General features: G+C 43.7%; 2 pseudogenes; one reads left to right on the forward strand and one right to left on the reverse strand.

The window, feature by feature from the left end:
* The first annotated feature begins 82,080 nt into the window (after positions 1 to 82,080).
* LOC126089505 (5S ribosomal RNA) lies at positions 82,081 to 82,198 on the forward strand (annotated as a pseudogene).
* A 71,306-nt stretch (positions 82,199 to 153,504) lies between these two features.
* Positions 153,505 to 153,622, reverse strand: LOC126089511 (5S ribosomal RNA; annotated as a pseudogene).
* Positions 153,623 to 288,358: the final 134,736 nt, after the last annotated feature.

Below are 288,358 nucleotides of genomic sequence, written 5' to 3' on the forward strand. Positions count from 1 at the left end.
GTTGGTAAGTGGTCATAGCTCACGCTGAACGGCAATGAGGTCAAATGGACAGGACAGCGTGGTAGCTCGCAGCTCCAATCATTGCCACAAGGTGTCACTTCAAATGTCAGTTAAATATGGAACAAATTACATTCGTGTCTCATGAGAACTTCCTTGGAATGTGCTGCTTAAATCACTTACGTTATGTAAAACTGGTGATATTCGCTTATGTAACATGTTCTTTTAATTTGAATAATAACCCTACGGAATGGTCCATAAACAAATTGCCGCTGACCGGCCACAGAAATTCAGTGCTTCCCGTATGAAGCCTGGTCAGGTCGCTGGTTACTAATCCATTGGCACAATTGAACTGTGGGTTCAAAATCATTTGACCCCACTGTCTGCACACGTTGTGTACGATGTAGGAGCGAAACTTATGCAAAATGGTTCAAATGGCTCTGAGCACTATGGGACTTAACATCTGAGGTCATCAGTCCCCTAGAACTTAGAAGTACTCAAACCTAACTAACCTAAGGACAGCACACACATCCATGCCCGAGACAGGATTCGAACCTGCGACCGTAGCGGTCGCGCGGTTCCAGACTGAAGCGCCTAGAACTGCTCGGCCACAACGGCCGGCGAAACTTCTGCACCATCAACACTCTCTACAGTATGTTCTTCGAAGAGTTCGTTTCATGTGCAGTTTGATGTGAGCTTATTAACGAATCTTATCCAGTACTGCGCCAACGCCCTTCCCGCAGTGATAACACAGGTTCCTGTCAGAACACCGAAGTTAAGCGCTGTCGGTCTGGGCTAGCAGTTAGATGGGTGACTATCCGGTCTGCCGAGCGCTGTTGGCAAGCGGGGTGCACTCAGCCATTGTGAGGCTAACAGAGGAGCTACTTTCAGAAGTAGCGGCTCCGGTCTCGTAAACTGACATACGGCCGGGAGAGCGGTGTGCTGACCACATGCCCCTCCATATCCGCATCCAGTGACGCTTGTGGGCTGAGGATGACACGGCGGCCGGTCGGTACCTTTGGGCCTTCATGGCCTGTGCGGGAGAAGTTTTTTTTATCCAGTACTGTCCAACAACACCTTTTCATTTTGTATTGCGGGCAGACTAAAACTGGTCTCAAAAATACGTTACGCACATTAAGTTAGGCAACCCTACTTACATCCGCTCTCCACACTCCATCCGCTGATAGGAGACGCACTGGGATAGACGCCTTTGCTCTCCTTTTGAGGCCCCCACCTCTGTGTTTTCCGCACTACGGAGTGCAGTAGATGGTCGACGCGTGCACATGCTCGAACTGCCCTCACGAGGGTGTTTTCCCATTTCCCTCTAGCGTCGAATTTGTGGCCTTAGCACTCGTACGGGGACCACACCTTCTACCTTAGCCTATTGCATTATGATACCTTCAGCGGTTTTCATTTTGCAAGCTATGGCTCGTTTCTTTTTGAATGATTTTAATATACAGGATGTGGTAGCTAAGATTGGTCATCCGAAATGTATTCAGAAGGACCCCATATATCGAGGCGTGGATTTCGACAAGCTATAGCGGACAGTATAGTGAATTGCCTGACGTTCGCAAGTAATTTTTGTCATTTACAGTCGCCGAATTACGATAGCAACTTTGTTTGTTTCTAATGGAAAAGTATATTCGTAGTTTTTTTCTGTCATGTGAAAGAAGTTTCTAAGAAAAGTTCAACGACAGAACATGTATAGGACTTGATAGAATAAAAATAAACTAAACCCCGTCCGAACAAGCCTCGGAAGGCCCAATGGTACCGACGGATCACCGTCGTCATTCTCAGCCGATAGGCAGCATTGGGAGCGGATATGGAGGGACATGTGGATAGCACACTGTTCTGCCTGCCGTTGTCAGTTTTCATGACCGGAGCCGATACTTCTCAATCAAGTACCTCATTAATTGGCCTCCCACGGGCTGAGTGCACCCCGCTGTCCAAAGGCGCTCGCCAGATCCGGGCGGTCACCGCCGGACTGTCATTCCAAGTGCTGTCATTCCAACTGCTCAAAATGTTGACCTTGAGCACTGCTACAAGCCTTAAAGTGATTCTGGAGAAACAATACTGCACACTGAATTTCATCTACAGGTGACGCCAGCACAGGCCCGTGTTATAAGGCATTTCATGTCCTTCAGGAGTCGTCGGTGTTTCGTAATTGCTCTCTTGTTATAATTTCGGTCACGGTTACTAGCGCAAAGTGTCAAGTTTGGTGAGTGTGAAGACCGTTTTGCGTTTCATGAGCGAACGTTCCAATGCTGTCCGAGTGTCGGAATGCGGAATGGGAGGGATTTTAAAAAATATAAAATAAAAAAATAAAAATGTTCAAATGGTTCTAACCACTATGGGACTTAACATCTGAGGTCATCAGTGTCCTAGACTTAGAACTACTTAAACCTACCTAACCTAAGGACATCACACACACACACACATCCACGCCCGAGGCAGGATTCGAACCTGTTACTGCAGCAGCAGCTCGGTTCCGGACTGAAGCGCCTAGAACCGCTCGGCAGAGATACCCCTCATGTCGGTACCAGGCTGATTGTGTTATGTCCAGTGAGATGTTTTCCAACAACTGCGGCGGCAGAATGTCTAAGGAACTCGAGATACTCGAGTGCGTGTAGTTTCCCATCAAATAAACTGGGACCAGTGATAAATGCGTTTAAAAACACGCACGAAAAATCGATAGACCAAGAGCGTTGTTTTTATCGACTTCTTTGAGTTAAGCGTGAACTTTCAGCTGACAATTAGCGCATATTGCGAAGATTGACTTCTCCTTGTTTTGGAAATGATGCTTCTTCCTCGAACAAAATTTTGCATCGATAGGCCGCACCCTTTTGCACTTTTCGTACATAACATTCGGAAACTATAAACAGTTTTGGAAATTAATGCCGTGAAGTTGTTGTCGCAGCGCAGAGTGAAGAGGATGCAGTACAATGGAGTACACTACTGCTTCTCATACTACCCAGATGCCTCTTAGTGACATTTACATTGTGTGTTACAGTTGGTAAAATATCAGTTTCATTTCTTTCATCAGCTGCTCTTCGTTTCCTCACCGTATTTTATTCTCCACACTTCAACTTCCCTGAACTTGTTTTATAATGTTCGCAAAGACTGGTCATGAGTACTTGGCACGATCTGGACCCTATTAGCACAAAACCACGCCGCCGCTCTAATAGTTTCGAGGCATTCGCCTTAACCGATATTCACATTTTCGACTGTCGTATACGTTGTGAATGACTCAGCAGCCTTACAGCAAGTTATGTGATTGCTACGTAAGCATATCACAGGCTGGCGGGCAAATGCACATGTACAAACAAGCACTATACGTGAGTTACGTGTTTATTCACAGTTGGCGTCAAAGAGCAGACGTTTGTGGAACCTCTTCTCCTCAGGGCGGGCAGTTGCTTGCGGCGATGTTATCTTGATACTTGTTGATCAAGTCCCATACATCTTATGTCGTTGAAGTTCTCTTACAAGCTTTTCTCAAATGTCAAGCGATAAAGTAGACAGTTTAATTAGAAACAAATGAAATCGGTGTCATAATTCGGTGACTGTAAACGATAAAAAAAGCTTGCGAACGTCAGCATATTCGCCACATTGCCCGCTATAGCTTGGTGAAAACCACACCTCGATATATTTAGTCATTCTTTGTATATCGGGTAATCAAAAAGTCAGTATAAATTTGAAAACTTAATAAACCACGGAATAATGTAGATAGAGAGGTAAAAATTGACACACATGCTTGGAATGACATGGGGTTTTATTAGAACCAAAAGAAAACAAAGTTCACAAAATGTCCGACAGATGGCGCATGACAGCAACACGTCAGTGACTGCGCATGACAATCGCGTAGAAAAGCAGCTGTAATGAGAGAGAAAAGGCGGTTTTAGTGAAGCTGTATTATCAGAATGGGGAATGTGCTAGTTCAGCGTTACGATCCTATCGCCATTGGGACTCGAACGGGTAAAGGTCCGTTGACAAATGCAGCTGTTGCGAGAATGATTTCGAAGTTCGAAGCCACGGGTTGTTTAGACGATAGACCCCGTAGTGGCCGACCGAGCACAAGGCGTAACGCTGCTGAGACAGTTCAGGAAGAAATGGAGACTGTAGCGGGTTCGTCTATGCACGGGGAAGTCAGCGCTCGTGCAGTCTCACGTCGCACCGGTATTCCATACACTACTGTTTGGTTGGCACTTACGCGTACCCTCCGATGCTATCCGTACAAAATCCATCGGCATCAAGAACTGTTAGCTGGCGATTTAGTGAAGCGGAGGGCATTTGCGGTGTGGGCGTTTCAAAAGATGGCGGAAGATGACGATTGGTTGAGTAACGTGTTGTGGGCCGACGAAGCTCATTTCACGCCCCGAGGGTCTGTCAACGCTCACAACTGCAGAATTTGGGGTACCGAAAATCGTAGAACTGTCGTGGAAACTCCATTGCCCGACGAGAAAGTCACGGTAAGGGTTGGATTTACCAATTCTACCGTTATCGGGCCTTTTTTCTTCGGGGAAATGCGTGCTTCTGGTTTTGTAACCATTACCGTGACGGGTGAGAGGTAAGCCGATATGTTACAGAATCGCATCATCCCCAGCCTGGCTGATAAACACCTGCTGGGACGTACGATGTTTATGCAGGATGGCGCTCCACCCCATATTGCCAGACGCGTGAAAGATTTGTTGCGCGCGGCGTTTGGTGATGATCGTGTGCTCAGCCGCCACTTTTACCATGCTTGGCCTCCCAGGTCCCCAGACCTCAGTGCGTGCGATTATTGGCTTTGGGGATACCTGAAGTCGCAAGTGTATCGTGATCGACCGACATCTCTAGAGATGCTGAAAGACAACGTCCGACGCCAATGCCTCACCATAACTCCGGGCATGCTTTACAGTACTGTTCACAACATTATCCCTCGACTACAGCTATTATTGAGGAACGATGGTGGACATATTGAGCATTTCCTGGAAAGAACATCATCTTTGCTTTGTCTTACTTTGTTATGGTAATTATTGCTATTCTGATCAGATGAAGCGCCAACTGTCGGACATTTTTTGAACTTTTGTATTTTTTTGGTTCTTATAAAACCCCATGTCATTCCAAGCATGTGTGTCAATTTTTACCTCTCTATCTCCATTATTCCGTGATTTATTCAGTTTTAAAATGTATACTGACTTTTTGATCACCCGGTATGTATTGTGGCCTGTCTCAGCTGTCTCACCCTGTATAGTAAAACCGAGATCCGTGATACCGTGGACTCCCGATGTTCTCTCTGTATTTTTGGTGTCAACGGACCGTCCTCTCAGGCTACGGTGGTAATATTTCTATATCAGATAATAACTTAAAATCGAAATTAGTCGAAAATAATAAAAAATTATTAATTTGACTTTTATCATTTTAATATAACTTTTTTGAATCTTTTCAACTACTCATTTCTTGTACTGGACGTTAGTAGGATCAATACAACGAAGATTTAACGACAGACTAACGTGACTTTTACATTCCTTTATGAATCAGCGCAACGATAGCCTCATTGTCGCAGACGTCACGCGAAGTGAAAATCCCTGTCAGGGAGACATCGGGCGTCGGGAATCCAGGCCCAGCCCGAGCTTTTACACCACTATTGCGTTTTAATAACGCAGGATAATTAATTTTCGCATGCAAAAATTTAATTTCATTACGACCAACGTGTCTATCGCTTCGTCCAAAACGTTAATTAGACGGAGGCCTTTCTCGCAACAAGTTTATTAACTTCTTCGTCGACTTTAATATTTCCTGGAAACAGCAACACGAGAAGAAGTTCACGTCAGAAAGATACAAGTTCTGAACAGTCCCGCCTTCACGCACTGTTACCGGTCCATTAAGGGCTCGCCCCTTCAATTAGGAACGCAGCAATAGTTTCGACTGCGGTAGACGTTAATAGCTCATTAGTGTTAATTTCAGTCTAGACTGAATATTAAACGCCCTAAGAGCGCCTCAACAAACACGAAAATCGGTTTTCAGATTAGCAGAGGAGTATTATTACGGAGAAAGCTCGCGGGAATTAGTACTCCTTGCATTACGCGATACACAAATTTAATTTATCCGACCTCGACCGTGGGACTTACGTTCGGCGGAACATGCTTAGTAATGGATAACGGATGCTTTCAACGAGGTACTTAAGAAGCACTTGTCTGCTTCTGGAACTTATCTGGCCTAATTTAAGCGTACTAATTGTGGTTTGATAAGAGCAGGGCAGAAATGAAAACATCAAAGGGCTTCGACTGAAGTATAAGCGGAACCCAGAAGTATTTGGAATTTGATTGCTAACCTCTTTACACTTTCTTTTTGTTTTGAGAAAACGATAAGAAGTAGGAATGGCTGAAATAATAATAAAAATCTATGAATGATTTGTTAGTAATACGGGATCTCTATAAATTATGTTTACAGCTTAAGACTTTAATACCCTTAAAACTACACTAGTTATTAACAAATGATTTTCAACATGTGATAAGTGATGAAGTTTTGTTTCCTCTTTCATGCACGTCAGTGTGTGCACCCTTAATGGCAGTGAAAACGTCTAATCGGAATTCCATTTCTCTACACGTACGGCTCATGATTTCCTCAGTGACACGTTCAAACTCATTGCGAAAGCTTTCAAGTCCTGTAGGTCTCTAACCTTTATTCGGTGCAGCAGCTCCTTTACAAAAACCCCCAGGAAGAAGTCTAGCGGTGTGAGATCAGGGGATGATGGCTGCCATCTGGTCCAATCCACCTATCTGGAAACTTTTCATACGTGCTGGTATAGGACAACAGGTTGCAGGTGTTCCAATTGTGGCACAGCAATCTCTTATGACGTGTCCGGGCAAACACCACCGTTGACGGCAGACTCGGTGAAAAACAGTGTCTCAACGATGCAATTGTGATCATTCCGCATCAGTCATTGACCTTGGGATTACCTCCTTCAATTTCAAGTATAACGCGAGGACGCTGTGAACACCAGATACGAACGTTATGACGATTCAATTTGCCGGATATATGAAACGATACCTCATAGGAAAAGCAGATCTTTTAGAAAAAGTGATTATTTGCGTCAATCGTAGCTAGCATATTCACTGAAAACTGTTCGCACTGAGGTTTGTCCGTAGGCTTTAATGCCTGAAGCAACTGCCCCTAGTAGGGATATAACTGTTAGTTCTTATGCAAGACGTTGTGCATTGCTGATCGTCTCATTTCCAACTCTCTGTCCGCCGTACGCACCGATTTTGTCATCCTCCTTTCATGAACCTGTCGTATCTTGTCCCCGTCGGCGTCTGAAACAGATGGGCGACCCGTCCTCTCTTTATGCAGCACACTACCTGATTCCATATATTGCATACGCCAAGCTCGAATAGTTGCTCGGGACGGTGGTTGCCTTCCATACCGGGTTCGAAAGCTTCGTTGCACTTGGGTATGGGACGTCGTCAGTATGAACCAGGCCACACAGAGCTTTCTCCACACACTGAGCTTTCTCCCGTGACGCTCACATTTTATCAGGTTTTCAAGTTCAGTTTTGCGTCAAAGCTGGGTCACATTTTGAAAACCGTTCGTTAATATCTCGTGTAGTGGTTCAAATGACTCTAAGCACTATGGGACTTAACATATGAGGTCATGAGTCCTAGACTTAGAACTACTTAAACCTAACTAACCTAAGGACATCACACACATCCACGCCCGAGGCAGGATTCGAACCTGCGACCGTAGCAGCAGTGCGGTTCTGGACTGAAGCGCCTAGAACCGCTCGGCCACAATGGCCGGCTATCTCGTATAGTGTTAAGGTTACTAGCCTTAAGCTGTAAAGATAATTTATGGACATCCTGTGTATTTTTCTCGCTCATAAGATATTTTTATTAACATACGACCGGTTTCAATGCCTTTTGCTGCTCATGACAGTCCAATACACACTGATGCGCTATTCGCAGGCAAGCACGTCGTATCTTATGGTGGCACATTGGTATGCGCTAGGAAAAATACTTTGCGATCGGCAACGAAAACTTTATATGATGAGCAGTAGTGCGATAGGTGCAACCAGGCAACGATGCCAGCATTGGAATGATTGGATTAATTGTTTAAGATGTTACAGAAATGAAAGGTATCAAAGGCACACCATTCTCATTAATAACATATGTAATCCACTAGACTTTTCAAAACAATAATTGCATTATACATGTACAGCCTTTCCGCATAACGACAGACAAGTGCAGAGACGATAATAAAAATATGCGTATTGTCCTTAGACTGAATTCCTATTAAAATTGAACAAATAAAAACGGATTCCTGAAGCGTCTCTGCGTCGGCGTAATACCATTGTGAGAAGACCAAAGAAACTGTGGGTCCAGACACAACAATAAAGATTACAGTCGCTACGGAGAACCATTTCTACATTCCGAAACTGTAAATTTAAGGCTCTGGGGTTTTCTGCTTACAATTCTGAATTAAACGCATTCGAAAATCTCAGAAAATTACACATCCTTTTTACAAACAGCAACATTGCTTCATCTCTAGCTATTGCCGTAAAATTTCGCCAAGACTGACTGTTTAGGTGCTGCCTGCCACTATATCCTCCCATGTGCCAATCTATTATTCTCAGACTGAAACTTACACACAGCGTCCTCATTAATCGGATGCAATCCACCTGTGGTCTAGGGAGTCGGCACGGTAGTTCAGCGTGTTCGGTCAGAGGTAAGCTGCCCTGTATATAAAAAAAACCGTGTGAATGGATCAACGATGAACTTCAACGGGTATCAAGGGACTTCCTCTCCGATTAAATGCAACGACAAATAAGGAAAAAATGAGATTAAAAAAAGATTAGCGTCTTCGATTAGTTTTCAAAACGTCCTTGGTCCTAGGTTCGAACTCTGCCCCCAAAAAATTCTGAATTAAAAAATTAGCAATGGCGACCAAAGACATGCGACATAAGAAGTCACCCTTAGTCAGCCAAAGGCCTTGTCAAACATTGCGGAGGAGCGGACAGAGGTCCAGGGCATTCTCTTGCCCCCATCAGAAATGATCAACGGCTTGAGGATGCAGAAGACAATGGAAACCACTGCATTAAATACGCATAGTGCGTATTCACAGGATACGTGGCCTGTAATTGAAAAAGTGCCATGATGATCTCTTCATTGCCAAAAGATTCCGTAATAGTCCCCGCTTCGTATCGCCTGGAGAGGATCGCCAAGGCGGAGGTGACCATGAGAAAAAGATTGAATAACCAACAAAACAATGCCTCCTACGAGATGGGGCGTGGAATGTCAGAAGCTCGAACGTGGTAGGGAAGCTAGAAGATTTGAAAACAGAAATGTTGAGGCTGAATCTAGATACAGAGGTGGTCAGTGAAGTGAAATGGAAAGAAGACAATGATTTCTGGTCAGATGAGTATAGAGTAATAACAACAGCAGTAGAAAATGGTATAACGGGAGCAGGGTACGGTATGAATAGGAATGTAAGGCGCAGTGTGAGATACTGTGGACAGTTGAGTGATAGGGTTGTTCGTTTCAGAATCGACAGAAAACCAATAGGGACAATCATGTCTACATCTATAACTACATCTCCATGGGTAGTATTCACATCACAATTAAGTGCCTGCCAGAGAGTTCATCGAATCACCTTCAAAATACACCACTGGGCATTAAAATTGCTACACCAAGAAGAAATGCAGATAATAAAGGGGTATTCATTGAACAAATATGGTATACTAGAACTGACATGTGATTACATTTTCACGCAATTTGGGTGCGTAGATCCTGAGAAATCAGTACCCAGAACGACCACCTCTGGCCGTAATAACGGCCTTGATACGCCTGGGCATTGAGTCAAACAGAGCTGGGATTGCGTGTACAGGTACAGCTGCCCACGCAGCTTCAACACGATACCACAGTTCATCAAGAGTAGTAGTAGAAGGGTAGAGCCACGGGTCGTAACACATCTGAAATGTAACGTCCACTGTTCAAAGTGCCGACAATGCGAACAAGAGGTGACCGTGACGTGTAACCAATACCACCCCATACCATCACGCAGGGTGATACGCCATAATGGCGATGACGAGTACGCGCTTCCAAAGTGCGTTCACCGCGACGTCGCCAAACACGAATTCGACCATCATGATGATGTAAACAGAACCTAGATTCAACCGAAAAAATGACGTTTTGCCATTCGTGCACCCAGGTTCGTCGTTGACTACACCATCGCAGGCGCTCCTTTCTGTGATGCAGCTTCAAGGGTAACCGCAGCCACGGTCTCCGAGCTGATATTCCATGCTGCTGCAAACGTCGTCGAACTGTTCATGCAGATGGTTGTTGTCTTGCGAACGTCCCCATCTGTTCACTCAGGGATCGAGACGTGGCTGCACGATCCGTTACAGCCATGCGGATAAGATGCCTGTCATCTCGACTGCTAGTGATACGAGGCCGTTGGGATCCAGCACGGCGTTCCGTATTACCCTCCTGAACCAAATGGTTCAAATGGCTCTGAGCACTATGGGACTTAACATCTGAGGTCATCAGTCGCCTAGAACTTAGTGCTACTTAAACTAAACTAACCTAAGGACATCACACACATCCATGCGCGAGGCAGGATTCGAACCTGCGACCGTAGCGGTCGGGCCGTTCCAGACTGTAGAGCCTATAACCGCTCGTGAACCCACCGATTCAATATTCTGCTAACAGTCGTTGGATCTCGACCAACGCGAGCAGCATTGTCGCGATACGATAAACCGCAATCGCGATAGGCTACAATGCGACCTTAATCAAAGTCGGAAACGTGATGGTACGCATTTCTCCTCCTTACACGAGGCATCACAACAACGTTTCACCAGGCAACGCTAGTCAACTGCTGTTTGTGTATGTGGAATCGGTTGGAAACTTTCCTCATGTCAGCACGTTGTAGGTGTCGGCACCGGCGCCAACCTTGTGTGAATGCTCTGGAAAGTTAATGATGTGCATATCATTTCGCGTCTGTAGCACGTCATCTTAGTGGTGTAGCAATTTTAATGGCCAGTAGTGTAGTTCTGTACTATTCCACTCTCGAACAGCGCGCGGAAAAAACGAACATCTCTATCTTTCTGTGCGAGTTCTCCTTTTCCTTGTTTTATTGTGATGTTAATTTCTGCCTATGTAGGTCGGCGTCAACAAAATATTCTCGCATTCGGAGGAAAAAGTTGGTGACTGAAATTTCGTGAGAAGATCTCCCACAACGAGAAACGCCGTTGTTTTAATGATGTCCATTCCAAATTCTGCATCATGTCCGTGACACTCTTTCCCCTATTTCTCGATAATTAATAATATGCTACCCTTCTTTGAACACTCTCCGTGTACTCACTTAATCCTATCTGTTATGGATCCCCCACTGCGCAGTAGTACTCCAAATGTCTAGTGTAAATAACCTCTTTAGTAGATCTGTTGCATCTTCTAAGTGTTCTGCCAGCAAAACACAGTTTTGGTTCACGTTCCCCACAACATTTTATATATGTTATTTCTAATTTAAGTTATTTGTGATTGCAATTCCCAGATTTTTACTTGAATTTACGGCCTCTAGATTACACTGATTCATCATGTAAATGAAGTTTGACCGACACCTTTCAGCATTCAGGTGGATGACGTACCTCTTTTCATTATTTAGGGTCATTTTCCTATTTTAGCACCATGCAGATATCTCTTCTAAATCGTTTTGCAATTTGTTTTGATCTTGTGATGGCCTTACTAGACGATATACGGCAGCGTCATCTGTAAAAAACCTAAGACGGGCGCTTAGATTGTCTTTGGGAACGCCAGGAAACACTTTTGTTTTACTCACTGACAGGAAATCACGAATTCAGTCGCATAACTGAGACGATATTCCATAAGCACTTGATTGCAAGCCGCTTGAAAGATACTGTGTCAAAGGCCCTCTGGAAATCAAGAAATACGGAATCAACTTGAAATCCCTTGCCGATAGCACTCAACACTTCGTGTGCGTGAAGAGCTAGTTGCGTTTCACAAGAAGGACGTTTTCTATATCCGTTTTGTCTGCGTGTCAGTAGACCGTTCTCTTCTAGGTGATTCATAATGTTCGAACACTATATACGTTCCAAAGTCTTGCTGCATATCGACGTTAATTGTATGGGTCTGTAATTTAACGGATTAGTTCAATTGCCTTTCTTGAATATTGGTGTGACCTGTGCAACTTTCTTGTCTTTAGGTACGGAACTTTCGTCGTGCGAGCGGCTGTATATAATTGTTAAGTATGGAGCTATTGTATCAGCATACTCTGAAAGGTACCTATTTGATGTACAGTCTGGATCGGAAGACTTCCTTTTATTAAGTGATTTGAGTTGCTTCATTACTCCCAGGATGTCTACTTCTAAGTTACTGATGTTGGCAACTGTTCTTGAATTAATTTCTGGAATATTTACTTCATTTTCTTTGGTGAAAGAATTTCGGAAGGTTGTGTTCAGTAACTCTGCTTTAGCAGCACTGTCATCAGTAGCATTTCCGTTGCTATAGCTCATAGAAGACATTGATTGTGTCTCGCCCCTAGCATACCTTAAATACGACCAGAATCTCTTGAGATTTTCTGCGAGGTTTCGAGGCAATGTTTCGTTGTGCAAACTATTACAAGCTTCTTGCATTGAAGTCCGCTCTAAATTTCGTACTTCTGTAAGAGATGGCCAATCTTGGAAATTTTGCGTTCGTTTAAATTTGGCTTGCAACAGTATTCTGAACGGTTTTGTGCACAATGGGGGATCAACTCCCTCGTTTGTTTAGTTATTTAGTATAAATGTACCAATGGTTGCCGATACCATTTCTTTGAATTCAAGCCACTTGTGGTCTACACTTATACTGTTGTTTTGGAAAGGGTGGAAATAGTCTTTCGGGAAGGCGTAAAGCGAACGTTTGTCTCCTTTATTGAATAACGGACAAGAAACTAGTGATCACGTTTGTCGATTTTAAAATGGCCTACGATAGTATCCATCGTGAATCTCTACTGTCAATTCTTAAAGAATTTGGTTTACATCAGAAACTTGTCAACCTCTTTGCAGTCACCCTTCGAAATACTAAAGCTAGAGTAAGGTTCAAAAATGAATGCTCTGAACCTTTTGAGATTCATACTGGCCTTCGACAAGGCGATAGATTGTCTCCATTATTGTTCAGTTGTGTGCTGGAGAAAATCATGCGTGAATGGAACAAGATATGCCCAACATCTGTTAAGATTGGAAGAAAAATTCAACTTAACTGCCTTGCATTTGCAGATGATTTGGCTCTGTTAGCAAACGATACTGATGAAGCAGAGGTTCAGACAGAACGACTAGAACGATTAGCGGCAAAGGCCGGATTGCAAATTTCGTTTGAGAAAACAGAAATGATGCCCAGCTTCCCAGTTACACGTCTCATATCATACTATATAATGATCAAAAAATTAAAGTAGTAAAAAAGTTTAAATATCTTGGTGAGATTATTACTTGGAATGTTAATGAAAGAGCATCAATAGATAGTAGAACATTAAAACTTCAGCGAGCGCAGAGAACCACGTGGCAAACATACAAAAAACGATTTCTCTCAATAAATGCTGAATTTCGACATTACTCCTTCGTCATTAAACCGGAAGCAACATATGCAAGTGAGGCACTATTTAGACTAAATACTCAAGCAACAACTGAAAACTGCAAAAAAGTTGGTAGAAGAATACTCCGAACAATTATTAGTAAGAAACACCAAGTTAATGGGCAGTGGAGACTTTTGCTCTATTCAGTAGGATATAGAGAAAGTGAATCCATTATTGATACAATGAGGAAAAAAAGGATTGCATTTTTCGGCCACATATCTCGCCTACCAAATACTAGTATCCTGAAGCACCTTTTTGACTACTTCTGAAACCGTAAAAACTAAAACATCTGGTTTAAATAAGTACAAAGTGATCTGGATGAACTGAACATCACCACACACCAAATTCAACACAGAGAAGAGAAACTGCTTCTGAAGAACAAATACACATGGCTGGCGTTCAAAACATCAGAACGGAAGAAGTATGTCATATCTGTAGAAGAACAAGCAGCCAGATCACAGCGAATGAAGAAGTTTTGGGAACCGAAGAAATTGCTGACTGCTAAGACCTAAACTTAATTATTGTAGACTCTGTTGTATTATGTTTGATTTTAGTGCTCCAATGTGGGCGTACAGATTGTAAATAAATAAATAAATTGAATAAGTATATTTTTTGTTTATTTTTGGAGGATTGTAGTTACAACATTCAGCCTCGCTACGACAACCCTGTGTTCACTAATCCCTGTATCCGTTTTGATGATATTTAATAGCTCAGAGGTCAAGTATGTTTCCACAACCATTTATTATTCGCTTGGACTCATGAACTACACTACTGGCTATTAAAATTGCTACATCACGAAGATGACGTGCTACAGATGCGAAATTTAACCGACAGGAAGAAGATGCTGTGATATGCAAATGATTAGCTTTTCAGAGCATTCACACAAGTTGGCGCCGGTGGCGACACCTACAACGTGCTAACATGAGGAAAGTTTCCAACCGATTTCTCACACACAAACAGCAGTTTACCGGCGTTGCCTGGTGAAACGTTGTTGTGATGCCTCGTGTAAGGAGGAGAAATACGTACCATCACGTTTCCGACTTTGATAAAGGTCGGATTGTAGCCTACCGCGATTGCGGTTTATCGTATCGCGACATTGCTGGTCGCATTGATCGATATCCAATGACTGATAGCAGAATATGGAATCGGTGGGTTAAGGAGGGTAATACGAAACGCCGTGTTGGATCCCAACCGCCTCGAATCACTAGCAGTCGAGATGACAAGCATCTTATCCGCATGGCTGTAACGGATCGTGTAGCCTCGTCTCGATCCCTGAGTCAACAGATAGGGACGTTTGCAAGACAACAACCATCTGCACGAACAGTTCGACGAGATTTGCAGCAGCATGGACTATCAGCTCTGAGACTGTGGTTGCGGTTACCCTTGACGCTGCATCACAGACAGGAGCGCCTGCAATGGTGTACTCACTGACGAACCTGGGAGCACGAACGGCAAAACGTCATTTTTTCGGATGAATCCAGGTTCTGTTTACAGCATCCTGATGGTCGTATCCGTGTTTGGCGACATCGCGATGAACGCACTTTGGAGGCGTGTATTCGTCATCGCCATACTGGCGTATCACCCGGCGTGATGGTACGCATTTCTCCTCCTTATCCGGAACCACGGGACTGCTACGGTCGCAGGTTCGAATCCTGCCTCGGGCATGGGTGTGTGTGATGTCCTTAGGTTGGTTAGGTTTAAGTAGTTCTAAGTTCTAGTGGACTTACGACCTAAGATGTTGAGTCCCATAGTGCTCAGAGCAATTTTTTTCTCCATCTTACACGAGGCATCGCAACAACGTTTCACCAGGCAACGCCGGTCAACTGCTGTTTGTGTATGCGAAACCCTACATTTCAGCAGGATAATGCACGACCGCATGTTGCAGGTCCTGCACGGGCCTTTCTGGATATAGAAAATGTTCGACTGCTGCCTTGGCCAGCACATTCTCCAGATCTCTCACCAATTGAAAACGTCTGGTCAATGGTGGCCGAGCAACTGGCTCCTCACAGTACGCCAGTCACTACTCTTGATGAACTGTGGTATCGTGTTGAAGCTGCATGGGCAGCTGTACCTGTACTCGCCATCCAAGCTCTGTTTGACTCAATGCCAAGGCGTATCAAGGCCCTTATTACTGCCAGAGGTGATTATTCTGGATACTGATTTCTCAGGATCAATGCATCCAAATCGCTTGAAAATGTAATCACATGTCAGTTCTAGTATAGTATATTTGTCCAATGAATACCCGTTTATCATCTGCATTTCTTCTTGGTGTAGCAATTTTAATGCCAGTAGTGTAATTGCTCGAAATAATTTTCAGAGAATGCGTTTAGCACAATTTCGGATGATTTTTTATGCGTATTAAGTAAAACTTTTTGAGTTTGCCGTTCATCAAAAAACAAAATTCATTGCATATGATTATTAGTTTCAGAATTATAGACGTACCAAGTCGGATGATTCTTTTTGATACAGCCTCAACCATCACTCCTGGCTGTCTGGCCGTGGGGACGGGCGACACTGGTTGCTATCCCAACGCTGTCCGGGACATCTCCAGAAACGTCCGCTTGGGCCTGAAGTTCGAAGAGGAACTCGTAGCTGAAGACAGTTCTACTCCAGTCAGTGAGATGCCAGACTGGATGTGTCGTGTACAGAGGTCATGTTAGTCGGCGCAAGGGGCGCCGTGGGCTCAGCTACCTTCTGTAAACCGCCCATTCACGGCTCTTTCAGTCACTGAAGCACCGGTTGCACGTCGGATCGATGATAACTGTGAATCCGGGTCTGTGAGTGTCTCCCTGACCGTGACTCGATCCTCACGTTCTGCTGTCTCACTAGATCGACCGTTTCCTTCTTGGTGCTTTGTTTGGCCATTGTTCACCCATCCCTACCTACATCGTCGAATAGTGGCATCGCTTGTATTTAAATGTCGACGGATTTGCCGATTACTCCAGCTGGTTTCTTTCAGCTGAACAATACGTCCACTCTCAGATGCTGACATCAGCGTATTTTGTTCACACTCCTGTCCATCAGGCATACTACTGTCCGACTGAGTACACGGAATGAAATTCGCAAAGCCTTCACGCCCTGGTGTTGACATGTCTCGTGTTTACTATCCTTGCCAGCTACGCGGAGAAATTGCGCTGCAGCATCAGACATTCACTCACTGGCCGCCAAAGTTTACAGTTTTGTAATTTCCACTGATACCTGTATGAATTTCAGTTTGTGACCGATTTCCACAACGTCGTTTCTTTTAATGTATATTTTGTGAAAGACCAGCTGTCATTCATAGTATACTTAAAATAACGCGCCGCTATTACTTAATATAATATATGCATTTAACATCTTCACAATAAGTTTTCTAGTTATTTCTATCCTATGACAGGTAATTTTTTAACTGATCGTGTTTACGAATGTTTCTGACATATCTGACCAATAATTATGTTGTCAAACGCTATAAAACCACTATAGTTGTCAGATATGTCTCTATTAAGAAATTGTAGGGGAGAGTTGGTTAAACGGATTATGTGTGTCAAATCGGTTACCTCCCGGTCACTGTGACTTGTACCGACGTTTGTCTTAATAACGCTGGGAACTACTACTCCAACTTGATTGCAGAGTGTACATGGGCAATGTAGAGACCGAAACAATGATGAAGTAAGTGCGGCCGTGTGTTCAGTATTTCAGACGGTGCGTGGTGTACTTGCGCTATAATATACTCCTGTGACGTTACAGGAGTTACTGCATAGTCTTCATTGTCCATTTAGTGTAGTGAGTAGAGTTTTACGCTAGAAGACGCGATTTCGAAAATTCTATCCGGTGTTTTTTTCCCCTAATTTTGGTCTGCCCAATAACACAGGATTACTAAAGTTGTAGATAATCGCCACTAGTGGATGCCCCTTCCTTTCCTTCTTGACTCTTTTAATGTTTTGGGGTCTCGTGGACCAGTGTTTTTAAAGCAAACATTACCTGATAACAAATAGGTAAGTACGAGGGTCACTCCAAAAGAAAGGCACACTATTTTTTTAAAATCAATCTTTTATTCTACATGTTTGAAAGTTTTACAGTATGTAGATACATCCTTTAGGAACAATATTTTCATTTCTCCACATATTTTCAATCCCTCTCAACTGCCTTACGCCCTCTTGGAACCAGCGCCTGTATACCCACACGGTAAAATTCTGGACCAACCTGTTGGAGTCACTGTTTGGTAGCGTGCACAAGCGAGTCATCATCTTCAAACCTTGTTCAACGAACAGAGTCTTTCAGTTTCCCAAAGAGATGATAGTCACATGGAGCCAGGTCAGGACTGTAAGGCGGGTGTTTCACTGTTGTCCATCCGAGTTTTGTGATCGCTTCCATGGTTTTTTCACTGACATGTGGCCATGCATTGTTGTGCTAGCAAAACATCCTGCTTTTGCCGATGTGGTTGAACACGACTCAGTCGAGCTTGAAGTTTCTTCAGTGTCGTCACATATGCATCAGAATTTATGGTGGTTCCACTTGGCATGATGTCCACAAGCAAGAGTTATTCGGAATCTAAAAACACTGTAGTCATAACTTTTCCAACGGAAGGCGTGGTTTTGAATTTTTTTCTTGGTTGAATTTGCATGATGCCACTCCATTGATTGCCCCTTCCTCTTTGGTGAAAAGTGGTGGAGCCATGTTTCATCACCTGTGAAAATTCTTCCAACTCCACTATTCTCGTACTGTTCCAGAAGTTCGCTGCATACCGTTTTTCTTGTTTCTTTGTGAACCACTGTCAACATCCTGGGAATCCACCTGACACAAACCTTTTTTAACGCCAACACTTCCAGTATTCTGCAATCACTTCCTTCCCCTATCCCAACGTAGCGTGACAATTCGTTCACTGTGATGCGTCTGTTAGGAGTCTTCAATTCGTTAACTCTCTGCACATTGTCTGGAGTGTGTACAGCACGAGGCTTGCCGCTGCGAGGACAATCCTCAATATTTCCGTGCCCACTTTCATCACGTAACCTGCTTGCCCACTGATTAACTGTACTGCGATCGACAGAAGCATCTCCATACACCTTTTTCAACCTCTTGTGGGTGTTTCCCGCTGTCTCGTCTGCACAACACAGGAATTCTATGACAACACGTTGCTGCTGAACGAACGTGAAGCGTAGCAGCCATCTTGAAGACATGCTGTGATAGCGCCACTCATGGGAACAGGTTGAACTAAGTTTGAATACAAGTGGGAAGTACGTATATACACACTCTAAATTTTTCACACATGCAGAATGAAAACTGTATTTTTACAAAAATAGTGTGCATTTCTTTTGGAGTGACACTCGTAATTAATTCAATTAAATATGTTACTCAGTGTATTTAAATACTTGTATGACGAACATAATGTGAACACTAACTTTCAACGCCATCTCTTGTTTAATTTTGCACTGTGAGGCAAACCGGTTATAATAGTCGGGACAAAACCCGGCTAACAGAAATAAAAAAGGTAAGCACTACGAGAGGATGTATCAGAACCCGAGTCATTTCAAATTGACGTCTCTCAAGCCAATGTGACCTCCTCCCCATAAAAAAGTTGTTTGGAAGCCAAAGAAAAAGGAGGAAAGAGAAATAAGAAAATAAAAAATCAAAACGGAAAAAATTATAAGAAAGTGCCAAAAGGCCCAAGTCGTATATACTCAAAAAAGCAGAAAAGACAAGCTAAAAACGTTGAATAAACGAGATCCTTTGTTCGACTTCGTCCGGCAAAGACAACCCAGAACGAAGCACACATCTACATCTACATGATTACTCCGCAATTCATAATTAAATGCCTGGCACTACTTTCGAGCTATTTCTCTACCGTTCCACTCTCGAACGGCGCGCGGGAAAAATAAGCACTTAATTTTCTCTGTGCGAGATCTAATTTCTTTTATTTTATCGTGATGATCATTTCTGCCTATGTAGGTGAGCACCAACAAAGTATGTTCACAATCGGAGGAGAAAGTTGGTCATTGAAATTTCATGAGAAGACCCTGCCGCAACGAAAATCGCCTTTGTTTTAGTGACTGCCACCCTAATAGTTTTGTAATAGGCTATATTCAGACACATTATCGAAGGCTGGATGGATTAAATATATGTCTCGTATTGCCCTTTCTGGAGCAAGGTGGCGCAGTGGTTGGCACAATGGACTCGCATTCAGGAGGACGGATCAAATACGCATCCCATCATCCGGATTTAGATTTTTCATGGTTTTCCTAAATTGCTCCGGGCAAATGCCGGGTTAGTTCGTTTGAAACGACACGACCGATTTCCTTCCCATTCCGAGCTTGGGCTCCGCCCGTGGCGACCTGGATGTCGATGGGACGTTAAACACTAATCTTGTTGTTGTAGTGGCTGGGCTCATGAACAACGTTCGAGTGCTGACAAAGAAGACAGCTACTTCGACTGCGGTATCTGTTCTTAATAACTTTTTTAATTTTCATTAGGACCAATTATTGGGAACTTAGCGCATACTAACGTGGTACTGTAATTTCGACATCTGAAGTTAAGATGTTAAAAAAAAAAAAAAAGAAACCAGTGTTCGAACATAAAACATATTTATGGTATCCCTTGATAGCAATTTTAAAAATTTCTCTGTGTTTTCATATCTTTTTAGGGTTTCGTATCGAAATTGGTACAAACGGAACCCTTGTAGGATCACTTCGTCGTTCGCCTGGCTGTCGGACTGTTACGAACCCTTTTTCTCAGGAACTGGTAGACGCATCAAGTCCAAATTTGTGTCATATGTTAAGATCTACGATACTTTGGGGCGTAAAAAATTGAAGCTACTGAGTCAGTGCAGTCGAAAGATATGGCCATTTATACTGCATATTTTGATACTCGAAAACGCACTCATGAAAACCTGTAGCGTTGACCTAGAACCATGAGATTTAGCAAGAGGCAACGTTTCACATTGCAACTACAGGGAAAAATCCGAAAACTGTTAATTTGTCATTATATAAGGCGAAAAAAATATTGATTTTGTCATTTCTATCCGTCTGTCTGGTCATCTGTCCGTCTGTTGAGACCCTTTTTGTCTGAAACAGGTTGGCCTATGAACTTCAAATTTATGTTACATCCTAAGGTGTATCGTCCCTTGGCGGTGTAAAAATTTTAAGCTTCTACGTCAATACAATCAAAATATGAGGCCACTTATGTCAAAACCTACAGGGTACCTCTCGTTGTCCTGGAATCATGAAACTGGGCAGAAACAAGGGTTCATTCTAAAAGTAAAGCAAAAATCTGAAACCAGTTAAATTGTAATTACATGACATAAAAATATCTTTTTGTCAGTTGAAAATACATTTCATTCATCATACATCTGAAGCAAAATAGAGGTACATTACGGCATGCAAATAGAAAATGTATATTGTAGTCATCTGTTAGTAAGAAAATAAAAAAAAAGTTTTAATCAATATCCCTCTCTACATGTATAAACTGAAGTTCCCTGTTCACTTCTTTACGTATGTCCGGGCTGGTCTGAGGAACTGCTGTAGAGATTTTGATCTGGTCTTGGAATTCCCGGGATCAGTATCTTGCCAGTATCGATGTCAACAACAGGCAAAGATCGTTCAGATTCTTGCTTCCCAGAATGGGTGTACTATACACATGGTTAAGTTACTATGGATTTCTCAGTGCGAGGGTTCTACTCGCACTTTGTCAATTTTTTCTGTGGAATAAAAATGTTTCTTATGTTCAAGTTATTCTATTCATTTAGGCCTAAATGAGCACTCAATTTTACTCCACAGATTGAGTGAAACCGTATATTTTGCACTTAACGACATTATTTTTTTATGCTGCTATGATTTAATCTGAAACCAGACTAGTATCAATTTGTTGAATATATAACAAATCTGAATAAGCCCCATTTGCAAACTTATTAATCAATTCACAAGAAATATAAATTAAATGTTAAGGTACCCGGTTTTGTCCTCTTTTCCGCGACTGCTGCATTATTGGGGGGGGGGGGGGGGGACTAGAATTAGAAAATAATAGAAAACACACGTAGAGCCGGAATCGAATTTTCCAAATCGCGTATTCTAGCACAAAACTCTGTTCACTGCTCTAAATGGGCAGCACAGCTGTACGTTATTGAATTAATTTAGTAAGATACGTTTTCGTACTTTTAGTGCGCAAGGAATCGCCGTGTCTGAGAGCGCGAATTTTGGCACACTGTATACATTATGGTTCAAATGGCTCTGAGCACTATGGGACTTAACTTCTAAGGTCATCAGTCCCCTAGAACTTAGAACTACGTAAACCTAGCTAACCTAAGGACAGCACACACATCCATGCCCGAGGCGGGATTCGAACCTGCGACCGCAGCGGTCGCGCGGTTCCAGTCTGTAGCGCCTAGAACTGCTCGGTCACCCCGGCCGGCTGTATACATGATGTAAAAGACTGGGACTACCAGGAGTTTAGTTCTTAAGGGCAGTTTTGGCCGAACTGCATATGAAAAATTTATGGGCTGACTGATGCATTAAGTGATGATTTCTCCATTGCGTATATGATGTGAATTTCTACTACAGCAGCGACACCGGATACGTCCCCGCTAGTAGGAAGGAAACAACAACGTCAGCAGTATACAATGCTTTCAGTCGCGAGCTGCCGTCTTCCTGTCATCGGCAGACAAGCTGTCAAGACGCAGAGCAACCGCGGTCAGTTTCCGACCTGCGTGTGGGGAGCGGCGGCGCGCACCTGGGTAAACAGCGGTCTGCCGCAGACGTAGGCCAGACCGGCAGGCGTAGCCGCTTCTCGTTTGTTTTCTGGCGGGGCGGCGAGGCGGCGCTGCAGAGGGGAGTGGGACACACCTTCCCAGAACACCAGACGCAACATTCCGGGACGCACGACATCCCGCGCCGCGAACTCGGTCACGAGGCAGATGTAGCGTAACTCAAGCGACGTACGTGCACTGATGTAGCTGGTTGACCAGTGATTACACAGGTGTAATACAGGGTGATTCAAAAAGAATACCACAACTTTAGGAATTTAAAACTCTGCAACGACAAAAGGCAGAGCTAAGCACTATCTGTCGGCGAATTAAGGGAGCTATAAAGTTTCATTTAGTTGTACATTTGTTCGCTTGAGGCGCTGTTGACTAGGGGTCAGCGTCAGTTGATGCTAAGATGGCGACCGCTCAACAGAAAGCTTTTTGTGTTATTGAGTACGGCAGAAGTGAATCGACGACAGTTGTTCAGCGTGCATTTCGAACGAAGTATGGTGTTAAACCTCCTGATAGGTGGTGTATTAAACGTTGGTATAAACAGTTTACAGAAAATGGGTGTTTGTGCAAAGGGAAAAGTTCTGGACGGCCGAGAACGAGTGATGAAAATGTAGCACGCATCCAGCAAGCATTTGTCCGCAGCCCATGAAAATCGACTCGCAGAGCTAGCAGAGAGCTGCAAATTCCACAATCAACTGTATGGTTAGTTATGAAACCTGAACGTCAACTACCCGAGGCGATGGATCGGCCGCCAGGCAGCCCGTGACACAGCACTTCATCACTGGCCTCCAAGAAGCCCCGATCTTACCCCCTGCGATTTTTTCTTATGGGGGTATGTTAAGGATATGGTGTTTCGGCCACCTCTCCCAGCCACCATTGATGATTTGAAACGAGAAATAACAGCAGCTATCCGTACTGTTACGCCTGATATGCTACAGAGAGTGTGGAACGAGTTGGAGTATCGGGTTGATATTGCTCGAGTGTCTGGAGGGGGCCATATTGAACATCTCTGAACTTGATTTTGAGTGAAAAAAAAAACTTTTTAAATACAATTTGTAATGATGTACACTCCTGGAAATGGAAAAAAGAACACATTGACACCGGTGTGTCAGACCCACCATACTTGCTCCGGACACTGCGAGAGGGCTGTACAAGCAATGATCACACGCACGGCACAGCGGACACACCAGGAACCGCGGTGTTGGCCGTCGAATGGCGCTAGCTGCGTAGCATTTGTGCACCGCCGCCGTCAGTGTCAGCCAGTTTGCCGTGGCATACGGAGCTCCATCGCAGTCTTTAACACTGGTAGCATGCCGCGACAGCGTGGACGTGAACCGTATGTGCAGTTGACGGACTTTGAGCGAGGGCGTATAGTGGGCATGCGGGAGGCCGGGTGGACGTACCGCCGAATTGCTCAACACGTGGGGCGTGAGGTCTCCACAGTACATCGATGTTGTCGCCAGTGGTCGGCGGAAGGTGCACGTGCCCGTCGACCTGGGACCGGACCGCAGCGACGCACAGATGCACGCCAAGACCGTAGGATCCTACGCAGTGCCGTAGGGGACCGCACCGCCACTTCCCAGCAAATTAGGGACACTGTTGCTCCTGGGGTATCGGCGAGGACCATTCGCAACCGTCTCCATGAAGCTGGGCTACGGTCCCGCACACCGTTAGGCCGTCTTCCGCTCACGCCCCAACATCGTGCAGCCCGCCTCCAGTGGTGTCGCGACCTGCGTGAATGGAGGGACGAATGGAGACGTGTCGTCTTCAGCGATGAGAGTCGCTTCTGCCTTGGTGCCAATGATGGTCGTATGCGTGTTTGGCGCCGTGCAGGTGAGCGCCACAATCAGGACTGCATACGACCGAGGCACACAGGGCCAACACCCGGCATCATGGTGTGGGGAGCGATCTCCTACACTGGCCGTACACCACTGGTGATCGTCGAGGGGACACTGAATAGTGCACGGTACATCCAAACCGTCATCGAACCCATCGTTCTACCATTCCTAGACCGGCAAGGGAACTTGCTGTTCCAACAGGACAATGCACGTCCGCATGTATCCCGTGCCACCCAACGTGGTCTAGAAGGTGTAAGTCAACTACCCTGGCCAGCAAGATCTCCGGATCTGTCCCCCATTGAGCATGTTTGGGACTGGATGAAGCGTCGTCTCACGCGGTCTGCACGTCCAGCACGAACGCTGGTCCAACTGAGGCGCCAGGTGGAAATGGCATGGCAAGCCGTTCCACAGGACTACATCCAGCATCTCTACGATCGTCTCCATGGGAGAATAGCAGCCTGCATTGCTGCGAAAGGTGGATATACACTGTACTAGTACCGACATTGTGCATGCTCTGTTGCCTGTGTCTATGTGCCTGTGGTTCTGTCAGTGTGATCATGTGATGTATCTGACCCCAGGAATGTGTCAATAAAGTTTCCCCTTCCTGGGACAATGAATTCACGGTGTTCTTATTTCAATTTCCAGGAGTGTACAACAGAAGGTTATATTATGTTTCTTTCATTAAATACACATTTTTAAAGTTGTGGTATTCTTTTTGAATCACCCTGTATAATACTTACTTACGAGGTCTGTTCAAAAAATTCCGCAACTTTGTGCACAAAATTTTTCTACGCTTACCTTTTAATTATTGTACATGATCTTCTTCAAAATACTCTCTTCCACAAGTGATAAGCCGCTCCCAAAATAATCCGCAGGGGCCAGATCTGGAGAGTAAGGGGGCATGAGGCAGCGTAGTGATTTCGTTTCTTATTCAATAGTCACATACCAACAGGGATGAAGGAGCGGGTGCGTTCTCGTGATGCAAGAGCCATGAATTGCCTCGCCATATTCAGGGCCGTTTCCTTCTCACATTTTATCGATGGCTTCGCAATACATCCCAGTAGTGCCATTGATTATCACTAGTACTTCAAAGTCAAAGAAAACTATCAGTATGGCTTTGACATTAGAGTGCCCAGACGAGCTTTTTTTTGTGTTGGAGAACCTTTCCCGACCCATTCTGAAGACTGGACCTTGGTATCAACATCAGCTTCTCGTTTTCATTTTGCGCGATACAAAAGCTCTTCACAGGTTGCGAGGTGGAGGTCTTTCTGGTCTTGACTCATGAGCTATGGGACGAACTTGGCGGCAACACGATGCGTTCCAAGATGATTTATTTATTTATTTTATTTATTTATTTATTTATTGTTCCGTGGGACCAAATTAAGGAGAAGTCTCCATGGTCATGGAACGAGTCAATACATGAAATTATAACACGATATTAGAAACAGATAAAATGAAATATTAAAAAAAACATATTCAGGTGACAAGTCGTAAGTTTAAATGAAGACAATCAACAATGTAACACTGGAATTTGCTTAATTTTTTAGCTCTTCCAGGAGCTCCTCGACAGAATAGAAGGAGTGAGCCATGAGGAAACTCTTCAGTTTAGACTTAAAAGAGTTTGGGCTGCTGCTAAGATTTTTGAGTTCTTGTGGTAGCTTATTGAAAATGGATGCAGCAGAATACTGCACTCCTTTCTGCACAAGAGTCAAGGAAGTGCATTCTACATGCAGATTTGATTTCTGCCTAGTATTAACTGAGTGAAAGCGTCTACATCTTGGGAATAGGCTAATATTGCTAACAACAAACGACATTTAAAAAAATATATACTGTGAGGGCAATGTCAGAATTCCCAGATTTTTGAATAGGGATCGACAAGAGGTTCTCGAACTCACACCACATATAGCTCGAACAGCCCGTTTTTGAGCCAAAAATACCCTTTTTGAATCAGATGAATTACCCCAAAAAATAATACCATACGACATAAGCGTATGAAAATATGCGAAGTACACTACTTTTCGTGTTGAAGTGTCACTTATTTCAGATACTGTTCTAATGGTAAATAAAGCAGCATTTAGCTTCTGAACAAGATCCTGGACATGGGCTTTCCACAACAGCTTACTATCTATCCGAACGCCTAGGAGTTTGAACTGTTCCGTCTCGCTTATAATATGCCCATTCTGTCTGATCAAAATATCGGTTCTTGTGGAATTGTGAGTTAGAAACTGTAAAAACTGAGTCTTACTGTGATTTAGCATCAAATTATTTTCCACAAGCCACGAACTTATTTCATGAACTACATTATTTGTTACTGTTTCAATATTACACACAAGATCCTTCACTATCAAGCTGGTGTCATCAGCAAACAGAAATATTTTTGAATCACCTGTAATACTAGAAGGCATATCATTTATATAAATAAGAAACAGCAGTGGCCCCAGCACCGACCCTTGGGGAACGCCCCACTTAACAGTGCCCCATTGGGACTGAACATCACTACCACTCTCAATATTGCGGAGAATTACCCTCTGCTTTCTGTTCTTAAAGTAAGAGGCGAACCAATTGTAAGCTACTCCCCTTACTCCATAATGGTCCAACTTCTGCAGTAATATTTTGTGGTCAACACAGTCAAAAGCCTTCGTTAAATCAAAGTAAACACCTAGCGTTTGCAACCTTTTATTTAATCCGTCCAAAACCTCACAGAGAAAAGAGAATATAGCATTTTCAGTTGTTAAACCATTTCTAAAACCAAACTGAACATTCGACAGCAAATTATGTGAATTTAAATGCTCCAGTAACCTTGGATATACAACCTTCTCGATAACTTTAGGAAACACCGATGGCATAGAAATAGGTCTAAAATTGTCAACATTATCAATGTCTCCCTTTTTATAAAGTGAAATGCGTCAGGATTTCATCACATGATCTAACCGAAATGTTACATTCTTCGGCAATTTCTCGGAGAGCCAATCTTCGATTAGCACGCACAATTTTGTTGAGATTTCTGACCTGAGTGTCGTCTGCCGTCGGTAGACGGCGAAGGGCTTCCGAACGAGGGTCATCTTTAACTCCCGTCCGGCCGTTTTTAAACCGTGTGAACCATTCATAACGCGGAATACCATTTAAGCACTCATCACCGCAGGCTTCCTGCATCAGTCAGAATGGCTCTGTAAAGGTTTTTTTTTTTTAAGTACCACGCAAAATTTAATGCAGAGGCGTTGCCGCCGCAACTCTGACTTCTCGAAATTCGAAAACTGTGCGACACAACGTGCTACTCAGTACAGCACTGAACAGTAACTAACCGACTTACAACAGTGGAACTTCCGGCAGTTACACATTAAACACAGGCGTGTGCAGGGATGCCTACCGCATTTCGCTCCATCTCACCATTGGCGCGAAATTACGAATGTTCCGGAATTTTTTAAAAGGACTTCGAGAGTGTCGTCTAAATTCCATCTACACTCCTGGAAATTGAAATAAGAACACCGTGAATTCATTGTCCCAGGAAGGGGAAACTTTATTGACACATTCCTGGGGTCAGATACATCACATGATCACACTGACAGAACCACAGGCACATAGACACAGGCAACAGAGCATGCACTATATCGGCACTAGTACAGTGTATATCCACCTTTCGCAGCAATGCAGGCTGCTATTCTCCCATGGAGACGATCGTAGAGATGCTGGATGTAGTCCTGTGGAACGGCTTGCCATGCCATTTCCACCTGGCGCCTCAGTTGGACCAGCGTTCGTGCTGGACGTGCAGACCGCGTGAGACGACGCTTCATCCAGTCCCAAACATGCTCAATGGGGGACAGATCCGGAGATCTTGCTGGCCAGGGTAGTTGACTTACACCTTCTAGAGCACGTTGGGTGGCACGGGATACATGCGGACGTGCATTGTCCTGTTGGAACAGCAAGTTCCCTTGCCGGTCTAGGAATGGTAGAACGATGGGTTCGATGACGGTTTGGATGTACCGTGCACTATTCAGTGTCCCCTCGACGATCACCAGTGGTGTACGGCCAGTGTAGGAGATCGCTCCCCACACCATGATGCCGGGTGTTGGCCCTGTGTGCCTCGGTCGTATGCAGTCCTGATTGTGGCGCTCACCTGCACGGCGCCAAACACGCATACGACCATCATTGGCACCAAGGCAGAAGCGACTCTCATCGCTGAAGACGACACGTCTCCATTCGTCCCTCCATTCACGCAGGTCGCGACACCACTGGAGGTGGGCTGCACGATGTTGGGGCGTGAGCGGAAGACGGCCTAACGGTGTGCGGGACCGTAGCCCAGCTTCATGGAGACGGTTGCGAATGGTCCTCGCCGATACCCCAGGAGCAACAGTGTCCCTAATTTGCTGGGAAGTGGCGGTGCGGTCCCCTACGGCACTGTGTAGGATCCTACGGTCTTGGCGTGCATCCGTGCGTCGCTGCGGTCCGGTCCCAGGTCGACGGGCACGTGCACCTTCCGCCGACCACTGGCGACAACATCGATGTACTGTGGAGACCTCACGCCCCACGTGTTGAGCAATTCGGCGGTACGTCCACCCGGCCTCCCGCATGCCCACTATACGCCCTCGCTCGAAGTCCGTCAACTGCACATACGGTTCACGTCAACGCTGTCGCGGCATGCTACCAGTGTTAAAGACTGCGATGGAGCTCCGTATGCCACGGCAAACTGGCTGACACTGACGGCGGCGGTGCACAAATGCTGCGCAGCTAGCGCCATTCGACGGCCAACTCCGCGGTTCCTGGTGTGTCCGCTGTGCCGTGTGTGTGATCATTGCTTGTACAGCCCTCTCGCAGTGTCCGGAGCAAGTGTGGTGGGTCTGACACACCGGTGTCAATGTGTTCTTTTTGCCATTTCCAGGAGTGTACATGTATTCTCCGCAGTATGAGTGGTCCGTGGTACTTTGTGTTCCACCGTTACTTCCCATTTTCTTGTTCCAGTCTCATAAGTCATAATATTCGACGAGGTGTGATGCTGACATCAACGATCGCTTACTGTACGACCCCGAATGACGCATCATTAGTTCCGGAAATATGTCCCTGGGCTTCGAAAAGCAGAAAAAGAGGAACACTTTATTAGTTAAAGAAAGGTGCTGTGACCAAGTGAAGATACTTTCGTCCAGCCACAACTATGAATTCTTTGATTGCTCTGGGAGAACACATGAACGCATGAAATAGTAGTTCACTTTAGTACATAAATGAACGACCAGGAGAAACGGCCTTTGCGCATACCCAGAGTAAAATAACCGCAGAAGGCAACGTGAGAAATACGATGACCGTATCAGTTAGGTCAGTACTGCGAAATTTGGCGTTAAAGGGCTGTGGCAGCAGAGGACCGACGTGGCCTGGTCAAATGAGTCACGATTTCAGTTGGTAAGAAGGCGGAAAGACTGTATTTAGCGTCCTGTCGGTATCGAGGGCACAAGTCGGACCGTGTCAAGGACGGGGAAAGAAATTGACCGTACCCATTCAAACAAACCATCTTGGCATTTGCCTAGAGCGATTTATGGAAATCACGGAAAACCTAAGTATGGATGGTAGGACGGGGATTTGACCGTCGTCTTCCCGAATGCGAGTCCAGTGTGCTAACCGTTACGCCATCTCGCTCGGTGAGTTGGTAAGAGATCATGGAAGGGTACAAGAGCACGGTAGATCCCACAAAGCCACGGTTCCAGGTTGTGTACAAGGCACTGCGCAAGCTGCTCCTGGCTCCACAATAATGTGGGCTGTGTTTACACGGAATGGACTGGGTCCTCTGGTCAAACTGAACTGATAGTTGAAGCGAAATGTTTGTATTCGGCTACTTGGAGAACATTTGCAGCCATTCATGTTTTTCATTTTCCCAGTCAACGTCGGTTCCCGCGATCATCGCGACTAATTAGGATGCAACCGACCCGCCTTCGATCCTCGCTGGGGAATTATTTCATCATCATTTCATCGCCACCCAATGTGGCGTCAACTGGAAAGACTTGCAACTTGGCGGCCGAACTTCCTCGAGCGGGGACTCTCAGTGATTAATGCCACACGATCTTTTCATTTTATTTCCCAAACAACGATGGAATTTTATGGATGACAATGCTTCATGTCACTGGGCCACAATTATTCGCGATTGGTTTGAAGAACATTCTGGACAATTCGAGCGAATGCTTCGGCCTTCCAAATCGTCCGAAATGAATCCCATCGAACATTTGTGGGATATAATAGAGAAGCACAAAATCCTACACCGGCAACAGTTTCGCAATTATGGACGGCTATAGAGGCAACATGGCTCAATATTCCAGCAGGGGACTATCAACAACTTGTGTAAGTAGGCTGTTTATGTTTTCTTATTGGCAACGTTACGTAGCGCTCTGTATGAAAATCACTGGCTGTGCTGTGTGCAGTCTGTGGCCAGTTTGCATTGTTGTCAGCCATTGTAGTGTTGGGCAGCTGGATGTGAACAGCGCGTAGCGTTGCGCAGTTGGAGGTGAGCCGCCAGCAGTGGTGGATGTGAGGAGAGAGATGGCGGAGTTTTGAAATTTGTAATACTGGATATCATGAACTGCTATATACATTATGACTTTTTAACACTATTAAGGTAAATACATTGTTTGTTCTCTATTAAAACCTTTCATTTGCTAACTATGCCTATCAGTAGTTAGTGCCTTCCGTAGTTTGAATCTTTTATTTAGCTGGCAGTAGTGGCGCTCGCTGTATTGCTGTAGCTTGAGTAACGAAGATTTTTGTGAGGTAAGTGATTTGTGAAAGGTATAGGTTAATGTTAGTCAGGGCCATTCTTTTGTAGGGATTTTTGAAAGTCAGATTGCGTTGCGCTAAAAATATTGTGTGTCACTTTAGTGAATGTTTGAGTACGTTCAGTTTTGCTCAGCTGTTTGAAAAGCAAATAATTTAAGAGGTTTATCAGCACAGTAATCCAGAAAATGTTCTAAGGGGACGTTTCACTTGTTAAGTCCATAGCATGTCGAGCTGCTGCATTACGCTGGGCAAAAGGAAGTCCATCACTATATTCCTACATACATACCCCGCAATCTACCATACGGTGCGTGGCGGAGGGTACCTCGTACCACAACTAGCATCTTCTCTCCCTGTTCCACTCCGAAACAGGACGAGGGAAAAATGACTGCCTACATGCCTCTGTACGAGCTGTAATCTCTCTTATATCTTTGTGGTCTTTCCGCGAAATATAAGTTGGCGGCAGTAAAATTGTACTGCAGTCAGCCTCAAATGCTGATTCTCTAAATTTCCTCAGTAGCGATTGATGAAAAGAACGCCTCCTTTCCTCCAGAGACTCCCACCCGAATTACTGAAGCATCACTCACATGATGATCAAACCTACCAGTAACAAATCTAGCAGCCCGCCTCTGATAGGCGGTCCGCCTGATAGGGATCCCAAACGCTCGAGCAGTACTCAAGAATAGGTCGTATTAGTGTTTTATAAGCGGTCTCCTTTACAGATGAACCACATCTTCCCAAAATTCTACCAATGAACCGAAGACGACTATCCGCCTTCCCCACAACTGCCATTACATGCTTGTCTCACTTCATATCGCTCTGCAATGTTACGCCCAAATATTTTATCGACGTGACTGTGTCAAGCGCTACACTACTAATGGAGTATTCAAACATTACGGGATTCTTTTTCCTATTCATATTACGATGTATTTGATTACTTTTGTCACCTCATTGTGTATGGACAAATGGAAGTGATTCTGAAGTAAAATAAAAATGTATTATTGGTATTATTATAAGGGGCAGTAAAATGAAAACCGAATACATGTCACAACTCGACTTTGGAATGGTTTCATCCAAAAGTAACCACTACACACTTTAAGACATATTTTTATTTTTGGGAGAAGAGACAATCACCTCCTGTTTCGCAGAACGCGGTCGCTGCTTACTTTTCCACAAGCGCGCCGACTCTTGCACTTCCTAGTCCGACTGACCTACGACCCGGCGTGTCTTTCTTCACGTCGCAAATGATGTGAAAATCACACGGTGAAGTATCCGGGCTGTACAGAGGATATTGTGAAAATCACACGGTGAAGGATCCGGGCTGTACAGAGGATATTGAATTGTTTCTCAACCACGTCGCTGCAGCGTAGCTTTTGTGCGATCGGCACTGTGGGGGCGTGTCTTATCGTGCAGAAGGATGGGCCCGTCCGACAGCATCCTCGGCCATTTTCACTTTATGGCGAGCCGTAGTTTCTTCATAGCGCTGTCCATTCACTGTGGTTCCATGCTCGAGCAGCTCGACGAGCAGAGGGCCCTTGCAATTGAAGAAATCATGACCTTCCCAGAACTCTTGTGGACGGCTTTGGATTTCTTTGGAGGTGGAGATGTGGGTTCATTCTACTGCTGGCTTTGCCGTATGACCCTGCTGTCTTGGAATGCTGTCAGACGATATCATCCTGTTACATTATAGTGCCCTCCCCCACACTGCAATGGGACGAAGACTGCACTTCGGCTATTTCTCCGTACAGCCCCGAATTTCACCGTATGATTTTCACATCTTTGGCGACCTGAAAAAAAAAAACCATGCGTGGACATGTGGTTCCGTCATCGGCCGACCGCGTCCAATGAAACAGGAACTGATCGTCTCGTCTCCCACTGAGATAAATGTCTTAATGCGTGTGGTGACTGCTTTTCAATGGAACGATTCCATGGCCTCGTTGTATCGAGCGCTCGGTTTTCAGCTGTCTTTCAGAGACAACATACTGTATATCTAAGAGGGAAGCTATCATACCCGGTCGTACGTCGAGTTATGTCGGCACCCAGCACTACGTTTGCAGCCTGCGGGAAGCGTACTTCAGTGCGACAGGCGCCTCTCCTTCTGGAGAATGTTTTCAGGCATCGCAACTGCATCGCGTACGTATTATAGTCGCAGTAATGTGGATAAGGAATCTGTTGATACGCAGATCACTAACACACGCCACCAGCGGACACCCTCATCGTTCACGTACAGCGCGCACATCAGCAACGTCAGCGCTCCATTCGAGTGGGACTACTTTCAGCACCCGCAGATATTCCTCCTCCTGCTACGTACTTAAGTCACCGCCAAATCTCCAGCGACCCATCAACCTCTCGCCGAGCGCAGCCCCGGGGACCGCAAGTAAACCGAGCTGCGGCATCACTCTTGCAGCCTCCGGGAATGACATTCGACACCGAGGCACCAGCCATCTTCTTCGGAGTCTTCGCGTCCTCCGAGGCTGGCCTTCACAGGACTCATTGCCACGAGACTGGTAGTGCTTCCGTGGAACTTAAAGTATGCACTTACACCTAATATCGAGCGTCGAGACCAACCTCACTACGGACAATGATAGTATGACACTAATAACAGGATCACCTGCCAGTTGTTGGCGTCCGTCGCTCGTGGTCTCGCGGTAGCGCTCTCGCTTCCCGAGCACGGGGTCCCGGGTTCGATTCCCGGCGGGGTCAGGGATTTTCACCTGCCTCGAGATGACTGGGTGTTTGTGTTGTCCTCATCATTTCATCATCATCCAGGAAAGTGGCGAAATTGGACTGAGCAAAGGTTGGGAAATTGTACGGGCGCTGATAACCACGCAGTTGAGTGCCCCACAAACCAAACATCATCATCATCACCTGCCAGTTGTTTTCTGCTGACCGTGCATTATGTTGAACTTTTCTTTGTGTGTTGTGCAAATAAAAGTGTACGTAATCGCTGCCTGGCAATCATCAGTCACGAGTAATCATATTCGTGCACTCAGCATATAAAGCTTTAATATAAAGAATGATAACACCATTCGTACCACTCACTTAACTTGCTTTCCAGTTTCGAAATCATGAATAAATCATGTTCGGACCGGAAGATGATTTTTCCAGATCTTTTCATAATTTCTAAACCGATAATGAAAGTAAAGAAGTGATTCAGATGTGGCTTCCTTAATTACAACAGTAATGTTCACGATTTTCCAAGGCATCGTGTCATCAGTTATGATAAAACTACCAAATTAAAGCTGTAATCAGTTATGGAAACGGGCTGGCTTCTGATCAACTGTGTCCTGGGAATGTAAGTGGGGAACAGAGACTAAGCTTACCAGATACCGAACTTAGGCTGGTAAACAAAAAACTCAAGATGCCGTGAATGACTTGCACGATGTCTTAATGATGGACAAAGTTCACAGAAAGAAACATAAATGCTTTTAAAATAATTGACTGCTGATCGTTTAGAGTTAATAATTAATTGAAACCCTCAGCTGCCGACAGGTGTTGTTGATATACCTCGATGAGGACAGCTGAAAATGTGTGCCCCGACCGGGACACGAACCCGGGATCTCCTTCTTACATGGCAGACGCTGTCCCCATCGAGGTATATCAACAACACCTATCGGCAGCTGAGGGTTTCAATTAATTATCACTTATTCCAGAGATGATGCACGGTTAACAATGGTATCTATTCTTTCGAGAACAGCTACTATCTTCATATATATAGTTAAAGGCTACCCGGCCATTGACCTTCGTCTGTGCGAGTGCGCACAGGTTGCCCGAACTCTTAAGGGAATCGTCACCTTAGTGTGCGTAAGTAATGAGTGGATGGGTAAATACCTATTACGTATATTACGTATGTAGATTGTGGACGGATGTGGATTTCACGGAAGCGTGCAAGAGATAAGTCCCTGCAGTCGCGCTCTTCATCTGTGTCCTCGGTGGCTCAGATGGATAGAGCGTCTGCCATGTAAGCAGGAGATCCCGGGGTCGAGTGCCGGTCGGGGCACACATTTTCAGCTGTTCCCATGGAGGTATGTCAACAACACCTGTCGGCAGCTGAGGGTTTCAATTAATTATTATTTACTCTAGAGAAGCTGCACAGTCATCAATGGTATCTGTTCTTTCGAGAACAGTTACTATCTTCATGTACAGGGAGTTAAATAAGGTACGGCCAAACTTTCAGGAAACATTCCTCACACACAAATAAAGAGATGTTACGTGGACATGTGTCCGGAAACGCTTGATTTCCATGTTAGAGCTCATTTTAGTTTCATCAGTATGTACTGTACTTCCTCGATTCACCGCCAGTTGGCCCAATTGAAGGAAGGTAATGTTGACTTCGGTGCTTGTGTTGACATGCGACTCATTGCTCTACAGTACTAGCATCAAGCACATCAGTACTTAGCATCAACAGATTAGTGTTCATCACGAACGTGTTTTTGCAGTCAGTGCAATGTTTACAAATGCGGAGTTGGCAGATGCCCATTTGATGTATGAATTAGCACGGGGCAATAGCCGTGGCGCGGTACGTTTGTATCGAGACAGATTTCCAGAACGAAGGTGTCCCGACAGGAAGACGTTCGAAGGAATTGATCGGTGTCTTAGGGAGCACGGATCATTCCAGCCTATGACTCGCGACTGGGGAAGACCTAGAACGACGAGGACACCTGCAATGGACGAGGCAATTCTCCGTGCAGTCGACGATAACCCTAATGTCAGCGTCAGAGAAGTTGCTGCTGTACAAGGTAACGTTGACCACGTCACTGTATGGTGAGTGCTACGGGAGAACCAGTTGTTTCCGTACCATGTACAGCGTGTGCAGGCACTATCAGCAGCTGATTGGCCTCCACGGGTACACTTCTGCGAATGGTTCATCCAGCAATGTGTCAATCCTCATTTCAGTGCAAATGTTCTCTTTACGGATGAGGCTTCATTGCAACGTGATCAAATTGTAAATTTTCACAATCAACATGTGTGGGCTGACGAGAATCCGCACGCAATTGTGCAATCACGTCATCAACACAGATTTTCTGTGAACGTTTAGGCAGGCATTGTCGGTGATATCTTGATTGCGCCCCATGTTCTTCCACCTACGCTCAATGGAGCACGTTATCATGATTTCATACGGGATACTCTACCTGTGCTGCTAGAACGTGTGCCTTTACAAGTACGACACAACATGTGGTTCATGCACGATGGAGCTCCTGCACATTTCAGTCGAAGTGTTCGTACCCTTCTCAACAACACATTCGGTGACCGATGGATTGGTAGAGGCGGACCAATTCCATGGCCTCCACGCTCTCCTCATCTCAACCCTCTTGACTTTAATTTATGGGGGCATTTGAAAGCTCTTGTCTACGCAACCCCGGTACCAAATGTAAAGACTCTTCGTGCTCGTATTGTGGACGGCTGTGATAGAATACGCCATTCTCCAGGGCTGCATCAGCGCATCAGGGATTCCATGCGACGGAGGGTGGATGCATGTATCCTCGCTAACGGAGGACATTTTGAACATTTTCTGTAACAAAGTGTTTGAAGTCACGCTGGTAAGTTCTGTTGCTGTGTGTTTCTATTCCATGATTAATGTGATTTGAAGAGAAGTAATAAAATGAGCTCTAACATGGAAAGTAAACGTTTCCGGACACATTTCCACATAACATATTTTCTTTCTTTGTGTATGAGGAATGTTTCCTGAAAGTTTGGCCGTACCTTTTTGTAACACCCAGTATATGTTTAGAGATTTCATAAAATAGACAAAAATTAATTTAATTATACAAAAAAGTATGTATCGCTTGAGCATCAAGTAAGCTACAAGTTTCTAACATAAATTTTTCTTTGGAATAAAAGGACTTACTAAACAGGAACTTCCACAGATTCCTGTCAACTGTAACTTTCCTATGTGTCTCAGGCGTTTGATATCGTTAGGTAACCCATCGAAGATTTCAGTTGCAGCAGTATTCACCCCTTTATGAGGGAGGTCAGTTTTAATTAAGGGTAAGGAAGGTCGTGTTTCTTCTAATTTTGTGACTGTAGTATTAGGCCTTGACACGTGATAAAACTAAATCGAGCAACAAATTTAAAATCACACTTTCTACTTACTGCTGACGCTGTGGAAACAGTGTCAGCCGACCGCTGTGGCCGAACAGTTATAGACGCTTCAGTCCAGAACCGCGCTGCTGCTATGGTCGCAGGTTCGAATCCTCCCTCGGGCATGGATGTGTGTGATGTCTTTTGGTTAGTTATGTTTAAGTAGTTCTAAGTCTAGGGGACCGATGACCTCAGGTGTTAAGTCCCATAGTGCTCAGAGACATTTGAAACATTTTTGAAACAGTGTCAGTGTGAATCACTCTACTGTACAGCTGTAAAATACGAACTGTGGAAAAACCGGAGAAGAAAATAAGATCCGCATTACCCATAGTGCTTCAGAACGAATTTAAAAATTGCTTATGAAATGAAAAGAAACTGGAAAGAATAGGCGTGGTAACATATGTATCGACTACCCTTACTGGTAGAAGGTAGGTCGAATGTACAATGATATATCGAGAATATTTAGTAATAAAAAAGAACGGCATAAACGAAAAATTTTGAGTACGTTTGAATATGAAAGCGGGATTGTAGGGTTCGCGGTACGTAATAGGTATGAAAAGATCATCTCAACGTGTGAAAGGATGGGGTCTAGTCTGAAACCAGTATAAAGACTAATGGTTAATTTTTTTGTTGTTTTTGTGGTCTTCAGTGCTACTTCTGGTTTTGTGCAGGTTTCCACGTTAGTCTACTCTGTGCAAGCTTCTTACTCTTTGCATAATTGCTGCAACCTATAATCATTTGTGCCTGCTTACTGTATTCAAGCCACGGTCTGTCTCCACAATTTATATCTATTCTTCTTTCCAGTGCTGGTGGGGTCAGTAAATACATCCGGCAATCCGCTACCACTAACATTGCCACATCCGAAATGACACACCGACCCTGTGGCGACACGGGATACAGCTTGGAAGAAGAAGAGGAAGATTTCTCTGCATTACCAAACTGATGATTTCCTTATGTCTCAGAATGTTTCTTGCCAATAGATCACTTCCTTTTGCAAGTCGTACCATACATTTCCTGTTTCGCAGTTCGATTGACTACCTCTTCATTAGTTACTCGATACACCCATCTAATCTTAAAACTTTTTTTTGATGTCGTTGGTAAAAACAACAGCTGTCGTTTTCTCTTCTTACAGCCGTTCCCTATAACAAGAGACCGAGGCCATGTTGGCTTATTATACACAGCCATGTCAGTCATTCAGACTGTTGCCTCTGCAGCTACTGAAAGCGTGCTACCCTTCTTCAGGAACCATATGTTTCCTGGCCTTTCCGATGGCATTTCACGTACAGTACGGCTTTCTTAGAGGCACGCAATCCACACCACATTAGCATATTCCGTGGTTCGTAGGAGGTAAATGCAACCTCTTCGCAACCAATGTGGACAAGTTATGAACAGAATATATGAAATAAGTATTGCAAGACTACTAACACATCTCACTTTCAGTATGTTCGATTCGTCAATAGTGTGTCGCCTTCTTCAATGAACTTAATACTTTTCTGGTCTTACTAATTCCGTTAAGAATTACAAGGAGTTTTTAATTTAGTTATACAAAAGCGACGATTAATTATGAAAAGGGTGAATACATACAAAAATGATTCTTGATTTTTTCCCGGCGTACTGAAGATTCTGTGAGATTTTGGGATTGCAGCCAGATCATGTTGACTTCCTGCCATAATATTTCGCCTGGCAACTGTTCAGCCATCTTCAGGGGGCCGACACATGAAGTTGGCTAAACGTTTGCCAGCTGTAAACTGTGGGAAGAAGTCAACTTGATCCGGCTGCAGTTCCGAAACCTCATACCGTAACGTACAGAAATGTTTGATGCAGCACTGAATGGAGTACACTCCTGGAAATGGAAAAAAGAACACATTGACACCGGTGTGTCAGACCCACCATACTTGCTCCGGACGCTGCGAGAGGGCTGTACAAGCAATGATCACACGCACGGCACAGCGGACACACCAGGAACCGCGGTGTTGGCCGTCGAATGGCGCTAGCTGCGCAGCATTTGAGCACCGCCGCCGTCAGTGTCAGCCAGTTTGCCGTGGCATACGGAGCTCCATCGCAGTCTTTAACACTGGTAGCATGCCGCGACAGCGTGGACGTGAACCGTATGTGCAGTTGACGGACTTTGAGCGAGGGCGTGTAGTGGGCATGCGGGAGGCCGGGTGGACGTACCGCCGAATTGCTCAACACGTGGGGCGTGAGGTCTCCACAGTACATCGATGTTGTCGCCAGTGGTCGGCGGAAGGTGCACGTGCCCGTCGACCTGGGACCGGACCGCAGCGACGCACGGATGCACGCCAAGACCGTAGGATCCTACGCAGTGCCGTAGGGGACCGCACCGCCACTTCCCAGCAAATTAGGGACACCGTTGCTCCTGGGGTATCGGCGAGGACCATTCGCAACCGTCTCCATGAAGCTGGGCTACGGTCCCGCACACCGTTAGGCCGTCTTCCGCTCACGCCCCAACATCGTGCAGCCCGCCTCCAGTGGTGTCGCGACAGGCGTGAATGGAGGGACGAATGGAGACGTGTCGTCTTCAGCGATGAGAGTCGCTTCTGCCTTGGTGCCAATGATGGTCGTATGCGTGTTTGGCGCCGTGCAGGCGAGCGCCACAATCAGGACTGCATACGACCGAGGCACACAGGGCCAACACCCGGCATCATGGTGTGGGGAGCGATCTCCTACACTGGCCGTACACCACTGGTGATCGTCGAGGGGACACTGAATAGTGCACGGTACATCCAAACCGTCATCGAACCCATCGTTCTACCATTCCTAGACCGGCAAGGGAATTTGCTGTTCCAACAGGACAATGCACGTCCGCATGTATCCCGTGCCACCCAACGTGGTCTAGAAGGTGTAAGTCAACTACCCTGGCCAGCAAGATCTCCGGATCTGTCCCCCATTGAGCATGTTTGGGACTGGATGAAGCGTCGTCTCACGCGGTCTGCACGTCCAGCACGAACGCTGGTCCAACTGAGGCGCCAGGTGGAAATGGCATGGCAAGCCGTTCCACAGGACTACATCCAGCATCTCTACGATCGTCTCCATGGGAGAATAGCAGCCTGCATTGCTGCGAAAGGTGGATATACACTGTACTAGTGCCGACATTGTGCATGCTCTGTTGCCTGTGTCTATGTGCCTGTGGTTCTGTCAGTGTGATCATGTGATGTATCTGACCCCAGGAATGTGTCAATAAAGTTTCCCCTTCCTGGGACAATGAATTCACGGTGTTCTTATTTCAATTTCCAGGAGTGTATTTCTTTAAGTTTTATTGCAGGCTAACACTGTTAGTTTCCAACATGTCCGCTAGGCGGTATGCGCGTGTGAGTTATTCCAACTACACTGATCATAGAGTTGTATAGCAGTGCAGAGCGTGCGCAATGTTTATAGTTTCATGAATCCAAATCTGAGACATTCAGAGACAATTCAGCATTAAATATGGCAAACCACCACCTCAAATTGGTATTAACTGGTACAATCGTTTCACCGAATTTGGCTGTGTACCACACAAAGGGGTCAGGTCAGGGTCGGCGAGCAGTCTTTGATGCGGCAATTGAACTAGTTCAGCAGTCTTACGTTCGTAGTGCCAGCTTAGAATTGAATATGCCTGTTGTTGCACTGTGGAAGGTATTACGGAAATGTCTGTCATTCAAACTTCTACAAGATGGAACTGCTGCAAGCTTCAAGAGAAAGTGACAAAGGAAAACGAGCTAAGTTTTTTGTAGAAATGTTTAACGAAATGCAGAAGGAAGAACATTTTCTTAATAAAACTGTATTCAGTGACGAAGCCACCTTCTAGACCTGCGGAAAAATTAGTCGACATAATGTTCGGATGTGGGGCGAGCAGAAACCACGTCACGTAATCGAACATGTACGGTATTCGCCTAAGGTAAATGTTTTTTGCCCTGTAAATTGCAATTTACGGTCGTTTCCTTTTGCCGAGTCAATTATAACTGATATATCGTACCTGGACGCGACTATCTAATGCCTAAATTGCTAAAGGGCAAGGACACAGTATATGTTTTGCAGTAAGATGACGCGCCACCCCGTTATCATTGCGAAGTAGTCGCGTATCTTCGTAGAACTGTGCCGACTTGGATTGGACGTTGTGGAACGATATCGTGGCCACCACGATCTCCTGATTTAACCCAAAATGGACTTCTGTGTGTGAGGTCACATTAAAAACAAAGTTTTTGATCACCCGCTTCCGGGAAATGTCGACGAGATGCAACAACGGATAACTCAAGCAATATCAAGACTTGCTCCAATGGGTTTGGCAGGAAACTGGTGTCAGATGGGATATCTGTCGTGTTACAGAAGGTAGCCACACTGAAAATGTATAAATGATATTTGAAGATATAGTGCAGTCAGTGCTGTATTAAACACAATAAAAGGTTACTTCTGTATGACTAATTTATACACACCCTGTATGTAGACGTTATTTGCCGAGATAACATTCTGAAACATGCCCGTGATCATGACAGCGATGCTTCTAGCACAGTGATTCCCAACCTGGCGTTATTACTCCTTGATAGATAAAATCAAATTTTCTGAGGTGTGAAAACTAGACGATTCGATACTGTTTCTGTCACGAAACTAAATTGTTTTCAAAAGATCATTACTAAAATATTGTCACAATTTTGTAAGTCTCTAGTTTTATTATTTTATTATTCACGTATGGGCCCAATAGGACCACGCGAGGTACAATCCTTCAATCTCCCTTTTGATGGTTGGCCTTCCTTTGTGTCCAAATTTGTTTCATCTTATCAGATTGAAGTCTCTTTCTTGTACAGGTCGCAGTGCGCCAGTCCGTTTTCTAATTTCCCTCTGACCAACTTTCCAATCAAATCCTTTGCCTCAAGGTTTTCTATTTGTAACATCTGCCCGAGTTATACCGCCTACTTTCAGATCCTCCTTAATCGCAGCGATCCATTTAATACTGATTATAGAACTTATTAATAATTACTTTTTCTCAATTAGCGGTATTAACGCGATGGAGGTTACACGTTGCTCACATAGTACACCCTCTATACACATATCTTACGCTTTGTCGCCGGCCGATGTGGCCGAGCTGTTCTAGGCGCTTTAGTCCGGAACCGCGCTGCTGCTACGGTCGCAGGTTCGAATCCTGCCTCGGACATGGATGTGTGTGATGTCCTTAGGTTAGTTAGGTCTAAGTAGTTCTAAGTCTAGGGGTCTTATGACCTCAGATGTTGCCCGGGTTCCCGGGTTCGATTCCCGGCGGGGTCACGGATTTTCTCTGCCTCGTGATGACTGGGTGTTGTGTGCTGTCCTTAGGTTAGTTAGGTTTAAGTAGTTGTAAGTTCTAGGGGATTGATGACCGAAGGTGTTACGTCCCATAGTGCTCAGAGCCATTTCAACCATTTGAACCTCAGATGTTAAATGCCATAGTGCTTAGGGACATTTGAACCATTTTTGCTTTGCCCCGTACACCGCTGATGATAAAAGTGAGGCACACATGTAACAAATGTTAAATACCTCAAGAAAATGTCTTCTCCAATTTGTAGATAGTACTTGCAGTAGTGCATAAATTGCTCGTTAGTCTTTTCGAGGCAGATAAATGATTTAATCGTCAGCATAATACAGCAGAAACTACAAAAGGACTACTATAGTGCTGTACACAGTATTATTATTGTTATTATTATTATCATTACTATTAGTAGACACTAAGCATTAAGAGCTTGAAGTATTCCAATTTCTGCAAGTTCAGAAGTAAGGAGTGCAGCAATAAAATGATTTACGAACAGTAAGTATAGTGCAGACATTTTAACTTGATTGATTTTAAATGTGGTTGCAGTGTGGAAGTCAAGCCAGTGCTGCAAAGGAGAGGAGTAATGCAGGATAAGCATGTTTTGTAACAAGTGTCTATCCTCACTATGGATAGTTACCTTTCTTATCTGAGAAGGAGTTGTAACACTTGCGATTCACCACGAATTTCTTCGTCATTCGAACTAAGTATCATTCATCTTTCAGCATTTTAAAAATAAAAGTGTTCTCAGAAAAGTCTTTCATTCTACAGTTTAGTTAGGTGCTAAAGATAGTGATAATGTGGGGAGGGGAATCGGACAGTGGGTGGGAGGGGGTGAGGGAGGGTGTGGGTACTAGTTAACGTCTAACTGCACTCTGGGGCAATGGTCTAAGAAAGATTGGGACCCACTGTTCTAGCACATCGACAATACACCGGAGATTCTCATATCTCCCACCAGGGATTGAATTACAAGCGTTCTTCTTGGTATATCACACGCGGGTCTCATTTGCGCGCTTAGCGGACACTCCATTTCGTAGGAGATTTTCAACCACGCTGCATGGGGGATTAGGTGCGAACAAAAACCGTGTTACGGGCAACAGGCCGCCCTCGCCCGGCCCGTCATTTTGTTTTGTGTTCGCCCTAACCCGGGGAGAGGCCGGCCCTGTAGCGCAAGCGGCTTAGTTAGCCGGAGTATAAAATTTTAGCGGAGATTTAACGCACCCGAGAGGCGTGAAAACACTCAGGAAGGAAAAAAGGTAGAAAAAAAAGAATCCATCGTGAGGAAGCACGAGTGGCTGCTGATCCCCGGTACTAGAAGGATGGGGTGCTGTTGAAGTGCGACTCTGTTGAAATGCGGCGCTTATCCGTAGATTTTGGCAGGGAGAACTTTACGTCGGACAGTTTCGTTTCATCTGAACAACCGCTTGGTACTACTTATTACTCATGAAAGCCGGCAATAACGAATGAAATTCCAGTTTTTTGTTATGGCATTATATGAGGTTTCCAAATTATGTGTTTCAAAAAATTTCACATATAAAATAAAGGCTGATATGCATCAAGTGAGGGGAAATGACCTATCTGGATAGCCGAGGGTGTTGAACTGCCAGTTTCCGGGACATGCCAATTCACATTTGTGAGAGTTGTGCCCGCTACCACCACGTTTGTAAGTAACCTTTATTAGGAATACCATTAGATGGTATTCCTTCACACCAGTATGTGGAAGATAAGATATAAATTTTTCCTCTCTGATGGAGGTAACTTGAAAATGCAAAATAGCGTGAAATTAGCTAACAGCGCAAAAAAATGAAATGCAGTATTTATTCCAAAAATACGAGGGCATTCAATAAGTAGTGAAACACATTTTTTTTGACAGTTTCTGTTGAAAAAATACGGATTTTTTTGTGGGACATTTGAAATATTCCCAGTTCAGGCCCTATAACCGATAGGTGGCGTCAATATGCGTAGCTTTTGAAATGGCGTCTGTAATGGATATATGAAGATGGTATCTATTCTTTCGCACATGTGCGAAAGAACAGATACCATCTTCATACAATCAAGGCTAACCGGCCATTGACATTCTTCTTCTGTGCTGGATGCACACGCATTGCCCGAACTCTTACGAGACTCAGTAAGATTGTCTGCCGCGAGTAATGAGTGTAATGGGCAGGGGCACTACGAATGTAGTGTGCGGACATCAAGTTGGAAATGTGGGTCTCACGGGGAGCGTGCAACGGATATATCCCTGCAGTCGCACTATCCTCTGTGCCGTCGGTGGCACAGATGAATTGAGCGTCCGCCATGTAAGCAGGAGATCCCAGGTTCGAATCCCGGTCGGAGCACACATTTTCAACTGTCCTCGTTGATGTATATCAACGCCTGTCGACAGCTTAGGGTCTTGATGTAATTATCATTTCAGTTTGTAACGGAGCTCCGTTCCAAACGGAGGACAGTCATTGTGTTTCTTTTGGTGGGAACACAGATCTTCGTAGCTGCATGCAGGATGTCCACGGAAACATGGCAGTGAACTGTGAGTCTTTGGACGAGGTGTCCGTCAGTTATCACAATAATGCGCTCAAACGTGTCCGATTTGCCACGTGTCGCCCGGCCGCACGCAGCTGTGACTCCCGCAATGTTGGAACGCGCGGACACTCTCATTCGAGCTGATCGGCGAATCACAAATACCTCGCTGCTCACCATGAGTGGCGCCACACCACTTCTCCTCCGAAGAAAAAGTTCAAAGCCGTGTTCTGGGACTCTGAAGGGGTTGTTCTGTTTGGTGTCCTCCTTCATGGTGCACGATCAACTCTGAAGTGTATCGCGCTATCCTCAGAATAGTGAACAAACGACTTAAGCTTGTTTGTCGCCACAAGAATTCAAACGAACATCTCCGTATTGCGTTCTCGCTTCCCGCGCCCGGGTTCCCGGGTTCGATTCCCGCCGGGGTCAGGGATTTTCTCTGCCTCGTGACGGCTGGGTGCTGTGTGCTGTCCTTAGGTTAGTTAGGTTTAAGTAGTTCTAAGTTCTAGGGGACTGATGACCATAGATGTTAACTCCCATAGTACTCAGAGCCATTTGAACCATTTGAACCTGAAGGAGCTGTATCTTTGCGAGGTTTCTTGCAACTGTGTTTCTTTAAATGAGTGGCTCCCGACTGGAAACACAATAATGTGGAGCAGTTTATGCACGATACGTTCCCAGTAGACGCACAGTTTTCGTCTACAACCAACAGAAATGTACTCCATATTTGGCTTTTTAGACCTTCCCGTTTCTTGAATGTGTAAACATTGGTTTCAATCTTACTCTCACTGCACTGGCTTCCTCGCGCTGCATGATTACAGACAGAGACACACCACAAATGTGAATCCCGTACTGGCTGCAGTCTCACACGGATAATGACACGTGTAATGTGTTTGAAGCTACGTGCTACGTATTCCGTCACAGCTTCTATGCTCGGTCACTAGAACTAGTGCGGGCAGCGTATCCAGTTAGGGTGTGCCCGCCCCACCTCGTGTTTCGTGCTCGCTTACTCGGTCATGCAGGACTCTAGTCTACACTACAGTTTGTGTAGTACATGAGCAGTTTATAATGATAATATACACTGACTAGCCAAAACATGATGAACATCTGCTTAACAGCTTTCGGGGCCATCTTTCTAACGCAGTATATTACCGTTTCAGCATTACATTGATGCGAGTAGGGCCTGAAGATGGCATCAATGTAATCCCGAAACTGGTAGCACATAGAAGTTCATAAAATAAAATAAACTTCTACAAATCATACGGCTGTTGATAAATTATTGCATCAAGAAATTAATTTCTGGTTTTGTTGAAAATCATACAGTAACACGATCAGCTGCTATGAAAGATTTGCTACTGCTAGTAGTTTTGATAGTCACTCATCATTATCAGGAGTAAGAGTTTTTTTCATTTGCAATATTACATGTGAGACATGGTTCTAGCCTATCACATATGTTATTCAGTTTATGCAATGAGCAAGCACCGCAGAAAAACTTAGAAATGAACGAAAAATCCACAGAAAGAGACTTTGAGGGTTACCGTTTATATTAGATTTTACTACATTCGATAAAATAATTGTAAGACCAGTTGAAAGGAGTTGATGTCTTGAATAGAGGTTATAAGACAAATATCAACAAAAGTGAAAGAAGGATAATGGAATATCGTTGAATTATACCAGGCGATGCTGAGAGAATTAGATTAGGAAATTGACCAATAAAAGTACTACATGTGTTATGCTATCCGTGCAACAAAAAAACTTATAATGGCCCAAAATATATGGATATAGAATGCAGGGTGGCAAAATTAAGAAAAGTATTTTTGGAAAGCAGAAATATGTTAGCATCTCTACTAGTACCTAGGACAGAAACGTTGTTAGCAAAAATCTAGAACTGTTCTTGAGCAATTTCCTTACACGATACTCTGATAAACATTCGGGCAAACATGGGGAACATATTTTTGAAACAGTAATACGTTATACAGGTCTTCTGCAATAACGGACTGCAAGTAAGATCCAAGAGCTAGCGAGATCTCTGTCATAGCCCGTGTACCAATAATCCCAACCGGCCTGTGCATTCAGTGTTTCGTTTGAAGTAACTATAAAGAAGGCACTAAGGCGGACACCATTGAAATGCGCTGTAATCTTTATAGTTACTTCAAACGAAACCTTAATTCGCCTAGACTGAATGGGCAGCCCGGTTGAGATTGTTGGTACACGGGCTATGAGAGAGAACTCTCAGCTCTCGGATCTTTCTCGCAGTCGGTTGTTACTGAAGACTTGTATACTGTATTACTGTTTCAAAAATATATTCCCCATGTTTGCCCGAATGTTTATCAGAGTATCGTGTAAGGAAATTGGTCTAGACCATTTCTAAATTTTTTCTAACAACGTTTCTCTCATATATGCTAGTATAGATGTTGACATGTTTCTGATTCCCAAAAATACCTTTCTTACTATTTTCACTCAGCGTCTTATATCGATGTATTTTGGGCCATTGTAAGTTATTTTCTTACCCAGATAGTACTCTTACTGTCCAATTTCCTAACCTAATTTCTTCAGCATCGCTTAATATAACTCAACGATATATATACAGGGTGTTACAAAAAGGTACGGCCAAACTTTCAGGAAACATTCCTCACACACAAATAAAGAAAAGATGTTATGTGGACGTGTGTCCGGAAACGCTTAATTTCCATGTTAGACCTCATTTTAGTTTCGTCAATATGTACTGTACTTCCTCGATTCACCGCCAGTTGGCCCAGTTGAAGGAAGGTAATGTTGACTTCGGTGCTTGTGTTGACATGCGACTCATTGCTCTACAGTACTAGCATCAAGCACATCAGTACGTAGCATCAACAGGTTAGTGTTCATCACGAACGTGGTTCTGCAGTCAGTGCAATGTTTACAGATGCGGAATTGGCAGACGCCCATTTGATGTATGGATTAGCACGGGGCAATAGCCGTGGCGCGGTACGTTTGTATCGAGACAGATTTCCAGAACGAAGGTGTCCCGACAGGAAGACGTTCGAAGCAATTCATCGGCGCCTTAGGGAGCACGGAACATTCCAGCCTATGACTCGCGACTGGGGAAGAACTAGAACGACGAGGACACCTGCAACGGACTAGGCAATTCTTCGTTGACGATAACCCTAATGTTATCGTCAGAGAAGTTGCTGCTGTACAAGGTAACGTTGACCACGTCACTGTATGGAGAGTGCTACGGGAGAACCAGTTGTTTCCGTACCATGTACAGCGTGTGCAGGCACTATCAGCAGCTGATTGGCCTCCACGGGTGCACTTCTGCTAATGGTTCATCCAACAATGTGTCAATCCTCATTTCAGTGCAAATGTTCTCTTTACGGATGAGGCTTCATTCCAACGTGATCAAATTGTAAATTTTCACAATCAACATGTGTGGGCTGACGAGAATCCGCACGCAATTGTGCAATCACGTCATCAACACAGATTTTCTGTGAACGTTTGGGCAGACATTGTTGGTGATGTCTTGATTGGGCCCCATGTTCTTCCACCTACGCGCAATGGAGCACGTTATCATGATTTCATACAGGATACTCTACCTGTGCTGCTAGAACATGTGCCTTTACAAGTACGACACAACATGTGGTTCATGCACGATGGAGCTCCAGCACATTTCAGTCGAAGTGTTCGTACGCTTCTCAACAACAGATTCGGTGACCGATGGATTGGTAGAGGCGGACCAATTCCATGGCCTCCACGCTCTCCTGACCTCAGCTTTCATTTATGGGGGCATTTGAAAGCTCTTGTCTACGCAACCCCGGTACCAAATGTAGAGACTCTTCGTGCTCGTATTGCGATACAAACGCCATTCTCCAGGGCTGCATCAGCGCATCAGGGATTCCATGCGACGGAGGGTGGATGCATGTATCCTCGCTAACGGAGGACATTTTGAACATTTCCTGTAACAAAGTGTTTGAAGTCACGCTGGTACGTCCTGTTGCTGTGTGTTTCCATTCCATGATTAATGTGATTTGAAGACAATACGCCATTCTCCAGGGCTGTATCAGCGCATCAGGGATTCCATGCGACGGAGGGTGGCTGCATGTATCCTCGCTAAAGGAGGACATTTTGAACATTTCCTGTAACAAAGTGTTTGAAGTCACGCTGGTACGTCCTGTTGCTGTGTGTTTCCATTCCATGATTAATGTGATTTGAAGAGAAGTAATAAAATGAGCTCTAACATGGAAAGTAAGCGTTTCCGGACACATGTCCACATAACATATTTTCTTTCTTTGTGTGTGAGGAATGTTGCCTGAAAGTTTGTTCGTACTTTTTATAATACCCTGTATATATAAAGTAAGACCTATATATATATATATATATATATATATATATATATATATATATATATATATAATGTTCATTTAACTCAGAACTTGATTACTAAGTTCTTGGGTGAGCCCACCCTTGAGAAAGCGACATAAAGCTGGGCGCAGTTGCTTCGCGCGCCTACAGCGCTATTGTGTAAACGGTTCTATGGCAACGTCCCTTCATAGTTCTAGAGGCGGCTATTGTTTTCGCCTACAGCCATTTGCTCTTTACAGTAGACAGCTGCCAAAAGCGCTGCCAGGTGTCAAGGACTGTAGGAGTGTCTTAGGAGAAAACTATGAATGTATTAAAGCTTCATACATGATGCGGTATTTTTCCTCACATCTCAGTGTTTATGACGTTGTATCTCTTGAACCATGTGTCATAAAATGGTATATTTGTGGAGGTACATTCAGCTGTATATGTGGGTACTGTCTGTTAAATATTGTTGTGAGTAGAGTTAACAGCAAAGAAGCAATAAATTTAATCGTCATGCATGACGGACAGTTTTTCATGCATCACAGTGTTTATGACGTCATCTCCTGATTTATTTATAATACAGCGATATAATTTTGTAGCTACATTCACCGGCATATGTAGATAGCGTCTACAAAATGTGTTGCCAATAGAGTGAGTAGCAAAAAAGGAAAAAATTAAACGTAATCCATGATGCATTAGTTTCTGACCCGTCTCGTCATTCTCGTGACCTATGTGTCGTACCATGCTAAAATTTTGCACCTATATTAAATGGTATAGGTGCATACTGTGTGCTAAATGTGTTTTGAATGCAGTTAGTAGTAAATAAGTAGGAAATTATAATGTTATGCCTTCTGTTACTGCATGAACAGCGGAAAAGTAGTAACCGATAAACAGACTCGTTCATGTGATGTTATTTACATGAATTTGACGATGCTGGTGCTGATTCCGCATTTAACATTTGACGATGCCACTATGGCTGCAGTACATTAGGACTTTGTTTTTATGAAACAGATTTGATGATGGCCATTAAAGACCTAACCCCGTAATCTGTTAACAAAAAGTTTGTGACCAGAGACGTAAATGAAAGGAAACTTATTACATATCCGGGTCACTGTTTTTTCGTGACGATGTCGCAACTTGTGAAACATTTCTCCTTTAATCATTTTGTGCGAGTTGTCACCGAGAAAAGTGTTTGTTCAGGTTTTAAATTACAATGAAATGAATACTCCTAGCTGCATACAGGCGTTGATATAAGTCAAGGGAAAGTTGAAAATGTGTGCCCCGACCGGGTCTCGAACCCGGGATCTCCTGCTTACATGGCAGACGCTCTATCCATTTTTTTTTAATGTTGTTCGTTGCATTTATTCGTTGCGGATGTCTCAGGACACCCGTTCAAGTTCAGTGTTGAGCCGTTGACTCAGTTTTTTATTTCAGAGGTCAGCTGACCTTCTGACCGAACACGCTGAGCTACCGTGCCGGCTACCCATCTGAGCCACCGAGGACACAGAGGATAGTGCGACTGCGGGGACTTATTACTGGAACGCCTCCCGTGAGACCCACATTCCCAACTTATTGTCCCGCACTATTTTCATAGTGCCCCTGCCCATTATGCTCATTACTCGCGGCTTTTTCCGATCCCCGTAAGAGTTCGGGCACTGTTTGTGGATGCGCACAGAAGAAGATGGGCAAATGGCCGGTGAGCCTTAACTATATGTAAATGAAGATGGTTTCTGTTCTTTCGCATGACCCTCGCTGGTAAGAAATTAAAACTAAGCTGCTTCAAGAAAAAAAAAAAAAAAAGTCGTCAGACAGACATGACATCATATCTCGAGTTTATCACGAGAAACTGGGTAAATTTAAATGTCACATAACTATACAGGAAATATTTAGTAGTCAGTTCGTATACCTATAGTTTAGAATAGCCAATACGAGGATTAGCACACTCTCATTTACTAATATAGTTGGATGCAAAAGTTCAAATAGACGAATTCCACGTTGATAAGAGCTGTAATGTTCTATACAGTGCATATTTCTTAAGAAGTTTTATTGACCATATAAATGTGTAATTCTACAATTACAGCCAATCTATCACGTACATTTGTAAATATATTTATAAAGGTCTTGATTCAGCAACACTTTCAGTTAAAAATGATGTTGAGGTGCTTACCAATTACGTCAATAGTCGTTATATATGTACCTCTGAAGTAACTTGATGTTTCTTTTCTTCTGAATAACTTGACGTTTTCCAACTGTAATTCATTTAGGTGTTCATATAAAAAGCACCAATGTGTCTACATTCATGATATTGAAAAGTCACGACAAAATACTCTTACAACCCTTTTTAGTTTTTCTCTAACATACGAGTTTGCTATGAAGCCTATTGTATTCTGAGGTAACGTGGATCACTAATAAGTTCTCTAGCATAAAATAATGTTTAGATATTGAAGTTTTTCGAGGTAAGAAAGATAAAGCTCCTAGTAGAATTTGTACAGTTAACTAAACTGAAAGTGAATGTTTCAAGTTGTGCATCATCTCACGTCGCGTTCGTGGACCTACCTGAAGACTGTTGGTAGCCTTTTGGCTTGCGTTACGTTCATTACGTTAGGTCGTCTGGAGAATAATAATAACTGAAATGATATTCTAGCAGACACGGCAATTTCACAGACTCCACCAAAACTGAGAGATTTAGTCACCATTTTAGTCTTCTATCATGCTTCTCAAACAGTTGCTTTAAGGGGGTCGTCTAAAACATATTTCAGTGAGGATTTCGTTTATGGACTTAGATGTTGCAACAGTGGTATTGATGTTAATTATTCGCAAGGCAATTTAAATAAGGGTCTTATTGAAATAGAAGACGAAGTTGTACATCTTGGTTAAAAGTATTTCTATGATTTTGGAACACCAATTCCAATACGTGATGACCAACATAATGGAAATCGCTGTGATATCACGTTCAGAAATTCATACAATATTTACGAGCATCGAGTACGCATCAGTCTCAACATTCCGAAATTAGTACCAGTTCAGCGCAAAGCATATAATTGGATCACACATAATTTACACAGTCTACGAAAAACGATATTTCCTTAGATGTTTCTGGAGGCATTGGTAAATTCCTTCTGGCATATGTTAGATCTGTAAGTTGTTTAGCTGTCGGTATGACATGATCAGGCGTCACTGCTACACTTCTATCTGATGGCAGAACTGATCATTACACTTTCAAATTACCCTTAAATGTATCCTGTTGGCAAGAGTCAGTACGTTTAACTCTTCGTAAACGTTTTCAAGGTGCACAATGACATATCGAATTCGTGTTGAAGCTTTAGATCACACTCTGACACATGTTGGCTCATGTGTTGAACTTATGGGTGGCTTAACTTCTGTATATCTTACCAGCAATATCTAAAGGGACGAGGACTGACATTCTGAAGACCTCTTGTAAATCCTCACCGATCTGTTTGACTTTTGTTAGTAACTGCAGTTTAAGAACGAACATGAGAGTATACATTGAAGTTGGTGATATTCAGTTGACATTACAATTACTCAGTGTTCGAAATGGAAGTATAGTACATGAGCATGGCTATATATCTGCCGATGAGAAATTTCATAACATTATTCCCACAATTGGTTCCCTAATTTCTAAACTTTATCCTAAGGTCAATGATCTTTTACAGATGCCATACCAATCATGTTGCGACAGAGAAATCATAACAAAATTTGTGCATCTGAAATAAACAATGTTATTTTGGAAAGAGTAATAGGAGAGCACCAGTATAACCAATCAATCGATACTGTATTCACCACTTGAGATGAAGTTCAATGTATACCAAAATTTCCAAATTCACTGAATCCAGCTGGCTTTCCAGCACACAGGATGTGCCTTAAGTTCGGCATTCCTGTAATATCACTACGCGGTCTCAATGCTCCGAAACTTTGCAATGATACCCGTTTGCACACTAAAACTATAAGAAATAATGCCGTCGACGCTACTATGCTCAAGGTTCAGCAGCTGGAGTGGTCGTTTCCATGGCTCGTAAACCAATTATCCCAATCGCTTCACCAATTCATTTTAAGCGATGTATGTTCCAAATCTCGGTTTAGTTTGCAATAACAATAAACAAGGCTCAAGGTCAGACATTCAAATACGCTGGATTTATTTTACACTCAGTGTGTTTTACCATGGCCAGCTGTACTTCGCTCTTTCACGAATTGGTAGTTCAGAATACCAGCTCATACTCTCACCATAAGGTATCTAAAAAATGAAAAAAATGTTGTACATTGAAGTTTTTATAGTAGTTTTGAGCATCCAAAAATTAAAAAAAAAACATTAAAATTATAAAAACAAAAAACAAAACAAAGGAGTCATCTTTTCATTCATTGCATATGATTTAGTATACTTCAGAGTTCTATAATTTCTCATGGAACGAAGTCGCAATGAATAGCTGAAATCAGCGTCTGGACACAGTTCCCAGGAATATCCCAAACTAAGGCATATTTCCAATTGCCAAAGACATTTAGAAAATGTAAGGCATTGTTGGGATCGCTCGTATAATACACTACTAGCCATTAAAATTGCTACCCACGAAGATGACGTGTTACAAACGCGAAATTTAACCGACAGGAAGAAGATTCTGTGATATGCAACTGATTAGCTTTTCAGAGCATTCACACAAGGTTGGCGCCGGTGGCAACACCTACAACGTGCTGACATGAGGAAAGTTTCCAACCGATTTCTCATACACAAACAGCAGTTGATCTGCGTTGCGTGGTGAAACGTTGTTGTGATGCCTTGTGTAAGGAGGAGAAATGCGTGCCATCACGTTTCCGACTTTGATAAAGGACGGATTGTAGCCTATCACGATTGCGGTTTATCGTATCGTGACATTGCTGCTCGCGTTGGGCAAGATCCAATGACTGTTAGCAGAATATGTACCGTCTGCACGAACAGTTCGACGACGTTTCCAGCAGCATGGACTATCAGCTCGGAGACCATGGCTGCGGTTACCCTTGACGCTGCATTACAGACAGGAGTGCCTGCGATGGTGTACTCAACGTCAAACCTGGGTGCACGAATGGTAAAACGTCATTTTTTCGGATGAATCCAGATTCTGTTTACAGCATCATGATGGTGGCCTCCGTGTTTGGCGACATCGCAGTGAACGCACACTGGAAGCGTGTATTCGTCATGGCTATACTGGCGTATCATCCGACGTGATGGTATGGGGTGCCATTGGTTACACGTCTCGGTCACCTCTTGTTCGCATTGACGGCACTTTGAACAGTGGACGTTACATTTAAGATGTGTTACGACCCGTGGCTCTACCCTTCAATCGATCCCTGCGAAACCCTACATTTCAGCAGGATAATGCCCAACCTCATTTTGCAGGTCCTGTACGGACCTTTCTGGATACAGAAAATGTTCGACTGCTGCCCCGGCCAGCACATTCACCAGATCTCTCACCAATTCTAAGCGTCTGGTCAATGGTGACCGAGCAGCTGGCTCGTCACAATACGCCAGTCACTACTCTTCATGAACTGTGGTATCGTGTTGAAGCTGCATGGGCAGCTGTACCTGTAAACGCCATCCAAGCTCTTTTTGACTCAATGCACAGGCGTATGAAGGCCGTTATTACGGCCAGAGATGGTTGTTCTGGGTACTGAGTTCTCAGGATCTATGCACCCAAATTGCGTGAAAATGTAATCACATGTCAGTTCTAGTATAATATATTTGTCCAATGAACACCCGTTTATCATCTGCATTTCTTCTTGGTGTAGCAATTTTAATGGCCAGTAGTGTATAAATTTATACAGGGTGAATTTTTCCACCGTGTAAAAGTTCTAGTGGTTGATCTATGAGAGTATACAGAACAAAAAAGGTCCAACCAACTTATGTCCTGATATGCATGGTTTCCATGCTACAGGCCATTTATTCAGTCATACTTTGTTACAGAGACTGCGGTCTAATACGCGCTGTATCGTGCAGTCACATTAATAGTACGTGTTGGAAATGGTTTCCAGATGCCTCAACGCATGCATGTAAGCGCCATAGCATGTTCCGTCTGACACATTCGCATCGGCCAGGCTGGATCAAAACAATGTCAGGGGCAGCGTGAATACGCTGCTCCAGTGTCACCCGCTCTGGAATGGGGTATGCATGTGAAATACTTTTGAGGTGGTTCCATACCCAGAAATAGGGCGGGTTGAGATCCAGTGAACGAGCAAGCCATGCGACGCGTCCGATCCTTCTACCAGGGGAGACACAATTAAGATGCGTCCGGATGTTAAAGGTGAAGTGGGATGCAACGCCATCGTGTAGCAGGTACATAACCTTTCGAATCGTCAAAGGCACTTTTTCCAGCCGGAGAGGTAAAGTCGCCCCCATGAAACGCAGATAATTCCGGCCCCTTAGGTGACATGGAAGGTAGACTGGTCCCAAAATACAGTCGCCAATTATCCCGGCCCACACATTCCGGCTGGATCGATGCTGATGATTCTCTGTCACCATATCATGAGGGTTCTGCATGCTATCTCACAAATGACTGTTATGGAAGCTGAAGATACCACTCCGCGGAAAGGTGGACTCATCAGTGAGTAGGATGGACGACACAAATCCCGGAATCGTGGTTGCCTGGTAAAGAAACCAGTGACAAAACTGCTCCCGATGTGGAATGTCTGTCGCGAGCAAGACAGACGTACGCTGTAAGTGATAAGGGTAGTGACAAATGTCATGGATTCAAATCAAATGGCTCCGAGCACTATGTGACTTAACTTCTGAGGTCATCAGTCGCCTAGAACTCAGAACTAATTAAACCTAACTAACCTAAGGACATCACACACATCCATGCCCGAGGCAGGATTCGAACTTGCGACCGTAGCGGTCGCTCGGTTCCAGACTGTAGCGCCTAGAACCGCACGGCCACTCCGGCCGGCAAATGTCATGGAGAATGTTCCACACGGTCATCTAGCTTCCCCTATACTGGTGAGCCAACTGCCTGGTACTGACACGGCGGTCGCCTTCCACAGTGTTAATCACATTTTGCTCCGAGCCTTGTGTCCGAACAATTCTGATACGTCCTTCATGATTTCCTGCTTTCTGAAACGACTTTGTCGCAGACAAACGGCGGAAGACTGTTGCAAACGTTGACTGCTACTGTTGTTGCCGGCGGGGATAGGTCTCCTGATAAAACCTTGCTGCCCGCTGCCCGTTGGCATTTGTGTTTCCGTAAGTAAACACCATGTCGACAGGATGTCGATTCGAATACGGAATCACTGTGTACAGCGCTGTATCACGTCCACTTCAAGGTGAGTCAGCAAGAGAAGTGAATCGGACACAACATTAACAATTACTGTGGCAGGAGAGGGCACTAGGGCACGACGTACGAGGAACAGTACCACCCCATAGAGGGAAACCATGCATACTGTAACTGAAGCTTCGTGGCACAGCGCGTATTAGACCGAGTCTCTGTAACAACGTATGATTGAATAAATGGTCTCTAGCATGGAAACCATGTATTTCCGGACATAAGTTTATTAGACCTGTTTTGTTCCGTATCCTCTCATTTATCAATCCCTAGAGTTTGTACGTGGTGCAAAAAATCACCCTCTGTACTAAGAAGTCTTTCCTGAAGTTATTTGGCTGCAGAATAGCATCGTACAGAAGTGAAACCTGGACGGTAAGAAACTCGAATGAGAAGAGAAAAAATGTTTTTGAAATGTATTGCTACAGAAGATCGGATAACTAATGAAGGTGGACTGAATCATAATGGGGAGAAAAAAAAATTATGCGAGAAGTTGGCTAAAACAGTGGATCGATTCGTACAACAGATCTTCAGGAATCAAGGAATTGCCAATTTGGTACTAGAGGGTAGTGTTGGTAGGGCCGGCTGAAGTGGCCGTGCGGTTAAAGGCGCTGCAGTCTGGAACCGCAAGACCGCTACGGTCCCAGGTTCGAATCCTGCCTCGAGCATGGATGTTTGTGATGTTCTTAGGTTGGTTAGGTTTAACTAGTTCTAAGTTCTAGGGGACTAATGACCTCAGCAGTTGAGTCCCATAGTGCTCAGAGCCATTTGAACCATTTTTTTGTTGGTAGGAAAAATTGCTGAGGGAGATAACGGCTTGTCTACAGCAAGCAGGTTGAAGTTGGGTTAGCTTACAACAGCTGTAGAGAGATGAAGAGATTTGCACACAATAGACTAGCAGGGAGAAGTAACGAGGATAACACGGCAAGTGCGATATCCTAGAAACTTCGCTCAGTGTAGAGGAGCCAAAATAAACAAACCCGTGTCTCGGCCTATCCGTAGATACTCGACCGTTTCTGAGGAAACGACTGACAAAGTTTTCAACGTAATTAAGATGCCTTTTGGTGAGATTTCAGCACGGCACAAGTGGCTAATGTCGCGGTCTTTGGCCGCACGGGATTAGCCGAGCGGTCTTGGCGCTACAGTTATAGACTATGCGGCTGGTCCCGGCGGAGGTTCGAGTCCTCCCTCAGGCATGGGTGTGTGTGCTTGTCCTTAGGATAATTTAGGTTAAGTAGTGTGTAAGCTTAGGGACTTATGACCTTAGCAGTTAAGTCCCATAAGATATCACACACATTTGAACTTTTTTTTTCGCGGTCTTTCAGTTATGCGTCCTGTGTTCTAAACTCGCTCTCAGTTTTATTTATTGTATTTTACTTTTTTCATTTGCCTACCCACGTATATAGAAGGTTACTACACGGACGTTTCTTATCAAGTTATGGGATACAAGGGTGTCATAATAATGTCAAAATTACAGGTGCGTTTCACAATAAGGTCATACATCTATTGAACAATATATGTGTGCATGGTATTTTCAGTCTGTAATTCTAATATTTAGTTCTTAATTTTCATAGTTTATTCTCGTTTTTATTCTTCAGGACGATCTGGTGTATTCCCTTCGACGATACCGATCGCAGAAACATTTGAAACATAGCAATACCGAACACCACATAGCGACATTTCGTCGTACGAATGTCACTCGGGAAAGAAACGTCGTCAACACTGCTGAAGATTTCACGCATTGGCAATAATATTGCGGTGAAACACGCATAACGCATTACTTTCCCGATAATTTGTGCTTACAACTGATGATGAATCAAGATTCACTACAGGAATTTCACCGAAAACAACTTAAAATAATTTTTTTCAATCATTTAGTTTTTCTTTGTTCTTTTTTTCCTTTTTTCTAAGTTTTATTCACCAGACATACAATTAGTAGCCTAACAAGCACTATGTTATTTCAGTATACATTGGGAAAAATTAGTTACCTCCCACAGACATGGGTAGAAAAATAAAAACAAAAAAAAAATAATAATTGGGATTCTAACACGGGGTGCCACATTATAAAGCTGCAAAGTTAGCAAAGGTGCCACTGCTTCGTTTGGACTGTGTACTCCCTCAAAAGTACAAACAGTAACTCGGAAACTTCGACCGTCGTTTTCTGGGAAACGGTCGAATATCTACGGAGAACATAAGATACGTGTTCGGTTATTTTGACCACTCTTCCACTCCTCGTGAGTGGAACTAGTTTGCGGACTGAAGACTGCAACAGCAATGCCTTTGATGGCACGTTGTTCGTTATTATACATCCGAAACATAGGTATACAAATTTACGATATTCAGTCCTTCAACATACGAAACATAAACATTGAAACACATTTGAAATTTATTGTGATGTAGGATTCAATTTCACGCCCACAATAATAGGAGACAGCTATTTGGCAGGACCAACGTCTTAGTAACAGCGCTGCAGAATTAAGTGTACAGCCGGCCGTGGTGGCCGAGCGGTTCTAGGCGCTACAGTCTGGAACCGCGCGACCGCTACGGTCGCAGGTTCGAATCCTGCCTCGGGCATGGATGTGTGTGATGTCCTTAGGTTAGTTAGGTTTAAGTAGTTCTAAGTTCTAGGGGACTGATGACCGCAGAAGTTAAGACCCATAGTGCTAGGAGCCATTTGAACCAATTAAGTGTACAGGGCGGAGAAAAGTAGTTGAGTAAATTGATCATTAGGTCAGAGTAGAGAGTGAAATTTTCCAAATTAGTATCCGCCAGAAATGTACCGTTTGAAAACTGTCAGTCATATTTTCCAACTTCCATGTATTTCGTATGTTTCTAGTCCACTTCTCGCGAGAAACTTGTGCTGTTATCTCTGTACCCCCTGGTCGACTTCCATATACCCGCTGTGCTGTCTGCGACGATAGTTTTCTGTGCCAACGATGTTTGAATTGAGAGCGGCCTCAACCAATGAGGAGTGAGGGTGCTCGGAGGCTAGGCATCGTCTGTAAGTTTCGAAGGAAGATAAAGCAGTATTGTTCGTCCTGTTCTGTTCGTAGTTGTGGTTGGGTGAAGGTTTTCTTTCCCTACCATGTCACACAATGTGTTGTTGAAAGTGGGTGCATTTAATTGTGCTGAAGAGGAGGAGGCCGGCCGTGGTGGCCGTGCGGTTCTAGGCGCTGCAGTCCGGAACCGCGGGACTGCTACGGTCGCAGGTTCGAATCCTGCCTCGGGCATGGATGTGGGTGTGTCCTTAGGTTAGTTAGGTTTAAGTAGTTCTACGTTGTAGGGGACTGATGACCTAAGATGTTAAGTTCCATAGTGCTCAGAGCCATTTGAACCATTTTTGAAGAGGCGGAGAAGGAGGAGGAAGAGAAGAGGAGGAGAAACAGAGAGCTACATATGAAACCAGCAACAGGTTTTTATTAGTGAAGTGCTACACAAGAGTATAAAGTTCCTCACACACAACTGTTCTGGTACAGATTATAACGTTTCTCTACAACTATATGTTTAATGAGCCATATTGGATTGGCAAGATTTCTTAGCAACTGACATTGCATACTTAGAACAGTGGCACCCACTGTTATGCTCAAGTGGGGCAGATTCCGTTCTGTTTATGAGTTGTATTTGATTCGCAGTTGGGTTTAGAAAGACGGTATTTCATTCACCATATAGGTTTTGCATTATTTTACAAATGTGGAGCAGATGTTTGGGTGACTGTGCTGGGGACAGCACATATCTCAAGTGACCTTGCTCCTTTTTCCATGTGTAAAATCTTTGTATTCTGAGATCAAATAATAATCACAAGGTTAAATGGAATCTCATATCTTTACTTCAAATGCACTGTTTTCATCAGTTTAATCAAATGAAGTACAAAGTTTGCATGATGATAGTAGTGAATAGGTATGAGGGCCTATACGAATGCTTCACGCAGAAATAATGAAATAAATATTCTCATGCTTGTCATTCAAACGATAGTGCAGTCAGAGCCTCTTCTGCTCATAGTGATTTTTCATGTAGCAGCACTCTTTTTGCATTAGTAAATTATTTTCAGACCACAGTAGGTAAGCTTGCCTTTCGAACTTTAGGATGGCAACTGCTTCGCCATTTGACACTATGTTTTGTGATAGCGTGGCGTCACCAGGTCAGAATTAGGAAGAATGATAAATTTATGAATGAATGAATGAATTTAAATCTTGCATACATATTCTCCTCATCAAGTGGAAACAAATTTTGCTTTCTGGAATTCAAACTTTGGTTCAATAAAGAGAATGTTAATCAATGACCGTTAGTAAAACATTTCAGATGCTAAAGGATATTCCATCGTGCTTTATTTTAAAACATAACTGGATAAGCTTTCTGATTGTCGAAATTCTTATTTACACTATAAACTATTTTCGCCTTGTATATCCCTTGCACCACAGAATATTTTTCTAAGCCGTTTGCTTCCATTGTTTCCTCCAAATAATTGAGGTTCATAGCCTTTTCTGTTGCTCCAGCATGTATTTTCTAAATTTTGAGAGTAGTTTTTATATTTGTCTTACATTTGTTTTTCTCTGCAAAGATTCTGAAGCCTGTCATGTTGGCTGTCTCTTTCAGGCTTGGAGACGCATGACGAGAGAGGCAGGGTCCCGTGGCTTTCCATCATTGGTGAGTATCAGACCGTGGCAAATGCCTGAGGCAACAGATTACCTGTGGTATGGAGAACTGAATACTAAGCTTCGGTAAATATTGATACTTACTTCTTCACAAAAACACACATAAAACTTGCTACTGGATGCAGTTTCCTCCATTTACGATTATACAGTATACGCGTTCATGAAGTTATGTTCCGTCTTTACAACTAAATGAAAGGCGGTTTGATCTTTCCCATATACTTTTCGCTTCTTTTATTTATGATGCGTCTTCAGTGCCCTATAATTCATGTGTGTTTTTATACAAGTAAAAATGCATTATGTAGTAGTTACAAGTATGTTAGTCCGTTACATTTTCTCATGTTTTTCTGGTTACGAACAACATTTACAGCACAAGATTCATGAGCTTAAATTATTCTATGGTGTTACTTCCGGTTTCCAGTGTTGCTAGTTCATGTGTTTTGGAGATGTGTTCACTTGCATTGCTCATTGTGTGTTGAATGTGTGTGTATTTATTGTGTGCAGTGTTGCCCACTGTCACTGCGTCTTACTCTTTCTTCTTTGGCTTGTGCTGTGTATGTGTGTGTGTGTGAGTGTGTGTGTGTGTGTGTGTGTGTGTGTGTGTGTGTGTGTGTGCGTGTGTTTTGATATGTTTGACTGCATTATTCTTCGTGTGAGTGTTTTTTTTTAAAAGATATTCACTTCGTTGCAAATTCGGAACATACCTCCATGAGTGTTGACGCAACTAAGGAAAGACGGAAAATGGGAAAAAAATGACGAGCGTACACGGCGTAGAAAAATTCAATGCCCAGACTGCAGATATGCTGACAGAGACAACAACAAATATATTTCGTTGAGCAATTAGGTGTCGGAAACGCATATTCAGCATGCGTAAGTGCGACAGTTTCGAAGAAGGGAAACAAGAAGTATTTTCTGGTAACATCGTTACACCAAAGTTGAAGTATGTAAGAGGTATGTGCTGCCTGCTATATGTAAGCTATAAGAGAATCTGAGACCAAAGAGCAGTGTTGACTGCAGTACGAACTGTGTAGCAGTAGCAGTAAGTTGTTGCTAGCGAGCAGTCGCCGGTCTGCGCTTGTCAGTCCAGTCTGGTGTATCATGTTGGCTGGGCCGGTCGCGGTGCAGCGATGCCGGAGCCTGAGTATTATTGTATAAGGTAAAAAGCAGCCTCGCGCATATCTAGTAATGTTATGTAAAGTCCCATGTAAATCTTTCAAAAATGTCCTAATAATAATCTTCGTGATATAAAGTAATTTCTAAAAAACATTCATTTCAATTTAAAGAATTTACTAATTTCTTCAATCCATGATCATTCCTATTGTTACAAAAGAAAAATCAGTTGCTTCCTTTCATAAATGACAAATCTATCGGCCAGCATTGCACAGAGCTGTCCCGAAAAAAATTTATATAAGATAAGATATATTCGCCGTTTTTATTGAGGTAAGAATTTTTCCTTTTTTTATTCAGAATGATCTTACAGGGCCATGACGCAGCGCTGCTGTCGTCCAAATTCTACCAGGTTACTGAGTTTATTTTTTATTACGAAGTTTAGGAATTTTTCTGTTTCGAGCTTACATTAAATGGGAAACAAATTTTGTGTGGAGGTTAAATGTGAATGAATTTCTGTAGGGAGGTTATAAATGGGAACCAATTTTGTTCTGAGGTTACACAAAAATTAGAATCATTATCCATAATATTATTTATTATTTTATTATTATTATTTTTTTTGTGGGGAGGTTACACCACGTTTCATCCTGGGTAATGACGCCGTCAAAACACTGTTTCCACTCTTCTTTACTGAAGAGTAAAGGTATTCATGAGACCCTCGCACACATTCTTCCTCGTCGTTTTCGTGTCCTTGCCGATAATCTAGGCACCCAACATGCGCAGATTTTTCTGTACCCTAGCGACTGTACCAGTGATACCACACTACCCAATGACAAACATTTCAGCAAGCTGTCGTGTCGTCACACATCTGTCATTTTGGATGATTTGATCAATGGTCTCCTTATTCACTCACTGCTGTTGATGGTCTACCGCATCGTAGATACTCCAGTAGAGAGAAATCACCTTCTTTAAACCTCTGCAACCACCGCTGGATACTTCTGAGATCCACTGTGTCCTCCCCATAAACAAGGAGCAACTTCCTGTGAATCGATGTGGCAGAGTCATCTCTGGTCTTGAAGAGGAACTGCACCACCTACCGTTGACATCTACTTCACGGTCCATTATGGCTCACCTGTAAACAAAAGAAAATACTTTTGTATACCAAAATTATAGCTAAATGTTCCAAGTATGTTCACAAAAAATTTCATTCTCCTCCTGCATAAAATGAAAAAAATTAAAGACGATTATGCAAAACTTTTGTAACACCCTTTGCACGTAACGTGGAGCTCCATACATGGAGACAACTGCGAGACATGAAGCACATTAGACTTCTTTCTCTGGGGCTGACTGCTGCATGACAACCGAACTGTATACTATCCCTGAAGATGCCAGAGGAGGAATTAGCTGCAAGAACTCTGGTAATGGGCAAGCACAATACAATACTGCACACGTTTTCAATCAAACACGGTACACTCCGCTACGTCGATCAGAGATATGCGTTGCAGTTGGTGGTGGTCATTTTGAATATTTATTGTAACATTGACCATAAAAATTGTAGGTTGTTTTCTTTATGTTAATGTGGAACTGAATGAAATTCGGTATGTATTAATCATTGGGTTTATTTATCCACTCGACAATTCACGATTATGACAAAAATGTTTAATCCTTAATAATATCAACCTGTGCAAAAGCAAACCTGTTAATCTGTCGGAGTCGGGGAAAAACAGAAAGTAGATCTCTTAAGTACTGAGTGATCGTCTTGAAATGGGATACAGTAACTAAAACATTATGGCCACTGCCCACCGCGAAATTGAACGCCGTCTACTGGCATTGAGACGACGTGACGCGGTAAGAGGTAGGGACAAATGGTGACCAATCTAGCGATGAAACGCCAGTCACACATGCGAATTTGACAAGAAACAGATTAAGACACAAAGGAATTCAAGGCATTAGCTGCCAGTGGGCTCTGATTTAGGTCAATGGGGAAAGTTGATATCTGGTTCCAGACAGGAATTCGAAACCAGGTCTCATGCTTACAAGGCAGATGCGCGGACCACTACGCCACCCAGACACAGTGGCCATCGCAACTGGACTACTTAGCACGCCTACCGTGAGACAGAAACTCTCAACTTATCTACACACTACTGATATCATTACTTGCGGTATTTCTCCGATGCCTGTATGCGTTCGAGCTTGGTGTGCATCTGCACTGAAAGAATCATTGGCGCTCCTCGCCATTATTATACTGATGTGGTGTCTGTTCTTTTGGACATGTCCGAAAGGACAGATTGTTGTGGATTGGTGCTTGGGAAAGAGCATGTGGCTGGTCGGCTGTTATCGTGCTGCTGTCGGGAGCACTTACGGAAAGTACTTGAACGACGGTAGAACCAGGAGAAGGCGATAACGTGTTGCATGTCCACGCCTCTTTACAGAAAATGGAGATCGAAAGTTTGCCAGCTCTGTAAAACAGAAAAGGCAGCGCTCTATAGCAAATCTGACTAGGGTACAAGGCTGATAGAGGCATTGGAGCATTTGGAGCATACTGTTCGGCGAACGTTGTTGAACACAGGGCACTGCAGGAGGCAATCCCTATGTTCCTATGTCGATCCAAAGACGTCGTCAAATATGATTTCCAGAGTGGACCACGTGTCGGTAGAGACGTGTCGGCAGGTCGTATTAGTCACGTGTCTCAGTTCAGGTCGGTGGTTGAATCCGGATATGCCGTCATCCAGGCAGATGGCTGCTGGAAACATGAACCACGCCACGTATGCAGGCCGGTGGATGCAGTATTACCCTATGGATGACGTTCATCTGGGCTTCTGAAGGACCCACACTAATAATCGAAGGCACCTTGACAGCTGTGAACCACGTGAAGATAATTATGGATCAGTTTCATTCATTCACGCCTGATGTCATCTCCAACGGGGAAGGTATCACGCAGTAGGATAAGTGTCTTTGTCGCAAGGAAAGGTAATCAATGGAGCATATCTGAGACACTATCCGGCGCCAGTTCTGCTCCCATCAAGCATCGGCCTGTAATTTAGAGAAATTACGGTACCTGTATGTAGACCCCTGGTGCCATACCGCTACGAAAACACACGAAGGACTTGTGGAATCCATGCAGTGTTATGCATTGTACTATCAGTGCTGTATTGCGTTCCAAAGATTGACCAAGACACTTTGAAGTAGATGGTCATAATGTTTCGGTGAGAGCAGGTTTGTAGCAGAATTGCGGACGTCTCAGGGAACCGTGCCCACTTGTAATTATAAAGAAGAAACACTTCGACTGGGTCGCCTAGTTTGTTTCAATAGGATAATCTGTTTCAGTCTTTAGTACAGGTCTTCGTCGGACTCATACATGTACTGCAAAGCGCAGCTTGTTAGAAGGGCGAATTTTAGTATCAACTACTTTGGATGAGAACCACTTTCTTAATCATACTGTAGTGTTAGTAATTTTATTCGTATCTTGATAATTTGTACAAGGATATTGGCTTATCATGGTAGTACAGTTCAAGAGCAAGAGAAAGTTAATGAATACTTGCATTCACCTACTGTCAGGTCTAGTTTGACAAGAACAGGACAGGTAGTTGGCCTTGGGTCTATACATTCAGGTGACAGAAGACTTGGGACACCTGCCAAGTCGAATCTCCTTTTTCCAGGCGTATTGCAGGAACTCGACGTGGCATGGACTCACCAAGCCGTTGGAAGTTCCCTGCAGAAATAGTGAGTCATGTTGCCTCTATAGCTGTCCATAATTGCGAAAGTGTCGCCGGTGTAGGATTTTGTGCACGAACTGACCTCTCGATTATGTCCCATAAATGTTCGATGGGATTCATCGGACAATCTGTATGGTCAAATCATTTGCTCGAATTGTCCAGAATGTTCTTTAAACCAATTTCAATTAAAGTGGCCCAGTGACATAACGCATAATCATCCATAAAAATTCCACTGTTGTTTGGTTGCAAGTGGTCTCCAAGCAGCCAAACCATTTCCAGTCAGTGATCGGTTCAGTTGGACCAGAGGAGGCAGTCCATTCACGTAAACACAGCCCATACAATTATGGAGCCACCTCTAGCCTGCATAATGCCTTGTTGACAACTAGAGTCCTTGGGTTCGTGGGGACTGCGCTACACTCGAACACTACCATCAGTTCTTACGAAATGAAACTGGGACTCATCCGACCTGGCCACGGTTTTCCAGTAGTCTATGGTCGGACCGATAGGGTCACGAGCCCAGGAGAGGCGCTGCAGGCGATAGCGTGCTGTTAGCGAAGGCATTCGCGACGGTCGTCTGCTACCATAGCCCATTAGCTCCAAATTTTGACGCACTGTCCTAACAGATACATTCGTCGTACGCCACACCATGTTTCCTGCGGTTATCTCTCACAGAGCTGCTTGTCTGTCAGGACTTCCAACTCCGTGTATACGCCGCTGCTCTCTGTTGTTTAGTGATAGCAGTGGGGCACCGTGCTTTCCGTGGTGAGAGGTAATGCCTGAAACTTGGTATTCTCACCACACTCTTGACACTAAAAAATGTCGTTCGACTAGGGCCTCCCGTCTGGTAGACCGTTCCCCGCGTGCAAGTTTTTCGATTTGACGCCACTTCGGCGACTTGCGCGTCGATGGGGAAGAAATGATGATGATTAGGACAACACAACATCCAGTACCTGACTGGAGAAAACCTTCGACCCAACCGGAAATCGAACCCGGGCTACGAGGATTGACATTCTGTCGCGCTGACCTCTAAGCTACCGGGGGCGGACACTCTTGACGCTCTGGATACCTGAATACTGAATTCCCCAACGATTTCCGAATTGGAATGCCCCATTCTTCTAGCTCCAACTACCATTCCGCGTTCAAAGTTTCTTGATTTCCGCAGTGCAGCCATAATCACGTCGGAACCTTTTATCGCGAATCACCTGAGCACAAACAACAGATCCGCCAATGTACTGCCCTTTTATACCTTCTGTACATGATACTACCGCCATCTGCGTATGTCCATATCGCTATCACATTACTTTTGTGACCGCAGTGCAAGAACGAACCATCCATACATTTGCCTGGAACAATTTATGTAACTCGCATGTCTCCAGATTCTCACGAGCGGTCACGTTAACGATGTCCGCCCCCGTTTGCTGAGTGGCCAGCTCGGCGGAATGTCACTCCAAGAGGTTCGGGTTCGATTCCCAGCTGGGGCAGGAGATGGTTCAAATGGCTCTGAGCACTATGGGACTTAACATCTGAGGTCATCAGTCCCCTAGAACTTAGAACTACTTAAACCTAACTAACCTAAGGACATCACACATATCCATGTCCGAGGCAGGATTCGAAATTGCGACCGTAGCAGCAGCGCGGTTCCAGACTGAAGCGCCTAGAACCGCTCGGCCACACAGGCCGGCGGGGCAGGAGATTTTCTCCTCTCAGGGACTGGGTGTTGTGTTGTCCTCGTCGGGATGTCATCCCCATGGACGACGCGCAAGTCGCCCATGTGGCGTCGAATGCAATAAGTACTTGCCCTCGGCGGCCGCACTCCCGGCCCACAATTCCGTACGTTCATTTACGTTTTTTTTTTTCTTCACGTTAACGATTTCGGTATCTGTGCGCGCTTCACGTTCAGACTCAAATTTCCACATTTCCTTGTCCATATGTCAATAACCTGCACTCGTATACTTTCTGTAATTCACGTACAGGGAAGACAGTTAATTGAAAGTCGCTAGCCGGGTATCAGCGGAAAAATACGGTATTGCAGTGCCTGCGCTTGTAAGAAGTATGATACAGTGTTCCTTGGGATATGCGTGCTTTTCAGAAGGAACAGTGCATCGTACTTCTTAGAAACATTGGAACCTCAATATTGTAAAGCTAAATCAGGAAGGCCAGATGGGGACTGTGAAACGTCCCCTTTGAACAATTATACATGACTGGGCCTAAACTGACACACAATATTTTTTAGCGCAACGCAATCTGACTTTCAAAAATCCCTACAAAAGAATGGCCCCGACTAACATTAACCTATACCTTTCACAAATCACTTACCTCACAAAAATCTTCGTTACTCGAACTACTGCAATACGGCGAGCGCCACTACTGCCAGCTTAATAGTCATAATATATATAGTAGTTCATGACATCCAGTGTTTCAAATTTCAAAACTCCGCCATCTCTCTCCCCACATCCACCACTGCTGGCGGCTCACCTCCAACTGCCCAACGCTATGCGCTCTTAACATCCAGTTGCCGCTGTGCAACACTACAATGGCAGACAACAATGCAAACTAGCACACAGAGCGCTACGTAACGTTGCCAATAAGAAAACATAAACAGCCTACTTACATAGCCCCCATGCTCCCCACAAAAAATTCTACAAATTGTTTTGGGCAGTGGCCAATAATGATTTGATAAAATCCAGGTTCGAATCCTGGCAGGGTCGCCATATGAAACGTCCCCTTTGAACAATTATACATGACTGGGCCTAAACTGACACACAATATTTTTTAGCGCAACGCAATTTGGCTTTCAAAAATCCCTATAAAAGAATGGCCCTGACTAACATTAACCTATACCTTTCACAAATCACTTACCTAACAAAAATCTACGTTACTCGAACTACTGCAACACGGCGAGCGCCACTACTGCCAGCTTAATAGTCATAATATATATATAGTAGTTCATGACATCCAGTGTTTCAAATTTCAAAACTCCGCCATCTCTCTCCCCACATCCACCACTGCTGGCGGCTCACCTCCAACTGCCCAACGCTATGCGCTGTTAACATCCAGTTGCCGCTGCGCAACACTACAATGGCAGACAACAATGCAAACTAGCTCACAGAGCGCTACATAACGTTGCCAATAAGAAAACATAAACAGCCTACTTACAACTGGAGTATCAATTTGATCAGCGGAAAACACTACCATTTTTTTGTATTACCTGATGTGTAATCTACATTTCAACAACAGGAAGTCCTACATTAAATATGAAAGCCATATTATTTAAGAAGAAAAGCATCGTCAATGTTGTAAGCAGTGAGGCAGTTTCGAATAAATCCGTGGAAGAGCGAAGAGGGACAGGAGGACTGTTCTCGCATTCGTCTGGAAGTCTGTCCATGGAACGGCGGGTGGGGGCGAGGGGGAGTTGCCTTATCAGGCGCGCCAGCCGGCAGGCTAATCCGAGGCGAATTCCACCCCCGCCCGCCCCCCGCCGCCCCCACCGGCTGGCGCTACGGCCGCTCCCGTGCCCCGCGGCTTGACGGCCGGCGCGCTGATGAAATCTGGCCGTGCGGCGCCTTCTTTCGCTGCGGTCCCTCTGCCCGCCGCCGCCCGGGACGTAAGCATCTCGCGCCAATTACCTGGCGCGTCAGTGAATTTGGCGCCTCGCCGCGCCGCACCGTGCCGCGTCGAATCCCGCGTGGACCGGCTCAGGTCGGCGACAAGCCGCCGTGCCGCGTCGCCAGCTCTGGATTTAATTAAATTCTTCCTTCCGGGCCAGGTGAGAGGGAGCCGTCCGCCCGGCTATGCTGCTTCCGCACATTCCGCCGCCTTGTCTCCTCAAGTAACTGCATGAAGTCTCTTAATAAGACTTCGAAACTTAACAACAATTCGTGGCACTGCGAGTGTACCATCTAGAGACGGCGTTTGGTTCCTGACTGGCAGCTAATAAATAACACCCAACAACACCGATCTAACCTTTCCGCTGCTACAGATGTGCTGAGGGTGGCTGTTTTGTGATTATACTGCTCACCAAATGCTGGTATCTGTACAGAGACATGGCGTTCCTGCCGATATGAAATACTTACCATCCGATTTTTCAAAAACTACTAGGTGAACAAATTTTATTTATATCTTACGGTCTGATATCTTAACTCTGTAAAGAACTGAATTTCTTTCCGATATCCGTCATACAGAGCAGTGTCAAATTAAGTAAAACACATCATACAATTTTAAAGGTTTTGCCGAGGTAAAAAAGCATTGCGTTAACTTTGCTTGTGGTTGATTTTAGCTCACACACTGCAGTAAATGAACTGTAGATAAGATATCGAAGTTTTATTCAAAATTGAGAGCAGACGCGCCCATTCACAACCTTGCGCAATGCGAGACGTGTAGTCGTAACAGTCGCAATATCTTATAAACGATTTAAGATAATCGAAACGATGTTTTTTTGCAGGTAACAGTATAGAATGAGGCACATGTGTTGTATGATAAGCACTCGAAACTTTTTTTATTCACCGAAACATGGAAATAACTCATGCCCATCTGTGGGAGGTCTGAGAGGTGTATAGATGAAGGACTTGTTTCAATAGTGGTTCAAATCCATTACCACCACTTTTCTGCCTATAATGCTTCTGAAATTAATGATCCAAACAAACAGAAAGAAAGGTTCATCTCTAGAAAGAAGCCATATGCTTGAATATTTCTGGTATATCAACTGCAGATTTTTCAACGCTCATTTAACTTTAGGACTCTGTATCTCACAATGAACAAAAATTGACTTGTACCACTATTGAAGTAAGCGCTTCACATGTCCACAGCAGCGAAAGGGCTTTCCACAGGTTATTCACTGGATCGCGTTGTGTAACTCTCAGAATATTTTTTTGAAGCATTTGCCACTTGCCATCAGTAAACAGCAGCAACTCAAACAAAAATAATTTATGTTTTAAAAAATGAAGTATTTATTACAAAAACACACAATCTTAAACTTCGATAACTAGTTTCACTTGCTCATACAACCATATTGAGATCTGAAAGGACAAGCAAAAAACAGAATATTGAATTAGGTTAGGTTTGAACAAAATAATCCTCAAGCATACACATGTATTTAGTAAGGTAACATAGAAATGTAATAGGATACCAATCACGGTAAAGTATAATGTCATAATATACAATACAGATGGACCACATCGGCTGTATGACTGATGCTATGTAAGAGAAGTAAGGTCCCTATGAGATGGACATGAATAATAATCCAAATTTTCACATTACAAAAATAGGGAAATAGAAAATATGAAAAAGATACCATGTCCATATAAGTGACAACTTCAGTGATCCAGCACTATAAAGTGCTGTAGGAATAGAAGACACATCTTAAATTAAAAAGGCAGAACATCGGAAAACTACGGGTTGTAATAATACAGCAGGAGCATACCGCCTTTAAAGTAATTGCAGCCAAGTATACAATATATACATTTCATCGTTACATAAGGTAACTTTGGAAAACCAAGTAAATAAATTGGAAGTGTACCAGGCTGGTCAAACTTGATATTCGAAAGCATAACAAGATTAGCTGTAGTGTATTCTGTCGAAAGCTGAGCTCCAGTTATCAGAAAAACCTGATAGGTTGCGTTCAGCTTCACACAGTTGCAAAGTGCATTACATAACTGGATATGTAATTACAGTAAAATAATTTAGAATTATAAAATAAGAATATGAATAGAAGGAAAGGTGATTCTGAAATAATAAAAAGCAAAATGATTCAGTCATTACTCTTTAAAAGAGAAAAGGATCAAACCGAGAATAATATATTTCAATACAGTCAAAAGCTAAGAGGTACATTAAAATTAAAAAAAAAATGAGTATATAATTAGTGATAATAAGAAAAAAATCAGAAGAGCTAAGAAGATAAAAAGACTGCAGTCGTGGACGGAGCACCACATCTTGGTACGTAACAGTACATTAGGGCTGCAGTATTGAATCGAGTGAAACTACTGGTAACGCTTCGATATTTGACATGTGGCGATTATCTACTGTCTCTCCAGAATACACAGGCTGGCTCACAGTCCCTATCATGCGTTTCTACCGGTTGCAGAGGGAAGTTATTGGATAAACGTTTGGTAAGAAACTCATGTCCAGAAAAATATCGTTTTGGCTACACTGAACATCGGATCTCTTTCAAATCTCCCGCTTCATAGCAGACACCCAAAGCTGAGAAGAGGGCACCGTCGTCAGTCCCTCGTGTAACTGTAGCGTCGTGCATTGTTTTCTCCGTATACGAGGGGGTACGTAAAAAAATTGGAATAATTTTTTAAAAGCTATATATTTTCAAACTGTTTACAGAACAACCCTATCCTCTTCAAAATACTCTCCATTGCAATTAATAAATTTGTCACATCGATGCTTCCACTGTTCGAAACATTTTTTGTAGTCATCTTCAGAAACAGCTGACAGCTCCTCCCCTCTTGATTTCTTCAATGTTATCAAATCGGTGTCCTTTCATGCCCCTTTACATGCGTGGGAATAAGAAAAAGTCGCACGTAGTAAAGTGCGTGGGGCAGTCGAACCATGCCATTTTTCGCCAAAAACTAACAGAGTACCGGAACTTCAAGCGCTGATAGAAAGCACCGAAGCTGAAATCGTTATAGGTACAGAAAGCTGGCTAAAGCCAGAGATAAATTCTGCCGAAATTTTTACAAAGGCACAGACGGTGTTTAGAAAGGATAGATTGTATGCAACCGGTGGTGGCGTGTTTCTCGCTGTTAGTAGTAGTTTATCCTGTAGTGAAGTAGAAGTGGATAGTTCCTGTGTGTTATTATGGGTGGAGGTTACACTCAACAACCGAGCTAGGTTAATAATTGGCTCCTTTTACCGACCCCCCGACTCAGCAGCATTAGTAGCAGAACAACTGAGAGAAAATTTGGAATACATTTCACATAAATTTTCTCAGCATGTTATAGTCTTAGGTGGAGATTTCAATTTACCAGATATAGACTGGGACACTCAGATGTTTAGGACGGGTGGTAGGGACAGAGCATCGAGTGACATTATATTGAGTGAACTATCCGAAAATTACCTCGAGCAATTAAACAGAGAACCGACTCGCGGAGATAACATCTTGGACGTACTGATAACAAACAGACACGAACTTTTCGACTCTGTAAGTGCAGAACAGGGAATCAGTGATGATAAGGCCGTTGCAGCATCCCTGAATATGGAAGTTAATAGGAATGTAAAAAAAAGGGAGGAAGGTTTATCTGTTTAGCAAGAGTAATAGAAGCAAATTTCAGACTACCTAACAGATCAAAACGAAAATTTCTGTTCCGACACTGACAATGTTGAGTGTTTATGGAAAAAGTTTAAGGAAATCGTAAAATGCGTTTTAGACAGGTACGTGCCGAGTAAAACGGTGAGGGACGGGAAAAACCCACCGTGGTTCAACAACAAAGTTAGGAAACTACTGCGAAAGCAAAGAGAGCTTCACTCCAAGTTTAAACGCAGCCAAAACCTAACAGACAAACAGAAGCTAAACGATGTCAAAGTTAGCGTAAGGAGGGCTATGCGTGAAGCGTTCAGTGAATTCGAAAGTAAAATTCTATGTACCGACTTGACAGAAAATCCTAGGAAGTTCTGGTCTTACGTTAAATCAGTAAGTGGCTCGAAACAGCATATCCAGACACTCCGGGATGATGATGGCATTGAAACAGGGGATGACACGCGTAAAGCTGAAATACTAAACACCTTTTTCCAAAGCCGTTTCACAGAGGAAGACCGCACTGCAGTTCCTTCTCTAAATCCTCGCACAAACGAAAAAATGGCTGACATTGAAATAACTGTCCAAGGAATAGAAAAGCAACTGGAACCACTCAACAGAGGAAAGTCCACTGGACATGAAGGGATACCAATTCGACTCTACACAGAGTACGCGAAAGAACTTGCCCCCCTTCTAACACGGTGTACCGCAAGTCTCTAGAGGAACGGAAGGTTCCAAATGATTGAAAAAGAGCATAGGTAGTCCCAGTCTTCAAGAAGGGTCGTCGAGCAGATGCGCAAAACTATAGACCTATATCTCTGACGTCGATCTATTGTAGAATTTTAGAACATGTTTTTTGCTCTAGTATCATGTCGTTTTTGGAAACCCAGAATCTACTCTGTAGGAATCAACATGGATTCCGGAAACAGCGATCGTGTGAGACCCAACTCGCTTTATTTGTCTTGAGACCCAGAAAATATTACATACAGGCTCCCAAGTAGATGCTATTTTTCTTGACTTCCGGAAGGCGTTCGACACAGTTTCGCCTGTCGCCTGATAAACAAAGTAAGAGCCTACGGAATATCAGACGAGCTGTGTGGCTGGATTGAAGAGTTTTTGGCAAACAGAACACAGCATGTTGTTCTCAATGGAGAGACGTCTACAGACGTTAAAGCAACCTCTGGCGTGCCACAGGGGATTGTTATGGGACCACTGCTTTTCACAATATATATAAATGACCTAGTAGATAGTGTCGGAAGTGCCATGCGGCTTTTCGCGGATGATGCTGTAGTATACAGAGAAGTTGCAGCATTAGAAAATTGTAGCGAAATGCAGGGAGATCTCCAGCGGATAGGCAGTTGGTGCAGGGAGTGGCAACTGACACTTAACATAGACAAATGTAATGTATTGCGAATACATAGAAGGAAGGATCCTTTATTGTATGATTATATGATAGCGGAACAAACACTGGTAGCAGTTACTTCTGTAAAATATCTGGGAGTATGCGTACGGAACGATTTGAAGTGGAATGATCATATAAAATTGATTGTTCGAAAGGCGGGTACCTGGTTGAGATTCATTGGGAGAGTCCTTAGAAAATGTAGTCCATCAACAAAGGAGGTGGTTTACAAAACACTCGTTCGACCTATACTTGAGTATTGCTCATCAGTGTGGGATCCGTACCAGATCGGGTTGACGGAAGAGATAGAGAAGATCCAAAGAAGCGCGGCGCGTTTCGTCACAGGGTTATTTGGTAAGCGTGATAGCGTTACGGAGATGTTTAGCAAACTCAAGTGGCAGATTCTGCAAGAGAGGCGCTCTGCATCGCGGTGTAGCTTGCTCGCCAGGTTTCGAGAGGGTGCGTTTCTGGATGAGGTATCGAATATATTGCTTCCCCCTACTTATACCTCCCGAGGAGATCACGAATGTAAAATTAGAGATATTCGAGCGCACACGGAGGCTTTCCGACAGTCGTTCTTCCCGCGAACCATACGCGACTGGAACAGAAAAGGGAGGTAATGACAGTGGCACGTAAAGTGCCCTCCGCCACACACCGTTGGATGGCTTGCGGAGTATAAATGTAGATGTAGATGTCATAGCAATCTACAAAAAGGGTAGAAAATCGGACGCACATAATTACCGGCCAATTTCACTGACATCGATTTGTTGTTGAATCCTGGAGGATATTTTGTGTTCAGACATATTGACCTTTCTAGACTCTGAGAAGCTCATCTGCAGAAATCAGCTGGCCCTATTCGTGCGTGATATACAACAGGCTCTAGAGACTGGCTCCCAGGTTGGTGCCACATTTCTCGACTTTCGAAAGGCGTTCGATTCAGTTCCGCAATGTCGCTTGCTACAAAAAAAGTGCGCGCTTACGGCCTATCCGATGACATATGCGGTTGGATAGAAAGTTTTCTAACAGACAGGGAGCAGTATGTCGTCCTGACCGGGGTGACTTCAATAGAAACAAGCGTAACTTCAGGTGTGCCCCAGGGCAGCGTAATAGGTCCGCTGCTTTTTACGATTTACATAAACGATCTGGTTGATGGTATTGACAGCGGCATTAGACTGTTTGCCGATGATGCCGTAGTCTACAGGAAAGTAGTACCACACGAAAGTTGTGAACAAATCAATGAGGATTTGCAGAAAATAAATGTGTGGTGTAATGACTGACAGTTATCTCTCATTATTAGTAAGTGTAACCTAACGCGTATAACAAGGCGAAAATCCCCATTCATGTACGAGTAAAAAATAAATGCCCAGTCTTTGGAAGCGGTAACATCCGTCAAGTATCTGGGTGTGACTATTCGAAATGATCTCGAATGGAATGATTAGATTACACAAGTAACGGGTAAGGCAAACTCTAGATTGCAGTGTATACATAGAATCCTGAAGCGATGCAGTCCTTCAACAAAGGAAATTGCTTACAATACCTTAATTCGTCCAATCTTAGAGTACTGTTCGTCTGTATGGGACCATTACCAGTTGGGTCTGATTCAGGAGAGTGAGAAGGTCCAAAGAAGAGCGGCAAGATTCGTGACTGGTACATTTAGCCATCGAGAGAGCGTTACAAACCTCATAGAAAGTCTGAAGTGGGACACACTTGCAGATAGACAGCGCGCTAAACGGAAGGGACTGCTCACTAAATTCCGAAATCCGATCTTCACCGAGGATGTAGAGCATATATTATTACCACTAACTTTCAAATCGCGCAATGATCACCATTCAAAGATAAGGGAAATAAGAGCTCGTACTGAGGCGTTCAGACAGTCGCTTTTCCCTCGCGCGATTTGCGAGTGGAACAGACTTTGGCGCGAATTGTGCCCTCCGCCACACACCGCTTGGTGGCTAGCGGAGCATATATGTAGATGTAGATGTAGATGGGTGGTGTGCAGGTACCTTCTCGTGGTGGAAGAACCAGTCTCCTGTCTGCCAAAAATTGGGTCTTTTTTGAGGAACACTATTGCGCAGTCTTCTTAAAACTTCCAAATAAAAGGTTTGATTGACGGTCTGACCCTAGGGAGCAAATTCTGAATGAACTAGAGCCAATCAGCATCGTTTTGATATTTGATTTGACTTGACGACATTTTTTTTGGACGGGGTGAGGAAGACGGCCTCCATTGGCTTGAGTGATGCTATTTTCTGGGTCGTAACCATAGCATATGACTTTTCACAGAAAATCTGGGTCAGTTTCAAGCTTTTATTCCAAGCCACGACATGCTTCAACTCGACGTTCTTTTTGATTGTCAATCAGAACCCGAGAAACAAACTTGGTAGCAACAGTTTTCATTCACAAATCTTCCTTTAAAACTACAGGATAACTCACTGATCTCTGACACTTGATCAGTTGTCTGTCGATGGCCTGTGAGCACAACTTTTCGAATTATTTCAATATTTTCATCGATTCGGGCAGTTGATGGACGTCCAGAACGAGGTTGGTCATCAATCGACATGTCGCCTTTTAAAATCGAGCAAACCAACTCGTACACTTGAGCTTTACCCACAGCGTCATCTTGGTAAGCTGTTTTCACCATTAAAAACAGTTTCAGCAGCATTTTTACCGCACAGGAAACAAAATTTCACAGCTGCATGTAGTTCACTTAAACTTGCCATCATAAAGAATGAAATAAGAACAAAACAGCGTTAGCAAAAACAGTCACTGCAGATGAACAGAACTAGCCCGGTCGACAACACAGGCGGCACTGAACTGACTATGAGTTGCGCTTTACACGCGTAGCAGCAGAACTGCGCACTGCACAAGCCCCGCTCACGGCGGTCCCCCCTCGTACAACAACCTCTGTGAGAGACCGGTACGTTCACGACTACTAGGATCCACTGCCTTGCTCCACGCACACGTCGCAAGAGAAACCGACGAAGAGAACTGGAGACGTTGCTTACTCCATGGCCTCCTGTATAGCACACAGATCTGAGCTCTTCAAACTTATTTTACATCACAACGGTACATTTCTGGACATGGGTATTTTACCAAGAGTTTAACTATTCAGTACCCTCCAAAACCCCTAGAATCACGCGATGGGAATTGTGAAACATCCTGCGTACAATGTCTCCAAAAGCACAATTTCAAAGTTCTTGTGCGATGTGTTGGATGCTGTTTATGGTGCCCTGAAGAATCACTTGAAAGTTAATGTTCCGCTCTGTCACCCACATCAGTTAATTAAATCAGACGCGACGCGTATTGTAAATATTCAAATTACTGTGTACCAAATTGTTGACGTATACTTTTATCTGTTCCACTAAAATACAATGTAGTACTTTTGTTATTGCCATCAAACACTTTATTATTTCTTTTCTTAAATGCATTGATCACTTGCCTGTTAGCATGAAAACCAGAATACAGCGATGGTGCCTCGAAATTCGGCCATGACTTGGCAGTCGAATGAGTCTTAATCCAGGTAGTTTCCAATCCTTCCATTACCCGTAAGAGTAATTAATTAAGACTCGTACCACCTCTTCCCACCAACGCCAACATTAGCGCCTTACTATACCTTATAATGAAAAAGAATTTTCTTTGAACTCTTATTTTCTAATGACAAAAGTTAAATGATTATTCGGATTTTGTAGCTGTTTCATTAAACCACAAACATTAGAGTCAGTGAGAAAATTGGTACTGCTTATTTCTAACAACCCTTCCTTATAGAATTATGAAGCGATTCTCAGTGCATCCCGAGTGCTCTCTACAATTCCGTCTCAGAAAAGAAAGCTAATTATCTACATGTAGGCTAGACAGTTGTTGCAGAACGTGTTTCCACTGCACCACTCCTCTCCCTAACGACACTTGCTTCAGCCACCTTGCGTTCCCATTCAAAAGTACCCAAGTACTGGACTCCTTTCTTTTGAACTGACACAAATTGGAATACTTCAGGCTGCCGATGCTTTGTGTCTGACCTCTGCCACTAATAATAACAATAACAACAACTCTAATAATAATAATAATAATAATAATAATAATAATAATAACAATAATGATCATAATAATAAGGTTATGAAAGAATCCATGGAGAAAAAATAAAAGCTTTGAGGTTTACCGACGACGTTGTAATTCTGTCAGAGACAGTAAATCTCTGGAAGAGCAGTTGAACGGAATGGACAGATATAAGATGAACATCATCAAAAGCAAAACGAGGATAATGGAATGTAGCCTAATGAGATCAGGTGATGCTGGAGGAATTACATTAGGAAATGAGACACTTAAAGTGGTAAATGAGTTTTGCTATTTGGGAAGCAAAATAACTGATTCCAGAATGAAATTTTCACTCTGCAGCTGAGTGTGCGCTGATGCGAAACTTCCTGGCGGATTAAAACTGTGTGCCCGAGTTCGAGTCTCGGTCCGGCACACTGTTTTAATCTGCCAGGAAGTTTCAAAATAACTGATGACTGTCGAAGTAGGGAGGATAGAAAATGTAGACTGGCTATGGCAAGGAAAGAGTTTCTGAAGAAGAGAAATTTGTTAAGGTCGAATATATATATATATATATATATATATATATATATATATATATATATATATATATATATATATATAAGTGTCAGGAAGTCTTTTATGAAAGTATTTATATGGAGTGTAGCCATGTATGGAAGTGAAACATGGACGATAAATAGTTCAGACAAGAAGAGAATAGAAGCTTTGGAAATGTGTGCAACAGAAGAATGCTGAAGATGAAATGGGTAGATCACGTAACAAATGAGGAGGTACTGAATACAACTGGGGAGAAGAGTAATTTGTGGCACAACTTGAATAGAAGAGGGAATCGGTCGGTACGACATGTTCTGAGGCATCAAGGGATCGCCAATTTAGTATAGGAGGGAAGCGTGGAGGGTAAAAACCTTAGAAGGAGACCAACAGATGAATACACTAAGCACATTCGGAAAGATGTAGGTTGCAGTAGTTATTCAGAGACGAAGAGGCTTGCACTGAATAGAGTAGCATGGAGAGCTGCATCAACCCAGTCTCTGGACTGAAGACCACAACAAACATGAAAAAATGAAAGAAAGAATCCAAAATACGTGGGTTTTGGAAGCCAGTCCTACAGGGCTTTCTCAGAAATAACTTCCGTATATCATACCTCGTCTTTGCAGACAACATAGTGGTAGTTGCAGAGAACGAAGAGATTGCCGTTAAACAGCTCGAGATACTTAAAGAATGTGCAGAAAATGTACGGCTGCAAATCTCGTTCGAGAAAACTGAATCTTATGTTCAAAAACAGAAATCACGGGCCTGGAAACAAAATACAGTAAACTCAGTGGGATCCAGTACTTCAATTACCTCGGAGAATTCATCGAACCGACAGGCCTTAATAAAATCTCTCAACAAAATCGCCTCCAAAAAGGAAAACAGTTTTGGGGTTAATCCAAAACATCAACAGCAAAAAGTCTATGTCAACATAGACAAAAAATTCGGCCCTGCAACACTGTCATAAAACCAACAGTCCTCCATACAAGCGAAACACTGACACTTAACAGAAAACACGAAGAATGAAAAAAGAAGAGGGATGGATCATTAGAAAAATTCTGGAGCAAGACAAATCCAAGACGGTTACAAGCTCGAGTCAAGCAAAACAACAGAAAATTTTTCACACACCGAAATTAACAAAGAGAAAAGGCGGATGAAATTCTTTGGTCACCTCAACAGACCACCAGAAAAGCGAGTGACAGAAATGATAATAGACTGTGTAAGTTCACAACGATAGTTCAGGTATACATGCTGCCGTCGCAAGCTGAGGATGAAGGGATAGAGAAAGACACGAAAATATTGAAAGGGTAATAGGCTACAAAAGAGAGATGAAAATCTAATAGTCATGGGGAACTGGAATGCAGTTGTAGGGGGAGGAGTAGAAGAAAATGTTACAGGAGAATATGGGTTGGGGACAAGGAATAAGAGAGAATAGAGACTAACTGACTTCTGTAATGAATTTCGTACAAACGGGAAGCAACATCAAAATTACATTCAAAGACCGTAAGAGAGCTTGTGAAACCAATCCGTCAACGATATTTCTGCATCTTAAAAATGAAAACCACAAAGCAGAACACATTGAAAACACCGTACAACTTTTACACACAATATGCAAAGGACGAGCTATGAATATTTTGAAAGAATTGCAGACATAATTCATAAGAAAAATTTCCCGAACGACTTACTCAATGAACAAACTGAGCTGAAACACAAGTCCTACTTCAGAAGTTTTCTTGTAATTTTCGACCATGAGAAAGGATAAACATATGAAGTCACAGATAACACATAAATAAAAAATGTTAAGCACGTAATATCTGTCAACAGTGCTCCTCAGTATCCCTATAATTAACCCCTATGAATAGTATTTCGGAAAAGCTATGACTTTATTCGCAAAAGGCTGAATCAATTCCACACAAGGAGAGAAGATTATTTCAAAACAAAGAAACACAAATATAACAAAGAATAAACAACAGTCTCTGTTCCCTTTCAAGGAATAAACAACTTGCAATGTGCGCTCAATCTGGCGACGGCGATTCCCACACAGCCCTCCCCCCCCCCCCCCCCCCCCCCCCGCGGTGGGGCGGAGCTCCGGGGACATAGCTGTATGCTATGCGGCTGCCAGCTTTAGAACGTCTCAAAGCATCTACGGCTCCTTCTCCTCCTCCTCCTCCTCCAAGGCTGCGGGAATCGTTCAGGGTAGTGGGCTCTCATCGCCTCATCTCGCTACAGCGACGGTCTCTATCTGTCGTTGTTGTCCTGCCTCTCCTTCGGGCAACCGCATGTGGTCGAGTTTGAATTGGTCTACAGAGACTGTTTGCTGCTTTCCGTGATACTCTGTCTTTATCGTGTGGCTGTCTCCTGCTGATATCTTGTACGGTCCAGAGTAAGGTGGTTGCTGGAGCTGTCATCTTCCATCTGTCCGTAACCACACATGGGAACAGTGCTCCAGACCTTTGCGTACAAACTGGGTGCCCTCTACATGCCGAGAACCTGGAGCCAGACGTAGTTGGGAAATGTGTTCTCGCACTTGTTGCAGAACGTAGAGAATGTCTCTCGCCGTTGCTTCCGATGGTGCAGCAAAAAGTTCTTCTGGCAGGTGTAGGGCTTCCCCATAAACCAAGTCTCCGTGGAAGCTCCTAAATCTAGTTTGCAGGCAATCCGCAGTCCCAACAACACCACTGGTAAGGCTGAAGTCCAGCCGTCGGCATGACACATCAAGGTCCTGTGCCAACGCTCGACCATGGCATTACTTGCAGTGTGGTAGGCTGTTGTGTGGTGGTGCCCGAATCCACAAAACTTTTTCAGCTCTAAAAATAATGTCGATTCAAACTGGCGGCCCTGGTCTCTGGTCACGTGTAGGGGGCAATCGAAACAAGCAATCCAAGTCGCCAAAAGCACTCGTGCCACTGTCTCTTCAGATATGCCACCCAATGGCACTGCTTCAGCCCGTCGCGTGAACCGACGTACAACAGGGGAAAAAAATGGTACCATTCTGAGGACGGCGGCAACGGCCTTGCCGCAGTGGATCCACCGGTTCCCGTCAGATCACCGAAGTTAAGCGCTGTTGGGCGTGGCCGGTACTTGGATGGGTGACCATCCGGGCCGCCATGCGCTGTTGCCATTTTTCTGGGTGCACTCAGCCTTGTGATACCAATTGAGGAGCTACTCGACCGATTAGTAGCGGTTCCGGTCACAGAAATCCACTATAACGACCGGGAGAACGGTGTGCTGACCACACGTCCCTCCTATCCGCATCCTCAACTGAGGATGACATGGCGGCCGGATGGTCCCGATGGGCCACTTGTGACCTGTAGATGTAGTGGTTTTACGGAGGACGGCAGCGGTCCTACGATGTCTAGGTGAACGTGTACGAACCGCTCAGTTTGCCCACCTCCGGCAATCTTTCTTAATGCTTGGCCACACAAATCGGTTCGTCAGCAGTTTTACACTACTGTTCGCACTGGGGCGCACAAGCCCTTGCATGCTATCGAAGGTCGTCTTCCGCAGCTTTTCAGGAACAAAAGGTCGATGTTTGTCTCGAGACATGCCCCACCAAATTCTAATCGTTGTCCTCACAGTTTGTCCCTGAAGTTTCATTCCCGTAGTGACGTCTTGCCGATGCTCTCGTCGTTGGGGGTCCGTGGCCTGTGCAGCTGCCGAGTGTTCATAATCGGTTATCTGCGAGATGGTATTGACCCTTCACCAGATGTCTGCCACGACGTTCTGCACTCCCTTAATATGACGCAAATCTGTCGTGAAGTGGCCACGAACTCAAGTTATCGGGCCTGTCGTGGAGAGCAGTCGTCATCAAGATGTACTGAATCCTAATGTAATAAGTTTGTGGTCCGTGCAAATACTGAATTCTCTGACCTCAATGGAGGGACGAAAATATTTTACAGCTTCGTACATTGCCAGAAGTTCTCTCTCGTATGCACTCCATTTGACATGAACTGCTGTGTGCTTGCGTGAAAAGAAACCCAGAGGCTGTCAGTGATTTCCTGCTAACTGATGGAGGGCTGCTCCTATTGCCTGTTGACTTGCGTCCACCACTATAGCCAACGGAGCATGCGGTACCAGGTGTGCCAAGAGAACCGCGTTCTTCAAATCTGCTTTACTTGGTGAAATGCCCTTTGCATGTCTGGGGCCGCTTGCCAGTAATATTTTTTCCCGCCAGTGCCGTTGTCACTCTTCTACGTTCTTGCTAATTGGTTCGTCGTGGTATTTTTTGATAATGGCTATTTTATCCGTCAGAAGGCGTATTCCGTCTGATGACACTGTTCATTTCTCCTCGTTGATAACTATTCCATATTGTTTAATTCTTTCGAAAACGGACCTGAAGTCTTCTTCATGCAACTCTTTTGTCTCTGAGTACACCAGCATATCTTATAGGTATGTCAAACAACATTTTAAACACGGTAGTACCTCGTCCACAAACATCTGTCACGCCTGCGCTACGTTTCTAAGACCGAAAGGCATTCGGACGTACTCGAACAATTCGAAAGGAGTTGACTGCTTTCTTTGGTATATCCGTCTCTGCGACTGGTATCTCATGGTATGCCGTCTTATGGTCAATCGCGCTAAAGACTGTCGTTCCTGCGAATACATTACTAAAATCCCTGAGCTTGGGTACCAGATAAATGTCTGGAACTGTGCGAGAGTTTAACATCCGATAATCACCCCAAGGTCTCCAAATACCACCCTTCTTTTTTACTAAGTGTATCGGTGATGCCTAAGGGCTATCGGAACTACGTAGCACATCTGCTTTTAAAAAACCCTCGAATTCGGCCTCTGACGCTGTAAAGCGATCTGGGGATATCCTTCTTGTCATTGTGATACTGGCTGAACGGGCTTGCCTCTTATGTCGTGCAGTCTATTACGTGACACCTTTGGCTGAAGTGCCTTTGTGCTGCCATTTTCGCCCCATGCTACCTCTTTGTGCATGCAGCCTGTACGACGTATGTCTCATCCAAGTGGACCTAAGATGACTTCAACATCTCTTTTAATCTGTGCAGCATTGATATTTATCTCGATTCTCATATTGCACAGGAGGATGTCCTCTGACACCTTTGCTAGCACAAAGTTCCAGTGGCCTAAATCCTAAATCCACCTCCATTTCGTAGATCCCGTATGTCGTTATCGGCGACGAATTTGCCGTCGTGAGGTGCACCTGTGAGGTTGTGTTGGTAGTCTGATAATCGTTGAGTGGCAGTGCACCGACATCTGACCCCGAGTCAATCAGATAGTAATGACATGAGTACGTCTTTAACGTATAACATATGTGAAGGGGTGGATAACACTGACAAATTACTCACCATCCCAGGTCCCTCGACTTGCCCACCTCCCTGCTGAAGGCGCTTCTGTTGGTTCTCGTGACCTATCGCACCTCCAGCCTGCCGCCGTCCCCGTTTGGATACGCAAGCGGTCTTGTACACCTCGTCGCCTTGTTGCCGCACAGCCGGTGGTACCAACAAATCTTCGCCTACTGGCTGCCGCTGTTAGTCCCGTTGTTATCTTTCTTTTGATCAGGTGACCTCTTCCTGTACTACGACACTTGTTGTAACGCGTCAGCTTGATCTGTAAGTCCATGCAGCTGCCCGGCCAAATGCCCGTGCTGGCTTTCCGTATAGCTGGGGTCTCCTGTTGCGCACAACCTTTAGCAACCAGTGTCATTCATGCGTATTGCCCATTGTCGCGTAAACTTTGTCTGCTAACGTTACCAATGTCTGGACGTCGTCTTTCGCGCAGCTAACTACCGCCGCCTTGACTCCACCGGACATATATGCCAGCCAAATGTGCCGCAGCGCCATGTCTGGTAAGTCTTCTTCTCCGACGATGCCCCATAGATGTCGCCAATACTCGGACGGGGTACTGTCGCCTATCTGTTCATTCTTTAACACCCATTCTGTACGTTGATCGAGTGGGTTAGACATTATGTCGATCAATAATTTCTTTAAAAATGTGTATTGCCGTTCTGTCATGAGCCGAGGCACAGGGTGTATCAAAAAGAACCATCCGATTTTTAAAAACTCGTAACTTGTGTTATTTGAGATATATGCGTGAACAAGGTACTATTGGAAAGAGCAAACTCTCGAGTCTTACATGTTTCACGCTAGATAGCAGCAGTGTGCACCCACTTCATTTCTAGTAAAAATTGTGTTGGGGCAACAGAAATGACTTTTTTTTCTACATTTTGCGCAGAGCGGGTCAATAATAACTTTTCAGCGTGTCTTTTGTACTACGTATGGTGTTTATCCTCCTACAGCATTAGACGATGGTATGAACAGTTCCCCGGAGTAGCCGAACGGTTTTAGCCGCTACAGTCTGGAGCCGCGCGACCGCTACGGTCGCAGGTTCGAATCCTGTCTTGGGCATGGATGTGTGTGATGTACTTAGGTTAGTTAGGTTTAAGTAGTTCTCAGTTCTAGGGGACTGATGAACTCAGCAGTTAAGTCCCATAGTGGTCAGAACCATTTGGACCATTTTTTTATGAACAGTTCCGGGAAACATGTTGTTTGTGTCTGACAAAAAAAAATTCAAATGTGTGTGAAATCTTATGGGACTTAACTGTTAAGATCATCAGTCCCTAAGCTTACACACTACTTAACCGAAATTTTCCTAAGGACTAACACACACACCCACGCCCGAGGGAGGACTCGAACCTCCGCCGGGACCAGCCTCATTGTGTCTGACACAGATGTCAAATGCATCCCTCATAGTTTCACAAGGAGTCCGCAGGAATCCGTTCGCTCTGCAGCTCGACAGAACAGCATGCCCCCGATGTCCGTCTGGCGTGTCTTGCGTCGATGTTTACAGATGAAACCAAACGAAGTTCAGCTACTTAAGCTCTTCGTGAAGGTGACAAACAGCAACGTACGGAGTTCTGTAATTTCGTTCTTGGCAAGATGGAGGATGACATTTTTTCTTCCACGCTTAATGTTTCGTGACGAAGCAACATTCCATTTAAATGGAAAGGTGAACCGTCATAATGTGAGAACATAGGGTACGTAACAACCACATGAAATTGTACATGAACACTGTTACAGGAAGCACATATCATATGCTTGAGAACTTTCATTTCCCACATTTGAAGAGTGATTCCAACGACTTCATTTACCAACAGGATGGCGCACCGCCACTCTGGCATCTGCAAGTGCGGGAATTTATAAATAAAAGGATTACTGAAGGTCACACTAGATTCAGCCTTACATTATTGGCCTCCAGGGTGACCGGACCTGACTGTATGTAGTTATTTCTTGTGGGGGGTTTATAAAAGACTCTGTTTACGTGCCTCTGTTACCAACAATAATGAATGAACTGAGACATCGCATAACAGCAACTGTGGGAGCCATAACTGAAGACATGCTCGCTGCAGTATGGGAACAATTTGAATACCGCATTGACATATGCCGTGCATCTCAAGGGGGGCATATTGAGCACTTATGAAAACATATGAAAAAAGCTTTTTGATTTTCCCGTTCACCAAAAGTAAAATTCATTGTGTATGTTTATTAGTTTCAGAAATATGGACGTACCAAATTTGATGATTCTTTTTGATACATCCTGTATTATGTTCGCAGCTATAGTAGCAGAATTGGCGTCCAGTGCGTTTACGACCACTGCAGACCTTGTGCGTTCATCAGTTATGTCATTTTGGTCGAATACCAATTCAAGCATCGCGAATCGAAGTTACAGTTTTTCCGGCAAGAGCTGCGATGTTCGTGCTTTCAATTGCGTCTTGCTCGTCGTTGCTAATTACCATCCGTGGACTAATCGCTGGACTATTTTGCTCTTTTGTTTACGATTGCTGCTTCCAGATTTGTCTTTGTAGCTCGTCGTGTATGCCCACACCCGATCGACTCTCTATTTTCACTTGCACATTTCCGCTTGTTTGTAGGGTAGCACATGGTAGTGCTCGTCAGTATCCACTAATTAATTTCGACAAATACTGTTTCAGGAAAGCTATGATTTTATTCACAAACGGCTGAATCAGATCCATACAAAGAGCGAGATTAAAAATAAAAAAATAAAGAAATACTAGTTTAACAAAGAATAAACAAATCTGTTTCCTTTCAAGGAATAAACAAAAACGCGCACTGGTGCAACAAACATACGATCATTGACTCCCTAAGGTAAAATATCTGTAATCAGATCTAAGGATCCCAACTCTGAAATAGATGTCAAACAATTGTTGTCACGAAAAATTTCATATTATAACAGCTGCATGACTATCAAATGTTCAAATGGCTCTGAGCACTATGGGACTTAACATCTGAGGTCATCAGTCCCCTAGAACTTTGAACTACTTAAACCTAACTAACCTAAGGACATCACACACATCCATGCCCGAGGCAGGATTCGAACCCGCGACCGTAGCGGTCGCGCGGTTCCAGACTGTAGCGCCTAGAACCGCTCGGCCACCTCGGCCGGCTGCATGACTATAATAAAAATATTTCACCACAGGAACCCCACAGTTGTCTCCTAGATGACATATGATCGACAACTCCATCCAGTTGTAAATAAAAATGTAATCTATAAAAATACGTTCCTGATCATAAGTACGATGTAAATAAGATTCATTATTCACAACACCCACAGAGGCACTTGAAAACGGCATTGTAAGCCGAAATAGCAAGCTCGTGCAGAAATTAATTTTAATTTTAATAATTATCAGCCTCAGTTGCACCGTTTACCTAGAATTTATTTAGGTTTCAGTCGGGATAACCCAACCTTCTTCAGAATAACAGTAACTACAGTTTGTCCATAGTTACTGTTATTCTGAAGAAGGTTGGGTTATCCCAACTGAAACCTACGTAAATTCTAGGTAAACGGTGCAACTGAGGCTGTTAATTATTAAAATTAAAATTAATATTTACACAGTTTCTGACAGGGCCGCGAAATGTTGAAGATATTTCGTGTGGGAATGCCTAGATATAGACAAAGTATTACCGTGAACCTATTAGAATTGACTTCTTGTAAAAATAATTTAGTTTTCTGACGGAAAGACAATTGTATCCTTTCGCTTTTAACCGTTAGAAAATTTCATTTTACCTCTCAGTGGGTAATTGAACCCATGTTGGGAAGTAATGGTCTCTTATCACTGGTGGAGGAAGAAAAGTGGAGTCACAAAGTTAAAGCGAGTTTAACTTCAGTGGTTTGGCTAAAAGTGGCGTCAGTCGAGTGACGACAATGGAATCTGGGTATCTTCACATACAACTTCGGTGGCGCCACTCTAGTGGCGGCCGAGTGGTGTCATTTTAGTCGCCTTTGAAAACCCGGCTTAAGACAAGGAGCTACCAGTTGGATGAGAGGTTTTAATAAAACGGCTGGAACGTATATAGACACGGATTGGCAGCGGCGGTAAAAGAACGCGGGCAGGGGGCCCGGAATAACTGCCGATAGGCGGGAGGAAAGCGAGACCCAGCTGACGGTTACGCAGCCGGCCGGCCTTATCGGGGCGCCGGGATCTGCCGCCAGGGGCGCCACCGGCGCGCGGACCGGAGACAAAAGCCTGGCGCGCTTGTGTTTTATCGCGCGCACCGCCCTATTAGGGGCTGCAGTTTTAATCTTGGCCGGATAGAGGCGGCCCCGTCCCCCCGCCGGCTCGTAATTAGAAAGGGCTGCGGTTTGTTGCGCCGTGCGTCCACTCGTTACAGTTTAGTCGTGGCCGCGTCCATTAACAAGCGCGCTACAGCGGGATTTGGCTTTTCCAAAGGGTCGCTTTTTAGCGCAAGTCGCGCGCTGCCTTGGCGGTATATTCGGTGCTCTGTGCCGGCAGCGCGTCGTTCTCTTGCGGAACGGAGCATCGCGAAAACATTTGTTAACTCCTGCCGCAGTGTACTGCAGTATTGGAAAACCGCACTCGGTGATAGGGAATTAAACGACGATCGAGTGACGTACGCGTTACATTTTAAAATTAACGGAAACATTTCGTTTGGTTTGTGTTTAAGAAGTTTTAGTATCGCATCTTCCACGTGACATACAACATGCAGATATCTATAGATTAGTAGTGATCTACAAAACAGGTTACGTTGGTTACAGAGAGTTTCACAGCTGCTCGAATGAGTTTATAGCTACTTCTAACGAAGGAGCACATAACACGGAACACAATTTCCTGTTTGCCCAGAATTTCAAAAGGCTTTGTTACACCACCTACTGCAGCCTTCCACCGCAAGAATTCTATGCACAGTAAACTGGTTGAATTACTGGATGGTTTAGCCCTTGGATACACAAAAAGAGTCTTTTAGATCCGGCAACGTTTCATTTTCACAAAAAGATTTTATAAAAATTTGTTTATTTTATTTGATGGCTTGTGTAATTCTTGGTAATAAAATTGAGTTTCTTTAGAAAAAGCATTATTTGTTGCAACTCAAATTGGTTATTTTATATCTCGAATTTGGTAGTCCTACACGTCTAGTGCATGACAGGGGTCCTTTAGACCACGTGGCAAACTGTCTTTACTAAAGTTTATTTATATTTTAGCTGAACCGTCAATTAGGTTGAATCATACTCTTTCTTGAGAGATCAGAAGGATTGTATAAGTTACAACCATATACACTTTTGAAGATTGATCACTGCCAACGCCAAAATACTTTCAAATGAACGTAGAGAACCAGTATTAATATGTAAGTAACTTTCATTCTTTACCTAGAACATGGATACCATACTTACTACCTGTATCATCTGGAGTCAGCAAAGTGGTCGAAATTATAAATCAACTGAAATGAAATGATCGGATTGCATTGTTGGCCGAGAGGCCCCTTTCGGGGGAGATATGAATCAATTGTTACTGAATGGCTTGAAGATGGAGCTGTCTTTCATAAAGGAGATAGCAGAGATTAAGATACTGATGATCTCCTGGATAATGAACTCACATCTTGTAGCAAAAGCATCCCAAGTGAAGCAAACTGATGAATTAAATGACACTGAGTACAGAATTGCTGATTTCCTTATCAATCATGTTGTAACTCAACAGAATAAATGACTGCCACCAGTGAGTTCACAGTAATATCAAAACTCCATCTGATCCAGTAATAGGTACCGTAAAAAAAAAAAAAAAGGAAAGTACTGGAAATGAAGGCTTCCACGTCGAGAGAAGTTTTATAATTGTTATTTTGGTCTAAAAGACAATTTGACAATTGTACTTCTTTTGGTCGACAAGAACAAAAGAGTAATGTTGTGAAAGTTCACTGCATCACACCACCTCTGGAGATGAAGGAAGTATCTCAAGTACAGATAGTGCTGAGGATCAGTGGACAAAGTTTAAAACCATCGTACAATATGCATTAGATGAGTATGTGCCAAGCAAGATCGTAAGGAATGGAAAAGAGCCATCGTGGTGCAACAACCGAGTTAGAAAACTGCTACGGAAGCGAAGGGAACTTCACAGCAAACATAAACATATCAAAAGCCTTGCAGACAAACAAAAATTACACGAAGCGGAATTTAGTGTGAGGAGGGCTATGCGAGAGGCGTTCAACGAATTCGAAATTAAAGTTCTATGTACTGACTTGGCAGAAAATCCTAAGAAGTTCTGATCTTATTTCAAAGCGGTAGGTGGATCAAAACAAAATGTCCAGACACTCTGTGACCAAGATGGTACTGAAACATAGGATGACAGACAAAATGCCGAAATACTACATGTCTTTTTCCAAAACTGTTTCACAGGGGAAGACTGCACTGTAGTTCCTTCTCTAGACTGTCGCACAGATGAAAAAAATGGTAGATATCGAAATAGATGACAGAGGGATAGAAAAACAATTAAAATCGCTCAAAAGAAGAAAGGCCGTTGGACCTGATGGGATACCAGTTCGATTTGACACAGTGTGCGCGAAGGAACTTGCCCCCCTTCTTGCAGCGGTGTGTCGTAGGTCTCTAGAAGAGCGTAGCGTTCCAAAAGATTGGAAAAGGGCACAGGTCATCCCCGTTTTCAAGAAGGGACGTCAAACAGATATGCAGAACTATAGACCTATATCTCTAACGTCGATCAGTTGTAGAATTTTGGAACATGTATTAAGTTCGAGTATAATGACTTTTCTGGAGACTAGAAATCTACTCTGTAGAAATCAGCATGGATTTCGAAACAGAGGATCGTGTGAAACCCAGTTCGCGCTATTCGTCCACGAGACTCAGAGGGCCAGGCACGGGTTCCCAGGTAGATGCCGTGTTTCTTGACTTCCGCAAGGCGTTCGATACAGTTCCCCACAGTCGTTTAATGAACAAAGTAAGAGTATATTGACTATCAGACTAGTTGTGTGATTGGATTGAAGAGTTCTTAGATAACAGAACGCAGCATGTCATTCTCAATGGAGAGAAGTGTTCCGAAGTAAGAGTGATTTCAAGTGTGCTGCAGGGAAGTGTCGTAGGACCGTTTCTATTCACAATATATATAAATGACCTTGTGAATGACATTGGAAGTTCACTGAGGCTTTTTGCGGATGATTCTGTAGTATATGGAGAGGTTGTAACAATGGAAAATTGAACTGAAATGCAGGAGGATCTGCAACGAATTGACGCATGGTGCAGGGAATGGCAATTGAATCTCAATGTAGACAAGTGTAATGTGCTGCGAATACACAGAAAGTAAGATCCCATATCATTTAGCTACAATACAGCAGGTCAGCAACTGGAAGCAGTTAATTCCATAAATTATCTGGGAGTAGGCATTAGGAGTGATTTAAAATGGAATAACCATATAAAATTAATTGTCGGTAAAACAGATGTCAGACAGATTCATTGGAAGAATCATAAGGAAATGATTTATTCAAGAACACAAGCTTCAAAAATTTAACAAGTCAATAACGGATTTGTCTATATCTGGCTCTCAGGCAAGAAGTTATTCGGCTTGGCACTGATTGACAGAGCTGTTGGGTGTACTACAAATTCTGTGCAATTGGTTCGTCAGAGCGGCAAAGTCCCGAGATGGCTGCGGGGCCCTGCCCATAAGGCTCCAAACACTACCTTGGCCAGCATGGCCGACAGATCTCTCCCAAAAGAGAACGTTTGAAGTATTGTGGTCAGGGCTCTGCGAGCAGCTCGGGATTTTGATGGTTTCTAACACGACAATTGGGCAGAATTTGTCACGGCATACCTCGGAGGACATACAGCAACTCTTATTAATCAACGCCAAGCCATGTAAGTGCTTTCATAAGGACCAGAGGTGGACCAAAGCGTTATTGACTTGCTCAGTTCCTGAAGTTCTGTCTTCTGAAAAAAATGATTAAATTTTCCTGGAAATGTAAGCATTTATTTTTCTGTACATGTTCATCACCTCCACCTATTTCCTTCTTTTTTGTATAATCTTCGGCTACATGTCACGAGAGTCCGTCACAATACAATTTCCTCCCACCGCGACACTGTTTTTCATACTAGGCATCTTTCCCTCGAATATGACGGCAAGATACAAGGCAGCACGGTACTAGCTATGGATTGAAAAGCAAGCTAAGATTCAGTAAATAATAGGAACTTAGTGGGGTTTAATGTTGACATTAAGATAGACGAAGTAATGGAGACTAGATGAATGGCAATCTGTCTGGGATTTACCAGATACCGGTCTTAGTTAGAATGAAATTTTCTCGATCATAAGGGAAAGAATGAAAATATTAGATCAACCCTCATCGGAGAATCAATCATTTTCTTACCTGATGTGGCCTATACCCAATATACTTGCATAGGATTAAAAGGCGCAGCACATGTGTACAGGACACATTCGAATATGTAGTCTTGCAATGCTCCACGTATGACGTTAACATGACAGGGATCAATAACAGATTGAACAGCATACACTGAGGTAACAGAAGTCATGGGATAGTGATATGCTCATGTACATATGGCGATAATATTCCGTACAAAGGTATAAAAGGGCACTGTATGGCCGGATCTGTCATTTGTACTCAGGTGATTAATGTGAAACGCTTTACGACGTAATTATGACAGCAAAAAGGGAGTTAACAGACTTACGCAGAATGGTAATTGGAGGTAGATGCATGGGACATTTAGTTTCGGAAATCGTTAGGGAATTCAGTATTCCGAGATCTACCATCTCAAAACGATGCCGAAAGTAGCAAACTTCAGGCAATACCTGTCACCACCGACAACGCAGTGGCAGTGGCCGATGGCCTTCACTTAACGACCGAGAGCAGCGAAGTTTGTGTAGAGTAGTCAGTGTTAACAGACACGCAACACAGTCTGAAATAGCCGCCATGTTTGGGACGTACGACTAACGTACCGTTAGGACGATGTGGCAAAATTTGGCGTTAATGGGCTATGGAAGTAGACCACCGACGCAAGCGTATTTGCTGACAACATAACAACGCCTGCAACGCCTCTCCTAGGCTCATGACCATATCGGTGGGACCCTAGACGACTGGAAAACGGTGGCCTGGTCGGATGAGTCCCGATTTCAGTTGGTAAGAGCTGATGGTGGGGTTCGAGTGTGGCGCAGACCCCACGAAGCCATGGACCCAAATTGTAAACAAGGCACTGTGCAAGCTGATGGTGGCTCCATAATGGTTGACGTGGAACGGACTGGGTCCTCTGGTTTAACTGAATGGAAATGATTATGTTTGGCTACATGGAGACAGTTTGTAGCCATTCACAGACTTCATGTTCCAATCAAAGTTTTAATTTTTATCGATGACAATGCGCCATATCGCAGAGCCGCAAATATTCACAATTGGTTTGAAGAACATTCTGGACAATTCCAGCGAATTGTTTGGCCACGCAGCTCGCTTGACATGAACGTCATCGAACATTTATGGAACATAATCGACAGATTAGCTGCCGGCCGCGGTGGTCTAGCGGTTCTAGGCGTGTAGCCCGGAACCGCGCGACTGCTACGGTCGCAGGTTCGAATCCTGCCTCGGGCATGGATGTGTGTGATGTTCTTAGGTTAGTTAAGTTTAATTAGTTCTAAGTTCTAGGGGACTGATGACCACAGATGTTAAGTCCCATAGTGCTCAGAGCCATTTGACAGATTAGCTCGTGCAGGAAATCTGGTAACGGCAACATTTTCCCCAATTATGGACGGCTATAGATGCAGCATGGGTAAATACTCTGGTGCCAGAAAATTAAAACAACAAACCACCATTTCCCTGTGCTGTGTCTAATTCACCATATAATCGTACAAACTGTCCGTAAAAACGTGTTCTGCACGGGAGACGGCATTCCGATCAACGAACAAGGAAGCCAACGATGACGTCAGGGCACCTATCAAACGGGGTAGTGTTCTCCGGTAGTCCAAATCCACAGTGATAGACGGTGCTGTACGGCACAGTGAAGACGCCTACCAGACTCTCTGTGATGGAGGGACACAGTAAGAATGGAAGCAAGACAGTCACAAATTGATGTGGCCCGATGGCTTCGCGTAAATCGTTCTGTTGTTTTTCGGATGTGGCGACACTTTATAGAGACCCGAACTGCATCCCGGAGACCAGAGCTAGGCCGACCACGTGTGACATCAAAAAGAGAGGACCGTTATTTGGCTGTAAAGGGGCGTCAGTACCTCCTTAGTACTGCACGGCAACTGGCATCTGACCTCGCAGCGTCCACTGGGCCTGTTTATCGAGGCAAACCGTGTACAGAAGGCTTCAGCAGAGTGGCCTTTATTTTCCGACACCTTCTGCATGTGTACCTCTGACCAGTCTTCACAGAAGTGAATGTCTATCGAGTGGAACTGACAAGATGTCACCTGGACGGTCGAAGAGTGGGCCAATGTTCTATTTACAGATGAGTCCTGATTTGGCTTCGAGAATGATACTCGACGGATTCGCATCTGGAGAGAACGTGGAATACGATTTTGGTACCAAAACATTGTGTAGAGAGGTTGATATCGAGGAGGATCCCTAATGTCTTGAGCAGGGACTATGTTGACCACTCAACCACTTCTTCCTGAACTTGTACGGTTGGATCGGCAATGTTTCACTGCTGGGAGGTATCGCGACTAGTTCTTGGGACCTCATGTGAGGTTTTGCGAGGTGCTGTGGGCTCAGACTTCGCACTGACGGACAATAATGCTCGACCTCATAGAGGACATGTAGTTGATATTTTCTTGGAAACGGAAGAATTTGCATGCATGGCGTGACCTGCTCGCTCTCCCGTTTTGAATCCCATAGAGAACAGAAGAAGTCAGGGACACATTAGGGGCATGGATTGCATCACGTTAGCATCCACCAAGACTTGCGAGCAGCTACGCAGGAAGAATGGGCGTTTTTGCCTCAACGTGAAATTCATGTCATCATTTACAGCATGCCCCGTCGTTGTCAGGCATTTACTGCTGTCAGAGGTGGTCACACCCCACGCTGATCACATTAACCAGTTATCAGACTGTATATCTAAATCCGTTAATTTGGAAAAAACGAAGAACATCTTCGTCATGCATGGTACTATTGTTTATCATGTCCATTATAATTATCCGGGCTGTTATGCCGTGGTCGGTTGATGAATGCTGTGGTGATTCCCAACGTTTATGTCCTGTGTTCTTCACGTTGTTCCTGCTTTACTGTTACCTGTTTGTATTGTTTTGTGGCAAAATACACTACTGGCCAGTAAAATTGCTAAAACAAGAAGAAATGCAGATGATAAACTGGTATTCATTGCACAAATATATTATACTAGAACTGACATGTGATTACATTTTCGCGCAATTTGGGTGCATAGATCCTGAGAAATCAGTACCCAGAACAACCACCTCTGGCCGTAATAACGGCCTTGATACGCATGGCCATTGAGTCAAACAGAGCTTGGATGGCGTGTACAGGTACAGCTGCTCATGCAGCTTCAGCACTATACCACAGTTCATCAAGAGTAGTGACTGGCGTATTGTGACGAGCCAGTTGCTCGGCCACCATTGACCAGACGTTTTAAATTGGTGAGACATCTGGAGAATGTGCTGGCCAGGGCAGCAGTCGAACATTTTCTGTATACAGAAAGTCCCGTACAGGATCGTGCATTATCCTGCTGAAATGTAGGGTTTCGCAGGGATCGAATGAAGGGTAGAGCCACGCGTCGTAACACATCTGATATGTAACGTCCACTATTCAAAGTGCCATCAATGCGAACAAGAGGTGACCGTGACGTGTAACCAGTGGCACCCCATACCATCACGCTGGGTGATACGCCAGTATGGTGATGACGAGTACACGCTTCCAATGTGCGTTCACCGCGATGTCATCAAACACGGATGCGACCATCATGATGCTGTAAACATAACCTGGATTCATCCGAAAAAATGACGTTTTGCCATTCGTCCACCCAGGTTCGTCGTTGAGTACACCATCACAGGCGCTCCTGTCTGTGATGCAGCGTCAAGGGTAACCGCAGCCACAGTCTCCGAGCTGATAGTCCATGCTGCTGCAAATGTTGTCGAACTGTTCGTGCAGATGGTTGTTGTCTTGCAAACGTCCCCATCTGTTGACTCAGGGATCGAGACGTGGCTGCACGATCCGTTACACACATGCGGATAAGACGCCTGTCATCTCGACTGCTAGTGATACGAGGCCTTTGGGATCCAGCACGGCGTTCCGTATTACCCTCCTGAACGCACCGATTCCATATCTAACAGTCATTGGATGTCGACCAACGCGAGCAGCAATGTCGCGATACGATAAACCGCAGTCGCGATAGGTTACAATCCGAGCTTTAGCAAAGTCGGAAACTTGATGGTACGCATTTCTCCTCTTTACACGAGGCATCACAACAACGTTTCACCAGGCAACGCCGGTCAACGGCTGTTTGTGTATGAGAAATCGATTGGAAACTTTCCTCATGTCAGCACGTTGTTGGTGTCGCCACCGGCGCCAACCTTGTGTGAATGCTCTGAAAAGCTAATCATTTGCATAACACAGCATCTTCTTCCTGTTGATTAAATTTCGCTTCCGTAGCACATCATCTTCGTGGTGTAGCAATTTTAATGGCCAGTAGTGTGAAAGCAACTTTGCAAAATTTCTGTTTGTTGGCTTAATTTTGGACACCAGTGTGCAACGTCAGCATCCATGGAGTGTAAACTTGTGGTGTGGGATAGTGAACCATCAGTTCACAGGCCCGTTTTTCAAACACGGAACACTGCTCGTGCACAAGTATCGCAGCCTCCTAACTGACCACCATCCATGGATGCCAGAAGACGTTCCTCTGTATACTAGGAGGAATCTTTGATACCAACATGATGGCTGTCCAGCCCATACTACACGAAGTACTAGAGCTTGTCTTCACGAATTGTTTCCAAATAGCTGGATTTGAAGCAGAGGATTTATACCTTGGCCGGCCAGTTCCCCGGGTTTTTCTGCAGTAAAAGCTTAAAAACTTTGTCTACAAGGATATATCAACTACGTTCAACGATAAGCAACGACGTATTACTACAGCCTGCTCAGGCATCACCGCTGAAATGCTAGCACGTGCGCAACAGTCGTTCCATACCAAACAGGAAGCGAGTATTGTCATTTTAAACACAACCTGTGATGGTCAGTTATATAGTTTCATGTCAGAATCTGCTTTACTAGTGTAGCTACCGCACTCTTGAAAATACGATATCTCGTAAAGACTCGACCTAGTATCCTGCAATACACACCATGACATTCTAATTTACCTTACTTTTAATTTGTTAGTATCAATAGGAATGATTCCATTTAAAAATGTATGTTTTCACAAAAAATACACTTTCCTAATATTATTACAATCTGTTTACTGCCTAACAATACGAGGCGCTGACTAACAATCAGTCTGTCAAATCCACACATAAACAGTACTTTCCATTTCCGCAATATTTGCGGTGCCAGCTTTAGGTGATTCACCCCGTACATCGCAGTATATGTGGGAAGAGGATTTTTCTACTTTTATTTAAATTTTATGGTAAAATTTTAGGTGTAGGTTATGTGCTAATTAATTTGATTTATGGCTCAAATGGCTCTGAGCACTACGGGACTTAACTTCTGAGGTCATCAGTCCCCTATAACTTAGAACTACTTAAACCTAACTAACCTAAGGACATCACACACATCCATGCCTGAGACAGGATTCGAACCTGCGACCGTAGCGGTCGCGCGGTTCCAGACTGTAGTGCCTAGAACCACTCGGCCACTACGGCCGACAATTTGATTTATGTCTGGTGTACGTGATGCCGAACAATATTTCACACTCATGTAATACATTCCACGCTCTGCTGTTGTAAACTAGACAGCGGGTCATTTTAATGGAGAAATAAATTAATACTGAACGAATTTAAAAACTTACATTTTGTCATAATTTACTCGTAAAGTGGTGTAATGATTTAACACAACGAGACAACTACTTAAGTTACAATCTGTGTCTATTTCTGGAGGCAAAGTAACTCAGGCCCGCAAATTACCTAGACGATGTTAATAATGTGAGACCTTAGTTTCTACCGGCTTACATAATGTTAAATAAACAAGAATACTTCCCGATGATATCACCGACATCCGTCGATATTTCGACAGGAGTACACACTGTTATTTTCAGTGCAAAACTTCAGTAGTTGAGAACGAGTGTACGCAGCGACCAAGGACTTACTTTACACATGATTTGAACCCTTTCTCATTTTCGTGTATCTGACACCCACCACAAAAAATGAAAAGAAAAATATTTGTCGCTTACTACATTTGCGCTGTTCATGCAGTAAAAGCGCAGCATCAGGCAACTGCTAACTCTGTTCGCAGCAGATTTTGCAGACAGTATCCATATACACGACTGAAAGTACTTGCAAAATTACGTCATTTTACGCCACATGGTTCAATATCTACGACGTCATAAGCATCATAAAGTCATAAACCTATAACGTCTTCGCCCATGTCACGCGGGGTTGCCGAGCGGTCTGCGGCGCCGTGTCACGATCTGGGCGGCTCTCCCCGTCGGAGGTTCGAGTCCTCCCTCGGGCATGTGTGTGTGTGTGTGTGTGTGTGAGAGTTGTCCTTAGTGTAAGTCAGTTTAAGTTAGATTAATTAGTGTGTAGGCTTAGGGGACCGATGACCTTGGCAGTTTGGTTCCATAAGACCTTACCACAAATTTCCAAATTTTTCTTCGCCCATAAATATTTTACACAAATACTTAAGATGTTAACTCATTTTCAAAGTAATCAGACGTATGAAGGTATTTTAGACATTGGAGGGGGGGGCGATGGAGGGGGGAGCGGGAGAGGGAACTAACTCTTTAGTTCTATTTAGACTGTCCGTTAACTTAAACGAGTCGAAAATCTTTCTTACTTTCAGTTAAAAGGTCTGTTTCATAAATGAACCTTAACGTTAGAGTCACTTCGTTTTGTACAGTCATGACTGATATGAAACAATTGCATTACTTCTAGGAACGAAAAAGTATAGCTCATGTTTCATATTCAAATGTTGTAATTATCGTTTCCGGCAGAAATGGGCCCCTTTTAAATCTATAATCAGAATGTAGGAGTATGACTGCTACCTCCCGCATCAGCTGGTGTACGTCGTTACAACACTCAGTTCGTCTTTGCTTTCTTAGCTGTTACGATATATGATTTCACTTCTCTCAGTATTTTCGTGTGGAAGTGTCCTATGTAAAACAAGTCTCTCGATTTGAAAACGGCTGGGAAGCGTGCGCGGCAAAACAACTGACTGCTAATGGAAGTAGGTGGTTTTGCTTCTCGAGGCTATACAGAATCCGATCCCGGTCTTCTTATTGGTGGAAAATTGAAATAGTTTCCAAAATTACAGAATCTCCGTGTCAGAGACAATAGATACAAGACGCGACTTAACTTCTACATTTACATGATTAAGCTGAAATTCACTGCTTGGCAGGTCATTCATAGAACCATTTTCAAATTATTTCTCTATCGTTCCATTTTCGAGCAGCACGCCCGAAAAACAATACTTAAGTCTTTCCTTGCGAGCTTTTATTTCTCCATTTTATGACGATGGTCGTTTCCCTCTATGCAGGTAGGATTGAATAAATAATTTTCGCGTTCATAGGAGAATATTAGTGAAGAATATTTCGTGAAAAGATCTCACCGCAACTAAAAACGTCTTTGTCTAGTGATTGCCACCTCAACTCGAGTATCACATCCGTGGCAATCTCTGCCCCGTTTCACAATAAAACAAAACGAGCTGCTCTTCTTTGGCTCCTATCTGGTAGGGATCACATACCACACAGTTTAACTGTAACCTAGGATGGACAGGGGGTAATGTAGTCATTGTCTTAGCAGATTTACTGCATCTTCTATGATTTCCGCCAGTAAAATAGAATCTGTGTATGTGCAGAGTTTTCCATTTCCAGAGATGAAAAATGTTGACATTAGGTTTGTGAACAAAGCATGAGAGATTTTTTCAGTGTGAATTCGATGCAAGATTATTTAACTAAGATAAAATACGTGACACATTAACTAATGAACTATATACAAACTGCAGCAGTTCTTCATAGAAGAAAATAAATTTAACAATTAACTTTGCTAAAATGTTCCAAAGGTGTGGCTAAACAAAATAATCTTGTCTTTAATAGACCCTAATTACAAACAGACAAGATATATTACTGAGATTAAGCAGGTAAGCGAAGCAGCTGTAATTATACAAAGTAATTTTTTAACATAACAGGAGAAATTATAGTAACTGAAATAAAGGAAAGTGGAGCATGTGTGTAATAAGGTGATTTACGACATAGCCTGGATTGGATTGTGAGTATTATGTGTAGTTAGAAGTGTCGAGTAAAAGAACTGTATTTGGTCATTCAGTACTAAGCTTATACTGATGTACATAAGTTTATTAAGTTCCATTATTTCAAGATTACTTATCTTCCTCCCTTTATAAATGTGATGTAATAATTCATGTTTCGCCTTGCAACTATGGTCTCAACCAATTAAATTGTAAACACATCAGTATGAAATTCAAAGTGGAGCTTGGGGTAAATCCATAAATTATTCAGATCTAATCATGGACATCAGTGACCATATTCATATCTCCAAGATTTATAGGAAACCTGTCACTACACATATCGTAATACCTGTCAATCTCAACAACCAGTGTCTCATAAACATGCTGCCTTTCTTTCAGTTGTACACAGCCTAATATTGCGACAGTACCTGAGGGTTACTGCTGTTGTAGTTGCTCTTCCAAACTGCATCCCTGCGAGCATACCAGTTGCGTCTTTACCTGATGTTACTGTACTTTAGGCACTGAGGCTATACACGGCTGTCTTTAAAAAGAGCAGCTCTATGTCGTCATAGGGTAGAGTTGCGTACGTCTGTTTTCATGCTCCGCAGCTAATTCACTGTAAATAATAACTTGTCTGTGGTCTTCCGGTCAAAACGTCTGTTGGTTAACTGGAATTGCGAATTAATACAATACACGAAAATATAAAGTAAAAAAATGCATAATTTAATAGAAAGGGTTCTATTTTAACGTCCGTAATTGATGTATACGACGGAGAACTGTGTTGAATAATGTTTATTCATTCAAAAAAGGATGTTTCAAATAAACGGGAAGTGGTCCTACTGTAATCAAATATAATACAAGCAGAAATACTCTTCTACAATGCAGAAAAGTTACGTTGAAAGAATTGCGAGAATGGGAGCAAAATCCCCAACTAAATAGGCATCAAAGATACGCGGAAACGAAGTCCATTTAGTAATTACAGTGCACGAAGTATTCGCCAGCTCGAAAAAATTCAAGAGTTCAACATGATGATTCACAAATTGACACACGCGATACAAAGAAGTAACTCTGTCTATCCTCTGTTTCGTAAATGAAGGGGCAAGAGAGTCTTTCCATGGAGAACAGATCTCTCGAAATATAAAGTGAAATATTCGCTGTAAAATATTAACTTCTGTAGTTTCAAAGATATTGCAATATTGTTGTGGCATTGGATGCGCCTCATTTTTCCGAGATTGCCAATGTATTCAAATTTGCATTAATATTTGACTAAATTAGTGCAGATCCTCAAAGAGCTGCAAGAAGCCATCTTTAAGCTTATCTCAAAGTCCGCCATATCTGGTGATTCTGCGTTCTGCTAAACGATCGTCCATAGTCCAGCTCACCTCTTTTGGCATATTGCCGATGACGTTGCTCTCCTCTGCTCCCGGCTGGGAGAAATCGGTCAACTAGATGGACGTTCAGCGGTGCGCCCTGTGTCTGCTAGTGTTCTGTCGTACAACAAATTCATCTCACCTTGTACCTTGTATCATTACAATATCCATCCCCTTGAATAAAGACGACTTTCAAACGTAATTAAATGCAATCAAACAAACAGCATCGGACAATGGCTGTCCACCTACCTTGGTGGACTCCATAAAGCACAAAAAGCAGAAACAACGGTTGTACACTCTTCTTTTCCATGTTCTTGACCCACCACCACACGAACAGAATAAATGGCGCACAATACCTTATTTAGGAAAAGTCTGATCGGATGCAGCCAGGAAGCTTAAAACCAGCGACGTAAAAACGTTATTTTATGTGCACAACACTTTTGGTCACATTTTGCCTAACGGTGAAAAAAGCATTGCAGCTTTGGGAAAGAGTGCAATATACACTCCTGGAAATTGAAATAAGAACACCGTGAATTCATTGTCCCAGGAAGGGGAAACTTTATTGAAACATTCCTGGGGTCAGATACATCACATGATCACACTGACAGAACCACAGGCACATAGACACAGGCAACAGAGCATGCACAATGTCGGCACTAGTACAGTGTATATCCACCTTTCGCAGCAATGCAGGCTGCTATTCTCCCATGGAGACGATCGTAGAGATGCTGGATGTAGTCCTGTGGAACGGCTTGCCATGCCATTTCCACCTGGCGCCTCAGTTGGACCAGCGTTCGTGCTGGACGTGCAGACCGCGTGAGACGACGCTTCATCCAGTCCCAAACATGCTCAATGGGGGACAGATCCGGAGATCTTGCTGGCCAGGGTAGTTGACTTACACCTTCTAGAGCACGTTGGGTGGCACAGGATACATGCGGACGTGCATTGTCCTGTTGGAACAGCAAGTTCCCTTGCCGGTCTAGGAATGGTAGAACGATGGGTTCGATGACGGTTTGGATGTACCGTTCACTATTCAGTGTCCCCTCGACGATCACCAGTGGTGTACGGCCAGTGTAGGAGATCGCTCCCCACACCATGATGCCGGGTGTTGGCCCTGTGTGCCTCGGTCGTATGCAGTCCTGATTGTGGCGCTCACCTGAACGGCGCCAAACACGCATACGACCATCATTGGCACCAAGGCAGAAGCAACTCTCATCGCTGAAGACGACACGTCTCCATTCGTCCCTCCATTCACGCCTGTCGCGACACCACTGGAGGCGGGCTGCACGATGTTGGGGCGTGAGCGGAAGACGGCCTAACGGTGTGCGGGACCGTAGCCCAGCTTCATGGAGACGGTTGCGAATGGTCCTCGCCGATACCCCAGGAGCAACAGTGTCCCTAATTTGCTGGGAAGTGGCGGTGCGGTCCCCTACGGCACTGCGTAGGATCCTACGGTCTTGGCGTGCATCCGTGCGTCGCTGCGGTCCGGTCCCAGGTCGACGGGCACGTGCACCTTCCGCCGACCACTGGCGACAACATCGATGTACTGTGGAGACCTCACGCCCCACGTGTTGAGCAATTCGGCGGTACGTCCACCCGGCCTCCCGCATGCCCACTATACGCCCTCGCTCAAAGTCCGTCAACTGCACATACGGTTCACGTCCACGCTGTCGCGGCATGCTACCAGTGTTAAAGACTGCGATGGAGCTCCGTATGCCACGGCAAACTGGCTGACACTGACGGCGGCGGTGCACAAATGCTGCGCAGCTAGCGCCATTCGACGGCCAACACCGCGGTTCCTGGTGTGTCCGCTGTGCCGTGCGTGTGATCATTGCTTGTACAGCCTTCTCGCAGTGTCCGGAGCAAGTATGATGGGTCTGACACACCGGTGTCAATGTGTTCTTTTTTCCATTTCCAGGAGTGTATAAACTTACTCGTAATTGACAGAGCAATATGCACCCACTTGAAGGAACGACACAGAAGTTGGTAACTTAGAAAAGGAGACTACTTTTGCAGGCCACATATTAAAAAAGGCCATAGTTACAAAGTGCAACATGAAATAAACACTCATAATCCCATCCAGACCATTTTATAGGTTACCCCTTTTACATACCACATTTTCCCTTATTTCAGTTACTATAATTTCCCTCGTTGTATTAAAAAACTTACTTTGCATAATCACCGCTAATTCCCTTACCTGCTTAATCTCACTAGTACTCTACTGGCCATTAAAATTGCTACACCAAGATGAAATGCCGATGATAAACGGGTTTTCACTGGACGAATATATTATACTAGAACTGACATGTGATTACATTTTCATGCAATTTGTGTGCATAGATCCTGAGAAATCAGTACCCAGAACAACCACCTCTGGCCGTAATAACGGCCTTGATACGCCTTGGCACTGAGTCAAACAGAGCTTGGATGGCGTGTACAGCTGCAGGTGCCCATGCAGCTTCAACACGATACCACAGTTCATCAAGAGTAGTGACTGGCGTACTGTCACGAGCCAGTTGCTCGGCCACCATTGACCAGATGTTTTCAATTGGTGAGAGACCTGGAGAATGTGCTGGCCAGGGCAGCAGTCTAACATTTTCTGTATACAGAAAGGCCCGTACATAACCTGCAACATGCGGTCGTGCATTATCCTGCTGAAATGTAGGGTTTCACAGGGATCGAATGAAGGGTAGAGCCACGGGTCGTAACACATCTGAAATGTAACGTCCACTGTTCAAAGTGGCATCAATGCGAACAAGAGGTGACCCAGACACGTAACCAATGGCACCCCATACCAGCACGCCGGGTGATACGCCAGTATGACGATGACGAATACACGCTTCCAATGTGCGTTCACCGCGATGTCGCCAAACAAGGATGCGACCATCATGACGCTGTAAACAGAATCTGGATTCATCCGAAAAAATGACCTTTTGCCATTCGTGCACCCAGGTTCGTCGTTGAGTGCACCATCGCAAGCGCTCCTGTCTGTGATGCAGCGTCAAGGGTAACCGCAGCCATGCTCTCCGAGCTGATAGTCCATGCTGCTGCAAACGTCGTCGAACTGTTGGTGCAGATGGTTATTGTCTTGCAAACGTCCTCATCTGTTGACTCTGGGATCGAGACGTGGCTGTACTATCCGTTACAGCCATGCGGATAAGATGCCTGTCATCTCGACTGCTAGTGATACGAGGCCGTTGGGATCCAGCACGGCGTTCCGTGTTACCCTCCTGAACCCACCGATTCGATATTCTGCTAACAGTCATTGGATCTCGACCAACATGAGCAGCAATGTCGCGATACGATAAACCGCAATCGTGATAGGCTACAATCCGACATTTATCAAAGTCGGAAACGTGTTGGTACGCATTTCTCCTCCTTACACGACGCATTACAACAACGTTTTACGAGGCAACGCCGGTCAACGGGTGTTTGTGTATGAGAAATCGCTTGGAAACTTTCCGCATGTCAGCACGTTGCAGGTGTCACCACCGGCGCCAACCTTGTGTGAATGCTCTGAAAAGCTAATCATTTGCATATCACAGCATCTTCTTCGTGTCGGTTAAATTTCGCGTCTCTAGCACGTCATCTTTGTGGTATAGCAATTTAATGGCCAGTAGTGCATATCTTATCTGTTTGTAATTTAGGACTCATTAAAGACACGATTATTTTGTTCAGCCACAACTTTGGGACATGTTACCAGAATTTATTGTTCAATTTATTTCCATCTATGAACAACTGCTGTAATTTGTATATAGTTCATTAGTTAATGTGTCAGTTTTTTTTAGTTAAATAATCTAGCAGCGCATTTACGTTGAAACGCTCCCTCTTGTTTTATTCCTAAACCTAACGTTAACATTTTTCGTCTCTGGAAATGGACGGACTGTGCACCTGCACAAGTTTAAAATAATTGATCCAATCAAATTTCACTGCACCATACACTTATCTTCGTACCTGATAACAGCCTGAAACAGGTTTGTGAAATAAATAATAAAAATTGTAGATTAAAACTTCAGTGTCGCGTGTCTTTTCGTTCATAGTGAACCTAGGGAACAGTCAGTCTATGGTAATAATGTTAATGTCCCCGTTGACCGTGGGGCGCTGAAGCAGGCACTAAGCTCTGACAACAGTAACAGAAACGCCACACGCCACGCGAACGTCCGTGTTGCAAGGGAAAAAGCCACATGGGCCGCCTTTAGGTTAGACTGCCCATGGGTGCGGTGCGGTCTGGCGGGCGAGTCGGTATTTCACGCGGCGGGAACATGGAACGCTACTCGGCGCGGCCCGCGCCACCTGTCACCCCGCAGCTCACGCACACACACACACACGCACACACACGCACGCACACACACACGGAGTCGGCGCGCTTTTCCCTCTGCGGAAAGGGTCTTCATCATCCCCGTCACGTCTTCATCACCGGTGCTCTGCTTTCTGCACCGAAGTGAATTTCGTTTTCCAGCGGCGGTTCCAGGCCGGCTGGAGCGAGATGTGTGGTTGGCTGGTGCTCGCGCCCTGTCGACGACGGCTGTGCAGTGCCGGCTTCCTCCCGAGCGGAAGAGGTAAAAGTTCACGCCGACGCTGAACGTTTCCCCCGCCGGGCCAGACTGCGGAAACCAATCTGACACGCGACTCACCGCCTTTCATCGTGTGTGTACGTGAGCCGCTTGTGAACTGAAGTGCTCCTCACCTTAGCACCAAGTATCCGTAGCTACAGATCACGCATAAGACGAAGAAATCAGTGATTCTCCTTTTTCCAACCGACTAATTAATTTTTCCAAAATGACTCTCTCATTGCGTAGTGGAACGCGCGTTTTTTTGAAGCTGCGCGGCAGATTAAAACTGTTTCAGTTGCCACTTGATTGTTGAACGCTGGTACTACTCAATTCTTTAGAAAATCAAAATTACAATCTCACCACAGTGATTTAAAGGAGATGGGAAGGCCGGGATCATTGGTGATGGACAAGCTTGTGATTATTGTACAATTTTAATTTGACTCAAAACAAATTTTATTATGAACTTCAATTCGGACTTTTACCCTCTTACTGATGCGATATACAAATCTTCACTTTAATTGAATTACATAAACACGAGTAGGAATAATGTTATTTTGCGTCCGCAACCAAAATCATTGATAGTAGGTACGGTGAAAAATGGTTCAAATGGCTCAGAGCACTATGGAACTTAAGATCTGAGGTCATCAGTCCCATAGAACTTAGAACTACTTAAACCTAACTAACCTAAGGACATGACACACATCCGTGCCCGAGGCAGGATTCGAACCTGCGACCGTAGCAGTCGCGCGGTTCTGGACTGAAGCGCCTAGAACCGCTCGGCCACAGCGGCCGGCTAGGTACGATGAATAATCAATCACAAATAATCGTTCTTGTTTAACCATATCTCAAAAGATTAATAACATTATACACTTCTAACCAAAGTTACACAGCCACACAATACCACAACTTCTTAAAGAACAAGAATTCTTAAAGCTTAATAAAACTGAACTGCCCACATAAATGCCCACAGTGAAACATGCTTATACTAAAAACACAAGGTGGGCCAACCACGGTCGCAAAACTTGCACACAGAAATAATTAGTTGCATGTTCATTAAAGATACACAAATGATTAAAATAGAAGTTAAATAAGAATGGCTACCAATAACTCAACCAGTAAAATAACTTACAGAAACTCTAATAAAATAGCACTTAACTTTAGAGAACAGCGTTAACGCCCATAGCAGTGTTTGGAAGAAACGACGCTACGGCCGGCAGGCAATACGAGCGTTCACTCCTCACGGCCTGTGCACAGGGTCACATAGCAGGCTGCATATATTTACATATAATCCGACCGGCACCACAATGAGCGGTCCTGACAATCCATAACCGCGCCGACGCCAGAGAACACGCAGTCTTAACAAACGGCCTGCAGCACAAATAGATTGCAATGAAAACAAGGTCAAATCACAGCCACACTGGAATAAATAATAAGCACGCCCCCAAAATCTTACGTACCTATACTCTAACATTACCCGTCTCCCAGTAAATTAGTGGGAAACTTTAGAGACCACTTCCAGTTGCCTAAAGGCACTTTCAACATTAAATAAACATACCAAATGCTACCGTGACAAATGATTAAACCCTCAAATGTACGGCTGCCGGGCATGTACACAAGCGCAGCCAGTCCTAAAGCTGGCAATATGCGCTAAAAAAAGTTAAAAACTGCATGAAAATCGCTAAAAACACACACTCCGCCGATAAACAGAAACGGTTTGTGGAACATAAGTCTCCTTAAAAATAGCCACTGTGGAACCAAGTTCAGAACGATCTCCAACAGCTACCCATGCCATAATAAGTTTCAACCATCTTCTTAGTTGAACACAGAATAAAAGTCATACGTAACTTGGAGCTTGCAAATTACGATCTGGGAAGCTGTTCAGCGTGAGACGACGAACCCACCAGAAATTTGTACATGAGGGCGCCCAGTGATCGGTACCGTGCATCCGGCGAGCGCTGAAAGACAAGGGCGGCGAGCACGGCGAGGCCCAAGCACCACGGTTAGGGACGCGAGTTCGTTTTGAACACAAGTTGGCTCGTTGAACGCCGACCGGAGACTGACTCTTCACACGTTCACCCGGAAAAGCGCCGGTGGAGCAGTCAAAGATAGCAGGACAGCCGAATATCGATATCAGCGATGAAGGTGGAGCACCCTAGCGCCAGCCGCAACGGCTCAATTGTGTTGATCGCTACGTTGACACTAGTGTTGCAGGCTGATCACTTCTGCCCCCGGAATAGCGTGTGTGGGTGGCTGGGACGCGGAGATCACCCAGTAACGCAGCGAGTGCAGAGTCAAGAAAACATTCCTCATTTTTCTACAGGTACAACACGGTTGCGGACCAGAGCGCTGCATCCCCGTGACGCTTGAGCAGAATTCGTCTATAGGCGGTTACTCATTAGTCCAGCGTTTCCCCTGATGAGTAAAACCAAATTTTCTGAGGGGTAAAAACTAAATGCTTCGATTCGGTTTCAGTTACATAAGTTTTCAAAAGATCTTTACTATTACCACAAGTTTATAAGACTATAGTATTGATTATATGTTATCAGTAATCATTTTTTCAATTAGTAACATGAATGCGGTGGAGGTTACAGGTGCCTTACGTAGTTCACCCGCTGCACACATGTGTTTTGATTTGTTCCGTACATCACTGATGATAAATATGAAACATACAGTTAACAAATACTAAATATTTTAAGAAAATGCCTTCGCCAACTTCTAGATAGTACCTGCAGTAGTCCATTACTCGCTTCGAAACAAGACAAATGAATTAATTAGCAGCACAACACAGCTGTAACTACTAACCGCTACTATAATGCTGTACGCTGTATTATGATTATTATTATTACTATTATTATTAGAGTGACTAGACACAAAGGTTGGTTGGGTTGTTTCTGGCAAGAGACCAAACAGCGAGGTCATCGGTCTCATCGGAATAGGGAAGGACAGGGAAGGAAGTCGGCCGTGCCCTTTCAGAGGAAGCATCCCGGCATTTGCCTGTAGCGATTTAGAGAAATCACGGAAAACCTAAATCAGGATGGCAGGACGCGGGTAGACACAAAGCATTAACAGCCTGAAGTCGTTCAATTTCTCCCAGTTCAGAAGTAAGGAGTGCAGCAGTGAAGTGATTTACGGACAATAAATATGGTGGACACGTCTGAGGATGTTTCATTTAAATGAGGTTGCGATGTGCAGGTCAGCAAGCGCGGCAATAGAGAGGAGTAACGCAGGGGAAGCATATCTCCTAACAACTGTGTACACTGTGGGTAGTTAGCTTTCTTTTTTGAGAAGGAGTTGTGGGTAGCACTAGATGCACCACGAATTCGTTCGTCATTCATTCTAACACGCAGACACACACAAACACACACACACACACACACACACACACACACACACACACAGACAAAACTAAATATCATTGATCTTTCATCATTTTAAAAATAAGATGGTTCAAGGAAAGTGTTACATTCTACAGTTTAGTTAGTTGCTGAAGTTGGTGGGCCTGCAGGAGATGGCAGAAGAGGGATGGAAGGACGGGTGTAGTAGCTAATGTCTGATTGCACTCAGGGGTAATGGTCTAAGAAAGGTCGAGAATTACTGCTCTAGACAAATGGTCGTCAAACTGTGGCCCGCGGACCCTAGTGGCCTAGCGGTTCTAGGCGCTACAGTCTGGAACCGCGCGACCGCTACGGCCGCAGGTTCGAATCGGGCATGGATGTGTGTAATGTCCTTAGGTTAGTTAGGTTTAAGTAGTTCTAAGTTCTAGGGGACTGATGACCTCAGAAGTTAAGTCCCATAGTGCTCAGAGCCATTTGAATCATTTTGTGGCCCGCAGGTCGCATGCGGCCCGAATAAAGTATTCGTGCGCCCCTCTGTTCTCTTCCATATTTTATAGTAATATGTATATGGCAACTAAAGGGCAAATTCGAAAAAGTTGAGTAACATTAAGAGCTTCTTTAGAGTGTAGCTTTCCCGTTCGGTAAGAAACAAATGTGTTCACAGAGGTAGTAATACCTTATGATGTGTTTAATTTTAATTGACGTTGGTGAATTCGGCCGGGAACTACGCAAAGTTGGCCGCTTACCTCAAGGATAGAGGGATAGGTAGAGCAGTAATTGCAGGTGTAAAGGATGTGAGAAGGATAGAACCGCATAGTGGATAGAATAGGCCTTGCTGATAACAAAGAATTAACTGCCTGTCTTCCAGTACTGTTAGCTCATACTGTTAGCTCACGGCCGTGCGCCACTCTTACCGATCAGCTGCTACGGTAGAAATTCTGACACGGAGGTAACATGGATTTGTCAATACGCATTATAGAGACGATCGTCTTCAAATGCGATACTTATTGGTAGCAAGGAACATTTCAATAATTAAAGCTGTTGTAACAAAATGCCGTGGCAAAAAAAGACATTTAATATTTTAGTAAGCGTTTTTGATCGAGTCTCATACAGCACACAGTCAATCAGGGTAACGTTTTACCAGTCAGAGTATTTTCGCAAGACTTAATTCTTTTGCTTAATATCGATACCATTCAAAGGAGTCAACAGAGGCACATTTATATTGTAACGATACTAATGTAAGCTAAAATGAAAATATTATGTTGTAAACGATGTATGTCTGTGATGGGCACTATAAAGCGGATCGCTGACTTTGCATGACCGCAGAGCAAAGATACTGCTCCTGGTCTGAGATTGTAGTGTTGGAATATGAGAGCGCTTGGCACACAGCAGTGAGGGTGTGTGTGCCTGTGAGCGAATGAGGATGCGGTAGGCAGTTTTTGTGATATCCTCTGTAAAGCCACGAAGTGTTAGATTATAATGTAAGAATTTTCTCATACAAATATTTTGTGTTACACCGCACGTAAAATAGGTAGTTAAAAATGATGAGTAATTTTATAATGGAATGAAAATTGAAATGATGAAGTGTAAATTTGACTGTGACACGAAAGGATTACTGGTTTGATATTGCAAAGAAGCTTTACGAGTACTTGTATTATTGAAAATATAAATGTGGAAGCAGAAGTTCAAAAATGGTTCAAATGGCTCTGAGCACTATGGGACTTAACTTCTGAGGTCATCAGTCTCCTAGAACTTAGAACTACTTAAACCTAACTAACCTAAGGACAATACACACATCCATGCCCGAGGCAGGATACGAACCTGCGACCGTAGCGGTCGCGCGGTTCCAGACTGTAGCACCTAGAACCGCTCGGCCACCACGGCCGGCGAAGCAGAAGTCTTCTCGCAGTTAAGATAAAGAAGTTAATTTTCTATTATTTTCCTTTTGCCACCGCGTTAGTGTAAGTGAATTGGTTGATAACTAGTAACACTGAGTTTTATGTTGAGTAATCCCAAAGTCTACGTAAACAGATTTGAGTACAGGCTAGTTAGATATTTCCCTTTTGTAATGTTTCTAAGATCTGTTAACACAGGTGTACGTAATTTGATGATTTGTCTTTATGCTTTTTAGTGATGTTAGATAATACTTGCTGTACAAATCTCATTGTTTGTGACTACGGCAGCAAAAAGGTTTTCATTTAGTAAAAAGGATGTAATTTTTCTGAGTAATGTAATTCCAATTGTCAGATGTTTTGAAAAGCCAAGCTTAACTTGGAATACAACTTCGCTACTGTAAAAGTCAGTGTCAGTAATTCACCCAAATCACTGCTGCCTCCCTGTCCAGCTCATATGTTTTTTCTTAAAGACATTCAGTTTTTCTTAAATGTCTTCATTTATCAGCCAAAAGAATTTCATGTACATTTCAAAGTATTGCAGCCAGCATTGCACACCGCTGAGCCTGTACTAGTATATTTTATTCTTCTTCATGAGATACCAGAATATATCGCGATCCACCGTTGCTGCTTTAGAGGTAAGATAATTTTATTTATTTGTTATGTGCACAGGGACCAAAGTTATCTGTTTTGAATAGGACCTGAGGATTCAGTACCTAAGAGGCTGAATGTATCTTGCTGTGACTGTATTTCTTTATTGGTATTGGGAGTTGCACTGCCCATTCAGTTCGTATAAAGTTTTGCTAACAATAATACAGAGTAAACACACTACTTGCAGTTGCAACACGCTAAATGATAACTCCAGTTTTGTATGCATCCCCAGTTCAGGCGTTCATTTATGTATTTCAATAACTTATAAAGTACGTTACTGTAGTCACGGTTTTATAACCTTTGTAATTTTTGGATCGCATTTCGTATTTCCACCGTCAAACAAGATCTTAGGCTTATAATTGTGTTTTAATTGTGTTGGCTTTGAAGGAGCATCTGACGACAGTGACTGAACCTGAACTACGCCATATCGATACAAACATCTTGTTATTTCAAAGTAAACCGTCACTACTGAATAAACAGTTCTGTTTTACCTGTTATTAACACCTAATTGCCTGTCGTCTGGTCTAAAGTTACCCAGAACAGTATATATAGGAAAATTAGTATGCTTTTTAAGCCTAGTGGAAACCTAATCTGAATGACAATGTAATTTTGTACCAGTATTAAAACTGAAATTTTACTCTAATAGGGCATAATTGCAAACATTGCCCTTCTCCACTCAGTAACTACAGGGACGTATTCCTGACTGAAAACGAAGGAAAAAAGGTCTTATGATCATGTGTCCAGAAAAGGACGATGTGTATGCAGCGACAACAAATCTTTCCGCAACACACAGTACAGAGCTGCATAGCATCCACGTCACAACAAAGGCCACCATGGGATTCCAGGTAACAGGGATAGCAGCGGTTGTCATGCAGGACACACATAATCGTAATTTGCCTTACACGTTGTTGGCGGACCACTTGCTTGGAGCTTGTTCGTCTCAATATCCTCTAGAGCCCGGTCCTCCAAATCTGGTGTACGCACAGTCCTCCGCCTCTCCGCACCTTCATCTGTCTGGAAGGACCCATGATCACACAAAGATACAAACCACCAAAAAGGGCTTAAAATGTTGTGTGATGTGGTTGGTGTCTGCTAGGGTACTTGGTTTGGTATAGCTGTGCTGCCTCTCGACCGTCTCCATCTGTTTGGCCGTACACAAACACCATCTAGGCTTGTTCCCGACATGAATAACAGACCATTAAGCTGCTTACCATTCTGCTGAGTCAATCGCACAGCCTGCAATACACAATGAACACACGGCACGTGGTCAGAGGAAGTGTCACTCGCCAGCGCCACCTAATGTGGCTACGATGCATTTCCGGAAATATGTTCATAGGACCTTTTTCCCTCCATTTGCAGCCAGAAATACGTCCTTGCAGTTTGTCGGTTTTATTAAAGTACGCAGATGTAAAATGTTACAATGTCTGTTGTGATGTGTTATTTATTTTGTTTCCAGTATTTTCGAGAAAGAAGTGGTACAAAGCTACCCCAGTTGACAGTAATTCATTATATATATGTATAATAATTTCTCTTAATCAGTTATTCCTCCGCTCACAGAGACAACAAAACAACACTTCGTCAGGTACTTAACTGTGTCACAGCTCTGGCTTCTCTGGCAGCAATCTGAAACAGAGTGCAATCGACACAGAGTGTTCCAAATGGTGCCGACTTTTAAAGATCAGTACCTTGCGGCTGACAGCCAACTTATGGCGTCCTTACTACAGCTCGTCGATGGACGCCGGGTCGATTGTTCGTTGGTTCAGCAGCGATTTGCTCTGTCTGTTGAACGAGTTTACATTTATTGTTCAAATATATTGAAATATTGTGTGAAATACGGAGGCAGCATTAAAGCTGTTAGTTTTATCTTAAATGGTATTGCTTAAAGGACTCTACAAATTGAAAAGATTACGCGCTTCCAGGGAAATAAGTGAGCTGTTAGAAAATAATGTGGACGATGTGAAAAAAGAAAATGGAACCTTTATGGGTATCTCTTCACTGCAGGTACAGCTCGGCTAAAAGAGATCTTTGGAAATTTTAGGTCCTACACAATTCAGTAACAATTCTAAACCTACAGGTCTCATTCGCAAAAATTAAGAAATAGCCCATTTTTTAAATCAGCTTCACGGTCAAACATTAATTTTGTCCCGCCACATTGCTCCCTATTCTTTAAAAGCGAGATCGTCCACAAGCGTCGTTTCTTCTTCGCCTTCGTTTTTTGAAAGTCAAGTTCTCGCAGTAAAATAAATGCTGCGCATGCGACAACTGCTAAATCCTCCTCATCCGTCATAATATCGGCCGGTGAGGCAGTTATTTAAAAGCTGCTTTATAACAATAACAACATGGGAGTAACCTCGTCATGTTATCAGAGCCAACTGCGATTCCATGTGGCCGATTCTCTTGGCTCCAGCCCCTTGGTTTGGTATGACAGGGCGATAGCCAATGCGTTGGTGACCACTGTTCGGCCAAACCCATTGGCTGTGGTTCGTTTGCCTTCGTTGAGCTGGTGTGTACGAGCCTTGTGACAGTTGATATGCACGCGAACGCTGAGCATGTGACTGACTGTTTCCTCACTCAGTATTACGAGTCGTAAACTCACGAAGTGACGCGCAACTGCAACGCGACCTTGTCATGAATGTAAGGAAACAGATTCAACACAGTTTCGTCACAATTTAGCCGCACTAACGGGCCTGGCAAGAATTCGAATGCATTTAGAATTAGAACTACTTTTAAACTGTCGATTTTCCCTGTTTTCTGTGGAGAAAGGGCGTGCTGTATATCTGAGATTCAACTGTTAACACAGTATAACGAAAATTAAAGTGATTGTGGAATACGGACTGTTACTGAAGGTCATTGCGTTACCTGTGGAACTGTATATTTGTTTGAAAGAATAAACATTAACTGATGAAGTAATACTCGCTTTCAGTTAGCTGCTAAAATCACGCTGATAGATATTTCGAATAGAAAATACCGTACTAAAAAAGATTCGCGCTGAGGAGAATGAAAACGGACTGTAATTGTCAACTTTGTAATTAATAAGAAAGCTTCAATCCAGCTAAACTGTAGACTTTCCTGATTAAACCGAGCAATTAAACTAATAGGATGTACGTTTGGAGTACAGCATGGTATGGTAGTGAAACATGGGCGTGTGAAAACTGGCACAGAAGACAATCGAAGCAGTTGAGACGTGGTGCTACAGACGAATATTGAAAATTAGGTGGACTGATAAGGTAAGAAATGAGGAGGTTCTGAGCAAAATCGGAGAGGAAAGGAATATCTGGAAAACACTAACAAGGAGAAGGAAAAGGATGATAGGACTTCTGTGAAGAACTGGGGGAATGACTTCCATGATACTAGAGGAAGCTACAGATGGCAAAACCTCTAGAGGAAGACAGACATTGGAATACATCCATTAGATAATTGAGGACGTAGGTTGCAAGGGCTACTTTGAGATGAAGAGATTAGTACAGAGAAATTCGTGGCGGGCTGCATAAAACCACTTAGAAGACTGAAAAACACGCACACACACAGACACACACACACACACACACACACACACACACACACACACACACACACACACACAAGGACTATAGAACGATTCACAGATTCAAATTCTTCATGGTCTGTGCTTTCAGATGAGACAAACACTCATCGCATTTTCATATACTGATCAACAACTAAAACCAAGGAATAACGATTTATATACATTCTCAGTTTTTTCGTTCATTAATTTTGGAGAACATTTTTCGTGGAGAACAGCGGTCTCGCAATAAGTAGTTTAAGAATCTCGACCGCAAAAAAACATTTCTTTTGTGGTAACCGGTTTCGGTGTTTTTGACCATCGTATCGTGATGGCAAGCGGTGGCGGTGAGTGCAGTGGGTGTTATAAGACCACGAATGTCCACTGCTCAAGCTGACGTTCGCGGAGTTACATTGATCAGCCAGAACATTACGACTACATCTACATCTACACTTATACTCCGCAAGCCACCCAACGGTGTGTGGCGGAGGGCACTTTACGTGCCACTGTCATTACCTCCCTTTCCTGTTCCAGTCGCGTATGGTTCGCGGGAAGAACGACTGTCTGAAAGCCTCCGTGCGCGCTCTAATCTCTCTAATTTTACATTCGTGATCTCCTCGGGAGGTATAAGTAGGGGGAAGCAATATATTCGATACCTCATCCAGAAACGCACCCTCTCGAAACCTGACGAGCAAGCTACACCGCGATGCAGAGCGCCTCTCTTGCAGAGTCTGCCACTTGAGTTTGCTAAACATCTCCGTAACGCTATCACGGTTACCAAATAACCCTGTGACGAAACGCGCCGCTCTTCTTTGGATCTTCTCTATCTCCTCCGTCAACCCGATCTGGTACGGATCCCACACTGATGAGCAATACTCAAGTATAGGTCGAACGAGTGTTTTGTAAGCCACCTCCTTTGTTGATGGACTACATTTTCTAAGGACTCTCTCAATGAATCTCAACCTGGTACCCGCCTTACCAAGAATTAATTTTATATGATGATTCCACTTCAAATCGTTCTGTTCGCATACTCCCAGATATTTTACAGAAGTAACTGCTACCAGTGTTCCGCTATCATATAATCATACAATAAAGGATCCTTCTTTCTATGTATTCGCAATACATTACATTTGTCTATGTTAAGGGTCAGTTGCCACTCCCTGCACCAAGTGCCTATCCGCTGCAGATCTTCCTGCATTTCGCTACAGTTTTCTAATGCTGCAACTTCTCTGTATACTACAGCATCATCCGCGAAAAGCCGCATGGAACTTCCGACACTATCTACTAGGTCATTTATATATATTGTGAAAAGCAATGGTCCCATAACACTCCCCTGTGGCACGCCAGAGGTTACTTTAACGTCTGTAGACGTCTCTCCATTGATAACAACATGCTGTGTTCTGTTTGCTAAAAACTCTTCAATCCAGCCACACAGCTGGTCTGATATTCCGTAGGCTCTTACTTTGTTTATCAGGCGACAGTGCGGAACTGTATCGAACGCCTTCCGGAAGTCAAGAAAAATAGCACCTACCTGGGAGCCTGTATGTAATATTTTCTGGGTCTCAAGACAAATAAAGCGAGTTGGGTCTCACACGATCGCTGTTTCCGGAATCCATGTCGATTCCTACAGAGTAGATTCTGGGTTTCCAAAAACGACATGATACTCGAGCAAAAAACATGTTCTAAAATTCTACAACAGATCGACGTCAGAGATATAGGTCTATAGTTTTGCGCATCTGCTCGACGACCATTCTTGAAGACTGGGACTACCTGTGCTCTTTTCCAATCATTTGAAACCTTCCGTTCCTCTAGAGACTTGCGGTACACGGCTGTTAGAAGGGGGGCAAGTTCTTTCGCGTACTCTGTGTAGAGTCGAATTGGTATCCCTTCATGTCCAGTGGACTTTCCTCTGTTGAGTGATTCCAGTTGCTTTTCTATTCCTTGGACACTTATTTCGATACCACCTACCTGACTGCCGGTGTGTCCACCCTCGGCGCAGTTCTTTCTACGTATGGTCCAGGTTCATCGAGCTATGTTACTTGGCAGTGATACATCATCTGAAAGTTGCTCACGTCATTAAGTTTTGGAAACTATTGTAGTCCACCTCATTGTGCCAGTCAAGTTCTACCGCTCTGAGCAATTAATAAAAGGAAAGAGTAGACCGTCGCAAATCTAGGAATAAATAGTCCTCACAAAATCATGCAGTAGTTGCTAATACAAAGAAAACAACACCACACTCAACTAAAAATAAGTATCACATAGTCGCACATTCTATCGCTTGTGCCATTGTCCCGTTACAATCGGATTTGGCAAGGTTGATTTGAGGGGTGGCCAGATGCCCTTCCTGTCGCCACCCCCTCCCCCCCCTCCCCCCCTCCCCCCCGGGACGGAAGCAGTGTACCCCAGCTGTCTTAGTGGAAATCATGGAATAGTGCGCATTTGTTACAAATGTCTGTGAGTCGTGTAACCGAGGCGGGACGTTGGGACCAGCCCAGTATTCACCTAGTGGGATGTGGAAAACCGCCTAAAGACCACATCCACGCTGGCCAGAACACCGGCCCCCTTCGTTAATCTGCTGGGCGAATTCGATCTGGGGCTAGCGCCTACCCACGTCCAGGAAGCAGTGCATTAGCACTCTCGGCTAACCTGGCGGGTTATCACATAGTCAGACATTCCTCTAAGTAAATTAAAAGATCAACCTTTTAACTAAAAGTCCGCATATTTTCTGCAAAAACAACAGTCACTGCGTCTCGTAGTATTGGCTTGCTAATATTGTTCATATGGGAATAACTCAGTATTACATGTACTAATACTGGCCTGGCGCGAATAAAATCAACGAATCCAGGACAAAAACTGACGGGATACTACCAGTTTTTTTGTTCTTCATCAGTAAACAGCGGCCGGCTGTCGTCAGCGCGCTTCTTGTTCCTTGGCCATTGTTCTGCGCCTCGCTGCACGCTGCATCCACACTGGTCTTACTCGTACTCCATCCCCCGCGTTGCGACGGCACGTGAGGCTCGTACATTCTTTACATGTTTCAGATTTTCCCAAAAAATGGACAATGAAAAGATTTACTTCTCACTTGCCACTCTTCTCCCATCATCCAGCAAACGTTTTGAATACATAATTCCAGTTTTACAGTTTAAATTAATACATGGATGGGGAACAAAAAGCTGAATGTAACCGGACCGTTACACTTTGGGCCTCCATATGAGTCCTCATTTCTCTTATCTTGTCTTCGTGGGCCTTACGCGTGGCAGTAGAATCGTTCTGCAGCCTGTCGAAAATGACGGCTTTCTTAATTTTGTTGATAGTAAACTGAGGTCGTTTATCCTCCTGGGTTTCGCATTTGAGGTCAAAGAGCATTTCCGAAATATACGCGTGCCGACCAAACCTATCGATAACAAATTTAGCAGCACGTCTCTGAATTGCTTCGAAGTCTTCCTTTAATCCGACCTCCTGGTTAACGAAAAAACACTCGAGCAGTACTAAAGAAAGGATCGCAAAAGTGTTTTGTACGCGTTCTCCTTGACAGATGGGCTACAGTTTCCTAAAACTCTCAATAAACTGAAGTTGACGATTAGCCTTCCCAACAACTGACCTTGCTTGGTCGTTCCACTTATCATCAGAAAACCAACGATAATTTTGAAATTTTCTCATTTTCACTTGTAACTTCGATTCAATGATTTTGTTATCAGGTTTCCATACGTCAAATAAATACACAGCGAAACTTTCTCTTAAACACAGAAACAAACTCTATTTTCATTGTAATGTTTCCAATTATAACATGTCTTTAATGGATTCAATATGCAGTCTCCCTTCCCTTTCCGAACAGAACTTCATACTCACATACCCATTCTCTTTTAAAATTGTTGATAGTAATAATAAATCCTGATTCTCTTAGTAATATAACACACACACTCTGAAAAAGTTTAATTATAAACGATTAGTGCCCTGTATTCCAGGACGGCCATTCAGATGCTTACAAAGTCCTCGTTCGAGCACTACATGAATGTTGCTGGTCAGTATGCGATCCGTACCGTACAGGTGGAAGAGTCAGCAGTGATCAGCAATGGAAACTACTGCATTAAAGACCCACAACGTGTATCAACAGAACATGTGTCCTGTAATTGAATAAGGCATCATAAGATTCCAAATTAGTCCCACATTCAGATCTCCGTGAGGAGACTGCCAGTCGGAAGAGAGTGAACCATGAGCAAAAGACTGAATAATCAAGGATAGGGTAACATACTATGAGACAGAGCGTGGAATAGGCCATCAGACATTTGAACGTCGTAGGGAAGCTAGAAAATCTGAAAACGGAAATGCAGAGGGTCGGTCTAGATACAACGGAGTTCAGTGAAGTGAAATGGAAAGAAAGTAGGACAGAGTGAATCCAGTGATAGGGCAGATCTCATCAGATTCTAAGCAAAACAACGCCGACAGCAGTAGTTCAGGTATGGCCAGGCATACATTCTGACGTCACAAGCAGAAGATGAGGAGATAAAAAAAGTATTTGAGGACGTTGAATGGGTAATTCAACGTGTAAGAGGAGACGATAATCTAGTAATCGTGTGGGGCTTGGACGCGGTAGCAGAGGGGGGGGGGGTAATAGATGAAAGTGCCACGGGAGAATAAGCTCTTGGTAGCAGGAATGAGAAAGGAGAAGTCTGATTGAGTGCTTCATTAAATTTTAGATAGTGATATCGAGTACTCCGTTCAAGAATCACAAGAGGAGAAGGTGTATTTGGAAAAGACCTGGACATATGGGGAGATTCCAACTGGATTACATCATCCAGTCATCCGAAATCATTAGATAAGAAGGCATACCCAGAAGCAGTCATACTCTCAGATCACAAGTTAGTAATGGTGTAGAGTAGACTGAAGTTTGAGACATTCGTGCGGAAATATCTATGTGGAAAGAAGTTGCTAATGCAATACTGAGGAACGACCAGATGCCTTTCTTCTTTGAGCCTATAGATAGTGCATTAATGAACACCACAATAGGCAGTTCATTTAAGGAGAAATGGACATCTATAAAAAGGGCACTGACAGAAGGAAGCATGAAAATGTTCAAAGTAATTTAGAAATACAGAAATACGTCACTTATGAATGGAATAAATGGGAAGCGCAAGGAAGCCAAGGCGAAATGCCTGCAGTAAACTGTGAAGAAACCGAAGAAGAAATGATTGTCGAAAGGACTGATTCAACGTATTGAAAAATCAAAACAGCTTCTGGTGAAATTAAAAGCAAGTGCAAGGGGAATTCCATCCTTATGCGCAGAGGAGAGAGCTTATAGGGTAGGAAGAAGTACATCAGAGGCCTCTATGATGGGAAAGAACTTGTCTGATGATGTGACTGAAGGAAGAACAGGAGTCAATATGTAAGACATAGTGGGCCCAGTGTTAAATTGACATGGGAAGATCTGCAATCAAATAAGGCAAAAGAGGTGGGTAACATTCCTCCGAAATACTGAAATCAATGGGAGAAGTATCAAACTTGCTACTATTCAAGTTGCTGTCTAGAATCTATGAGTATTGAGATACCCCGTCAGACTTTCGAAAAAACATCAGCAACACAATTTCGAAGAAGTCAACGGCAGGTAAGTGCCAGGACTATCGCATAGTCAGCTTAATGTCTCATTTATCAAAGTTGCTGACAAGAATAACGTACAGAAGAATGGAAAAGAAAATTAAGGAGGACCTGTTAGAAACGATCGTTTTAGATTTAGGAAAGGTAAGGGCACCAGAAAAATAGTTATGAGGTTTCGGTTGATAATAGAATGAAGACTAAAGAAATATCAAGATACATCCATAGGTTTTGTCGACCTGGAAAAGGCGACCTGTAAAATGGTATAAGACGTTCGAAACTCTAACAAAAATAGGAGTAAGCTATAAGGAGAGACGGGTAATATACAGGATGTAGTAAAAGTAAGAGGAAAAAATAAGAATGGAAGACCAAGAAAGAATAACTCGGATTGAAAAGGTCATAAGACAGTCATGCAGTCTTTCGCATCTACTTTTCAATCTATACAAAAATGAGATTAAAATTCAAGGTGAAAGGATATGAATGATAAGATTTGATGATGACAATGATATCCTCAGTGATAGCGAGGAAGAATTGCGGAATTAGTTGAATGGAATGGATAGTACAATGAGTATGGAATGCAGACTGCGAGAAAATCGAAGAAAGATGAAAGTGATGAGGAGAAGCGAAAATGAGAGTAGTGATAAACTTAACGTCAACACTAGGACCATAACGTGGACGAAATTACAGAATTGTGATACTGTGAATACAAAGTAACACATTACGGACTAAGCGAGGAGGATGTAAAAAGGTGACCAACACAGGCGAAGGGAGAATTTCTGGCGAACAGAAGTCTGTTAGTACCAAACATAGGTCTTAATCTGAGGAATAAATTTCTGAGAATATGGATTCGAAGCACAGCATTGTGTGGAGAAACCGGAAAAGAAGACAACCGCAACGTTTTAGGCTTGTTGCTATAGAAGGATACAGAAGAGTAGTGAAATGGCAAGGAATGAGGAGAATCTCCAAAGAATCAGCAAAGAAAGGAATATTTGAATAACACTGATAGGATGAAGGGACGGGGGTTTGTCAAGACATCAGAGAATAACTTTCAAGGTACTAGAAGGAACTGCTGGGGGTAAAATTTGTAAGGGAAGACAGAGTCTAGAATACACCCAAAAAAAATCGAGGAGCTGAGGTACAAGTGCTACTCTAAGATCAAGAGGCTGGCACAAGAAAGAAATTCGTGACGGGTCGCAGGAAATAGAGAACTGATACACGAAACAGAGAAGATCCAAAGTAGACAGTTGAAAGATGGTGAAACTGACGGCTTCGTCGACCTTCACATTATCGACATATGATGTGCAAATGATATAGAGTGGTATGTAGATCGAATTAATTTGATTCGAAAATAGTATGTTCCTTTATTTTTATTAACGATAGTGATTGCCAATACATGAAGCACATGTAGGCGTTTTATTTCTTGAGATTTACGTTTGGATGGGCTGGCAATTTCACAGACAAACAGCAGAAGCAGGCCAAAGGGGAAGCATTGACTTAACGCAGGTTGTAAAAGGTGACGACAACGCCAGGTAGGGCAGCGTTCGCCGAAGGCGGTTATGCGTACTGGGCAGGACGAGTGGATGCCTGTCGCGAGCCGATACAATCTAGACCAGTTAATGCTGCGGCCATCCGGACGGCCGCACAAGAGTCAATGCAATTCTGCACCAATGACCGCTGCGTTTTCTTTTTCTTTTTATTTTGTGGTGAGGGCGTTGTAAAGTACAATAAAGATCCCTGTAGGCAAGGACAATGAGCCTTGGGCGGAGAATGCAGAGAAGGCGGCGCCAGTCTGCCGTTAGGAGAGCAACATACCAGTGGACACTGTGCATGGTCTGTGGAAGCTAGAAGTGTGTATGGCTCTATGCTCTCATCAGAACGCCGCAGGCGAATTTTGAGGATTGTGTAAGTGCGAGACCGCAACTTTCTTGTCCTAAAAATACCTGTGGCTGGCCCCTGATACATATAAAGCAGATAGGAAACTTAGAGGTGTCGTAGGAAACAACTTGTTGTAACACAATAACGTGCTGCTTCGAGGCACCGACAGGACAGAGCCAAAAAAATTCATTTCTTTAGCTGTGGGCCTCAGAGCGTGAAAGTGTAGGAATTTCATTGGTCACTCTGGTCTAGCGTAGTAGTTTTGGAAAATTACTGAAATGTGGGAGGATGCTCCAGGAGAATTGACACTTGTCATTGTATGACTGTTCATGAGAGTCTAGGTTTGGCTCTCGAAGGGCGAATGTTGCAAGGGAAGACACGAGGAACTACGGTAACTCTTTGTCCACTGCTACTGAGAGAATCTCTTCGAATTCTACTTTACAGAATTTGTTGTAAGAAGTAGTCGTTCCACTTTGCAGCTGCAACTGGAGCATGATGTACACTTTTCAATAGGTAGCTTTTACAGGCATCATTCGAAATTGTGTCTGCTGACAGCAGCACTGACAGACAACACAACGACGGTGTTAAAAAGTGGTAAGAACTGCAATCGCCTTCGGCGTGTGTAAGTCGCAATGTACTCAGTAAACGGTGGAGCGTTAATGAGTAGGAGGAAGACGCCCTTCTGGTGTGCATAATTTTACAAACTCAAATTTTGGCAGTCACTGTCGTGAGATCGCGGAAACAGACCAGTAACCTTCCTATCGGTTTCTTGTCTTGCATCTCTGAAAACCTTAGTTCACTGTAACTGTTTCATGTTCTTGTGAAAATTTTTAAGTGAATAGGACGTTACTAAACATATTCACATCCTACTTCAGTGCAACTATTTCACTCATTTTGTGTGGGGATTTATAATCAACAATAGAGGTTATGGTAATTTTGACTTTCATTACGTACATATCTCACGTTACCATAAAATTAAATTACAGTTTACTATACCACCATCCTTTTGAAGTCTGTAGGGCCATACTTTTACGTTAATTAAAAAAGATGTTCTTGTTGTGGCCTTCAGTCCAGAGACTGGTTTGATGCAGTTCTCCATGCTACTCTATCCTGTGCAAGCTGCAACCTACATCCTTCTGAGTTTGCTTAGTGTATTCATCTCTTGTTCTCTCTCTCTCTCTCTCTCTCTCTCTACGATTTTTACCCTCCACGCTGCCCTCCAATATTAAATTGGTGATCCCTTGGTGCCTCAGAACATGTCCTACCAACCGATCCCTTCCTCTAGTCAAGTTGTGCCACAAATTTCTCTTCTCCACAAATCTATTCAATACCCCCTCATTAGCTCTGCGATCTACCCATCTAATCTTCAGCAGTTTTCTGTAGCACCACATTTCGAAAGTTAGTATTCTTTTCCTGTCCAAATTATTTATCGTACATGTTTAACTTCCATACATGGCTACGCTTCATACAAATACTTTCAGAAACGACTTGCAGACACTTAAATCTATACTCGATGTTAACAAATTTCTCTTCTTCAGAAACGCTTTCCTTGCCATTGCCAGTCTGCATTTTATATCCTCTCTACTTCGAACATCATCAGTTATTTTGCTCCCCGAATAGCAAAACTCATTTACTGCTTTAAGTGTCTCATTTCCAATCTAATTCCCTCAGCATCACCCGACTTAATTCGACTAAATTCCATTATCATCGTTTTGCTTTTGTTGATGTTCATCTTATATCCAACTTTCAAAACAGTTACCATTCCTTTCAACTGCTCTTCCAGATCGTTTGCTGTCTCTGACAGAATAACAATGTCATCGGCGAACCTCAAAGTTTTTATCTCTTCTCCATGGATTTTAATTCCTACTCCGAATTTTTCTTTCGTTTCCTTTACTGCTTGCTCAATATACAGATTGAATAACATCGGGGAAAGTGATAGTTTACATTTTTTATTGGGCATCTACATACTGAAACAGATTGGGTTAATTACTAAAGGCATAGGTGGTGGGGTAGTATATAGCTTCATTTAGCACTAGCTGAAACGTCATGGAAATGCTCAGCGAACTACACCATCAGTCGTTGCAAGAGAGACTTTCTGCATCACTGTGTGTTTTTCTGTTAAACTTCTGAGAGCGTATATTCATACAAAAGTCAACCATTATATTGCTTTCTCTTGCGTATATCTTGCGGAAGAACCACGAAGGTGAAATTAGAGAGGGTACTACAGATACGGAGACCTGGCAGGAATCGTTCCTCCCGCGAATTATTCGCGATTGGATCAGGAAAAGGGAAAAGTACAAAGTACCATTCGTTCAAATGGCTCTAAGCACTATGGGACTTAAAATCTGAGGTCATCGGTCTACTAGACTGAGAACTACTTAAACCTAACTAACCTACGGACATTACTCACATCCATGCCCGAGGCAGAATTCGAAGCTGCGACCGTAGCAGCAGCGCGGTTCCGGTCTGAAGCGCCTAGATCCGCTCGGTCACAGCGACCGGCGTACCATTCGTCCCACAGCGTAAAGAGGCTTGCGAAGTATAGATGAAGGTGTAGATGTAGATTCAGATGCATATTTTATCTGGTTTCTCTAAGCCATACCAGGTTATTTTACAATTTCTTTGCAACCTTCTTACTCATTCTTAACCACGTGCGTTAGTGCCTTAGATTTGGGATTTCGGTGACACAAATTGTGGTACTCAAGCTACAGCGTGACCAGAAAATTTGAAAGTTGAAACATTACTCTATCAATCTGTAGCTTGTCAGGTAATCAGCTTATAACGATGTGTCCTTGAACATGCTTAACGAATAAATTATGGCAGAATGAAATGTTTAAGGGGTTTACCCTCGAAGGAAATTGTACGTCTTTGAGCAGTGGGAGATGATATTAGAATCTGTCAGAGAGGGAGGCGTGTCACCAGAATTTCGCCACATTTCCCGACAGGTAATATCGTTCGACACGTGCGACCTCTCTGCGACAGATGAGGACGTTGTGCTTCCGGAATCCTCGCGCATGTAGCGCGATATTACGATTGAGACGTGAACAGGCACTAATATCCTCCCAAAATCTACAGTGGTTCAGAAATATCATACTCCAGGTAGAAGTGACACAGATGAATTTTCCAATATCTGTGGGTAAGGTCCAACAAATCATGCAGAGAAGAACAGAGTAAATTCTACAGTATTCAAACTTCCGAAAATAAAGATTACGGAAGAGACTATGTGCAAGAAGTATTTGCTACTCCTGATTTAAAAGCTAGCGTAATACGCAATTTTTACATTACATCAGCCGTTCTCTATGGATGCTACAGAGATTGTCTCTAAAATGTGGAAAGAAGTCAGGAATGTGTAACCGCTTAGGGGTTGCGCTTAAATTAGAATTTCTATCCTGACCAAATATAATCGCAATAGTTACAATATATTCATTGCCTGAAGTTAATGATATGGAGCTAATCAACGTAACGCTCAACAGTAAAAGCGATTATGCTATATAATTAACGTTAAGGTATAATTCGACAGGAACTATGCAGTCTCTTCAGAGGCAATCGTAATTCATGAGGACCCAAAACACAATCACACTGCCGTTTGTGGACTTTTCTTCTCAAAAGTTATCCTTCGAAACTACACCTGGCCGGCCTGTGTGGCCGAGCGGTTCTAGGCGCTACAGTCTGGAACCGCGCGACCGCTACGGTCGCAGGTTCGAGTCCTGCCTCGGGCATGGATGTGTTTAATGTCCTTAGGTTAGTTAGGGTTAAGTAGTTCTAAGTTCTAGGGGACTGATGACCTCAGAAGTTAAGTCCCATAGTGCTCAGAACCATTTGAACCATTTTTGAACTACACCTGTGTATCATCTATATTTCAAATCGGTCTCCAATACCTGTAGGACAATTTTTTATTCCATTGTTTTGACCTACTGGTTATAGGTGTTTTCTGTTGCGCAACTCTTCTATTTTAGTAAACAGCGAGATGGTGAAACAAACAGTAGGTTTCTATCTTTATATTAATATCAGCCATCTTTCCTAATCTTAAAATTTAGTTAAACTCTCATGTACTGCTAGGGTGGCAAATCTTTCGTGAATTAGTGCATTCCGTTTACTGATGTGTACTGGGAGACATTACTTTAAGGATGCTGTGATTTGTAGTTTTCAAAGATTTTGGAAAAGTCATTATTTTATACAATATTCGGATGTCACTTTATTAAAACCACAAGTTTAGGTCAAATAACAGATCATCTTACGAGAGAGCACATTCCGGGAAGAGATGGGCAACCGCCCACATATATCTCGCGTAATGATCACAACGAAAAGATCCGAGAAATTAGAGCAAATACGGAGACTTACAAGCAGTCGTTCTTCCCACGCACAATTCGTGAATGGAACAGGGAAGGGGGGATCAGATAGTGGTACAATAAGTACCCTCCGCCACACACCGTAAGGTGGCTCGCGGAGTATAGATGTAGATGTAGATGTAGATGTAGATCTTCAATTAACAAAAAGAGGTATTAACTACAGGACTTACCTGCAGACGGCTTGTTTGAATGAAACAAGTCGTTGTAATGAAGTGACAAACAGATATTTTGTGAAATGATCATTTTACTATGAAGATCAAGAAGACGTTACTGAAATTTGTGACACCAGTAGTCAGTCTCATTTAAACACGGTCGGAAAAAGAATTTATTGCCACAATAAATTTGATAAGGTGAAGCATTGCAGCGCCAGTAATAAATTGATCAAGTTAGTGCAGTTATATTTGACAACCAAACTTTTTGTTACACATCATTACAGAGGATTATGTGGATGTTAACAAATACATCCACAATCTGTTCCAAACAGCTTGCCGCGGTGGCCTAGTGGTTCTAGGCGCTACAGTCGTAGGTTTGAATCCTGCCTCGGGCATGGATGTGTGTGATGTCCTTAGGCTAGGTTTAAGTAGTTCTAAGTTCTAGGACCATTTGAGCCATTTGAGCCATTTTGTTCCAAACATGCGAAAAATGAAACTTTTGATCTCCATTTGAAAAAAGAAAGGGGCGATGAATAATCTTGACTTATTGCAGTTGATAAATAGTATACAACCTCCAGTCAGGTGACTGCAGCACCCTTAGCCCATTTCGAACAAGCTCACCCGCTACAATACGGTATTTTGGAACACGCAGCATTACCACAGTATTAGATGAGGCCTTTCATCTTCTTGCCTTGCAGTGGTGTTCATTGTGGCTGGCGTGCCTCCGTACTCCAGCGTGCCAATGCAACCGTTTGAGGCTTAATGACTTTGACGATGGCTGAAAGGAAACGTTGCTTCCCAATGCAGGTGCTGAAGCTCGAAGCGCCAAAGCATCGGCACCTGTCCTGCCTCGTTGTAGAAGGAGGTGTTTACATTTTTTATCCCTCTCGAGCTTAGTTGCAGTGACTACAAAGCTTCTTTTATGGTATAGAAACAACAAATTCAAATTTAATATTTACAAGGAGTCACACACGCAGTGTGCTATGTACAATAAGTTTAAAGGAACTTCGCAGTTAGTTAACAGGAATAGTCAGTGTCAGAGACTTATATGCGTGTGGGGTATCGCTACGTTACATTTTATTACACTGCAACGCAATGAAACTACTTAACCTTGTGAAGCAGTGTAGTATTACAATAATACACTACTGGCCATTAAAACTGATACACCACGAAGATGACGTGCTACAGATGCGAAATTTAACCGACAGGAAGAAGATGCTGTGATATACACAAATGCTTAGCTTTTCAGAGCACTTACACAAGGTTGGCGCCGGTGGCGACACATACAACGTGCCGACATGAGGAAAGTTTCCAACCGATTTTTCATACACGAACAGCAGTTGACCGGCGTTATCTGGTGAAACGTTGTTGTGATGCCTCGTGTAAGGAGGAGAAATGCGTACCATCACGTTTCCGACTTTGATAAAGGTCGGATTGTAGCCTATCGCGATTGCGGTTTATCGTATCGCGACATTGCTGCTCGCATTGGTTGAGATCCAATGACTGTTAGCAGAATATGGAATCAGTAGGTTCAGGAGGGTAATACGGAACGCCCTGCTGGATCCCAACAGCCTCGTATCACTAGCAGTCGAGATGACAGGCATCTTATCCGCATGGCTGTAACGGATCGTGCAGCCACGTCTCGATCCCAGAGTCAACAGATGAGGACGTTTGCAAGACGACAACCATCTGCACGAACAGTTCGGCAACGTTTGCAGCAGCACTGACTATCAGCTCAGAGACTATGGCTGCGGTTACCCTTGACGCTGCATCACAGACAGTAGCGCTTGCGATGGTGTACTCAACGACGAACCTGGGTGCACGAATGGCAAAACGTCATTTTTTCGGATGAATCCAGATTCTGTTTACAGCATCATGATGGTCGCATCCGTGTTTGGCGACATCGCGGTGAACGCACATTGGAAGCGTGTATTCGTCATCGCCATACTGGCGTATCACCAGGCGTGATGGTGTGGGGTGCCATTGGTTACACGTCTCGGTCACCTCTTTTTCGCACTGACGGCACTTTGAACAGTGGACGTTACATTTCAGATGTGTTGCGACCCGAGGCTGTATCCTTCATTCGATCCCTGCGAAACCCTACATTTCAGCAGGAAAATGCACGACCGCATGTTGCATGTCCTGTACGGGTCTTTCTGGATACAGAAAATGTTCGACTGCTGCCCTGGCGAGCACATTCTCCAGATCTCTCACCAATTGAAAACATCTGATCAATGGTGGCCGAGCAACTGGCTCGTCACAATACCCCAGTCGCTACTCCTGATGAACTGTGGTATCGTGTTGAAGCTGCATGGGCAGCTGTACCTGTACACGCCATCCAAGCTCTGTTTGACTCAATGCCTAGGCGTATGAAGGCCGTTATTACGGGCAGAGGTGGTTGTTCTGGGTACTGATTTCTCAGGATCTATGCACCCAAATTGCGTGAAAGTGTAATCACATGTCAGTTCTAGTATAATATATTTGTCCAATGAATACCCGTTTATCATCTGTATTTCTTCTTGGTGTGCCGGCCAGTGTGGCCACGCGGTTAAAGGCGCTTCAGTCTGGAACCTCGCGACCGCTACGGTCGCAGGTTCGAATCCTGCCTCGAGCATGGACGTGTGTGATGTCCTTAGGATAGTTATGTTTAAGTAGTTTTAAGTAATAGGGGACTGATGACCTCAGATGTTAAGTCCCATAGTGCTCAGAGCCATTGTTTTCTTCTTGGTGTAGCAATTTTAATGGCCTGTAGTGTAATATTAATTAGATTACAATGTAGTGCATTAATTTTGACATTTTCTGGAAAGATAATCTTCGTTGGAACAGAAGGATCTATCATTTAAAATATTTGTAATTCAGTCTCTTAAGTCGGCCACATTACCGACAAGAAATGCAATACGCTCTGGTAGGTTACTGAATACATGTGGAGTTATGCAGCTGGCTCCTTTCTGTGGTAATGCTAAAATCTTTAAGTCTTTGTACCGGCTGCTTTTGCTTCTTGTATTGTACTCATGTTGTTCACTATTTCTTGAGAAATAATGGAAATATGTATTATGCAATAGTTACAAAATATTTTGAAACGGACTCTCCAGGAACAACTCAAACCCTACCGTCAAAATTTCAGTGATGGTTCGCGGATATCTTCTGAGTATTTTTGTAGCAGGCACCGTGGTCTACGGTGGTTCATTACAAGATGATAATGTAGCCTAATCAAGATTTATTCGGTTTGTTACGCGAGTTAGTTACGCTTGTGTGAAAATACTTTCGTAACAGTGAAAAACTGCCTGTTACATGCAGTCAACAAACAGTACAGCACGAAACATGGAGTAATGCAACAATCTTCAAAAGAAAAACATACAGTTTTATCACAGTATGTTCAGTCATTTCTGTCAGTATGTAACAAATGCAGAACTGTTCCCTTACAGGTACCGTTCATCGTTAAACCTGTAAATACTGGAGAGCATCACTGGTAACATACAGCTAACACTTGTCAGAAAAACAGACCTGGGTAGAACCGAACGGAACTGTCTGCAGGATTGAGAACGTCGAGTAAAGTGGACGTTACTGTCATCAATAGGCCGGCCGGGGTGGCCGAGCGGTTCTAGGCACTACAGTCTGGAACAGCTACGGTCGCAGGTTCGAATCCTGCCTCGAGCATGGACGTGTGTGATGTCCTTAGGATAGTTATGTTTAAGTAGTTTTAAGTAATAGGGGACTGATGACCTCAGAAGTTAAGTCCCATAGTGCTCAGAGCGATTTGAACAATTTGAACTGTCGTCAATAGCAATTCCGTGAGCGAGTGGAACAAACTTATTTCCAAACTAGACACACAGCGGATGTCGTCGCAGTTTCACTCTTTGCAGATATTTTCAGTGCAACACAGATACAAGATAAACTGGAGTGAAAAATCAAACGAAATGCAATTACTCTATAAGAGCCACAAGAGGCCATGGTTCCCTGATGGCTAAAAACTCACAAAATATGCCTGAACAATCTCAACAGTTTTATCGTTGGTATTCTCGTTCATGTTACGACACTAATACCAAATATAATTCTTATATTAAACTGTTGTAGAGAATCTTGAAAAAGTGATTCCGTAACTAGTTCGTAAGTACGCCGAATAAATAATTTATCCGTTTATAAATCCCCCTTTGTTGCGACCGTGTGGACTGCAAATACCGATCTGTTAGGAAAAGCGTTAGAGAATATAAAGTTTGTGAAGGGTAAGAAATTCTCAGAAAAATAGGTGCAAGCTAGAGAGAAAAATAGAGAACATACAAAATGTACAGGGTCCAAGATGAAAGAATAAGAATGGAAGACAAAGAACGAAGTGCTCGATGAACAACGGCGTTTGCTGATTTGTTGCTATGGTAATAAACTGTGATTGCCAGTACGCGTTGGTTCAACTGCACGCTGTTGTCTTTTCTCCGTCATCCGTAAATCATCAACTTGAACAACCCGGGAAAAGAAGGTTTTTGGGCTACTACTGAACAAGACACTTCTGCTCTGTCGACATTCGGCACAAAATTTGTGGTCATATCTGTGAAATGAGCATTCAGAGGCGCAGACAAGATTTTTTGTAGCCATTACCTACTATGCTGCGTCGTAAGGTAAGTCCTTAAATACTCTGTAGACAGTCACTAAATCGCTAGTACGAACATATCTCGTTCAAAAGGACCACTGAGTTTGCAGACGCGAATAGGCATCTTAGTAATTAGCTTTCGACGTATCGAATGAACTTCGCTCAACGCTTGTGAAGGGATGAACAAGAAGGCATTTCTCTCGTTTGCGGTAAACGTCGCAGCTAGATTCACTGTTCTTTTTATATGAAAAGATTGGATAACTACCGCTAGTCTTAGGTTCTGTACTGGACTTGATCGTCTAGCTGAATCTCTTTTTCAATCCATTATGCTACGGTGACAGCGTGAAAGTTTTGGAGTTGTGACATGCAACAAATTATCGATTTATCTCACTTTGAAATATTTTCAAGGACGATACTGATCCATCATTTTAATGCTATTTGCGCTTCTGTTAATTAAAATATTAATTGTGCTTTGTTATTCAGCGTGCTATAGGGACTCAATGACCACTGAATAGTTCCGAAAACTGATTAACACGAAGAAAATGACTCAGACTTTATTTACGAAACGTATCTGCAGGTGAACGTAACTGGAAATATGGGTACATGCAACTGAGTGATTGGTAGCATACTCCTACACTACTAAATTTATCTACCACTTGTCCCTTAGCTGTATGGCGATATCTGTAAGTATTGTGAATGTGTATGTATGTAGAGTAAATGCAGGAGAGAGGGCGCATATTTCCAATATGTAAAGTCCCATGGTGCACTTTTACTAAAACTTTTTTTTGTACAACTAATACGCCAGTTGTCTATGAAATTTTTTTAGAGATTTTCAGTGTAACATTTAAACATAATATTTCACCATGAAAACATTTGACATTGCGGCATTTATCCCTTATGCTACCACTCATATGCCGCATGGTAAACAACCAAAAAACTACCCTGCTTTTTTAAGTCTAAAAGTATTAACAATAGTTTTTTAATAATACGTATATATCTAAGAAGTACACTGGTTTAGGTAATTGATAACTGAAAATATTAAAACTAAGACCTGTAATTCATTTCACTTTGTTAACGCATTCAACAATTTTTAGTGAAGTTTTAAATCAAAAACTTCAAAGTAAGATATGCAAATTTAGTTCGTTTGGTTTTCTTTCTATTTTCTCGGCCACAATCGACACAAAACATATCAAAAATTGAGCAGTCTTCTTGTAACCAAAAATAACACGTTGTACAACATAAGCAACTTTTTTTGCTGTTTTCAGGTATAAATTTTCCACACTCCTTTCATGGACCTGGGGATAGGTTTCTTGATTATTTCATGGCGTCATCGCGATCGCCGGGATGTGAAACATTATAAATGCTATGTTATTTCATCGAAAATACAAACAAAACAGAAATATTTTCGCTTATTTAAAACTTTTATTTGATTTGTGTGCAACTATCACTAACGAAAAAATATGCGGCCTATGTAAGGGATTTTATTGCGGCATGTATCCCGATCTATAGGGGAGAGATGGCGCACCTTGTAAATTCATGACTTTGATAGCAAAGGAGGCCGCACTAGAATGAAACCACGCCCAATAGAACTTACAGCTAACATAACAACTCAAACATTCGGAAATATTTGACTATTTAGCATACACCAAGAACTAGTCGTCACGCGAAGAAAAGTTTTAAAGGGATATTATACAGGGTTGTCCATTGGTAGTGACCGGGCCACGAAATAAGCATCAAACGAAAAAACTACAAAGAACGAAACTCGTCTAGCTGAAGGGGGAAACCACATGGCGCTATGGTTGGCCCTCTACATGGCGCTGCCATAGGCCAAACGGATATCAACTGCGTTTTTTAAATAGGAACCCCCATTTTTATTAAATATTCGTATGGTACATAAAGAAATATGAATGTTTTAGTTGGGCCACTTTTTTCGCTTTGTGACAGATGCGTGGTATCACGTAACATTTCGCCAGTGCGGACGGTATTTGCTTCGTGATACATTACCCGTGTTAAAATGGACCGTTTACCAATTACGGAAAAGGTCGATATCGTGTTGATGTATGGCTGTTGTGATCAAAATGCCCAACGAGCGTGTGCTATGTATGCTGCTCGGTATCATGGACGACATCATCTAAGGGTCCGGACTGTTCGCTACATAGTTACGTTATATAAGGAAGTGTTCAGCCACATGTGAAACGTCTGTTGTGGATTGGCAAGACAGCCAACCCACTATGAGGTAGCCGAAAGGCACGCGTTTAAGCTCACGCGGGCTGGCGTGAGGTCTGGAACAGGACGCGGAAATGAGACTAGCAAAAAACGTACGTAGCTGCTGGAATACTTAACTTTAATCCATAAATGGTGAACATCGCTCTTGACGGTACATGTTTTACAGCATCAATAGTAACTGGTAATGGCGCCTTGCTAGGTCGTAGCAAATGACGTAGCTGAAGGCTATGCTAACTATCGTCTCGGCAAATTAAAGAGTATTTTGACAGTGAACCATCGCTAGCAAAGTTGGCTGTACAACTGGGGCGAGTGCTCGGAAGTCTCTCTAGACCTGCCGTTTGGCGGCGCTCGGTCTGCAATCACTGATAGTGGCGACACGCAGGTCCGACGTATACTAACGGACCGCGGCCGATTTAAAGGCTACCACCTAGCAAGTGTGGTGTCTGGCGGTGACACCACAACGTCAACCACGACCTGCAACAAATGATGATGGCCAAATAGGTGTTTTAGCTGATGTCGCGGCTAATCCGCACATCAGTAGCAGACAAATTGCGCGAGAATCGGGAATCTCAAAAGCGTCGGTGTTGAGAATGCTACATCAACATCGATTGCACCCGTACTACATATCTATGCACCAGGAATTATATGGCGACGACTTTAAACGTCGTGTACAGTTCTGCCACAGAGCACAAGAGAAATTACGGGACGATGACAGATTTTTTGCACGTGTTCTATTTAGCGACGAAGCGTCATTCACCAACAGCGGTAACGTAAACCGTCATAATATGCACTATTGGGGAACGGAGAATCCACGATGGCTGCGACAAGTGGAACATCAGCGACCTTTGCGGGTTAATGTATGGTGCGACATTTTGGGAGGAAGGATAATTGGCCCCCATTTTATCGATGGCAATCTAAATGGTACAATGTATGCTGATTTCCTACGTAATGTTCTACCGATGTTACTACAAGATGTTTCACTACATGACAGAATGAGGATGTACTTCCAACATGATGAATGTCCGGCACATAGCTCGCATGCGGTTGAAGCGGTATTGAGTAGCATATTTCATGACAGGTGGATTGGTCGTCGAAGCACCATACCATGGACCGCACGCTACCGAACCTGACGTCCCCGGGTTTCTTTCTGTGGAGAAAGTTGAAGTATATTTGCTATCGTGACCCACCGACAACGCCTGACAACATGCGTCAGCGCATTGTCAATGCTTGTGCGAACATTACGGAAGGCGAACTACTCGCTGTTCAGAGCAATGTGGTTACACGTATTGCCAAATGTATTGAGATTGACGGACATCATTTTGAGCATTTATTGCATTAATGTGGTATTTACAGGTAATCCCGCTGGAACAGCATGAGTTCTCAGAAATGATAAGTTCACAAAGATACATGTATCACACTGGAACAACCGCAATAAAATGTTCAAACGTACCTCCCTGTTACCAACTGTTCGTCTAATATTTTGAGCCATATGTTTGTGACTATTACTGCGCCATGTATCACACAGCGAAAAAAGTGGTCCAACTAAAACATTCATGTTTCTTTACGTACTACACGAATATGCAATAAAAAATGTGGGTTCCTATTTTTTAATAAAACGCAGTTGATATCCGTTTGACCTATGGCATAGCCGTCTAGCAGGCCAACCATAGCGCCATCTGATTTCCCCCTTCAAGGTAGACAAGTTTCGTTCTTTGTGGTTTTTTCGTTTGACTCTTATTTCGTGAGATATTTGTCCCGGTCACGATCAATGGACCGCCCTGTATACTTCAGCTATTCCCACAGAGCTTATGTAAAACTTACTCGATGGAAACGTGAACACTTTTATTATGGCCTGGCGTCCACTGAGCAACTGCAGTGCCGCTACGCAAACGCTCAGTCGGTGTTTGCCGAAACTATGAGGGATGTGCAGTTTATACAGCATGCGGCGACTCTCCCGAATTTATCCTATGTATATATGTCTGTGTGTCTGTATCTTTGTTCCATATCTATTTCTAAACCAATGTTGGTACACTTATCCCTTATTGTCAGGCAACAACAGCCGTGGAGGTAAGAACAACCTACATATCATATTACGTCACAAATAATGAAATTCGTTAAAAACTTCCACTTTATGCTGTGTTGTTGTTGTGGTCTTCAGTCCTGAGACTGGTTTGATGCAGCTCTCCGTGCTACTCAATCCTGTACAAGCTTCTTCATCTCCCAGTACCTACTGCAACCTACATACCTTTGAATCTGCTTAGTCTATTCATCTCTTGGTCTCCCTCTACGATTTTTACCCTCCACGCTGCCCTCCAACACTAAATTGGTGATCCCTTGGTGCCTCAGAACATGTCCTACCAACCGATCCCATCTTCTAGTCAAGTTGTGCCACAAACTTCTCTTCTCCCCATTTCTATTCAATACCTCCTCATTATTTACGTGATCTACCCATCTAATCTTCAGCATTCTTCTGTAGCACCACATTTCGAAAGCTTCTATTCTCTTCTTGTCCAAACTATTTATCATCCATGTTTCACATGGCTACACTCCATACAAAGACTTCCCTGACACTTAAATCTATACTCGATATTAACATGTTAACAAATTTCTCTTCTTCAGGAACACTTTCCTTGCCATTGCCAGCCTACATTTTATATCACCTCTACTTCGACCATCATCAGTTATTTTGCTTTCCAAATAGCAAAACTCCTTTACTACGTTAAGTGTCTCATTTCCTAACCTAATTCTCTCAGCATCACCCGACTTATTTCGACTACATTCCATTATCCTCGTTTTGCTTTTGTTGATGTTCATCTTATATCCTCCTTTCAAGATACTATCCATTCCGTTCAACTGCTCTTCCAAATCCTTTGCTGTCTCTGACAGAATTACAATGTCATCGGGGAACGTCAAAGTTTTTATTACTTCTCCATGGATTTTAATGCCTAATCCGAATATTTCTTTTGTTTCCTTTACTGCTTGCTCAATATAAAGATTGAATAACATCGGGGAACGGCTACAACCCTGTCTCACTCCATTCCCAACCACTGCTTCCCTTTCATGTCCCTCGACTCTTATAACTGCCATGTGGTTTCTGTACAAATTGTAAATAGCCTTTCGCTCCCTGTATTTTACCCCTGCCACTTTCAGAATTTTAAAGAGAGTATTCCAGTCAACATTGTCAAACGCTTTCTCGTCATGCATGACGTTTAAATTTATTACTTCTGTGCTACTAACTCAGTTCGCAACACATTTGGAGACAGTATCCACATGTGCCTCTGAATATACCTGCAGAAATATATCATTGTACGTCCCATAGGTCAAGAGAAATGACGTCATAAAAACTTTGATGCGTGAAAAAATGCTGGATTATGTATGAAATTTTTATACATTTATTCTTTAATAGTTAGACACTCCTGCAGTCGTGTCAACTTACACCTGGCAGCGCTTTTGACAGATTTCAACTGCGAGGCGCAAACCTTGTAGGCGAAAACGAAATCCGTCTATAGAGCTATGAAGGGGGTTATCACAGAGATTTTTGCCAAATCGCGTGGTAGACCCGCGGAGCAGCTGCACCCAGCTTACAGAGACTGTCCGGAATAATCTAACACCGTGTTATAGGAGTACGTGAAATGTTTCGTTACTAATAGAAAATTTGCAAAATGAATATCCAGGCAATATTAGCTGGTAGTCACAGAAATTAGCCCTACTATTTTTTGCATACATCATACTGTGTCTCAGTATTAATCAATACATAAAGCGCCTCTTACACGTATGATAGGTATAATTTGACGTTTGTGGTACGATACTTACCTATGAAAAGTGACTTATCTTCATTTGACTGTTACGGATTTGTATCCGCAGTAGCAACAGTTCAGCACCGTTAGTTACCAAAAAATAAATATGTGAAAAGAGGGCATTTTCGTGTAAGATGAAAAGTGTCGGTCTTAGTGCAAAATGGAAACAACAGCTTCATGTCAACGTCACGTGAGTGTTGTGGTTTAATTTAGGCCACACATCCTCATTTCATAGATATTCCTGCATTAGGGTGTGAAGCATGGTCGCATGCTGTAAATTAGTCCTTGTAGAGAAGACTATTAATACGGCTCCCTTGTTCCATGTCGAGAAACCAACTTTTATAGCCCGCTACTCTTACTATTACCGTTAAAATGCTGGGAAACATGTTAACCGAAACTAAATGTGATCATATTGGTGTAGGCATTTAGTTTAAATATTTGTTTGTCAACTGACGCCCACAGTGTGCAGTAATATCTCTCGCTATTATCAAATCGTTTTTATGAACAGCTGTTGCTGTACGTAGCCGCTTCACACTCAGAAACTTGTCAACAACTGTGGAACACCTCAGAGCCTATTGAATGAAACCTGATACCTACAATGTCTCACAACGAGTTACACGGTTCAAAGAGTAAACAGTCCTGTCAGATCGCCACAACACACGTCTCGTATCCACAGTTGAATTCTCCGAAGTAGCACAACTCCAGTGCATTACAATATATCACAAGGGTCACCTGAAAGAAGTGATGTTGCATTTGACATAGCTTGACCATACTGCCACAACCCTCTGCCGGACGAGAAGCATAACACGGATTCGGTTCTTTTTTAAGAAGACGTTAACAAGACGAACTCGCAATGTTTAATGCATCCAAGATGGTCTCAAGAAAAAGAAAATCAGATCAAAACAAAGATGTAGACTTACAGTGCTCTTCAGCAGAAGTCGTGAAGTTAAAAGTGCTATTGCACTCAAACTTGGCACATTCACAAGTTTTTTCACTGGTCTGAGATGGCATTTCCGGTGTTCGCTTGGAGATCGTACAATACTGGAAATCAGATAAGGTCATGGGCATTTATGGGAAACGTAACGTTGTTGGTTGGAATAGTTGTTCCCAGTGAATACACAATATTGTGAGATCCAGTATACAGATAAATGCAGTCAAATGTTACCGCATTCGATGACAGTAGTACAGTATATAACAAGACATCAAAGATTCGCGTAGGAGAGGGTGGAACTCTATATAAGGCATTCGGCTAGACACCACCAGTGACAGTGTGTGTTGTGTGTACAAAGCAAGACTGTGACAACGCAATGCGGAAAACAGTTATCATGTGATAAAAAAGCAAAAATTGGCGTGTAAAAGGAAATAGAGTCAAATCGCCAAGAAGCTGAACTGTTAAAGTTCTGGTACAGTGATTGATAACTTCGTTAGATTGGGTGCACTATGTGGACAGGACGGAAAATATGGGCAAAGCATAAAATTATCTGTGGCATCGAAACGGTTACTTTTATGCAAAGCAAGGGCCACAAACCGTTATTCTTCTCAAATTATTGCTGACTTATGGTTTAGTGCGACTGGTTTTCTGACATGAGAAACACCTGGCATTCAAGAAATTCTGCAGAAAGACTACAGAAACCTGCTCTAAACACATAAACAGGCTGTATTGGAGTTTGCTGAAAAACATGTTATGAACTCCAGAATGTGATAAAGTGATCCCCTGTGACGAGAAGAAATTCTAATGTTTCAACAAAGTAATGTGTATGTGGATGTTGCTGCTGCAACCAAAAGGTAGTTGGAGGATAAAGATATCGATGTCTTGCCCTGGCCTGCACATAGCACGCATCTGAACTCCTTCTACTCCACCGACGAATTTCTGAGTAGATCCGAATGATGTGCGTATATTATTAATAATATCGAATAGTGTTAGTATTATGTAAAATACGCTTTTGCACATCTTCACTGCAGTAACGAGACCAGTGTAAGTTGTACACTGATTTTCTCTTTACTGGTGCGTGGCTACAAAAGCCTAAGAATTGTCGTATGCATCTCCGTTTACTGTACAATTACACGTTTTATGATACGGTTACTATTAGGTTTTAAATGAAAACATTTTAAGACTTATTTTCCTCATTCCACATCCAAGAGGTCCGTTTCACTCCCTACTATGGATCTGTGAAACAAAAATACATCTAATCTCATCCAATGTAATCTTTCCCAGCGTAATTTAAATCGCCTTCCCCTCCTAGGCCATAAACTCATCCTATTTTTCCTTCCAACCATTACCTATCCTTTCAATCCCAAATGGAAACTTCAAGGCAACCTTTCCATTCGCAGCTCGCAGTCCACTCATCCGCTTACCATCTATGGATACGCTGCTTTTAGTGATACGAGTTGCAGGTTTAAACACTGAACTCAAAAAGACAATGTTTACACTTGTACTTACGAAAACCCAAAGGATGATTATGCCTTCCTCCAGTCTAATACCGAAATGGTATCTCTGCCCCACTGTCAACACTCTTCCAGCTGTGCTCGCCTCTATCTTTTGCACTTCTGAAACTCTCAATAATCTCTGCTGCTGCCATCCTTTCCGTCTGCACATGCCAATCCCACACGCACACACTTAAAACAAACTCCCATTATATTAACCTCATAAGAAAAGAATGTACAGTACGTTCCTGCCTTCTCGCCATAAACGTCATTACCTATTTTTCATTTCTTAAATTATTTGATATTAACCCAGAAAGTTTTTACAATTCAGTGGCTGAAGAGCGACAATTCGAGTGCTGCCAGATCAAATCAGGTTGTGGAAATGAATTGTTGAATTAAATCCCCGGCTTACGATTATTTACGTTTTAGTATGTGAGATTGCAAATTTTGCCACGTATGTCTCTCCCCGGTTCCCTTCTCCCTCCGCCGGGCTTCATGGTCCTTGCTGCGGATGGTGCCTTGCGTGCCTCAAGCATCAAATAATAAAAACGTCCGACCGTAGGTGCAACATCAGCGGAAGGATATCAGTGGAGACGCTAGATTAACACATAGTTCCTGAAAAAGGGGAAAAAGCGTTTTCAGTGGTTGCAGCAACGGTTGAACGGTTGATTGATGTGGCCTCGTAGCATTAGTCACCATGGCCTTATATTTCCGGAGTACATGCTCTGGCTTAATGATGACAGCATCCTCTTTGGTGAAACAGTCCCCTATTATGATCTCATAATGGAACAACTCAGAAGGATATTGTCATGAGGATAAAAATTTGGGCAGAAAAATAAGTATTGAAGATGTAAAAAAACAGCTGGGAACAACAGAAAAAGAATTTCAGAAACAGGAAACATTGCTAACGTCAAGTAGAAACGTAAAAGTTAGCTATTATTTTCTGAAGGTATTTGTATGGGTTGTAGCCTTATGTGATGGTGAAACGTGGATGACAAACTGTTCAGATAGGAAGAGGAAATATTGTGCCACAGGAGGATGCTGAACACTGGATGGGTAGATCGGTTAACTAATGATAAGGTAATGATTGGAAATGAGGAGAAACATTAGTTGTGACACTCCCTGAATAAAAGAAAGAATTGATTGATAGGATACGAGGGTCACTCCAAAAGAAATGCACACTTTTTTTTTAATCCATCTTTTATTCTATATGTTTGAAAGTTTTACAGTGTGTAGATACATCCTTTAGGAACAATATTTTCATTCCTCCACATAATTACCATCCCTCTCAACTGCCTTGCGCCATCTTGGAACCAGCGCCTGTGTACCCGCACGGTAAAATTCTGGACCAACCTGTTGGAGCCACTGTTTGGCAGCGTACACAAGGAGTCATCATCTTCAAACCATGTTCCACGAAGAGAGTCTTTCAGTTTCCCAAAGAGATGATAGTCACATTGAGCCAGGTCAGGACTGTAAGGCAGGTGTTTCAGTGTTGTCCATCTGAGTTTTGTGATCGCTTCCAAGGTTTCTTAACTGACATGTGGCCATGCATTGTCGTGCAACAGCAAAAAATCCTGCTGTTGCTGATGTGGTCGAACACTACTCAGTCAAGCTTCAAGTTTTTTCAGTGTCGTCACATATGCATCAGAATTTATGGTGATCCCATTTGGCATGATGTCCACAAGCAAGAGTCCTTCGGAATCGAAAAACACCGTCGCCATAACTTTTCCAGCAGAAGGTGTGGTTTTGAATTTTTTTTTCTTGGGTGAATTTACATGATGCCACTCCATTGATTGCGTCTTCGTCTCTGGTGAAAAATGATGGAGCCATGTTTGATCACCTGTCACAATTTTTCCCAGAAATTCATCTCTACCATTCTCGTAATGTTCCAGAAGTTCGCTGAATACAGTTTTTCTTGTTTCTTTGTGAGCCGCTGTCAACATCCTGGAAACCCACCTGGCACAAACCTTTCTTAACGCCAACACTTTCAGTATTCTGCAAACACTTCCTTGCCCTATCTCAACGTAGCGTGACAATTCGTTCACTGTGATGCGTCTGTCAGCAGTCACCAATTCGTTAACTCTTTGCGCATTGTCTGGAGTGTGTGCAGTACGAGGCCTGCCGCTGCGAGGACAATCCTCAATATTGCCGTGCCCGCTTTCATCACGTAACATGCTTACCCACCGACTAACTGTACTGCGATCGACAGCAGCATCTCCATACATCTTTTTCAACCTCTTGTGGATGTTTCCCACTGTCTCGTTTCCACAGCACAGGAATTCTATGACAGCACGTTGCTTCTGACCAACGTCAAGTGTAGCAGCCATCTTGAAGACATACTGTGGCGGCGCTACTCACGGGAACAGGTTGAACTAAGTTTGAGAACAAGCAGGAAGGATGTATCTACACACTGTAAAACTTTCACACATGCAGAACGAAAACTGTATTTTTACAAAAATAGTGTGCATTTCTTTTGGAGTGACCATGGTACATACCGGGACATCAAGGAGTCGTCAATTCAGCAAGTGATTGGGGGGGGGGGGGGGGCTAGAAATTGTAGAGGGCGAGCAAAGCTTGACCGCAATAAGATGGTTGAAAAGAATATAGGTTGAAGAGGGCTGCACGGGTTGGAGAACCGCAGCAAACCAGTCTTCGAACTGAATACAACAGCAACAGAAACGAAGGAAGATCTATAATCAATCGTCGCAGGAGATAATTATCACTTGTGAAATTCTTATTTGTACCCACTGACGACGTTAACTTGATGGGCTCGTCAGGCGGTAGCTACGTGCTTGAACCTTGTTGGAGTGGCGATGTACTACGCTACGCTACACTACACGAGCATCCCATCGGAGCAGAGAGAGAGAGAGAGAGAGAGAGAGGGAGAGAGAGAGAGAGAGGAGGGAGGTTGCGGATTGAGCGACGCGCACAGCTAATTAGTCCGCTGCGACCGCGAGCGCGGCCCCGCGGCGCAGCGCTGTCGATACAGCCATCGACAAAACCGGCTCTTCTGCGTTTAATTTGGAGGCGGCCCTCTGCCCAACTGCGCGCACCGTTTGCCGCTAATTGTGAAATAATGTCGCTGGGGAGCGGCGGCGGCGGTGGAAATGGGGCGAGTGCCAACTCGAGCCGCAGGCTGGCCGGCCGGCGGGACGCGTCACGTAGCAGCAGCAGCAGCAGCAGCAGTAGCCAGTGGCCAGGGGGGGAATCCCCGGGCGGCCGCAGCGCTCTCCTGCGATAATTGTCGCGCTGATGTTGTTACTTTTGTGGCTGGACCGGCGGCGGCCTCGCCCCGACAGCGGAAACAATGGGGTAAAAGCGAAAGGGCTCTGCGAAGCGTCGTATTTTGGCTTTTATGCTGTCCCGTTGAGAGAAACCTGAGGATCATAGTTCAGTTTATTGTAGAAAAGAATACGAAGGATCTAAGGATCTGTTATATGACGATCACTTTGGCTTTCGGAAAGGTAAGGGCAACAGGGAGGCAGTTCCGCGGTTGCGCTTGATAATGGAAGTAATGGAAGCAAGACTTAAAAAGTATCAAGACACGTTCATAGGATTTGTCATTCTGGGAAAAGGAGATCGACATGTAACAGCGAGATGTAAGAAAGGGGCCTCCAGAAATACGTAGATCCTATTTGTTCTACGCAAGTATCACATGTTATCATTCTTGCCTCCCGTTTTGGAAGCTTTGACTCTTGAATTCCTTTTCGTAACATAGTTCACACCCGTTTATTTGTTGTTTTCACTTCAGTGAGAGGTCTGTGGGGCATTCCTCTTCTCTCATTTCTCATCACGCTTAGTTACGAAGGTAATATATTCTTACCACATGACTTATATTCTGTAACCAATGTGTTGCATGACAACTGCCAAGACTCCAGAAGGAGAACACACACGTCAATCACCGTACGGAACTTTAAAGGCCGGCCGGGGTGGCCGAGCGGTTCTAGGCGCTACAGTCTGGAACCGCGCGACCGCTACGGTCGCAGGTTCGAATCCTGCCTCGGGCGTGGATGTGTGTGATATCCTTAGGTCAGTTAGGTTTAAGTAGTTCTAAGTTCTAGGGGGCTGATGACCTCAGAAGTTAAGTCCCATAGTGCTCAGAGCCATTTGAACCATTTTTGAACTTAAATAATTTTGTGAAAAAAATGGGTACCAGGGAAATTTGAGCACGGATTTCCCGCATTGCAGTCCAACACCGTGACCACATAACCACGGCTACGTGATTCTTGCATTTCGCTTGAGGCCGGACCGTTCAGTGTTCGTATTTTGCTTTTTTTTCTCACAGTTCAGTACACTTTCTTCCTGTTTCCATGCTTGATCTACGTTCAGTTTTTGACAGGCTATTCAGTGGGCCACCTTGCTACTAAATCTGGAAGGGCAGTGGGGAGTTTCCTTTGTAAGAAAAATAGGAGTAAGCTACAGGGAAAGACGGTTAATATACAATATGTACAAGAACTAAGACGGATTAACAAGAGCAGAACACCAAGAACGAAAAGCTGGGATCAAATAGAGTATAAGTCAGGAATGCACTCTTTCATCCCTACTGTTCAATCTATACATCGAAGAAGCAGTGAGAGAAATAAAAGAAAGGTTCAAGAATGGGAGTACAATTGAGGGTGAAAGGATATCAATGATAAGATTCGCTGAGGACATTGCTACCCTCAGTGATGGTGAGGAAGAACTACGGAAGTTGTTGAATGGAATCAAATAAGCACATCTACTATGGGCTGACAACAAAACGAAGAAAGACGTAAGTGATCAATAGCAGCAGAAATGAGATTAGAAGCAAACTTAACATTAATGTTGGTGACCAAGAAGCAGACAAAATTAAGGAACTCTGTTTCCGTGAAACTTAAATATGCAGATAGACGACGCAAGAGGACATAAAAAGCAGATTAGCGCAGGCAAAGAAGGCATTCCTAGCCAACAGAATTCTCCTAACAACAAACATACGGCTTAATTTGAGGAAGAATGTGCGTTTGGAGCACGGCATTGTTTGATAGTGAATCGTTGATTGTAGGAAAACCGGAAACAGGGAATCGAAGAGTCAGAGAAGTAGTGCTATAGAAGGTCGAAAATTTGTTTGCAATTATGTTATAAGATTGAGGAGCTTCTCAACAGGATGTTGCAGAAAAGAACGTTTGGAACACACTGACAACAAGAACGGGCAAGATAATAGGATATGTGTTAACGGGTCATGGAATAATTTCTGTAGTATCAGAGGGAGACAAAGAGGGTAAAAAGAGTAGCGAAAGACGGAGAACGGAACAGAACAATCAAATAACTGAAGACGCAGGGTGCAAGCGATACTGTGAGATGAAGAGATTCACACAAGAGAGGGATTCATCGCGAACTGCATCGCAGAAAATCGATGGCTCAAAAACAAAAAAAGTAACGAAGTAAAAGTCGTTGTTTCAGACCAGCTCACGAAACGTATCGTGGGGACCGCAAACGTGGCAGATGCGGGTAAGAGCAACAAACTGTGTTAGCTGGAACACTTACAGATGCCTCATCAAGCTAATCGTGCCTGTAACTTGTCACCGGAGTGGAGCCACTGTGAATAAAATGCTTTGAGTGGCTCGTGAGGCTGGTACGGGATAATGAATCACTAGAGCACTACCACTGTCTGTTAGCAGTTTCTTACGAGACTGATAAGTTGAATGTGTATGCAATAAGTCCAAGCGTTTAAGGGATGTTGGAACGCCCTATCCTGACAATGTTAAATGTAGTGATTTGGCTTCCCTGTATTTCAGGAACCAGTGTAGCCATTGACATGAAACTTTTACAGGACATTAAACTGTATGTTCTGAGTCTAATGAAATATAATAATTGCATTTTAGCCACTGCTTTCGGAAATACAATATTTTAATCAAACGATTAAAATTTTGTGTATTTTTTTGTACGTCATCCTAAATTTTTTAAATGATACATAACATTATGTTCTTCTTTTAGTTCAATAGACTCAGGATATGTATTTTATTACTCCCTGAAAATTTGACTACTATACTCGAAGTGATTTCTGAGATTTAGGGAAAAATGCAACAGAAAATGTAAATTTTCAGGAATGGCTTCTAAAGTTTCAAAAGACTGTAACTCACATAATATGTGCTTAATTTTTTATTTTTAGTCACTCAGAAGCACCGTGCACCATACTGTATATCATTCTCTTGATCTTTCTCCAAGTTTTTCTTCTTTTCTTCTTTCTGGACTTCTTAGTGGCCAACTGTGCTTTATCTGTGCGAACCTTGTCCAACCGTTCAAGTTCTCTGAACGGATAAATTCTCATATGCTGTAGCACTTTCGCCCTACCAATGTCGTCATCATTAACAGCAATAACAGCATCACTAACCGCCCCCCTCACTTAGTGTCTTCATTCCAACGAAAACATTTTTTGATAAGCGAGTCCACATAAGATTATTGAACGACTCATTGGGATTTTAAGTCTGACCATGCAGACACTTCTTCAGTAATTCAGGATTTTCCAGGTCTTTGTAAATAGGTTTTATGATATCCATGACTGCTGCTGGGTGGAATGTTTATGGCTGTATGAACTGTTTGAGTACTGGGCATTGCGGAAATTGCTCCATGAATCACGTCCAGGAGGGCAAAGGTGGTGTACTGGTTTTTCATCAGTTGACAGTCTGTGAAAGAAGGTAGCCCATACTGCCTGCTTCATTTTCAAGAAAACATCAATATTATTTCTAATGGCCATCCCATAATACTGCTGTAGTTCATCAATCATTTTGTCTGTCAGCCTGCCTCTTGTGGTTTTACCATAAGAAAGTTTCTTGTCCCTCAAATTTTGTTTCAACTTCCTCAACCTGGTGCCCATCCTCTTCTGAACATGACCTTTATAACACAGCCTATTTTATTAGATGCAATTAAAAATTTTAGCATTTTCAACCGGTGTTAAAAAAATAAAATAAAATACTTCACATGTGAGTTTATAAGTGATGTACATATCATTTTATTCGGAAAATTGCAAATTTTATAATGAGATAAAAATCCGAAAATGTGACTTAACGTGGTAAGAAGTTACAAAATCTGCCTAGTCACTGTCTATGTAACGTTAAAAAGAATGAAATCATACCTAACGACCCATGATTCAAACGGTTTCTGTTCCATTTTCAACAGTTGTGAAGGCAACAGTAGTAGGCACCACTCGAGGGTTTTTCGGTGGAACGATGTCCTCCCTTTGACTATTCATACGGGTTTATATCCGCGAAAGAACATTTACTTCGGCAGATTTTACAGTTACGTTTATTAGAGTAATGTGGTACGATTTTTAAGCAGTTTTTACAATCTTTAAAATTTGTTACAGTAAATTTGAAGTTTCAGCATTTATAACAAGGAGGGGTTTTTGAGGTGGAGGGGGGAGAAATGATGAGGCAGTGGGATTTATTCAAAGGTAAATGATTATATGGCTGTAATAAACGAGGAAACTGTCGGATAAGAGTAACAATTAAGTATGATACAGCAATATACGGAAAGAAGGAAAATAATCAGTTGCAGTTATGTTCGTTAGTCCAAATGAATACGAGGTGCAAGCTGACGTTTATGTGGCGCTGTATGCATAGCTGTTAGGAAACCAGTTCCTCGGAAGAAAGGAAGAAAAATTGGGCTTTACGTCCCGTCGACGTTGAGGTTATTACAAACGAAGCACAAGCTCGGACTGTGTCAACAATGGGGAAGGAAATCGGCCGTTCCCTTTCAAAGGAACAATCCCGGCATTTTCCTGGAGCGATTTAGGGAAATCACGGGAAACGTAAATCGGATACGATGTACTAATGAGGACGGCACTTAGTTTTCAATATGTAGTTAAAAATTCTCTGGTAAGAATTAAGCATTTGTAGCTTATATATCTAGTTTATGAAAATGGGTTACCAGTAATGAATGGTAGTCGCTAAAAGCCTTTGACAAGATGAATTTCATCACAATTTGACTCTTCTACTTCTAATTTTGGTAGCTTTTGCTGTTGGTTGATCACACAATCTGTGGCAGGGTAAAGGAGTAACATATCGCAGTGGGCAAGCCACTTATTTATTTCCAGATATTCCCTTGATTCAGTGTCACCAAACACTAAGTTGCTTCTCGACGAATGTTGGTTGGTGATTTCCTTTCTCATTCTCACTGCAAAAGGCGACAAGAGCTAAATAGTCTCGGCGTCCCAACGTTCCTTTTCTTTTTATTTCTAATGACCTAATTTGGTTCTTGTGCTTCGATTAATGCACTATTTTAACGAATTATTAAGACGACTAACTTGCGTTCGCTGATCACAGTTACAGTGAATTGGTCTCCTGATTGGGCTGTGAACTGTGTCGTTTTCTGAGATGATATTTCTTTTGGGATAAGTTGGGGGCGGGGGATGGAGAGGGGTGTCGGCGGAAAAGGACACTCACATCATTTTCGAAGCACCTAATATCAGGTTGCTGTCTTGAAAGGGAATGTCTTTGAAATGAATGTTTCATTGTTCAGAGGTGGGCGCGACATAATGAAATTTCCTGGAAGATAAAAAAATTGTACGAGGTCAGTTGTTATTAATTCTGTGTCAAAGCCAGCTTCATGGGCTGCTTTAATACTTCACATTAACTCTGTTGGATTTGGGAAGTAGTAGAGCGGTGATGGCAAAATGTAGGTTTGAACGGATCTAACGCGCATGTATGTATTGCTCACTTGGAGATAGCATTGCTCGTGAAAGGTGAGTGGCTGGATTCGTGTCACCGTCTGGCACAGAATTTTACTCTCTCACGAAATTTCCAATTGGACAGTTCTCAAAACATGTAAGGTCCACTCTACCTGATTCTTTTTTACCTTTTGCCATTTCACCTTACACCCACTGCCAATTTTTTTCACCATGAGCGACACTTGGTAAGCGCTGTTTTTACAATTTCTTTGCCAATAGTCCTACGATTGGGTTGGTGTCATCCACTATCTCATTGTGCTACTCCTTTTATTTCTCTTCAACTATTACGTTGAACAGCTCCCAATAATTTATTTTGTTTATTTCATTGTTTGTCTGCAGTTACAATTTTTCTTCTGTATTTTGTTGATGACATACGATACGTACGGCGTACATTATACGTATTGTATATCAAGCAATTTATTTTTATCACTTCATTTCCAATTTTAACTTCAACTTATGATAAAGATGTTCTCTCCAGTGCTCGGAATTTCACACACTGTACATTGCTCTCCTTTATATCATCCAGTACCAACTATTTTCCTCTACAAGCCTTGCTGATAAATTTGTGTAACGCCTTGTCCACTAAGTGAGGTTTCACTGCCACTGGTCGGCTTTTTGCTGATACCTTAGAAAAAACTTACGAAATTCCAACGAGCATCGTAATATACGCTATATTCGTTCAAATCTGCCCGCCCAAAATAAAAGTCTCTTAAATTGTCAGCTTACCCCCAATGTCTATAAAAAATGATCTCTCTGCATCCTGCAATCTGTTACATAGCTATACTAAGTGGCCATGCGTCTTCCAAGTTACATAGACGTCGCTATTCCAAAAGATACGGCTGGCTATTATGTTGCCGACAACAACTGTGCTTTGACTGTGTTTCGTACTGATGACTCTTTCAAGGACGGGTAATATGGCAACTGTTCTGATCATTACCTTTTTATGATTTTTGTCTTAATTTTTCTCTGGAAGAATCTTTAGTATGCTCCTGGCGGGGTGCAGTCCAAGTAGGTTTCTGCATTAGTTCAACATAAATTTTGTGGGTCGGTATTTAACTTATAGCAGAATTTTCAACAGCCGGTTAAAGTGGAGTAGATCGACGTGACAATGATTCAATTTGGAGTTCTCTGGAGGAAAGTAGAGCCATTCCAGTATTATACCGGTCTGCAGCTGTCTTATATTTTCAGGAGGAAGATGTTGGGTGTAACTCAATAGGATCGTACCGAATGACTAAGATTTACTATGAGCAGAACATTTTATTAACTTCAGGGACCCTTGGTCTTCCTAGTGCCAAGTTATCATTGACCCATACTCTATACTACACACAAACCTGTAGTCGAAGTCAATAAAGAACATTAATCCGATGGGCTTTGACTCTAAGGCAGACGATTCAGATTCTGCTGGTGAAGAAAGTTTTGTTACGAGTTTTTTTTTTTCTTTCAATGAATTAGAGTCGGTGATGTACAGTTTCAGGTCGTCAGACAGCGCACCACTGTCCTAGGTTTAATCCCATATCTCAATGTAGCGTTTTGTAGAATGAATGTGTGTGGACAGAAAAGAAGAAAGATTAGCGTCTCAAAAAGTCGTTAGAGACGGAGTTCTTGCTTGGAATGAGCCTGTAGGGGGAAGAAAATCGACTGTGGTTTATCTAAGTGGCTTTCGTCGGAAGTGATTGAGGGAAACCAGCGAAACCCTACAGAAAAGTGAGCCCTCTCCTGCGAATGCATTACCACTATATTACTTCACTCGATGTGACGTATTAGCACACTGAGCTCGTCGGTCCGCTAGATGCCAGTTGCGAAGACTGCACTACCTGTGAGAATGTGGTTTTAACGTCTCCCTTCTTTCCTTTCAACAAGCGTCTACAACGACACAAAAATCTCACCGCATTTCACAAGACACCTCTCATAATACTCGATAAATACAGGGTTATTCATACCCAGATCTAGGTATTCAGAAGACTACGGCGCGAAAACCACGAGACATACAGAAAATTCCGCGTATAAGTGGATGAAGCACTATCCAAGTTTCAATTAGCAATACGCGCCGTGGGATAGCTGCACTAGCTGGCAGGGTACAGTAATATGTAGACAGATCATCTGCTCACAATCAGTGTTGTCCCAGTGAGTTGGTTCGCGCCTGCGAGTAGGCAACCCCATGAACATATTCCGATGCCTCGCACTCATGTCAGCGATTTCAGTGAATAGCACGTGCATATTGAAGTTTGTCCATATTGAGCACCTGTAATTTGAATTAAAAACTTGGAGAGGTGCTCTATCCACTGGTATTGGCTTAAATTCTGAACTCTTGAAGACTTCTGAAACTTCTGCGGTACTACGAATAACCTTGTTTACGTAATACGATGTTTATTTCCTTTTTCAACCTCTTATCGGTCGCGAAATTAAAACCACAGTGAAAATGCAATAAAGCTTGGGCAGACGCGTTGCACGGTGTCTGTAGTGCGCTCTCCGATCGTGCCATGTTACACTTTTAGTTCCGAGCACACAGTGCGAAGTGCCTGCTGAGAGGTTCCGCTTGATTTCATGTTGTCCACGAATGTAACAGTCATGCACTTCATTCTTCATGCCAATTATCGGCGGCACACTGCAAGTACAACTACGTTCCTGCAGCCCTTCCGATGGGAAGTGTTTGATCAGCCACAATACGGGCCGGACTTAGCTCCCCTTTATTTTCATCTCTTCGCCCACATGAGCCGCTGGCTACAAGTACCGTATTTCGGCATAGACACCGAACTGCAGACCAGTGTAGAGAATTGGCAGAAAGCACCTTCTATGATGAGGATTGGTACAATGCTACAACAATGTCTATATCGGAGCGATGAAGACGTAGATTTCAGAACAAAATAAAATATCTTAAAGCGTACGGCTGTTGGTAACGTTTAAAGAATTGAAAAATACGTAGAGGACTAGTTGGAAGGTGTAACTGAATGTTGCAAATAAAACGTTCTTGATTTTCACTGTAGTTTCCATATCGCGATTGAACGGAGGTTGAAAAACAAAAATAGCCCTCGCATATGACGGCGAAACTGGTAGTTTGTCTAAAGGGATTACTGTGTAACTACGAATATGATCTGAAAATAAGCGACATTGTTTTAAATCGTAAGCCGGCCGCTGTGGCCGAGCGGTTCTAAGCGCTTCAGTCCGGAACCGCACTGCTGCTACGGTCGCAGGTTCGAATCCTGCCTCGGGCATGGATGTATCTCCTTAGGTTAGGTTTAAGTAGTTCTAAGTCTAGGGTACCGATGACTTCAGATGTTAAGTCCCATAGTCCTTAGAACTATTTTTTAAATCGGAAATTTTGATACAATGAAAAACGATCAGAAGACTGAAGAAAATGTGCATTTTTAAAGTTAATTTGTTAACGCAGATATGTGTAGGAGTTAAAGACTTCAGAGGGAGGTCAACGCTTGATTGCAGTAAGCAGATTCAAATGGAAGTACACTACAGTGGTTGTTCAGATATGGACGGTGTAGATTGGCATGGAGACCAGCATCAAATAAGTCTTCGCACCGAATACCTTACTAAAAGCAACATGTGTCCCATTTTTCCAATACATTATTGCGTTTGTAAATAACTGAATCTGTGCTATAAAGCACTCCGTCATCAGGCCACAAGTGGCCCATCGGGACCATCCGACCGCCGTGTCATCCTCAGATGAGGATGCGGATAGTAGGGGCGTGTGGTCAGCACACCGCTCTCCCGGTCGTTACGATGGTTTTCTTTGACCGGAGCCGCTACCATTCGGTCGAGTAGCTCCTCAATTAGCATCACGACGCTGAGTGCACCCCGAAAAATGGCAACAGCACATGGCGGCCCGGATGGTGACCCATCCAAGTGCCGGCCACGCCCGACAGCGCTTAACTTCGGTGATCGGACGGGAACCGGTGTATCCACTGCGGCAAGGCCGTTGCCGAATCTGTGCTATAGACACATTTAAAATGCTAAAGTTCTTTCACAAATATCTTGAACTTCATAAATGGTTGTTACGTTGTTGAATGTGGATATGAACATTGTGCAGTAAAGAGGAAAGTATGGTAATGTTCTTGGGGCGAAAGTTACTAATTCTGGTTCGATTTCGGGACCGGCAGTTAATGTCACTACTCACAATGGCCTTGTCGCGGTGGTAACACCGGTCCCGTTAGATCACCGAAATTATGCGCTGTCGGGCTGGGCTAGCACTTGGATGGGTCACCGTCCGGGTCTGCCGAGTGCTGTTGGAAAGCAGGCTGCACTCAGCCCTTGTGAAGCAAGCTGAGGAGTTACTTGACTGAGAAGTAGTGGCATCGGTCACGAAAACTGACAACGGCTGGGAGAGCAGTGTGCTGATCACATGCCCTCCGTATCCATACCCGGTGACGCATAAGAGCTGAAGATGATACGGCGGCCGGAGGTACCGTTGGGCTTTCAAGGCCTGTTCAGGCGGTGTCTGTTTGTTTTGATATTTCATCACGTCATATATTCTGCTAATGTGGTAAAAGAGTAATATCTCTTCTCTGTTCAGTGGGAGAGGTGGCGCACTGGTTAGCACACTGGACTCGCATTCGGGAGGACGACAGTTCGAACCCGCGTCTGGCCATCCTGATTTAGTTTTTCCGCGATTCTCGTAAATCGCTTCAGGCAAATGCCTGGATGGCTCCTTTCAAAGGGCACGCCCGACCTCCTTCCCCATCCTTCCTTAATTCGATGGGACTGATGACCTCGTTGTTTGGTCCCCTCCCCCGAATCAACCAACCAACCTCTTCTCGGTTCAGTCACAAAGAAGATACTATTTGTAACAGTTAGGTTGTGGACTTAAGGCAGAATATGCAGATTTAGGAGCTTTAACTAAGGCAGAAGTCTCAGTGAACGCTTGGTGTGTTGTTTGGACGATGCTCGACAAGAATCAGGTTGCGCTATTGTATTTGATCACGAGCAGCACCTGTGCCATGTCATCAGTACGTTGTATGTGTCAGTGGTGTTGAGAACAGTGTTCTGTGTAGCTCTGAGTGCATTATGTCGGAGTGACCCTAAAAAGGGAAAACTGTTAGTGCTCGCATAGTAGGTGCTTCCATAACCAAGGTAGCCAAGATGTTGTTGCTTCAAGAGACATAGTGTGGAAGATTTACGCCGCATGTAGGGAAAGTGGGAAAACTTCGTACGCTAAGTCACAACGAAGACGGAAGTGTGTATTGAGTGATCGTGACGGACTGTTACTGAAGAGGATTGTGACCAAAAATAAGAGGGAGACAGCTGAGCTGTGCCTGCCCGGCTCGTGTTCATCCCATTTATTGTTTGTCATCCTCTCTTACGGTACTGCCGTCTCGTTTTCTTATTCCATTTACTGGCGCCACTAACTTCCTGCCTTACCTGCCCGTGACTGGTCTCAGCAGCGCTTATCGGTAAGTGCACTGTCGTACCATCTCTGGAGCGGCCGATAGTATTTCCGGGTCGCCGTGTGTCTGGAGTTCAGTTGGGAGCTCAGTCGGGGACGCAGCAGCAGTGCAGTCGGGCACGGAGCTGCAGTCGGGACTGAGCAGCGGTCGGGGATGAAGAAGCGTCGGAAACGGAGCGCCAGTGAGGTGAGAACAGCCAGTACTTGCCGACCGCTGGCGACACAGATTTACTGTACGACGGAACCAACCTGCAGCGGTAACGACCGTTGGTTGGTTGTTCGGTCGGTCGTCGCATTGGGCGACATGTATTTGGTCTTTTGAACGTTTCTGAGCCTCGTCAGTTGGTCATCTTGCTGGATGTGGGTCGGTTCTTTCCTCGTGCGTAGACTTCGCCGATGGGGAAGAGTTACCTCTGCATGGGTGGGTCCGAGCCAGTGTGCCGATTTGCCGTGTTTCCGAGTTCCGAACGGACATCGAATTGAGTCGGGCTGGAGCTGCAGTGAACTCCGGACAGCCAAGATTCGTCCGATCGTTTCCGACACTCATTACGACCTTGGTTGGTCGTTGGGTCGGTCGTCTCACCGGACGACATGTATTTGGTCGCAGACCGCTTATGGAAACTCTGTGTGTATGACTTCTCATTTCTCCATGTTGTCCCACCGTGATTGGTTTTAGGATTGTCAGAGTCCTTGGTGAAAGTGTTTATGGGGAACTGTGTGTAGCTTCTGTGATTTCCACTGAGCAGATAAATGCTGTCTGCGAAAAAAAAAAAATTATACGTATTCTGGAGAAATTACTAGGGCCCTCAGACGTGGATTGATCTTTGTTGCTTAAAGAGAAAACTGTACATTGGTTTCAGGAATAAATTTGTATGTGTTCTTGTATAACTAACAGTAATTGACATTGGCCCCTTTCCACAACCTGACCCGCTCTGTCCTGCGAAACCAGATTTCAACAGCGACAAAACCCACTACAGAACTATATGTGGCTCTCTCGAATCCTGTCAGCAGCAAAGCAACACGGAGTTCAAAGGCAGGGAACTACAGGGAGAGCTAGGATTCCAAAACCAATCATCAGTAATAATTTGCGCAGCCATATGGTATTTTCCATGGGCCCCATGGGTTTGCTGCAAATCACATTACTGCCAAGGATTGTGTGACAATTTTGCCTGACCAGGTACATCCCATGGTACACCATTTGTGCCAGTGGCTCGATTGGACTGTGAAAAAATTGGACTGTTTAACAATTGGGGCTTTGTACGGGCGCTGATGACCGCGCAGTTGAGCGCCCCACAAACCAAACCTCATCGTCAACATCAATATCGACATATGCTAACTTCTCGAAATTACTTAATGTTTATTGCTGAGATGGATTCGTTGCATCTCTGTTGCTAGGTAGATCTATCTATCTATCTATTTATCTATCTATATACGGATCCTGCTCCAACAACTGCCGGGTCCGGGTCCTGACGTGTCCTCGCCATTTGTCTCGGTCCTTCCACCACGTTTCTTCCTCCACTTGCTGTCCGATCACACCTCTCCTTTCCACAGATATTCTCACTCCCATTTTCCACCATGTTCTTGGGTCCCCTCTAGGTTTTTCTCCATCCATCTTTAGTCCTTCCATAATTTTGGGGAAGCCCTGCTCATGCATCCTCTTAGCATGCCCATACCATCTTAATTTTTTTTCAATTTCTTCTCTCATACTTTCTTGTTTAATCTAATCTCTACATCCCTTACTCTGTCCCTTCTTTTTTTTCCCTTAACTGCTCTGAGAAATTTCATTTCCCCTGCTTGCAGTCTGCTCCAGTCCCTTTCTGTCATTGTCCATGTTTCTCCACCATAGGTGACAATATGGAAGTAATAATTCTTATACATAAGGAGTTTTGCTTTTTTTGAAAACTTCCTTATTCCAAATCAGGTGTTTTATTGTTTGGTAGAAATTGCCTCGCTTCTGTAAATTCCTATTAATTTCGTGGCTATTCTTCCATCCCTAGATATTTCACTCCCTAAATAAGTGAAACTTTCTACCACTTTGAGGGGTTCCCCATTCAAAGTAATATTTCCGTTGATCCCTTTCTCTCTTGCAAATACCATTACTTCACTCTTATATTTATTTATTTTTAATCCATACCTTTTCATTATTTCCTTCCACGCATCAAGTTGTAACTGTACATTTAGCTCTTTATCACCTCATATTACTGTTGTGGCGTAGCAAGACAGCCACACCACTCGGAGGTAGCCGAAAGGCACGCTAACTAATGCAGACGGGCGTGAAGTCTGAAACAGGATAACTATTGAATGGTAGCAAGAAAAGTACGTAGTTGCTTTATACTTAACTTTTATTCTCTGATGAATACAGCGTTCTTCTTGAGACATTTATACTATAACTCTCAAAGTAGATAAGGCTAATGGCGCCTTGCTAGGTCGTAGTCATGTGCTTAGCTGAAGGCTATTCTAACTGTCTCTCGGCAAATGAGAGGAAGGCCTCGTACGTCTAGTCGCTAGCAATGTCGTCCGTACAACTGGGGCGAGTGCTGGTCCGTCTTTCTAGACCTGCCATGTGGTGGCGCTAGGTCTGCTAGTACTGACAGTGGCGACACACGGGTCCGACATGTACTACTGGACCGCGGCCGATTTAAGCTACCACCTAGCAAGTGTGGTGTCTGGCGGTGACACCACAATTACCATATCATCTGAAAAAATCATCTTTTTTTCTTCTTTTACCATATCTTTAACTGCCCTATTCATTCCCTCCATCACAACATTAAAAAGTGCAGGAGATAGAATACTTCCTTGCTTAAGTCCTTGTTTTGTTTCGAAGCATTCAGTGTTCCCCAATGGTGCTCTAATTATACAATTGTGTCCTCTGTACATTGTCTTTATAACATTGATGTATCCATCTTCTACATCTGTTTTCTTCATTTCTTCCCAAATTCTTTCCCTGTTAACTGAGTCATATGCCTTTTCTATGTCTATAAAACCATTATCACTCTTTTGTTATACTCCCAACTTTTTTCCATCACTTGACGGATAGAAAATAACAGGTCGATCGTGCTTCTTCCTTTCCTAAACCCATGCTGTTCCTCACTCAGCTCCTTTTCTATCTTTTCACTTATTCGATTTAATAAAATTCTTTCAAAAATCTCGGCTGTATGACTCGTAAGGGTTATTCCTCTGTAGTTTTTACAAAGTCTTTTATTGCCTGTTTTGAAGATGGAAACAATGTCTCCTCTTCTCCAATCTTCAGGTATTGTCCTATTTCTCCACACACTTGATAGTGCTTTATAAAGCCACTGCATTCCCAATGGACCTGCTGCTCTTATCATGTCCACTGATACTACATCAGGTCCTGGGGCTTTCCCCACATTCATATTCTTCACAGCTATTTCCATTTCTTCCAGTGTAATTTGTCCTAATTCTGCTTCACAACTTCTCTCAATTTCTCCATTATTTGTTGTTTCCTCATGTACCTGCTCCTCAGCGTTTAACAGTTTCTTAAAATGATCTTTCCAGAGATCTTTTATATTCTATGGCTCTTCAATCACGGTACCGTGTTCTGTTTCCATCTTTACTGGTACTTTCGAAGCCTTCCTTTTATTTTTCATCATTTTATACTACATTTTCTTATTGCTAGGTAAATACTGTGGATAAACAATAACTGCGACCGTTTCCCAACTGTGACTTTGTGCGGTTAGAATGGTGTTTTTAGCTGGACACCACGCATTGGTCGATGTCGCCAGTGAAGAGCGAAAAACGTTTGACTACGAGTAGAATGGATGAAATCTCAGGCAAAAAGTGCGGGCGCAGATGTTGTCGAAAGGGCGGGCCAGAACAAGTGTTCTCGGCGACGGCTGATCCATCAGCGGCGCGCGGCCCAGCTGCACGGTGGACGCCCGTTATGGATGGCTGCAGCTCATCGGCGCGTCTTTCTCGAATCAATCACGGATTCGCCAGCGATTAATCTTCGTTACCGGCCGACCGGCCGGCCGGTGTGGGGCAAGGACGACGCCTGCACGCGGCCGTCGGCGTAGGCGGCCATTCTTCTCGATTAAGCGCCGGCCGCGGCGACGGCGACGGCGTCTGCTCCGCTCGCTTTTCGTCGCCTGGCGAAAGGATTCGGCAGCAGAGTCGGGGAAGTCCACTGGCACGAAGCTTGTTCAGAAAACAAGTAACAGTAATCATAAAGGGCTCTGGATTTTTTGTGTTTTGAGAATTGGCAACATTGAGTAGTACAGGAGTGGGTGCACGGGGTGGGGGGGGGGGGGGGGTGGGGGGTGGCCAGCACGATCATCACAGGAACACGGTAGTATGTAAACTCATGTTGTAGTATTCAGTCTTGATCACACCACGTATGGTACAAGAACATAGGTGACCGGTTTCGGTCATATCACGTGACCCTCATCAGAGCCGTGGCATCCTTCGAAGACGGTAGGTGGAGCACTCTTCTCAGCAGCTGTGATGTCAGCAGCAGCTGAGAAGAGTGCTCCACATTCCGTCTTCGCAGGATGCCATGGGTCTGATGATGGTCACGTGATATGAACGAAACCGTTCACCTATGTTCTTGTAGCATACGTGATGCGATCAAGACTGAATTTTAAAAAGAAAAATTTTTTAAAAAAGTTTTTGATCGCTGTTCCAAAAATGTTTATTAAAATTGTTCATGTTGTAGCGTCCAGTTATATGACAGATGTCGGTAAGAAATCCCGCAACGTACGAGCCACGTTCCTACTCGCGGAAGGAATAACGCCTACAGGCATTGTTTCGCCAATCAGAACCGTTTACTGCGAAGGTATTGTGAACAGCACGACTGTGTTTCAGTCGTGCAGGGAGTATAGTGGAGGCAGAACAAACGTTGATGAGCAGAAGAGTGGAAGACCTTCCACTTTCACTGATGAGTTCGTACAAGAAAGCGAGGAAACTGTTCGTGAAGACCACGTATTGACAGTGGAGGGGATTTCCGCGATGTTTTCACAGCTCTCCAGAACTCTCTTATAAGAGACACCCACTACTCTCGGATACCTAGAGCCGTGCGCAAGATCCAAAAATAGCTGAGGTTCTTGAGCGCCTCGAACCGAAAGGTGAGGATTTTCTGAGCTCAATTTTGACTGGAGATGAGACGCCTGAGACAAGAAAAGTGTCATCACAGTGGCGTCACGCCAATTTCACATCTGCCAAAAAACATTCAGAACCACAATTTCGGGCAAAGAAATGATGGCCTCAGTGTTTTGGGACCGAAAAGGCAAAATTTTGGCCCAATTTCTGCCTCATGAGAAGATTATCAATGCACAACGATTTAGTGAGGCGCTAAAAAGAAATCAAAAGGAGTACCAAAAAAAAAAAAAAAGAGAGGAATGGTGAAGAGAAGAGTGTAGTTGCTGCACGGCAAGACCTGTACACACACTGAAACGTCCCCTTTGGAAAATTATATGTTACTATGCTGGTAAACTTCTACCTTATTTGGTTTTCAAACAGCTGAGCAAAACTGAACGTACTCAGACATTTCTCTCTTTACTTATTCTGATCAACACTAAACTGACACAGAATATTTTTAGCGCAACGCAATCTTACTTTCAGTAATCCCTACAAAAGAATGGCCCTGGATAACAATAACCTATACCGTTCATGAATCACGTACCTCACAAAAATCTTCATTACTCGAACTACTGCAATACAGCGAGCGCCAATACTGCCAGCTGACGGACACACGTCCAGATCATCCGCTTTCAAAATTCTGCCATCTCTCTTCCCACATCCACCACTGCTGGCGGCTCACCTCCAACTGCACAACGCTACCCACTGTTCACATCCAACTGCCCAACACTACAATAGCAAATATTCCAACAATGCAAACTAGCCACAGGCTGCACACGGCACAGTCAGTGATTTTCATACAGAGCGCTACGTGGCATTACCAACATAAAAACCTAAACAGCCTACTTACAACACGGCCTCAGCCCCCAAAGCGCTCTTGGACTCATTTGGTTAGGATCTTTCGAAACACACATTGTATTCACCTGACTTGGCGCCTTCAGATTATCATCTTTTCGCCTCTCTGAAGGCACACATGAGTGAAATCAAATTTTCAACAGGCAAGTAGATGCAGAAAGAGGTTCTGAAGTGAGGGAAGGAGAAGGTGCGTGAGTTTTTTGAGGATGGCATAAAGAAGCTTGTGCCGCAGCTCACCACATCCGTTGAACGGGATGGCGATTATATGGAAAAATAGTCAACAAGTGTATCAACAATATCCTGTAATTTTGTTTCAAAAACACTTTAAAATATACATACACTCCTGGAAATTGAAATAAGAACACCGTGAATTCATTGTCCCAGGAAGGGGAAACTTTATTGACACATTCCTGGGGTCAGATACATCACATGATCACACTGACAGAACCACAGGCACATAGACACAGGCAACAGAGCATGCACAATGTCGGCACTAGTACAGTGTATATCCACCTTTCGCAGCAATGCAGGCTGCTATTCTCCCATGGAGACGATCGTAGAGATGCTGGATGTAGTCCTGTGGAACGGCTTGCCATGCCATTTCCACCTGGCGCCTCAGTTGGACCAGCGTTCGTGCTGGACGTGCATACCGCGTGAGACGACGCTTCATCCAGTCCCATACATGCTCAATGGGGGACAGATCCGGATATCTTGCTGGCCAGGGTAGTTGACTTACACCTTCTAGAGCACGTTGGGTGGCACGGGATACATGCGGACGTGCATTGTCCTGTTGGAACAGCAAGTTCCCTTGCCGGTCTAGGAATGGTAGAACGATGGGTTCGATGACGGTTTGGATGTACCGTGCACTATTCATTGTCCCCTCGACGATCACCAGTGGTGTACGGCCAGTGTAGGAGATCGCTCCCCACACCATGATGCCGGGTGTTGGCCCTGTGTGCCTCGGTCGTATGCAGTCCTGATTGTGGCGCTCACCTGCACGGCGCCAAACACGCATACATCCATCATTGGCACCAAGGCAGAAGCGACTCTAATCGCTGAAGACGACACGTCTCCATTCGTCCCTCCATTCACGCCTGTCGCGACACCACTGGAGGCGGGCTGCACGATGTTGGGGCGTGAGCGGAAGACGGCCTAACGGTGTGCGGGACCGTAGCCCAGCTTCATGGAGACGGTTGCGAATGGTCCTCGCCGATACCCCAGGAGCAACAGTGTCCCTAATTTGCTGGGAAGTGGCGGTGCGGTCCCCTACGGCACTGCGTAGGATCCTACGGTCTTGGCGTGCATCCGTGCGTCGCTGCGGTCCGGTCCCAGGTCGACGGGCACGTGCACCTTCCGCCGACCACTGGCGACAACATCGATGTACTGTGGAGACCTCACGCCCCACGTGTTGAGCAATTCGGCGGTACGTCCACCCGGCCTCCCGCATGCCCACTATACGCCCTCGCTCAAAGTCCGTCAACTGCACATACGGTTCACGTCCACGCTGTCGCGGCATGCTACCAGTGTTAAAGACTGCGATGGAGCTCCGTATGCCACGGCAAACTGGCTGACACTGACGGCGGCGGTGCACAAATGCTGCGCAGCTAGCGCCATTCGACGGCCAACACCGCGGTTCCTGGTGTGTCCGCTGTGCCGTGCGTGTGATCATTGCTTGTACAGCCCTCTCGCAGTGTCCGGAGCAAGTATGGTGGGTCTGACACACCGGTGTCAATGTGTTCTTTTTTCCATTTCCAGGAGTGTATATAAAAATCTAGTATACTTACTTTCTGAACATGCCTCGTATCTGGCCACCCTACGTCTTCACAACTATAAGACGCTGTTCTGTTCTGGTTTTCCAATTTCTTTTCTTGCGAAATTTTCTATTAGCTCGAGTAGCTCACAATGCAATGCAAATAATTTTACTCCAGGCCACAACGGTGTATTACTTGTCATATTAGAGATATCAAAGGACCTAGAAGAGCAGCTGAACGGAATGGACAGTGTCTTGAAAGGAGGCTATAAGATGAACATCAACAAAAGAAAACAACAAAATGTAACTGATGATGGTTGAAGCAGAGAGGATATAAAATGTAGACTGACAATGGCAAGGAAAGCGTTAATGAAGAAAAGAAATTTGTTAACATCGAGTATAGATGTAAGTGTGAGGAAGTCTTTTCTGGAAGTATTTGTATGTAGTGTAGCCATGTATGGAAGCGAAACGTGGATGATAAATAGTTTAGACAAAAAGAGAATAGAAGCTTTCGAAATGTGTTGCTACAGGAGAATGATGAAGGTTAAACGTGTAGATCACATAACTAATGAGGAGGTATTGAATAGAATTGGGGAGAAGAGAAATTGGTGGCACAACTTGACTGGAAGAAGGGAGCGGTTGGTAGGAATTATTCTGAGGCATCAAGGGATCACCAATTTAGTATTGGAGGGCAGCGTGGAGGGTAAAAATCATAGATGGAGACCAAGAGATGAATACACTAAACAGATTCAGAAGGATATAGGTTGCAGTAGGTATGGGGAGATGAAGAAGCTTGCACAGGATAGAGTAGCATGGAGAGCTGCATCAAAGCAGTCTTTGAACTGAAGACCACAACAACAACAACAATTCTTGTAATACATTTTTCGCGAAGAAAGTTAAATGCTCCACTTCCAAGACACCAGCTGAGGTACAAACCAGTGAACGACAAAAAGAGAGTGCGCTGATACGTATTAAGTGTGTACCCAACGGAAACTCTTTCAATGAAGATTGTTTAAATGATCTGTGTAATTGTGCTATGGTGTCGATAGCTGCATTTACAATACAATCGAATTCTATAAGTCCTAAAATTGTGTAGAAAGTCCAGTGGGGCTCACAGAAGCAGTTATTTGGCTTGGCATCGATTGATAGAGTTGTTGTGTATCCTTCTGAGGGATATCGTGTCAAATTCTGGCCAACTGGCTCGTTACATCGTCAAAACCTGAACTGACTGGAGGGCTCTGCCCATAATGCTCCAAACGTTCCCAATTGGAGGAAGAGTCAGCGAACTTGTTGGGCAAGGCAGAGTTCGGCGAGTACGACGACAAACAGTAGAAACTCACGCCGTGTGCGGGCAGGAATTATCTTGCTGGAATGTAACCGCAAGAAGGCTTGCTATGGGCGACAACAGTACTGGACTTAGAACACCGTCGATGTACCGCTGATGACAAAGAGGTTTCGCTACGAAATGAAGCGGCAACCGAGACCAATAGTCCTGAATGAGATTTTCACTCTGCAGCGGAGTGTGCGCTGATATGAAACTTCCTGGCAGATTAAAACTGTGTGCCGGACCGAGACTCGAACCCCGGACCTTTGCTCAGTTGGTAGAGGACTTGCCCGCCAAGGGCAAAGGCCCGAGTTCGAGTCTCGGTCCGGCACACAGTTTTAATCTGCCAGGAAGTTTTACCATCAGTCCTGGTTGCCAGGCCATATGGTGGGCGATAACCAGATTGGTATCCCACGGCTCTCTGGGGCGTCTCCAGATACGTCTTCGGCCTGGAATCTCACTTACTGTCTTCAGTGATGAGTCTCGCTGACCACTGACGGCGTGTCCAGAGGCGACAGGACAGTGATGGAACACCAACGTGACTGTCGCTCGTCTTACGGCCCGACAAGCGGGACTGATGGTCTGTGATGCTATTTAATTTCATAGCAGGACCTCTTTGGTTGTCATCTGCGGCACTCTCCGAGTACAGCGGTTCGTCGACGATATTCAACGCCCCGTTTTATCGCCCTCCATGTCAAGCCGTCCTGGGTTTACGTTTCAGCAAGATAATGCTCGTCCGCACAGGGCGAGAGTTTCCACTGCTTGTCTTCGTGCTTGCCAAACGCAACCCTGGCCAGGAAGACCGCCGGATCTCTCCCCAGTTGAGAGCTTTTGGAGCATTAGGGGCAGGGCCGTCCAACCAACTTTCCATTTTGACGATCTAACTTACCAATTGGACACAATTTGGCACGACATCCCTCAGGAAGACATTCAACAACTCTTTCAATCTGAGCCGAAGAACTTCTTGCATATTGTACAGAGGAAAACCAATCCGTTTTTGACTTGCTCAGTTTGGGAAGCTCTTTCACTTGAATAAATCATCCAGTTTACCTGAAATTGTAATCATCTGTTTATCTGTACAAGTCCATCCCCTTCTCATTCAGATAATTTCTTCGTGGTGCGTCGTTTCTTTTGTCTTAAGATGTATAATCGAATAGTGAATTTCTGCCGCAAACGAACATTGATACAGTTTGAGATTAAGGCTTGCAAGACTGTACTACTAGCGGATGCACACATGGTTGAAAGCATACTCACTTGGAGTGACGGTCACAGACTTTACCGTTTGTGGCTAGCAACGTGAGTGGATAAATGTTCCTGAAGACGATGTTATAGTACCTCCTGACCCCATACTTAGCCCAATAGGTGTCTGGTGAGCCAGGAAAACATTCTTATGTACAGAATGACGATTATAGTTTGATTGCAACCCATGATCCAAACGCCGCATTCTTCATCAAAGTCTCTTAACCCTACGCCTGAGATACATCTTACCAGTTACGTTCCAGAAACTGCACCTGCATGACTTGTTTTGCCACGATCGGACGAGCTATAACTGTCAGTTGCGAGATAGCCCGTTGTACATCGTCTCCGATGTCCTACTCCTTCCGTATCTAGTCAGTGCGAGATTTTCTAGGTCTGGAGCAAGCGCGAAAAGTACTTAATGAAAGCCAGGACTCGAGATGACATCATCCTAGAGTGCCTACCACGTTATTCCCTAAACTCCAGTCGCTTCTCCACTTTAGATTTCGGTGCACCTTCCACCACCAATCGGGGGGCTCGCTCTATGCTTCCCTCCAATGGAAGAGTTGAAGTGAAACTGCGAGTGGATCCGGTAATCATCGGTTTCAGCCAATCAGTTTAATGTCACGAACATGATTTAATTAGTCTTCAAATAGCCATATCGGCTTCAAGAAATGAATTAAAAGTGAGAGGCGACAACCCAGGCTCAGAACGGCCTCTCTCGCACTGACTTAATGGAAGGTGCTACAACATGAACACCCTGAGCAGACTCAACGTAACTGGTACTCCAGTATTTCTTTAGCTGTGTAATAATTGCACTTAGTTTCAGCACAGAAAAGTATACTGCCGCAAAAAAAAAAAAAAAAAAAAAAAGCACGCCCTTTTAGAGGATTTCAATTCACTTAAGACTGGCGCCAAAGCGTCCGTAGGCGACCTAGTCAAAGTCCATAGCAGTCAGTGACTCTCAAAACTCACACCTCGCCAACTCCTGGAATCCAGGGCAGATTTGGTAATTATTTGAGCAACGCTGATAGCTCACGAATACGTGACACGAATGGTATAGCATTTTGCCATACTGGGTTACAAAATTACATATTCTAGTAGGATAGCGCAAGGCGCTACACACTACAAACTCCTGGAGGAATATATGTGTGGATCCTTGACTGTTCTGCCCTGTCTTCTCGTTTATCACTCATGGATAATGATGCTGTGGAGAGGCCCTTCTTTAAAGACATCGTGGGGCGGCAGCCCCACTGAAAGTACGATTTCTCTGGAGTGTAGCGCCATCACAGGTTTTGTTCTGGCATTTAGGGCGATCCACCAGCGACCATTCAAAACCATTCGACGAAATTTGAACGTGATTCGAAACTGCATAGGATGTTTATGCATTTCTAGTACTCTCATTTCGCGCCCTGTTGTGGTCTGGTGACAATAGGGTGCGACGTTGGCAAATATGTTAATAAAACGGCAGAGGTCCTACAGATCGGCAACGTCATCGGTGCCACCCGCCCTCTTTTATTGGGCATTTTAAAAATGTTCCCATACAGAGACAGCCATCCACTGGTACCTAGGCATCGGCACTAAAGGCATCCCTTTCGATACCTCTTAGATTTCGCATGCAGCCAGAAGGCGCTAGTCCAGCAAAAAACTGGTTGCTTGTGACGCCAGCGCCTAGGAATCATTGATGGCCATTTCTGTACAGGGACATTTTTTAAGTGCCCAAGGAAAGGTACATCGGTGATACTGTAGGTGCTGCCGAACTGGCGGTTCTTTGAGGTATTCTTTGTTGTTTCATTGACGCGTGTGACATTGTCGCATCCCTCCATGATCAAACCAAACCAGGGAGCAAACCAGGACGCCTGAAGAAGCGTAAACACCTTTCGCTACTTCGAATCACATTCAAATTCCGTAGATTTTTTTTGAACGGTGCCTAGTGCTTCCACTCTGTGTGCCACAGCGCTACGCTGAAGAGGTAAGATCACGTTCAATGGGATTGCGACCAAAAGACGTCATTAGACAAGAGCTGAATCGTCCAGTGGGTGTCAGCAGTGGTAAAGCTTGTCAATAAAGGCATCCTGTTACACACCACATGATGAACTGTCGTTTTCAGTTGCGAAATGTGAGTGAACGCACTCAACAGGGAAGGGGTGGTTTCATTGAAACACTTTATGTCACCTCCTCAGTTCGTGTTTATTCCGGAGCAGCAGTGTAACTTAAATGTTTTGCTGGCCACTCATAAGAAAACAGCGTGATTTAAACGCTAGATGTCGTGGTTCCGACCTCCATCACAGAGCCCTGAAGAGAACTGGTGAAATGTGGGTAAGGGGAGGCGGGGGAGAGTGAGGGAGGGAGGAAGGGAGTGAAGAGCTTGGCGTCATGTGACACGTCCATGGCCGCATTGGGCAGAATTGCCCTGAAATTTGGTGCCAATGCGACATCATTAACCAACCTTAAACCTCACATGAATTTGTCAGCTGCAAGCTTCTTTCCGCATGTATCGACACCTTGCTGTTCGCAGCGTCTCCGAGCCCAGGATGACGCTTTTGCACCATTACAGAGGAAGGGTAGAGGCACATTTAAGCCAAACTTCTGCGTCCTAATAGGAGACAATTAGTAGTTTCGAAACAGCCACTCTTTCATTTTGTTGCGCAATGTAATTTGTTGATCTAAGAGGCAGAGAATTTGTGGGCATTGTACTCACTGAAGAATTTCTATAAATATTTGTGATTTAAATGACTCTGCTTTGTAGGATTGGCGTAGTGATGCCAGAAATGGAAAGTCAGTCATGTTAGTCTGAAGTGGTTGAACTGGCCTAGCTGTGGGGGAAAAAGTCTTTATTCGTTGAGCCAAGAATAAGACAAAGGAGGGAAGTATTTCGAAAGATAACACAATATTTAAGAACATTGATGGAAATGAAACTGTAAAAAATCCATCATTAAGTATAACACAATATAAAACACAAATTTAATCAAAAACGTTCATATCAGGCATTGGCTACATGGTTAATAGTGTAATATAAGTGCTTGAGCGTTGTAGATGGTTTGACGTTGCATTTCCACGACATGTTATGCCAGGTTTTAACTCAAGATAATTAAATAACATCAGTATTCGATAAGTTTACCGCTAATATTATAATTAGACAGTATCAGGTTATTTATCTTTACTATCAAAAATGGTTCAAATGGCTCTGAGCACTATGGGACTCAACTGCTGTGGTCATAAGTCCCCTAGAACTTAGAACTACTTAAACCTAACTAACCTAAGGACAGCACACAACACCCAGCCATCACGAGGCAGAGAAAGTCCCTGACCCCGCCGGGAATCGAACCCAGGAACCCGGGCGTGGGAAGCGAGAACGCTACCGCACGACCACGAGATATCTTTACTATCAGTATTGTCTAATATTTATGGAAATTGAGACAAACCTTCTATTTAGTAGGTCAAGCACATTTACTGAGTCATCCAGCATTCCATTACAATACTTTCCTGTAGTCGACACCAGTATAACAGAACAGTCTGAGAGTGCTGTTGCTCCAATTTCTAAATACATTACGTATATGATGAATATTACATTTTATTAGGTCATGCCAGATATGAATTTCTTTCTTGTTGAACATTCGCCGTTCTGCATAACGTATGGCGTTCTCTTAGTTGAAAAACTTTGAAGCCGGTCTACATATTTCTGAAGGTACTGCGAATGGTCGTTTGTTGGTTATGAACCGACAATGTGCCACCATCTTGAATGTCTGTCGGAAATCTATGAAGAACGAAATACCCGTTCAGTTGCATATTTTGAACTTCTGCTTGCAAGATGTTCTGAAAAGAGCGGGCTTCTTTTCAGATGAAACGATTCTTTGAAATATGCTGCTTTCTTGCAGGCATGTCATAATGTTCGAGCTTAGAATATGCCCTAAAATCTAGCAACACATAGACGTCATGTGTATTGGGTTGTAGCTCTCTTAACTGTTCGTTTGTGTCTCATAAAAAGGAGTGACCGACACGCTTTGTTCTAGCCAAGCATGTCTGTCACTGTGCGAGAGTTTATCGACAAATGTGAGATAAGATTCAATGTAGAATCTAACTGGAACAGCGTTAGGGCTTATTCCTTGTTCACTTTGATAGTCACGGGTTTTCAATACAGGGTGTGCTTATTTCAAACGTCACTCATTTGTGGATGTAGACAACGGACAATAGTCCCGGCATTAACATCATCTTGCGTGAATGTATTTTTGAATTCGGAATGTAATATCTTGTTATCTCCTGGTCAGACCCGAATATCCCTTGCGAGACTGGAAGGAAGATCTTGATCTGTTCACTATCTTTAAAGAGAACTAGAGATTTCTGGGATTTTCTGATAGATCTTTCAGGCGAATGTGGAAGTGGTAATTGTAGTTTTCACGTAGAACTCGAATCACCGTTTTCTCTGTTAGTCTCACTTCGTTTTCTTTTCTAGGGAAACTAATTGCCGTCCACAGGCCTGACGGGCCCATCTTTACCGACCGACCGCCGTATCATCCTCTGCCGATGACGTCACAGTGTGTGGTATGGAGGGGTGTGGGATCAGCACACTGCTCTCCCGGCCGTTATTAGCTTTTCGTAACCCGGAGCTTCTGCTGCTCGGTCAAGTAGCTCCTCAATTGGCACCACACGGTTGAGCGCACCCCGTTCTACTCGTCCCACCCAGGAAGAATCCCCGGCAGTACCGGTAATCCGCCCTTTTGAAACGATAATCTACAGACAGTTTAATTCCGTCTTCAACGTCTAATGGAAATGATTGAAAATGTCGACAGGTAAAAGTGGCACAATTTAGGTGAATTTCTACAACTGATCACTTGTTTCTGATAGTGTTTACTAATGTAAAAATTGCGAATTGCACCACATTTTCTAGTTCGTTAAACTGAGGCTTTCCGTAACTGAATCAGTCAAATCGGATCAAACATTGGAGGAAGGCAAGAACATTCCACCTACAATAGGGCCGTCTGTAGCAAATCACTGCTCTATTAAAACCTACCTTCAGGTGGATGACAGCTTTACGTTATCCAAGGACAAGATGCGATGGTTGCTTCCGGAGTGTAGACGGCAATAATAACGCTTCACTTTCAAAGACATTCTTCGTGAGGTCGATAACCACATGTCTGAAGAAGTACATGAGTTTAAATATCACGGGGTAGAAGTAAACAAGAAATCCGACGAGAAGCAAGACATAGAGGCGAGGTTCAAAGCTACATCGAGAGCATCATACTCACTCAACAAACCACTGTCATCTCCAACACTTTCAAGACAAAGCAAAGTAAGAGTACATAAAGCCATAACCAGACCAGTATTACTACATGGGGCGGAAAGTAAAGCACAATAATTTTAATACTAAATCGACTTACATCTTTACCTAATTTATTACCTGTTCACCAACGTTTTCAGCACAGTTCTCCAATAGTGGTAACAGTTTCAATATGTCTTTTTCGTATAAGTCTGTTTGGTTAGAGTGTAGCCATTTGCGGACTGCTGATTTCATTCCCACATCTGTCGCAAAGCAGGAGTTTCTTCAGGGGACCAAACAGATGAAAGTCCGATGGTTCAAGATCCGGACTGTATGGTTGATGCTCGAGAACCTCCCATCTGGGCTTGGTAATTTTCTCACGAACAGGAGCAGCAATATGGGGGCGAGCATTACCATGAAGAAGTTTGACAACGTCAGTATTAATGTTGTAGCGTTTGTCACGAAGGACAGGACGCAGCTGAAGCGAAGTTTTAGTGTATGCTGTAGCATTAACAGTGGTCCTGTGTTCAGAAAAGTCCCCCAACTGCATACCATGCATATCCTACAAAACTGTCACAACCACTTTCCTACCAGACTGAGTCACTTTGAATATTTTCGTACTGGGGAATCAGCGTATTTGCACTCCACAGAGACCTGTTTGGTTTCGGGCGTGTAGTGGTACGCCCATGACTCATCACCAGTGACGATACCTTTCAGGAATTCATGACCTTCTGCAGCGTAACGCGTTAAGTGATCCAAGCGTGTCGCCATTAGCTTTCCCTTGTGGTTGTATGTCAGGTTCTTAGGCAGCTAGCGAGCACTAACTTCGCGAAATTTCAACATATTATGAACAATACTGTACAGCGCACCATAGGAAATGTTGAACTGCAGCGATAATGTTCGTAGTTGCACACGCCGGTCATTCGGATTTGCTTCCACAAAGGCTCCGATATTCTTCGGGGCTGAAGCTGCCACCGGCCGCCAGGAGCGTGGCCGATCACTGAGGCTCGCACGGTCCTGTTGAAAGAATGCCCACCACCTGGAGACACTGCTGTAGCCCTTAAAGTTGTCCCCTTACACGCCACGCATGTTCCTGAGAATTTCACTTTGTTTATGGAGATGTAGAGACTTATCTCACTATGGGTAAGATAGATACTGCCTACAGGAAAATTAAAGAGACCTTTGGAGAAAAGACAACCACCTGTATGAATATCAAGAGCTCAGATGGAAATCCAGTTCTAAGCAAAGAGGGAAAAGCAGAAAGATGGAATGAGTATTTAGAGGGTCTATACAAGGGCGATGTACTTGAGGACAATATTATGGAAATGGAAGAGGATGTGGATGAAAATGAAATATACGATACTGCGTTAAGAGTTTGACAGAGCACTTAAACATCTGAGTCGAAACAAGGCCCCGGGAGTAGACAACATTCCATTAGAACTACTGACGGCCTTGGGAGAGCCAGTCCTGACAAAACTCTGCCATCTGGTGAGCAAGATGTATGAGACAGGCGAAATACCCTATTCCAATCCCAAAGAAAGCAGGTGTTGACAATGTGAAAATTACCGAACTATCAGTTGAATAAGCCACGGCTGCAAAATAATAACGCGAATTCTTTACAGACGAATGGAAAAACTGGTAGAAGCCGACCTCGGGGAAGATCAGTTTGGATTCCGTAGAAATATTGGAACACGTGAGGCAATACTGACCCTACGACTTATCTTAGAAGAAAGATTAGGAAAGGCAAGCCTACGTTTTTAGAATTTATAGACTTAGAGAAAGCTTTTGACAATGTTGACTGGAACACTCTCTTTAAAATTCTGAACGTGGCAGGAGTAAAATACAGGGAGCGAAAGGCTATTTACAATTTGTACAGAAACCAGATGGCAGTTATAAGAGTCGAGGGACATGAAAGGGAAGCAGTGGTTGGGAAGGGAGTGAGACAGGGTTGTAGCCTCTCCCCGATGTTATTCGACCTGTATATTGAGCAAGCAGTAAAGGAAACAAAAGAAAAATTCGGAGTAGGTATTAAAATACATGGAGAAGAAATAAACACATTGAGCTCCGCCGATGACATTGTAATTATGTGAGAGACAGAAAAGTACTTGGAAGAGCAGCTGAACGGAATGGAGAGTGTCTTGAAAAGATGATATAAGATGAAAATCAATAAATGCAAAACGGGGATAATGGAATGTAGTCGAATTAAGTCGGGTGATGCTGAGGGAATTAGATTAGGAAATGAGACACTTAAAGTAGTAAATGAGTTTTGCTATTTGGGGAGCAAAATAACTGATGATGGTCGAAGTAGAGAGGATATAAAATGTAGACTGGCAATGCCAAGGAAAGCGTTTCTGAAGAAGAGAAATTTGTTAACATCGAGTATAGATTTAAGTGTCAGGAAGTCGTTTCTGGAAGTATTTTTATGGAGTGTAGCCATGTATGGACGTGAAACATGGACGATAAATAGTTTGGACAAGAAGAGAATAGAAGCTTTCGAAATGTGGTCTTACAGAAGAATGCTGAAGATTGGATGGGTAGATCACATTACTAATGAAGAGGTATTGAATAGAATTGGGGAGAAGAGGAGTTTGTGTCACAACTTGACTAGAAGAAGGGATCGGTTGGTAGGACATGTTCTGAGGCATCAAGGGATCACCAATTTAGTATTGGAGAGCAGCGTGGAGGGTAAAAATCGTAGAGGGAAACCAAGAGATGAATACACTAAGCAGATTAAGAAGGATGTAGGTTGCAGTAGGTACTGGGAGATAAAGAAGCACAGGATAGAGTAGCTTGGAGAGCTGCATCAAACCAGTCTCAGGACTGGAAACCACAACAACAACAACATATGCCCTTTGGCCAACAAATATGAAGTACATGTCGCTGTTCTACAAAAGCTGGGCATCACTTGTACCAAGTTTGTTTCATAGTTCAACCTTCTCTCGCTAGAGCTGTATATGAAAACAAAATACCATCCCCTGTAACGCATACGTCAAACTATATCGTCGTGAAATTTCAGTATTCCAACTGCAATACCGGGAGAATTATTGTGCGTTACTTTCCGACCCTCCCTCGTATTTAATTTAATCTAGTTAAAATTGTTCACTTCTCTGTTCATTGCCAGCAAAGATAACTGCTATATGATATTTTCCGACTTTTATTAAATTGAAGTGAGTATTTTATTTCGTTAGGGAGAATATTAAAACAATTGTTCGGCTTGCCTTGTCAGCGACAATGTCTCCTACGGTTACGTAGCTCCGCTTAGTTGAGGCCGTTTACGCAGCGGATAGGGACGGAAACTAGCGGGAAATTCGGAGGCGAGAATTTCTACCTGCCGTGCGCCGACCATTACGTGTTAATGGGGAGCCGACATGCCGGAGATTAGAGACCATTAGGCTTCATTACAGAGGCCTAGCATAAACCAACTGCGCTGCGGCCGCAGGCGGCACGCCTTCCAGAAACTGGAGCCATCGCCCTAGCGGCCAGCGAACCTGCTCGCCTTCCAGGTGTCGCCCGTGATTTGGCGCGTAATGCTTAGAGACTCTGAGTATCTATTTCACTGGTAGTATTCAGAAAACACATCAGCATTTGGATCGCTATTACAAGGAATCACTTCCAGTGTGATGATACGCTGAAAGATTTTACAGCACGATGGGTTCACATTCAACGAAAAAAAAAAAAAAAAGGTTCAAATGGCTCTGAGCACTATGGGACTTAACATCTGAGGACATCAGTCCCCTAGAACTTAGAACTACGTAAACCTAACTAATCGAAGGACATCACACACATCCATGCCCGAGGCAGGATTCGAACCTGCGACCGTAGCGATCGCACGGTTCCAGACTGAAGCGCCTAGAACCGCTCGGCCACTGCGACCGGCTATTCAACGGATAATTGTTAAGGATAACTAGAGTAAAAGAACTTTATGCTCGCATTACGCTGGTATGTTACGATATGCAGAGTGATACAAAAATCCATTAACATTTGAAAGTTCGATACGTCTCGGAATAGTGTTGGTATAGAGATACAAATTGACACATATACTTGAAATAACATGGAGATTTATTGAAAGCAGTGCAAAGTCCACACTGTTACCAATAGATGGCGCTTTATATGATAGAAAAGCAATAATTAGCATAACCGTTGAGGTTTAGCAAAGGCGATGTTCTTTATAACAAACGCTCAACATGTCGGCCTTTTTTCGACAACAACACTGTACAGCAAATTGGTAGGTATGATGAGAAACTGCGGTCAGGTGTTATCTTCTAGCATCCCTAATCAGGCTGGAACTAGGAGGGGCAAAGCGGGGAATCTTCTCCGGGCGGCAATTTCAGGGGGCGCCAAATTCATATTCTTGTAGAAAAAAACCTTGTTCCACAAAACGCCTAGCATCCAGCGCGCGTTGGTCTATCGATTATTCATATGATTTTGAAAAGCATGCCTGTTGGTTTTTCCAGCATTTTTGAACACATTCTTAGTTGATTTCTGAACAAATCAAAGCTTGATTTTTGAATGAGTGCATAGAGTATGTGACGTGTCTGCTAGGGGAATCCCTGTCGCATCTAGAAATAAAAAACGTTCCCGCAGACAAAAGGTGACGGGACTATACAAGCTGAGCCGAATAAACCCGAACAGGTGAATGCCAAAAACTGCTTATTTGTGTGGTTGACTGGGTGTGCGGATGATAAGCGTTGTCATAATTATTAGTGAACTCCATGGATTCAGACTACCAGAGTGGAAATAAACGACTAACAGATATAACAGGTGAGAAAGATTACGTATTAATGTAACCAAGAAAATTAAAGTTTGGCAGAAAATTTTTGCCAGATCGTTAAACTACTAAAGGCCAGTTGTACAGTCCCAGGTTATCATCCGCTTGAGTTCTATTCTTGGAATAGTGCGGAAAAGGCTTGTAACAGATAATAACGCCTAGCGGAGAATAAACATGGGATAACTAACCTGGCGATTTTGGCAGGGTTAGTGAAGTCAACCGGAGAATAAGTTTCGATAATGGCAGAAATACAGAATTAGTGATGACAATATTGTTTGTTAGAACGAGGAAGGGGAAGAAACGGGGACATCACACAAATTATATCGAAGAATATAACGATTCGAATTTTATACAAAAAAATTGTACTACTGCATTTCAATCTCATGCATGAGAAACTGAAGCGTATGAATAAAATATGAAACTGTTTGCTAACATAAAACTTTTTGCTTGTGGTAGACTTAATAGTCATTTGATATTGGTACTTCGTGAATTATGTTCTGTCGTGTTATTTATGTAAATGAGGTAGATACGAATGGCCATCTCTGCCAAAACAGTCTCGCTTATTGCCGGCCGCGGTGACCGAGCGGTTCTAGGCGCTTCAGTCCGGAACCGCGCGACTGCGACGGTCGCAGGTTCGAATCCTGCCTCGGGCATGGATGTGTGTGATGTCCTTAGGTTAGTTAGGTTTAAGTAGTTCTAAGTTCTAGGGGACTGATGACCTCAGATGTTAAGTCCCATAGTGCTCAGAGCCGTTTGAACCGTTTAGTCTCGCTTATTTGGCATGTGTTACAATTGCTGCAATATTAGAAAGACCTATTTCGTTTCATCTAGCAGTGACAAAATAGACTTAATCAAATCGAGAAACCACAGCAGTCTTGGGTAATATTCGTATTAATAGCTTTTACAGTATTAGACAGCATTTTGATTTTTCATGTAGTAAAACGTTTGAAGAACTTTGATGAGGTAATAGATTCGCTCGCAGAAAGGGAAGTGCGACGTGTAAAGCTGTAGCAAGATTAGAGAGAAAAAATGTGGGACCTAAGAATTGAATAAATGTGTACTGGCTTGCCTGTCTCTTGTCTTTGCTGGTTTTATTTTTTCCGTATTTAATTTTATGTCACAGAACAGAGAGAGACATTAGCTAATAGGCAATAAAGAGTGCAAATTTTGTGAAGAGTTCTTACTCTGTCAGTTACAAATAACCCCGCCTAGTATTAATTGTGAGTTTTGTCTAATGGGGTTGGGACGTCAAACCGGAAGACTGGGAGCAGGATAGGCACCACAGGACACTTTAATTTCCACTGTCCTGAATGTAGGCTTGATGGCTTCTATTACAAAATATACACGTTGCAATTCCACAGAGCGAAATACAGTTATGTGCGATAGAAGAATACTGTGCGAAGAGGTGTGGCACTACATTTTGGCACACTTACGACCAAATAACATGTCTTACATTTCCTTTTTCAGAAAGATGCGCACTGCAAAATGGACATATTTTTGAAAAATCTATTTTTTTAAATTTTGACGACCTATCGAACGCTCGAGGTGAGGACCGGGAGGGGGGGGGTCACTATCAAGTTTTCAAGTTTTTGCCCCGGGACTGTCTCTAATGAGGTCAGACAATTGCGGTAGACTTACGGCTTCAGGTAAACCGAAAGGCAATTATCGCATGGATAGAGGTCTGGAGACATGGGAGGCCAAGAACGATGGAAGTGGAGGCTAAATACGCGATCCTGAAAATGGTTCAAATGGCTCTGAGCACTGTGGGACTTTAACATCTGAGGTCATCAGTCCCCTAGAACTTAGAACTACTTGGAGCGCCATCATACGTAAAAGATACCATCCAGCTGGTGTTTCTTAGCCATGCTTGGGATGATGCGATTCAGTAGCATATCGGCGTACCTAGCTCCCGTCGCGTTGACAATTTATACACGATTCACATTGGCGTCACTGATGTGTTGCCGTCCAGCGCCGTCTGTTGGCCGGATTTTTGCACTCGTTTTTGGTTTCAATAAAACCTCATGTTATTTCCGGTGTTTATGTCAAGTTTTACCCCGCTGTCTACATTACTCCGTGAAGCAGTGAATTCACAAATGTTAACGGGCTTTTGGGTCACCCAGTACAGTATTTACGGAAATTTTTCTTGTCAAACTTTTAGTAGCTAAGTAAGATTCTTGTTACAGATTTTCAGTAAAAAAATACAGGAATGACTTCCTTGTCATCCAGCGTGCAGTGAGCTACTTTCAGCGATAGAATCAGTATTTTCTGATTTTGTATTTGTGCCTTTAAGAGCCGGCCGGAGTGGCCGAGCGGTTCTAGGCGGTTCAGTCTGGAACCGCGCGACCGCTACGGTCGCATGTTCGAATCCTGCCTCGGGCATGGATGTGTGTGATGTCCTTAGGTTAGTTAGGTTTAAGTAGTTCTAAGTTCTAGGGGACTGATGACCCCAGAAGTTAAGTCCCATATTGCTCAGAGCCATTTGAACCATTTGCCTTTAAGAAGTTTGGTAGTGCACGTCCGTGTCTAACAGACAAAGGAGCTCGTTTGTATTTATTTTTCTCGTTCCTTTTAGCTTGTGGCTTTTGTAGAGTAGCTAAGCGCCGCCTGGAGCGCCACAGTAGCGAAGTTTTGAATAAACTATTGTAAGCATTTACTCGTATTTCCCTGTCTGCCAGCGTGCTGCGAAATAATGTCAGTGTTGGGTTCTTTGTTTTCTATAACCGGCGATCAACAAGTTTACGTTTGAGGGCGTTGCTGCAGAGTACATGAAATGTAGCGCTACTGCAGGCAAGGGATTAGTGTGGAATTCTTGTCCTTCCATATGGTGTGCGATAAATGCGGAAACGTGAACCATGGCGACGCTGTTACCAAATGAATCCAAACAACACAAACGTACTGTCAATCTATTCTTGGCAATCGAAGGACAAACACCGGTAGACATATAATGGAGAGTGAAGAATGTGTATGGGGCAGCATGTCTGTCGAAAAATCAGCGTTGGAGAATGATGCGAAAAGTGGCTTTATTGCTTCATACAATAACATACGTCCTCATATCGCAAATTTTGTAACTTAGAAATTATACCAAATCAAGTGGGAGACACTCGAGCACCCAGTACACAGTCCTGATCTCTCCACCGGCAATTATCACATCTTCGCTAACTAGAAAAAGAAGACGATTCCTGTCGGATAATGATGTCCAGTAGTCAGTCACGGTCTTCTTCACTTCAGCTTGCGCTTGTGGTCTTGAATCCTTTCGCTGCTGTGTGCGTGAACACACGCCCTGCTACGCCGTTCTCCAGGTGTTGTGAAAGCGAACACGCGGCGCCGCTTGTGTTTTCCTACAGTGCTGTGGACGTTAGAATGCGTCCTGAGCCGCCGCTCTCCCACTGCTGCGGACAAGTTATTTCCATGTCTCGGATATAAAACCCAATCCTTCGGGAAAGAAATAAGATATCCTTCTGCCCTCAATTTTAAATAAAATTTCGATATTTTATCTACATTTGATTCACCGCAATGCATGAGCTAAAATCAATCATACGCAAAGTTTACGCAATACATGTTTAACTCTGCAAACTCTTTAAAATTTCGTGCAATTTTTCACTTAATTTTATGCAGCGCAGTGAGTGTGACAGATGTTGCCGTTGTTGTGGTCTTCAGTCCTGAGACTGGTTTCATGCAGGTCTCCATGCTACTCTATCTTGTGCTTCTTCATCTCCCAGTACCTACTGCAACCTACATCCTTCTTAATCTGCTTAGTGTATTCATCTCTTGGTCTCCCTCTACGATTTTTACCTTACGCTGCCCTCCAATACTAAATTGGTGATCCCTTGATGCCGCAGAACATGAGCTACCAACCGATCCCTTCTTCTAGTCAAGTTGTGACACAAACTCCTCTTTTCCCCAATTCTATTCAATACCTCTTCATTAGTTATGTGATCTACCCATCCAATCTTCAGCATTCTTCTGTAACACCACATTTCGAAAGCTTCTATTCTCTTCTTGTCCAAACTATTTATCGTCCATGTTTCACTTCCATACATGGCTACACTCCATACAAATACTTCCGGAGACGACTTCCTGACACTTAAATCTATACTCAATGTTAATCTTACATACTCCTTTCAAGACACTGTCCATTCCGTTCAACTGCTCTTCCAGGTGCTTTGCTGTCTCTGACAGAATTACAATGTTATCGGCGAACCTCAAAGTTTTTATTTCTTCTCCATGGATTTTAATACCTACTCCGAATTTTTCTTTTGTTTCCTTTACTGCTTGCTCAATATACAGATTGAATAACATCGGGGATGGGCTACAACCCTGTCTCACTCCCTTCCCAACCACTGCTTCCCTTTCATGTCCCTCGACTCTCATAACTGCCATGTGGTTTCTGTACAAATTGTAAATAGCCTTTCGCTCCCTGTATTTTACCCCTGCCACCTACAGAATTTGGAAGAGTGTATTCCAGTCAACATTGTCAAAAACTTTCTCTAAGTCTACAAAAGCTAGAAACGGAAAAGAAATTCAGTTCTTTATTGAATGAAGGTATCAGACTGTAAGATGTGCAATAGTAAAATTGTTTCACCTAATAGTTTTTGAAAAATCTGCTCATAAGTATTTCATATTGGCCGGAACGCCGTCTCTCAACACAGGCAATGTTTTACGTAATTTGATGCAGCAGAGTATGAAGGATAACGAAAAGAAATTCAGTTTTTTGTTGACTGAAGGCATCAGACTGTACAACGTGAAAAAATCGAATGTTTTCACCTAATATTTTAAAAACAGGATGATAAGTATTTCACATCTCGCAGCACAGCCACCATCATTCGGCGAGCAATACAGCCGTAACAAGGGCATCCTCATCAAGAGCTCGTCTGTAGCAACGGAAGGCTTAAGGAATTAGGTGATCCAAATCCGTGCCAAGAAGACAATGGTGCTCGTTTCCGTTTTATTTCGAATATTAGTGTTTGGACGGCTAAGGATGAAACGTCCCCTTGAAAAAATTAATGAATTGCTGTGCTGATATACCTCTTACATTATTTGATTTTCAAACAGCTGAGCAGAACTGAACGTACTGAGACATTTCGCTCTTTGCCTATTCTGATCAACACTAAACTGACACGCAACATTTTTAGCGCAACGCAATCTGACTTTCAAAAATCCCTACAAAAGAATGGCCCTGACTAACAATAACCTATACGTTTCACAAATCTCTTACCTCACAAAAATCTTCGTTACTCGAGCTACTGCAATACAGCGAGCGCCACTACTGCCAGCTAAATAAAAGATTCAAACTACTGAAGGCACTAACTACTGATGGGCACAGTTAGCAAATTAAAGATTTTGATAGAGAACAAACAATGTATTTACCTTGATAGTGTTCAAAAGTCATAATATATGTATCAGTCCATGATATCGAATATTACAAATTTACTCTTTCTGTCCAGATCATCCGCTCTCAAAACTCCGCCATCTCACTCCCCACATCCACCACTGCTGGCGGCTCACCTCCAACTGCGGAACGCTACACGCTGTTAACATCCAGCTGCCCGACACTACAATAGCAAACAACAATGCAAACGAGCCACAGACTGCACACAGCACAGCCAGTGTTTTTCATACAGAGCGCTACGTGGCGTTACCAATAAAAAAACCTAAACAGCCTACTTACTTAGCCCCCATGCTCCACACAAAAAATTTTACAAATTGTTTTGGGCAGCGGCCAATAATGATTTGATAAAATTTTTCATAATTACAATAAGAAAGTTATCAAATGCACACACTTATTGATACAATGTTGGTCAAAAGCTAAAATTTTCTCACAGTCCATAAAGACAGTCCTGATCATTCATCACAGTATTAATTACAATTTTATGCACAAAGTCTGAGGATTAAAAGAAAATGCACATGGAAGTAGTGGATTACCATGCAGTCTTGAAGAAGTAGTGTTGTCCTTCCAACAGAAAGACAGTGCTGTCTCTTGACGTGCAGATTGGTAATGGGCCACAACAGAGCAAACCCACAGCAGAGTCAGTCGAAGTTTTGAAGAATTTTGGTAGGTATGTCATCACAGAGTAGACCCACTGTAGTCCTGGTAGAGATTTTTACGGTATTGGTTGGCCACCAGAGGTGCAGACCCACTGCAGTCCTTGTGTGAATAATGGTATTGGTGGGTCATCAAAGGTGCAGACCCACTGTAGTCCTTGTAGAGATGACCAGCAGCCATCTGTTGCAACTGTGCATGTGCACAATCACCATCGATGAGTCTTGCGGACAATATAGCAAGTCCATAAACTACCACTTGTGCACTCACAAAGTTTTTGGAATTGTTCTCAGAAGCAGCATTGCTGTTAATCAGTCCCTTGCTGAAATATCAACACATGTGCGAGCACTAACAGTTCCAACTTCTCACATACTGTGCATATACTATGACTAACAGAAACGTGTGCAGTGAAATGTAACTTAATTTGAAGAACTGGTGTCTATACAATTATAAATTTACAACATAAGAATACAATTACAAAGGTACAAAACACATCATTAAAGAACATAACAATACAGATAACATTTGTGGTAATGCAGGCTTTACAAAACAATCGAAATAACATATACATCAGTGTTACAAGAATTATGACATAAGTAAATACACTCCTGGAAATTGAAATAAGAACACCGTGAATTCATTGTCCCAGGAAGGGGAAACTTTATTGACACATTCCTGGGGTCAGATACATCACATGATCACACTGACAGAACCACAGGCACATAGACACAGGCAACAGAGCATGCACAATGTCGGCACTAGTACAGTGTATATCCACCTTTCGCAGCAATGCAGGCTGCTATTCTCCCATGGAGACGATCGTAGAGATGCTGGACGTAGTCCTGTGGAACGGCTTGCCATGCCATTTCCACCTGGCGCCTCAGTTGGACCAGCGTTCGTGCTGGACGTGCAGACCGCGTGAGACGACGCTTCATCCAGTCCCAAACATGCTCAATGGGGGACAGATCCGGAGATCTTGCTGGCCAGGGTAGTTGACTTACACCTTCTAGAGCACGTTGGGTGGCACGGGATACATGCGGACGTGCATTGTCCTGTTGGAACAGCAAGTTCCCTTGCCGGTCTAGGAATGGTAGAACGATGGGTTCGATGACGGTTTGGATGTACCGTGAACTATTCAGTGTCCCCTCGACGATCACCAGAGGTGTACGGCCAGTGTAGGAGATCGCTCCCCACACCATGATGCCGGGTGTTGACCCTGTGTGCCTCGGTCGTATGCAGTCCCGATTGTGGCGCTCACCTGCACGGCGCCAAACACGCATACGACCATCATTGGCACCAAGGCAGAAGCGACTCTCATCGCTGAAGACGACACGTCTCCATTCGTCCCTCCATTCACGCCTGTCGCGACACCACTGGAGGCGGGCTGCACGATGTTGGGGCGTGAGCGGAAGACGGCCCAACGGTGTGCGGGACCATAGCCCAGCTTCATGGAGACGGTTGCGAATGGTCCTCGCCGATATCCCAGGAGCAACAGTGTCCCTAATTTGCTGGGAAGTGGCGGTGCGGTCCCCTACGGCACTGCGTAGGATCCTACGGTCTTGGCGTGCATCCGTGCGGCGCTGCGGTCCGGTCCCAGGTCGACGGGCACGTGCACCTTCCGCCGACCACTGGCGACAACATCGATGTACTGTGGAGACCTCACGCCCCACGTGTTGAGCAATTCGGCGGTACGTCCACCCGGCCTCCCGCATGCCCACTATACGCCCTCGCTCAAAGTCCGTCAACTGCACATACGGTTCACGTCCACGCTGTCGCGGCATGCTACCAGCGTTAAAAACTGCGATGGAGCTCCGTATGCCACGGCAAACTGGCTGACACTGACGGCGGCGGTGCACAAATGCTGCGCAGCTAGCGTCATTCGACGGCCAACACCGCGGTTCCTGGTGTGTCCACTGTGCCGTGCGTGTGATCATTGCTTGTACAGCCCTCTCGCAGTATCCGGAGCAAGTATGGTGGGTCTGACACACCGGTGTCAATGTGTTCTTTTTTCCATTTCCAGGAGTGTACATAAAAGGTGAGAATAACTTTCGAAACATCAACTTCACACGTGAGCATTGAAACAAAACAGAATATATAATGTCTAAACATCTTTACAAAGTAATTAACATATTATAAACGCAAATTATGTTTGAGGATAACAGTATTCCTCATCGTAGTGAATGTAGCTGAGTATTAGAAAAATTCTACAACATAAGTCTTATCAGATAAACACATGAAGACAGGAAGAACACAAATACACAAGGTACACAGTCACATAGTTGAATAACACAAAGGAAAGGTCAGGGTTTGTTTTCAGTGTGACATTTGGCACTGCAGTCCAACCCAAAACTTCATTTCATAGATGTTTCCTGTAATTTCACCTTTTTTTAATACATTGTCAATACATTTCTTCCAACTCCTCACAACTCACTCTCTTACATAGTCTACCCCCTCTTAAGCTAACTTAAATCTACTGAGCTCAGATGCTAAACTAAGGGACGAGGCAATGCAGCAGCACAAAGCAATTAACACAAACAGCTATGACAAAAAATGCAAATTGGCAAAGCAAGCAGCAATATATATAAATTAGCAAAGCAAATGCAACATTATCACTAATATGAGCCAATGTGCAGCAAAAAGTAAAATAAATCAGTAGTAAAACTGGCTTAACAGAGTAATACAAAGTTACATATAGTAGCACTATGCCTGGCAAACAGCAGCAGCAAATGCTATAACTTATACCTAAACAGGACAAAGCTCAAACAGAAAAAATATTACAGTAAAAATGGCCATGTTTAATACCTATGTCACATCTTAATACTAGAGTGATGCATCACCTTAACTTACACTACTAAAATGTTACCAGTCATTGACAAAAATTATGTATGCAATGCCTGTGAAGGGAAATGTCTTTTTGTGCTCCCTCATTTTTTTGGAAGTAGATCATAAAATTATTATTTACTGGATCTGTAGGCATAAAATACCTATATTAGTACATCTAATAAATTTTATTTTAACCAATGCAGCAGTGCAGCTTGAAACTAGATATTAAACCAAATGAGCAATCTCTCAACTAGAAAGACAATAGATGAAAAAATGTTTCTCATCATTTCATTAGGCATTTTAGTAAATATCATAAATTAAGAGCTCCACAGTGTAATCATATGTTTTCAAGTTCGAGCGTGTCGTATTTACGATTATTTCTACAAAGGAATGTCAATAGCGAGGTTAATGGTCTCTTTTTTCCTCCACCTAATGGCTTTTTCTCCAGGCGACTCGCATAGCTGGTCTCCCATAACGCATTATGTCAAGGGCACTTAGCTTTCTTACCGAAATATTTACGACACCAGTTTGCACTACAGTGACAGTCTCACATAAAAAATTTGCGTTGCAAATGTGTAGAAACAAAATCCTATGAATATAACAATGTCCAAAAAATTTTCGCTGACATTGTGATACATTCACCCATTTACACACCTTTCATAACTCTTAAAGTACGATTCTTAGTTTCCAACATCCTCTTTCACAAATCAGAGTCCCTAACCACTACTCATTATTCCTTACCTTATTACTCATATACATATTTGTCGACACTTCTTTAATATTTCATCACAATAAATATGTAGCATAATCAAATTCCTCATATATCATCAGCTTATTGATCATAAACATACCTCAACAGCATAATATGCATAGTCATTATAACAATAACACCATAGCACCTCAATCAAATCTCAAAAATGGCGTAGCTTCCTGCAATAATGTCAAAACCTAAAAAAAATTCTGTGCTCATTTCAATAGTGTCATCTACCTCAAACATACTTTAAAAATCGTGATCTCATACCAAATACGACATTCAAAGCTCTCATATTATCACAATGGTTCCGAAAAAATATGAAGGGTTCACAAAGTACAGACAAAAAACACTTTTTAATAAGTGTGAAGTTATACAATGGTGTGATTAGGTATACACCTGTCACTGATGTAGTAAAATAAATGTTCGTCTCTCTCAGTTAAATGATCAGATAGCTGTGTAATTTATGTGTTAGAGAAATATGGTACCGATGTGTAAAGTTGTATAAGCAAATACCATATTAGCTAGGGCTCCTTGTGCTTGCAGAACACATGGTACACAAAGTAGGCGTGTACCCCCTGAGGATTAATGTAATTATACCCTCAGGTGTTACAGATTACAGCAATGGAATGAAATGTATCACGGAAAACCTTTGTATCTTTGTAATTCAAAAATCTTTAAAAATAAATGTTTTAAGTACAAAATTAATCACTCAAACACGTGTACTGTAGCGCTAAACTGTTCATGTCATGGTAAGATAATCTTTGTCATTACTGAAGGGTAAAAATATGCCAAGTGTCGTAATTATCGTCGTCCATAAGCAAAGTTCTGTAGAAGTCAATGTACTTACCTCGTAATAAACAAAAGTGAAATGCTATGCGTATAGATATCGTAGTTATTCTGTACAGTACCGTGATCAAGAAAGTACTATACTGTAATGTATTGTTGTGCTACGAAAAAGGTTGTCTCATTGTAGCTATACCACAAAAGTTACTACTAAAACATGTTTTCCTTTCCAGAAGAATTCAGAAGAACTGCAGATATAAAACAGATACACCGCAAAAGCAACAACGTAAATTGTGTCACACATTAGTAGCATCATGATATAATCGTGTAGCTGTCAAATAAACTAACCACTGAGTCATCTGATATCTCTCAGAAAGCACTTTAAATCCATAATGTATTTTCAAGTAAACCAAAATGTTGCATTAAACTCTCATTAGCAGTACCGGTATATGTTCTAAGTATGTGAGCCTTATAGTCGATACGTAATCGTGCAACTAACAAGCAAGAATGTACACACACAATAACACTGTGTCGTCTGTTCACTATTACAATGCACTCGTAAATACTGTCTAAACATGTTCCCTAGGTTCTAGACTGGATAATTAACTTCAAAACATTGTTGCATGTTATGTTATTTTGCGCTGAGCCAGCCGGCGCATGTGGCTGCCTGCGGTGCAAGTCATTGTCTGTCTCTTTGTTGGCGCGCGCCGTTATTGGGATTAGGAGACCTAACTTCTACAAATTCACCTTGGTGAGAGGGACCAGCCCTGTTTGAATCCCGCCAGTTCTGATACAATTCAGGTCTGTCGTTACGATTATATCGTCTGTCGTCATGTCAGTAATGTCTGTAAGTAATTTCTTGTCGGTCATGTGGTGGAGAATTTCTCCCTGAATCGTAACTGCGCTCTGGACCGTTGCTTCTGAAGTTATTCTGTCTCTCTTGATAATAATTAATTTGGTTCCCATATTGTCTGTTTCTCTGATTGTCTCTGTGATAGTCATTACCGCAGAGAGGTGACCTTTCCCTGTAATTATTACTACTCTGCCAACGGTTATCATATGGGTGGTGCCTGTTTTGGTCATGATTTATGTTGTAAGAATAGCCTTGTCGTGTCCAGTTATTATTTCCGTCATCGCGGAATTGTGACGGATGTGACCTGTAATTGTTGTGTTCCTGCTTTCGCGCTCCGTGATTGTCAGTGTCAATTTCCAATTCTTGTAACAGTCCCTGAAAAGCTTCAATGTCGTCTTTGCAACGTCCTGCCAAAATAATGTGTCGTAAATGTTGAGGCAATTTGATTAAGCAAATGCGGATGAGTTCTGAGGGGATGTATGGGTTTGACAGGTACTGATTCTTGTGCAACATGTTTTCAAAATATTTCACAAGACTGGAAAATTAAGATAGTTCGAAATGTTTCATCATTATGATGCTATGTTTTACTCGGTCTTGTGTAGATTGAGACCAATATGCTGAGAGGAAGGCATGATAAATTTCTCCTTCACTGTGACAATCGTGAATGACCGATCGCATTCTTACAGCTGGTTCGTTCTCTAAGTGGCCACACATAAATTCTAATCTGTGCTCTAATGACCAGTTGGGAGGAAAACAATGAGAGAATTGATGAAGCCACCCTTGTGGATGAATGTCATTGCCGGAATTCTTAAATGTTTTGAATTTACGTGTAGTAATAAACATCTTATAGTCAAAATCATCATGTCGGCGAGTCACATGTCGGTCATTGTTGCGTCGTTTCGGCGGTTCCATCTCAAAATTCGGTTTACCTTGCCAATTTCTTTCATAATTTCCGAAGTGCCCTGTGTTATTATTTTGTGGCTGTTCTGTATTTCTATGTCTCTCTTCCCGTATTGGAGCGCAAGTGTCCTCTGAAATATGTAATTCTTGTATTACCTGTGTCAACTGATTTGTACTTCCCGGGTTTCTCTTTGGTGTTGCGTATTAATTTGATTCTGATTTTGTTTGAATTTCCTAATTTGTTCGTACTCTTCTGTATCATTAAAGACTACCAGTCTTGTGTCATTCAGATTATCATCTACCTTCATAGATAAATTATTTAGCTGATCCGAATGTTCGACTACTTTCTCTGATAATGAAATAATTTCCTCCATGTGTCTTTCTGAACCAATTTTCAGAGTATCTACTGTGTCCTTTAAGTTTTCCTGAGTTTTTCCAAGTAGCGTAACCGAATCGGTAGAAGCAACTGAGTCAATTTTAGCCCGCAAGGTCTCGTGATTTTCATGAACAATAGTTTGCAGTTCTTTGATGGCTGCTTCGTGATTCTGCAATGCATTTTCATGCCGCGAAAAAATAGGTTTAAAATGCTCACAAATTTGTGTTTTTACGTCATTACAGAGTTTTTGACATTTCGATTCGATGTTATGTAACTCAGTAGTAAAATCTTCACGTGTTTGTTCAAGTGTGATGTCTAACTTTCGAAGATTTTGTTCCATTGTGTCTAAGTTTTGAAGCTTTTGGTGTGTTTGTCTCTGATTTTGTTCCATTGTGTCTAACTTTTGAAGATTTTGTCCCATTTGTTGTATTAATTGTAATAATAATGCACTGGTGTCTGAAACATGTTCCTCGGTGCTTTTCGGCAGGGCATTTGCACCGGCAACATTCACATTTTGACAAGCAGAAAGTGTGTCTTGACTTATTTGAGAAAATGGTGAGGACCCAAAACCTGTATCTAAAGTATTTGCGAGATTGTGCCCTGTCATTTCGGATTCCTGAGGCGAGCTGTTACCGACCGATCGATCGATAATGCTTCCCTGATCACTAATTGTTTCACTGTCTACACCATTATTTGCATCCCGCTCCAATTCCCTATACACAATTACCAAATTACTACTTTGAACATTAGTTAATTCATTACACGGTGGCGCTAACGCACTGCTTTCGTCTTCACTGTCATTTCTCAGTTTACTTTGGAGCCTAGTATTACGTTTTTCACACGCCATTATTGTCACAATATTTCAGACGATAACACAGAAAAGCACAGTTTGAAGAGCAAAATAAGAAAACACATTAACATAGCACTGAAAATAATATCTCGTTAATTGCAAGCGCAGCTGCGAAATACTTGGTGCAAATCTACATGCATGCCACAACTGTTTTACTCTACAACAATGAAAAACTACAACTACAAAGAAAATTCTCTCTATAATTACGCGCTAGCAATGAACAATAGCTACACTAATTACAGAAACTACAAGAAAAGATCAGAAGATTCCAGTGAGTTATCCTCGGCTAAGGGTCGACATATGAAACGTCCCCTTGGAAAAATTAATGAATTACTGTGCTAATATACCTCTTACATTATTAGATTTTCAAACAGCTGAGCAGAACTGAACGTACTCAGACATTTCGCTCTTTGCCTATTCTGATCAACACTAAACTGACACACAATATTTTTAGCGCAACGCAATCTGACTTTCAAAATCCCCTACAAAAGAATGGCCCTGACTAACAATAACCTATACGTTTCACAAATCACTTACCTCACAAAAATCTTCGTTACTCGAGCTACTGCAATACAGCGAGCGCCACTACTGCCAGCTAAATAAAAGATTCAAACTACTGAAGGCACTAACTACTGATGGGCACAGTTAGCAAATTAAAGATTTTGATAGAGAACAAACAATGTATGTACCTTAATAGTGTTCAAAAGTCATAATATATGTATCAGTCCATGATATCCAATATTACAAATTTACTCTTTCTGTCCAGATCATCCGCTCTCAAAACTCCGCCATCTCACTCCCCACATCCACCACTGCTGGCGGCTCACCTCCAACTGCGCAATGCTACGCGCTGTTAACATCCAGCTGCCCAACACTACAATAGCAAACAACAATGCAAACGAGCCACAGACTGCACACAGCACAGCCAGTGTTTTTCATACAGAGCGCTACGTGGCGTTACCAATAAAAAAGCCTAAACAGCCTACTTACAAGGAGTGTGTTTGTAGTGTGGGGACAAAGAGCAGCTGGCCGTGGTTCTCGAACACTAGAGACGCTGCCGCCCATGATGGATCATCTACAACGTGCTGCCTTGGGATGTAGCGATGTTGGAGAAACTGGCACATCGCGTGGATCACCTGTGGTGTCACCTGCTTCGGCCATGATCTCTGCTACTGAGGTAGCTTCCAGCACACATGATGCTGGGCAGCCACGCTCGCCTCAGGATGAACACAGTGGCCACTTCTTCAGCAGGATGAGACAGGCCCGCAGGGAGGAGTGCTTAGTTTTTGGGAGCTCCAATGTTAAGCACGTTAAGGAGCTCTTTAGGCGAATAACTTTTAGGGCTGGCAAGAATTCCAATGTGCATTCGGTATGTCTGCCAGCGGGTCTCGTTTGCAGCTACTGAGGTGTAAGGCGAACTCATCTTCAAGCTGTAACTCTTGTCGACGCCAATGATTTCCGCCAGCTGGACTCTGACGCCAACCTCAGTTCCTACAGGTGGCTGGCGGCATTGATGGAGACAGCTGTTCTTGCTCGTGGGGTGGAAGCAGCATTATTGCACCGAGAGTCGATTGGGGTCCTTGGATCGGGAGTGGAGTTTCTCAGCCAGAGTCTTCGTAGATTCTGTGACAGACTTGCCTGCAGATTGCTGGACCTGTATTATGGGGTCGAGCCTTGTAGGATCCCCCTAAATGGGTCACGGTGCACTACACAGAGAAAGCAGCTATTCAGGTAGTAGAATACATGCCGAATGCACATGGGACTTTTTTTAAAGCTAGGCGATAGTTCTTTGACGAACACTCACCAGTGAGTGTGCAGGAAGCAAAATGTGATCGGGTACAAGGTACAGACACTTCCAATGTCTAGATTTTAACAGTAAACTGCCAAAGCATTCGTAACCCAGTTCCTGCCTTCCTGGAAATCTGTCGCATTCCATCTGGAACTGTTAGATGGATGAAATCCGAAGTAATATGCGCCAAATATTTAACAAGGGATCGACGGTATACATCGAAAATACAGGTCTGACTTTATAGGAGGGTGAGTGTTCATCGCAGTCAACATAAATAGTACATCTAGTGTGGTGGAAACTGGGTGTGACAACGAAGTTATCTGGACGCGAGTAACCACCTTAGGTTAACTTAAATTAGCCGAGGGAGCAATCTGGATCGATAATTCAGAGAACATCGTCAACTGCTGGGGAAGTTTGGGACTGCGGTGTATACAGGCACTTTCGCGTTAGTGGGCGGGCCTACCTGACGTGCTTGCGGCTGCCGTGACGCCTTCAGCGAGAGCAAGCTGTGGCCGTGGTATGAAGCCCGACATTGTCTTCATACTGTACTCGAGTTGCCGGGGAATCCAAATCACTCTCAGGTACTAACAACACCATATAAAGTGTTACTGAGCATATGGTTAAAGACTTGAGTTTTGCTCTATACAAACTGATCACTTTACTCTTTTTCCGAAATAGATTTTACTGTGTGAGGCTTAATTATAGTCACCGAATTGTTCCTTATTTACTTTTGAATACATTGTGGGAGTGAACAGTGATCAATGTTGTTACAAATATTTAATGTCAAAAAGAATCTTGATCACAATTTATTTATTCCGGTGACCGGTTTCGACCACTACTGTGTCATATTCAGACCTATGAGTAAGAACCTTCTTCTGGTGGTACATCACTACTCAACCAGAAGCAGGTTCTTACTCATTGGTCTGAAGATGACCACAGTAGTGATCGAAACCTGTCACCGGAATAAATAAATAGTGATCAAGACTGTTTTGATAGTAAATATTTATTCCTTATTTATCTGACTTATAAAGGTATGGAAATTTAACTAAAATATGAACTAATTATTTACTAAGTCTTAAGTGATTCCCAAAATATTCAGAAGCGTAAGAATTGAATAATCCACGTTGCTAGGTCATTATAATTATTAATTCTATGAAACTGAAATTATTTTATGATTGCATTTGAGGGTGAAATAATTTTTATTCTATTTTTTACCTTCTCTGGAATCATTAACTGTTGTCATTTTCTGGTGTTCAACTAGCTATTTTCAAGAAGCATGAATAACTAGTCTTTCAGTTCTCTTTTCTGTGCTCCTTTCGTAAAGTTTCGGTAATGAGCGTAATGTGTCGACCGTGCGAAGTAAAGTTGTAGTTCTCAAACCATACGAGGGTTTGTTTTAATTAATACTTCTGGAATAAAAATGATGATGATGAGGTCCCATATTCCGAGGAGCGTAGGGGACGATGCGGGAGACCCGCACCGTCTACTAGGCAGGGTCCTTGCGGAGGTGGTTTGCCATTGCCTGCCTCCGAACGTCATGGGGGTGACTGATGATGATGAAGACGACACAACAACACCCAGTCATCTCGAGGCGGGGAAAATCCCTGAACCCGCCAGGAATCGAACCGGGGACTCCGTGCGCGGGAAGCGAGAACGCTACTGCAAGACCACGAGCTGCGGACTTCTGGAATAAGAAAGATACATAATCAATTTTTGATTTATTTGGAGTTCTGGTACATACTCAATTCCGTGCGCGAATGTGTCGTAGCACGCCGCTACAGGAGCGAAAACGAAATGGAGCTGCCTGTCGATAATTTGGAGTATCGTGTGGTAAATCATTTTCTGCATTTGAAGGGATATAGCTCCAGATCAGTCAGTTCTCAGTTGATGCATGTATACGACAACAATACACTATCAAATAACGGAGTGTTTACGTGGCGCAGACGCGTCCAATGTGATCCAAAAAGGCTGAATCACGTGGCAGACCATCTCCCTGCGAAGAACGGTAAATTGCAAGGGATGTGGAGGCAACGGCGACCGAAGGCTGGCGTATCAAGCTTGAGGAGACAGTGGAAAGAGTGAAATTCAATCACAGATTAGTTTTCACTATCTGGCACGACATTCTGAATGTGGAAATGGTGGCGGCCCACTGGTTTCCGTGACATTTCACATCGGCCGAGCTGGTAGCAGTGGAATCGTTACTGCTGTGGCAGACCGATGCAGATGCCTTCATTAGCCGCTTCATCACCACGGAGGAGCGCCTCGTGTATCACTGCTGATGTGGTCAACGCAAGGTTCGTCGTAGAGAAATTAAAGCCCAGCCAGACAATGAATAGCAGTTTTTCTTTAAACGAACATATAACTTCAATTCTTCTACTTCGGAGCGTAATTACACAACACGAGAAATAGTTCACAATTAAGTCTCTATCTTTGAAGTGGGTGAGATACGTAAGCCTGGTGTGCAGAAGCACTGGGACCCAGTGGTTGGGAAAGGGAGGAAACGACTGATTGGGTGACAGATACATTACATCAAACAGTTTTATTTAAACTTTCACAGCTCAGCAAATTACAATTCTGTGTTCCGTAGAACAATTGCCTTTCATCGTGGAACATCTCATGACAACAAATTATTATGCTGAATCGTGATAATTATTCAAACCAGCAGTAGTTCAACACCGTTAAACTGCTCTTGAATCAACTGTTGTTCCAACAGCCAAGAAATCAACCAAATTAAAAAATCCGTTGAACGCAGTAAATAGTTATTCACAAGGGTATAAACCAAGTTGTATGAATTAAAATTACACTACAAAGTCTCAGACTTTGGGTAACGTAGTTCTCCTTAGGTTACAGTTTTTAAAGGAAAACTCCACCATGAATGGAAGTTATTGTACCACCAAACAGATTTTAACACGCCTGTATATTACGCTGGTTATGGTGGTGGTGGTGATGGTAAGTTCCTATGGGACCAAACTGCTGAGGTCATCGGTCCTTAGGGCTACACACTGCATAATCTAACTTAAACTAACTTACGCTAAGGACAACACACACATCCATGCTCGAGGGAGGACTCCAACCTCCGCGGGGGGGGGGGGGGGGGGGGGGGCGAAGCCCCGCAAACCGTGAGAAGACATCCTAGACTGCGAGTCTACCCCGCACGGCACGCTGGTTGTCCTTGGGTCACCAACTAGTAATGAGCATAATCGTATATTGAGCAAATTCTGATTAATTCATCTGGCAGCCAAATCAACATTAAAAATTATGAGAAACGCTTTCTTCACTTTTTCAGTGCTCGTTCAGTTTCCAGGTGACAAGCAACAACTTAGTACATGTTTTTAGTGCAGTACTGGCGATGGCTGCCACTAAATAAATAGAAAAAAACGAATGCCACAATAATGAAGGTGAGCCTAATGGCATATGCACAAGTTGTAGTTAACGTAGCGTACAACTTTACTCGGATCAGTAACACACGATGGAGGCGGCGACGACTAGTGTACAAGTAAAAGAATGCGTCTGCACTGCAAGTGCCCATCAAAGTCTCACGTAGGGCACCAAATGCAGCAATTGCTTCACGAACAATTGCAGAACCTGATGACAAAAAGCCGTAACCTGGGACACAGTGATCATTACACAGTACGGTACCTGAAAGCACAGAGTCCCGTACACCGTTTCAATTTCTGCACGTTTTACTCTTTCACGAACTTCAATTCTCAGTACGCTCGTGTTCAGTATACCCAATGACGACGTCCAGTAAGACAGAGCACGGCGTTTTCCGTCTAGAGAAAAGGAAAAAAGTTGTCTACGCTGACCGTGCATACATCGAGACGTGCACTTGTTGCTTACTCGCCATCACTGTCCCAAGTCCCTGTCTACCGCTACAATGGCACAGACAAAGCCTCACTTCAGTCAGAGAGGTCTCCTCAGCATCGGTAGAGAGTATAACCAACGTAACTACACTACTGGCCATTAAAATTGCTTCACCAAGAAGAAATGCAGATGATAAACAGGTATTCATTGGACAAATATATTATACTAGAACTGACATGTGACCACATTTTCACGCAATTTGGGTACATAGATCCTGAGAAATCAGTATCCGGAACAACCACCTCTGGCCGTAATAACGGCCTTGATACGGCCCTGCTAAAATGTAGGGTTTCGCAGGGATCGAATGAAGGGTAGAGCCACGGGTCGTAACACATCTTAAATGTAACGTCCACTGTTCAAAGTGCCGTCGATGCGAACAAGAGGTGACCGAGACGTGTAACCAATGGCACCCCATACCCTCACGCCGGATGATACGCCGGTATGGCGATGACGAATACACGCTTCCATTGTGCGTTCACCGCGATGTCGCCAAGCACGGATGCGAACATCATGATGCTGTAAACAGATCCTGAATTCATCCGAAAAAATGACGTTTTGCAATTCGTGCACCCAGGTTCGTCGTTGAGTACACCATCGTAGGCGCTCCTGTCTGTAAATGTCGTCGAACTGTTCATGCAGAGGGTTGTTGTTTTGCAAAGGTCCCCATCTGTTGACTCAGGGATCGAGACGTGGCTACACGATCCGTTACAGCCATGCGGATAAGATGCCTGTTATCTCGACTGCTAGTAATACGAGGCCGTCGGGATCCAGCACGGCGTTCCGTACTACCCTCCTGAACCCACCGATTCCATATTCGGCTAACAGTCATTGGATTTCGACCAACGCGAGCAGCAATGTCGCGATACGATAAACCGCAATCGCGATAGGCTACAATCCGACCTTTATGAAAGTCAGAAACGTGATGATACACATTTCTCCTCCTTACACAAGACATCACAACAACGTTTCACCAGGCAACACCGGTCAACTGCTGTTTGTGTATGAGAAATCGATTGTTAACTTTCCTCAAGTCAGCACGTTGTAGGTGTCGCTACCGGCGCCAATCTTGTGTGAATGCTGTGAAAAGCTAATAATTTGCATATCACAGCATATTCTTCCTGTCGGTTAAATTTCGCGTCTGTAGCACGTCATCTTCGTGGTGTAGCAGTATCAATGGCCAGTAGTGTGTATACGGTTGCAGGTTCGAATCCTGCCTCGGGCATGTATGTGTGTGATGTCCTTAGGTTAGTTAGGTATACGTAGTTCTAAGAATCATTTTTGAAGAGAGAGAGAAAGGCGGTGGGGAGAAATAGAGAGAGATGAACCATCACCACGCCTCATGGTTGCAGCGTGATTTTTTTGAGGTGATAATTACGTACGACCACCCCTGGAAGTCTGTCTCACGATCGAACATGTTTAAAGAGAACATTTGGTGCGGTTACAAGTCAGAGGAGAAAATTTACTGCAACAGAAAAAACAATGACACCTTCCGTGGTTAATGCAATAGCTGTGCTTCGTTGGATAGCTGTGAGCTCATTGAAGGAGTGAGTGGATGAGCAGAGGTTGCTTTTCCGAGCGAGAAACGGAGGGGGCGTTGTGAATGAGCGCGAGGGGAAGGGGGAAATCAACTGCTCCGCTCCTCGATAGAGTAAGGTATAGGCTGCGGCGGCGGCAACAGCAGCGAAAATAACTTGTGGAAATATGCGCGGCAACTTTTCAATTTCCTCTGGCGCATCGCGGCCTCCCCGCAGCGCAGCTAAATCTCGCCGGCAATGAATATTCAGGAGCAGCAGCAGCAGCAGCAGCTGGGACCTCTCCGACAGCCGGCTACCTGCAAAGCGACGCCACGCGCTGCAGACCCCAGGGAAGGTGACCGGGCGGGCGGCGCTTGTTCTTGCAGTGTTTTACACATTCCGCGTAGTGCGATCAGATGGTCGCGTAGTTTAGCTGCCTAAAATATGTGCTTCACGGAGTTATTCTAGTTTTTGCCCATGTGGGCCAGCTGCGAGATTGGGTGAACGTATACAACTTCGCTTCCACCGTTCTTTCTCTAAGTTCGGGGCTTTATTGTGAAAAACTTAAAAAAAATTGTGATTCATGGTATTGCCCATCGCTGGCCACTACATTCTCCCATCTTTCGGATAGCATGCGAATCCTGTGGTGGAAGAACTGGGCGGTTTTTGTGAAGTTCCATGAATCGATACAATTTTGCACTTGTTCATATGATCGGAAGTGGTGGTCAGCCAGAGTGTATGCCACTAAGGAAATGCAATCCGAAAACAAAGGAAGTAGGATACAGTACGCTTGTTCGCCCACTCCTTGAATACTGCTCAGCAGTGTGGGATCCGTACCAGATAGGGTTGATAGAAGAGATAGAGAAGATCCAACGGAGAGCAGCGCGCTTCGTTACAGGATCATTTAGTAATCGCGAAAGCGTCACGGAGATGATAGATAATCCAGTGGAAGACTCTGCAGGAGAGACGCTCAGTAGCTCGGTACGGGCTTTTGTTGAAGTTTCGAGAACATACCTTCACCGAGGAGTCAAGCAGTATATTGCTCCCTCCTACGTATATCTCGCGAAGAGACCATGAGGATAAAAGCAGAGAGATTAGAGCCCACACAGAGGCATACCGACAATCCTTCTTTCCACGAACAATATGAGACTGGAACAGAAGGGAGAACCGATAGAGGTACTCAAGGTACCCTCCGCCACACACCGTCAGGTGGCTTGCGGAAGATGGCTGTAGATGAAGATGTAGATCGAAAAAGGTGGTAGTCAGAGAGGATAACGTATGGAGAATACGGCTTAGCCGGTCGGGATACCGAGCGGTTTTAGGCGCTACAGTCTGGAACCACGCGACCGCTCCGGTCGCAGGTTCGAATCCTGCTTCGGGCATGGATGTATGTGTTGTCCTTAGGTTAGTTAGGTGTAAGTAGTTCTAAGTTCTAGGGGACTGATGACATCAGAAGTTAAGTCCCATAGTGCTCAGAGCAATTTGAACCATTTTTGAGAATACGGCGGGAGGAATATGACTTCTCATTTCAACGTTTCCATGTATATTTTGAGGTGTTTTGCGACGTGGGGTCGGGCACTGACCTACTGCAAAATTACCTTTACGTGTCTATCGCTGTATTGTGATAGTTTGTGTTTCAGTGCTGGGCTCGAACGCATCAATTGCTTTCGATAATAATGTCCTGTGACTGTCTGCGTCTGTTTCAGTAGCTGCGAAAACGTTCTGTCTTGCACCGCCATGCCGGTCTTCGACGTCAAAATCACCGTTCTTAAGGCGTTGTAAACATTCTCTGCACGTTCTTCCACTAACAGTTATCTCACCATTGGTCTTACGCAGCATTTTAAGAGCAACAGCCGCAGATTTCTTCATGTTAAAGAAGAAAATAAAAATTTCCCGCAAATGGCGAGAAATGGGTACGTAAGTTGACGTACTTAATCGAAAATAACCTTATGATGCAAACACAAATCGACTAATATATTTATGGCGTTATGTTTACAGACGCTTAAACTTATTGTATTACACCTACGACCAACCACCCGAACCCCACTTGCCGCTACTACCGTCTTTTACAAAACGGTGGAAGCAAAGTTGTAGACCTAATAGATATGGGTGATAATTAACGTAACTGTCAAAACAAAAGTGTTAACGAGTCGTACACATTAAGCAAATGATACGTCCCACCCTGAGTTTTGTAGCGGCGCAATCGCATGCGCTTCTTCTATTCTCCCTAAAATGTAAATTTAAAACGAAAGAGGGTACGTAAAATCTAGATTCATTTCACAGTCAAAGGAAAAGGGCAAATGGGGAAGTTCCCATACAGGGAAACAAAGTACGTAGAAAACTATTGCGGATGCGACGGAGGCCATGGAGAATGAGCATGAAATGGTACAAACTCCAGAACGAGCAGCGGTTCTCGGAGAAAGGAAATAAAAACTGTATTGTAGTAACGTCAGTTGTTACTTCGTATTCGAACTGGGCTGACGACTTTTGGTTGCGCCAGGCTACTAATACACTGAATTACTTCACTATATTCTCAAGGTAAGATGGTAGTACGACGCACGGTGTTTGTAATTTTACCGAATGCTTCCTAGTTGTGATGATGATGATGTTTGGTTTGTGGGGCGCTCAACTGCGTGGTTATCAGCGCCCGTACAATTACCCAGTCTTTGCTCAGTCCAATTTCGCCACTTTCCTGGATGATGATGAAATGATGAGGACAACACAAACACCCAGTCATCTCGAGGCAGGTGAAAATCCCTGACCCCGCCGGGAATCGAACCCGGGACCCCGTGCTCGGGAAGCGAGAACGCTACCGCGAGACCACGAGCGGCGGACGAATGCTTCCTAGTTGTGACATTGATTGGTTCGGGCGGCTAAATGTTACTCGTGCGCTTGCAATGTTTTCTTTCCCACGAAATGTTCCATCGCAGCAGTTCTGTGCGTCACACGTGACTCATTAGTAGCTAAGCCCGAAACTTACTCATCCTAGATCTTCATCTACATCTACATCCATACCTAGGAAACCGCTGTGAAGTGCGTGGCTGAAGTTACGTCCCACTGCGGTGGGGAAGTGCAACCAGTCTGCGAAGGAGATAGCTTACAAATCACTGGTGCGACCTACCCTAGAATACTGCTCAAGTGTGGGGGACCGGTGCCAAACAAGACTAACAGGGGCTAAGAGCAGCACGAATGGTGACAGATTTGTTTGATCCGTTGGAGAGTGTCACAGAGATACTGGACGAACTGAACTCTCTCAATAGACGTAAACTATCGAGAGAAATCATACAATGCACGCTTTCACGGACGCTATTGTCTTCACTTAAAACTTCCAGGCTGATAGGCAATGGTCGATGTATAAAACTCTGCCCTGACGTTCCGTTCGGAGCATCTCTCTCGCAGTCGGAGACGAAACGTCAGGGGAGAGTTTTATACATCGACCACGGCCTATCAGGAAGTTTTAAGTAGCGAGAAAAAGTTATAAACAAATTTCAAGAACCGGCTTTACATGGTGACTCTAGGTATGTACTACAATCTCCTATGTATAGCTCACATAGGAATCGTGAGAATAAGATTAGAATAATTACTGCACGTGCAGGGGCATTCAATTAATCATTCTTTCCGCACTCCTTACGTGAATGGAACAGCAAGAAACCCCCAATAATTGGCAAAGCGAGATGTACCATCTTCCATGCGGCACACGGTGGTTTGCAGAGTATAGATGTAGATGTACCATCTATTAGCGCTTTTCCCGTTCCATACACGCAAGGAACACGGTAACAAGTAACGGGACGGACCGCCGGGGTGCACAGTCGATCCGCTACGCCGGCGGTGCCGCCGGTCCAACGTGTACGCCGAGAGACGTTTACAAGTCCAAGCATGTTTGTTTCCGTGACTGCATGCCTATATTCTTGTGTTCAGCAGAAAGGATATACCATAGGAAAGTGATGTAAACGAATTAGTGTATAGTTGTGTGTTGTTGTCAACAATGAACGAAAGACAGAAATCTAGTTAAATGGTGCGATATTTTTCAATAAGTGTCAGAAGTAGCAAAATTGCACAGTGTGATATATGTGGGCGATCACCGTAGGTAATCTGAGAAAACATGTGGAGCGAAGGCATCAAACAACACGTTTATCAATTCGCGAAGCGTTGCATATAGTGCTAACCGCGTCAACTACAAATTTAAATTAATTTTTAAAAAAAATGGTTCAAATGGCTCTGAGCACTATGGGACTTAACAGCTACGGTCATCAGTCCCCTACAACTTAGAACTACTTAAACCTAACTAACCTAAGGACATCACACACATCCATGCCCGAGGCAGGATTCGAACCTGTGACCGTAGCGGTCACGCGGCTCCAGATTGAAGCGCCTAGAACCGCGAGACCACAGCGGCCGGCTAATTTTTTAAGACACTAGAACTAGACAGCATACGGAGAACCTGTTAAATAATCTGCATGCTTCTGGAAGCTATTGCGTGATTGGACCTCGAGCCTTGTAACCTGTCACTCGTAATTAATAGTTAAGGCATCCCTAATAAAGATGTAAACAAATAGTCAGAGAGTGTGTGAGGTTTGTTAAGCGACTGCAGGTCGCGTGCTTCACCAGCCTGAAGAAATGAGTAGTCACACAGGAAAAGAAAAGGCTGTCATATTGTGTACCAATTTAATGCGAGGCTCGCACATTATACAAACTCGTCAGACCCGAAAAGGGAATTATTTAATCGCAATACAGACCGATGGCCATGGAAGCAATTGGATGAAAATAAGAGGCTCCTACTAACCTTCTAATTCAGTGTACAGTGTGTTGGTATGTTTGAACTCTGGTGTTTGTGCAGGCCACAGATGATGTATTAAGTCATCCTCAGCAGTGCAGTGCCTCACTGGTAGTCTTACCAAATTCTCACAGCTCTCCTGCAAATTGTTGAAATGGCTCTGAGCACTATGGGACTTAACATCTACGGTCATCAGTCCCCTAGAACTTAGAACTACTTAAACCTAACTAACTTAAGGGCAGCACACAACACCCAGCCATCACGAGGCAGAGAAAATCCCTGACCCCGCCGGGAATCGAACCTGGGAACCCGGGCGTGGGAAGCGAGAACGCTACCGCACGACCACGAGATGCGGGCAGCTCTCCTACCAGAACAACTCAATAATTGTGTTATTTCCTCCAACACAGGCGGTGCGTTGAAGTTCTAATGTTTCCGATTTTCTTCTTTAGAAAGTAGACTCACAAAAAATTGAAATTTATGCTCTTTCTCATCTTCCAACAGCCGTGCATAGTTTTCACAACGCCGACACCATAATATTCTAAAGCTGCTGCGAACGCTTTTTTAGTAGTCTGCTTAGGCCACTGGAAAATCGCCGAGGCTACAAGCGGTGTGGCTGGAGAATCTGAGACGATGGAGAGTGTCTTTCCCGTTGGAAGAAGCTAAAAATCGTTAGGAGCCAGATGAGGTGAGTAAGGAACTAGAGAAAACACTTTCAAGTTGTCTTCCTGAATAAACACGCTCGTCACGTACACCCGATGCACTGGTGCGTTGTCTTCGCGAATGAGAACACGTGTGGCCTTTCCTGGCTGTTTATGACAGTGCTGTCAGGAACATGTTTTTCAAAAGATCCTGGTAGCTCGCATCTGTCACTGTATTGCCCTTTGGAATGCAATGAGTAAGGATTACTTCATCGCGGTCTCAATACCTGGCCACCATATTCGGAACCGTTATGGTACGGCTTTCCTGGTGAGATGTGCAAACCAAAACATACAACCTTCAACAGTAATTAACACCTCACAGCAATGGTTGTGCCTGAGAAGCAGGAATCATGTAAGGACTGGCCAAGATGGTTTCATTGAACATAATTTACCTTGACATTTTATTATCACAATTATTGTACATTGATATAACTATACTGAACATAAGAGTGCAGTGCAGTTTTTGTTTTAACAATGGCAAGTCTCAAAGAGAGAAGAAAAAAACAATCTGCCAATAGCTTGAATTAAAACAGTAACACAAATCCATATAAGAACCAGGAAAACGATAACCATTTCTCGTTGATAGGACTTTCAGGACAAGACTGTAGATAAAAATGAAAACAAAATCTGGCGCCCACTGAACATCAGAACAACAAAATTACAGTAGCTAGAACAGTTAATACTCAAGAAAAACCTTGTTGTTGTTGTTGTGGTCTTCAGTCCTGAGACTGGTTTGATGCAGCTCTCCATGCTACCCTATCCTGTGCAAGCTTCTTCATCTCCCAGTATCTACTGCAACCTACATCCTTCTGAATCTGCTTAGTGTATTCATCTCTTGGTCTCCCTCTACGATTTTTACCCTCCACACTGCCCTCCAATGCTAAATTTGTGATCCCTTGATGCCTCAAAACATGTCCTACCAACCGATCCCTTCTTCTAGTCAAGTTGTGCCAATCCTATTCAATACCTCCTCATTAGTTACGTGATATACCCACCTTATCTTCAGCATTCTTCTGTAGCACCACATTTCGAAAGCTTCTATTCTCTTCTTGTCGAAACTAGTTATCATCCATGTTTCACTTCCATACATGGCTACACTCCATACAAATACTTTCAGAAACGACTTCCTGACACTTAAATCTATACTTGATGTTAACAAATTCCTCTTCTTGAGAAACGCTTTCCTTGCCATTGCCAGTCTACATTTTATATCCTCTCTACTTCGACCATCATCGGTTATTTTACTCCCTAAATAGCAAAACTCCTTTACTACTTTAAGTGTCTCATTTCCTAATATAATTCCCTCAGCATCACCCGACTTAATTTGACTACATTCCATTATCCTCGTTTTGATTTTGTTGATGTTCATCTTATATCCTCCTTTCAAGACACTGTCCATTCCGTTCAACTGCTCTTCCAAGTCCTTTGCTGTCTCTGACAGAATTACAATGTCATCGGCGAACCTCAAAGTTTTTACTTCTTCTCCATGAATTTTAATACCTACTCCGAATTTTTCTTTTGTTTCCTTTACTGCTTGCTCAATATACAGATTGAATAACATCAGGGAGAGGCTACAACCCTGTCTTACTCCTTTCCCAACCACTGCTTCCCTTTCATGCCCCTCGACTCTTATAACTGCCATCTGGTTTCTGTACAAACTGTAAATAGCCTTTCGCTCCCTGTATTTTACCCCTGCCACCTTCAGAATTTGAAAGAGAGTATTCCAGTTAACATTGTCAAAAGCTTTCTCTAAGTCTACAAATGCTAGAAACGTAGGTTTGCCTTTTCTTAATCTTTCTCCTAAGATATTGCCTCACGTGTTCCAACATTTCTACGGAATCCAAACTGATCTTCCCCGAGGTCAGCTTCTACCAGTTTTTCCATTCGTCTGTAAAGAATTTGCGTTAGTATTTTGCAGCTGTGGCTTATTAAACTGATAGTTCGGTAATTTTCACATCTGTCAACACCTGCTTTCTTTGGGATTGGAATTATTATATTCTTCTTGAAGTCTGAGGGTATTTCGCCTGTCTCATACATGCCTTAAACGACAATAAGAAAGCAATGCAAGTGAGTAACATAACTTAATAACGCTGTGCTTAACGGTGCGTCCACAAGCGTTCATTCAACGGCCAGCCCTTGCAGTCGAGGGCCGCACCGTTCGGCACAACCACCGGACTACACCCACGCATCGGTCCTGCCAGCATGGGACAACGGACAGCCCGACTAGGATGTCACACAAACGCCGTGCCAAAGCAGCGACAAACCAAATACAGTTGAGCTGTATATCATACACACATAACCAACTGGTTTCTATGCGGATGATAATAAGGAAGATTTACCGCACAAACGAACGCATAACCAAGTGACACACCATAATTTGCATATACATAAGGGGTAGCCTACAACAATTTCCTACCAATAAAGGATACCGAAAATATATACAGAGATACCTGCAAATAAAGAGAAAACTTTTCTGAACTGTTCTGCTTACAAATGAATGATAACTTGCTTACACTTACGAGTATTTTAAAACTATCAGTGAGAATAACATTAAATTTGCACAAGTAACTTTTAGCCAGTAGAGACAATTTAAAACTAAGTGAGGGAAAACAACGGGATGGTTCAGTGATTAAAGCAAATTTCTGATCGCAGCTCAACTAAAAATAGGCTAGCCCAGGGGCGGGCAGGAAGCCTGCACATGTGCGGTGCGCTTGCACGCGTGCAGTTAACTGGTATTCCGCGTGCACACAGGGGCAAGCTGGCCACCCGCTTATCTCCCATCCCCACCATACCTTCTGTCGGCTCCTTCCTCTGTAATGCGTTTTGTTTCCTAGCTTGCTTTATTGAGAGAATGAATAAGGTTAGTAGGAGTGCTTGAAGGCAATCATGGTTTGAAAGAGTACCTATTACCTACGATACGTTTTATTTAATTATCACAGGTGGAGTTTACAATACGTTTAATATCTGGAACAAAATTTCTACACCGACAAACACAAACAGTTACGTAAATTTTCATCACTGATGTTTGCTCTTAACCGAGACTTATTAATTCAGCAAATGGTTTTCCAGCTCTCGCTATATTAAGTGCAGTCTTATAACTTGCACATTCCGCTGGGCTATTATTGTTGTAGTCCTGAAAACTTGAAAACAGTGCTCCATAAAATAGCGGTCGCGCGGTTCCAGACTGTAGTGCCTAGAACCGCTCGGCCACACCGGCCGGCCAACTACTACAGATTCGTCTGGTATCGTCAGATCGCTCTTCTTAAGCTCAGTCAATTACCCATCCGCTCAGAATCCGACAATAAATTGTACTCGTCCTTGTGAAATTTATTATAATGGCCTTCAATACTAAACTTCCGTTGACCAACGAGAATGCTGCCACATATTAAACATTTCGAATTTTCACGTTTTTGCACAAAGAAAAAATTATTCTCCCATTACTTTTTAAAAGATTGCAAATCTCCACTTCTCCGTTTCTTGAAATACAACGTTCACTACATTGTGCTCGCTTCGCATCAACGTCCGATGCTTAGCCTGGCACTACACTGCCGCAACCTGCCGGCTGTCGCCACAGTCCCGGTCGACGCCTGCACGCGAGCAGCACACGTGCAGCGCTGTGCGCTCATGAGCCGCGTGCAACGTTTGCCCGCCCCTGGGCTAGCCTATAATATAAAATATTCCCCGTAAGTACGACAGGGTACTGACCTCAGTTTGGTAACTGATAGAACTTGGAACTAAAACTTTATAAAAGTGACTTAGCATTGACACTGAGAGATTGAACCAGCACCGGATGACCAAAGCGACAAGCCTGACACAGAAACCAGACAACAACGGCCGCCAACTCGGTACACTCTCCACGCTCTCTGCCACAGACACGTCCACCGCCCACCGTCCAAGCCCTCGCTTCTCACTCGCTCCCTCGCCGATTTCAAAACCAAAACCGGCCAAGCGGGCAGGATCGTGAAGATAGGACAGTACCAAGAAAATCAAAATAAGAATCGACCGCAACTTGCAAGCCGTACCGGCTCAACATTATTTTCAGCACTATCACTGACGCGATATTATTATTATTATTATTATTATTATTATTATTGTGATGCCGACTCTGTAGATCCACTGATCAGAACAACGCTGCCGTTCGGAACTGAAAACCAGCGTCGATGTCTCATGCATTTTTACAGTTGTTCAGACGGAAGTCGCGTTTACGCTATTGTCTTGCATCAATGTCGCCTGGTTAATTGCCACGAGTGCAGCCGCGATGTCATTCGTCAGTATTCGTGACAGCCTCCTGAAGGGCACTTTCCGCATTTTCGGGTCATCATGCTGGAATGTGTTCGCAGATCACACGGAAACACCAACTGCGCAGGCGACATCCCTCACAGAATAATTCATCCTCAATCGCCGTTGTGACGATGCTGTCAGACCAGATGGTGTGACGCCGAGATTATTTTGTTTGTTGCCACACGACGTTCGGCCTTCTTTGAACAGTCACATCCCCGAATGCATATTCTTCACACTCATTCCGTAATGTCGTACGGAATTCTAAAATTTTCCAAGTATAAGAGCGTATAAAATTATTGATGGTGTGTACTCAACAACGTCCAGAAGAGGCTTAAAAACGGTTGTTATGAGTGTAATGGTATCCTGAAATTGTGTTATGTTCAGTCTGGCCAACTTGTGCATGATCTTGGTAGCCACGTCAGTCATTGTTCTGATGTGTTCGTCAATTTCCACACCAAGATATCGCGTTTTCCGTTTTCTGTGTATGTCATTGTCACGTAGTTTTATGGTAGGAGTGCTCTGTAGTGTTCCTTTGAGCAGTATATAAACTTTTTTGTGTAGAGTCAGCTGAAGTTCACTATGTTTGCGCCACTGGCTGATGCTTGTGAGTAGCTGTGTTGACTGGTGTTCAAGTTGCGCTCTTGAGTCCGCAGAGACCACGACCAGAAGGTCATCTGCGTATGCTGTCACTCCGTTCGTACGGTTATCCCAATCCATTTGACGTAGGAGTGGTTCAAAGCCGACATCCCAGAAGACGGGGCCACAGATTGATCCTTGTGGGCAACCTTTGGTGATTCTTTTACCTACTTTCTGACTTCCCACGCGCCATTTCAACCACCCTGATTCTACAGTAATCCGAGAGGCAATCGTAGAGGGCCTTAGGTACATGCATCTCTCGTGAGTCTTGCAAACACTGCGGGCCACCAGAGATTATCAAAGGCGCCTGAAATGTTAAAAGTGTTGTTAATACAAATTCTCTACTTAAACTGCATGTGACTGCTTTAGTCTTTAATAAAACTTGCATCTGACTGCATATTTAACTGAACTGAACTTTATCTGACTGCATGAAAATATTTTTGGAAAATTAATACTCAAAATACACATCTCACTGCATGAAAGTTTAGTGGTAAAAATAAATGAAAGTGACCAACCTGCATCTGACTGCGTCTGTGGACTTAGCTCGTGCACTCCTTCCCGTTTAGCCGATAATAAGACATATATTCAACTCAGCCGTAGTGCAATGGCATAAAATTGTCATTCTAGATAACTTTACTCCTTTTGGCCCTGTTTGTTACTTAATAAAAATTCTGTCCTCATCTGAATTATTTGCCAACTGTGCAATGGCATATAGATTATTTTCCACTGATAAATGAAATTATTGGCTTTACTCATGGGAACTTTACTTTAATGTACCTTTTGGTTCAATGTAAGCACAGGATGCAGAGAACGACATAACGTGTGAGATGAAACTCTAATTTTATCTAAAAAATATTTATTGTTCAAACTTTTAAGGCACATGTGAAAAACTAAAAAAACTTCTATAGCATGGATTTACGAGAAAGTTTCACAAAACGCTTATTGCATCAACAATGGGATTTCTATCTAGGTTTTAGACATTATTTAACCAAAGAAAACCTATTTTATTAATTATTCTTTCTAGTTTCCCCAGGTATGTGCCGAGTTTCGCTCAATATATAGCTTATTATGTGCGTAGCGCCAATTCTTACTTTGATGCTGTCACGACCTGGCTGCCTTCTGCAGGCATCTAGCTCCGACTCGAAACAAGTCTGCTGTCTCTGCGCATCTCCTCACCACTACTCAAACTTTTACCGCGTGCACCTAGCTCCGTTAGCTGTCAAAGATCTTACTACTCGAAGATGTACTACTCGTCCAACCTTGCGGTTGGGAACTATCGACATTTTTCGCTGGCTCTATCCTGATCGAATCTCAGCACATACCTTTCAATGTCTATAAGAACAGCAAAAGCGTATTTGTTTTCTATGTTATTAACAGTGGCTAGTACCATATTTGGTGCGTCGTCTATAGATTTTCCCACTCTGAAACCTAATTTGTGTTAACTAAGGCCAAGGAGATGTCTGTGCGTTTGCAAGCGAGCGCACAGAAGTCGTTTTTGGACCTTGGCCAAGGTGTTAATTAAGCATGTATGTCTATAATGGTTTTTTGGATCTGAATGACCCTTGTCCTCTGATTTTTTGATTATGACGACATCTTCTGTTTTCCAGGCCGCAGGTAGACCCCCCCCCCCTCCCATCCACTCTTCGTTAAGTACCTGTACATCCGTCAGGTATGGAACAATCTGTGGAGGAACATTTTCAGTGTCTCCGAATGAATACCATCTGACCCAGGGCCTTTTTTGTTCTTTAATTTAGCGATCTCAAGAGCGACCTCCTCACATGCAAAGGGAATAACGAAGGTACCATTTTCATAGCAAGAGTTCATTTAGGTTCGTTGTCCAGTATGAATCTGTTCAACAGACTGTTGCTCGTCATCGGGGAGGAGTTTGTTTAGCAGGAATTCCGCTGAACTTCTCCAGTCCTCTGTTCTGGTACCGCCATCTGGTCTCAGCGCTGCTGAGACTAGATTCATCTTCAGACGCTCCATTTGTACTTTGAAGGGTTTCCCTCAAATGTTGGTTTGGAGCTGTTACTGCACATGTATGTTCCAATGTTCTTCTCGAGTTTTTTGGAACTATTGTTTGTAGCGTTGTTTACTTTCCTGAACTGTATGAGTCTGACATCTCCGTCCCTTGACATTGTCTCTCTTTGATACAATTTCCGTTTGGTTCTTGCTTCCTTGCGCAGTCTTGTTAGTCTTCTAGTCCATGGTATGCTTAGCTTTCATTCTGCGTCAGCGGTCGGAATTGCAGCCCTTTGTGCTTTTTGTAGTCAGTCAAAATATTTGCTTTATAATCCATTGACCCCGTAACTGCATGTAGGGGGAAGCCCTCTAACATCTGTCTTTGTTTTTCCCAGTCCGCCTTATGAAATAACAAGCGCTGATGTCTGTCCTGTATAGGTGTGTGTGACTGTGTGTCTATGTTCGTGATGATAGCGTTGTGGTCGCTCTGAGTATCACCATCCGTGACCTCCCAACTCGTTATAAGTGGAAGTGCATTTGCATTTGCAATTGTTATTTCAATCCTGCTGTTGGCTGATGGCTGATCCGGTCTGTTGACGATGCATAGTTTGTGTTCAGTTAGCACCTCATGGGCTTCGTCCGTTATGTCAGACTGCCAGGTAGTCGACCTAGCATTTATGTCTGCAGCTATTAGTAAGTTTCTGTTATTGGCATATGCAACAACGTCTCTGATGTAACTGAGATATGGTTCCATATCATGCAAGTAATGCGCCTACAGCGACGCAATAATCTACTGCTTTCCTTCGTGCACTATTTCCACTGTTGCGAGGTGCTTGGTACGTAGATGAGCTATCCGTATAACTGTATAGTTTCTATTTGTGACAGCGATCGCAGCCTTCGCATTGGATGTATCTGTTACGATGATTTGTTTGTGGTCAAATCCTACTAGTTTGCCGTTCCTGTTGTAGGGTTCCTGCAAGCAGATCAAGTCCGCGTTCATTCCCTCACCTAGTCTAGGTAGCTCCATACTAACTTGTGTCTAGTTGTTTGCATTCAGCTGTAAGAGTTTCATGGATGATGGGTTTATACAAAACATTTAGATCCCTCTTCATTGTAATCGAAGTGTACTCGTCCGTGGGCCCTCGCAAGGTCTTTGTATACCTTTTTTTAGAATGAGCTTCTCGCACCTTCTTGGGCAGGCTTAATGTAGTAGTGGAGTCAGTTCTTTAATGTCTGGCGGTATATTAGCTGATATCAGCAAAAGTTTTTCTGTCTGCACTGTCGTCGGATAGCAGATTGAGGCACCTTTTGAGTTGCCAATTATCGTCAGAAGTCGCAGTGCTGTATGGAAGGTGTCTTTGTTTTCTAGCCTCTGAAGGCGTATATTTTCTTCCAGCTTTAAAATGTCGTCTGTTCCCGAAATTATATGTTCTTTGTATGGGCCTGATCGTTCTCTCGCTGTGTGCTAGGACTGCGAGGGTGTTGTGGGTGTCTATGTATTTTTGTTTACGTTCGAGCTTATGTGGTTGAAGTTATGTTGCGTTGTCTGCTTATGTTGTTTTGGAATCCTCAAGTTTTGACTCTTTTTCCTTCCACGTAGTTCATTATTCGTGCATTGTGATGTTGTGTGCTGTGTTACTTGTGTTTTTGAACCCCCCCCCCCCCCCCCCGAGATTGACGTCATTGGTTTGATGTTGGTTTTGCACTTTTCAGTGTTGCATATCCTGTTGTGTTTCAGTGTGTCATGTTTATGTTTTGTCATGGTGCTGTTTCCTATGTGTGTGTTTTGATTGTATCCTTGGTTGGCTCAAATGGTTCAAATGGCTCTGAGCACTATGGAACTTAACTGCTGTGGTCATCAGTCCCCTAGAACTTAGAACTACTTAAAGCTAACTAACCTAAGGACATCACACACATCCATGCCCGAGGCAGGATTCGAACCTGTGACCGTAGCGGTCACGCGGTTCCAGACTGTAGCGCCTAGAGCCGCACGGCCACTCCGGCCGGGGTATCCTTGGTTGTCTGTGTAAGTTTAGTGAGCTGTGTAGCTGTTTGTGTACACTGCAACATTAATTTCGGGTTGTTCTTGTTTGTGATACCTACGCTTTCCACAATAATTACTAACTAATTCTACGTATAATTCTTTTATTCTTAACAATAAGCATGTCTGCATGGTAGCCCACTGGTACATTTCACGTTTTAGGTGCCTGGATACCTCATAGTCCATGGCACCTTGCATGCACAGTAGATCGATGTGTTCGTTTTCTGCAAGTAATGACACTGAACACGTCGCTGGCAACCAGCTACTGGAGGATTTCAGTATCATCGAATGTCTCCGGGAGGAAGCCCATTTGTTGTGCCGCCATGCAACTGCGCGGCTCCATGACCTCGCCCTGGTAGCTTTAGAATTGTGTTTCCGGTGGTGAATGCCTTTGTATGCGCTGTCGAGATACGTGGAATTAAGGCCCATTTGACGTATCGGGGTCTCAGTAGATACAGTTTTGATGGTTGTGGTATGTGTTGGAGATACGTTTTTCACGTAACTGTTTATATGTGAGGCATTTCGGGCCGCCTGCTTTGTTGCAAGTACGGTTTCTGTACATACATGGTACGCTACCAACCGCCTTTTCATCGGTTTGGGCGTCTCCCGGTTTGGCGCAATTGTAGCACACCGCTGCGTCTCGCCTACAGCGCTCAACTGGGTGGCCTAAGTCATAGCAAGAGTAGCAATTCTGCACCGGGGGTTATTGCTGTACTCCTCTTTATTATAACCCCACAAAAAGGAGTCGTATATGTTCAGATCCGGAGAGTATGGAGGCCAATCTAGGCCCATGCCAGTGGCCTCTGGGTACCCCAGATCCAACATGCGGTCCCCAGAGCGCTCCTCCAGGACATCAAACACTCTCCTAATTTGACGTGGTCGAGTTGCGTCTTGGATGAACCACATCTTGTTGAAATCAGGATCACTTCGGATAATTGGGATGAAATCATCTTCCAAAACCTTCATGTACCATTCTGTAGTTACCGTACCATCAAACAACAGTCACCTGTTTAGGGTGAAGAGACTTTTCAATCGCGAAATGCAGATTCTCAGTCCCCCAAATGCGCCAATTTTGCTTATTGACAAACCCATCCAAATGAAAGTGAGCTTCGTCTCTAAACCAAACCGTATTCACTTCGAAGTCCTGTTCGTTAGTTCTACGGAGAATGGTGTTGGCAAAACACAACCCTGTTCCATTGCCCTGGTGCTTAATGGCTGATAGGTTTGAATTTTGTATGGGAGGAGAGGTGCAGGTCTTCAAAAACAATTTGTCCCTGTGTCTCCCGGTTGATAGCCCTCTGTTATGCAACTCGTCTGATCGATTTCCTGGGGCTGGGTTGAAACCCAGAGCGGTCTTCTCGATGATTTCATGCGTTTTATCCTTTTTGGACGACCCATGTTGCCAACACTGTCATCACGAACACTACCGTTTCAAATTTGCGTATCAAATTCTTGATTGTTAGCGTACTAGGACTTGTTGTCTTCAGCTTGAACTCGGTAGCAAACTTCCTTTGAGGCGTAGGTGGGCTGTTATTGCTAGCATAGAAGGCCTTCACAAGCCCTATACGCTGAGGCACGCTGTACCAAGATATTTTCACGTGCAAATGGCCGACAACAACAAGACGCGTGCGCACGCGAAAACTAATTCTTATCATGCCCCGCGGCCAACCGTGCAGTTTAAACGTCATAACGCAAACCATTCACAAGCTATTACGATTTTATTTCATATGGTTCAAAAATTGTCGCCTTGTAAGCGTGTACTGCAGAGCAGTCATGCATATAACGCCGCTGTGACAGCAACACTCCCAAATTACGCTACCTGTAACAAAAATGAGAGAGAATAAATCAGATGGTGTCAGAACGCATGCAGAAGTGTATCTATAAAGACTTGGTGAATTAATAAGGCTACCAACTGCAACTGACAGTATAGCAGTATCTAGAACAGATCCTTAGAAATAAACTTCGGTGGTCAGTAAAAGGCTTTTGCTGGCTGTGTATTACGTTCGCATTGATACATTCTACATTAAATGCGTTTTGGTGTCTCATATATGAGGCTGTGGTCTCAAGGCAAGATTAAATTTCACAAGCGTTGGTATAAAAAGGGCCAGAATTAAGCCATGTGGCTCAGGACCTAGAGCGCCGAGAGGGTGGGTAGAAGCGAGCACCATCTCCATCGACGCTTGTATTAACGGTACACTTGAAAAAACAAACAACAAAAAAACAGAAAGAACTGTACGTTATGTACGTTGGATACAAGGAAGGCAAGTCCAAAGCGCTATCGCTAGTACGGCGATTGGTTAGTTGCTGAGTTCCTTCGGAGGTTCAGTGTTATTGAAAGCAGTTTCGACCAGCGACTTTCCTTGGACGCAGGAAACGAAGGGCAGGTCAAAGCAGCGCAGCGCAGGTTTTTGTGATCCCGGGCGTAAATGCAAGGGGCAGTGGCGGCTCGTGAGTAAATATTCTGGGTATTCACAAATTTTTAGATTCAGTTAAATATAAGACTGTGAATGAATAGCATATACTGTAGAACAGTTACGCTAATCAACGAATTTATGCAAGTACAGCCACAGCCAATAATAATAACAATAAAAATAACAATATTAAAAATAATAACAATTAACATAGTTTTTATGAAAAAAGAAAGAATTGTTTTCGAGAAGTTATGTTGTTTTGTACATAATGAAGTACAGTTTATGGCGAGAACGAAATGATGTCGCAACTCTTTCGTAACTCTTTATTACGCATTTCTATTTAAGTGTGGGTTTTCGTGCTTTTTAATTTTTTCGGACAAATCTACAAGATCCCGAATGCATGCAGTAATTAGGAGCTAACTTCCTGACTGGAAACCAGACATGCACCCATACAACAACTTACGCTTTATTTTGAATAGTGTGGTCATCCACATGAGTACTAAGAGGAATCTTCTGAAATTCAGTTACACGGTAAATTACACAAACCTAAAGGCTGTAAATTCAGCTAAATATTTCGGGATTACAATTAAGAATAAAACTATAACTGGAACGATGAGATAGATAATGTTGTGCGGAAACCAAAAATAAGACTGTTATTTATTGGCAGAGCACTTAGAAAACGTAACAGGTTTACTAAAGGTACAGCGCTTGTCTGACCTCTTGTGAAATACTGGATTTGCGTGGTGTGAAACCAATTGAAATTCATCGACAGTTGAAGGAGACATGTAGTGATGGAGTTATGGATGTGTCGAAAGTGCATTCGTGAGTGCGACAGTTTAATGAAGGCAGAACATCATGTTACAACAAACCGAAACAACCTCGGGCTCGCACAAGCCAGTCTGACGACATGATCGAGAAAGTGGAGAGAATTGTTTTGGGGCATCGCCGAATGACTGTTGAACAGATCGCCTCCAGAGTTGGCATTTCTGTGGGTTCTGTGCATGACGACCTGAAAATGCGAAAAGTGTCATCCAGGTGGGAGTCACGAATGCTGACAGACGACCACATGGCTGCCAGTGTGGCATGTTGCCAAGCAATGTTGACGTGCAACGACAGCATGAATGGGACTTTCTTTTCGTCGGTTGTGACAATGGATGAGACATGGATGCCATTTTTCAATCCAGAAACAAAGCACCAGTCAGCTCAATGGAAGCACACAGATTCACCGCCACCAAAAAAATTTCGGGTAACCGCCAGTGCTGAAAAAATGATGGTGTCCATGTTCCGGGACAGCGAGGGCGTAATCCTTACCCATTGCATTCCAAAGGGCACTACGATAACAGGTGCATCCTACGAGAATGTTTTGAAGAACAAATTCCTTCCTGCACTGCAACAAAAACGTCCGGGAAGGGCTGCGCATGTGCTGTTTCACCAAGACAACGCACCCGCACATCGAGCTAACGTTACGCAACAGTTTCTTGATGATAACAACTTTGAAGTGATTCCTCATGCTCCCTACGCACCTGACCTGGCTCCTAGTGACTTTTGGCTTTTTCCAACAATGAAAGACACTCTACGTGGCCGCACATTCACCAGCCATGCTGCTATTGCCTCAGCCATTTTCCAGTGGTCAAAACAGACTCCTAAAGAAGCCTTCGCCGCTGCTATGGAATCATGGCGTCAGCGTTGTAAAAAATGTGTACGTCTGCAGGGCGATTACGTCGAGAAGTAACGCCACTTTCATCGATTTTGGGTGAGTAGTTAATTAGAAAAAAAATCGGAGGCCTTAGAACTTGAATGCACCTTGTACTTCTACATAGTCGCCACTCCCACATAGACATTTCGTAGCGTTGTACAAACCTTCCAATACCCTCATCACAGGAGGCACTCGCCACTTCTCTACGCTGGTCTACAGCTCATTGGTTGTGCCAAAAATGTTATCTCCGTAGCCAGCGGTTCATGTGAGCAGAGACAAACTTAGAGGGAGCCAATTACGTGATGTATTGTTGGAGGAGCACCTACATTGCCCCAGGAGATCGTGGCCGAGAACTGTCAATATGAAGGAAACGTACGACAATTACGTTATGTGGACTGCATGACATCAGGCGAAATCTCACACCAGGCCCTCATACTTGTCCGGATTCATAATTTTCTAGGCATCTTTATATGCTGACTGTGCGCTCGGAAATGAAAAGCTTCATCGGATTTTCACAGTGGTTTCATTACGCGTCCAATCGGACTTTACTTTCCGAAGAGCCGTCGTATATTATCGCAAAACAGAGGAAAGAGCGCCGCGGATATGATAGGAGAACTGAGGAAGAAATCATTAAAACAGAGACCTTTTTCAAATGGTTCAAATGGCTCTGAGCACTATGGGACTCAACTGCTGTGGTCATAAGTCCCCTAGAACTTAGAACTACTTAAACCTAACTAACCTAAGGACAGCACACAACACCCAGCCATCACGAGGCAGAGAAAATCCCTGACCCCGCCGGGAATCGAACCCGGGAACAGACCTTTTTCGTTTCGGCAGGATCATCTCATTAAATTTTCTCCTCATTGTGTGAAAACATTGTGTTGGTACCTGTTGTGGATTGGGAAGACAGCCAATCCACTATGAGGAAGCCGAAAGGCACGCATTTAAGCTCACGCAGGCTGGCGTGAGGTCTGGAACAGGACACGGAAATGAGACTAGTAAGTAAACGTACGGAGCTGCTGGAATAACTTTAATCCATAATTGGTGAACATCGCTCTTGACGGTACATGTTTTACAGCATCAATAGTAACTGGTAATGGCGTCTTGCTAGGTCGTAGCAAATGACGTAGCTGAAGGCTATGCTAACTATCGTCTCGGCAAATGAGAGCGTAATTTGTCAGTGAACCATCGCTAGCAAAGTCGGCTGTAAAACTGGGGCGAGTGCTAGGAAGACTCTCTAGACCTGCCGTGTGGCGGCGCTCGGTCTGCAATCACTGATAGTGGCGACACGCGGGTCCGACGTATAGTAACGGACCGCGGCCGATTTAAAGGCTACCACCTTACGAGTGTGGTGTCTGGCGGTGACACCACATTCCTCCCCCGTAAATCGGCGGACGGTTGTGGCATAAGGCTTCCGCCCGCCGTGGAGAGGACCCCATGTTGGCGTATGCGACGAGGTCGGGAGCCTAACAACAGGTGAGGCTGTCCCACCCGCACCCTGCCAATTGGACCGAGGGAAGCTAGGAAACGCCTGAAAACCAACTCCAGGGTGCACGCCAACATGCGGTGTATGCGCCCATAGAAAGACAGGAGGGCCCGAAGGGTCGATCTCCATCGGGCCGGGACACCCGACGGGCGAAGACGACATATGGTCCGGAGCGGGCAAGAGTTCCATGGCGGAGGACAACTGGTCACGGGAAGCGATCGGCGGCGCGTGACCCAGGGAGGCGCCCGGCGGTTGCAGCGACGCGTCCACTGCGGGCGACGCCGGCTGGAGAACAGGCGGCGGCGGCGGCGGCGGCGGCGGCGGCGGCGGCGGCGGCGGCGCGTCGCCATGGGGCAAAATGGAGGGCATCGTCGGTAACACCTGGGGCTGAGGCGAACCAGTAGATGGGTCCCCAGGGCGCTGATTAGACGGCACCGTCGCTGAAAGCAGACGGTGAGCGGCAGATCTCGTGCGACGACAGAGGCGCAGCTGATTGAGATGCCGACGCACCTCATCAGAGGCCCCCAAAACCAGATACATAGCGCGGCCGAGGCAGCGAAGAATGCGCCCTTCGAGCCAACGCCGTGAACCTCGATAGATGCGGTAGTAGACAACGTCGCCTGGGGCAAAAGCAGGTGTCTGCCGCTGCACAGGAACCTGATGCGGCGCATGTAGCAAAGACATCAAGGTTCGATGAGGGCGACCGTGGAGCAACTCAGCCGGCGAGCGACCATCTCGGGGCTGAGAGCGATACGAGGACAAAAAGAGCAATAACGCGTCCTCCCGAGAATGCGACTCTTTCAGCTTTAACATCTGTGACTTGAAAGTCCTGACCAAACGTTCAGCGGCTCCGTTTGACTGAGGCGAAAACGGCGCGGATATCAGATGTTGAATACCATTGGCCTTGCAGAATGACTGACATTCTGTGGACATGAATTGTGGGCCATTGTCGGAAACAATAGTCTGTGGAAGACCTTCAATGCAAAAGATAGCAGATAACGCTTGGATGGTGGCAGAGGACGTCGTGGAAGACATCCGGACACCAAAAGGAAAATTACTGAATGAATCTACCACAACCAACCATCGAGCATTCCAGAAGGGACCAGCAAAATCGATGTGTAAGCGTTGCCAAGGGGAAGTGGCTTTTGGCCATGCAAAGAATTTCCGCGGTGGTGCTGATTGTTGCTCGGCACACACCATGCAAGAAGAGCACATATTCGTAATCGCTGCATCGATTCCGAACCAAGTACAGTGCTGACGAGCAAGTTGTTTCGTTCTCACTATACCCCAATGTCCTTGGTGGAGAAGCCGTAAGACAGAGGACTGTAACCAAAGTGGGACCACGACCCTGGACTGGTCATTATCAGAACGCAACAGCAAAACACCACGTTGTACAAAAAGTCTCTCCTTGTAGGCAAAAAATCGGCGAACCAACGGATCCCCGATCCGTGACTTTGACAAGGGCCATTGCGTAGCAACAAAACGCAGAACGGTAACAAGGACAGGGTCGGCAGCTGTGGCCGTAGCTACCCGACGAAAATCAATCGGAAACCATTCGACCACGTCATCGGTTTCCGAATCAATGAACATGCAAGCAAGTTCGGAGGAATCGAATGCTCTATCCTCAGCAACAGGCAAACGGGACAACGCATCAGCGTTTCCGTGCTTAGCAGTGGACCGATACAAGATATCGTAGCGGTACTGCGAGAGGAAAATAGACCAGCGAATGAATTTCTGCGCTGTACGTGGAGGTACAGGCTTGGTCGGATGAAAAAGCGATGTCAAAGGTTTGTGGTCTGTGATGATGGTAAAGTGACGACCATACAAGAAATCATGAAACTTTGTAACACCAAATACGAGAGCCAATGCTTCTTTCTCGATCTGGGAATAATTTCGTTGCGCAGACGAGAGCAATTTGGACGCAAAGGCAATGGGGCGATCGTGCGGACCATCTTTGTGCGCAAGCACAGTACCGATCCCGAAATCCGATGCATCCACCATCAACAAAAGGGGCTTCTGGGGATCGAATGGCGTAAGGCAAGTATTGGAAATCAACACCGATGTCAACTGGCGAAAGGCGCGTTCGCATTCCGTCGTCCAGACGAACGAACATCCTTACGGCGTAAGCGATGAAGCGGAGCTGAAATGGAAGAGGCGTGGGGAACATAGCGATGGTAATAGTTGATTTTTCCCAGCACACTCTGTAGCTGCTTCAAATTCTGTGGCAAAGGCAAGTCTTGTATGGCACAGAGGTGCTCTGGACTGGGATGTATGCCTTGGGCAATGATTACATGTCCCAGATATGGCAAATCACGAGCAAAAAACACACATTTGTCCTTCCGCAAGCGAAGACAATTTTGTCGCAAGACCTGAAATAATGTTCTGAGATTGGCTAAATGTTCTTCTTCCGTCTTTCCGGAGATCACAGTATCGTCCAGATAGTTTGCTGCAGTAGGGACCGACGCACAAACAGTTTGTAGATATTGCTGAAACAATGCAGGGGCGGATGCACACCCGAATGACAGTCGTTTGAACCGATACAAACCAAGATGCGTGTTAACCACCAAAACGCGCTGGGATTCTTCGTCCACCGGTATTTGCAAGTACGCATCTGCTAGGTCCAACTTCGAAAAATATTTACCCGGGCACAGTTCGTCAAAAAGATCGTCCGGGCGGGGTAAAGGAAAAGTGGCAGTCACTAGTTGTGGATTCACTGTTGCCTTGAAGTCCACACAAAGTCTCAATTTTCCGGAAGGTTTTTGCAAAATTACTAAGGGTGATGCCCAGAGAGAAGCCTGCACACGTTCAATTACACCTTGTGATTCAAATCGTGTAATTTTTTTGCGACCTCATCACGCAATGCGTGGGGAACATTGCGCGCTCTGAAAAATTTCGGTTGCGCGTTTACTTTCAGTTCCAAATGTGCTTTATAGTTCTTAGCGCAACCGAGGCCCGGTGCAAAAATGTCTGCAAATTCCTCACATAGACGAGAAACACTGTCTGAAGGCACAGTCTGGTTCACTGATAGGACCTGGTTGACTATAGACAAGTTAAACAACTGAAATAAATCCAAACCAAACAAGTTCACTGCAGCAGAAGAACGAAGGACGTAAAACGACACAAGTTTTGTTTGTCCCTTGTATGTTGCAAGAAGGCTGCACTGTCCTAACACGCCGGCCGCTGTGGCCGTGCGGTTCTGGCGCTGCAGTCCGGAACCGCGGGACTGCTACGGTCGCAGGTTCGAATCCTGCCTCGGGCATGGGTGTGTGTGATGTCCTTAGGTTAGTTAGGTTTAAGTAGTTCTAAGTTCTAGGGGACTTATGACCTAAGATGTAGAGTCCCATAGTGCTCAGAGCCATTTGAACCATTTTTTTGTCCTAACACAGGGATCGCTTGTCCTGAATAACTACTAAGCTTAACATTGGCGGCACGCAACGGAGGTGTGCCCAGCTGTTTGTACGTGTCTTGATTGATCAGGGAAACTGCAGCTCCGGTATCGAGATGGAATGGTATCACTTTGCCGTTAATGTCCAAATCTACAAAAAGTTTATTGTCCTGCTGACGACAAGAGCGACTGTCTCGTGCAACGTGAACTGACACTGGTACAGAATCATTTGCGACTTGACGGGATTTCCGGCGATGTCGACACACACTATTTGTGGGACGAACACAGTCACTGTTAGAGAGAGTAGCACTGGGTGGAGTGGAATGAACTACATGAATTTCCATAGGCAAAGTGTCACGAGCCTGAGTATCCTTGGTTCGATTCCGATTCCGGCGCGAAGCAAAGGGCCTGGAATGGTTTTGAGCTTCCGATCGGAGCTTTTTCTGGCAAACACTTTGAGCATGTCCTTTTTTATCACAGAAAAAGCAAATAGCCTGGCGTGACGGGCATTTCTCACGCAAATGTCTAGTAGCACACCGCGGACATGATTTTAGCACTGCATTTGCATGCCGGCGCGGGACACGTGGCTGGGAGCCGGGCGGCTTTGGCGCAGCCGGGCGCGAGGACTGTTTACTGTCCCGTGCAGTTCGCCCGGCGGCCCGGTTAACCTGACACACGGGTGGTGAAGTTTCAAATGATTCCTGAGCAAAGTCAAGTGTGTCCTGCCGATCCGATATGTCCATCACTTGTTGAAGGGAGGGATTGACTAGTTTCAAAATCTGTTCCCTTATACGAACATCAGAAACGTTCTGTGCAATTGCATCACGCACCATAGTATCTGAATAAGGGAGTCCACATTGACACTCAAAAGCACAATCCCTAGTAAGGCCTTGCAAGGTTGCAACCCACTCCCTATTATTCTGACCTGCCGTACGTTTTGTACGAAAGAAGGTATACCGTTTGGCAACTACATTGACTGATTCTTTGAAATATGCGTCTAATGCAGACAAAATTACTTCGTAGGACAGCGTTGCTACGTTGCGTCGGGGAAATAATTTGAGTATCACATGGTACATGTGGACGCCTACGGACGAAAGGAGATAAGGCTGCCGCTCATTACCTTGAATTCTGTAGGCGGCGAGATGGAATCCAAATTGGCGTGACCACTCTGTCCAGCTTTCCAGTGCCACATGAAAAGGACGAAAAGGTGGCGCAACTGCGTGTTGTGGCTGCGTGGGCGGTGGAGCGGCGGCTGCTGCATCGTTTTGCATTGCACGTTGACCCTGGACGAGCTGTCCAAGTGCATCCAGTAAGGCCTGCGTCTGCTGATTCTGCAAGCGATAAAATTCGGACAGTACATCTGGAGATGGTGGCGAAGCCATTACACAAGGAAATCAGGGCAGTAGAGTTACGAACGCGATTTGGCCTCGTCGCCAACTGTTGTGGATTGGCAAGACAGCCAATCCACTATGAGGAAGCCGAAAGGCACGCGTTTAAGCTCACGCAGGCTGGCATGAGGTCTGGAACAGGACACGGAAATGAGGCTAGTAACTAAACGTACGTAGCTGCTGGAATACTTAACTTTAATCCATAATTGGTGATTTTCGCTCTTGACGGTACATGTTTTACAGCATCAATAGTAACTGGTAATGGTATCTTGCTAGGTTGTAGCAAATGACGTAGCTGAAGGCTATGCTAACTATCGTCTCGGCAAATAAGAGCGTAATTTGTCAGTGAACCATCGCTAGCAAAGTCGGCTGTAAAACTGGGGCGAGTGCTAGGAAGACTCTCTAGACCTGCCGTATGGCGGCGCTCGGTCTGCAATCACTGATAGTGGCGACACGCGGGTCCGACGTATACTAACGGACCGCGGCCGATTTAAAGGCTACCACCTAGCAAGTGTGGTGTCTGGCGGTGACACCACAGTACCCACCTTCACTGTCAGAAATGAACATCGTAATAAAGTATGAGAAATTAGAGCTCACACGGCAAGATTTAGGTATTTGCTTTTCCCTGCGCTGTCAGAGAGTGGAACGGTAGAGAAATACCTTGGAGGTGATTCGATGAACCTCGTGGCAGGCACTTAATTGTGAATTGCAGAGTAATTATGTGGCTGTAGTTGTAGATAAGAGTTGTGTTTCGCGTTCTTAAAGTTTATGTTCATAGTTTTACATAAAAATACCTTTACTTCTTTTAAATTATTTCTGTGAATGAATCAGATCGGTCTAATTTCGTTGTTATTCTGAAGTGAAAATGGGCATCGCATTTCCATTCCACGTATCTCCTTCCGCTACAAAACACGACACAAGTCGAGCTTTTCCCTTCCGCCGCTCCGATGTAGTTTTCCTTTTCAAAGCAGAAAGGCAACATTTAAGTGCGAGGCCCGTGATATTTTTCTCTAAGCTTGTTCCATTATTCAAATGTTCAAATGTGTGTGAAATCCTATGGGACTCAACTACTAAGATCATCAGTGCCTAAGCTTACACACTACTTAACCTAAATTATCCTAAAGACAAACATACACACCCATGCCCGAGGGAGGACTCGAACCTCCGCCTGGACCAGCCGCACAGTCCATGACTGCAGCGCCTTAGACCGCTCGGCTAATCCCGCGCGGCTGTTCCATTATTGATTCCATATTTTCCGATCTGGGGTGTACCGGTGGGATGACGAGATATGTCCCTGTGAAGGACGCAGCTACAAAAGGGACGCAAGAAGTGACAGAAAGTATCAGAGAGAGAAACAGAGATAATGCTACTGAACAGGTATGCCTACCGCTAACATGGTTTTTATGGCAACAGTGGTCCCGGTTCACACAGCTGCCGCCTACACAGCTCGCTCTCATTCAACAAAGCAGCTCTTACTGCTGTTGCTTCACTACAGTTTTGTACAAAAATGGCTGTGAGGAAAAAAATAAAACAAATAAATAAATAAAAACTAAAAAAAACAGAGAAACGTATAGGAAGGAATGGGGCGTCAATTACAACGTGCCCACACATTCTTTCTTCCTTCACTTCTACATAATGGAACATCTGAATCCATAGAAGTGTTCACAGAAATTAAAAATTAAAAAAATGGTGGGGGGGGGGGCAGGGGGGGGGGGCATGGCAACTCATCCAACACCTTGTTCAAAAATGGTTCAAATGGCTCTGAGCACTATGGGACTTAACTTCTGAGGTTATCAGTCCCCTAGAACTTAGAACTACTTAAACCTAACTAACCTAACGACATCACACACATCCATGCCCGAGGCAGGTGTCGAACCCGTGAGCGTAGCGGTCGCGCGGTTCCAGATTGTAGCGCCTAGAACCGCTCGGCCACACCGGCCGGCCAAGTACGGTTCTGTAGGAGCCCAGATATGATCTATGAGGAGAAAAAAATCTGTTCATTATTATACATGAAACTAATACTGATGTAAAGTAGCTTCCGTAAGCAATAAGTCGAAATTAGTTTTCTTCAAATTGCCCTAAAAATTTATACAAATTTTAACTACAAAAATGTTGCCTTTAACTTGTTGCGAGCAAAATTTGTCATTAATATACCCTGCGCAACACAATTAAGGAACAACTTTTTCGAAAGCTCGTAATTGTCTTCCAATGCAACGCACAAGTTTGGAGTTTGGCTGAAAGGTGTATAGAACCTTCCTCTGTGTTGCTGAAAAAAACGTGGCGCCAGGCGATGCTCCAAACAAGATGGTGTTGACACATATGGAAAGAAAGGCCACACCTCAGAAGTTCATGTGGGGAGGAACGTGGGTTCATTATGTCACATTGCCGGCCGGGGTGGCCGAGCGTTTCTAGGCGCTACAGTCTGGAACCGCGCGACCACTACGGTCGCAGGTTCGAATCCTGCATCGGGCATAGATGTGTGTGATGTCTTTAGGTTAGTTAGGTTTAAGTGATTCTAAGTTCTAGGGGACTGATGACCTTAGAAGTTAAGTCCCATAGTGCTCAGAGCCATTTGAACCATTTGAGCCATTATGTCACATTAACGTCAAATTTTACCATAATTCTGGTCAGCGACACTGTGGATGTGTCTCGTGATGGTAAGGACGTCACACCTCCTCTTAACTACATTTCGCCCCTTCGGTTGTGAGCCGTGCGCGGCTCGTGTTTATTCCGTTTACTGTTTGTTATCTTCTCTTAGGTACTACAGCCTCGTTTTCTCATTCCATTTACTGGCGTCACTATCTTCCTACCTTACCTGCCCGTGAGTGGCAGCAGCAGCGCTTATCGATAAATGCACTGTCGTGCCATCTCTGGAGCGTACGATAGTATTTCCGGGTCGCCGTGTGTCTGGCAGTCGGTTGGAGACGGACCAGCAGTGGAGTCAGTCGGGGGACGGAGCGCCAGTGAGGCGCGAACAGCCAGTACTTGCCGACCGCTGGCCACACACATGAACTGTCTGACGGAAGGAGATTGGAGCGGGAACGACCGCTCGTTGGTCGTTCGGTTGGTCGTCTCATTGGGCGACGTGTATTTGGTCTTTTGACCGTTTCTGGGCCTTGTCAGTTGGTCATGTTGCCGGACGTGGGTCGGTTCCTTCCTTGTGCAGAGATGTCGTGGCCAATGGCCAAGAGTTACCTTTGCATGGTTGGGTCCGAGCCAGTGTGTCCGTGTCGCCGTGTCTCCGAATTCCAAACGGACATCTAGTTGAGTCGGGTTGGAGATGCAGTCAGCTTCAGACAGCCAAGAATCGCCCGACCGTTGCCGACACATGTAACTTCAGTGGGAACGACCTGGGTTGGTCGTTCGGTCGGTCGCCTCATCGGACGACGTGTATTTGTTCGCCGACCGCTTGTGGAAACTGTGTGTCGAACTGATTCGTCCTTGCTGATTGCGAGTTCCTGTGCAAGTGTGTTTACGTGGAACTGTGTGCAGCTTTTGCGCTTTCCACTGAGCAGATGAACGCTGTCTGCGGACTGTAGTAGGCAGTTGGTCGGTTGCGACAGACGGAATTGATTAGGTTGTTGGTTGGTTCTTCAGCCGTCCCTAGGTCGTGTTTCCACCTGATTATTTAGTGTTACGCTTGGCTGCCTGTCTCACTTAAACCGTTGTTAGAGTTGGAACACTTCTGAGCACCATTATTTGTTGTTTGTGTTTGTCATATTATTTGGTCGCAGGTACTGTGCCAGGTCTTCAGCCGTGTATTAATACTGTCTGTTTTATGTTCAGTATACGGCCTTCAGCCGACTGCATGGCAACTATTTTAAGATTGGGCCTTCAGCCATATTTTATTTACAATTCTTCTTGCTCTGTATTTAGGCCTTCAGCTGTGTTTGTTTCAGAATCTGTGGCTTTAATATGTAAATCCTTGTCTGTAAAGTTTCACTTTAATTATCTTGAATTCTTGAAACGGCCTTCAGCCATGTTCTGTAAATGTTTATATTAAGGTGGTCTTTAATTATTCTTGAGTAATTGCTTGGGCCTTCAGCCGACAAGATACTTCAACTTTTCTTAAGATGTTTCTGTTGTACTGCGTAAAATCTTATCTTTAAAGCCTCTCTTTTATTATGCAAACATTTTTATTTTAATTTTTTTAATATGGGCTTTAGCCGAAAATTGTAAATGCTTGGCTTCTAAAGAATTTCCTTGGCTGATCTGAAATATTATTTTGGCCTTTAGCCGAGAAGATATTGCAATTCTACTTAAGTAAGGCCTTCAGCCGTTACTCTAAATCCTGGTGTTTTAAAAGGAATCATTTAAACGTATTCTGGAGAAGTTACTTGGGCCCTCAGCCGTGAATTGATCTTTGTTGTTTTAAAGAGAAAACTGTGCATTAGTTCGAGCAATAAAGTTGTGTGTTTTTGTATAGGTAACGGCAATTGACCTTGGCCCCTTTCCACAACCTGATCCGCTTTGTCCTGCGACAACCAGCGGATTTAAGGTTGATTTCTCTGCGATGGAAGTCAGAACAGCGACACCCAGCGTTTAAATCTAGTGATTTTCTTAATGAAGCCTTAGCACCATAGTCGAAAAACCAGCCAACAAAATGCCTACCGGAATGCTGCCAAAGATGTTTCGACTACATTGCTTAAATATTGCCGTGAAGCCCTTACACGTGCTCCATACAGTCCCGATCTCTTCCGTTGCTGTTTCCATATTTTTGGAGCCCTGAATAAAGACGTACGTGACCGTCGGTTTGCTTCGAACGAAGAGGTGCACCCCTGGGTACAATCATAGTTCCGTAGGCAACCGCAAACATTTTTCCATGAAGGCAGTGACAATATTCTCCAGAGGTCACCAAATTTTTTTGACAGCGGACCGAATACTTGACAAAATGACAGGAGTTGAGCGCACCATTTTGCACAATATCTATATACATTATCTACAGAAAGTAATTCAAAACTGAACATGGTAAATTTAAGATATACGGGAGTCAGTAGTTTTCCGGAAGTATGAAAATCTCCGAATACTCTAAACACAACATTTAAATTGTATCGCAACGTCTCGTTTTCGCCGTATTTCAGTACCGTCGGTGGGCAGGAAGAAACGACGCAGTGGCCCGAATTAGGCCCGTGGGCCGTAGTTTGGCGACCACTAGTCTTTTCTCATACTTGTATAATTTTTTTGGAAATTTGTGGTAAGGTCTTAAGGGACCAAACTGCTGAGGTCATCGGTCCCTAGGCTTACACATTACTTAATCTAACTTGCCATAACTTAAGGCAGTCATGGACTGTGCTGCTGGTCCCGGCGGATGTTCGAGTCCTCCCTCGGGCATGGGTGTGTGTGTTTCTCAAAAAAATGTGTGTGAAATCTTATGGACTTAACTGCTAAGGTCATCAGTCCCTAAGCTTACACACTACTTAACCTAAATTATCCTAAGGACAAACACACACACGCATGCCCGAGGGTGGGCTCGAACCTCCGCGGGGATCGGCCGCACAGTCCAAGACTGCGGTGCCTTAGGCCGCTTGGCTGATCCCACGCGACGTGTGTTTGTCCTTAGGATAATTTAGGTTAAGTAGTGCATAAGCTTAGGGACTGATGACCTTAGCAGTTATGTCCCATAATATTTCACACACATTTGAACATAAATCACACACACACACACACACACACACAAATACACACATACCCAAAAGCCACACACACACTCACACACACACACACACACACACTCACACACACACACACACACACACATTCACACACACACATACACATACACACACACACATGCCCGAGGGAGGACTCGAACCTACGACATGGGCAACCGCGCGAACCGTGGGAAAGCGCCTCTGACCACGCGGCTACCCCTCGCGGCTTCTATAAATGTATTAACAGTTATGTCGGTTACTTTCGAAATATTAAACAGTTTACTCACTTCTTTCCATTTGTCTCGTTTTCATTTGACTGCTCCTTATACAGCGTGTTTCAAAAATGACCGGTATATTTGAAACGGCAATAAAAACTAAACGAGCAGCGATAGAAATACACCGTTTTTTGCAATATGCTTGGGACAACAGTACATTTTCAGGCAGACAAACTTTCGAAATTACAGTAGTTACAATTTTCAACAACAGATGGCGCTGCGGTCTGGGAAACTCTATAGTACGATATTTTCCACATATCCACCATGCGTAGCAATAATATGGCGTAGTCTCTGAATGAAATTACCCGAAACCTTTGGCAACGTGTCTGGCGGAATGGCTTCACATGCAGATGAGATGTACTGCTTCAGCTGTTCAATTGTTTCTGGATTCTGGCGGTACACCTGGTCTTTCAAGTGTCCCCACAGAAAGAAGTCACAGGGATTCATGTCTGGCGAATAGGGAGGCCAATCCACGCCGCCTCCTGTATGTTTCGGATAGCCCAAAGCAATCACACGATCATCGAAATATTCATTCAGGAAATTAAAGACGTCGGCCGTGCGATGTGGCCGGGTACCATCTTGCATAAACCACAAGGTGTTCGCAGTGTCGTCTAAGGCAGTTTGTACCGCCACAAATTCACGAAGAATGTCCAGATAGCGTGATGCAGTAATCGTTTCGGATCTGAAAAATGGGCCAATGATTCCTTTGGAAGAAATGGCGGCCCAGACCAGTACTTTTTGAGGATGCAGGGACGATGGGACTGCAACATGGGGCTTTTCGGTTCCCCATATGCACCAGTTCTGTTTATTGACGAAGCCGTCCACGTAAAAATAAGCTTCGTCAGTAAACCAAATGCTGCCCACATGCATATCACCGTCATCAATCCTGTGCACTACATCGTTAGCGAATGTCTCTCGTGCAGCAACGGTAGCGGCGCTGAGGGGTTGCCGCGTTTGAATTTTGTATGGATAGAGGTGTAAACTCTGGCGCATGAGACGATACGTGGACGTTGGCATCATTTGGACCGCAGCTGCAACACGGCGAACGGAAACCCAAGGCCGCTGTTGGATCACGTTGCCCTCTGTGGTTGCCGTACGCGGTCGCCCTACCTTTCCAGCACGTTCATCCGTCACGTTCCCAGTCCGTTGAAATTTTTCAAACAGATCCTTTATTGTATCGCTTTTCGGTCCTTTGGTTACATTAAACCTCCGTTGAAAACTTCGTCTTGTTGCAACAACACTGTGTTCTAGGCGGTGGAATTCCAACACCAGAAAAATCCTCTGTTCTAAGGAATAAACCATGTTGTCTACAGCACACTTGCACGTTGTGAACAGCACACGCTTACAGCAGAAAGACGATGTACAGAATGGCGCACCCACAGACTGCGTTGTCTTCTATATCGTTCACATCACTTGCAACGCCATCTGTTGTTGAAAATTGTAACTACTGTAATTTCGAAAATTTGTCCGCCTGAAAATGTACTGTTGTCCCAAGCATATTGCAACAAACGGTGTATTTCTATCGCTGCTCGTTTAGTTTTTATTGCCGTTTCAAATATACCGGTCATTTTTGAAACACCCTGTATGTTGCGTGTGTCTAATATTAGTGCAGGATTATTCTCCCTTTTTGTGTCTTTTCCCAACTTTCACGTCACAACTTTTCAGATCATTCGTACTGGCATAAGCCTGGCTTCTGCAAATGAGGGACTATACAGATTTTAACATTAATTTTACATTATGTCTTGTATTCCTTGTGGATTATCAATCACTGTGATAAATTCACCGTCTTGGTTGCCTTTCGAATATCTCACCGAATGTTAATCTTACATTAGATCTCGTATTCCTTGTGAGTTATCAATCATTGTAATAAATTCACCGTCTTAATCTTGTTTGCCTCTCAGATGTCTCCCCCAAGCCATGTATCTACACATCCACTTGGAAGCAGCAGATTTCAAGTCAATACCTAATCGGAGTTTCTGCGGAATGAGTGTCTTTGAGAAGGACACTTCGTCGAGCCTTATTACTGGTGTTTAACAATTACGCAGTTTAATAGTAGGGCCTAGATAGACTTTTAAATGTGTACCAGACAGTTTACGTTGTGCGCATGTTGGCTAAGAATAAAACGAGACTTATGTCATTTACTTGCTTCTTCAGTTCGATACCCCAGGGTGAGCATCAAAGTCTATGACATATGGAAGCTTGCGTTACTACTCAGGCATAATAGTAGGCAGTCCTCCTGGGTTACTTACTTCAAGTATGGCGAGGTCACACTTAAACAAAAGTAACAGAGAGCTTGTATCTCATTTCTCCTGCGATATTACAAATGGAGCAACAACTTTGCACTCGGGGGATCCAGTCAACATTTAAATGAAAGATTCTAGAAGGAGAAGTAACCTTGCGATACTGACTTCTTTGCAGCCGCATCTACATCTACTACGTTGGTATTCACCAAGTAGCTTACAGCTGGCGGTACAGAAGGTACATTACAAAAAAATGGCTCTGAGCACTATAGGACTTAACTTCTGAGGTCATCAGTCCCCTAGAACTTAGAACTACTTAAACCTAACTAACCTAAGTACATCACAAACATCCATGCCTGAGGCAGGATTCGAACCTGAGACCGTAGCGATCGCGCGGTTCCAAACTGTAGCGCCTAGAACCGCTCGGCTTGGTACATTACAACTTCCCCTTCTTTTTCTTTCGTAGATGGCACACGAGAGGAAAGATGGATGTCACACTTCATCATAAGTCTTAATTTCTATAATTGAAGTCACAGCTGTGACGAGAGATGAACGTAGGATGTAATATGTTTCTTGACTTGTATTGGGATGTAGGCTCTGGAAATTTTGAAGATAACACTACCTGTAACACACAACTCCGTTTTTACAGTGGTGTTTGTCGAGTACTTCAGTGATGCTCTTGCACTGGTTTCACGAACCTGTTACGAACGGCACAACACTTCTTTGAATGTTGTGCATCAGTACTCAAGAACTGGTACAACAAAGGTATTGTAAGGGACTTCATTAATGAGGGACATATACTTCCTCAATATTTTTCCGATAAGTCTCAGTCGGTAACCTGCCTTCCCTATGGATAGTTTTATACGCTAGTTCTACCCTAAATCGCTCACAGGTTATACTACTTAGCGGTTGTTATAGTAGGAACGACATACTGAGTTTATTTGTTAGAAGACCACCGAGACCATTACTTACCTGGATACTTCGGAAGCAGCTATTCTGCACAGTATGAGGTGGAATGGAACCGTGACGGTATATTTTGGAGCATCACGAAAGTACATCAGTGTGGGCAGTGGGACCTTTTGCTTTCACCATTAATTTGTTCACATGAGAAATTAAAAATCAAACATTTTTAATTGTTTACACACATGTAGGTAAATTTATGAAACCGGATTTGTCTTGTAGCTAGAAGAGCGCTTCGTGAGTACAATGAATTATATTTGGACTATGGATTACCCAGCGTTTCCTGGATATTTATTTATTCCAGTCTCGTATTAGACTGGTAAAATAATGACACCTTTCTATAGTATAAAAATAAAGACATTTTAATATATGTTTTTGAAGGTGTATGTATACAATTAAAAGGATTACTTAACATATTTTACATATTCATTGTAATATTAACAGATAACTTTTAAAAGAATAAGTACTGAACCAAAAACATTGCCATTATGTATGTATAGTCTACAGACTCCGGACGTATGACTACTCGCATATAAGTACCACGTTTTTAATGTTGTCAATGTATTACCTGAGACTTTGTAATTAGGATCTGTCTTTTTATTTAACGTTACATATTCATGTTTGTGCGTTTTGAGTTAATAAGCAAATGATTGATAACGATAATGAGGATGAAACTGGTTGATAGCAGAGAAAAGCATTCCATAAAGTTACGCCCTTAGCGGAAACATGATTTCGTTTAACAAGTATTTGATGGCTATGTATCCAGTTATGAAAAAAAAATTCAGTTCTCTGCAATGTTTAACACAAAACCTAATTACAAGCTATACCTTCAGTGTTTCCTCTAGACGTTCCAGAGCTGTTCTTACATACAACACTTCCCTCCCTAATCCTGAAAATAAAGTTTCAAGAATGTCTTATCCCTTCGGTAATTGTGTCACCTACAGGTGTATTAAGCTTGGTCTACGTTGTTCCACGCATTCCAGAGCTATGCTGTTGCCGACCCAAATACCAGATTCATCATAATTACAGTAGATATAATTATTCAATAATACGAAACTATCTCACTCTTTACCACGAGAAAATTTCAGTAATAACGGTGGAGATTTCTCTCGTGGATTCCTCTTTCGGTGCGCCAGCGAGTATAAAACAATACCTGCTCACTCGTAATGAACGCCGTAGAGCCACGGAACCGCGGTGCATTTCCATCGCCGCCAACACTGCACCCATAACTTCCGCCCATAAAATATCCGGACGTCTACGACTTTAACGAACACAGTTTGTAGCTCGACAATAAAAATTCTTTAAGTGCAATTTTGTCGTTGTGAAAATTTGCTCACAGTGGCTGCAGGCGAAGGCCGTAATTACTATTTGCGTGCTACTAAAGCCCTGGAGCTATTAAAGAAAATGGCCGCCCGGTATGACGCGAGCTTATCAGGTCTCACGATCGTATTCCTCTGCTCGTTATTTGCGCTCCTACCGTTGCAGACTGTCAATGAAATCTCGCCTTCGACTGAATCTCATAAGAGTATGCGCTGTTTTTCAGATTTTTATTCACAAATCATTTATTAACTGAAACTTTAAAATATATAATATGCTATTTACATAAATTAAGACTTCATCGGACTAGGAAAGTCAATCTGCCAGTACATCGTCTCCTACCTTCCAAACTTTACAGAAGCTCTCCTGCGAACCTTGCAGAACTAGCACTCCTGAAAGAAAGGATATTGCGGAGACATGGCTTAGCCACAGCCTGGGGGATGTTTCCAGAATGAGATTTTCACTCTGCAGCGGAGTGTGCGCTGATATGAAACTTCTGTAAAGTTTGGAAGGTAGGAGACGAGGTACTGGCAGAAGTAAAGCTGTGAGTACCGGGCGTGAGTCGTGCTTCGGTAGCTCAGATGGTAGAGCACTTGCCCGCGAAAGGCAAAGGTCCCGAGTTCGAGTCTCGGTCGGGCACACAGTTTTAATCTGCCAGGAAGTTTCATATCAGCGCACACTCCGCTGCAGAGTGAAAATCTCATTCTGGAAACATCCCCCAGGCTGTGGCTAAGCCATGTCTCCGCAATATCCTTTCTTTCGGGAGTGCTAGTTCTGTAAGGTTCGCAGGAGAGCTTCTGTAAAGTTTGGAAGGTAGGAGACGAGGTACTGGCAGAAGTAAAGCTGAGTACCGGGCGTGAGTCGTGCTTCGGTAGCTCAGATGGTAGAGCACTTGCCCGCGAAATGCAAAGGTCCCGAGTTCGAGTCTCGGTCGGGCACACAGTTTTAATCTGCCAGGAAGTTTCATATCAGCGCACACTCCGCTGCAGAGTGGAAATCTCATTGTGGAAACACTAATTTAAATTGTCTCACTTCAGAATGCGGACTGTTGATATTTTTCTGGTTATAGAACCCTTGATCCTAACTTCATAACAGGGCACTATTTACAGACGACGGCGCCATAAATCAGAGACTTTTGGAGTCCTCCCACTTCCTCCCAGGCGCGGTTACTTATTTGGTTTCGACTTTCGTAGACTTTTAGTCTTCGTCCTTTTTTTGTTTTGGCCACACAAAATAAAGAGTCCGTAATGGAAACATAGCCGTATCGAGGTGACGCCATGTTCCCGGCAGAACTGGCAAAACTGTGCTAGCCCCCTCCCCACGAACACATCCACTCCCTCCGCCTTCAGCCACTTTTTTTATGCAGTTTTAGTAAATTTTATAAATAGCTTTAATAAAAATGAAGGATTAATGAAAATTATTATTTAACGAACTACATTGCGCAGGGCAATTAAAGAACCAATTTTTCGAAACCCCGCAATTGTCTCCCACTGCGACGTAGAAGTTTCACATTCGGCTGAAAGGTGCCTGCACTCTTCTTCTCTTAATGGTGCAAATGAATGGCGTCCTGCAACGTCGCTCTCGGGTTCGGCGATGCTTCAAACAGCAAGGTGTAGAGACATGCGAAGGAAAGGCCAGAGTTCAGAAGTTCATGCGAGGTGTAAAGTAGATTAATGATGTCATATTGGCACCAAATTTCTCCACAATTCCGCTCGACATCACCGTGGACGAGTCACACGATGGGAAGGTTGTCGCATCCCGTTTTACATATATCTCCCCTTCTTTTGACGCCTCTGTGTCGGAGGTCAGATCTGCATCGAAATCAGGTGATTTGCTTATGGGTGTCCGAAGGAAACATTTCAAAGGCACCACCGATCAGAATCTACAAGAAAATGCCTTAGGGGGGTCTCATAAGGGACGTCGATGGGACCACCCCTTATCTTGGATGGTTGATTGCAACACATTTCCCGATCTAAAATAACAAGTCTATGCGTCCTGCCTATCCCGACAATTTTTTACGTTGTGACATCCTCCCAAACGCTTCAACGTTTCTCCAAGGACATGGTGATCCTCCAAAAATGTGTGAATACAATGCCAAAGCATCCTTCTAAAACCCCAGTTCAGCAACACCCTCGGTGGCACTCGTCCACATTTACTGAGAACTTTAATAATGTGCCAGTGCAGAGAAAACCAGCACATAGGGAACTGATGTAGAGGGGGTGTTGAGTGGTTGCCTGCCTGCAGGCGCCTAGGGGTATGTTGCAGGTATTCTGTGTACACACACATTTTCAAAATTCTTAATAAGAGTGGATGGGTGCCACTAAGCATGTTGCTGGACTGGATGGGAGGGGAGAGGACCCATATGCCAATGTCCCACCCATCAGTGATCGTACCACAGGAAAGAGAGAAACAGTAGGGCTGAAAAAACATAATCACTTTTTGCTGCTTCAGATCATGTTCAAATGTAGTCGAATTATTTTGAACAGTCCCTAGTAGTTCCACCCTGTACACCACAGCAAAAAGTGCAGTCACACTGACCTCAAAAGGTGTGCAATCACTTTAAATGTGATTGCTAGCTGACAATGTCAGAGTAGTGTTGAGTCATCTGGGGGGGGGGGGGGGGAGGCGTCATACATGTCAGTCATTGTGAAGAACGTCGTCCTGTTGCTCACAGCACCGCGAACTTACGTTCTTGACTGTGAAGTACGTGGTAATCAACAAGTCAAGGAAATGAGTGATTTAATTGGCACCTTTTATGCCACCCTATGATGCCTTTTCGTGTAGATGCTGAATGGAAGATGCACACCTGGGTAAAAAGTATCTGCACATTCCAAAAAATATACGTTTTTCATACTAGGTGCGTTGTGCTGCCACCTACTGCCAGGTACTCTATATCAGCAACCTCAGTAGTCATTATACATCGTGAGATAAGGGAATGGGGCGCTCTGCAAAACTCATGGACTTTGAATGCGGTCAGATGATTGGATGTCATTTGTGTCAAACGTCTGTACGCTAGATTTCCACAGTCCACAGTCCTAGGTCCATTGTTTCCGATGTGATTGTGAAGTGTAAACGTGAAGGGACACGTACAGCACAAAAGTTTACAAGTCGACCTTACCTGTTGACTGACAGAGACCGCCGACAGTCGAAGAGGGTTGTAATGTGTAATTCGCAGACATCTATCCAGACCATCACACAGGAATTCCAAACTGCATCAGGATCCATTGCAAGTACTATGACAGTTGGGTGGGAGGTAAGGAAAACTTGCATTTCATGGCCGAGCAGCTGCTCATAAGCCAAACATCACTCCGGTAAATGCCACACGACGCCTCGCTTGGTGTAAGGAGCATAAACATTGGAAGATTGAACAGTGGAAAAACATTGTGTGGAATGACGAATCATGGTACACAATGTGGTGATCCGGTGGCAGGATGTGGGTATGGCGAATGCCCAGTGAACGTCATTGCCAATGTGCGTAGTGCCAACAATAAAATTCGGAGGCGGTGGTGTTATAGTGTGGTCGTGTTTTTGATGGAGGGGGCTTGCACCCATTGTTGTGTTGCGTGGCACTATCACAGAACAGACGTACATTGATATTTGAAGCACCTTCTTGCTCCACACTGTTGAAGAGTAATTCGGGGATGACGATTGCATCTTTCAACACGATCGAGCACCTTTTCATAAGGCACGGCCTGTGGCGCAGTGGTTACACGACAATAAAATCCCTGTAAAGGACTGGCCTGCACGGAGTCCTGACTTGAATCCTATAGAGCACCTTTGGGATATTTTCGAACGCCGACTTCACGGCAGGCCTCACCGCCCGACATCGATACCTCTCCTCAGTGCAGCATTTCCCAAGAAACCTTCCAACACCTGATTGAACGTAAGCCTGCGAGAGTGGAAGCTGTCTCAAGGCTAAGGGTGGACCAACAGCATATTGAATTCCAGCATTACCGATGGAGGGCGCCACGAACTTTATTTTCAGCCAGGTGTCCGGATACTTTTGATCACTTAATGTATTAACAACTGTGGCGATTTCTTCTAGAATAATAAACAGTTTACTCACTTTTTTCTGTCTGTTTCGTTTTCATTTCACTGCCCCTTATACTAACAGAAATGAATATAACTTGCTCCATCCCATTTTAATCACGCTGGAGTAAAAGGTTGTGATACAAAGCGGACTCAATCGTAGTCAAAACTCGTCACGCTCTAGAATTGGAGAACAGCACTGTTTTTAAAGGAACACCAGGCCATTCTCAAGTCAGAGACACCAATTCTGATGTCTCGTAGTCCATATTAGTACGTCAAAGAGAGAACTTAAAAGCGGGCATGACTTGCAAAAGTTATTCGAAATGAAAAACACTTCCGAACACTTATCGAAGTTAAGGATGAAATTACCTGACTTAAGTGTCTGCCCTCAGTAATCGAAACGCAAAATGCACCAGAGGGCGTTGCGAAAAACATCCAAGCTTACCACGTCGGCATCCCCGCCAAGACTGAGTTGCATTAGACGCCAGACTGTGGCAGTTGCCCTGACGTCCCATTTGCTTTCAGAGAGTGAGGTGGATACCCAGTGATTCGGGGAGCCGGACGAGCGGGAAAAACTGTCATTCGCAGAAAAGCAACTTTGCCAACCGCTCAAACACACCAGCAAACGGCGGTCGCCCTGAAAAGCAGTCTATTCTTAAGAGGGAGGAGGTTGATCTCACACCCAATATATGGGAGAGAAACTAAACAGCAAAACTTTGACTCGAAAATAAGCCCTTTGCTAAGGCTCACTGGGGAGGTGTACCAAGATCAGCACAACATAATCACAAAGCACAAGAAGGCCTCTGTTTCCCTCACCGGCAAATTTGAACTACCTACTTACACACATTCTCATCTGCGGAGATTATTCTTTGATAAGGTGTGTATAAGGAGAGGAATCTGATTGTTACACGAAATAAACACGGTCACATCATTCGTATTCCCTTCTCAACCGGGCTACAAAACGCAAGAAAGAATTGGACAAGTGGGAGTAGAAATCGCGCTGAGAATTCTGTACAAACTTAAAAATGTATGTGTATAGTTCATCCATCCTGAGAATTGAGAACCTCAACGATTTTTTCCTATTTTCGGTATCCATACTGGCAAGATATTGGTACAGGAAACTCTAAGACGGTATCAGAATCTCTATAGTAGTTCTTTGGACTACCCTAGCCATACAAAAAGAAGCGAGCAGGGGACTTCAATTTGTATGTGTAGATAGCAAAGATTTAAAAAAAACATTTTTATTTACTTACTGTAACATGACAACAACTTACATTTTACGTTTGTATGTAGTAATGTTGGTGTATTATCCTTCTGACGGATAATGACTGCAGTGCATGTTCAGATGGCAAAAAGATAATTCTTATGTGATATAATTAGAATTTAACAAGTTTCAGATTTATTACTGAGACGCCCTGCTAAACCCGCAGGACAGGACAGGTAGTTTAAATTGTGGAAAGGGGCCAAAATAAGCGCCTGTCAGTTACAGTCGAACATTCAACTTTATTTATTTGATCAAACATTACAAGAGCCAAGAAAATAAAAAAAAAACACAGCATTAATTTTTGGAACTTAAACACCAGCTGAATGCGCCATACAATCTCATGCCTTAAAGGCAAGACCACTTTAATTTAAAATCGACTGAAAGCCAATAACTTAAGACTCAAACCCAAAACCAGAAGTTTAAAAGGCAGAAGGCCTTATCTTAAATCAGTTCTTTCAATTACGCTGAAGGCCCAAACAGTCTCACACCTTAAGAGCAAAACAACTTTAATTTAAAAATCGGCTAAGGGCCCATCTCTTAAGACTCAATCCAAAATTAAATTTTTAAAAGGCAGAAGACCTTATCTTCAAACAGTTCTTTAATTAGGCTGAAGGCCTGAACAGTCTGACACTTTAAGAGCAAAACAACTTTAATTTAAAAAACGGCTGAAGTCCCATCACTCAAGACTCAAACCAAAATTAATTTTTAAAAGGCCAAAAGGCCTTATCTTAAAACAGTTCTTTAAATTAGGCTGAAGGCCCAAACAATCTTATCCCTTAAGGGCAAAACAACATTAATTTAAAAACTGACTAGAAGCCATACAGATACAAACAACAAGAACAAATAAGAAAAGGCGCTCAGAAGTTTCCGAGGGTCGTCCTGTGACTCAAACACTAACACTCGCTTAGGTAAGACAGGCAGTCGGCCCAACCATTCTCGATCCGACGACAACCTAACCGACAGACAGTTAACGGACCCACCGACAAGATAACTTCCGCTCCACCCGACCAGCACACAACAGAGAGCTTAGTGCAACAATGTCGAAGGTATTGGCGCTCACAACCAATTATACAATGAGCTGTCAAACTACACACTGTTCTGGACACCGATAACACCATGGGGTAAATACAGTGCCTGAATTTATGTCAAAGGCCAGGGCAGGTAACCGGAACGTTGCCGGCCACAAGGCAGAAGATTCCGCTGGTGCACTTCAGTTCAAAATAACCAAGTACAAACTCCACTGGAGGGTGGCTAAAATTTGCCATCTTGAAAACGCACGTTGTCGCTCGCGGGCATGTCCCAACAGCTGACAACGAAATCCAAATGAAACAATGTGAACAGTCGTGACTTGCTGGTAGACTAAATCAAAACTTAACTTTCGTGTCCAGGATCGGTTAACCATGGACCTTATAGCAATGGGAACAGCACCACACACTTCGACTGCACGCGGACTCCTCCAGCAGGCCCGGCCAAACTATGCGCCGCGGTGATTTCCTCGCTGCTCCACGCCAGCCGACCAACTGCTCGCACACAGCACAGCCGGAAACAATACAAGGTGCGAAACAATACAAGGTGCGAATATCGATACACACCGCTGCTGCCACTCATGGAGAGAGAGGATAACAGCATAATCGCGATAACTGCGGGAGACTAAACACAGAATAGCAACCAAGGTTTAATCCAACGCATAACATGAGCCAGCCACGGCTCAGATACTTTACTTGTACCGTTAAACCTTGCTTCCTGGCTTCACTCTAAGTCAACGGGAAGTATCCCATAGCTTTTGATGAGCCAGATGGGGAGTATCAAAATGTGTGACATAAATGGTCGTATCTTTTGTCTGCATTGACTTATAAGCTTCAAAATTTTACACCGCCAAGGGACCTTAGGCCTTAATATGTGACATAAATTTGAATCTGACGTGTCTGCCCATTCTTGAGAAAAAGGGGTCTTATCAGTCGGACAACAGAGTGACTCCATTAGGGTTTCCGATTGAGACATGGAATTCAAAGAGCCATCTGTGCAGCACATAAGCGAGTTTACACGACAACACCTTCTAAAATAAAAGTGAGCTTAGACAACCATCTTTCGGTATAGATTACAGTATGTTTCCAAACTGACTTATCTCACTAATACTGATGTATTGTTCCATGCATTTAATAATTTTTACTCTTGGCAACAGTTCCTGCAAATTTCTTTGCCCCTGACTCATGTTTTGTTTTAATGGTACCACATATTAGTGCTGTATCATCGCCGCGTTTCTGGCCTTTCACACACTTCCTATTTATTTCCTTCCCGCGCCCCGTCGTCGATGGCTTCAGCGACTAGTTTACTTCCATACCTCTCTACTTATGCTAATTCCCAAAGCCGGAAACTGGCTAGACTTTTAACCTGTTTCGCAAGAGAACACTTCCGGTTAAATAGTGTGACATATTAACTTTCTTTGGTAAAATTTCCAAAATCAGTTAAAAAGCGATTGTAAATCCTCTAATTAAATAAAAACTAGTAGTTAAGGAGCGTCACCATTGATCACACATTTGCATCAAACACGGTCACCATTTGTAATGCTTAGTAACGTAGAGTACAACTGTAAATAAGGCATTTGAAAGCGAGGATAAATTCTTGTCTCGTGTTGTGTTACACATGGAAATAATTACTATTTAAATCCTTAATGGCAGTTACAGGCTTTCGAAATACACCGAGCATGATGAATGAAATTAACACTTAGATAACTACTGAACGAGGTGGCGCAGTGGTTAGCGTACTGGACTCGCATTTGGGAGGGCGACGGTTCAAATCCTTCTCCGGCCATCCTGATTTAGGTTTTCCGTGATTTCCCAAAATCGGTTCAGGCAAATTCCGGGATGGTTTCTTTCATAGGGCACGACCGCTTTCCTTCTCCATCCTTCCCTAATCCGAGCTTGTACTCCGTCTCTAGTGGCCTCGTTGTAGACGGAACGTTAAAGTCTAATCTCCTCCTCCACTTAGTTAGCTGTAAGGAATGAAACGCACAGAGAATGTTTTGGTGGCAAGTATTTTTTTGTGGAGCAGATATATTTTTAATGTAATGCTTGTCATTAATTGGGTAATCTCTCTCTCGCTCCGTTTCTGTGTGTATGTGTGTGTGTGTGTGTGTGTGTGTGTGTGTGTGTGTGTGTGTGTGCGTGTGTGTTTGCGTGTGTGAGTGTGAGCGCGAGCTAAACTTGTTGCACCATACATTCCTCACACAAATTAAGCACAGAAAATGCTGTTCCACTGGCAGACATATTTTCTTCATCAAACTACTAAGAGCCTATTTGAAGCCCGAGCGTTACCTAATGATGTGCGTTAGCGAACTCTTCCATGGAGGAGGTATAGTGATCCTTTGGTTAATCTAGGTATTTCTGTGTGAACTATTTTAACAGGCACAACAATTGAGGTTGCTATGTCGACAAGTTCTGTTATCACTTACTGGCTAAGAACCTGCTCGTTGGGGTTCACACAGTCGAGCATTTACTATCGCCAGTGATATGTATTACTGCCACGTGATGTTGAACGAATTTTAACACCTGACGATCTGGTGAGGGATGAATACTTATAAATTAACAACGGAGTAATGACGTCATGAAACAGTTACAGTCTGTGAACCTGACTACATGTCCCGCCTTTACTGACAGAAATTTGCTCCCTTTCGTGAATCATTGCCGGAAAATGAAATTGAAGTCAAAAGTAGCAAATAGTAATAAAATTTTTACTTTTAATGCGATAAAACGAAATAACTGTTGCTTACCATGTACTATATGAATCATTTCACGTGCTGTTGAGGATAGCATAGCATAGCAGTTCACTCATATTTTTTGAATGTTATGAGGGCGATGATGTAACGTGTCATCGTAAATCACACATCTATAGCTTGGCCAAGTGTAGTGTGTGCGTCGCGACGTGACCCCGTTGTGCCGCAGAAATGGCACAAAAACTGAGTTAAAGACAACAAAGGACCAGTTAAAGAGTATTTGCAGTTATCGTAATAACTGGTCATCTGTATTAGCTGGCTATCGTTATCGGATCTTCCATTTTGCAGGAGCATGACTGAAAGAGCTATTAATAGATGTGTGTATATTTACCATTCCCAGCATTTTGAAGTCGTGGAATACGTATAACCTCTGGTACGTGTTATGAATTTCGTAAATAGCGTGTGGTGTCCAAACAATTCACAGTGGGGCCGATTACGTGAATGTTAAGCAAATTGCGCAGTTACATGTACTAGCACCACTATACATGCTGCAAATATTCATTTGTTTGTGTGTTCTAGTGTACGTAATATGAGATGATTGCGTATCTCAGGGAAACAAGAATCAACTTCCGTCTGTAGTAGCCATATGAAAGAGGTGTGTGTATGCATATATTGTTCAAAGCATAGCGTTACATTTGAGGAAAAATAAAAAAAATAATAATTGTTATAGGTAACTTCCAAAATTCGACAAGGTGTCTCAGTTAAAAAGACAGACACATTACCTACATTCCATCCCTCTTTCAGACGGCCTTGGTTCGTCCCAGGCTGTTCCTGGAACCTAAACTGCTCGTAGTCGGAGAGTCTTACGTCACTTAGCGGCCCATCAGCCTGTCTGGTGATAACTGCCACCAGCTACACACACCAGACCTACATTTCTGCTGCTATTAAATTGTTGCAAAATGTGTAGCGTATTGGATTACCATTAGACATAAGTAATTATTGGGAAAGGTGGTTGCAGATTCGTTTACTCCTGAGAAATACATCCATTACAGAAAAATTTTGATTGGCACAATAAATAAGAGGATTTAGAACTTAAAAAGACCAATTGGCAAATGTTGGTTTACCGTAGTCGGTTCTGGACTGTATTAAACGAATCTACAATCACCTTTCCCAATAATTACTAGTGCTGAGTGGTAATCCACTGCGCTACACAATTTGCAACTGTTTAATAGCAGCAGAAATGTAGGTGTGATGTGTATAGCTGGTGGCCGTTATCCCTAGACAGGTTGATAAGCCGCTGAGTACCGTAAGATCCTCCGACTACGGACAGTTTAGGTTCCACGAACAGCCTGGGACGAACCAAGGCCCTCAGAAAGAGGGAAGGAATCTAGGTCATGTGTTTCTTCTTCAAATGTTCTTGTCAAACTTTGGAAGCTACGTATAATTCTTTTTTCTCCCTCAAAAGTAACGCTATCCTTCAAACTATCTCACGCCTCATGACAACTGTTCCATTAAACCAGTAGCCCCATCGTTTAGCCTGAGACGGAGTCGAACAACAAGAACCGTTTTGACAAGGCTGTAACAGAAAGAAATTAATTAAATTTCATTACTGTTTCAAACTGACGTTCTCGTATGTTTTCTTTTCTTACAAAAGTTTTTAAATTGTTCATAAATTTTATTTTATTTCGTTATGTACGACACAGAAAATGAACACGTGCCGTCTTAAAACGCTGAGTTTAAGTATAAAATGGCAAATCCTTCAGAATTGTAATCTCAGATCCACGGAGAAACAGTATCTGGAAAACCAGTTGTGCATCGTTTTGATAAATAAGCTGCTGTGCAGAAGTTAAGGACAAAGGTAACTTTCTCATGATGTGTCGCTAGCAAGTAACAAAGCTCAACAAAACTTGGACCATATAGAACTGCTACAGTGTAGTACGGGAGGCACCTGAAAGAAATGTGAATGAGACGAACAGAAACGAAACTTTTATTCAAAGACAATAATTCCATTGACGTCACCTCGATTTATTATGGTCCCCTGAGAGTAAAAAAGGAGGAACATGTTCTTCAGAGTGTGTATAATCACCGTGGACAGTAATGCCTACTCTGCTACGTTCTCCCATGTTGGCCACAAGATTGTTAGGGAATTCCTTTCCTCCACAAGTGAGGTTGACGATTACTGGATGGTCGTTGGTGTATGAGGACGTTCTGCAACACGTTTGTCCAGCTCTCGATGGGATTTATATCGGGGGGGGGGGGGGGGGGGAAGGGAAGCCAAGTCAAGTCACATAATAGCTTCTAGTTCCAAGAGCTTCAGCTCAGTTCGATGCGGTGGCACACTGTCAATTATAAAAACTGGAGTCAGGCCCAAAAACAACCCTGAAACGACGAAAATGGGGCAACAGTACAGTGTCACGATAATGTTGACCGATGAGCGTACCGTGTTTAAAAATTAGGAAGTCAGTACGCGCGTGCAATGTTATATCTCCCCACACCATACCATCTAGAGCACCAACACGTAGTACATTAGGTATCCTCATGGCGAGAGATGGAAATGCGTAATGCACACAGGAACGTGGACAAAGATGATAGTTATGCTGGTCTAGGTATTATGGAATGGGAAGGCATACTGTAGAATGGGCGTACTGACCTCCAAATGTTTGAAAATGGTCAACGTTATTGTATCGAACTCCACAGTGAGCCGTGGCGGCTGGCGCTAGCGTGTTCGACTTGCATCGCTGATATGGATGTCCGACTGTCCTGCAATCTTTGACTGCTCCTCCGGCCGGTTTCCGGGTGAACGTGTGACGAGAGAGTCTCCGGTCGGCGTTCAACGAGCCAACTTGTGTTGGAAACAAGCCTGCGTCCTTAACCGTGGTGCATGGGCCTCACCGTGCTCGCCGCCCTTGTCTTTTGACGCGCGCCGGATGTACGGTGCCGATCACTGGGCGCCCTGACGTACAAATTAGTGGTGGATTCGACGTCTCACGCTGAACAGCTTCCCAGCTCGTAATTTGTAAGCTCCAAGCCGGCCGCTGTGGCCGAGTGGTTCTAGGCGCTTCAGTCCGGAACCGCGCTGCTGCTACGGTCGCAGGTTCGAATTCTGCCTCGGGCATGGGTGTGTGTGATGTTCTTAGGTTAGTTAGGTTTAAGTAGTTCTAAGTTCTAGGGGACTGATGACCTCAGAAGTTAAGTCCCATAGTGCTCAGAGCCATTTGAACCATTTGCAAGCTCCAAATTACGTATGACTTTTATTCTGTGTTCAGCTAAGAAGATGGCTGAAACTTATTATGGCATGGGTAGCTGTCGGAGATGATTCTGAACTTGGTTCCACAGTGGCTATTTTTAAGGAGACTTATGTTCCTATTTCCGTTTTTGATCATCCGTGGAGTATGAGTTTTATGCGCTTTTCATGCAAATTTTAACTTATTTTTTGACATATTGTCTGCTTTGGGACAGGCTGCGGTAGTGTACGTGCCCGACAGCCGTAGAGTTGATGGTTTAATCATTTGTCACGGCAGCATTTGGTATGTTTATTTAATGTTGAAAGTGCCTTAAGGCAACTGGAAGTGATCTCTAAGTTTCCTGCAACTTTACTGGGAGACAGGTAGTGTTAGAGTATGGCTCCTTAATAATTTTGGGGCGTGCTTATTATATATTCGAAAAATATGGGTTTCGAAAAAGACGGTCATGTGAAACCCAGCTCGCGCTATTCGTCCACGAGACTCAGAGGGCCATAGACACGGGTTCCCAGGTAGATGCCGTGTTTCTTGACTTTCGCAAGGCGTTCGATACAGTTCCCCACAGTCGTTTAATGAACAAAGTAAGAGCATATGGACTATCAGACCAATTGTGTGATTGGATTGAGGAGTTCCTAGATAACAGGACGCAGCATCTCATTCTCAATGGAGAGAATTCTTCCGAAGTAAGAGTGATTTCAGGTGTGCCGCAGGGGAGAGTCATAGGGCCGTTGCTATTCACAATATACATACAGGGTGTTTCAAAAATGACCGGTATATTTGAAACGGCAATAAAAACTAAACGAGCAGCGATAGAAATACACCGTTTGTTGCAATATGCTTGGGACAACAGTACATTTTCAGGCAGACAAACTCCCGAAATTACAGTAGTTACAATTGTCAACAACAGATGGCGCTGCGGTCTGGGAAACTCTATAGTACGATATTTTCCACATATCCACCATGCGTAGCAATAATATGGCGTAGTCTCTGAATGAAATTACCCGAAACCTTTGACAACGTGTCTGGCGGAATGGCTTCGCATGCAGATGAGATGTACTGCTTCAGCTGTTCAATTGTTTCTGGATTCTGGCGGTACACCTGGTCTTTCAAGTGTCCCCACAGTAAGAAGTCACAGGGGTTCATGTCTGGCGAATAGGGAGGCCAATCCACGCCGCCTCCTGTATGTTTCGGATAGCCCAAAGCAATCACACGATCATCGAAATATTCATTCAGGAAATTAAAGACGTCGGCCGTGCGATGTGGCTGGGCACCATATTGCATAAACCACGAGGTGTTCGCAGTGTCGTCTAAGGCAGTTTGTACCGCCACAAATTCACGAAGAATGTCCAGATAGCGTGATGCAGTAATCGTTTCGGATCTGAAAAATGGGCCAATGATTCCTTTGGAAGAAATGGCGGCCCAGACCGGTACTTTTTGAGGATGCAGGGACGATGGGACTGCAACATGGGGCTTTTCGGTTCCCCATATGCGCCAGTTCTGTTTATTGACGAAGCCGTCCAGGTAAAAATAAGCTTCGTCAGTAAACCAAATGCTGCCCACATGCATATCGCCGTCATCAATCCTGTGCACTATATCGTTAACGAATGTCTCTCGTGCAGCAATGGTAGCGGCGCTGAGGGGTTGCCGCGTTTGAATTTTGTATGGAGAGAGGTGTAAACTCTGGCGCATGAGACGATACGTGGACTTTGGCGTCCTTTGGACCGCAGCTGCAACACGGCGAACGGAAACCCGAGGCCGCTGTTGGATCACCTGCTGCACTAGCTGCACGTTGCCCTCTGTGGTTGCCGTACGCGGTCGCCCTACCTTTCCAGCACGTTCATCCGTCACGTTCCCAGTCCGTTGAAATTTTTCAAACAGATCCTTTATTGTATCGCTTTTCGGTCCTTTGGTTACATTAAACCTCCGTTGAAAACTTCGTCTTGTTGCAACAACACTGTGTTCTAGGCGGTGGAATTCCAACACCAGAAAAATCCTCTGTTCTAAGGAATAAACCATGTTGTCTACAGCACACTTGCACGTTGTGAACAGCACACGCTTACAGCAGAAAGACGACGTACAGAATGGCGCACCCACAGACTGCGTTGTCTTCTATATCTTTCACATCACTTGCAGCGCCATCTGTTGTTGAAAACTGTAACTACTGTAATTTCGAAAGTTTGTCCGCCTGAAAATGTACTGTTGTCCCAAGCATATTGCAACAAACGGTGTATTTCTATCGCTGCTCGTTTAGTTTTTATTGCCGTTTCAAATATACCGGTCATTTTTGAAACACCCTGTAAATGACCTGGTGGATGACATCGGAAGTTCACTGAGGCTTTTTGCAGATGATGCTGTGGTGTATCGAGAGGTTGTAACAATGGAAAATTGTACTGAAATGCAGGAGGATCTGCAGCGAATTGACGCATGGTGCAGGAAATGGCAATTGAATCTCAGTGTAGACAAGTGTAATGTGCTGCGAATACACAGAAAGATAGATCCTTTATCATTTAGCTACAAAATAGCAGGTCAGCAACTGGAAGCAGTTAATACCATAAATTATCTGGGAGTACGCATTAGGAGTGATTTAAAATGGAATGATCATATAATGTTGATCGTCGGTAAAGCAGACGCCAGACTGAGATTCATTGGAAGAATCCTAAGGAAATGCAATCCGGAAACATAGGAAGTAGGTTACAGTACGTTTGTTCGCCCACTGCTTGAATACTGCTCAGCAGTGTGGGATCCGTACCAGATAGGATTGATAGAAGATATAGAGAAGATCCAATGGAGAGCAGCGCGCTTTCTTACAGGATCATTTAGTAATCGCGAAAGCGTTACGGAGATGATAGATAAACTCCAGTGGAAGACTCTACAGGAGAGACGCTCAGTAGCTCGGTACGGGCTTTTGTCAAAGTTTCGAGAATATACCTTCACCGAAGAGTCAAGCAGTATATTGCTCCCTCCTACGTATATCTCGCGAACATAAGGATAAAATCAGAGAGATTAGAGCCCACACAGAGGCATACCGACAATCCTTCTTTCCACGAACAATACGAGACTGGAATAGAAGGGAGAACCGATAGAGGTACTCAAGGTACCCTCCGCCACACACCGTCAGGTGGCTTGCGGAGTATGGATGTAGATGTAGATGTAGATATTCCAGTGTGGCTGTGATTTGACCTTGTTTTCATTGCAATCTATTTGTGCTGCAGGCAATTTGTTAAGACTGCTCGTTCCCTGGCGTCGGTGCGGTTATGGATTCTTGTTTGGACCGCTCATCGTGGGGCCGGTCGGATTATATATAAATACAAACCGCTTGCAATGTGACCCTGCGCACAAGCCGTGGGCAGTAAACGATCGTATTGCCTGCCGGCCGTAGCGTTATTGCTTCCAAACACTGCTGTGGGCCTTAACGCTGTTCTCTAAAGTTAAGTGCGATTTGGGAATCATTCTGAGTCATTATGTCCGTTAGTTAAGTGAGGCCACCTTGTTAATATTGGTGTTTCTGTAAGTCGTTTTACTGGTTGAGTTATTACTAGTCCTTCTTATTTAACACTTATGTTAATCATTTGTGTATCTTTAATGAACGTGCAACTTGTTGTTATTCCTGTGTGCAAGTTTTGCGACCTTGGTTGGCCCACTTTGTATTTTTAGTATAAGCATGTTTCACTGTGGACCTTTATGTGGGCAGTTCAGTTTTATTAAGCATTAAGACCTCTTTGTTCTTTATGAAGTGGTGGTATTACGTGGCTTTGTAACTTGTGTTGGAAGTGTATAGCGTTATTAGTCTCTTGAGACATGGTTGAACAAGAACCATTGTTTGTGACTGATTATTCACCGTGCCTACTATCAATGCCGACCGTGGTGGCCGAGCGGTTCTAGGCACTGCAGTCTGGAACCGCGCGACCGCTACGGTCGCAGGTTCGAATCCTGCCTCGGACATGGATGTGTTTGATGTCCTTAGGTTAGTAAGGTTTAAGTAGTTCTAAGTTGTAGGGTACTGATGACCTCAGAAGTTAAGTCCCATAGTGCTCCGAGCCATTTGAACCATTTGAACCTACTATCAATGATTTTGGTTGCGGACTCAAAACATATGATTCTTATTCTTGTTTATGTAATTCAATCAAAGTGAAGATTTGTATATTACATCAGCAAGAGCACAAATGTCCGAATTGAAGTTTATAATAAAGTCTGTTTTGAGTCAAATTAAAATTGTAAAACAATCACGACCTTGTCCATTACCAGTTATCCCGGGCTTCCTATTTCATTTAAATAACTGTGATGAGATTGTAATTTTGATTTTCTAAAAATTGGGTAATACCACGGTTCACACAGGTTACTGGAATGGGAGACTATAGGCGAATGGACTGGACTGCCCGTTCCACCCCACTTAAATCTCACCGAGAAAGTGTGAGATGCACAGGGGACTAATTACGGCACGTCCACGACCACCAACGGGTATGAAGCAGTCATCAACCGCCGTGGAGGAGGAATAGAGCGCCCTACCACAACATCTCCTTACCAACTGTGTGGTCAGCGTGGGAGCACGTTGCAGAGCATGTATTGCCGTCCTTGGTGCTCACACATCCTATTAAGAACCAATCCCCCCGTATTGTAATTTTCCGGGGGCCGCCATAAATAGCGAGACTTCATTATAATTATTGTCTTTGAATAAAAGTGTCACTTTTGTTCGTCTCATTGCATATTTCTCTCATCTGCTTTTCGTGGTATATTGCAGCAGTTCTTTTTGTGCATGGTCCAGGTTTCATCCAGCTGTGTTACATGGCAGTGACACATAATACAAGAGCTTACTTACTTACTTTCCGTGTCTGGAACTAGGCTTCAAATTTAAAAAAATCAGCAGCCAATATGGCCTTGTGATTTGCCTCCCATAAGTCATTCATTGTGCAGGGCTGGTCTAAATATGGACAGATAAGCAGGTGTTGAGTGTCGTGGACAGAACCACACAGACAGAGATTGTTCTCATTCTCTTTTAGGAAACCTCAATGCTGCAGGTTTGTCTTGCACTGTGGCACTTCTACCCTCATACGGTTTTGGGTTCTCCAGACTGTGTATGGTAGGTCTCCACCAGGCGCCAGTTCTTCTTTAACATATTTATGTGGGTTTCTCAGGTCGATTTCCCACCTTTTCGAAAGATTCTCTGCAGCCGACCCTTCCAGGGCTCGGGTACATGACAGGAAACTCTTCCTCGAACAACGCCGTCGGTCAGCAGGCTGGTGTCCATATAAAGGATGACGCATGTCCTTTTCTTGCTTGGTTTTTTCGGCTTCGGCAGCGATGTCACGTCGTATGTTTGGCGGTGCGATCCGCATGATTAAGTACATCTTGTGCACTGGGGTTGGCCTCAAGCATCCGGTAACAATCCGTGCCATTTCATTCACCGCAACATCAAATTTTCTCGCGTGTGTTGATGCAAACCATACTGGAGCGGCGTATTCCGCGGCTGTCACACTGAGCGCAAGGGCTGAAGTTCTCAGGACTTTTGGGTTTGCACCCCAGGATCCGCTGGTTAGTTTCCTGATGATGTTGTTTTTAGTTGAGACTTTTTCCCTTGTGGCATTACAATGATGTTTATAGGTCAATGTGCGATCCAACGTGACACCAAGATATTTGGGCGTTCTGCAATGCTCGAGACGTTCACCTATCCATATTACAATTAATTCACGATTTGCCTCCCTGTCTTTAAATGGAATGCACAGACCTGCGTCTTGGAAGGGTTCAGCCTTAGGTGGTTGGCCTCATAATACTGGGAGAGAGCTTCTAAGGTACTGGTACATTTCTCCTCTCCGTCGATAAAATTGTTACCTTGCGCTGCAACTGCAGTGTCATCGGCATACATAAATTGAAGCGTGATGTTTGGCACTGGTTGTTCGTTTGTATATATATTATACAGAGCTGGGGCGAGGACGCTTCCTCTGATTTCTCCACCTGCTCTTCTTGCTCTGGAGACAGACGAAAAAATCTCCTATTATGCAGGGAAGTACCTATCAGTGATGTTAAATGATAATCTGTTGCCACATTATATACTTTCCTAAGGAGCCTCCGATGGTTTACAGTATCGTATGCAGCTGAAAGGTCTATGAATGACACTCCCGTGATTTCTTTCCTCTCAAACCCATCCTCGATATGTTGGGTCAGGTTCAGGACTTGACCGCAGCACGATTTTCCTGGTCGGAAACCTGCCTACTGTGGGATGACCTGTTGTTCCAACACGCTTTCTATGCGACTTAGCGTCAGGCGTTTCAAGATCTTAAAACAGTGACGTAGAAGAAACACAGGTCGGAAGTTTTTTGGATCATCAGAGTCCTTTCCTGGTTTCAGAAGTGCAGCCACTCGGGCTTTACACCACATCTTTGGAATATGGAGCCTTTCTACACATGCGTTTATCAAATCTAGCAGCACAAACGAAAACTACAATCGTGCGCATCCCGGGCAACGTTGATTTATCAGCGACTAATCCTTCAACAACCGGATCGGACTTCTGAGAAAATACAAGAGCTACATTCATCCTTGAGTTGTAGACAACAGAGTAACATGCACTGCGTTTAGTTTAAGCGCAGCCCTTGACACCAGCTCTGTGCTCCTGTAAGGTTATGAGACCCAAACTACGCCGCAGTTCCGCGGGTTGCGTGGACGTATCTCGCTAGGCGTAAAGCCGTGGCTGCGGCGTCAGCTGGGGGCGACGCGACGCGAAGAGATTCCGCGTTGCGTGCCGCCTGGCCCTGGCTCTGGGATATTACCGCTAGGATGAAGAGAGGGCGGGCGGGGGGGGGGGGGGGGTGGTGTTGAGGAAACGCTACGTTGCACTGCGCATGCGCGGACCCGCCGCCGCGCAGAAGTGGGCCAGGAGGACGTGCGGCGCAAGAGAAGGGCGCCCCGCGTCGGCCCGCCTCGCACCGCCACTCCGTCTTGGGGCGCTAGGGCCAGGCCGCCAGCGGCGAATACTAAGCGCCCGCGGAAAGCGCGCCGTCAGCGCACGGGCCTCGCCGCGCCCCGCCGCGCCGCTCTCCCGTAACAAATCTCTTTCCGCGTGGCTGCCCAATCTGGAGGGCGCGCCGCAATTCTCCGTACAGGGCAACTTGGCCGTCTCCTCCGTTGTTGCAGGAGCTCCATGAACAGACGGCTCAAACTTACTCGCTACCTACTGTATTAAACAGTGAAGAATCAACGGAAATAATTTATAAGTCAGACGCACGTAAAATCGCCTCAGAGTACGTACTTTACGTTCATCTGCGTTAGCTGCACTTAGCATTGACTAGCCAATGTATCCGTATGTAGCGTCATAAAGCCAATATGTTTGTTCTTGCTGATCTACGAGAGCTATTTCTTATTTTCCACTTCTAATATGTCGCGAAATGGAAACTATAGTGAAAATAAAAAATGTTTTATTTGCAATATTTAGCTACTCCTGCCAGCTACTTCCAGATACCTGTGAGTTCCACCAATTCTCTAAGCTGGTCTGCAGCTTGTAATGGTACTTGAATTACATAACCTTTACGGCACCTCACCTCAACCTCTCGATACCAGCAATATTCTAATGTGTTTCTGTAAAATAGTTAACATGTTTCTGTAACAACATTCAGATTTGATTTCATTAATGTAGAGGTACTTCGATACATCGATATGTATATATTGCAATGATATTATTCTTTTGTGTATTATTTCTTTTGTCACTATGATCTTTGACGTACTTGTAATCTGATTTTTGGGTGAGTAAGCGGTTATTAGAGAGTCAAGACTTGGTCGTCATGTTGAAAATACGCAAATTGTAGTCAGTTTATGAAATGTGAACTTTAACAGTGAGGAAGATATTTTCAAGTATGTTTTATATTGTGAAGTGATGTTGCTACAAAAGTAATAAAAAAGAAGTGTAACTTAAATTCGGAGTGTTGATTACATTTTTACATCACCATTGTCTTAACTTGCAAAAGTTTAATCTTCAAGAATGGTTTATGAAACACATCTATAAAACTTTTGAATATCGCAGAATAACACCTAGGCCTCTTTGCATCCGAGCTTGGAATCATCACTAACTAGATTTTCGACGATTGAGCCATGAGTTCACAACGAGACCAGCATGGGAAACACGAAAAGATAAGTGCCTAGTTTATCCATTATTTCAAGAAATGACTTTAATAACTGTGCTCTAATGACACCTGCCACATAATATAACTTTGTTGTTGCCCGAAAATGCAATATTTAGCAGCGTGAGCAACACTACAATCATAATTAATTTTTGACCTTTGTTGTGGTAGGGTTGTTAGAAGCTTATCTATTTCAAAATGGCGTCCTCGTAGCAAGCGAATCAAGTGAGCGAAGGGAGGAAAATCGGAGGGAGTCAAGTCCGGGCTGTGGAGTGGGTAATCAAACACTTGCCATCAAAAACGTTGCAGGGGCGTCTATTTGCACCTACAGTATGCGGCCGAGGACTTTTATGAAAAAAGAAACGCGTAACAGTTGCGTTATGTGGACTGCATGAACTTATGCGAAACCCCTCAGCAGCACTTCGAACTCATCGAGATACGCTATTTTCTAAGGATCTGTACATCCTCACTGTGCACTCAGACCTGAAAAGTGCGACGTGAGACGATGGAGGGCATACTAGGGATAACGCGCTCTTCGGAAACCTTCACTGGATTTTCACTGTGATTTTAATTGCGCGACCGATCAGAGACTGAAAGAAATGTAGCCCTCGCATTACTTCTTGTAGTCAGGTAAGGAAACGTTTTCTTTACCAACGAAAGTAACACAGATGCCTTGCAATTTAAGTGATTTTGACAAAGCAGAAACTCCAGTTTAATTACTTGCGTTACGAAGAGTCTCACCCGCTCATCACACCACGAACGTAAGACCATGTAAGTTTTCAGTCAATAATCAGTAAACAAACTGTTTTATTTGGATTTCAAAGGTTGTTATAGTACAGAAATACGCAGGAAACAAAATATATAGACAATAAATTACACATTTCACTTGCTGAACTTGAATAGCCGTTTGGCTGCTACTTCCCCCGTTGATTTTAGAAATTCCGATGGAGTATTATCTTTGCTTTCTGCCTTATCCTATCGCAAGTATTGCGTTGCAGGGCTCTTTTAAATTCTGACTCTATTACTGAATCCCCTACTGCATCACTATCAACCCCAGTTTCTTCTTCTGACACGTCGCCAGATAGGTCCTCCCCCTCATAAAGGCTCTCAGTAAACTCTTTCCACCAATCCGCTCGCTCTTCTGCGTTTAACAGTGAAATTCCCATTGCACTCATATTGTTACCACCCTTGTTTTTAATTTCACTGAATATTTTTGCTTTTTTGTATGATGAATCAGTCCTGACGGTCACTACTTTTTCGATTTCTTCACATCTTTCCTGCAACCATTTCGCCTTGGCTGCACTGCATTTGCTGTTTATTTCATTCCTAAGGGATTTATATTGCTGTATTTCGATCTTTCTACGAACATTTTTGTACTTCCTTTTTTTCGTCGATCAACTGGAATACTTCGTCTGTTAGCCAGGCTTTCTTTGTAGTTACAATCCTTGCACCTATACCTGTCAGTCCGTCACCTGCGATTGCGCTTTTTAGAGACGTCCACTCCTCTCAACTGATCTGCGTACTCTGGTATTAGTTATCGGATTAAATCCTTGGCGAACTTTAAACGCGTCTTGTTGTTCCTCACTGCTTCGGTATCTGACTTCCATTCACATTTATTCTTTCTTAAACTTCAGTTTGCTTTCCATTAGTACTAAATTGTGATCCGAGTCTATATCTGCTCCTGGATACGCCCTAATATCCAATATCTGCCTGACCATGATGTAATCTAACACGAATCTTCCCGTATCTCCCGGCCTTTTCGGAGTATACCTCCTTTTGCTGTGATTCTAGAAGAGAGTATATGCATTGCCATCTGAAGTTTATCGCAGTACTCAATTAGTCTTTCTCCTCTCTCATTCCTGCTGCTAAGCCCTGATTCTCCAATAACACTTTTTGCTATTCCTTCCCGTGTGGCCGCATTATAATCCCGCATGACTATCAGATTTTCGACTTCCTTTACATACTGAGTTACTCATTGAATATCCTCATACACTTTCTTTTTCTCTTCATCTGGTGCTTGCGACGTCGACATGTATAACTGGACTAATGTTTTCGGGGTTGCCGTGTTGTCGAATTTGATGAGAAAAACCCTATCACTGATTGTTCACAGTAGCTCACTCTCTGCCCTACTCTCCTATTCGTAACAAATCCTACTTCCTACTTCCGTTATAGCATTCTCTGCTGCTGTTGATAGTACCCTGTACTCAACTGACCAGTTCTGGAATGGTCAGCCAGCACATAAAAGGTAATAAAAAGAACTATGAAAGGGTACCGACATGGGGCTATCCGGCAACCAGTATTTTGGAATTTGACAATCGAACCTTTCTGTCCCAACTGGAGAATAGGATGAAGTCAGTGGGGCCTTAACATAAGGCGATAATGTCTTGGCTGTGATGTCAGCTGGAGGAAATGGTGAATGGTGTAAACAACAAACTGACCGTAACCCCACAGAAAACTACTGACATTCTTGACGGTCAGATTTCATTAACAAGCAGCCCTGAATTTGAATTTGAAAACATCTCAGTCACCAGATAAATAGTCACACGATACCTTGGAGCCTAATTGGGCGTAAAGCGTAGCTTAGTACAACACTTCAGATAATCGTACATAAAGCAAGCAACATTACGCATTAAACTGCGCACACCTCCACAGCTGTCTGCAAGCTATATGACCTATCACGATGACATTTTCACGTCCATCACAGGCTTGGCAACAAGTGTCTGGGCTTTCATATTTCAGTGGGTGCAGTACAGGCAAACCCAGTGACGCCCAGACAGGCGTATGCTTCTCAGACTCACAGGGGCCTCTGGCTCCACTACAACCGATGATTTACTAGTGATCCTCGGTATCTACGTAGTAGACACTACGATAAGACGTTGAGCAACGTAGTACTGGTTTCGTAAAAATAATCTGACCAAAGTCCAACAGCTCTTAAACCAAAGGTAAATAACTAATGCCAAACAACTGAACTGGAAAACGAGTTTATGGCAGAATGAATGGCACAATAGTGAAACAGGCCGAAGAGTTTAATTTTACGTGGGTTCGAGAACGCCTAGCCATTGGCCATCTAAACCCCAGTCACGACATGGTGCACTACGTAATGGGACAGGGCCGGTAGCCAGATTACAGATTGAACAAGAAAGACAATGACATTCGCCAATGTCATCGTGCGTGATCTCCTGTTCTCGTTATCAACTGTAACGCCTTTAATGAACTTAGGAAACCAACAGAGACTAATAAACCCCTATAAGAACGTTAAGAAATTGCGAATGGTTGACAACAGTAGAGAATGTTGCCAGTACCACTTCGAAGCATGAAAAAGGCAATTTTGCCATTGTACGGAAACTACGAAGTCCCTCCCAACCCGCATAGCAACACCATAGTAGTTTGGAAGTGGTTAACGAAGTGATGTCGAGTGCACCTATTGAGGGGAAGATATGAATGCAAGTTTTGCGTTATAGAATGTGAGTCTGCTGCCAAGATCACAGCGCCACACAAGGGAGAACTCGCAGTACCATATCAGCCGCACTTCGACACATAATCCAGTTGTATCTCGGCCGTCGGAAGGGAGGTTCACACCACAGAAATGTAGTACAGTGCCGTAACCAGTCCCGAAGCATTTCAGAGACGAAGCATAAAAAATTAAGTAAAGTGAGTGGAACGCGCAGAGTTAGAAAGGTGCCGTGCTTGACGACATTCCAGAGCACATACAGAATTGTATACAAGTGAACTCATACTTCGTAAAGTGATACTATTGACTCTAAAAGCTTCTCGCTACCCGTAGTTAGAACTTAGTGTATAATGGCTTTTACTATCAAATATTGCTTTACCAGTATTCATTCTTCTTTTTAAACTTTCAGTTTTGTTACTTTTATTCAATACATAAGCATATAGTCCTTCTACTAATGTCGTTCTAGATTCATAATGCGAGGGGCGTTCAATAAGTGACGCATTTTTTCTCGGTCAGTTTCAGTTGCAAAAATGCGGAATTTGTTGTGATATATCGTGGAATGTTCCCGCTTCAGCCCCTGTAGTTCCATGAAGTTCCAACAGGTGCCGGCGCCATACGTAGGCTTCAAAATATCGGCTGTAACAGAGGTGCGTTCCAAGCAATGAACAATCATTGCGTTTATTTTGTCGGAAAACCAGAGTATCGCAGATATTCTTAGGCACTTGAAAAATTTCTGTGGAGACCTGGCGGTGGACAAAAGCACGGCGAGTCGTTGTACGAGGCGCCTGTCATCATAGCAACAAGCTCGAGCAGTCCTATCAGATATCAAGCGTGCCGGCCGACTGCACTCAGCAGTGACTCCTATAGTGTGTTCGTCGCCACAAAAATGGAAAAGAACTTCTCATTCTTCATGACAACGCAGGGCCTCATGGAGATCTTCGCACCCGAGCTGACTTTATTGGACTGTTCTTCCTGATCCTCCCTACAGCCCAGATCTCGCACCTTCCGACTCCCTTGTGTTTGGCCCAATGAAGGAAGAATTTGCGGGAAGCAATACGTGGATGCTCGGGAGGCTATTGATGCAGCAAGACGTTGACTCCATCGTCAACCAGTAGAGTGATTCCATTCAGGCATAATGGAATAAGGCCGTCGTGTTGACCGGAAATTATGTTGAAAAATAGGGTTTTGTAGCCAAAAGAGTGGGAAATAATATGGTGTGTTGGAATTCTGAATAAAACCAACCTGCTTTCAGAAAAAGATTGAGACACAACTTTGTACTCAATCAAAACATGTAACAAATTCAAAAAAAAATGTTGTAAAAATGACAGATTATATATATATATATATATATATATATATATATATAAGAGAGAGAGAGTAGGTCTAAATAAAATAAAGAGGAAAGGTCCAGCAAGGAAAAATTCTAGAAGTCAGAGCCGCAAGCGTACAAATGCATACGTCCGGTTCTGACTACAAATGCTCTCTGCCAAAATTTTCATCAGGTAACAGAAGGAAGTTGAGGATGCAAGAATCGGAAACCATCTTCTCGTTATCGGTGAACAACATTCTTGAAGAGAAACAAAACGATAAGGAGGAGAAGAAAAACCGAAGGGACGAGAGAAAAAGAAAACAGGATTTTCTAGAAAAGGGAAAAAAACCATGATTCTGCAAGAAAGTAAATTGCTCTTAGTTACTAAGAAAACTGATTCTGCGGACACAATGCATCTGCCCAGAGTGTGGATGTGATTCAGGTGACGATACAGTGGAATGAAAGTAAAGTATTGTGTCACGACGTCTGAACATCATCGAGGTTTAAGACGTTGTCTTTGTGACCACCGCTGAACAATTTCATGTGCAAAATCTTGTCCGACTGTATGCAAACTTTTAAAAACTTTTCGGTTATATCGTGTGTGAGTAAAACTGCATTTGTTTTTGCACTGATTAATAAGTAGGAGCTTAAATGGCTGATTGGTGTGTAACTAGCTAGATTACAACAAAAGATTTAATAAAAATCCATATTTCTCCTTTAGTGTGTACTCGTGGCCGAAACATCGTCATCACAAAAAAAAGAAAATGATTATTACAAAGTTGGGCTGTGGAGTTGTAAACTGCCTTGTCACATTTATAGCCTATTTTCTTCCTATCATGATAAAGACCGAACACTTCCTGCTGTTGCAATGTTAGTCAGATCGTTGCTAAACAAAGGAATGGAGCCAACACATTCCTTACAGTTATGTGTCATGTATTCATTAACGGCTACACGTGGGAAATCCTTACTATTCGACATGTAATGATCTCTCTACAATGAGTCTATAATTTGACTGTGGCTGTTCATTGAAGCACTTTTCATACAACTTAAGTATTGTAGCTACAGCAGCTCATCATCACAGCCCCATTAATGAAAATAATTTTGTTTAAAAGAAAAATTATGTCTATTTGGCTCTAAGAAAGTAACTGTAGTGTCACAATAAATTCAGTAGAATTACAATATATGCAACTACATAGACAGCCCGGAGCACAGTGCACAGACCCGGGTACAGATTGCCTGTCTATTGGCTTCCAGAGGCAAAAATAGTTTGATTTTCGAAATGTCATTCAGCTAATCATAGAAATCAAACTGCTGTCGTAATGTACTTATTAACAGCTATGATCTTACGTTGAAGGGATAACAGAGTAAGACAAGTATTACAGTCAGGACGTGCGTATATTCTTTGAGGCAGCCTAACTCAGATTATTCAGATACGTTCATTCACTATTTGGAAATGACACTTGTTAGCGACTTCCAACAAACTTTACACTTAATTTTAGACCTTTTTATGCCCCCGCCCCCTTCCCCCATTAATTAATGAAAGAAGAAACGTTATAGATTCCTACACCACTGGCCATTAAAATTGCTACACCGTGAAGATGACGTGCAACAGACGCGAAATTTAACCTACACGAAGAAGATGCTGTGAAATACAAATGATTAACTTTTCAGAGCATTCACACAAGGTTGGCGCCGGTGGCGACACCTACAAAGTGCTGACATGAGGAACGTTTCCAACCGATTTCTCATACACAAACAGCAGTTGACCGGCGTTGTCTGGTGAAACATTGTTGTGATGCTTCGTGTAAGGAGGAGAAATGCCTACCATCACGTTTCCGACTTTGATAAAGGTCGGATTAAGCCTATCGCTATTGCGGTTTATCGTATCGCGACATTGCTGCTCGCGTTGGTCTAGATCCAATGACTGTTAGCAGAATATGGAATCGGTGGGTTCAGGAGGGTAATATGGAACGCCGTGCTGGATTCCAACGGCCTCGTATCACTAGCAGTCGAGATGACAGGCATCCTATCCGCCTGGCTGTAACATATCGTGCAGCCACGTGTCGATCCCTGAGAGAACAGATGGGGACGTTTGCAAGACAACAACCATCTGCACGAACAGTTCAACGACGTTTGCAGCAGCATGGACTATCAGCTCGGAGACCATGGCTGCTGTTACCCTTGACTCTGCATCACAGTCAGGAGCGTCTGCGTTGGTGTACCCAACGACGAACGCGGGTGCACGAATGGCAAAACGTCATTTTTTCGGATGAATCCAGGTTCTGTTTACAGCACCATCATGGTCGCATCCGTGTTTGGCGACATCGCGGTGAACGCACATTGGAAGCGTGTATTCGTCATCGCCATACTGGCGAATCACCCGGCGCGATGGTATGGGGTGCCACGTCTCGGTCACCTCTTGTGCGCATTGACGGCACTTTGAACAGTGGACGTTACATTTCAAATGTGTTACGACCCGTGGCTCTACCCTTCATTCGATCCCTGTGAACCCCTACATTTCAACAGGTCATGCACGACCGCATGTTGCAGGTCCTTTACTGGCCTTTCTGGATACAGAAAATGATCGACTGCTACTCTGGCCAGCACAGTCTCCAAATCTCTCACAAACTTAAAACATCTGATCAATGGTGGCCGAGCAACAGGCTCGTCACAATATGCCAGTCACTACTCTTGATGAACTGTGGTATCGTGCTGAAGCTGCATGGGCAGCTGTACCTGTACCCGCCATCCATGCTCTGTTTGACTCAATGGCCAGGCGTATCAAGGCCGTTATTACGGCCAGAGGTGGTTGTTCTGGGATCTATGCACCCAAATTGCGTGAAAATGTAATCACATGTCAGTTCTAGTATAGTATAATTGTTCAATGAATACCCGTTTATCATCTACTTTTCTTCTTGGTGTAGCAATTTTAATGGCCAGTAGTATATTAACATTGCTATCAGTTGTGTGCTGCAAAAATGGGTTATTTGGCAAGTTGTTGGTTGTCGTGCGTTAATTATTACACAGTTACGACTGATTAAACATATTAGAAAAATACATAGTGAGATATGGCTAACTCGAGAATCATCACAGAATATAAGATACGTACCAGCAGACTATCTTGGTAGATACTCCAACAAAATTAATCCACTTTTTAACGTCACAGATATTCAACTAGCCTTAGGAACTAGTAACAACCTTTCAATAAAATTACGTTTCCCCACCACTAGAACATATAAAACTTTTTTCATGACATGAAATGGCACCCTTAAATGTGTGAGACGAGGTTCAAATGGTTGAAAAGGCTTCGAGCACTATGGGACTAAACTTCTGAGGTCATCAGTCCCCTAGAATTTAGAACTAGTTAAACATAACTAACCTAAGGACATCACACACACCCATGCCCGAGGCAGGATTCGAACCTGCGACCGTAGCAGTCACGCTGTTCCAGACTGTAGCGCCTATAACCGCTCGGCCACCCCGGCCGGCCGTGACAGGAGGGAAGCATTTTAATTACCACTTATGCTGAGTGAGAATAAAATATACAGTTTCTGTAGTTCCATCTACAGGGTGTTACAAAAAGGTACGGCCAAACTTCCAGGAAACATTTCTCACACACAAATAAAAAAAAAAAAAAGATGTTATATGGACATATGTCCGGAAACGCTTAGTTTCCATGTTAGAGCACATTTTAGTTTCGTCAGTATGTACTGTACTTCCTCGATTCACCGCCAGTTGGCCCAATTGAAGGAAGGTAATGTTGACTTCGGTGCTTGTGTTGACATGCGACTCATTGCTCTACAGTACTAGCATCAAGTGTTCATCACGAACGTGGTTTTGCAGTCAGTGCAATAGTTACAAATGCGGAGCTGGCAGATGCCCATTTGCTGTATGGATTAGCACGGGGCAATAGCCGTGGCGCGGTATGTTTGTATCGAGACAGATTTCCAGAACGAAGGTGTCCCGACAGGAAGACGTTCGAAGCAATTGATCGGCGTCTTAGGGAGCACGGAACATTCCAGCCTATGACTCCCGACTGGGGAAGACCTAGAACGACGAGGACACCTGCAATGGACGAGGCAATTCTTCGTGCAGTTGACGATAACCCTAATGTCAGCGTCAGAGAAGTGGCTGCTGTACAAGGTAACGTTGACCACGTTACTGTGTGGAGAGTGCTACGGGAGAACCAGTTGTTTCCGTACCATGTACAGCGTGTGCAGGCACTATCAGCAACTTCTGGTAAACCTTCCGGGATGTAAGGTCGTGGTGAATGAAACTCTTCAGCTCCTAACGTTTCGTCCAGAGCTGCGCTGGACATCGCTGAAGAGTTTCATGGACCACGACCTTACATCCCGGAAGGTTTACCAGAAGATATGTCATCCGGTCGTGAAAGCCTTCATACTATTATCAGCAACTGATTGGCCTCCACGGGTACACTTCTGCGAATGGTTCATCCAACAATGTGTCAATCCTCATTTCAGTGCAAATGTTCTCTTTACGGATGAGGCTTCATTGCAACGTGATAAAACTGTAAATTTTCACAATCAACATGTGTGGTCTGACGAGAATCCGCACGCAATTCTGCAACCACGTCATCAACACAGATTTTCTGAGAACGTTTGGGCAGGCATTGTTGGTGATGTCTTGATTGGGCCCCATGTTCTTCCACCTACGCTCAATGGAGCACGTTATCATGATTTCATACGGGATACTCTACCTGTGCTGCTAGAACATGTGCCTTTACAAATACGACACAACATGTGGTTCATGCACGATGGAGCTCCTGCACATTTCAGTCGAAGTGTTCGTACGCTTCTCAACAACACATTCGGTGACCGATGGATTGGTAGAGGCGGACCAATTCCATGGCCTCCACGCTCTCCTCATCTCAACCCTCTTGACTTTCATTTATGGGGGGATTTGAAAGCTCTTGTCTACGCAACCCCGGTACCAAATGTAGAGACTCTTCGTGCTCGTATTGTGGACGGCTGTGATACAACCGTCCACAATACGTTTGTGGACGGCTGTGATACAATACGCCATTCTCCAGGGCTGCATCAGCGCATCAGGGATTCCATGTGACGGAGGGTGGATGCATGTATCCTCGCTAACGGAGGACATTTTGAACATTTCCTGTAACAGTTTGAAGTCACGCTGGTACGTTCTGTCGCTGTGTGTTTCCATTCCATGATTAATGTGATTTGAAGAGAAGTAATAAAATGAGTTCTAACATGGGAAGTAAGCGTTTCCGGATACATGTCCACATAACATCTTTTCTTTCTTTGTGTGTGAGGAATGTTTCCTGAAAGTTTGGCCATACCTTTTTGTAACATCCTGTATAATTGAACAGTGATAATAGTGAAATCTCAATCATACCATTGCCATAATAGTTTGGCCTTTACCATTCACAAGTAGAAAGACCATTGAAAACTAGAAAATTTCAATCGCAATTAATAAAAGTTCACATAATAACTTAGCTGCTCCATATGGCGAGATGCTCACCTTTAATATTCTCGGGGCTTGGTGCTTCAGGAAGACTAGTGTTCGACGTTGCTGATGTACTTATTTTAAATAAAATCCAGAGTATATCACTTTTCTTGTATTCTATTGTTACCGACTTTGATGTACAATGACGATGTATACATTTATTGTCTGACAGCCTCCAGAAACATCTTCCGAAAGACAATAATGCAGACCGACTGATTGACTCTCTCACTGCCTCAGACTGTCTCTTACTCTCTACTTCCGTGGCTCATGCGTTACTTCCTTTTATATAAAACTAAACAATCGAATACATTGTCAAATTTAAGATTTACAAAATAACAACTAAAAGTCCTTAAATGTTTTTAGTTACGCACATCAGAAACTTCTCTTTTGCTATCTCAGATTTCACTCACAGTAATATCCAGCGCGATGCGTTTCTCGAACATGCTGCCATCATCAGGTGATTCCAGTTTCACGTGTACTACATGCTGTAACGTGTGATGAGGTTCATTTGCTGTGTGTGCTAGTAAGGTTGTGTACCGAAATATAATCACTTTTGGTGGGAATCTAGTTGTATGGCACACAGACAAACATATAAATTAACACCTTCATGTTATTCCAAAAGAGCCCTAACTTCGAAGCGAAACTAATTTCTGTTGGTACAGTAGTGCATAGTATTTATAAGATGACACATAGTATTAAATGACATGAGTATTTGATGAAGACAACCTTTTTAAAGAAATAAGCATTCTATTGGAGAATTATATTCTGTTACTTTTTATCTTATCATTTATGAGACTGTTACAATGTACTGTGCCATGAATTAAAATTTATGATTCTTCAAACAAGTACATTTGGTCAGTTTTATGTAGTATATGATCATTCTTGATATCGTGGAATGGTTGGTTAGTGGCCTTGATGTGGGTGTCTAATTCAGCATACTTGTTTGTGTAGCGTCTGTTTTTGACGTAACTACACACTTTTTGTAAATGCCTAATTGCGTGCATATTTGTATGTCTAGTGTGTGCTGTAGTTTGTCATGTGTTTTGAAAGAAAACTTAATGTTGCGCTGTCTGAAAATATTTACTGTTCTGTAGGAGCGTTTGTTCTGAATGGTATTCAAGCAGTGAATTTCTTTTTTATTTTCGTTATATTAGTGTTTATTATTTTCTGTGTGAAGCTGTCAATAAGTGTGGCATTTTCTGCAGCTATTTCTTTGACTGTGCTGAGTTCATCATGCTTCCCATACTTAGCCATTGGTATATTGGTAGCTCTGTTAACTTATTCGCTGTGTACAGCATGTTTGTCGCTGGGTGGCTCGATTAGCTGTATTTGGTGGTTATTTGCTTTTATGCGGACTTTGAAGGAGTGTAAATTGTTTTCTTCACTGATATTAAGGTCTGGGAACTTATTCATATTCAATGGTGAATTTTATATTTCTGTTCCGTTTAATAAGTTGCAATAATATCGCATACTCAAGCAGGAATTCATTCTCCATAATTACAAAAGAGATAATCTGTTTTTCCGGCAATAAGTTATAGGGAAAACACATTACGATTATGATAATTCGACTTAACACTTATAACACTAACGGCGTAAGGAAATTAACCCTGGAGCCTTGTGTCGCAAACTAATGGCAAAATGTTTGGAGCCCACATGGCTGGTTTTCGTGTCGTCGGTGCGTTTGCTGAACCATCCTTATATCGCCAAGGAGAGTTTGATATGCTCACGCTGTGGGCTGCTGCAGCAGTAGGAGGAGGCTTTACCTGTTATCACCACAATAAACGCCCTAAAATAGGTAAATGACATGTACTGAAAGGATTTTGTTAATGAAAAGTGTTGATCTTCAGTATGTTTTGTTGTTGTTGTTGTTGTTATTGTTATTGTTGTTGTAGTCTTCAGTCGTGAGACTGGTTTGATGCAGCTCTCCACGCTACTCTATCCTGTGCAAGCTTCTTCATCTCCCAGTACCTACTGCAACCTACATCCTTCTGAATCTGCTTAGTGTATTCATCTCTTGGTCTCCCTCTACGATTTTTACCCTCCGCGCTGCCCTCCAATACTAAACTGATTATCCCTTGATGCCTTAGAACATGTCCTACCAACCGATCCCTTCTTCTGGTCAAGTTGTGCCACAAATTTCTCTTCTCCCCAGTTCTATTCAGCACCTCCGCATTACTTATGTGATCTACCAATCTAATCTTCAGCATTCTTCTGCAGCATCACATTTCGAAAGCTTCTATTGTCTTCTTGTCCAAACTATTTATTGTCCACGTTTCACTTCCATACATGGCTGCACTCCATACAAATACTTTCAGATACGACTTCCTGACACTGAAATTTGTTAACATCGAGTACAGATTTATCTTCTTCAGAAACGTTTTCCTTGCCATTGCCAGTCTACATTTTATATCCTTTCTACTTCGACCATCATCAGTTATTTTGCTCCGCAAATAGCAAAACTCCTTTACTACTTTAAGTGTCTCATTTCCTAATCTAATTCCCTCAGCATCACCCGACTTAATTTGACTACATTCCATTATCCCCGTTTTGCTTTTGTTGTTGCTCATATTATATCCTCCTTTCAAGACACTGTCCATTCCGTTCAACTGCTCTTCCAAGTCCTTTGCTGTCTCTGACAGAATTACAATGTCATCGCCGAACCTCAAAGTTTTTATTTCTTCTCCATGGTTTTCAATAGCTACTCCGAATTTTTCTTTTATTTCCTTTACTGCTTGCTCAATATAAAGATTGAATAACATCGGGGAGAGGCTACAACCCTGTCTCACACCCTTCCCAACTACTGCTTTCCTTTCATGACCCTCGACTATTATAACTGCCATCTGGTTTCTGTAAAAATTGTAAATCGCCTTTCGCTCCCTGTATTTTATCCCTGCCCCCTTTAGAATTTGAAAGAGAGTATTCCAATCAACATTGTCAAAAGCTTTCTCTAAGTGTACAAATGCTATAAACGTAGGTTTTTGGTTTCCTTAATCTGTTTTCTAAGATAAGTCGTAGGGTCAGTATTGCTTCACGTGTTCCAAGATATCTATGGAATCCAAACTGATCTTCCCCAAGGTCGGCTTCTACCAGTTTCTCCATTCCTCTGTAAAGAATTCGCGTTAGTATTTTGCAGCCGTGACTTATTAAAGTGATAGTTCGGTAATTTTCACATCTGTCAACACCTGCTTTCTTTGGGATTGGAATTATTATATTCTTCTTGAAATCTGAGGGTATTTCGCCTGTCTCATACATCTTACTCACCAGATGGAAGAGTTTTGTCAGGACTGGTTCTCCCATGGCTGTCAGTAGTTGTAATGCAACGTTGTCGACTCCCGGGGTCATGTTTCGACTTACGTCTTTCAGTGCTCCGTCAAAGTCTTCACGCGGTATCATATCTCCCATTTCATCTTCAGCTACATCCTTTTCCATTTCTATAATATTGTCCTCAAGAACATCGACCTTGTATAAACCCTCCATATACTCCTTCCACCTTTCTGCTTTCCCTTCTTTGCTTAGAACTGGGTTTCCATCTGAGCTCTTGATATTCATACAAGTGGTTCTCTTTTCTCCAAAGGTCTCTTTAATTTTTCTATAGGCAGTATCTATTGTAACCCTAGTGAGATAAGCCTCTACAGCCTTACATTTGTTCTCTAGCCATACCTACTTAGCCATTTTGCTCTTCCTGTCGATTTAATTTTTGAGATGTTTGTATTCCTTTTTGCCTGCTTCATTTACTGCATTTTTATATTTTCTCCTTTCATCAGTTACATTCAATATTTCTTCTGTTACCCAAGAATTTCTACTAGCCCTCGTCTTTTTACCTACTTGATCCTCTGCTACCTTCACTACTTCATCTCTCAAAGCTACCCATTCTTCTTCTAGTGTATTTCTTTCCCCCATTCCTGTCAATTGTTCCTTTATGCTCTACCTGAAACTCTGTACAACCTCTGGTTTAGTCAGTTTATCCAGGTCCCATCTCCTTAAATTCCCGCCTTTTTGCAGTTTCTTCAGTTTTAATGTACAGTTCAAAACCAATAGATTGTGGTCAGAGTCCACATCTGCCCCTGGAAATGCCTTACAATTTAAAACCTGGTTCCTAAATCTCTGTCTTACCATTATATGATCTACCTGAGACCCTCTAGTATCTTCAGCCTTCTTCCATGTATACAACCTTCTTTCAAGATCCTTGAACCAAGTGTTAGCTATGATTAAGTTATGCTCTGTGCAAAACTCTACCAGGCGGCTTCCTATTTCATTTCTTACCCCCAATCCATAATCACCTACTACGTTTCCTTCTCTTCCTTTTCCTACTATCGAATTCCAGTCGCCCATGACTATTAAATTTTGGTCTCCCTTCACTATCTGAATAATGTTTTTTTATCTGACCCAACATTTCATCAATTTCTTAGTCATCTGCAGAGCTAGTTGGCATACAAACTTGTACTACTGTAGTAGGCGTGGGCTTCGTGCCTATCTTGTCCACAATAATGCGTTCACTATGCTGATTGTAGTAGCTTACCCGCACTCCAATTTTTTTATTCATTATTAAACCTACTCCTACATAGCCCCTATTTGATTTTATATTTATAATCCTGTATTCGCCTGACCAAAAGTCTTGTTCCTTCTGCCATCGAACTTTACTAAATCCAACTATATATAACTTTAATCTATCCATTTCCCTTTTTAAATTTTCTAACCTACCTTCCCGATTAAGGGATCTGACATTCCACGCTCCGATCGGTAGGTCAGTTTTCTTTCTCCTGTTAACGACGTCCTCTTGAGTAGTCCCCGACCGGAGATCCGAATGGGGGACTATTTTACCTCCGAAATATTTTACCCAAGAGGACGCCATCATCATTTAACCATACAGTAAAGCTGCATGCCCTCGGGAACTATTACGGCTGTAGTTTCCCCTTGCTTTCAGTCGTTCGCAGTAACAGCCCAGCAAGGCCGTTTTGGTTAGTGTTACAACGCCAGATCAGTCAGTCATCCAGACTGTTGCCCCTGCAACTACTGAAAAGGCTGCTGCCTCTCTTCAGGAACCACACGTTTGTCTGGCCTGTCAACAGATACCCCTCCGTTGTGGTTGCACCTACGGTACGGCTATCTGTATCGCTGAGGCACGCAAGCCTCCCCACCAACGGCAAGGTCCATGGTTCATGGGGGGAAGGGGGGAGATCTTCAGTATAATGTACGTAATTAAATGTAAGTATCATATGATGTGGATCATATAGTAAACTTTTCACCACGCAAAGACTTTCAAAGCGATAATTAACGAAAGCACGACGTCATACATTTAATTCCCATTGTCGGAATAACTAAGTGCATGCCACCCCTGCTGACATCGATTCTCCGGCATTTGAGATTTTTCATGGACGTGTCTGTATGCCCCATCTTCAAACTACACACATTAGACACTTGTGTGCGATGTGTATTGTGGTTATGCTTTGTCATGGCCAGCAAACCTACGAGAGCTTGTGCAATAGTACTCTCATTTGTTGATTACGAATAACGCCTTACCATAATATTGTTACTGCTAGTCCCTATCTACTTCTGCAATTCATAGCCAGGTGCTTCCCAGAGGTTTCATAGAAAGATTCTCATACTTTTTGTACACCGTTCCACTCTCGAATCCTGCGCGCGGCAAGAACGATTTAGAAGTTTCCGTAGTTGCTCTGACTTGTCTTATTTTCTTACGATGATCATTTCTCCCTGTGAAGATGGGCGCCAACAAAATATACGCGCACTCGGAGGAGAAAGTTGGCAACTGAAATTTCGTGCAAAAATCTAGCCGCATCGAAAAACGCATCCGAGCTCGTGTATTATAACTGTAATTCGTAGATATTTATTTGAGTAGATTTGTGTGATGTATCATGTAACCGAAATTTGACGGATTCCTTTTGGTATTCATGTGGATGATCTCACCCCTCCGATTATTTAGGATCAATTGCCACCATTCGCACCATATAAATATCTTACCGAAATAATTTCATTCATAACGCGACGGAAGCAAAACTTCTTGCCTGTTAAGTGACAAATAGAGATTTACACTTTGGTGACAAAAGTCAGCGGATACATTTAACATCGTGTCAAACCTCCTTTCCCGCCATGTAGTGCTATCAACTCGAGGTGACGTTGACAGCTCATTGGAAGTCCCCTGCAGAAATATTGGTGCGTCTATAGCCGTCCATAAATGTAAAAGTGTCGCCGGTGCAGGCTTTTGTGCACGAACTGACCTCTCCATTACATCCCACAAATGTTCGATGGGTGACCAAATCATTCTCTCAATTCTCCAGAATCTTATTCAAACCAATGACGAACAATTTTTGATACAGTCACATGGTGCAGTGTCATCTATAAAATCCATCACTGTTTGGGAAGCTGAAGACCAGGAATGGCTGCAAATGGTCTCCAAGTAGCCGAACATAACCATTTCCTGCCAATGATCCATGTAATCACAGCCCACACCATTATAGAGTCACCACCAACTTGCACAGTGCCTTTTTGACGACAAGGATCAATGGCTCCGTGGGGTCTGCGCCATACGCTAACTCTACCATCGGCTCTTACCAACTGAAAGCGGGCTCATGTGACCTGGCCACTGTTTTCCAGTCGTCTAAGGTCCAGCCGATATGGTCACGAGCCCATGAGAGGCCCAGCAGGCGATGTTGTGCTGCTAACAAAGGCACTCGCGTCTTTCGTCTGCTGCCATAGCCCACTAACGCCAAATTTCGCCTCACTGCCTTAATGAATATGTTCGTCGTATGTCCCACATTGATTTCTGTGGTTATTTGACGCAGTGTTGCTTGTTGCTTGTCTGTTAGGACTGACAACTGTACGCACACACCCCTTCTGTCGGTCGTTAGGTGAAATCCGTCGGCCACTGCGTTGTCCTTGGTGAGAGGTAATGCCTGAAATTTGGTATTCTCAGTATAATCTTGACACTGTGAATCTCAGAGTACTGAATTCCCGAACGATTCCCTAAATGGAATGTCCGATGCGTCTAGCTCCAACTATTGTTCAGCGTTCAAATTCTGTTAATTCCCGTCGTGCGCTCACAGTCAGTTCAGAAACCTTTTTCACACGAATCACTTGAGTACAAATGGCAGTTCCACCAATGCAGTGCCCTTTTACAGCCTGTGTACGCGATACTACCGCCATTGTATATGTGCCTATCACTGTTCCACGACTTTTGTGACCCGACTGGATAATGGTGACCGTGACCTGTCGACCTCAGGGCATGTCGTCTTCATCGCGTTGTTTCAGCCACTCCGAAACCCTCGGAACGTGTTGGGAGCGCCCGCTGTGAGGCGCGCTATCGCGTGTTATATTAATTTTCACGCTGCTCCTGGGGCCCGGCCGCAAACTCGCGGTTCCTTTTGTTATCGCCACCCACAGCACACGCCGCGCTCTGCAGGGCGGGCCGGCCGGCCGCCCGCTGAAAACTGCGACGACAGTCTCAAACAATTTGCATTTCGTTCTCAGCCGGCGAGCAAATATCTCACTGAATATTCATACGGGAGCCGGCGAGGATTCTCGGGGGGTGCAGCAGCACCTAAGGGCGGCCGGCTGTCGCTCGTGAAGAACGACGGCTTTGTCTCGCAGAGCCCGGGATATGTCTCTAAATCCTACCATTATCTAATGGCGCTAGCCACCAACGTCCTGCCATCGGCGTCGTTCGTACACCATGTGGAAAAGCAGAGCGACTTGGTTACTCATAATGTCGAAATTATGTAAGGAAGTAATGTAAAACATAGTATCTTATTTATTAAACATAATAATTTCCACTTACGGCTGCAATCATTATTTTATTTTTTACTAACTCTTCCCGGCCCCGCATTGCTATGGCTCAGTGACGTCAAATGGAAACTGGATGAAGTACTAATCTCCTTTCCTGTTACTAATCTCCTTTCCCCCCCTGTCTCAGTCCAGCTCCTCCTCAGTCTCTCTTTGTCCATCTCTTCCTCCTTCCCCTTGTCTCTGTCCATCACCTCCTCCCCTTCTCTCTGTCCATCTTCTCGTCCCTCTTCTCTCTCCAACTCCTCCTGCCCAGTCTCTCCCATGCTGCCTCCCTATCCATCGCCCCCTTCCCTTTCTCCTGTTCATCGTCTCATACTCCCTCTCTCACCACCCCTTCCTGCCTCCTCGCTCTCCCCCTCTCTCTGCCCATCACCTCCTCCCCTCTTTGTAATCCTTTTCTTCCTCCCTCTCTCTCTATGTCCTCTTCCAACTTTCTTCTTGGCTACCAACGTTTGAGTAGTCTGTCCGAATGTTAATTAGAGTACAGTCTAAAAATTTCAAGTGAATCAGTCACGACCTTTCAGAGATTTTTCGTAATAGTGTTTCCCCTTTACGTACATTAAAAACTAGGTCTGGAAAAATATACGCGTATTCCAATGCAACACTGTTACAAAATTTTGAACCAATTCATGAACACCTTTCGAGAACTTAAGATTTTGAAGGGAAGAACATATGTATTTTTATATAAATTTCCTCTACAATTATTACATATATACTACATGTGGCCCTTTAGTAGGGATGAAAACACTCGCGCGTATTCGAATGCAGTATTGTGTCAGAATTTTAAAGCAGTCGGTGAAGAACTTTCGGAGATTTAAGGTTTTGAAGAAACGATCATTTACATTTTTATTTATACATACTTGTTGTGATTAAAATTTCGCGTCTGAATCAACCCTCTTCAGACTTTTGGAAGCGTACCACATACCGGCACATATTATGGCGGAGCTTTTTCTCCTACACAATTAGTATAAATTGATTCAACTAGTAATGTTCGTTTTCGGTAATTACATTTCTTTTCAAAGTTATGTTCTTTAATAATTTATTACTAATTTTTATTAGTACAAATAGTGAAATTAAACGTGAATATTAGAATTTATGTGGTTGTGTTTGTAAATTTTTTTCCTTGTACTTTCGCGCTATATCAATGTAAATTTTGTGTTTTATGTAATCAAGTATCATGTCTATTAGGTCATAATTAAATCATCTAAACCGGTAGAGACGAGCTAGATAGTGTGATGTAACTTATTAACTACTAGATAGAAATGAATGAATGGGCAGTAGCATGTCGCCAGAGATCTCCCAGTCATGCCCAGGTAGCTGGACTTCACATGACGTGGAGTCAGCGTAACCATAGCGTCAAATGGGACTTGATCTGCAATTCAAGGCAGCTGAAGGAACGGGAGAAAACAGTATGTGTCAATTAGCGAGTAGTTCCGGACCACTGTTGTGGTGTTCTCCATTACAAGATGATCCGAAGACAACAGTAGACAGAAGTAGCAGGAAATGTCACGAGCGTACCTCAGGAGTTTGGTATTGTTCACAGAATTGTTTGACATGCATGGGCAGCGCTCCGAACCACGGTCACTGCTGCCCCGAGGACAGGAGGTGGGAGTTCACAATCAACTACAGCAGCAGACGACCGCCAAATAGTGCAACAGACAAGAAGGAACCCACATCAAACAGCGTCTCAAATTGCAACTCATTTAAAAGGACAGTTCAAATTAGGCATGACACAGACACAGTAATGCCTCTCCCTGTTAAGTGACATGCAGCGTCGATACATATACAACCTGTTACACTCATACTACTTGTGAACAATCTGAAAAAACAATTACAATTTCTGTAACGTAGCTTTATACACTCCTGGAAATTGAAATAAGAACACCGTGAATTCATTGTCCCAGGAAGGGGAAACTTTATTGACACATTCCTGGGGTCAGATACATCACATGATCACACTGACAGAACCACAGGCACATAGACACAGGCAACAGAGCATGCACAATGTCGGCACTAGTACAGTGTATATCCACCTTTCGCAGCAATGGAGGCTGCTATTCTCCCATGGAGACGATCGTAGAGATGCTGGATGTAGTCCTGTGGAACGGCTTGCCATGCCATTTCCACCTGGCGCCTCAGTTGGACCAGCGTTCGTGCTGGACGTGGAGACCGCGTGAGACGACGCTTCATCCAGTCCCAAACATGCTCAATGGGGGACAGATCCGGAGATCTTGCTGGCCAGGGTAGTTGACTTACACATTCTAGAGCACGTTGGGTGCCACGGGATACATGCGGACGTGCATTGTCCTGTTGGAACAGCAAGTTCCCTTGCCGGCCTAGGAATGGTAGAACGATGGGTTCGATGACGGTTTGGATGTACCGTGCACTATTCAGTGTCCCCTCGACGATCACCAGTGGTGTACGGCCAGTGTAGGAGATCGCTCCCCACACCATGATGCCGGGTGTTGGCCCTGTGGGCCTCGGTCGTATGCAGTCCTGATTGTGGCGCTCACCTGCACGGCGCCAAACACGCATACGACCATCATTGGCACCAAGGCAGAAGCGACTCTCATCGCTGAAGACGACACGTCTCCATTCGTCCCTCCATTCACGCCTGTCGCGACACCACTGGAGGCGGGCTGCACGATGTTGGGGCGTGAGCGGAAGACGGCCTAACGGTGTGCGGGACCGTAGCCCAGCTTCATGGAGACGGTTGCGAATGGTCCTCGCCGATACCCCAGGAGCAACAGTGTCCCTAATTTGCTGGGAAGTGGCGGTGCGGTCCCCTACGGCACTGCGTAGGATCCTACGGTCTTGGCGTGCATCCGTGCGTCGTTGCGGTCCGGTCCCAGGTCGACGGGCACGTGCACCTTCCGCCGACCACTGGCGACAACATCGATGTACTGTGGAGACCTCACGCCCCACGTGTTGAGCAATTTGGCGGTACGTCCACCCGGCCTCCCGCATGCCCACTATACGCCCTCGCTCAAAGTCCGTCAACTGCACATACGGTTCACGTCCACGCTGTCGCGGCATGCTACCAGTGTTAAAGACTGCGATGGAGCTCCGTATGCCACGGCAAACTGGCTGACACTGACGGTGGCGGTGCACAAATGCTGCGCAGCTAGCGCCATTCGACGGCCAACACCGCGGTTCCTGGTGTGTCCGCTGTGCCGTGCGTGTGATCATTGCTTGTACAGCCCTCTCGCAGTGTCCGGAGCAAGTATGGTGGGTCTGACACACCGGTGTCAATGTGTTCTTTTTTCCATTTCCAGGAGTGTATTAAAAGAGTCCTAACACCATTCGTGATTTAACGTTGATGTAAATCAATAACTGATCAGCACTCTAACATAAAGCCCATGAGCTACGGAGTTAATTATCATTGTTGCAATTCATTATCGAATGATTATGTTTTTGTTGTATGACATGATTGTTTGGCTGTACAGGTCCATAATGACGTTATTAAGGTGAAGAACACAAGGCAGTGCAATAACGGAACTATTTTGTTCATCAATGTTTGTTGAAATTGGTTAGGTGGACTGGAGAAAATTGGCTGCGACGTTTGATAGGTGCTCAGTTGAGTAGTAAACAGTGCTTTGGGCAGATTCAGTAAAACAGTGTAAGAAGAGTATTGCAACAAGCTGAACTATATATCTGTTTGACAACACATTAATTGTATGACACATTCCAGATTAGATTTTAATACAGCAGTTCACAAAAAAGAAATATGTGTTCCATACAAAATGTGAGAAACTGTGGGTGAACGATAGTTAGAAATCTCCGAAGGAAGTATGCATACCGGTATCAGTACGACATTACGTCCAACGCCAATAGAGAATGAATTGTCTAAAGGTAGGAGAGTAAACAAATAAATACAAAACCAGATGAGAACCAAGTCAGTGTAGCCACCCCACCTGTTCACGGCCGCTACGTGTCAGAAATGGTGAGGAAGAGGGCTGATTAACGCCAGGGTGCGCACTGAAAAAGTGCCAGCAGTAGCAGGTGCTTCTTCCCAGCAGCACTGTACAGCGTGCCGGCCGTCCTTCAGGCCAGCACAGGCTGTTGCAGACGCGCTAATGCTCCGATGGAGCCCTTTGTTGTCCGTTTCCCTGGGTCGTTGAGACTGCTGCCGCGGCGCCGTCTAACCTGCTCCATTCAGGGCCTCTAGAGTCTGGTCGGCTATGCACCCACACACCTACTCGTGGCCACCTGTCATTCGCATGGGTGCGATAACCGACACTACATGTACATTTCCGAGCAGAAATGACCCTGGTCATTCACCAGGGATCGACTGGGCTGGTGGCTGATAATGTCTAAGTGGCTGCGAGATCTTGAATGTGTACCCTCTCCAACTGGATTTTAGACAGTTTGCAGTCAATTGGCTGAAGTCCATCAGAAGTTGGAAGCTGCCTGCACTACAGCTTCTTGCATCGCACAAATTTTCAAGTCCAGCAATTGTTACCCCCATGCGTGTGGTGTACCTTGGGCCAGAGGCTGAAGCGTTGATCAGCGGGCAGGCAGCCAGCTGATCTTCATCACCATTCTTCTGAAACTCAACACACCGTCATTCTCTCCAGTTCGAGATGCACACGAAATGTCGGTACGACTGAACAGCGTTGGCCTCTAGGCTTGATTAAATATACACTTGTTGCTACACCCCTGACGTAGTCTCCTTGGTGTGTGGGGAAGTGTGTTTGTTCCTCATTATCCATCCCATCAGCTTTTCCTGGCTCATTCCTAGGCTCTGCACTGAGCATGCGTGGCTAGACACGGTCATATTTGAAATGTGTGAGTTTTTGGCAGCACGCAAATGCTCTGAATTACAAGATATTACCTCACTCTTGGTCACACTGTGTTGGGGCGTCAGCTGTTCTATGCACTTTGCCTCCGGGCAGGGTTGCAAACCTGTCCAGCAAGAGTATTTGACGTAATTTCTGTCAGCAGTAGTGTCCAGTCGCCTTTTTGATGAGCATATTGAGCCATGCTGCCCTCGACTGTCTGGAAGAGACCGGAATAAAACTTTAAAAATTTACAATTCGCGCTCTGAACTTTTCCGAATGATACGTCACGAATCTTCCAAGACGAGTCTATTATCACAATTACTCCTAACCATGAAACTCTATACTGTGGCTGATGGCAACAGCCAGCTTTAACAACAAGCTTTCCCAGATGCGAGCGGTTTCCAGATCTTTATTACAATGCAATCCTTAATTGTGGCATTTAAGTAAATAATGGGCCAAGCGCCAAAAAACTGATTTAGAGATAATCAACAAAATATGTATACCATTTCAACAAAAGCAGTATAAAAGTTGGGGATCACTATACAAACACAAAAACTGTACAGGTTCTTGTCACATGTGTTTTTATTCTATGTTAATGGATTTAAGAACAAAATGATACAAAACTTGAAGAAAATGATACGTTCTCTTTGCTATGGGTTTAACATCAATAACGATACAAGTGCCATCATGTCCATTTTTACTAGTTTCACAAGCTTCTTGTAAAACTACTTATTCTCCTTTTCTACAAATGGTAGCACTTTAGCTAAATCTCTTTTCTTCAGACAGCCTACATTTACGGTGTAGTGTTTCCAGCTGCACGTGTTGAAAATCAGAAGGCTTCACGTTTCGCTTCAAGATGTAATATTCCTTGAACTCTTCAATTTCACTAGGAGTTGACCGAACTAGCAGTATCCCAGGTCGTTCAGCAGTCAGTCTGATCCACTGTGCTTTTGAAATATGCACATTGGTGAGGTTCATATATTTTTCAACAGTTGACTTAAAGTCGTCACTATGAATGGTGTTGTGTGCGTAGCTTCAGTGATGAGGCAAACTAAATATTTTGGAACTTCACTCATAGTTAGCGTCTTTCGTTTCTCAATGTGAGCAACATCACGATCACAAGGCATAAAAGAGTGTCCCTTCATCAAAAACCTGTGTTCTATTTCCATAAAGTAATCCTTTGCTGTAAGGTAAACCCACAGAAACACCATCATCTTGTTTTTGTTGTGCCCATAACAGTGGTCACTCCACATTATTAGTTTCCTTTTACAAGTAAGTGTCTCACTCCACATTATTAGTTTCTTTTTAAAAGTAAGTGTCGAGGTAAAAGCTTTGTGCACACAAGAAGCAATTTCATTCCCACCCCTGTCACATAAGGCTTCATTCCAGAGAAACATGTGACCGGTTTGATTATCACAAACATGAATGCAAACGTTGTAATTTGAGAGCTGTCGTAAATACTACATTTCACTGTGCCTTAATGAAGGAAAGCACTTTTCTCAAATCCATTGCAGCTGTACATACTTCCGAGTTAAGCCCTTGACTCTTGATTGTATCAGCTCTCATGGAATCCATATCTTCCTTTGCTTTTCGGTGATAGCGTTCTGGCTGCAGTTTATTGTCTTTGTTATTGGGATCACATCTCAATTTGGCTTTAAGAAGGTCACGTGTACAACAAGTGTTGAAAAGTGATGAAATTTTAGCTTGGGGAATTTGTCTTTAAAGGCTTTTGCATAGAAGCGGTATGTGATGTTTGTGTCTTCGTGTTGCCTTTGAAATTCCTTAAATAAACGATAAACAGCCAGGTCTTCACTTAAGTATTGTTTGTCACCCGATTTTCCTCGAATAGTGGCTTTCTTGTCTTGGTATGGCGTTTATATGAGCAACATCCAGCTTTTCATCTTCTTCTGCATATTTCCGGTGTTTTTGCTTATTTCCTCGCTTTTCTTCAAATACAATCTCACCACTCTGCTTCAACTATGTTATGTCTGAACTCTTCTTTTGGTAAAAGCGAGAACCTCAATAAATTATTACATCTCCCTCACCATCAGACAATGTGTGACAGATAGTTATGTTTCTCTTCTTGGGTATGACCAGTTGTTCTGCACCTTCCTCAGTAAACAGCTGAGCAGTTTCGTTACTATCATTATATGCTTTTCACCTTCGCCTCTTCACTTTGCAAACATGTATGTGAGACATTGCATAGATATTTTGCTTCAGTGTATCGTTTATTGAGTAGAATTTCTTAAACAACGTAAGTCTCTGGTCATATGAAAGGTGCCATTTACAGGAGACCTGAAAGAGTGAGGCAGTATATACAATACTTTTAAATCAGCATACCTAGGTATTTGCAGGTAAGCAAATGATTTCATTCAAGTACACTAGTGGAAATGGAAAAAAGAACACATTGACACCGGTGTGTCAGACCCACCATACTTGCTCCGGACACTGCGAGAGGGCTGTACAAGCAATGATCACACGCACGGCACAGCGGACACACCAGGAACCGCGGTGTTGGCCGTCGAATGGCGCTAGCTGCGCAGCATTTGTGCACCGCCGCCGTCAGTGTCAGCCAGTTTGCCGTGGCATACGGAGCTCCATCGCAGTCTTTAACACTGGTAGCATGCCGCGACAACGTGGATGTGAACCGTATGTGCAGTTGACGGACTTTGAGCGAGGGCGTATAGTGGGCATGTGGGAGGCCGGGTGGACGTACCGCCGAATTGATCAACACGTGGGGAGTGAGGTCTCCACAGTACATCGATGTTGTCGCCAGTGGTCGGCGGAAGGTGCACGTGCCCGTCGACCTGGGACCGGACCGCAGCGACGCACGGATGCACGCCAAGACCGTAGGATCCTACGCAGTGCCGTAGGGGACCGCACCGCCACTTCCCAGCAAATTAGGGACACTGTTGCTCCTGGGGTATCGGCGAGGACCATTCGCAACCGTCTCCATGAAGCTGGGCTACGGTCCCGCACACCGTTAGGCCGTCTTCCGCTTACGCTCCAACATCGTGCAGCCCGCCTCCAGTGGTGTCGCGACAGGCGTGAATGGAGGGACGAATGGAGACGTGTCGTCTTCAGCGATGAGAGTCGCTTCTGCCTTGGTGCCAATGATGGTCGTATGCGTGTTTGGCGCCGTGCAGGTGAGCGCCACAATCAGGACTGCATACGACCGAGGCACACAGGGCCAACACCCGGCATCATGGTGTGGGGAGCGATCTCCTACACTGGTCGTACACCACTGGTGATCGTCGAGGGGACACAGAATAGTGCACGGTACATCCAAACCGTCATCGAAGCCATTGTTCTACCTTTCCTAGACCGTCAAGGGAACTTGCTGTTCCAACGGGACAATGCACGTCCGCATGTATCCCGTGCCACCCAACGTGCTCTAGAAGGTGTAAGTCAACTACCCTGGCCAGCAAGATCTCCGGATCTGTCCCCCATTGAGCATGTTTGGGACTGGATGAAGCGTCGTCTCACGCGGTCTGCACGTCCAGCACGAACGTTGGTCCAACTGAGGCGCCAGGTGGAAATGGCATGGCAAGCCGTTCCACAGGACTACATCCAGCATCTCTACGATCGTCTCCATGGGAGAATAGCAGCCTGCATTGCTGCGAAAGGTGGATATACACTGTACTAGTGCCGACATTGTGCATGCTCTGTTGCCTGTGTCTATGTGCCTGTGGTTCTGTCAGTGTGATCATGTGATGTATCTGACCGCAGAAATGTGTCAATAAAGTTTCCCCTTCCCGGGACAATGAATTCACGGTGTTCTTATTTCAATTTCCAGGAGTGTAGTTAGCTATAACCTCATAATCAGCACGATGATTTTTGTTCACACTAAATTCGTTTCAATAACAAATTAATGCATTAAAATACTAGAACATAACTTATGCAGATTTCAAACGGCAATCAAGGCCTCCCTGGTGCTTGGGAGCCTCTTTAGCTAGAGCCACAGTGGTCTTTTCGAGTATATTCCTTTCCTTTGTTGCGTAATTTCTTCCTTCCACTTTGAGCAATACCTTCACCTCTCTTCCTCCGTTTTGATGCAGTTTTCCTTTCCATTTTTCAATATTGTGTATTACGTATCTGTCATAATTACTTTGACAGTGTCATATTGCTGCAAACAAACCACCGAGCTACTTCAATATTGTCAACAATTCACACAAGTACGCGTCAAAACAATAACAGGGAACAGAGGGCGTATGACTGGTTATTTGAGCATCGATGTTGGTGTTAGACGCGAGTGCTCTCTTGTGACAGCTGTTAATAGTGTTTCGTGCTGTTCTGGCGCTTGTGTCAGAATATATGTTATTGGCGTTGGCGGTTACAGCGGAATTTCACCTATAACTCAAATTTAATTTTTCGGTGCTTGACCCGGTATTTACTTACATGCCACAATTAATGTTTATACTACTTAAATACAGAGGGGTTTTCTTCATTAACTGCTCCCCAGCCTATGCCAACTAAACACTCCAGTGGCAACTGAAGCGTAGTGGATCAGCAGCATGTGCATGCTTGAGTTTATTACAGAAATAAAGTATCCAGACATGTAGTAGAAATACGCCAAAATTGGTAGTTGAAGTGCTTGTCGATAAAATCTTGTTCTTAAAAAATTTTGAACTTCTTGTAACATCCACTCCTTTGAAATTTTTCCCTGCTCTGATTCGATAAATTTGTCTAACGAATGTATAACTTTAGGGTTGAGAGTGGCATTACTGGGGTTAAACTTTGGAATGGGTAGTAACCTTAGTGAACTTTCAGGCCAATACAAAGCGTCCCATGTCAATACCATGACAGTCGTACCAGTGGCCGTAGCTGGAGCTCGGAAGTCCGCCCTGAATATGCCAAAAGCTGTACCGTTAAAGATAAAACTGCTCCCCTAAAACTTTAATTTTCTCAACCCCACAAGTTACCCATTTGCATGGAAATTTGTCAACACAGTTTCGGATGAGAAGAGCAAGTACACCGAATGCATCCCCATATTTTGAAAGTAAGACCGTGAGGGCAAGATTTCCTTTTCAAAACTTATCTCAACCGTTTTCTCCAAAAAATACTTCCATCGCATGCCCACATATGTCTGTACCGACGACATGCTCCAAATCCGCTAACGGCATACTTACTTGAGCTTCTTTATGACTGAAATAAACTATATCTCCTGCGCCCTCATATTATTTACTTACTTTTTATGTATTTCTTATTTAGCCTTGCCATATTAGGGTGCTACGGACCACTCTTACATCGGAAAAGGAGCAGCACATACCAAAGATGTTACAAAAACATTCACAGCAATAATAATAAAAAAATTAATAATAATCGACAATAATGATGACAATAATTGCCAGTTATAATAATATTGAAAATAATATTTCACACTAATAATAGTAATGACAGTAACAGTAAAAGGCCTTAAGAACAATATAGATTAGATTAAGACATTTGAATACATGTGTAGTACTACGGAAGTAGATGGGATAAAGAAAGAGAAGAAGTTTCAAATTACAGTGAAATTAGCTGTTAGGAAGAAAAACAGAATTTAAATAAAGAACTCTGTCAAAATAGTGAAGGGAAAAGTTGTGGGAGAAGGAGGTATTGATGAGAGTGAGCTTCAGACAAGTTTATGATTAACAGTCTTTCGAAGTTTGAAAAAGAAGAAAATAATTCTGAGTTTTTTTTTAGTAAGATTGTTCTAGAGTCGCCTCCCTGATATAGAAATGATTTAGAGAATATGGCAGTGTTATGTGACGGCACAGAGAACGAGAAAGAGTATTTCTGCTGTGCTGTTCAGATAGGAGCGTAAGGGGCTAGGAGAGAACCGATCCACGAAGTAGGCCGCAGCCTTACTTCCGTAAAAACTGCCTAGCTGGCAGGGGATCTTCATCCTTTCTGATAAGATTCAGTGACCGCCTCCTGTCGATAAAGGGGACCCAGAGACTACACCTTCCTGATACCTCTGACGGTGGAATTCATGTATCAGTACTGTTGTTTCTAAAATCGCTGGGTAGGCAACTTTCAGGTTTGGTTGTACGGACCAAACCAAGGGAAGAGTCGAGTAAGCAAGTGCTCTAAAATGTACGTCTTAAAAGCTATGAGGAGTTTTTCATACCTGCTCCTTACAATGCAAGCTGTTCGCTACAATGTATGCCCTACAGAATGCAGTAAACAAACACGTAAGCAGATGAGAACACGCTATTCCGTTTCTGTGAAACAACAGAGCTTTCGATATAATCTGCTTGTTGTTACACATTGCTTGCACTTGTGAGCCATCACTGAAGGAGGTAGGGGAGCCTAATCAGTATGGAGACCAATCGCAGTAATGCATTTTTCTGTCCGACGTCTTATGGAGCCAGACACACTCTGACAAAACTCTAGGTTGACCACATCTGCACAGGCAGGCACTGATGATGCGTTCCTGTAGTGTTTACACATCATTAATGGGACTTTAGCACACTAAATATGTCATGTGTCACCAAAACCAAAAATTCTAGGGATTAATATCGAGTAAACGAGCTAGCCAAGGTACTTTACTTCCCCAATAATTTCATTTCTTATCAAATGTCTGTTTTAAGTATTCTCAGACACGTTGGAGGAAATGGACTGTTGCTTCATCGTGTGTGAATTACATTTCCAGCCGTTGTAGGAATGGCACTGGCTGTAATAGGACAGGCAAGTCGTTTGAAAGGAACTGATGGTACCGCCCACAAATCAACGTTTTCAAAACGCAAAATGGTCGCATTAGAACTAATGTGTACGCTGCCCTCACACAGAACTGAGAAAATGGTTTACAGTAACAACACTGACAGTTGTTCACTGTATTCTGTATCCGTGGGCAATAACAGAGGAAAATATCCAGATATGTTTGCTGCATTCTGTAGGTCGTTCGTGGTAGCGAAGAATTTTCAGTAGAAGAGATGTGTATCAAAGTAGCGAAGATCAGCAAGTGCTAGTAGCTAACATATATGCATTTTTGAGCCTATGATTACTAGATATTTTTGTCTTGTTTTTAATCATCTACAAAACTTTCTTTTTTTGATACTCTGTATATTTATTTGAATGAAGAACTGTACAGAAATTAGAGATTGCTTCCAGAATTATCTGCAAGGCATTAGAATTTCCATACTCACCAAAAAGATGTCCTGTATAACTGAACACATTTTGCTGAATGTAAACGCCATAAATTAGATTGGTAGATCGAATAAGTAATGAAAAGGAACTGAACAGAACTGAGGTGTGAGAGGAAACGACTAAAAGATGGGATCGGATTATAAGAAACATCCTGAGGCATCAAAAAACAGTCAATTTGAGAACAGAGGGAGAGTCTCGAGTGTAAATATTGTAAAGGGAGACGTAAGCACGAGTACAGTAATCAGATCCAAATGGACGTGGACTGCAGTGTTATGCGCGAGACAGTAGCGTGCAGAGGTGTGTCAAACCAGTCTCCAATCTGAATACATCAGTTACGACTAAGCGCACTTACAATAAATAACCATGTTCAGTAGACATTACGTTTATACCATCTCTATTCGATGAACAAGAGAGTTGACCAGCTTCTTCAGGTATACTATATCAAGCTGAACATACTCATCGACGATCTCGTAAAATTATCAAACTGCCCGGATGATTGTAGCAACATCTCATCCACTGTTTCATTTTTTTTGAGTCATCAGTCTACTGACTGGTTTGATGCTGCCATCCACGAATTCCTTTCCTGTGTCAATCTCTTCATCTGAGAATAAAACTTGCAACTTCCCTCTTCAATTATTTGTTGGATGTATTCCAACCTCTGTCTTCCTCTATGGTCGTACCATGGAAGTTATTCCCTGATGTCTTAACAGATGTCCTATCATACTGTCCCTTCTCCTTCTCAGTGGTTTCCACATATTTCTTTCCTCTCCGATTCTGTGCAGAACCTCTTCATTCATTACCTTAACAGTCCACATGATTTTCAACATTCGCATGTAGCACCTCGTTTCAAATGCTTCGATTGTCTTCTGTTCCATTTATTCCACAGTCCATGTTTCACTACCATACAAATATTACATTCTCAAATTAAGACCTGTGTTTTATACTACTAGAAGATTTCTATTGGCCATGCATGCCCTTTTTGCCAGTACTAGTCTGCTTTTGAAAAAGGAAGCCGCCTGGTAGAATTTTGCACAGAGCACAACTTAATCATAGCTAACACTTGGTTTAAGAATCATGAAAGAAGGTTGTATACATGGAAGAACCCTGGAGATACTAAAAGGTATCAGATAGATTATATAATGGTAAGACAGAGATTTAGGAACCAGGTTTTAAATTGTAAGACATTTCCAGGGGCAGATGTAGACTCTGACCACAATCTATTGGTTATGACCTGTAGATTAAAACTGAAGAAACTGCAATCAGGCGGGAATTTAAGGAGATGGAACCTGGATAAACTGAAAAAACCAGAGGTTCTACAGAGTTTCAGGGAGAGCATAAGGGAACAATTGACAGGAATGGGGGAAAGAAATACAGTAGAAGAAGAATGGGTAGCTTTGAGGGATGAAGTAGTGAAGGCAGCAGAGGATCAAGTAGGTAAAAAGACAAGGGCTAGAAGAAATCCTTGGGTAACAGAAGAAATATTGAATTTAATTGATGAAAGGAGAAAATATAAAATGCAGTAAATGAAGCAGGCAAAAGGAATACAAACGTATACAGGAAGTGCAAAATGGCTAAGCAGGGATGGCTAGAGGACAAATGTAAGGATGTAGAGGCTTATCTCACTAGGGGTAAGATAGATACTGCCTACAGAAAAATTAAAGAGACCTTTGGAGATAAGAGAACCACTTGTATGAACATCAAGAGCTCAGATGGAAACCCAGTTCTAAGCAAAGAAGGGAAAGCAGAAAGGTGGAAGGAGTATATAGAGGGTCTATACAAGGGCGATGTACTTGAGGACAATATTATGGAAATGGAAGAGGATGTAGATGAAGATGAAATGGGAGATACGATACTGCGTGAAGAGTTTGACAAAGCACTGAAAGACCTGAGTCGAAACAAGGCCCCGGAGTAGACAACATTCCACTGGAACTACTGACGGCCTTGGGAGAGCCAGTCCTGACAAAACTACCATCTGGTGAGCAAGATGTATGAGACAGGCGAAATACCCTCAGACTTCAAGAAGAATATAATAATTCCAATCCCAAAGAAAGCAGGTGTTGACAGATGTGAAAATTACCGAACAATCGGTTTAATAAGCCACAGCTGCAAAATACTAACACGAATTCTTTACAGACGAATGGAAAAACCAGTAGAAGCCGACTTCGGGGAAGATCAGTTTGGATTCCGTAGAAATACTGGAACACGTGAGGCAATACTGACCTTACAACTTATCTTAGAAGAAAGAATAAGGAAAGGCAAACCTACGTTCCTAGCATTTGTAGACTTAGAGAAAGCATTTGACAATGTTGACTGGAATACTCTCTTTCAAATTCTAAAGGTGGCAGGGGTAACATACAGGGAGCGAAAGGCTATTTACAATTTGTACAGAAACCAGATGGCAGTTATAAGCGTCGAGTGGCATAAAAGGGAAGCACTGGTTGGGAAGGGAGTATGACAGGGTTGTAGCCTATCCCAGATGTTATTCAATCAGTATATTGAGAATGCAGTAAAGGAAACAAAAGAAAAATTCGGAGTAGGTACTAAAATCCATGGAGAAGAAATAAAAACTTTGACAGAATTACAATGTCATCGGCGAACCTCAGAGACAGCAAAGGACTTGGAAGAGCAGTTGAATGGAATGGATAGCGTCTTGAAAGGAGGATATAAGATGAACATCAACAAAAGCAAAACGAGGATAATGGAATGTAGTCGAATTAATTCGGGTGATGCTGAGGGAATTAGATTAGGAAATGAGACACTTAAAGTAGTAAAGGAGTTTTGCTATTTGAGGAGCAAAATAAGTGATGATGGTCGAAGTAGAGAGGATATAAAATGTAAACTGGCAATGGCAAGGAAAGCGTTTCTGAAGAAGAGAAATTTGTTAACATCGAGTATAGATTTAAGTGTCAGTACGTCGTTTCTGAAAGTATTTGTATGGAGTGTAGCCATGTATGTAAGTGAAACATGACGATAAACAGTTTCGACAAGAAGAGAATAGAAGCTTTCGAAATGTGGTGCTACAGAAGAATGTTGAAGATTAGGTGGGTAGATCACGTAACTAATGAGGAGTAATTGAATAGGATTGGGGAGAAGAGAAGTTTGTGGCACAACTTGACTAGAAGAAGGGGTCGATTGGTAGGACATGTTCTGAAGCATCAAGGAATCACAAATTTAGCACTGGAGGTCTACAAAACAAATACAAGTATCTTGCTTTTTCTTTAGTCTTGCTTCCATTATCAACCGCAACGACAGAATTGCATCCCTGCTGCCTTAACCTTTCCTGAAGGCAAACTGGTTGTCATTGTGCGATGTTTCTCGCACTTGTCACCTATTGGAGTCTTCGAAACAGTGTGGATATTTTTCCGAAAGTCAGATGGTATGTCTCCAGACGCATACATTCTACACAACAAAGTGAATAGTCGTTTTGTTGCCACTTCCCCCTATGATTCTAGAAATTCTGATGGAATGTTGTCTATCCCTTTTGACTTATTTGATCTTAAGACCTCCAAAGCTCTCTGAAATTCTGATTCTAATACTGGATCCCCTATCTCTTCTAAATCGATTCCTGTTTCTTCTTCTATCACATCAGACAAATCTTTCCCCTCATAGAAGCTTTCAATGTATTCTTTCCAGCTATCCGCTCTCTTGTGTGCATTTAACAGTGGAATTCCCGTTGCCCCCTTAATGTTACCACCCTTGCTTTTAATTTCACCGAAGTTTATTTTGACTTTCCTATATGCTGAGTGAGTTCTTCTAACGATCATTACTTTTTCGATGTCTTCACATTTTTCCTGCAGCCATTTTGTCTTAGCTTTCCTGCACTCCCTATTTATTTCAGTTAAAAGTGATTTGTATTTCTGTATTCCGGAATTACCCTGAAAATTTTTGTACTTCCTTCTTTCATCGATCAACTAAATTATTTCGTCTTTTACCCATGGATTCTTCGTAGTTACCTTCTTTGCACCTATGTTTTCCTTTATAATTTCTGTGATGGCCCTTTTTAGAGATTGCCTACTGAGCTATTCCTTTTTGCTGTATCTATAGCCTTAGAGAACGTCAACAGTATCTCGTCATTCTTTAGTACTTCTGTATCCCACTTTGAGTATTCTTTCTTCCTGACTAATCTCTCAAACTGCAGCCTAAATTTCATCATTACTACTTTGTAATCTGAGTTTATATCTGCTCCAGGGTACGCCTTAAGATCCAGAATCTGACTGAGGAATCTGTGTCTGACCATGATGTAATCTAACTGAAATCTTCCCGTATCACCGGGCCTTTTCCAAGTATACCTCCTCCTCTTATGATTCCTGAACAGAGTATTTGCTATTAGTAACTGAAGTTTATCACAGAACTCAATTAATCTTTCTCCTCTCTCATTCCTTGTTCCGAGCCCATATTCTCCCATAGCTTTTTTTCTACTCCTTCCCTTACAATTGCATTCCAGTCCCTCAAGATTATTGGATATTCACCTCCCTTTCCATACTGTATTACCCGTTGAATATCCTATCTCTTTATCTTCAGACTGCGACATCCGAATTATATCTGAACTATCGTTTTAGGTGTTGCTTTGCTGTTGATTCTGATAAGAACAACCCTATCACTGAACTGTTGACAGTAACACACTCTCTGCCCTACCTTCCTATTCATACCGAATACTACTACCGTTCACCATTTTCTGTTGCTGTTGATATTGCCCTATACTCATCCGACCAGAAATCTTCGTCTTTTTTCCATTTCACTTCACTGATCCCCACTATATCTAGATTTAGCCTTTGCATTTCCCTTTTCTGATTTCCTACCTTCCGTACCACGTTCAAACTTCTGGAATTTCGCGCCTTGACTCGTAGGAAGTTATCCTTTCGATGGTTAATCAATCATTTTCTCATGGTCGTCCCTCCCGGAGACCCGAATAGGGGACTATACAGGAATCCTTTGGCAATGGAGAGATCATCATGACACTTTTCACTTACTGGCCACATGTCTTGTGGATACACGTTATGTGTCTTTAATACAATGCTTCCTAGTGCCTGTCCGTATAAACCCGGACCTTTTCTGTTGGATTAAGGTCTGTTGTTTTAGCGGGTCAGTCAAGGTGTGATACGTGGTTGACTATTCGCCAAACCAGGCACTTAACAGACGCAGCCCAGTGGTCATAGCTGTTGTCATCGGAGTCTGTCATTATAATAACCATAATGAAGATGAAGGTCAACGTTAGGTCGCTGACGATCTTGAAATAAACGTTCTTGTTGACGTTCATGGTAATCTCAATGAAAGGACAGAAGTCACAGAAAACAAAACAGCTCCAAAACGTCATAGAGCCACATTCGGCCCGAGATAAATCCTCCACACAATACAGGTTAAACGTCTCATAAGGCATTCGGTGCAATAGTCATCTCGTATCATTTGAAAAGTGGCGAAAAGGCATCTCGCTGGAGCACAGTTCACGCCTATAATCAGCTACTGTTCGGCGTCTGTGTTGTCTACCCCACTGAAGACTCACAACCTTGTCGCGAATTCCAACACCACCAGACATATTCATTGTTGTTTGTTGTTGTTGTGGTCTTCAGTCCTGAGACTGGTTTGATGCAGCTCTCCATGCTAGTTTATCCTGTGCAAACTCCTTCATCTCCCAGTACCTACTGCAACCTACATCCTTCTGAATCTGCTTAGTGTATTCATCTCTTGGTCTCCCTCTACGATTTTTACCCTCCACGCTGCCCTCCAATGCTAAATTTGTGATTCCTTGATGCTTCAGAACATGTCCTACCAACCGACCCCTTCTTCTAGTCCAGTTGTGCCACAAACTTCTCTTCTCCCCAATCCTATTCAATTACTCCTCATTAGTTACGTGATCTACCCACCTAATCTTCAACATTCTTCTGTAGCACCACATTTCGAAAGCTTCTATTCTCTTCTTGTCGAAACTGTTTCTCGTCATGTTTCACTTACATACATGGCTACACTCCATACAAATACTTTCAGAAACGACGTACTGACACTTAAATCTATACTCGATGTTAACAAATTTCTCTTCTTCAGAAACGCTTTCCTTGCCATTGCCAGTCTACATTTTATATCCTCTCTACTTCGACCATGATTACTTATTTTGCTCCCCAAATATCAAAACTTCATTACTACTTTAAGTGTCTCATTTCCTAATCTAATTCCCTCAGCATCACCCGAATTAATTCGACTACATTCCATTATCCTCGTTTTGCTTTTGTTGATGTTCATCTTATATCCTCCTTTCAAGACACTATCCATTCCGTTCAAATGCTCTCTCAAGTCCTTTGCTGTCTCTGACAGAATTACAATGTCATCGGCGAACCTCACAGTTTTTATTTCTTCTCCCTGGATTTTAATACCTACTCCAAATTTTTCTTTTGTTTCCTTTACTGCATGCTCAATATACTGATTGAATAACATTGGGGAGAGGCTACAACCGTGTCTCACTCCCTTCCCAACCAGTGCTTCCCTTTTATGCCCCTCGACTCTTATAACTTCCATCTGGTTTCTGTACAAATTGTAAATAGCCTTTCGCTCCCTGTATTTTAACCCTGCCACCTTTAGAATTTGAAAGAGTATTCCAGTCAACATTGTCAAAAGCTTCCTCTAAGTCTACAAGTGCCAGAAACGTAGGTTTGCCTTTCCTTAATCTTTCTTCTAAGATAAGTCGTACCAGTTTTTCCATTCGTCTGTAAAGAATTTGCGTTAATATTTTGCAGCTGTGACTTATTAAACTGATAGTTCGGTAATTTTCACATCTGTCAACACCTGCTTTCTTTGGGATTGGAATTATTATATTCTTCTTGAAGTCTGAGGGTATTTCGCCTGTCTCGTACATCTTGCTCACCAGATGGTAGTTTTGTCAGGACTGGCTCTCCCAAGGCCGTCAGTAGTTCCAATGGAATGTTGTCTACTCCGGGGCCTTGTTT

The sequence above is a fragment of the Schistocerca cancellata genome, chromosome 6 (assembly GCF_023864275.1).
Source record: "Schistocerca cancellata isolate TAMUIC-IGC-003103 chromosome 6, iqSchCanc2.1, whole genome shotgun sequence".
NCBI classification, from domain to species: domain Eukaryota; kingdom Metazoa; phylum Arthropoda; class Insecta; order Orthoptera; family Acrididae; genus Schistocerca; species Schistocerca cancellata.